A 258,835-nucleotide genomic window follows, 5' to 3' on the forward strand; every position below is an offset into this window, starting at 1 on the left:
TCGACGACGTCTCAGTTGGGTTCAAGTCCTCTCCGCTACGCCCGGTCCACACCGAAGTGCTGTTTCTGAGCCGAATGTTTCCGCTGTCCCCGGCTGAGCGCAGTCGGCTAGCAACGAACCAAAACGTGGGTGGGGTCCCTGTTGAGATAGACGCCGGGGTCCCTTGGCCGCCGTTCATCTCGGCGCGGCCTCCGGAGGCCCTCGGGAGACCCTTGGCGCTCTCCGGAGACGAAAAGGCTCAAAAGCTGTGGCCTGTAGACACGGAAGAGGTGAAGGCATAAGCACGTGTTTCTAACCAGGCCGGACGGCGTTCCTCTCCCTCAATTCCTTCTAACGTCCAGCCTCCTGCTTGCTTCTCTCCCAGACTGAACTTCAGTCTCCCAAGCAAGGCCGGATGGTGTCGCAGAATCGTCGAGCAGCTAGGGCCCTCCGAACAGCTCATCTGTCGTCTCTTTTGTTTTCTTTCTACAGATGGGAGATTTGAGGTCCCTCGCTGTGGGGCTGAGTGTTGTCTCCTACTCTGTTGAGAATGTTTCCCAAATTCCTAGAAGAGCACAGGGAGAGGAGCTTTGGTGACGAGCCGTTCAGGTGTCTCTGGCTGGGACCATGGATGCAAATGGGCGGTGGGAATCACTGGACAAGTGTCGAACGCCTAGTGGGCCAAGCACGGTGCTAGGCCTTGGGGTTAGAGCAGTGAACTTATGGGTTCCTGCACTCATGGAGTTTATACTCTAGTCGGGGAGAGGAGACAAATGTTAGGTTAAGTGTCGCCAACTAAAACAGAAAAAAGAGAGGAAGGGCATAGTACTTGTGTGCCTGTGGGAGAGGGGAATGTGTAGGTGTCATAGCGTTACTTGCCTGGAATGCCCTGGGAAGGCCTCCCTAAGTAAGTGACATTTAAGGAGAGAACTACAGGGAAGGAACACGTGCAAAGGCCCTGAGGCAGAATGTGGCCCGGGTGTATTTTGAGGAGGAAGAAAGAGAGAGGGCCAGATTGTGAGCTTTACCTTTTTCTTCTGGTAAAATGGAAATCTCCGGAAAGTTTTCAGCCGAGTGACATAATGAGAGGACCCCTATGATGACAGTGTAGAGAAAAAATTGAGAGAGTGGGCTAGTGCAGCAGCAGGCAGGTTAATTAGGAGGTTGGTGCAGTAGTCCAGGCAAGAGATGATGGGCTTGGTGCAGGTTAATAGCACTGGGTGAAAGAGGAATGGTCTGGAAATTTAGCCAGTGACTTGCTAATGGGTGGGATATGAAATAAAAAAGACTCAAGGATGAATCTCGTAGGAGTGGCACAACGGTCAAGCTCCCGTGATTTAGAACGTATGGGCACTGAAGGAATACTTTGGACTAGTTTGCCTATTTATCATGTATGCTAAGTAATTAAATCTGAGGCTCTCCATATAACAATTTATAAAGTAAGGTAGCTCCACTGAAACCCTCCCTACATTTTGCTGAGGAGAAATAATATGTATTTTGCTACGAGATCAGGTCCTTGTCTGACAGCATCTCTTGGCTCCTCTGTCTTTATAAAACTTTTCACGGCATGCAATTATATATTTATGTCATTATTTGATGAATAGCACGTCCAAAAAAAGTGAACTTTTAGTCTTCCTATGTCAGACAAGTTTCTGATTATAAAGTGAATCCACAGTATGCATTTCTCATTCTTGATACATGTCTGTTTTCTTACCAAAGATGGTTGAAGCTTATTAAATTTTTTCTAAACACAGAGAAAGATTTTTATTAAGTAGAGCGGTCAGAGAACCTAGGAATTTCATCAGTAACAGCCACGACTGTTGAGAAAAAGGAAATGTGCTTTGCTCAATTCATCTTTATTTGAAAACCTAAGCACTTACTGTATGATCCAGCAAGTGCCCCTTGGTATCACCTGTAAGATTTGAAACTTCAGTCCGCACAAAAATTTGCACACGGGTGGCTATAGCAGCTTTATTCACAGTTGCCAAAACTTGGAAGCAACCGATGTCCTTCAGTAGGTGAACAGATAAACTGTGGTACATCAGGGGAATGGAATATTATTCAGCACCAGAAAGAAATGCACTATCCAGACACGAAAAGACCTTGAGAAATCGTAATTGTGTATTTCTAAGTGAAAGAAGCCAATCTAAAAAGGTTACATACTGTATGATTCTAACTGCATGACCTTTTGGAAAAGGCAAAACAATGGAGATGATAAACAGATCAGTGATTGTATCAGGGGATACCGGTGGGGGGGGGGGGGCGGAAGAATAAGTAGATGGGAGTACAGAGGAATTTTAGGACAGTGAAACTATTCTGTGTGGTACCATGATGGTGTGAATACGTATTATTATACATTTATCGAAACCCAGAGAATGTACAACATTAAGAATGAACCATAATGTGGGGCGCCTGGGTGGCGCAGTCGGTTAAGCGTCCGACTTCAGCCAGGTCACGATCTCGCGGTCCGTGAGTTCGAGCCCCGCGTCGGGCTCTGGGCTGATGGCTCGGAGCCTGGAGCCTGTTTCCGAGTCTGTGTCTCCCTCTCTCTCTGCCCCTCCCCCGTTCATGCTCTGTCTCTCTCTGTCCCCAAAATAAATAAACATTGAAAAAAAAAATTAAAAAAAAAAAAAAAGAATGAACCATAATGTAAACTACAGACTTGGGGTGATGATGATACATCAACGTAAGTTCATCAATTGTAACGAATGTGGAGAGGGTTGATAATGGCGAGGGGCTCTGTGTGTAGGACAGGAGGTAGATAGGAACTCTCTGTACCTTCCTCTCAATTTTGTTGTAATTCTAAAACTTCCCTAAAAATATAAACCCTTAAAAAAAAAAAACAAAAAAAAACCCTGAGAACCGACAACCATGGAATGCTCATGCTCACCATATCCTAGGCATGTGCTATGAGCTGTTACTTTATTTTATTTTATTCTCATCTGTAAACGAGGTAACAGTACCTCATAGGATTTTAGAGCCAATGAAAATCCCATTCAGAGTGGCGTTGCCTGTTATCATCTCTCAGAAGAGATCACTTTCTCAGAATCAAGGGAAATATCACTTTCTCAGAAAAAAAGCTGAGGCTTAGGAAGATTCAGTCACTCAGCCAGGGTCACAGAGCCATTGGCATAGCTGGGACTCAAACCTAGGTGCTCGGAGAAGGTTTTCACATAGTACTGGTGACAGTTTGGGCCAGAGAATTTGTTGGGGGAGGGGGGGTTGTCTCATGCAGTGTAAGCTGTTTCGCAGCATTCCTCAACTCCACCCACTACAGGCCCATGGAATCTCCCCTCTCCTCCAAGTTGTGACAACAAAATGTCTCCTCGGGAACATTGAGAATGACTCCAATTGGGAACCACTGTTTTAGGACCCCTATGCTACACTCCCTCCCTGCGGGATCCCAGGATGATCATTCTCTTTCAGTTGTCAAGTTTTCCTGCAAATTTCGTTTGCCTTCTGCACTCCATGTGCCAATACCGATGCCATTTTCAATTTTATCTGTTTTCTTGTTATTACAGCAGTAAAATTTATATTCAAAACCCAATTTCCAACCACGAAGAGTTGTTCCTCTTGTTTAGATCGAAAGCCATGGGTTTTTGTTTTTAAGCTACTTTTACTATCAACCACCTAGGCTAAGTTCTATACATACATTCTCTCTTCTCGGTGATACAACTCTGCAATTTGGGTCATTAAACTCACCCAGAGGTGAAATGCAGTTGCCCTGCTTTCTGTCTTGGTAGGATTGACATTAGTTTTTTGCTACCTTGGCTCATTGTACTTTAGATATAAGAAGTTGAGAATACGGACATACTTAAGGCAAAAAGGTAACTTAAAGAAGTTGCCTTTAAACTATGGTATGTGAGGGACACACTGAAACAGAGTTTTTAGGAAATCGATTTCCAAAGCATGAACTTTCATATACACTTTTCTCTAAAATTGGTAAAACTGACAAATATATTTAAAATGTCACCCTCCGATTTTACAAACAAAAAGAGTATTTCTCTTCTATCCAAAATCTCACTATGGGGGTGCCTGGGTGGCTCAGTCAGTTAAGCATCTGACGTAGGCTCAAGTCATGGTTTCGCAGTTAGTAGGTTCAAGCCCCGTGTCGGATTCTGTGCGGACAGCTCAGAGCCTGGAGCCTGCTTCAAATTCTATGTCTCCTTCTCTCTCTGCCCCTCCTCTGCTCGTGCTCTGTCTCTCTCTGTCTTTCAAAAATAAACATTGGGGCACCTGGGTGGCTCAGTCGGTTGAACATCCGACTTCGGCTCAGGTCATGATCTCACGGTTCGCGAATTCTGAGCCCCCGCGTCGGGCTCTGTGCTGATAGCTCAGGGCCTGGAGCCTGTTTCGGATTCTGTATCTTCCTCTCTTTCTGCTCCTTCCCTGCTCACACTCTGTCTCTCTCTCTCTCAAAGATTAAAAATAAACATTAAAAATTTTTTTTAATCTCACTATGGACTTTGCTATGCATGTAAAACCTCAGAGGTGCTGAGTACAGGGACAATTAGAAATGATGATATTGAAGTGAGAAAAGTAAATGATTCTAATGACTTGGTAACACATCCTTTTGCAAAGAGAATTCCAGTTCTTTGCTTTCAACAAATGGAAAGAGGACCACGTAGAATTTTCAGCCAATAGATTGTTAAAAATAATTTAAGATAGATTACTAGATTTTTGGCATATAACTTGAAAGATTAAAGAACTGAGTGACATTACTATAACAAAATTCTTTCCATTCCCACCTACTAAATTATGTGATCAAAGAATCTCAGCACTTATAGCTATAAAAAATTAAAAAAATAGCCAAAAGTAATACTATTCCATGGATACAGGATCTTTTTTTCTTAATCTGCCTCCATCTTGTTTTTAAAAGATACATTCCCAGGACACTCGGCTGGCTCAGTAGGAAGAGCATGCAACTCTTGATCTCAGGGTTGTGAGTTCAAGCCCCATGTTGGGTATAGAGATTACTTAAATAAATAAGTAAACTTTTTTAAAAAGTTAAAAAAAAAAAGATACATTCCCAATAAAAAATGTACTATGTTTAAAAGTTATTAAGAGGTTTAATGTATTTATGATGCTTTGTTTAATTGTGTTCTAATAATTATGATAACTTAATCCAGAAGAAATTTTAATACGTACAGCCTTAGAATCATAGGGAATGAGAAAAAAAATTAATATTTGTGCCACAATTCTGGGTGACAGAGAAATAAAATTAAATGATGAATAAGGCATTGGATATAAAAACATGGGATAGAATTCTGGAAAGGAAATAAGAGTTCAAAGAAGAAAGAAAACCATATAAAATGTCCAACTCTTAAGAACTTAGTCATATATTTTTATTTTTTTTAAGATTTAAAAAATTTTTAATCTCTACACTCAGCGTGGGGCTTGAACCAACAACCCCGAGGTCAAGAGTCTAAATGCTCTACCAATTTAGCCAGCCCCTCCTATTCATGTATTTTTAAAGGGAGATGCTGGGTATCAAACTGCTATGGTATTTAAATTACACCGGGATACATTTAAAAGAGTGATGTGACAGTTTCATTTTAAAATGTCAATATTTGAGGTGCCTTGTGGCTCAGTTGGTTAAGCATCCAACTCTTGATTTCGACTCAGATCATGACTCATGGTTCATGAATTCAAGCCCCACGTGGGGCTCTATGCTGACAGCAAGGAGCATGCTTGGGATTCTCTCCGTGCCTCCCTCACTCACGTGCGCACGCTCTCTCTCAAAAATAGATAAACTTAAAAAAAATAATGTTTTAATGTCAATGCTTTGGGGAAGGGATAAAATAAAATTTTAACAAATTAAAAAATAAAATAAAATGTCAATACTTCACCATATCATAAATTTCATCCTTTAAAACAATTTAAACCTACAATGAAGAAGTTTAGGTGTCAGCATATATTCTGTTTTCAGAATTTTCTTAGGGTCCTATTTGAAGACTGCTATTCCAAAAAGGTGAACCCAGACCAGGTGGCCATGCTCCATCTAGAACGGGTGCTTCACTGTCCAGCTAATTGTTGCTAGGCAGAAATTTAGGCCGAGAGGTGTTAATTATGGACTCGAGTTGAATGTGTGTGTTTGTGGCTTCTGTATTAGAGAGACATAGGAGAATGGAATCCCACTGTCACTGTTTTTCAACTTCGCTATTCTGTATAAGTCTCTTGCTTAAAAACTTTCCACGGCTCGCCATGGCCTGAAGACCCCGTTTTAGTTCCATAGTCTGACATTGAAGGCCTTCCAAATTCTGGCTCCAACCTCTCACCACCTCCCTGCTTCAGCAAATCTCTATTCTCTAGCCTTCACCCACATTTAAAATATTTATGCTTAAATAAATAAAATAAAATATTTATGCTAACGTTTGCGATTTTTGTTAATCCTTGTCTATACATGCGAGTAGAAAAACTCAAGGTCTACTTCTGTCCCCTCCCTGCTTGGAAACTTGGAGAAGTGATCTCCTGTGCTCTGGCATTTGGAGGCATTAATCACCACCTGGAAACATTTTTTCTGTTCTCTTGATAGACAATGGGGGCAGCTGTTTGGTTCCTCCCCTCAACACAGCATGCAAGCAGGCTGAGGAAGAAGGGAGTTGAGACTATACAGTCAGCGCACTAGGGGTGACATAGACAAGAATTAAAGAGAATGACTCACAAGCCTAGAGATTAACAGTGTTACTTCGTCTTAAAGAGTCTAAATGAGAAAGGGGGTATTATAATTAACAAGGTGTGACAAATACTACACTCGCATACATGAACGCTTGGCACTTATCTTTTGGAATACACAGGATGATACATCCACCCTGCCCTTTCCCTCGGCAAATGTACCTTTCTAATTAGGGTGGGACAAGAAACTTTTTTTTTTTTTTTTTTTTTTTTTTTGGTGACAGAAAAAGTTGTTACAGTTCCCCAGCAGCCTTCTAAGTCAAGGGATCCTAGTAGCGGAAGGCTCTTTGTTTTGTGAATATAAATGAATTTAAAGACAGGGTGAAATGATGTGTATGGGAGCGCAAAATCTGAGAAGCCAGAGAAGGTAAAAAAGTTTTGCATGGGGAAGTGGGAGAGGAGGCAGTAAGGCAATGGCTTCACCTTCAGTAAAATCGGTAATGTTCTCTAGTGCTCAGCAGAGGGTGTTTGTTTAACGGAGGTGCCATTAAAATGCCATGGAGTGCTGAGTTCCTCTTCAAGATGGATACTGGTTGAGAGCAGAGACGGTCAGTGTTTGCGAAGCCACAAAGGAGGTAACTAATTGGTTCTCAGTCCAGAGAAAGTTCCGAGATGTTCCAGCAGATTGTAAAGCACCGGGAGCTAATTTTCTTTAGATTCCGGTTCCCCGAATTCTCTGTTGCTCCTCACTCCTATAGCCCCTGTCTCCCCCGCCCCCTCACCGCCCCATGTCCCCTGTTGCAAAGGTTGCGGCCAATCCCGGGGTTTTCAGCAGTTGGGAGTCCCGGTATGGCTGACATTACTGGCTCTTCTGTGCATGTTAGCAATAGAAAACAACTGTCACAGGCTTGGACTGACCACAGACTGAGTGACCAAGGTGATTTCCATGGTACCTTCTTGGCTCTGGAGAAGCATAAAACTGACCCAAGCAAATTTCTGGGTCACTCTGGCCAAGAACCATCTGCCATGTCACAGCTGGGCCCCAATCTCCGAGCTCTCCTGGGTGTGGCTCAAGGGTTCAAGATCAGACCTGCCAGAGCTGTGTGACTAGCACCACTGGTGCCTGGGAGGCCCTGACAGTCTCGGAACCCGAAGCAGGGCCTTATCTTTGCTGGGGAAGACAAACCTGAAGAACCAGCGATTGGCAATCTTGGTTTACTTTTGACAATCATAGAGAGGAAAAGTCAGCCTTCCTACCCTGGAGGGGAGGGAGTAGGTATATGTTAAAGCAGCCGAGCAGGAGTTAGAGGAATGAGTTCATGTGTTTAAATAGATTCCTCTGGGGCGCCTGGGTGGCGCAGTCGGTTGGGCGTCCGACTTCAGCCAGGTCACGATCTCGCGGTCCGTGAGTTCGAGCCCCGCGTCGGGCTCTGGGCTGATGGCTCAGAGCCTGGAGCCTGTTTCCAATTCTGTGTCTCCCTCTCTCTCTGTCCCTCCCCCGTTCATGCTCTGTCTCTCTCTGTCCCAAAAATAAATAAACGTTGAAAAAAAAAATTAAAAAAAAAAATAGATTCCTCTGTGTCCTCCAGACAGATGTAGGGATCTTGATCAGGTCCAGAGCTGAGGAGAGAATCTGAGAGGAAACTTGGCAATGTCCTGCTGAAGAACAGAATGAAAAGAATTGACCAGAAAGTATATAATTATGTACTTTAATTGTACATTTAGAATTGCGCTTTAGAAATACAATCGTACTTTGGAATTACATAGACAATAATGTGAAGAAAAACAGGCTGGCACCAAGAATCAGAACATAAGGACAAAGAGTGAAAACATCGATGGGTCAGTTAAACACCAACTGGTGTCTCTAAGGCATTATATAATGAGAAGGAAATCTCTGGTGTTTAAATAATTTTGATCACAGGGACAAAATGCAGTTTGCACACACTTGGAGGAAAACCAACTAGCATCAGGGTTATCTCTTAGGGAAGGACTGTGTCACACAAGGACATCAAGCCTACACACACACACACACACACACACACACACACACACACACACACACACCTTCACACATATACCTACCTGATCTGGAGGTGGTTCAGATCGAATCAAAAGGGAAGACTTTTGCTTTTAAATACATATATAATCCTAGGCATATATGTTTGAGAATTTTGGGGGGTACTGCAGCCCTGTTGTTTCCCCTAACGGACTCCTGCTCGGAGTGGAGAAGTCAGGGCGAGTAGATTCACATGGCTTTACCTCCTCTACCTATTGGAATTGCTGCAAAGACCAGTTCTTAGATTGGGAAATGAGGGAGTTGACTCCCTGGGCAGTACTTGTGAATTGAATTGGGACTGTAGTGTTCAGGACAGGTTTTTTTGCTCTCTGCCAACAAGGAGTGAAAGTATTTGAGGAAGTGGGTGGAGGGAAGGTTGGCAAAGTAGCCATCCAAGAGCTACCCAAGGCAGAGGGTGCCTTGTCCAGACAATGTGAATGTCCAGGCTGCCTGGCAGGTCTTCGTATCTGCCCCAAACCCGGTCAGGTCAACCCCAGACAAGGCAGTTCCCTCAGTGCGTACTCTCATAGCTACCTGGCCTTTTGCTTTGTAGCTGTTTGCTGTTTGCTTTGTGGTTATTTGGGTGATTTGGGTGATTTTCCCTGCAAGTTCATGCCTCAGAGACTGTCTCGATTAATCATTACTGTATCTGTTGTACTTGGCAACTAACTGGTGTTTCAGTATTGGTGGAATACAAGACAGTATGCTTTGTAACTTAGGGATGCACATATATGTAATGTAAGTATAAAGAAATATATGGGAGTATTTGAAAACAAATTCATAAAAGTGAATAATTCTGTGGGGGAGGAAAGAGATTCAATCCTAGAGGATATTCAGGGTCTTCCAGTTATATTGGTAATATTTTATTTCACAAATAATTCATTGCATTATTTTTTATACTTTTTTGTCTTAAGTACTCCATAACATATTTAAAATATACATGTGAATGAATGAATGAGGATAAATGCAGTGGGCCATCAGAGCCCATTAAGAATTTAAGATTTATACCCAAGAAACCTTATTTTGATTCCATGTTCATCAAGCAACCTTAACTTCACTTGAACTTGCTCACGGGAGGCAATGTGTAGTTCAGGTCAATCTTTACATCCGGTCTGCTTGCCATTAAAGTCCATTCTTCCGTATCACAGGCATTCTGGTATACTCTCCTTGGCAGCTTATGTTGCTTAGTCAGACTGAGCCATTTCTTTAGAAATTAATCAATACTGGGGCACTAAACACATTGAAGAGGAAGACTTTGAAGGCCTGCCCCTGAAGCATGAAACATTCACCACTATATAAGACCTCTTGGGAAAATTCCAGCTAGCCTTCCCAGGTCCAAACCCCTTTCTCTGAGCCTACCATCAGACTTACATCATCTTAAAATGTTATTTAAATATTTAAATCCCGTGTTGCTATTTAACTTTCTAAGAGCTTGTGTCTCATGTTTCCGACCCTATTGTAAGCTCTTGAAGATGATGTCTCCCTACCTGCAAAGGCCCAACAGAATACCCTGTAGAAGACTGTTATCCTGATGACTTCCAAGGAACTCCAGCTCCTGGCATTCAAGCCCCTGGGCAGTCCCCTCCCACTAGGACTCTGGGCTTGGTGCCTGGCTTGCTCTGGCCAATGGGACATTAGCACCCATGAGACAAGCAGAGGTTTGATAAGCACTTGCTCTCTTGAAACCCAGCTCCCAGGTGGAAGCTCTGGCTAGACTACTGAATGATGACAGAGAGAAGTCCTACCCTTTCACCCCTCCATCCCTGCCAAGACCTCAGACATACGGGTGAGGCCATCTTAGACCCTCCAGCCAACCCACGAGCTGAATGCAGCTGTGCAAGTGGGCTGCTTTCTTGCCACTTTATCTAGGTGTTGTCATGCTAGGATGTGAAGGTACAACGGCTGTTGCCATCTTTTGACCGTGAGAGGAACTTTTGGAGAACAAACCAGCACTGAGGATGGGAAAGTGAAGAAACAGGAAGAGTGTGAGCCCTTGATGACATGATATAGTTGCTATTAACTTAATATTAGTTACATTAATGAACTTACTAGTTAATTAGTAAGGTCAACTTCTGAAACTTTTATTATATGAAATGGCATATTTCATCATTGCTTAAGTTCCTTTGAGTTGGGTTTTCTGTTATTTGCAGCTGAAGGCATTCTTTTGTTTTTTGTTTTTTGTTTTTTTTTTAAGTAATCTCTACACACAATGTGGGGCTTCAACGCATGACCTTGAGCTCAAGAGTCACATGCTCCACTGAGCCAGCCAAGTGCCCCCGCAGCTGAAGGCATTCTAACTGATACGCTCTTCAACCAGCTCTACCTGTACAAGTAGAAAACAAGTAGACAGACTACTGATCAGTGTGTCTTTGCTGAGAAAGTGAAAGATTTTGTGGTAAAGACTGCTAGTTTGCTTACCCAACAGCCGTTCTCCCCTTCCCCCTTAATTACAGAACTCTAAATTTTAGCTGGGCATATTGCCGTCTAGAACAAAAGACTAGTTCCCTACTTCTTTGTAGGCCGTGTGACTGAGTTCAAGTCAATGACACACAAGCAGAAGTGTTGTGTGGGAGGGCTGCTTCACAGGGGCTGACTCAGCTGGAAGGAACCTTTTTTTTTTTTTTTTTTTTTTTTTTCCCTTCTGCCTTTCATGCTTCTTCCCCCAGCTTGGTTTCTCTGACTAGAGTTCCAAGCACTATCTTAGGCCATAAGGTGACCTTGAGGACGGAAGCCAAGAGCTAGGGTGGTCAAGCAGAAAGACAGAGCCTAATGACAAAGCAGGGGTCCTGAGGAGAAAGTAGAGGCACCATAGCATCTCTGGACTGCCTGGCTTCAGGTTACTTGCCGATGAGAGAAATACAAACCTTGATTTTAAGACACTGCTATCTTTCAGTTTTTCTTTTATATTCAGCCACGTAAAATCTCAACTTTCCTTTTAAACTATTGATGACTGGTTGGGGCGCCTGGGTGGTTCAGTCGGTGAAGCGTCCCGACTTCGGCTCAGGTCGTGATCTCACGGTTTGTGAGTTCGAGCCCCGTGTCAGGGTCTGTGCTGACAGCTCGGGAGTCTGGAGCCTGCTTCGGATTCTGTGTCTCCTCCTCTCTCTGCCCCTCCCATGCTCATGTTCTCTCTCTCTCTGTCTCTCAATAAGAAATAAATGTTGGGGCGCCTGGGTGGCTCAGTCGGTTAAGCGTCCGACTTCAGTTCAGGTCACGATCTCGCGGTCCGTGAATTCGAGCCCCGTGTCGGGCTCTGGGCTGATGGCTCAGAGCCTGGAGCCTGCTTCCGATTCTGTGTCTCCCTCTCTCTCTTGCCCCTCCCCCCGTTCATGCTCTGTCTCTCTCTGTCTCAAAAATAAATAAAACGTTAAAAAAAATTAAAAAAAAAAAAGAAAGAAATGTTAAAAAAATTAAACCATTAAAGACCGGTATAGAGGAGGAGTCTCTCATCTGAGTGTTAAGCAAGCCTCTCCTGGCTTCTTTTTTCTCCATTCCCCAGAAGCAGCATTTGGGAGTCACTTTCTCTGTGCCTTGGTTGGAATTCTAGGCTGCAAGTAGTATAGTCCAACTCTGGCTAACTGAAACAAAGGAAAATTTGTCAGAAGGACATTAGGAGTCACTGAATTGGCAGGAGGCTGGAAAACCACCCTGGGAATGGACGGGAGTCTGAGCAACACTGCAGTTTAGGTTTCAGAAACCTGCAGTCTAGCAGCAGGAACAGATTGCCAGGTCACTGCCACTGCTGCTGGCTCTGCTGCCCTGCTGTCACTGCACGAATGAATAGCTTCTAACCCATGTTTTAATCCTTGCAACTGTCACTCAGTGTCCAATGTCTCAGGATAGACCATATGAATTGGGGAGAGGTAACTCTTTTTAACAATTTTTTTTTAAATTTTTTTTTTCAACTTTTATTTATTTTTGGGACAGAGAGAGACAGAGCATGAACGGGGGAGGGGCAGAGAGAGAGGGAGACACAGAATCGGAAACAGGCTCCAGGCTCTGAGCCATCAGCCCAGAGCCTGACGCGGGGCTCGAACCCACGGACCGCAAGATCGTGACCTGGCTGAAGTCGGACGCTTAACCGACTGCGCCACCCAGGCGCCCCTAACAATTTTTTTTAAGTTTATTTATTTTGAGAGAGAGAGAGAGACAGAGGGACAGAGAGACTGTGAGTGGGGGAGGGGCAGAGACAGGGAGACAGAGAATCCCAAGCAGGCTCTGCACTATGAGTGCAGAGCCTGACACAGGGCTCAAACTCATGAACCATGAGATCATGATGAGATCATGACCTGAGCCGAAACCAAGACTTGGATGCTTAACTGACTGAGTCCCCTCCCCTTTTGTTAAAAAAAATCTTTTTAGGGGAGAGGTAACTCTTTTTTTTTTTGAGAGGTAACTTTTAAAAGAAAACCAGAGTGGGGTACCTGGGTGGCTTAGTCATTAAGCGTCCAACTCTTGGTTTAGGCTCATGTCATGATCTCGTGGTTCATGAGTTTGAGCCCCACGTTGGGCTCTGTGCTGACAGCACAGAGCCTGATTGGGATTCTCTGTCTCCCTTTCTCTCTGCTCCTCCCTGTGTGCTCTCTCAAAAATAAAGAAGAACTTAAAAAAAAAGAAAAGAAAAGAAAACCAGGGTGCTATTATGATGGAGAGATGGAAACTGCACAACCAAAAAAGTATACATATTTACTATATCCAAGTCAGTGTCAGGTGAAGAACATTTGACTGGCTGCAGCTTGGTTTCCAAGGTCCCAACCCCTCTTTTCTCCATGGAAGATACCTCTTCTCGGGTGTCTTGTCTACTGGATTCCCTATTTTTGACTTGGCCACCTTATTCTGATCTTCTGGCTTTCTGAACTTGGTTTTTCTTTGCTCTTTAAGGAACAATTGAACAGGAAAGTAAGAAAGGGGTGGCAGAGATACTCTATTTCAACGCCTTCATTTTCTAAGGCCATTTTTATTTTATTTTATTTTTTATTTTTATTTTTTGAGAGAGAGAGAGAGAGAGAGTGCACAGAGGAGGGATGGAGGGAGAAGGAGAAAGAGAATCTTAAGCAGGCTCCACACCCAACGAGGAACACAAGGCAGGGCTCAATCTCATGACTGTGAGGTCATGACCTGAGCCAAAATCAAGAGTCGGCCAGATGCTTTACTGACTGAGGCACCTAGGGGCCCCTCAACCTCTTCATTTTCTAAATAGATACTAGGTTTCCCCAGATCTTGACTTACATGTTTCTGACTGTAGCCAGTATTGAGTAGAGATTATGTTTTGTGCATCCTGGGGGGATGGTCATGGAGGGTTTGCAGGGAGGTCATGGAGAAGACCTGAATGCCTATTGACCTGTGAGCTGGACTCAGGTGATCAGAGGCTCCTTGCCCTTCCTCTGTCCTTGGAGTATGGATTTCACTTGTATTTCCCATTTTGCCAAGGACATAGCCTTGAGATAGTGATGTGAAGTTGAGAATACCTGCATGGTATAATACGTAACCAGTTAAGGCCTCTACATATACTTTTAAGATTTGGCCGGCAGGGGCAGGGATCCATTTGTCTTACTGCTGCCCAAGACAAGCCTCATATTTAAGTTCCCTTTGCTTACTAAAATGACCACCCACCAACAGAAAGCCTTGCCTCTTTCTTCAGTCTCCCCCTGCCTTCCACCTTGGGAACCGATTTCAGATGACCCCCAGGAAGCTCCTGAGGAAGTTACAAGCCATCAGTGGTTGACCCTTGACTGCACCTGATTCTTACTCACTGCTATTATGGGTTTGTGTCCCCCCCCCTAAAATTCATATATTGAAGTCCTAACTTCAGAATGTGACCTTATTTGGGGATAAGGTCATTATGGATGTAATTAGTTAAATTGAGGTCATACTAGAGTAGGGTGGGCATCTAATCTAACATGACTGATACCCTTAAAAAGGGCCAATTTGAACACAAAGACACACACACAGTAAGAATGTCATGTGAAGATGAAGGCAGAGATGGGGTGATTCTTCTACAAGCCAAGGAATGCTGAAGCTCACCAGGAAACCACCAGAAGCTAGGGAAGAGGCATGGAACAGATTCTCCCTCATGGACCTCAGAAGGAACTAACCTTGACCTTGGACTTCTAGCCTCCAGAACCATGAGACAATAAAATTCTGTTGTTTAAGCTATCTAGTTTGTAGTACTTTGTTTTCGCAGTCCTAGCAAACAAATACACTAACCTTCCGAGGTAAAAGCCCTAATCTCTGACACTTCCTCGTTCCTGTTCATGATACAAACATAATCTCCTCTCATAGGTCAGAGAACTTTGTCACCTGTGACTCCTGTTTTTTACTGAATCTCACACCAATTCTTAACTACCTTTTGTTTTTTTTCTAAAATATATATTTTTAATTTATTTATTTGAGAGAGAGAGAGAATGTGAGCAGGGGAGAGGCAGACGGGGGGGGGGGTGGGGAGAGAGAGAGAGAGAGAGAGAGAGAGAGAGAGAGAGAGGGAGAGGGAGAGGGAGAGAGGGAGAGAATCTTAAGCAGGCTCCATGCTCAGTGAGGAGCCCGACATGGGGCTTGATCTCACCATCCTGGAATCATGAGACCTGAGCCGAAATCAAAGAGTCTGACATTCAACCGACTGAGCCACACAGGTGCCCCATTAATTACTTTTGAAATGTCTATTTCACTGCTACCCCTCCAGTCCCATTCTTTATCTCACAATTTTGTTATTATAACTGTTTCCTAATTGTCTCCCTGATGCCAATGTTATTTCCTTTATCCATTTTCCACATCACCATCAGATTAATCCCCCAACTTCCCATGGCCACAACGTCCAACCAGAGCACACCTAAAGCCTTTCCTTTTTTCTACTATAAAGCTTTTCCGTTCCTCTGCCTGCCTTTGAGTCTCTACCAAAAGCAAATGGAGGTCACTAACTCTCTTGCCATAGCAAACTGCGAATACATAGCCTCTGTCCTCATTTGGTAGTCTTTGTTTTTTGTTTTTGTTTTTTGTTTTTCTACAGAATGAATAATGGAGGGGAAAAGGCATGCTTTTTCTAGTGGGTTTTTTTAATTTCGTGGGATGTAAGCCTAGAGCTGCAAGCAGCTTCTTGGCTACTGTGTGGGGAAAGCCTGTCTGAAAACAATAGCAGCATGGAAATCATCAGAACAGGAAAAGGAGGCAGGAAGAGCAAGTCCTGATGATGCTGTTTGAGATCTTGGCTCCATCTGTGGCCAATGTCAGCACTACTTCTGGACTTTTCAGTTTCATGAGCCAATGTATTCGTGTCTTCCATTTGCCGCCCTGAGTTTCTGTGGCTTGCAACCAAACGAATTCTGACCAATAAAATCTCTTTTTGAGCTCTTCTGTCCCCCTTAGAATAGGGGGCGAGAGCTGTTTCTATAGTCAGGTGGAGAGGGAGGACTGAAAGCCCTGACAAATTGAACCCTGGCCTAGCAGAATTCCATGGGTGCCACACAATCTGCTGTGCTGTCCCAAAGTTGGGCCCCAAGGTCACAGCTTCTTAATTCACTGTCCTCAGTTCTCAGCCACTGTTCTCCAGAGCAGGACACAAAAGAGTAGCTGGACCCAGAGAGCTTTAGCTACATGCCATATTAAAACTAGCCTCTCCGCAGAACTATATAGGCTCTTTCTTGTATTAAGCCCTGGTTTCCAAACCCACTACCCACCTCTTGGTAAATTCTCACTGGTGAGGGGGTTACTCAGTTTAACCCAGAAAATTTTTCTGAATTTCCAATCTTGGGACTTTTATTTCCTTTCCTACCAAAAAGGCTCTGGGCTTCTACATAAATTAGTCCATTCCCCTCCAAGGCTCCACAAACCGTGGTCTCTTTAGTTGTCACTCAGTTTTTATCAAGTAACAAAATCTTCCCTTCCCCAGGACAAAAGTATGCATTTATATTTGTATACGAAAAGAAGCCATTTGACTTTGCTGAATACAGAAAATCTGCTCCTAGATGACTTTGTCTCTGCTTATTCAGAGAAGCAGCTTCTGTGGTTTAAAAAAAGTAAAAAAAAAAAAAAAAAAAAGCTCTTATTTCCCAGTACACCACTCTGAACAATTTCTGCTTGTCAGGCTAGTCTCTGTTTCCAAATCCCAGCTTCTCTGCCTTTGCACATGCTGTCCCACAGCTTAACCTTTCCTCTCCCATTTTTGCAATCCTATAATCCAAGACCACACTACTGATTAATTATATAATCACTTGCTCTCTCTCTCATTCTTTCACAACTATTAGTATTTTAACACTGGTATCTTAACTAGTGTTCACATTCTTTGAGGACAGGAATCATACTTTCCTTGTACATCTTGTAGCTCCAAGCATTGGTGAGTGAATGACAATGGATAATCAAATACCTTTTGTAACAAATGGTACTTTCAATCCTTGTATTTTCATATGAAGTGATGCAACATAAGCTATGAAATCTTTTTGTGGTCAATAAAGATTGTCATTGTAAATATTGCTAGTATTTTAATTTTTAAATACTTTTAATCATACATTCATTTTGAAAACTACATTTTATTTTTGTGTCACAGAAAAACAATATTTTTTTGTACATTTCTAAAATTAGTACTCAGAAATTTTACATGAAATTAACTTTAATATATCTTTTTAATATTTTGAATTCTCTACCCCAAACTTAAAATATAAAACTCATGCACTATTGATTACCCTGAACTATAAAGTTCCTAGTTACCTTCCTCTTTATCTTCCCAATAAAAAATGTTTGTAAAAAATAAAAAATTTAAAAAACACGTTTTTAAAAAGTAATTTCAACTTGTCAAAAAGTCAAATGGTTTAAAATTTAGTTTAATATTTCTTTTCTGTTGCTAAAGGTGAATATACAATTTAATGCTGTAAATACAACAAAAACTTTTTTGTGTGTCCTGTAAACATTCCTTCCTTAAACGGTTCCCTCCTTTGGAAGTGCATCTATCTCTGTTAAGTGTTCAAGAGGGAATGGGACATTTTCGAACTCAGGTTTTCCATCTGTTTAGTGTCTTATTTGCACACTAAAGTGAGGGGATCAGTTCTCCCTTCTAGTTTTCAATAGGTTTACATATATTTCAATAGTTTATATATACTCCTGAATTGACATTCAATGTATAGTTATTACACATCAGAGACTTTGAGCGTAAATGTAAGATTTAAATTTCTTTTGCTGACTTTCCTTTAACAATAACACATGAAAAAAACAAACTCTTACTTCGAGACCTGAAATTTGAGACTGCTTTGCCATTTCTTTAGCTCCTAATAAGCACTAAGAAGCAATTTGCATCAATTCGCCACCTACTCCTTGGCATCCCCAATTCCTCCAGCAGTTATTGCGAAGGTGGCTTCATTTTCAGGCATCTCGGGGCTAACAGAATACAAGGGAACAGAAGTTTATAAAAAGCTCCATTTCTATAAATACCATATTCATGTCACAAGCATCACACTCCTATCAGTCTGAGTCTCCAGAGACATTTCAGAGTTGCTAGAGCTAAATGTGGACTACAGAAATTTACCCACAAGTATTATCAACTCTCACACTTACTGAACAACTTCCATTTGCAAGGTTCTGAATATCAAGAAAAATTACCCCAAACTTGGAAATAGGCAGAAGGAATAACTAGGGGGTTCTTTTAGTATATTCTCAGGCATTGTGTAGCAGACTTTTAGGGGCCCCGATTTGAAAGGGATGTGCACATTCCTACTGACTAAACTAACGCAGGGGAAAATTGTGAAAGGCTTTGAAGTGAACTGAAAGGTTACTGAGGGCCTTCAGTGGAAAAATAGGTTGGGGTGCTTGGGTGGCTCAGTCAACTGAGCGTCTGTCTGACTTGGGCTCAGGTCATGATCTTGCGGTCCATGGATTTGAGCCCCACGTCAGGCTCTGTGAAGACAGCTCAGAGCTCAGAGCCTGGAGCCTGCTTTGGATTCTGTGTCTCCCTCTCTCTCTGCCCCTCCTCCACTCACACTCTGTCTCTCTCTCACTTTCTCTTTCTCTCTCAAAAATAAACATTAAAAAAAAGAAAAAAGAAAAGAAAAGAAAAATAGGTTGCCCAGGACACCCTTCCCAGTTCCCCAGTTCTGTGAGGACTCTGCCTTCCATTGTCTTTGAGCTATTTACAACTCTGTAAATTGTAGGTAACCAAGAGTAATACAAATTATTCTTGTCCATAGAAATGCAAATTGTATGAGGAGGAATACAATGGATTATTGTCCTGTGGATACTGACCTGCTTTTGATCAATTTATAATTCATGTTAGCATTCCTCATTTGGCTCCATATGTGTGCTCATTTGATTTTTTCTTTGATCTGGTTATAAAATTGTATTGGTTCCTGCATTAATTAATGAGTTAAATAAAATCTTTGACATTTCATATTTGTATGTGATTGTATGGTCTTTAAAATTTTACCTTTTTTTTTTAATTTTTTTTTAACGTTTATTTATTTTTGAGACAGAGAGAGACAGAGCATGAACAGGGGAGGTGCAGAGAGAGAGGGAGACAAAGAATCTGAAACAGGCTCCAGGCTCTGAGCTGTCAGCACAGAGCCCGACGCGGGGCTCGAACTCATGGACCGTGAGATCATGACCTGAGCCGAAGTCAGACGCTTAACCGACCAAGCCACCCAGGCACCCCTAAAATTTTACCTTTTAATTTATTCTACAACACTGTAGGAGTCAAGGTTAATTTGTAGAAAACCGATAGCAATGGAGATGAGTTTTGTCTGGGGGTAACGCAAATGATGCCAGGCTATAGCACTGGAATCATTGTGTAGAGAAGCAACTGATTTCCCTCCAGTAGAAAAGACAACTTCAAATGTTATAATTTATCACCTTGTAGGATACTAACCAGTTTTCCATCTATTTGCAAATTTATTTCATCACTCCTTTGATTGACTACGTAAATCTCTGTCAAATTATCCTTTGAATCAATGTCTTCATCAATTAAGGAGTTGAAACAAGACTTTGACATATGTTTTATATTTACTTGCAAGAAAGTAATGTTTTTAAGCTTATGAAAATCATACCTTATTATATACTAGATCTTACAGATTTCACAAAAATAGACAGTCTACCAGGTGAGGGGCGCCTGGGTGGCTCAGTCAGTTTAGCATGAGAATTTGTTTCAGGTCACGATCTCACAGTTCATGAGCATGAGCCCCGCTTTGGGATGAGTGAGTTTGAGCCCTGCTTTGGGTGAGCACAAACCCTGCTTCTCTCTCTCTCCCTTGCTCACTTGTGCCCTCTCTCTCTCTCTCTCTCAAAAAAAAAAAAAAAAAGAAAAAGAAAAAAAAAGTCTAACAGGTGGAACTATGACAAATGACAGATATGCAAAGTAAGGTAAATTTCATAAAGTCAATATATATATTATAGAACTCTGAAGAGAGGAGGCATTATCCCAACTAGGTTGATTAGGGAAGGCCTCATAGATAAGCCTCTGAAGAGGCTTTTGAGGCAGAACTGGGTGGTATTCCAAGTAGAAGGAATAGCATGAATAAAAAATTGGAATGGAGATACTTGTTTTGTAGATAAGAAAGAGAAGACTAAGAAGTTAGCTTTAGATATGTTCTGTTTAAAGTACCTGTGGGATACTCCTGGAGAGGAGTTCTGTAAGCAGTTGGAAGTGAATATCTAAAGCTTGAGTAAAAGGTTAATAAACAAGAAATAAAAATTTGAAAATCACTGATCACAAGAGAAAGAGCCTACTGTTACTTTGTACTGTTATTATATCCAAGTTGTGGTGACTGTTTAGTAATATTAATAGCTTTCATTTATTAAGTATTTACTAATTTACTACAGGCTCCTTTATATTATTTTACTTAAATCTTATGAGAACCCTTGGGTATGTATTATTATCCACATTTTACAGAGAAGATTGAGGTTCAGAGAGAAGTAACCAGGGGGCACACTGCTGGTAAATGATCATGCCAGATTAGAGACTAAAGTATTTGACTCCAAAGCTCATGTTTTTGGTTTTTTGTTTTTGTTTTTTTTTTTTTTTTGAGAGAGAGAGACAGAACAAGTGGCAGAGGGGCAGAGAGAGAGACAGAGAGAGAATCCAATGCAGGCTCTGTGTTGTCAGGGCAGAACCTGATGTGGGGCTTGAACTCACGAACCGTGAGATGGTGACCTGAGCTGAAATCAAGAGCAAGACGCTTAACCCACGCCCCCAAAGGTCATGTTCTTAACCACTAGACTAAAATACCTCTCAAAGTTGTTTTTTGTTTTTTGTTTTGTTTTGTTTTGTTTTGTTTTGTTTTGTTTTGTTAGAGGGGTAGAGATTAGGCTATACACTCTGAGCACCCTATGGGTCAGGTTACTTCCCTTAGGAAATAGCAGGGGGGGGGGTTCCCCTGAGGATAGCAAATGGGCTATAAATAAGGCTTGCTAAGCTAAAACTACAGCTGCTAAAAAGGCCTGAACAGAATCAGAAAAGAATGTTTGATGGCAAATACTCAGCTGGCCACTTACAAATGGCAGGAAGATAAGGAGATGAGAAAGAGGGAAGCCTCGCAAGCTATCTATAAAGTTGAACTGGTGTTTTTTTTATTCTGTTCTAGAAACAGAAAAAAAAATTACTTCAGAAACTTGACCATTTGGGTACCTTTTCAGTTTTTGGTAATTATTTAAAATTTGTTTTTCCTTTGAATTCAGTGGGATTCTTTGTTTCTACTGTCCACTGACCTCAGATATGCTAAGTAGAATAAAATAAATGGGGTTTTTCTTGATTCAAAAGCTTTAAAGGGAGAATAATGTATACTTGGGGGCCAGCAATAGTTACTTATGGGAGCAATAACTATAGTGACATCCTACGGAAAGAACTGAGTCCCTTTTTGTAGTCACTCCTGTACATCTGAGAATTCTTTTGATAACCCCTTTCTGTTCAATTCCTTGAGAATTTTGTGTTTTTTTTCTGAACAGGAAATGCCTTTCTACTACATCTGTATAAAGTAGTAGTTGAGGCCATGGGACTAGCTATGACTGTCCTAAATAGATCATCTTCAACAAATTAAAAAATGGTGTAAGATTAAAAGTGTCGGCCTTAGGGGTGCCTGGGTGGCTTAGTTAGCTGGGTGTCTGACTCTTGATTTCATAATCTCATATTCTGTGAGTTTGAGCCCCATGTCAGGCTCAGTGCTGACAGCATGGAGCCTGCTTGGGATTCTCTCTCTCCCCCTGTCTCTCTGCCCTTCCCCTGCTCATGCATGCTCTCTCTCTTTCTCAAAATAAATAAGCTTAAAAAAAAAAAAGAAAAAGAAACAAATAAAGGTGTCAGCCCTAGATTCAGACAGCACAGATTCTAATCCTGATTCCAATCTTTATTGATTGATTTCGGAGGAGTCCATTCATTTACTCATTAAGAAAATATTTATTGAGGACCTGCTATATCCTTATTGTAGGCGCTTGAGATCTAGAAGTGAAAAAAATAGACAAAGATTCCTGCCCTGTGGAACTTATATTTGGCAAGAAGAAGAAATGGATAATAAATAATGAACATAATAAATACATTATGTAATATGTTCGAAGATGATGAGTGTTACGGGGAAAGAAAAAATAGAGCTGGGTGAGGGAGACAGAAGTGTGGGAACTGGGAGGAGTTGCGATTTTAAATAGGGAGATCTAGACAGGTATTGTGGAGAAGGCAACATTTGATCAAAGACTTGAAGGAGGAGAGACTGGTTACCAGAATGAGGGCTATGTGGGGAAAGAGTATTCCAGGCAGGGATAACACTAAGTGCAAGGCCCCTAAAGTAGAAGTGTGCCTGGCATGTTTCTAACAGCAAAGTGCCCTCTGGGGTTGCAGTGCTGTGAGAAGGGGGAGAACAGGGGAAACAGGATAGGGATATTTACATAGTGCTCTGTAAACCACTGCAGAGACTTGAGCTTTTATTGTGAGTTAAAATGGGGACCCAGTGGAGGGTTTAAAGCAGAGGACAGATATGATCTGACTTAATTTTACAAAGGTTCACTCTGGCTTCTATGTTTAAAATAGACTGTAGGGGTGCCTGGGTGGCTCAGTCATTCAAGCGTCTGACTCTTGATTTCGGCTCAGGCCATGATCTCACAGTTCATGGGTTTGAGGCCCGCATCGGACTCTGCACTGACAGTTGGGAGCCTGCTTGGGATTCTCTCTCTCTGCCCCTCCCTTGCTTGTGCTCTCTCTCTCTCTCTCTCTCTCAAAATGAATAGAGTTTAAAAAAATGGAATGGACTGTAGAGAGGCAATGGTTACCTGTTTCCTCATGTGGAAACTATGGATAATGACCTCCATCTCTTAGGGTTGTTGTTATAAGTGATGAAATATATATATATATATATATATATATATATATATATATATATATATATATATATGGCACTTGGTGCAAAGCCCAGGACTTGGCAGCCACTCAATGGGTATTAGCTACCATTATTATTAGCATCATCAACTTCTCAACCAAAAAGTTTCCTTTAAAGTCAAGAATTCTTTGTGGGAAATCTTTAGGGACCAGAAAGAAGGGAGGACAAGCTGCATAGCAAATTAAGTTTTGACATTTTAAGCTCTGATCTAGTTTTGGTGTTTTTATTCAAATTTATGGAAATTTGACATTACTAACCTCTATGATAACTTTAATTACCCTTTATTGAGTATGCAGAACCCTAGTATTCTCTCAAGACTGTAGAACTGCAGGAGTTACTTGTTCCTACAAATAGGGAGGATCTGATAAAATATGCAAATGATTGAACATATAGATGGAGTTCATTCATTTGTTAATTCAACAAATAGTAATTGAGTTCCTACTATGTGCCACATACCATGTTAGGTGCTGGGGACATTGGTGAACCAGACTCAGTTCCTATTGTGAGGGAGAAGTACATGTAGCCAGCTGATGTAATTCAGAGTGAAAAGTGTTTAGGGAAAGTTCTAAGCACAGCAATCTGTCTAAGATGCAGACCAAGAAATTTATATCTGTGAAAAGATGGAAAAATCCTACTACCTATTTAATTCAATAAAGAACATTTAGATTGCTGAAGCTTCATAAAACAGAATTTGTATATTATAGCTTATAGGGACGGGTCATGAAAAAATAGTCTAAATAAAAATCAGATAAATGGGAGAACTGATTATTTAATGTTTATTCGATGACAGCTCATAATAAGTACCGTGATACACGGCAAAAACCAGATTAAGAGCTCATGTGATTTCCTTTTGCTGATTTTTCCTCCTTTGGGTAGAGTTATTACAAATCTTCACCTTGTTGCTCAGGGTTGGCTAATAAATCAGTCACAAATACTGCACACGTATTACATCTCAGGCACTGATGGAATACAGCAGTGAGCAAGAGAATCGTGTCTCTATCCTCGGGGAATTTGCTGTCTAGCAAGGATGAGATACATTATATAAATCATTACCAATGGAATATAAGCTCTATGATGGTAGGGCCTTATCTTTTTGTTTTAGTCATTGTTCTATCCCCAGAACCTCAAATAGCTGGTATGTAGTATGTCTCTCTGTAAAAATTTATTGTTTGGGGCGCCTGGGTGGCTCAGTCGATTGAGCGACCGACTTCGGCTCAGGTCATGATCTCACAGTCTGTGGGTTCGAGCCCCGTGTCGGGCTCTGTGCTGACAGCTCAGAGTCTGGAGCCTGTTTCAGATTCTGTGTCTCCCTCTTTCTCTGACCCTCCCCTGTTCACGCTCTCTCTCTGTCTCAAAAATAAATAAATGTTAAAAAAAAAAAGTTTTTTTAAATTTATTGTTTATAATTTTTCATTAAATACATAAAGTACCACAAAAGAATATATAGTACAGTAAAGGGTACAGCCTAGACTGTAAGGGTTAGGGGAAGATTCCCTGAGGAAGGGATGTTTAAACTGAAACCTAAAAACAAAACAAAACCTGGCAGAAGAAAGGAGAATAATATATCTCTATCATACTCTGTGCTTTCCCTGCACGGACACAATTTGGTTGGAATTGATTCTTTCATTATCTAGGTTTACTGTAACTTTGGGAGGCCAGGGACCAAGTCTATGTGTCAACAGAATCTCTGAATCCCTAGAACCTAGTCCATAGTAGGGACGTCACAATGAATTGAATACTTTCTGAGAAGGAAATTCAAGCATGTAGTATCTGCCAGTGGCATAATTACAGCCCCTTAGGAGAGGCAATTCTATTTAATGTCATATGCCCAAGAATCTGATTAAAAATAAGAAAATATTGGGCGCCTGGGTGGCTCAGTTAAGCGTCTGACTCTTGGTTTCAGCTCAGGTCATGACCTCATGGTTTGTGAGATGGAGCCTCACATCTGGCTCTGCACTGACAGCACGAAGGCTGCTTGGGATTTCTCTTTCCCTCTCTCTGCCCCTCCCCAGCTTGTGCTCTCTCTCTCAAAAAAAAACAAAACAAAACAAAACAAAAAAACAAAAAAACAAAAACAAAAAAAAAGGAAAGAAAAGAAAAGAAAAGAAAATATTTACCTGTCATAAATCTTGGCAATTCTCAGTTCTCCTCTTCCTTTTCTTAAGCTTATTCTTGTTGTTGAAGCATGAGCCAGAATGTGTCCCCCGATGGGTTTTTTGGGGTCTGCCTGAAAACTGAATTAATAAACACCTTTTCAGGATTTTTTTTAAGTTTATTTATTTATTTTGAGAGACAGAGCACAAGTGGGGGAGTGGCAGAGAGAGAAAGGGAAAGAGAGAGAGAATCCCAAGCAGGCTCTGCACTGTCAGTGTGGAGCCTGATAAGGGGCTCGAACTCATGAACTGTGAGATCATGACCTGAGCCGAAGTCAGACACTTAACAGACTGAGCCACGCAGGTGCCCCTACACCTTTTCAGGTTTTATCATATGGACTATATACAGTAAAATCTGCAATAAGGAGGGAATTTTTCTGTGGAGAACAGCAGGGGATGGGATTGGTGTGTATTCTAAGCAAGCAGAGGCTCATTTGTTAACTATAGAGTGGGGTAGGGTTTGGAGCTGCTATGTACCCCATTGCCATCCACTTCAGGCTTTTGAGAGTCCTATGATGAACTGTTTATGTTTTGATTAATTTTTTAAAAGGACAAAACACAAATAAAACATTATTCACTGTCTTAGGATAATTCTTGGGGGTGATTTTTCTTCTTTATAAAACACAAAGATTGAACTTATTCACTTATCAGAAATATTTATTAATGGCCTACTATGTCCCAAGCACTATTCTAGTCTAATGAATAAAAAATACCCAGTTATCCCTATGAGGACATGATGTAAATGAGAGCAGATTGAGAACTTCCTTCTTAGTCATTAACTGTATGTTGGAAGCCTTCGATGTTGCGCTCATTATGAATTTTCAGTGAGAATAATCTTGGAAATATCTGTGTCTTTATTACTTAAGCCTAAAGTTTATTCTTCTAAAATAAGTTGCAGAACAGATGAGTTTTTACTACATTTGATCATATGGATTAAAAAATATATGATTTCGGGGCGCCTGGGTGGCGCAGTCGGTTAAGCGTCCGACTTCAGCCAGGTCACGATCTCACGGTCCGTGAGTTCGAGCCCCGCGTCGGGCTCTGGGCTGATGGCTCAGAGCCTGGAGCCTGTTTCCGATTCTGTGTCTCCCTCTCTCTCTGCCCCTCCCCCATTCATGCTCTGTCTCTCTCTGTCGCAAAAATAAATAAATGTTGAAAAAAAAATTAAAAAAAAAATATATGATTTCAAGGTAGTTACAAATATTATTGATGCTCACCATGAGAGATCTACTCACTAGGGGACTAACACTTCCTTGGCAAGAAGTGAAAGGTTCTTAATAACCCTAATAGTGGACGCTTTACAAAAACCAAGTGCAAAAATCCTTACTAAAACACTAGCAAACCAAATCCAGCAGCATATTAGAAGGATTATACATCATGAACAAGTAGGATATGCCTTAGGAATACAAGAGTGGTTCGACATAGGAAAATTATCAGTGTAACATACCATATCAACAGAATGGAGGAGAAAAAAGCCCCCACATAATCTTCCCAGCTGACGCAGAAGAAAACCTAGGCTTTGAAATCATCAAGAAGGGGAACTGAATATAAACTAACAGGTTATACTTGATCAAAATAAACTGTGACATAGCATACTAACCTCAGCTTTGGGAGAATATGGTTACAAGTCATTTTAAATTCTGCTTGTTCCATGAAGGTGTTGAGAATTCTAGTTACTCGAAGCATGAGCATGGTGTAGTAAGGATGTGGCTGACTGGCATGAGGTTAAATAGATTGTAGGGTAGTGAGGATAAGAAGCTCTTTGGGAAAGGAATCTGCTATTATAAACTGCTGCTCGATTAAATGGTTTCGGGGGTTAGGACCGGAGGATCCCTGGCTGGGGCTGTTAGGATTGGTTAAGATTCAGCAGGTCCAATGTTGGAACAAACACAGATCGTTCATTTTGAAGTGAACCACCATCAAGAAAGCAGCAGCCAGAAAGTTGAGACCAACAGCAGTTAAGTCAGAAGGCTTGGGGTACCTGGGTGGCTCAGCTGGTTAAGCGGCTGACTCTTGGTTTCAGCTCAGGTCATGATCTCACAGTTTGTGAGTTCAGGCCCTGCACCAGGCTCTGTGCTGGTGTGGAGCCTGCTTGAGATTCTTCTTCTTCTCTCTCTGCCCCTCCTCCACTTGCTCTGTCTCTATTGCTCTCAAAATAAATAAACTTAAAAAAAAAGTCAGAAAGCTATATACCACATCCGCTTTACCCATTCATCAGTTAGTGGACATTTGAGCTCTTTCCATAATTCGGCTGTTGTCAATGCTATAAAAATCAGGGCGCATGCCTTCCTTCTATGTAGTATTTTTGTATCCTCTAGGTAAATACCCAGTAGTGCCATTTGCAACAATGTCGAGGGAGCTAGAGAGTGTTATGCTAAGCAAAATAAGTTAGTCAGAGAAAGACAAATACCATATGATCACTCATATGTGGAATTTAAGAAACAAATGAGCAAATGGGGGAAAAAGACAAGTAAACCAAGAAACAGACTCTTAACTATAGCAAGCAAACTGATGGGAGTGCCTGGGTGGCCCAGTCTGACTCTTGATTTCAGCTCAGGTCACGATCTCACGGTTTGTCGGTTCGTCGGTTCGGGCCCCGTGTGGGGCTCTGTGCTGACAGTGTGGAGCCTGCTTGGGATTCTCTCTCTCTGCCCCTCCCCTGCTCATGCTCTCTCTCTGCCAAAATAAATAACCTTAAAAAAAAAAAAAAGATTTAAATAACAAACTGATGGCTACCAGAGGGAAGGGGAGGGGGATGGATTAAATAGGTGATGGGGCGGGGCGCCTGGGTGGCGCAGTCGGTTAAGCGTTCGACTTCAGCCAGGTCACGATCTCGCAGTCCGTGAGTTCGAGCCCCGCGTCGGGCTCTGGGCTGATGGCTCAGAGCCTGGAGCCTGTTTCCGATTCTGTGTCTCCCTCTCTCTCTGCCCCTCCCCCGTTCATGCTCTGTCTCTCTCTGTCCCAAAAATAAATAAAAAATGTTGAAAAAAATTAAAAAAAAAATAAAAAATAAAATAAAAAAAATAAATAGGTGATGGGGATTAAGGAGTGATGAGCACTGGGAGCTGTATGAACTGTTGAGTCACTAAATTCTACACCTGAAACTAGTATTACACAGTATGTTAATTAATGGAATATAAATAAAAACTTTAAAAAAAGTCAGAAGGTTAGGTTGCTTTCTGCAAGGCAGCTGAAGGGGTAGAAAGCAATAAAATGATCTCAGCTGGATAAAATAGCTGGAGGTGAGTTGTCTGTATAATGCTTACAGATCGATACCACTCTTTTTTAATGGAATTAAATTGTCCAGGTCATCCTACATTATCAGTGGTTCTTCAAGGTCTTAAAAGAATCCTATGTTCTATACAGATAGGCTGCTTGAGGCGCTGATGATATCAAACAGGTCTGTGCCCTCCAAACTTGCAAATACTATATTTACACTTCCCTAATGCACTTTTCATGTTGTGCCCTTAGTGCTATTATTATTCACCTATTATATTCCCCTTCAATCTCTCTTCTATTACCTGTCACTAAGCTCCTTAAGGGCAGACAAAACTGGATTTAAGTTTATAGCAAGCACCTACACAGTGGGTCCTCAAAAACATTTTTGAAGGGTGTCTGGGTGGCTCAGGTCGTGATCTCACGGTTTGTGAGTTTGAGCCCCACATTGGGCTCTGTGCTGATAGCTCAGAGCCTAGATAGAGCCTGCTTTGGATTCTGTGTCTCCCCCTCTCTCTCTGCCCCTCGCTTGCTCACGCTCTGTCTCCCAAAAATAAACATTACAAAAATAAAAAAAAATTTTTTTTTTGAACATAAGATATGGAAGTTACAAAAAATATCAAGAATATTGGATGATAGAAAGATTAGTGCTTCCACAAGTTAGACCGATTAGAAGTTTCTGTCAAGGGGAGACAAGGAGAGTAAAGCTAAATGGGTGAGGACAGGTTTCAACAGCTATGGTTACTGCTTCTCACAGATGGTCTCTCAGTACTGCTTAGTAGTTCTCCTATATGAGCATAGTTGGTGTCCTTAAGCCCCCTTGTCCATTCTTGTCCCTTCATCTTGGATAACAATGCCTGCTTCTTTGTAACAAAAAAATGAATGCTCTCAGGAAGAAACTCCCTCAACTTTCCCTTCTTCCTATCTGCCATTTACATACTTACCTACGATTGTAGTCATCCTTCCTACTTCCCTCTCCAACTTTTCTTTTTTCTTATTCCAAGTCCTCTCACACCTTGATGCCTTTGCACACATACTTCCCTGTAAACAAAAGCCCCTTTCCCACTGTGTTTGTTCATTTACCCACTTACCCACCAAGTGTCAGCCCTTCTTGGAAACCTTGCCTGACTCTCTGAAACAGAGTAGAGCCTGCCTTGTCTGTGCTTTCATGCCACCACACATTCCTTTCAAAGAATAGTGTGTTGGAGGGGCGCCTGGGTGGCGCAGTCGGTTAAGCGTCCGGCTTCAGCCAGGTCACGATCTCGTGGTCTGTGAGTTTGAGCCCCGCGTCGGGCTCTGGGCTGATGGCTCAGAGCCTGGAGCCTGTTTCCGATTCTGTGTCTCCCTCTCTCTCTGCCCCTCCCCTGTTCATGCTGTCTCTCTCTGTCCCAAAAATAAAATAAACGTTGGAAAAAAAAAAAAAAAAGAATAGTGTGTTGGAATTTTAAATCCATGGGTCTCAGTCCCTTACTATACTCCAAATCCTTATTCATCTTTGTCATTCCAGTGCCCAGGAAAGTGCCAATAATGTAAAAGGCACTGGATAAATACTGTTGAATGAACGGAGAGGAGGACAGTTTGGGTATCCCTGGTCTAGATCTTTCTGGATACAGATTTTGTGACACACCTTCAAAGAAGTTATAATTCAAGGAAATTTTGAAAGGTGTTCTGACAGAAAGGTAAATGTAAAAGGAGACAGAATTTCTCTCTAATGGAAGTAATCCAACCCCACCCCATGACAGATAATTTAAAGAACAGAAAGGTGGAACATTTAGATGGATAGCCATGTTGTTTTCTTAGCAAATTATTGTTTGCTGTTACCAATATGGTATCTTTTTTTTTTTTTAATTTTTTAATGTTTATTTATTTTTGAGACAGAGACAGACAGAGCATGAACAGGGGAGGGTCAGAGAGAGAAGGAGGCACAGAAACCGAAACAGGCTCCAGGCTCTGAGCTGTCAGCACAGAGCCCGACGCAGGGCTCGAACTCACGGAGTGTGAGATCATGACCTGAGCCGAAGTTGGCCGCTTAACCGACTGAGCCACCCAGGCGCCCCTACCAATGTGGTATCTTATGCACAAAAGAGAATAGGTACTACTGCTTATTACTGATTACTGTAGGTGAGGAGCCTGAATGTTAAGAATATTATCTCCAAAGGGAGATGATTTGGAATGAACTATGTGGGGAAATAAATTACAGAATATGCAAAAGTACTAAGAAAACATATAGCAAAGATATTATGGGAAGAAAAATGTCCTCAAAACTGATTCACAAACTAAGAGGTTATATGTCATTCAAATAGATTTCAACATACCATAACAGCCTTAGCTCTGGGAGAATACCAAGCCAAGTCAAATTTTACTTGAATTTTACATCCGTCAAGGTGTTCAGGATTCTGTATAGAATTTTGCATAGAATTTATGCTCTTAACTTTTCTTATAGGTCACTGACACTTTGTTAATTTATTAAGAGATATAGACTCTTCCCCAGAAAAATGCACATATGTACACACCCAAACTTTTCATGTAAGTTTAAGGGATTCATGGTTTCTCTCTCCTCTGATGTCAATGGCTATTAGTTATAATAATAACAGCGAAGATTTATCGAATCCTTACTATGTGGCAGATGCCCTTCTTAACTTATCCAGTGATTTCCTTTTGCTTCAATTCCATATTTAGTAAATAACTTTGGATTAAAATTTGAATTCCTACAGAGGTCTGCCTACAAGGAGAGAATGCACTGGTTCTAAGAACCTCAAATGTAGTTACATTTTTCATTGGCCCTCTGATCTTTCACGGAGCCTCCTGAGCTTGTGAGTCTGCCCCTGAGAAATGGATTGGTTCTCAGTAGGCAACCCAATTAAATCTCTGCCTATAAGGCTGAGGGCTCTGAACTCTGGTCAATTCACCAGGGTAATAGATACATCCCTGCAAAGTTTCTCAAATGACAGCTCGCCAGTCTCTCCCCAAGCATATAAGGCCCTAATGTACTGTGTGATATATAAGCTTCGGAGTTAGACCAGGTTCAAGTTTAAGCATTGTAAGTGTCTGTTTCTTCATTTTGTAGTAAAAGTATCTAACTGGTAGGGTATCTGTAAGAATACAGGGTATCTGTAAGGCATTAGCCCAGTGGCTACAATCATCTGTTTTCCTAATCCTGACTCAAACACATATTGTCAGTGTAACCATGGGCTAGTTACTTAGCTTTATGAACTTTGGTTTCTTTAACTGTAAAATGGGAACAAAAAGACTTTACCTCTTAGGGCTACCATGGGGATTCAATATGTATATATTTTTAAGTGTTTATTTATTATTGAGAGACAGAGAGAGACAGAGTGTGAGCAGGGGAGGGGCAGAGAGAGACGGAGACACAGAATCCCAAGCAGGCTCCAGGCTCTGAGCTATCAGCACAGAGCCTGACGCGGGGCTCGAACTCACAAACCACGAGATCACGACCCGAGCCGTAGTCGGACGCTCAACCGACTGAGCAACTCAGGCGCCTCTCGAGATATATTTAATATAACTCATTGAAAGCCTACTACATGCCAGGAGCTGAGTCAGGTCACTTATGCACATTAGCTCTACCGTTACACTAATCTCGGCACATGAGAGATACCAAATAAATGGTAACTTAATTATTTAATTAAATGATTCAGTTAAAACAGTCACTCTTTCAATGACATGTAAACCAAGAAACTTTTCTTAAAGTTTCTTTGAACTTCCTGAGTATTCTAGCAGTTATAACTAAGGACTGAAGTTAAGTACGACAAGGTATAGAATTCCGCATCCTTTGAGAAGGCTTTAATTTACTTCTATTTCTGATCCAGTAAAAACAGCTTCAGAAAACCACCCACATCCCTCCTTTAGCCTATTCTTATTTCCCTTTCTTTCATATTTTCTTCTCTTCTTTCCTCCTTTTCTCAGGGGATGGGAGAATATGATGAGTGGGAGGAAGAGAGAGGGGTGGGTATGAAGAGAGGCCCAAGAGAGATTGTGTCATTTATCCCCATCTGGTTGAACAGACACAGTGTATTACATTGTTGAGGGTAAGGCCCAGAAGAGACTGACCTCCCAACTTCAAACCAGGGTGCTGGGGTCATGAAGTACAAGATTGTGGTGATGGTAGGGCAGGTTACATTTTCCTAGGACTAGCATGGGGAGGGTAGTGCAGTGAGACTAAAAGAGCATCAGCTTTGAAATCAAAGATTTGAAAATCAAACATTTGATTTGAACCTGGGTTCAAATCCTGGCTCCAGGTTTTATTTATTTAGAGAGGGCGTGCGCACACAGGGAAGGGGCAGACAGAGAAGGAGAGAGAGAATCCCAAGCAGGTTCTGCACTGACAGTACGGAGGTCTACGTGGGGCTCAGTCTCACAAACTGTGAGGTCATGACCTGAGCCAAAATCAAGAGTCAGACACTTAACTGACTGAGACACCCAGGCACCCCCAGCTCCCATTTTTAAACTGTATGATTGGGCAAGTAGATACTCTGAGCCTCTATTTCCTCCTTTACAAATTATGAATAATAATAGTATCAACCTCAAATACTGGTTGGAGTAGAGACCTTCAGGGGTCTGTGCAAGGGCAAGTTGGTACTGTCCCTGAGGAACAGCTGGAACTCCTGGTACTTGCTAAAGGGGAAGCTTTTGGATGGAATTTCTGAGAAGGGGTCTACTGAGGAGAGAAAGGCTGAGTGCACATACCCAAGAATGAGGAGGATCCTTTGAGATTAAGGGAAGATATGGAAAGAAGAGTACTGCAAAAAGAGAAGAATTTGGGGGAAAGAGAAAATATTTTTTTAAATGTTTATTTATTTGTTTTGAGAGAGAAAGAGAGAAAGCATCAGCAAGCAGGGGAGAGGCAGAGAGAGAGAGAGAAAATCCCATTGGTTTGATCTCATGACCTTGATCTCATGACCCTGAAATCCAGAGTCGGACACTTAACCGACCGAGCCACCTGGGCGTCCCAAAGATTTTTTTTTTTTTTGAGAGAGAGGTAGAGAGTGTGAGTGAGCAAGCAGAGAGAGAAAGAGAGAGAGAGAGAGAAAGAGAGAGAGAAAGAACCCCAAAGCAGGGCTCAAGCTCATCTGACATGGGGCTCAAACTCACAAACCGTGAGACCATGACCTGAACCAAAATTGGATGCTTAACTGATTGAGCCACCCACGTGCCCCCAAAACTTTACTTTAAAAGATTTTATTTTTAATATTTTTTAATGTTCATTTATTCTTTTTTTTTTTTTTTTTTTTTGAGAGAGAGAGAAAGACAGAGTGTGAGCAGGGGAGGGGCAGAGAGAGAGACACAGAATCCGAAGCAGGCTCCAGGCTCCAAGTTGTCACAGAGCCTAATGTGGGGCTCAAACTCACAAATTGTGAGCTGAGGTCAGACCCTCAACTGACTGAGCCACCCAGGCTCCCCTAGAAGATTTTATTTTTAAGTAATCTCTACACCACCCAACATGGGGCTCAAACTCACGACCTCAAGATCAAGAGTCATGCTCCATTGACTGAGCCAGCCAGGTGACCCAAGAAAAGATGGTTTTTTAAAAGGGTTATGTTTAAGAAGTTTTGTTAAGTAATTCCCCCCACTCCCACCATTTTCTCATAAAGTATGCAGAAAAATCTACACTTTTTTCAAAAGTTTGAAGATGGAATTCTGGGTTTTGAGCTAGGGGGACACATAGCACTATTCTGAGATTTGCTTCATAGAAAGAACAGGGAGGCCTAGGGAGCCTGAGATTTGCTGGGTTGATATGAGAATTATGTAAGATGATGCATAAAAGCATCTGGCACATGGTGAGCAATCAATAAATAAAAGTCCTCTTAATCCCTTAATGGAATTCAAATAGTTTATTTTTATTATTTATTTATTTATTTATTTATTTAATTTAAGTAATCTCTACACTCAGCATAGGGCTCAAACTCACAACCCCAAGACCAAGAGTGGAATGTTCTTCTGACTGAGACAGCCAGGCACCTCTGAAGTTCAAATAGTTTAAATGACTTGCTCATGGTCACCAGGCTAGTGGACTTGGCTTAATATTTCCTCTTTAACCATATTGCTTCTTAATTTATGCAAATGATGTCGAATCAGTAGGTGACAACCCTAGAGAATAAACTGACTGCACATTTACAAGACCACAAATGTTCTAAGATGACTTCTTGTCTTAGCAAAACAAATACACAAATGAAGTAGGTGGCAACATCACGGTCTTATTTGTTGCTCCTATTATTTGCCCTGGTATGGGGCTTTGCAGGCTGATACCTTCACTTTTTATCTCCAAGCCTTCATCAGCTGGATCATTCTAGTTCTAAAATCTGTATCTGTAAGCCTCGTCTAGGAGCTAACGCTCTGCTGTATGATACAGCAGCTTCTTGCCTCTATAATTTTGTTCCTTTTTAATACGATGTGCCATCAAGTATAATGCATGGGATATAAGCCTCAATTATTGTCAGTATACTTGGGGACTCATACCAATTATAGTGCTATTTCTCTGACAGGTCCCAGGCGAGCTGCAGCTTGGAGTTCTTCAACACTGAGAAACAAAGATTTTCTTTATTGGAGGTTTTCTAATAGCATTTGAGATCCTTTAGTTTAAAACTGTACTGTTGTTGTTGTTGTTGTTGTTGTTGTTTTTGATTGAGTTGTGGCAACTTATGTGCTTTATATGAAGGCATGCATTTAATTTATATTGTTATAATTTAACATACTTCAGAATATACTAATTATAGTGAAGTTTGCTCACAACTTGGCTCAATAGAGGAGATGATGTTTCAAAGCAGAGTCACCCAGCAAAAATACTAGTCTTTGTTACTTTCTCTGGCTCTTGGCTCACTTCGTTATAAATCTCCTCCTCTCTTCAGTTCCTTCAATTATTTCCTCTCTGTCACCTCTCTATTTCTCCTTTTAGTGTCTTATTGGAGTCCATTCAAAATGGTTTTACTCTTTTTGAAACTTTCTACAAATAGAAGAAAAAGAACCCCTATCTGACCCAATTTCCACAGATCTCCTTTGCCTTCTAACTCTAGATAGACAGTTTTGGCCTCTGCAGTGTTCCCTCCTCACACCTGAAGAAAGAACATTGCTCTTTAACTTGTACTGTTTTATTTGAATGCAACCCACTTCCTCCCTCTGAGCCAATGAGTCATTTTCTCTTTTTAAAGTGAGCCCTAAAAATCTTCCATTTCTCTTCAGTTTAAAATTACACTCTTTGTGAAGTACTTCATGTCCTGTGTATGAAAGACACCCTATAAAACAGAGAAGATTGCCTTAACCACTCAAGGACTACAGGCAATGCGTGACCTACCAAGTCTTCACAATTTTGAGTTAAGTGGACATCACTTATTTTCTTCTTTAAGAAGGCAAGGCACATAGTCTTTTGCTCACTAGTGAATTCCCAGAAGGTTGGTACATAGTAGATTTTTCAATAAGTATTTATTGAGTGAATAAGTGATCGGCTTCCCCTTCTCAATCTTTTTAACTTGCTTCATACCATTCATGCAGTTAATGTCTTTCACATTGGAATCTCCTGTGATTAAGTAGAAAATACTCATAAAAGCCTATTGAAAAGTGCAAGTATAAATTGTAGAAGATGCAGCAATATTCTTAGGGTTAGTTTAGAAAATGCCTAAAGAGGGGTGCCTGGCTGGCTCAGTTGGTGGAGCATATGACTTTTTCTCTTGAGGTTGTGAGTTCTAGCCCCACATTGGGTGCAGAGATTACTTAACAATAAAATCCTGGGGTGCCTGGGTGGCTCAGTCGGTTAAGCCTCAGACTCTTGATTTCGGCTCAGGTCATGATCTCATGGTTGTGAGACAGAGCCCTGCGTTGGGAGCCTGCTTAAGATTCTCTGTCTCTCTCTCTCTCTCTCTCTCAAAAAAAAAAAAAAAAAAAAGATTCTCTCTCTTCCTCTGCCCCTGTCCCCTGCCTATGCGCTCTCTCTCTCTCTAAAATAAAAAAATAATAAAATGTTAAAAAGTTAAAAAAATAAAGAAAATGCCTAAAAAGAGACACATACATTTCAGTACAATTTACAAAATTTACATTGGCATATCAAATATCCTCAAGTACATATGTCAATGACCCATTTATCTGTTATTAAATGATATATTGCCTCGGTTTAAAATTTTTTTTAATGTTTATTTAGCTTTGAGAGAGACAGAGCATGAGTGGGGGAGGGGCAGAGAGAGAGGGGAAGACACAGAATCCAAAACAGGCTCCAGGCTCTGAACTGTCAGCACAGAGCCAGACACGGGGCTTGAACTCATGAACCGTGAAATCATGACCTGGGCCGAAGTCGGACACTTAACCAACTGAACCACCCAGGTGCCCCATCTTGGTTTTAAATAAAACTATATTGCAACCACCAGAGTAATAATTGATTTAACCAAGAATCTTCAATGGATGCTAAAACTAAATGGTGAAAGCTTATTGCAGAACATGATATTTACACACATAAAGTATCACCCCACAAACTGCTTATTCATTAAAAAGGTGAAAAGGTATTTTACGGTGGGGAAATCTTGTGAACACGATCTTAATCACATGATCAAACTTCTCATCACTAATAATGGGACAAACTGCCATCATGTGTCCCCTGATACGATCTATAGAGAAGGTCATATTATTGCTTAATAATTTTCCTGCCAAAAGTGTTCACTATTTTAACTAATGAGGAAAAACACCCTCCAAATTGAGGGACATTCTGAAAAACAGCTGGCCTGTACTCTTCAAAACCGTCAGTGTCATAAAAGCCTAACAAACACTGAAGAGTTGTTTTGATTAAAGGAGACCAAAGAGACAGAACAACTACATGTAGTGCGTGATCCTCATTAGTCCCGAATCAAAAACAAAATGTAAAAACCCCACCAGCTATAACAGACATTATTGAGACAAGTGGAGGCACTTGGATACAAATGTATATCAGATAACACTAGTGTGCCGATGTTAAATTTCCTGACTGATACTTATATTGTGTTTATGTAGGAGAATGTTCTTGTTCTTACAGGAAATATGCGGAAGTATTAAGAACTGAAGTGTCATAACATCTGTAAATAATTCTCAATTGTTCCGGTGGAAAACCTCTCAAATGGTTCACTAGAAAATACACACACACACACACACACACACACACACACACACACACACACACACATATTTGAATATATGCATGTGTACCTATGGAGAAAGAGATTTTACACACATGTACACACACACACACACACACACACACACACAAACATGAGAGAGAAAAAATCTGACAAATGTTAAGAATAGATGACCTTGGTGAATTGTATATGTGTATTCATTGTACTAGTCTTGCAAATTTTCTATGGTTAAAATTTTTTTCTAAATATAGGCTTGTTGAAAAGACTGACATCACGAATGTGGGGTTATTTTGATTGCTTATTCAGATACATAATGTTCAAAATATTTGATGGTGGCAACTAATTTTTCTTTGAATCTTCTGTTTTCATCATCCTATTTTAGGTCTCCTTGCCTTTCTGTTCACTGCCATCTGTCAAGCAGAGCCATCAATAAGTATGTAACGTGCACAGACACCTCAATAGATTCTGAATATGCTTAGTGTGAACTGAAGTTCTGTTTCTTCTAACAGGAGACTTCTCTCATAGGACCTCTTATGTATCTCCTATAGAGAGCCTCCCTTTTTGTTTTTGGCTGACAGCTTATTAGCACAATAGAAGCCATTCATGTATATGCAATATAAATTTTTATCTTTTTCTTATTGTCCTCCAATATCTTTTTAGTCCTAGACAAACGAAGAGCCCAAAGTATCTCTGAAAATGGTTAAACTATTGCTTCATCCTGTAAAGAACTAGAGATTCTGGAAAACAAGTGATATTTGCATTTATAAAGTAATATGCACTGTGCAATAAAGTGATTTGTGATATATTTGTGCCCACATCAGAACTGATCATTCTGGAATTATTTTCTATTCTTCACTCTAACCTTTTTGATATTAATTGAAACACAAAAGTAGAATATTGGGGCTTACGTCATAGTTGCTCCTGGATCAGCAGTCATTTGATTGGTCACAAACACAGCCACATTATATTCTGCATCAATAAATAAAATTGACAAACTAAGAGAATGGCAATATAAACAGTTCATTGTTTAGATTTCAGAGTTTAGGAATACTGTGCTTTATTTATACTCCTATTTTTTCATTGATAACATAAATTAATTTATTTAAAGTTATTATTGTTATTATTATTTTTAGGTACCTTATTTTGGTTTAAAGTCAGTATGTTGGTTTAATAAAAGAGTTGTAGTCCCACGAATTTTAGTTTTTAAAAATATACTGCCTCCTGACATTATTCTGAGTTCTCTGCAAAGCCTACTCAACAGTCACAGATGCTATTCTGATAGTACCATTTATTTTAAAAATCTACCTTCTGAGATTTTTTGGAGTCGTGACAACATCTGGGCCAATTTTTGTTGCCGTTCAGCCAACTCCCCACGACCGCTGAAATCCACTCGGAAAAGGGCCATTATTGAATCAATGATCTACACAGGATTCACGTAAAAATAAATGTGCATTCGGCAAAGGAAAGAAGTTAATTTGAATTGGAATCAATAGAAGAAAAATAATATGCTAAGTGGCTCTCTGAGGGAGCAGTATTTAAAAGCTTGTACCAATAGCTTGAAGATGCCAGCCTCTTCGTGGAACTTTGCTGCTACATAATCAAGTAGCTCCATCTGATGTTCACCTGGTGGGAAATGCAGTGAGAAAATGTTACAAAAGCTAGAAGAAGCAGAGGCTAAGATCATGTATGTTCTTGCAGTCAGGCAAAAGAGAGTACTGAAAGGATTTTCTTGGGCACCTGGGTGGCTCAGTCAGTTAAGTGTGCGACTCTTGGTTGTAATCTCATGGTTTTGTGAGTTCAAGCCCCGTGTTGAGCTCTACGTTGACAGTGCATTCCCTTTTCCCTTTTCTCTCTGCCCCTCTGTTGCTTGTGTTCTCTCTCTCAAAATAAATAGATAAGACTTAAAAAAAAAAAAAAGAAGAAAGGATTTTCTTAATTATTTATGGATTTTTAAAAATAAATGTTTATTCATGTTTTGGGCGGGGGGAGGGGCAGAGAGAGAGGGGGACAGAAGATCTAAAGCAGGCTCCACGCTGACAGCAGTGAGCCAGATGTGGGGCTTGAACTCATGAACCATGTAATCATAACCTGAGCTGAAGTCAGACACTCAACCAGCTGAGTCACCCAGGTACCCCTATTTAAGGCTTTATTAAATATGATTTCACATTCTGCCTTAGCATGCATGCTAAATGCTACATTATCCAAAAAGAATGTTACTCTCCATTTCAAAGACAAAGAACAAGGACCCATTTGAGAGCATTTTAATATCTAAGGGCTTGCCAGATGATAGGTAACATTTATGGATTAAATATATTTGGAGGAAAGTAAAATTAAGAAAAAGAACAGTGCCAAAATGTTATAAGTATCACCCAAATAATAAATCAGTGCTGCCAACCTTAAAACAGCTCAAGCATTAAATTAACATGGGGCTCTTACTAGTATATGCACGTGCATAAAGTACATTGTCCAGTACTGCATCATGGTCTACATTGAAGCGGTCAGCAATGTCCCGAAGACGATCTGGACGGCTGGAGTATGCCAAGATTAAGGATCCAATAAATGAATTTCAAAAAAAGTTTAGGTAACAACTACAAAAAATAATACCTTAAGTAAACTAACAGAGGCAAACAACATCCCTGCAAAGGTATTCTGGAGGATACTAATAATCACTTAAAATCTATATCAGATTTTATTTTTCATAAGTGCCCAAATTAATAAATACCTTAGGTAGTGATAACAGTGATAGAAAGGATGAGGCAGTGATGAATTTAAATATTAAATAATCTAGGGGAATCTGGGTGGCTTAATTGGTTAAGCCTCGGACTCTTGAATTCAGCTCAGGTCACAATCCCAGGTCATCGGATGGAGCCTCCCTCGAGCCCTGTGTGGGGCTCCACACTGAGCGTGGAGCCTGCTTAAGATTCTCTCTCTGCCCCTCTCCCCACCTTGTGCACACACTCTCTCTCTAAAACAAATAAATAAATAATAAATAAATAAATGAAATAAATATTAAATAATCTAATCTTCACAATAACTTTGGAAGCTGCTTGTCATGGCCTATATTACATTTTACAAATAAGGACACTGACCAATAGAGATTAGGCAAATGACTCAGGATCATGCAGCAAATCAGTTACAAGAAGAAAACTAGAGACTAAGATTTGTATCTCTCTTTTGATCTCAGTTCTATAAAAATAGATCTATCCTAGGAAGATAATATCACTGAATTATAATTCAAGTCACTTCACAGTGAATTAATTCACTCTCTTTAAACTACTTATGTGTTTAATATGAAATAATTTACTATATCATTAACCATGAGTTTTCAACAAATGATAAATTTGACTACATGAACCGAAGGATCAAAAAGTAATTTTAAGGATCAAAAGGAAATTATCAACCTATGGTTTTTGGTTTATTTAGAGTTTAAAATCTACCTTCTTCTAAAGGACTTGTGTTAGCTTTCTGAAATCAGTAAATTCATTGGGAGGCAAATTCAGCGCACCAGCAAAGGTATTTTGGAAGATGCTAATAATCACTTATATCTATCTGAACTATATAGGAGTAATAAACATTCTTTTAGGTCTTATCCACGGTCTCGTTCCACTTTGTTTACACTGCTTTTATAATACTGATCATACTATAACTAACTGTAAAACAAGGACAATTTACAATCTTATTTGTGACATTTACAACTGGTTCCATATACGTTGAATTGGATTGTCTTTAGGATTTCCCAGCCATCTGGGAAATCTGCATATTCTAATGCAGTAGTATGTTCTTTTCTTCAGAGCTTCAGTGATAACCACTAAAATCTTCCATTGCTACTGACTATACCCCATAGACGTTTTTGGTGGGCAAGTCAAAGAAGACAAAGAATTGGAAGACTAATAAAAATGTTTTTCACTACATTACTTTTTACAGAACCCAGTTACTATGTGACTGGGTGTGTAAAAGGTGGGCTTATGCCGAAGAAAGTTCAAATCAACCTATAAAATATTTGTTAACCAATTACCATATGGAATTGATAATCATTTTAACCAATTACCAATGCATTGTGGAAGGAGGAGTTGTAAGACAACATAAGGAGTTGTAAGACAATCCATATTATAGGTAAACATAAAACAAATTAAGAAGGCAAAATATAAACATATAAAAAACAAAATATCAAGAGAGAGCAGTGTACCTGTAAGAGAAACCAAAGGAATGAGGACATTCCAATGGGGCTCTTGAATGTCCTTGTTCCCCCCAACCCCAGCTGTTCTTCCCTACTCCCTCTTGCGTATGACTTAGCTCCAAACCCGTCCCCTCCACCATTCTTGATAAAATCCAAATTGCCCAAACAGTGGCTGCTCATCTGCAAGAACAATTCCTCCCTCTTTAAGAACCATTCTTAATCAACTATTTCTGAAAGTAGCTGAACTCCAGCTGCGCTCCTCTTGCTACAGCCCTACACAGCATTCCACCCTCCTTCCCCAAGTTTGGAGTCTCCTTCAGAGTCTTCTCATGCCTGCTATTTCCAAATAAAGTCTTCTGCACACGGTTCTGGTTTTTTTTCCCTTCTACTAGCGTATTTTAGATAGTAAATTCTATAACAGCTTAGGAAGGACCAGGTTTTTTAAGTTGAGTAGTTAGAGAAGATTAGAAAAGGCAGGCCTTCAAAGGACAGCTTTAAAGGATTTGTATGATTCAGAAAGACTGTGAGGTAGGGGTAGATGGATCACATACTGAAGGAGGAGGATAGAAATATAGCCTGCAGGGGCCCCTGGGTGGCTCAGTCAGTTACAGGTCCAACTTTCCGCTCAGGTCATGGTCTCATGGTTTGTGATTTTGAGCCCCACATCGAGCTCTGTGCAGACAGCTCAGAGCCTGGAGCCTGCTTCTGATTCTGTGTCTCCCCTCTCTCTGCCCCTCCCTCGCTTGCACCCTGTCTCTCTTAATTAATTAACTAAAGAAACATAGCCCACAAATTTCTCTGGGACTGGCCAAATTAACACTTAAGAGTGAGAACAAAATAAAGGCATTTTCAGACAAGCTAGGGCTCAAAGTTTACCACCTGCATTACTTTTCTGAAAGAATGACTTGAGCAGGTACTTCAATAAAACAAAAATACAGGAAGGAAGATTTGGGATGCAAGCAACTATAATGAACAGAGAAATGAGTACCTTTATAGTTAAATCTAACTGACTGCTGATATACAATGTTTCCATGTTTTAGAGACAATAATATTGGACTAGAACAGACTGCATCCATTTGTCTCTAACAATGGTAATAGTGAGTAATGAGATCTGAGAGCTAGGCTGGGGCTTCATTGTGAATGGCCTTATAAACTTGTGCAAGACTTTTCCACTATGTTAAAAGCAATTTTCGGGGCACCCTGGGTGAGCTCAGTTGCTTAAGCGCCATCTCATGGTTTTGACTCAGGTCATGATCTCACGGTTCATGAGTTTGCGCCCCACATTGGGCTCTCTGCTGTCAGCACAGAGCCCTCTTTAGTTCCTCTGTCTCCCTGTCTCTCTGCCCCTCCCCTGATCGCTCTCTCTTTCTCAAAAATAAATAAAAGCATTTAAGAAAAAGAAAAAGAAAAAGAAAAACAATTTCCCAGGGTACCTTATTGGCTCAATTGGTTAAGCAACCAACTCTTGTTTTGGAGTCAGGTCATGATCTCACGGTTTGTGGGATCAAGCCCCGAGTCGGGCTCTGCACCGAAAGTGAGGAGCCTGCTTGGGATTCTCTCTCTCCCTCTCTCTCTGTCCCTACCTACCAGCAATCGCTTTCTCCCTTTCTCAAAATAAATAAACATTTAAAACAACAACAACAATTTCCTCTGGGGTGCCTGGGTGACTCGGTTGAGCGTCTGACTTTTAATTTTGGCTCAGGTCATGATGTCACGGTCATGAGATCAAGTCCCTTGTCAGGGCTGGGTGTCAAGCCTGCTTGAGATTCTGTCTCTCTCCTCTGCCCCCTTCCACCCCCCCACCCACCCCCTATGCGTGTAAAACAAAAAACCAAAAAATTTCCTCTGAACCTGATAACCTCCTCAAACTACTATATTTCATCTTCTATTTGTTGGTTAATAACACTGCCTCCATTCCTTACTGTTTATTCACAACAAGCTTCCATCATCTTACTTTACTGCAAATGCTCTCTTGGATTCCTAATGTCAAACCTCAGTGATCTTTCTCGGCTTCCACCTTCTCTCTCTTTCTTTGTGGAACAGTACTGACAACGCTTTTCTTCTTGAAATTTTTCTCTGGCTAAGCCTCTACAGCTGGATTTTCTCCTACTTCCTCTGTCTGTATGGCATCTTCTTTTTAGTCCCTCTTCCTAAGCTGAGGCACACCCCAAAGTTATGTTCTACCTCTTCTCGGGTAGAATTCAACATTTCCATGGATGTCTTCCTGTTCCTCACATTTAACACAGTAAAATGAAACACACCATTTGTCTGAAACATGATCTTCCCAATTCTACTTTCGGCATGATTATCCTCCCAGCATCTAGACAAAAAACCTGACAGTAGTGTTTCAAACCTCTCCTTCCTCTGTCTACCAAACAGAGTCATCAAATCCTATCAATTTTCCTCCCAAATATTTTTGTCCCCCACTTTTTTAAAGAATCTTATTTTTAAGTAATCTCTACCCCCAACATGGGGCTCAAACCTACAACCTCGAGATCAAGAGTGGCACGCTCTACCTATTGAGCCAGTCACGCACCCTTGTCCTTTTCTTTTTATTCCTACTGCTTCCAGCCTAGATCAAGCTCTCATTACTTGCCTGCAATATCGCAAAAGTATCCAATTTACACCCCTCACCTGGTTTTAAAGCCCTTCATATCTAAAACCCAAATCACCTTTCCAGCCTTAATTCTGAAACACATTTCAATTAAATTACAATTCTTTCTGTCACCCAACCAGGTTCTGCCCTTTTCTCTTCTGTGCTTTTTTGTTCTCTTCTTACCTTTCCCTTTATTTTGAACCATGACTTTGAGAGAGTCAACAATCTTCTTCCTAACTATTAAGTACAATCTTTGGAGAAATAAGAGGATAAAAAACGAATAAAATATAATTTTCTCCCATGTATTCATTTTGTGAATTTTACACCAAACTCATCTGGAGAACTGAAACCTTTTGAAATAAAAAGTGACTTGAAAACTCTACCAACTGTTTTCCCTGTGGCTTTTCTCATTATTGCTGGTTTAGGAGATGATTGTACAAATGACATATTTCAATCAGACTTTCTTTTATAGTAACATTACTACATCATACTAATTATGCTAGCAACTTGTTTAAATAAAAAGGTTACAAAGTATTTTCTGTATCAATGAAGATAATCTTTCCTCCTGAGTAGCCACCTGCTCCTGGAAGTTGAGCTGTCACTAGGAAGCAATTAAAAAATTAAATAATATTAATAGGATTGAATAACCTTTGTATAAGTGACTATATAAATTAACACAGGGTTTGCATTGGTTGCAACTCTATAGTCAATCTGGCAAAGAATCATGATCCTTTAGTTTCTAAAAGCATGTTACATTCTTGTATTACTAACCAATGGTAAAATCATAAATATTCCACCAGCATGGTAGCAATTCAACAAAGAATATCAGTATCTCTCACAATGGGAGATATTCATGAAAGTTAGTTCTCTTCTAGAGAACAGAATTTAAATATTACTTTCTTCCTATAAGAAACAATCACAAATATAATTTATGCTATATAACTTATTTAAGTAACCTTTCAATTAATGCGTGTCAAATTTTAAAATGCATTGTCTCTCTAGGTAGTAGTAGCTGACACTAAGGAATTTCTTTATATTAGGTTCAAGCATTATTTCATTTATTTTTCAAAACAACCCTAAATTTGGCATTATCATTACTCCTATTTTACTGATGGGAAAATAAGACAGGTGAAGCCACTTGCCCAAGGTCACACAGTTAGCAGTGGTAGAGCCAAGACTGGAGCCAGGTATTTTGATTCCAGAATCCCATTCTTAACTGCTTAGCCATGCTTCTTCCACTCAGGTCAAAGAAATGCAGAGTAATGTCTTTGTACAGAAGGAGATAGTTTGTTTATTTGTTTTAGTAACATTTATTTTTAAGTCTTAGCTAAGGCCAACCTTACGCCATGGAAAGTTAGAGATTCTAGGCCTCAGCTGATTTTGTGACATTTTTGTCAATAGAATACAGAAAAGATGAAATGGGAAAAATGGAGACAGTGAGGGCCTCTCTCCACCATCAACCCTCATATACCTATTCACTTCCTCCCTGGTTCCATTCAGGTGTTCAGAGTGCAGCACATATACCATTAACGCATTCAAAGACTGGCTCTGATATTTGTGTAACGATGGGCAGTTTACTTAACCTTCTTGAGCTTTAGTTTCCTTGCAAATTTGTTCAGGTTACATGAGATCATATAAACTACCAGGCACAAAATAAAATTAGTATGTGATAGTTACAATAATTATTGTTATTGTTGTTGTACATCCTTACCACAGAGGGTATGAGAGAGCTGGGTTTTTCCAGTACGAAATTCTGTAAAATATAGAAAAAAACAAAAACCACATAGTTCATTTTTAGATGTTTTCATAAAGAATAAAATACAGACTCCGAGTATGATTTTCTTTCCAATTATCAAAACTTACATATAAAGTACTAGTATGTCATGGGTGCATTCTACAATATGAATACCAGTAGTAAAAATAACTTTAAAAAACATTTATCTATTTTGAGCGGCGGGAAGAGAGAGGAGAGAGAGAACCCCAAGCAAGCCCCATGCTCAGCACACACAGTCTGACACAGGGCTGGATCTCACAACAGTGAGATCATGACCTGAGCATCAAGTGTTGGATGCTTAACCAACTGAGCCACCCAGGCACCCCAGTAAAAACAACATTTTAAAGCTATTTGTTCACAGAACTGTCCTTTAGAAAAAAAAAATTATTTAAACCAAGTTTTCCTTAGGATTGATTAATCATTGTGAGATAATAGAAAAAGAAAAATATATATATATATTTTGGTCTCTGCCCTCTAGTTCTTAGCACAGAGTTCCTCAAACCCTTGTAATTTTCTAAGTGATAAGAGCACTACAAGCATCTTTTGTTTCAATGAGGCCACTCTGGGTGGACTCCTGATGGCTTCTGATGGATGGATGGGGGCTGGTCACCAGAAAGACCAAGCCATGATTAAAAGGTTGGAATTTTCAGCACTCTTCTCCTTCTCTAGAGAGGGGAGAAGGGCTGGAAGTGGAGTGAATAATTGATCATGCCTGTGTGAGGAAGCCTCCTAAAAGTCCCAACAGGATGGGGTTCACAGAGCTACCGGGTTGGTGAGCACATGGAGGTGCTGGAAGAGGGGCACGCCTGGAGAGGACATGGAAACTCCACACCTCTTCCCTCATACCTTTTCCTACTCATCTCTTCCCTCTCGATGTTCATCCATATCCTTTAGCCTATCTTTAATAAACTAGTAAATGTAAGTAAGTGTTTTCCCGAGTTCTGTGAGCTGCTCTAACAAATTAATCAACCCCGGGGGCGGGGGTGGGGGGGTGGGGGGGAAGGGGTGGATGTTGGAATCTTGGATCTACAGCTGGTTGGTCAGAAGCAGGTAATAACCTGGGCTTGTGAATGGCATCTGAAGGCAGGAGACAGGTGGGGAGGGGATTCTTATGGGACTGAGCCCTTAGTAAACATATGGAATCTGATGCTATCTCTGGGTAGATAGTGTCAGAATTGAGTTGAATTCTTAGATACCCTGCAGGTATCCAAGAATTGCTTACTGTTGTGGGGGAAAACATCCATATATTTGGTGACCAGAAGTGTCAGAAGTCAAGTGTATTGTGTGAGCAGTAAAGGAGACTCACAGGAAAAAATACACAGTAGGAAAGAACTGAGTTTTCACTACATAGGGAAAAAAATACTGAGTTTTTTCATTTTAGTCATATAAATGAAAGTTTAAGACCCTACTACTAAGGAAGGAGAGCCTCGGGTCCTCCCACTGCACTGAGATCCTCTTAGGGAAAGCTGAAGTAGTCTCAGATTGGTGGCATGCCCTACCTCCCAACAAAAGCAAATCCTTTCTAGAGAAAAACTTCCCGATGCACCAATTTAGGTCCAGTGAACTCCCATAGATCAAAATCAGGCAATAAGGTCACAAATATCAGTAAATACACAAGGGAGTGAGCCATCAAGACTGACAGTCAACAGAAATAACAAAAACCAGATTTATTTCTCTACATCGACAGAAACATCAACAACAACAAAAAAACCGACTTTGTTCCCCTAAGGACTGCAGATACTGGAATTGCCAGACATAGTATATAAAATAGCTATGCATGAATTGTTTTGAAGAAAAATAGAAGATATGATCAGGGAAGAGAAAATCTACTCTCTACGTTCATGGAACATGCGTATCCTAGAAATAAAATTGATCCCAGTATTCAAGTACCTTTTGAAGGAATAATAGAAAAAATGTCTACTCTTTTAGGGAAGTCAGAGAAAAAGAGGACAAATGCCAACCAGACCTATCTGTTAACGTTGGAATTTGTTTCAATTGCTGCCCAGAATGATCCTGTAGTATAACCGAGACTTCACCATAAGTTTCAAAATAGATACAATTTACTAATTGTTATTTGTTTAATTATATATGTATGCATGTGTGTGTACTTCTTTTCATATAACAAAATACGAAGGTTTTACCGACCTCCAAAAGCTTCTGTGATTGCCATGCTTTCAATTCCACCTCCTAGCAACTTACTGGAAATAGAAAGTAAGCATTAGTAAAAGGAACAGAAATAGAAATATCAAGAAAGGAGAAAGCATATCATATGTCTCCTATCTATCTATCTATCTATCTATCTATCTATCTATCTATCTATCATCTAACATGAATGGGAATTCTTGGCAGAATGGATGACACTCTTCCTGTCTAGACCACAGGTTCTGCTGCATGTGGGCAGGGTGGATCAACAAAACAACATATAAGCCCTGCTGTTCTTGTTCTTACTTCTGGATACCAATAGGAAATGGGCTTTAAGTCTCATTCTTTTTTTTTTTTTAATGTTTATTTTATTTTTGAGAGAGTGAGAGAGAGACAGCACGCACACAAGCAGGGGAGGGGCAGAGAGAGAGAGGGAGACAGGATCCAGGAGGGCTCTTTGCTGACAGCAGAGTCCAGATCAAGAGCTTGAACTCATGAACCATGCAATCATGACCTGAGCCCAAGTCAGACTAAGCCCCTCAGGGGCCCCTTAAGTCTCATTCTTTACAACTGAATTGAAGCTTGAATAAACGGTCTTAGTTATTAACTGGGTTGTTCATATTGTGCTTGGGACTATTCAGTGTTTAAATATAAGGAGAAACGTATGTAAAATAGATATTAGGAGAATTCACTGACTGTCACCATGATTGGTTTATTTCACACAAACCACTCTATGAAGAACATGTCAGGATAGGAAATATTCAAAGGTGTTATAGGTAATGCTAGCAGTTAGAAGAATAATGGTCAGATTTTGGCAGCATACATTTATTTGGTAACCCAATGTTTCAGTGTATTTAATATTCTTTTTTTAAAAAAATTTTTTAACGTTTATTTATTTTTGAGAGAGAGACAGAGCATGAGCAGGGGAAGGAACAGAGAGAGAGAGACACACACAGAATCTGAAGCAGGCTCCAGGCTCTGAGCTGTCAGCACTGAGCCTGACATGGGGCTCAAACCCACAAACCATGAGATCATGACCTGAACCGAATACTTAACTCACTGAGCCACCCAGAAGCCCCTACTTAATATTCTTGATGTGAAAAGACCTAAGGTTAAGTCATTATGTCATTCATTCATTAAATGCAACAAATATTGTGTTTACTAAGACCCAGAAGGAGCGCTTTAAAAAGCTTTGTCGTTTTAGGGTGCCTTGGTGACTCAGTTGGTTTAGCGTCTGACTTCAGCTCTGGTCACGATATCATGGTTTGTGAGTTCGAGCCCTCAGTCGGGCTCTGTGCTGACAGTTCAGAGCCTGAAGCCTGCTTCAGATTCTGTGTTTCCCTTTCTCTCTGCCCCTCCCCAGCTTGTGCTCCATCTGTCTGTCTCTCTCTCTCAAAAATAAACATTTTAAAAAATTTTTTAAAACTTCGTTGTTTATACTAGCATGAATTTTGAGACATGATCACAGATTAGACAAAGCATTAATAGATATGGATAATCCAATAGATTTTATATTTACATAGTTTAAGAGGGCAATTTAAGTGTAAACTGAGGCAATGTCAGAAGTTACCCATAAATTTAATGAGGACTATGTACTTTAATGAAAAAAAGAAAAATCTAGGTACCACCTGTATAACTTGAATCTAAAGGCCATGGGTTGAAAGACCATCCCATTTGGAGGGCTTGCACTTGAAGATCTATAAATCTACAAACTATTAAATTGAGGTTTACTTGTCCCTCCTCACCTTGAGAAAAATTCTAAAAGGCTGTGGCTTTAGAAAATCTAGGACAAAATTTCTGGTTGATATGCAATCTTAATCAGGCGAAAAAGTAACCCCAAGGTTTACCTGACAGGGTACCCCAAATTACTTCAGATAGCATAACTGTTCACTGTGAAACTCAGGAAAATTTAGAATTTAAGTATAGGAATAGTGTTTTTAAAGCTAGATATTTAAAAATAGAGCCACAACTCACACCCACAGATGACCATTTTCATATTAAATTTGGGAATAATCTACATATTTAGTATTTGAGAACTTTCATTATTATTATTATTATTATTATTATTATTATTATTATTATTTTAAGTAGGCTTCATGTCCAGCATGGAGCCCAATGCAGGGCTTGAACTCAGGACCCTGAGATCAAGACCTGAGCAGAGATCAAGAGTTGGAAGCTTAACTAACTGAGCCACCCAGGTGCCCCTGTTTGAGAACTTTTAAAGTTTAAGAGAATTTGACCTTTTTATTAGAACAGATTAGCCTCTAATTGATTAAATGAGTTGATAACTAAATTTATGCAAAGTATCTGAACATTTAAAAGTGCTGAAGATTCATTATACTTATAAGTTTAATTTATTAGATTTAGAAAGACATTCAGGTAATTGGAAAATTTTAATAATTATACCAATAAGGTCCTTAAAGGAAATATATTAAAATCACAAATATAACCTAAAATGTTTAAGGAAATTTAGTTAACCATGTTATGAAAGCCCCCTTGGGGCACCTGGGTGGCTCAGTCTGTTGAGTGTCCGACTTCAGCTCAGGTCATGATCTCACACTCTGTGAGTTTGAGCCCCCGCATTGGGCTCTGTACTGACAGCTCAGAGCCTGGAGCCCGCTTCAGATTCTGTGTCTCCCCCTCTCTCTGCCCCTCCCCTGCTCATGCTCTGTCTCTCTCTGTCTCAAAAATAAATAAAAACATTAAAAAAATTAAAAAAAAAAAAGAAGCCCCCTTACAATTTGCTGGATCTATAAGTGGACTTGCAGCTCAAGGAAAAATGCACAACATGTTAATAAGTCAAATATTAATTTTTAAAAACCTAGTTCCTGAGTAATCTTTTCTGTGCCTAAAACTCAATACTGAGGACACCGGAAAACTCACTATGACAGTAATAGTTTCTTTAGCCCAACGTTGCCTAAATCAGGATGTGATAGAGCAACTGGAGAATATCAAGTTATTATTGGAGTCAAGTTGTTTTGGTGACCGACCTGATTTTGACCAATTAACTTTAGGGTAGGAATTCCCAAAGACTCTTCCTTAGCTGTTACTTGAAAAAAAAGATTCTGTGATTTTTTTTTTTAATTTTTTTTTCAACGTTTATTTATTTTTGGGACAGAGAGAGACAGAGCATGAATGGGGGAGGGGCAGAGAGAGAGGGAGACACAGAATCGGAAACAGGCTCCAGGCTCTGAGCCATCAGCCCAGAGCCCGACGCGGGGCTCGAACTCACGGACCACGAGATCGTGACCTGGCTGAAGTCGGACGCCCAACCGACTGCGCCACCCAGGCGCCCCTGTGATTTTTTAAATTTAGGGCAATGTTAAGTTAAAGAGGTGTTTTGTTTCACAGTAGGATTTCATACCCTTTAATAGGCTAGTGTGCACTGTGAATCTCCAAAAGAGTAATATATAGTATACTACACTTCACCAACTTATTTCATTCACTATTTGTTTATTCATTCAGTCATTTAATAAATATTCACTGAGAACCTAGTTCATGCTAGAGATGGTTTATTCATTTGGGGTAAAGCAGTGAACAAAAGACAGAAATTCTCTACTTTGTGGAGCTTACATTCTAGTGGGAGAACAGACAATAAATAGCAATAAATACTTAAGTAAAATATGTAGTATGTCAGATATCATTAAACGGTATGGATAAAAATTAGATCCAGAAAGGAGATAAGAAGTACAGAAGATGAAGGCAGGGGGTTTAAATATTTAAATAAAGTGATTAGAGACCTCACTGAGAAGTGGACATTTTATCAAAGACCTGAAAGCAATGACAGCAAGCCATGTAGATACAGGAGGAAAAAGTGTTCCAGGCAAAGGAAATGGTAAGTATAAAGGCCCTGAGGCAGGAGAGTATCTGGCATGTTCTAGGAATAGCAGAGAAGTCAGTACAGTTCGTGCATAGCAAACTAAAAAAAGATTAAAAGATGAGATTAGATTAGAAGTTAGAGAGGATTTTGGCTTTTGCGGGCGTCACTGGAGTAGTTTTGGGTGGAGAAGTGTTATGATCTGACCTAACTTTTAAAGGGATCATTCTGGCTCCTGTGTGAAGAACAAACAGCAAGGTCTGAAAGACAGAAGTTAGAAGTTATTATAATACTCAAGAGGAGATATTAACAGGTAGTTTGAACCAGTACAGTAACAGTGGAGGAGGTGGTGAGAATTTTTATTTCCTCTTTTTTCCTGCACACACACACACACACACACACACACACACACACAAATATATAAACATTATTATGGAAAATGTCAAACATAAAGTAGACAAAAACAGTATAATAATGAGCCATCACGTACCTATCACTTAGCTTCAACTATTATCAACTATGAACTCATGTCAATCTTTTTTCATATAAACCTTCAACCACTTCCCTCTCTTCTCATATTATTTTAAGTAGATACTAGGCAACATATCATTTCATCCTAAATATCTCAGTAGGTATCTCTAAAAGATGAATACTCTTATTCTTAACATAATCAATCACAGTACCATTATTACCTAAAAGAGTAGTAATTCCTTAATATCAACTATTTAGTAAGTGTTCAATTTTCCGTCTCATATATATCTTATTTTTTATAGTGTGCTTGAATCAGGAACCAAATAAAATCCACATATTGGGAGTAGGTAAAAGGTGTTCTAAATCTCTTTTAATCTCTGGGTCTTCTTCCTGACTGTTTTGATTCCTTGTGATTTACTTGTTGAAGAAACTGGGTGGTTTGTTGTTGAAGGTAGAGCATCAGGATCTGTTAATGAGGAACAGTTAGGGCGTGAAAGGAAAAAAACACAGCACCAAGGATGACACCAAGATTTTAGTTCTGAGGATCAGAAAAGAGGCAGATCTGAGATGAGGGAGGCTTTCAGAGGTACAGATCTGGGGCAGATATCAGAAGTTTGGATTTGGATCTGTGAAGTCTGAGTTGCCTAGTAGACATCCAATTAGTTGGACGCAATATTTGACTATGAAATCCTTTCTTCTTGGAGTATCTTGTGAGGCCAGGGTTTTGAGGAATATTTTGTGGAAATACTGCTTTTGTTCAAATCTTAGCCACTCATCTAATTTATGAATTAGTAATTCTGCCTAGTAAGGTAGGGAAAATAAAAAAAACACATGCTAGTCAACTTGCATTAGGAAAATGATGACTACGTCTCAGGAATCATGAGATAGTAAGTAAAAGGGGAAGTTAAAACCGCTGATGCTAAAGAACAAAAACAACCCTGAATTATTTCTTCTAAAATATTCAGTCTAACAACTGATTTTTAAATAAAACCCAAAGTGAAATGGAATTGCTTTTATCAACAAAAAGAAAAGGAAATGAAAAGTTAAACTGATTTTCAAAATGGTTTTTAAATACAGGCTGATTCAGAAACTACTTATAATTTGGATCTGAATTTCTTGTAAGGAATTTAATCCTGCTTCTACAAATCGTTTGGAATTTGTTTGCTTCAGTAGCCTTTCAGAAGGAAAAAAAACTACTTCAAAAGAAAAAGCTATTTTGAACAAACTCAAGAAAAGAAATACTATATTCCGAAGATTGTGTCTAGTAGTTGTAAAAAATATGAGATACACACTCAAATTCCTGGCTCCCAGTGGTAATATGGAAAACCATCTTTCTCTTCTCACTATACTCAAAGGCAGTCAAGAATCCTGGTTCCTACAGAAAGACAAAAGGAAAGGTTCAAAAGGGTATATGTTGCCCAAAACTATTCACGTGATTATCAGAGTCATCGTTTGATACAAGCTACAGTTCATTTGTCTTTGAAGGCAGCACAAGAGCATAGTTAAGAAAACAGGCTCTGGGGTCACCTGGGTGGCTCAGTCAGTTGAGCATCTGACTCTTGATTTCAACTCAGGTCATGATTCCAGGGTTGTTGGATCAAGCCCCAAGTGGGCTCCTCACTGAGTGTGGAGCCTGCTTGAGATTCATTCTCTCTCTCTCTCTCTCTCTCTCCCTCCCCCCCCCCTCTGCCCCCTCTCCCCCACTTGTACTCTCTCTCTAAAATTAAAAAAAAAAAAAAAAAAGAAAACAGACTCTGGAGCTACCCTATCTAGGTTCAAAATATGTCTTGGGAGCCTGGGTGGCTCGTCAGTTGGGCATCCTACTCTTGATTTCGGCTCACATATGATCTCACGGTTGTGAGATCAAGCCCTGCATCAGGCATTGAGCTCGGAGCTAGTTTGGAATTCTCTCTCTCCCTCTCTCTCTGCTCCTCCCCTGATCACCCACTCTCTTTCTTTCTCTCTGTCTCTCAAAATAAGTAAAAATTTAAGAAAAGTAAAATGTCTCTAACACTAGTTATATGATTTGGAGTAAACTACTTAATCTGGCTATACTTTAACTTCCTCTTTTGGACCAAATGGGGATAAGGAAACTGTCTCTCTAATAGGGTAGCTGTAAAGTTTAAATGAAGTATATTTATGTCATAAAGCAGAATGGTATTTTACTAAATGATTCCATTGATTTCATTGAATGGCATCATGCCCCCCCCCCCCCCAGCTTGGCAAGTTTCAAGGAGCACAGAAATTCTAGTTTTCACTAGGAGACATTATCTTTCACATGGTAGGAATACTACTTATCTGCTGAATTACTGAGCTATAGCTGATGCAGCAGAAGAACTAGTGAGACTAGGCCCTGATGTGCTCTAATGACATGGTCTAATGGATTTCCCTCTATGTTTTATACTATGACAGTGGTTCTCAAATTTTGGAGAACTTAAAGGGGGGTGGGGTGGGTAAAAAAAGCCCAGGCCTATCCTATTTCAATGAATCCAGGCCTATGTTTTCTTTACTAAGCCACTCCAGGTTATTCTGATACACACCAATATTTGGAACCACTGTACTATGAAATTAACTTCCTTCTCTCTCTCCTTGTACCTCTCAAATCTCTCAGAATAAACGGCTTTAGTTAAGAAAGGATGCAGACTCTAGGTACAGTAGTGATGCTTAAGAAAGAGAGGGGTTCTTTTCTTTGATAAGGGATTTAGTTTGCAAAGAAAAAAAGACTAATGCCTAGGGGCTATCAAGTGGCAGTTTCCCAAACTCTGGGTACTGCTTCAGGGCAGTTGTGGAATGGACCTGGCAGTTGTGGAAGTGACCTGCCTGAGTTTACTCAGAAGTTAGAACAACTGAGCTGGGTGCACAGCAGTTTGGTTAAGTCCTCTCCAAGTTCAGGACCACACTGCCACCATCATCACTCTCATACCCCCACTGCCCCTGGGGAAAGAAACCAAATGGCTGTCAGTGAAGAGAGCTTCTAGGACTTGCTGGGAATGAGACCCTCATATACACATGTAGACATGGAGAGCCTTGTTCTTTTGCAAAGAGACTTGGTGACTATCTTTCTACACATTCCTGTTTCCAGAGTTAGTGTCTCTGTCAGTCCCCAAAAGTTCTACACAAAAGGTTGTGTCAAAGGTGTATGTTTTTGCTTGGAACCTCTTAGCTGCATGGGCCTTTCGTGGTCTCTGAACCAGCTACAAGGTACAAGTTCAGCTTAGCTTTAGCTCATCTGCCTCCCTGAGCATTTTTTTTTTCTTGGTCATATTTATCTCAACTGTACACAGGTAAACCCACACTGTTAATCTTTTTCTAACCCAGTGCTCTCTTACCAACTGGCTTATACCAGGAGAGTGCAATTTCTTTTGTGCTGAGTGTTTTGAAACAACCAAAGACATATTACTTGAGGAGACAAAGCAAAACCAAAGAGGACTTAAAACAGAGAAACAGAAAGGGAGAAAAAATATAAAAAGAGAGCAAAAAAAGAAAGTTGTGGTAAAAATAACTGCCGTTATAGTATTGAAGTCTCTTAACCCCTGTCTCAATCTGTCAGAAATTAATTGCTGTTACTTTGAAACTGAAGTGATAAAAAGTTAACATGAGGAGTATAACAGATTGTGATTTACAGAAGTTTCTAGCATTGAATGAGAAAGGCTATAGAGTCTCACAGGGCCCTTCCTTTTTTTTTTTTTTTAAGTAGGCTTCACACCTGACCTGGGTCCCGGACTCACAACCCTGAGATGAAGACCTGAGCTAAGGTCAAGACCTGAGCTGAGATCAAGAGTCGGCCATTTAAGCAACTGAGCCAGCCAGGCGCCCCTCACAGGGCCCTTCTAAGCTAAAACGACAAAGAATCGATTTTGCTTACAATAAGTTTGTTGGCCGCCTCTTTAATCTTGTCCACTTTTGCTTCTGAGAGCCCTTTGACATTGCATAGTGCCCTTCTTGTTGTCATTTGTATCCCTTTGATGGTGCAGATTCCTACTGACTTCAGTTTTTTAATGTCAGCCACATTCTGTAAATAAAAGAATGGATGCAGCAGATTGATAAAATGCCAGCTTGCAAGGCTCCCATACTATGTCATGTGCTTTTGTGTCCATCTCCTTCCACCACGATGCCAATTTTATACAAGCAGCCAGGTGGAACCCACCCACCATGTAGCCAAATGTTCTGGAAATATCTGAGTAGAACATACCCAGCACGCTGCCAAATGTTCTGGCTGTGCCCTGATTTCCCGAGCATGTTAGTGAGACCATGGCAATGTAACAAGGAATTCAAAAGAAAAGTCTGTTGGTAGAAAAGCTAGCGAATTTATCACACGTTCGCCCCCTCAGTTCAGCTCTTTCCTTCTAGAGAACTTCATTATGAATATGTTCTTTTTAAAATTAAAATTTTTTTCCCTCTACCCTTGGGGAATGCAAATAGCTACATCGCCAAAGGGCCAGGATTTTCTCTTGCTCCTATTTTCTCAATCCAACTGAAAGAGATTAAATGTGAGGGCTTCAAAAGAAAATGTCAGAGAAGTTTTACTATCAATGAACTGCTGTTGAAATTCATCTAGTTACTCCGAGTCTGGTTTCTGTCATCATCATTTGCTCCAATCACCTGCCACAGAACTGAATTTTTTGTTGATGAAAACAGGGGTAGATAGCTCTGAACACCTCCCGTTGGGCCAGGGGTTCTCAACTGGGGTCCATTTTGTCCCCTTGGGACACTTGACGATGTCTGGAGACATTTTTGGTTGTCACAACTAGAGGGGTGCTATTGGTATGTAGTGAGGGGTCAGGAGCCAGGGATGCTGCTGAACAGCCTATGATGCATAGGACAACCCCCACAACTAAGAACTGCCCGGTCCCAAATGTCCAATGGGGACAAAGCTAAGAAACCCTGAATTGGAGGATTTCACACAGCATCGAAAAAATACTTACAATCCCATGTTTTTGTAACAGGTCAATGTCTTGAAACAAAGATTCCTGAAGGAAATACAACAGAAAAAAAAAAAAAAGGAGCTTTGATTCTTCATATCCAGCTGTATCATATCTTTTATAGAGTTAATTCAGCATTATGAGTCACTCCAAAATGCCTCCAATTCCACTTCTCTAAACAGATCGAGGTAGGATCCATATGCTTTTTTCAAACACGGTGCTATAGACTTAGAAGGTGCACCAACATTGAAAGGGCTGGGAAGCCCGATATTTTTGTCCTGTCCTGTCCAGATTTTTTAGACCTTAACCCAAAGGCGTGGAACAACACTTAACCTCTTTTAAAATACGTCTTCTCAGCTTTCTGCCCCGCCAGACCTTGAACTCCTTCCTCTGCTATTGGGTACCAGCATGCAAAGATTACCATTATGGCCATACCAGTTGTTAGGTTATTAAAATACTTTCATGCTAGTTGCTAAGTAGCTAATCTTAGCATCCCTTGCCAAACAAGTTGTCACATATTTGTAATATTGCCTCTCCCTGGAACTATGCTTTCTTTCCACTCTCAGTTTCTAAAAATAATAGCTAACAGAGAAGGAACTTCATTTTTGTGGACTGACTGCACGTCTACACGGTTCAACATTCTAGCCATACCTCTTCATCTTGGAATCCTGGTTCTTCCAGCACAACTTGATCCTCCTTCATATTGAAAGGTGAGCAAGCAGAAAAAAGAATCAGTTCTGGGAAAAAAAGAAATATTATTCAAGAAGCGGTCATAGATCAGACAGTACAAGGGCCTTTGCCCGGAGGCCTCCTTGACTTCATTTCAAAGTCGCCAGGGACCAGAAGAGCAATTAGGGAAACATTTGGTTTGGAATGACTGGGCTGGCCCATCTTTTCGCTGGGCACCTTGACTCTTTTCGCTGGGCCCCTGACACTACGTATGTGAGGGTGGGGGACTTGGTTTCTTCCCTTTTTCCTCAAAACTGGTAACTTTTTCATCTTTTGATTTCCTATAGCACAGATATCAGGACTGTCTGATAATGCCTTTTTGGTGCGTCTTGGGTTGCTAGTTAGTATTGCACATTGCGACTTAACCTTTCAGGTTTGTGCTCACAATGCTCTGGGAATGTTGACCTTATGTCGTTCTTCCTGAATCTTCCCTGGCTCCGAGAACTTCGTCTACCCTCGGTCAATACATTCTATTTTTCTCAGGGATGATGAACGCCTTCCCGCTTCCTAATCATGAACGGGATCTCTCGCAATAGATTTCTTCCATAAGACATTAGGCACATTTTGCTTTATAGTATTTGCTAGCTTCATAATTATTTTTAAGATGTACAATTATGGTGGATACCCAATATTAGGATACCAATAAGCAGCTACGTGGTCTCTAACGCTGTGGCGTTCGTTCCAAGATCTCAGGAATCTACAGGGCATGACTGGAGACTGAAGTGCAGCCCAAGCAATCCGTTTTCTTGGTCTATTGCATTTTCTGGCTTCACATCGGAGTCACGCGTGGGGTCCAGCAGAAGGGGAACAAACCACGAAGGGAGAGAGAGGTATGACGGCTGTCACCTAATACCTCTAAACAGCAAAACAGCTGAGGTAAAGAGGAGACCACGTAAAAGGAATCTTCTGGAACACTGTCCCCGGATAGGTAAATCAGGTATATGACCACCACAAATTCCACACTGGCTGTTCTCATGGAAGGAAAAAAAAAAACCAAAAATCGTCCGTGTCTTCTCCCCCGTGATAAAACGAAAAGATAGTTCTTTCTCGAGTGGCCACTGATGGGCTGAAGAGCTGGATCTTAAAGCAGGGTTAGGGCCAACCCCCCGCGCCGCCCGCGGGCATTTTCCGCACCTCCGGTTCCCTCCCAGGGCGGGGACGGGCCGCACAAAGTCACGAGCCCGGGGCCCAGCGGCGACCGCCAAGCGCCACCAAAGAAACGGACCCTTGGTTTCCCCTCAGATTCTTCACGCGCTTACCCTTTTTTTTTTTTTTTTGCCACAAACCCCTCTCGTACCCCACAGTCTCCCCGAGGTTTTCAAGGTGGAATCCCTTCCGCGCCCCCCGCCCGGGCTTTCGAATCCTCCGGGGTTCTGACTCGGAACCCGAACGCGGAGAGCCGCAGCCCGCGCGTCGCTGACCGCGGGGTTTGGCGCCCACCGACGAAAGTCCGGGCGCGTGCCCGGAGTGGGCGGGCCCACGGTGGGGCGGGGCCGGGGTGGAGGCGGGGCGGAGTGCGAGGGGGTGTGTTCACGGTGGGCGGGTCCCCGGACGCGGCTGGGACTGAGGCGCGGGGCAGAGAGCAAGGGGCTGGAGGGTCCGGCCCTCGGTGGGCGGGGTCCGGGGCGGGGCAGGTATGGGGGAGGAGGGGCTACCGAAGGAGCCTCTCGCGGGGGGTGGGGGCGGGGGCTCCCTAGGGTGAGGGAGGGCTTCTGAGGCGGGGAGAAATGTGCTGAGGAGAGGGGCTCCCCGGAGCTGAGGGAAGTGCTGAAGTCAGGGAGAGGCCTCCAAAGTGGGGGCACGGAGGCGGGCGCTGAGGTGAAGGCGGGCTGCTGTGAGAAAGAAGGGTTCTAAGGTGCGGGTTGTTCCGAGATGGAGAGAGGCCTCTGGGAAGGGGTCACGAGGTGGAAAACCAAGGCGGGGAGGGGGTGCTCGGCGACAGGTGCCAGGCAAAATGCTTATCTTACTGGGGACCCCCGGTGAGGAGGTCGAACCTGGGGTCTTAGCCAATGTCCCCGCATTCCTAATCTCTCTCTGTGACACTCTCTCGTCTCGAGGCCCATTCAGGACGGAGAGGAATTTTGCTGCGACTTAACTCGCAACGTGAAATAGACAACGGCGGCCAAACATATGTCGGTCCAGCTTCTAAATAGACCTTTTAGGGCCGCCTCCTTGCCAGCCCAGCCGTCTCTGGCAGCGTCGTCTGCCTCCCCTGAGACGGTGACTGACTGTTGACAAGAGTCAGGAAGCATTTGAACGAGCATCTGCTGAGGTGGAGGCTACGATGCACGTCTGTGCGGACAGTTCTTGGAGTTCAAGCCCCAGTACAGGGCGACGCTTTTCCTTCGGCGTCTGAATCATTTTGCAGGAATAAAGAGCAAAAAAAAAAAAAAAAAAAAGAAGTTCCCACAATAGCAGTTGGCATTTTATAGGACATTTCCTGCCCTCCCCCCCCCCCAGTGGATTGTTTTAAAGGGCCAGCAAACAAATGGGGCGCCTGGGTGGCTCAGTCGGTTGAGCGTCCGACTTCGGCTCAGGTCACGATCTCACGGTCCCTGAGTTCGAGCCCCGCGTCGGGCTCTGTGCTGACTGCTCTGAGCCTGGAGCCTGTTTCAGATTGTGTCTCCCTCTCTCTCTGCCCCTCCCCAGCTCATGCTCTCTGTCTCTCTCAAATATACACATTTAAAAAAAATTTTTTTTTAAATACACATTGAAGGGATGCCTGGGTGGCTCAGTCAGTTAAGTGTCCAACTTCAGCTCAGGTCATGAACTCGTGGTTTGTGGGTTCGAGCCTCGCATCGGGCTCTGTGCTGACAGCTCGGAGCCTGGAGCCTGCTTCGGATTCTGTGCCTCCCTCTCTCTCTGCCCCTCCCCCACTCACGCTCTGTCTCTCTCTGTCTCAAAAATAAATAAGAACATTAAAAAAAAAAAATTAAAGGGCCAACAAATAACCTCAGCTCTTCCAAGTCTTATTTTCCAGAAGCAGAGCCTGTCCTTCGTGTGTAGATGGAAACCGATGCCCAGTTTGGGGGTGAACTGGGTAGTGACCGTAGGCTTTCGCCCTGTGACCTCGCCTGAAATAACTGTAGTAACTTCTGCACAGCTTGTTAGGTGAGGACATCCAGTGTAATGGTGGAGCTGTAAAGAGCACAGCGAGATGATTTAGGGAAATAGAACATATGTAGTTTGGTGTAGTGACAGCTGGGAGAGAGAAATGTTCATAATATTTGAAGGTTGTGTGCAGTACATTCACCGAAAGAAACCGAAATGAGCGTGGTAATGACAGATCCTTGAAATGAGGATAAAAAATCATGTTTGGATAGGATACTGATGATTGTATGCAACTTAAAAAAATTTTTTTTTGAGCCCCAAACGCAGGATAGTTAAAAAGTACATTTGAAGACATTTCTACTCAAATCAGGACCAAAAAAAAAAAAAAAATAGCCTTTCATATCACCTAAAAATTTTGAATATGATGACAGTGGTATTTCAGATCAGTGGGGAAATGATGAGTTCAGTGAATGGTGTTGGAACAGCTAGGTAGCCATCTGGAAGAAAAATAAAATTGGAACCAGACTTCACACCTTATACCAAGATAAATGCCAGATGGATCAAGAAATTAAATCTGAATATAATAATAAAAGTGCTAGAAGAAAAGGAGACTTTTTTTTATTATCTCAGAATAAGAAAAATCTTTTTACATATGACACAAAACTCGGAAGCCACAAAAGACTTATAAAAACGACCACATTAAAAAAACAAAAACAAAAAAACTTGGGTTCCAAAATGCTACGTTCCTATTTTAGATGCAGAGTCCCGCAAGCCAGAGCTTGTGTATCAATTAGTAATTGTGACAAAAAGCTTTCACAGTGTCTCAAATCCTTCGGTGAGTCCACAAGTTCTTTACAGAATTTTTAAAATTTGTGTCATTTTTATGGTATTCTAAAAACAACAACAACAACAACAACCAGGCAGTGGGAGTACCTGAATTTGAAACCGTTACACTTTAGTGCCCCTCTGTGGACAACTGCCTTACAATCAGAAAAAGGCACAGGATCCCACCGTCTGGAAACCGGTGCCTGCGGATGTATGTTCTGGGAGTTTCAAGAGCTCAAATATGAGAAGTGCTTTGGTAGAGAACTAAAGAATGAAAGACCATCACACGCACACAAAAAGAACTTCACTGGGCGCGTCTCCCCTTAAACATACTTCATCCAAAAGATGTTTACTGAATCCCTACTGCTTGTCAGACACTGGGAGGTGTTGAGTACCAGGGTTTAAAGAACAAAGGAGATACAAACCCTAATGGGGCTCTAGATTGGTAAGTTTCTAGGCAATTACAGTGAAACACACACACACACCCTGGTCATTTGGGGGCTTTCTCATTTATTTAGATTTATTTCCACATTTGAACACCTTCCAACTTCAGCACACAGCTCCCCAGAGAGGCATGCTCCTGACAGTTTATTCAACCAACATTTATTTATTTTTTATTTATTTATTTTTTTAACGTGTATTTTATTTTTGAGACAGAGACAGAGCATGAACGGGGGAGGGGCAGAGAGAGAGGGAGACACAGAGTCGGAAACAGGCTCCAGGCTCTGAGCCATCAGCCCAGAGCCCGAAGCGGGGCTCGAACTCCCGGACCGTGAGATGGTGACCTGGCTGAAGTCGGACGCTTAACCGACTGCGCCACCCAGGCACCCCTCAACCAACATTTATTAAACACTGCGTGATCCCAGCTCTCTGCTGGAGAAGGAAATGAAGACAGGTCTGGACAGGTCTCTGCCCTTTAGGGGCCCTGAGTCTAGTAGGGGGAGACAGATACCGAAACAGGTAATCACACACAGGGCAAGGTAAGAGATCAGACATGCAGTCGGGTAACAAGGAAACCTCTCCCTGCGGGATCCTCACAGAGGTAGTGACCCGAACTTTGGGGCTGGGAGGATGGGTGAGGGTTTGCTGGCCGGGCCGGGTGGGAAAGGCAGAGGCAACTCAGAGGCTCTTTTAGGGAACTGCAAGTGGTTTTGCTGGAGTGGAAGGTGCTAGGGACAAAGCAGCTCTCAGAAGCAAAGGAGAGAAGCTCAAGGTAACATTTGATGACAGTCCACACTCATAGCACTTACTCCTTCCCACAGATTAATGCAACCACTCATCACAAAGACAGCATGAGGTAGGGACTATTATTACCCCTATTTACAAATGAGGACACTGAGGCATCACAAGGCTCAATAACTTGCTCAAGGCTCACAGTCTGGCTCCCGTGTCCACGTTCTTAACCAATCCACTAAACCAGTATATGGCAGACTCTGTATATTCACATATGATTTTTTCTTTTTTTCATTTATAGGAGCCTGGTTTAAGCACACATAGGAGTGGCAACTGAGCCAGGCTTAACATAGTACAGCTCAGCCATTTACTAGCTGTGTAGTCTTGGGGACATTAACGTCTGTGCCTCAATTTTCTCATCTGAAAACCAATAATGATAATAGTACTGAGTTGTTGTGAGAATTAAATTAATACACTGGAAGTATTTGGGCTGCCGTGTGAAGAATGGATTGAAGGGGGCAAGAGAGAGAGGGCAAGGAGAATGAGTACCTAGGAGAAGACTGTATAAGTCAAAGCCGGGGGCGACTTCATCCAAGAAAGGCCTCTTGAAAATGGGGAAAGTTTTCCCAAAAATAAATAAACGTTGAAAAAAAAAATACTTTAAAAGAAAATGGGGAAAGTTGTGCCTCACACACAGGGCTATAGTGAGAAGGCAATAAAATAATGTGTGAAAACATGCTTAAAAGTGTTTAGTTCAGGGACACCTGGCTGGTTCAGTTGGTAGAGTGTGAGACTCTTGATCAGGGGGTTGTGAGTTGGAGCCCCACGTTGGGTGTAGAGATTACTTAAAAATAAAATCTCAGGGGCGCCTGGGTGGCTCAGTCGGTTAAGCGTCCGACTTCAGCTCAGGTCACGATCTCGCGGTCTGTGAGTTCGAGCCCTGCGCGGGGCTCTGGGCTGATGGCTCGGAGCCTGGAGCCTGCTTCGGTTCTGTGTCTCCCTCTCTCTGCCCCTCCCCTGTTCATGTTCATGCTCTGTCTCTCTCTGTCTCAAAAATAAATAAACGTTAAAAAAAATAAAATAAAATCTCAAAAAAATTATTTAGTTCATAGTAAATACCTTTAATTGTTTTATTATGGATAATTTTTAATATATACAAAGGTAAAATAACACATTTCCATCACCCAGATTCAACAAGTTTTAACACACGGCCAATCTTTTTTTTTTTTTAATGTTTATTTTTGAGAGAGAGAGAGAGAGAGAGAGAGAGCAGGGGAGGGAGAGGGAGAGGGAGAGGGAGACACAGAATCCAAATCAGGCTCCAGGCTCTGAGCTGTCAGCACAGAGTCCGAGGCTGGGGTTGAACCCATGAACCACAGGATCATGACCTGAGCCAAAGTCAGACACTCAACTGACTGAGCCACCCAGACGCCCATAGATTTCTTAAGTCACATGGCCAATCTTATTTCACTTATAACTCCATCCACTTACTCCCTCTCATACTATTATTTTTTGTAATCTCTATTTATTTTTGAGAGAGAGAGAAGGAGAGGGGCAGAGAAGGAAGGGGACAGAGGATCCCAAGTGGGCCCCATGCTGACACCAGAGAGCCCAGTAAGAGGCTCGAATTCATGAACTACGAGATCATGACCTGAGCGAGCGGAAGTTGGGCGTTTAGCCGACTGAGCCAACCAGGTGCCCCAATCCCTCTCATATTATCTTGAAGCAAATTTCATACATCATACAATTTCATCTGAAATATTTCAGTATGTATCCCTAAAAGATAAGGACTCTTTTCAAACAGAACCATAATACCATTAGCACACCTAAAAAATAATAACTTTTAATATCAAATATATAGGCAGCGTTCAAATATTCAATTATCTCATCAGTGCCGTATATTGTCTGTTTCAACTGGGATAAGAAAATGTCTACGCGTGGCAACCGACTGATGCCTTTGGACCCTTTTCTGAAAATTCTATAGGTTTCCGTCTTTTCCCTTGTGTAAAGCACTGTGACAGTGCCTGGATGGAACTGGAGGGTATTCTGCTAAGCGAAATTAGTCAGTCAGAGAAAGGCAAAAATCGTATGACTGCACTCGTATGAGGACTTTAAGAGACAAAACAAATGAACATAAGGGAAGGGAAACAAAAATAATATAAAAACAGGGAGGGGGACCAAACAGAAGAGACTCATAAATATGGAGAACAAACTGAGGGTTCCTGGAGGGGTCGTGGGAGGGGGGAGGGGCTCCATGGGGAAGGGGCACTAAGGAATCCGCTCCTGAAATCATTGTTGCACTAGATGCTAACTAATTTGGATGTAAATTAAAATAAATAAATAAATTAATTAAAAAAAAAGAAAAAAAGAAAAGAAAGAAAGAAAGAGAAAGAAAGAAAGAAAGAAAGAAAGAAAAAGAAAGAAAGAAAGAAAGAAAGAAAGAAAGAAAGAAAGAAAGAGAAAGAAAGAAAGAAAGAAAACAAGTTCAGGAAAGGTCAAGCCCCACAGCTACTAGGTCTAAAGTCCTATATCTATTATGAAGCAGGACTCAAGGCCCTGCATTTTCTGGGGCCAAAGCTCGAACTCCTTCTTCCATCTCTTCACCTGGGATATTCTCCAAGGGGGTCACCTAGGATTACACTCAGGGTTCAAGTGAATATGCATATCTGTGGGAGACACCTTAGGTCCCAAGAACGCACTTACTTTCTTCTTGGTTTAGGCAAATAGCCATCTGCTTGATTTCTTTCCTTTCGGCATTGCCAGGCAGACCTCTCTAACAGATCAGGTCACTCCCTTGTGCCCTGAGGCCCAAGTGATAAAAGCCAAGCCCCTCAGCCCAGCCACAGGTCCTTCCCCACACTGGCCCCTGTCCCTCTGCGTCTCAGTTGGTGAGGGGAACAAAGGCAAGAGAAATGTAGCTGAAATTAAATCTCACAGCTTGTAGCCCACTGAAACATGCAAACATGTAGACACCTGAAACATGCAAAATGTGACCTTACCCAAGCAGCTCATGGCTGCCTTACTTCCTTGATGTTTTATTAAACACTAAAAGTAGCCTTACCTTACCAGTAGCTAGCCCCTCAAGGTCACGAAAGCCTTGCTTCCAAGTTCCTTAGTAACTTTACTTTATCTTTACCCCTCCCTCCACAAACTTAAAAGTATATAATCAGCCACTCCTCACAACCCCAGGGCAGCTCTTTCTGCCCACGGGTCCTGGCATGCTTTATTAAAATCACCTTTTTGCACCAAGGATGTCTCAAGAATTCTTTCTTAGCCATTTGCTCAAGAACCCCAACATCGGTGAAGTCTTTCTCGATTTGGTTTTTTGTTTATTCTGCACAGATTTCTAGCAAAGCATTAATGTATTAGTTTATACATCCTTCCCCCTCTCCCAGATTGTGTGTCCCTTAAGGTCAAGGACTGTGTCTTTATGCATCTCTGCAGGCATGGTAGAGAACAGACACCTGGAATATTTGCTCAACCTCTCCAAGCCCCAGTGTCCTCCCAGGAGAAATGGAGGTAACAATACTCACCCTGGGGGGAGCCACCAGGAGGGTAAACCAAGATAATGTCTAAGCAGGACTTAACAGAATTAAAAAAAAAAAAATTAAAGAAAGGGTGGGGGGCACCTGGGTGACTCAGTTGGTTAAGCATCCATCCGAGTTAGGCTCAGGTCATGATCTCACGGTTTGTGAGTTCGAGCCCTGTGTCAGGCTCTGTGCTAACACTCAGAGCCTGGAGCCTGCTTTAGATTCTGTGTCTCCCCCTCTCTCTGCCCCTCCCATGCTCATGCTCTGTCTCTCTCTCTCAATTAAAAAAAAAAAAAAAAAGTTAAAAAAAAAAAGCAGGACTTAACAGAGTACTCAGCATGTCATTAAGTGCTCAATAAATGATTCTCCTATGATTACTATTACTGTGTTATATAATATTATGTATTCCATAGTATTACTGCTACTAAGTGAGTGGAAGATTTAGTTGGTAAAGGCATGAATGAATGAGGTGACTTCACTTTATTTTTTTTTTTAATTTTTTTTTTTCAACGTTTATTTATTTTTGGGACAGAGAGAGACAGAGCATGAACGGGGGAGGGGCAGAGAGAGAGAGGGAGACACAGAATCGGAAACAGGCTCCAGGCTCTGAGCCATCAGCCCAGAGCCCGACGTGGGGCTCGAACTCACGGACCGCGAGATCATGACCTGGCTGAAGTCGGACGCCTAACCGACTGCACCACCCAGGCGCCCCGTGACTTCAGTTTAAATCCTGACTTTGGTCCAGAGAGAAGTGAACTTTAATATTCTTTGTCCCATGGACTGGGAATAATTAAATGTGTTGCAGTATTATTCTTTTGTTGTTGTTTCTGTTTTAGATGAAACCCAACAACATGGGCAGGCTTCAGCCAAAAGTTCTCCCAATTCTTGGATAAGGATTCATCCAGGTGTGTTACAAGGTGAGGGGTTATGGAAACTGACTTCCTTTTTCTGAGTTGGTTTTGACTCCTTGGTGTCCTTCCTGTGGATGAATCATAAAGACACAAACAGATTAAAAACAAACATTGAAAAACCAGTGTGCTGAAGGGAATGCAGAAGTTAAGTCCCCAGGATTACATCAACAGCCTAGGGTGAAACCACCCAGAGTGAAACTGGTCAGGAGGCTGGGAAATGAAGGTGAAATTGATAGACTATGAAGTGTCTGAATGTATTGGGGGGAGATTTAGGTGGCCAAGGAGAAATGTGGAGATAAACTGTGATAAGTACATAATGAAGAAAAAAAAAAAAAAGGCAAGAAAAGAGGCAGATTAAAAAAGAGAGAAAGGCTTAGTTCCAGGGATAGCAAAAAGTTTTACAAGAAAACAAAAATACCATAGTACCCTCCGTGGCTCACGGCAGTTGTGTCGATGGTATAATGCTGATTAGTGGTCCAAACCGAATCACAACAGAAACACACCGGGAGGATGAGAGACAGAAAGTGTGTGCATATGAGAGACAGCCCAGTCCTTAACCACTCCCGGTAGGAACTCAACAGACAATGCCTAACACTGAAAAATCAAAGAGCACCGTGGTATTTAGACATTAGAAGGATAACAAATACCAAAACAATCAGTTAAGAAAGTGGAAATGTGTTGATGGAGAATGCAAAGGAGGTCCAGAGGGGTGCAATTTTTTGTAACAAGCTTTGTAGAACTAGTTATTAGTTAATTAGCATTTGCGTTATGCTTTCCATAATCAGTTAATTGAATAGGCACTTACATATTACCTTGCATCAGGTACTGTTCTCAGTGCTTTACGTATGTTAACCAATTGAATCCTCATAACCACCTTTTTTTTTTTTTAGGTTTATTTATTTTGAGAGAGACGGAGACAGCGCGAGTGGGGGAGAGGTGGACAGAGAGGGAGACAGAGAATTCCAAGCGGGGCTCCACACTGTCGGTGCAGAGCCGGACACGGGGCTCAAATTCATGAAACTGTGAGATCATGACCTAAGCCGAAACCAAGAGTTGGACACTTAACCGACTGAGCCACCCAGGCACCCCTTCTTTACTTGATTTTTAAAGGATGAATGTGTATTATTTTAATTCAAATAAAAACAGAAACATTTGTAAATCAGTATGAGCTTTTAAGAGGATTTATTTCCAACTTTATGGGTATAGAGAGGCCAAGTCCTAAAATGAAAGCAATTTTTTGTATAAGCGTATAAGCAATTGACTGAAGCAGAATGCTAAACACACGGTAGCTGATCATTAAGTCCTTCACCAAAAATTCACTGAATCCTTACTACGTGCCAGCCACAGGAGCAGGTACGAAAGGTTCAATGCTGAATGAGACAAGGTCCTTGAATTTGTGAGACTTTTATAGTACAGAGAGGGAGACAGATAATGCCATCACTAGAGTAGGTCATATTCAATGGAGCCAGCTTGGAAAAGCACAGAACACAAAATAGGCAGTCACTAGTGCAGTCTGGGGAGACTTTCTGGAGGTAGCGATGCCTGAGCTGGCCTTTCAGGATCAGGTAGGAGTTAGCCACATGAAAAAGTTGCGAAAGCATATTTAAGGAAGAGGAAAGAGCAACGAATACTCGTTAAAATGAATTGAGTTGGTTGCTGTCCTCTTACATTCGAAAATATCAAAATGTCAGAAATAACAGTATTCATAAGCCCCTCCTAACCTGAAACGTTCCACAGCCCAAACCAGTGGGGTGCAAACCATGCTGCTACATTCCGGTATGAGTGGCTATTTCTCTAATCAAAAGAAAAAAACAAATTGATAAAACTTTCTTCATATTGAATTTACTTTAGACTTCTCTTAAGGGTGCCTGGGTGGCTCGGTCGGTGAAGTGCCTGATTCCTGGTTGTGGCTCAGGTCATGGTCTCACGGTTTCATGGGTTCAAGCCCCACATCGGACTCTGAGCTGAGGGGTGGAGCCTGCCTGGGATTCTCTGTCTCTGTCTCTCTCTCTGCGCCTCGACCACTCGCGCTCTGTGTCTCTCAAAATAAATAAACTTTACAAAAAGTTAAACAAAAAGAAGACTTCTCTTAAAAATAGTTAGGCCAGGGGTGCCTGGGTGGCTCAGTCAGTGAAGCATCTAACTTCGGCTCAGGTCGTGATCTCATGGTTCGTGAGTTTGAGCCTCACGTCGGGCTCTGCACTGACAGTGTGGAGCCTGCCTGGGATTCTCTGTCTCTGTCTCTCTGTGTCCCTCCCCCACTTTCTCCCTCTTTCAAAATAAATAAATAAACTTAAAAATATAGGGTGTAGCCCAGGCCGTAAAGTTTGACTGCCGGTTTCAAATCATTGTACTGTCTACCAAATGCAAGAGCCTGGGCAGCAGTCTCTAAACCTCTCTGAGCCTCAGTTGTCTCCGTTATAAAGCAAGGATAATGACACCCCATAGTTTACAGGAATGCTGTGGGAACTAGAGAATACACGGATCATGCTTAGAACAGAACAAGGACCTGACAAGCACAATGCTATTGTGTGCCATTGCTCAAGGTGATAAAACAAATGAATAAGTAAAAGTTATAATTAAGAAAAAAAATTAATTAGTAATCGAGTTGTAATTTCTTAACATATTATGTGTTACTTGAAGTTACCAAAGTCTGTAGATATACTGAAGATTTAAATTTTATGCCAGACCTGTATTTCGGGTGCCGGAATTTAGAGTGGTGATATGTTTACGGGGTTCTGCAAAGAGCAGTATGACCTCTGGCTGTCCTGTCCCGCAGCACATGGGAGAATCAGGGCTCTGAGCTCAGGAAAAGGCCTAGAGCAGGTCAGCATCTGATCACCTGCCAGTCCATTTGCACTTGAAACCAGCCTCTTCCCCTCCCTAGAGCAGTAATCCTGTAAAACAACAACTAGATGCTTTCTCTAAAATGGGTGTGCCTCAAACCTCCCAGTCCAGAAAGGAACAATGTACACTTGACCTTTGAACAACACGGGTTTGAAGTATGTGAGTCCACTTCTATGCAGACTTTTTTCAATAAATACACTTACAGTACTGAAGAGGTATTTTCTCTTCCTGATGATTTTTTTTTTAAGCTTACTTATTTATTTTGAGAGAGAGCAAACAGGGTAGGGGCAGAGAGAGAGGGGGAGAGAGAGAATCCCCAGCAGGATCCACGCCATCAGTGCAGAGCCTGATGTGAGGCTCGAACCCTTGAACCATGAGATCATGACCTGAGCTGAAATCAAGAGTCAGTCATTTAACCTCCTGAGGCGCCCAGGCGCCCCTCTGATTATTTTCTCAAAGCCTTTTCTTTCCTCTGGCTTATTTCATTTTAAGAATACAGTATATAATACATAGAACATATAAAATATGTATTAATTGACTGTTTATGTTATTGGGAAGGATTCCAGTCAACAGTAGGCTGTTAGTAGTTACATTTGGGGGGAGTCAAGTTACATGTAGATTTCTGACTGTGCCCCTAAACCCCGTGTTGTTCGAGGGTCAAGTGTAGTTCCTTGCACTACTTTGGGCTCAGTGAATTTTCATGTTAAAAAAGGTCTAAGAGCTCTGAGGAGAAGCATTTGACCATGATGCCCTCTGTGTGTGTCAGGGAAAGCTTCCTGGAGGAGGAGACATCGTCTGCAAGGACTCTGCAGAAGGAGCAAGGGCTGGCTGGACAGAGAGGTCAGGGGCGGGAGGGAGAATGGCATTTCCTACAGGGGAAGAAGCTTGTGCCCAGCAAGGCCCAAAGGCAGGAAGAGCTCAGCCTCCTGCCATAGCTGCGGGGACACGGTGTGGCTTGAGAGGTGGCTGGGAGTGGGGGTGGGGCTACCTCGAGAAGGCCTTGTGTCTAAGACTGAATTTTAACCCTAGACACAGATTTTAAGCAAAGGAACAGCACGATGAGCTACGGATGTTTGAAAGCGACCCACGAGGGGCCTGGGTCTCGACTCTGGTGAGCCTCAGCGGCCTCCTTTGAAAAACAGGAAAAATAAAATTCACCCCACAGAACTGTTCCTAGACTTGAGTGGGACCATGGACTATGCCTAGCAAGGGGTGAAGACGGCTTCCCTCAGTTTCCCTTCCGGTATTTGTAACAGGAAGAGGGGGCATGCTCTTCTTCAGGCTCTGGAAAGCCTGCCGTCCCCCCACCCCCCTCCCTGTCCTTAGTGACTCTGAAAGAAGGGTCCAGGGAGACGTCTTCAGGCCCAGGCTACGCCCTGTCTGAATGCGAAACTTTAGGAGCTTAGAGACTTTTCCCCCGCAGGTGAGAATTTGTGTTTTTTCTGGAGCTTCACTGTTTCAGTGCCCTGTGGTGTGTGAGAAGGATTATGCCTGCCATAAGAGGTGTGAAACCAGACCTTCCAGAGCCCAGAAAACCAGGGAGTCCTTCTGGGCTGGGCTAGGCCAGGGATCTCAGGCAGCCAAGCTCAAAGCGTCCCAGATGCGGGAACGTAAGGAGCTTTATGAAACAATAATACGATGCCTGTTGATTATTGACAGGTTCTATGCCGGGCTCTTTGGTTGCTCCACGTAGCAACCATCCACATTTCTTACAGCCAAGGAAACAGACCCAGAGAATGTAGGTACTTGAGGATGCAGGGCCAAGATTCAAAACTCCGGATCTTTTTAGAGCCAAAGCGCCTTCTACCGCTTCATCGGCCATCAGGACTTTTAAAACCCAAGTATGGGGGTGCCTGGGTGGCACAGTCGGTTAAGCGTCCGACTTCAGCCAGGTCACGATCTCGCGGTCCGTGAGTTCGAGCCCCGTGTCAGGCTCTGGGCTGATGGCTCAGAGCCTGGAGCCTGTTTCTGATTCTGTGTCTCCCTCTCTCTCTGCCCCTCCCCCGTTCATGCTCTGTCTCTCTTGTCCCAAAAATAAATAAACGTTGAAAAAAAAAAAACCCAAGTATGATCCAAGTATGATCATGTGGTTCTCTTGTTAATATCTTTCAGCAGGTCCCTGAGACTTAGAAAATTGGGGTGCCTGGATGGCTCAGTCGGTTGAGCATCCAACTTCGGCTCAGGTCGTGATCTCGCGGTCTGTGAGTTCGAGCCCCGCGTCAGGCTCTGTGCTGACAGCTCGGAGCCTGGAGCCTGCTTGGGATTCTGTGTCTCCCTCTCTCTCTGCCCCTCCCCCTGCTCATGCTCTGTCTCGCTCTCTGTCAAAAATAAATGAACATTAAACAAAAAAGAAAAAAGAAAAGAAAGTGCTTCACAGATGATATCCCTTCCTGATTTGTCAAAGAATCTTCTCTGGGTTCACCTTCCCGGGAACCCTGTCACACACTTTCTTTTCTTTTCTTTTCTTTTTTTTTTAAAGTTTATTTATTTTTGAGACAGAGAGAGACAGAGCATGAACGGGGGAGGGTCAGAGAGAGGGAGACACAGAATCTGAAACAGGCTCCAGGCTCCGAGCCGTCAGCACGGAGCCCGACGCGGGGCTTGAACTCACGAACCGCAAGATCATGACCTGAGCCGAAGTCGGACGCTCAACCGACCGAGCCACCCAGGCGCCCCATGTCACGCACTTTCTTCATCCCCTGCCATGCTAATTCCTGCCTCTGAACTTTTGCCTCCGCTGCTCTGTCCACCAAGAATGCCTGTCTCTTGCCTCACCCACTCCTTCTGCCTGGCAGACACCTTCTTATCTTTCCCAGATGTGGGTCAAGGGACACCACGCTTCTGTAAAGTGCTTCTGCATGGCTCCTGGGTCCCCTCTGTGTAAGCACCTCTGGAGCTTAGGGCATTAATTTGTTGATACACCTGCCTTCTCTCCACCAGGTTGCGAGCCCCTTGAAAATAGGGACTGTGTGTCAGCTACTGTGATTTATTCAGTGTCTACCACAGGGAACTTTGGAAGCCTCTTTGAACCTGGGCTTGCTGCCGTGTAAAATGCAATGGGTAACCTCTACTCATATGGCTGCTGCGAAGGTTAAGATGAGGTGATGTTTGTAGCGTGTTGAGCTTAATGTGTTTAGTTAATAAACGGTGGCCCTTATCACAGTATAAAAAACACTGTTAGTTGTAGTATTTCAAATAAGATAATGGGCGAAAGAGTAAATGCATGAGTAAATGTGGTTAGCCAAGCAAAAAAAAAAAAAATAATAACAAAATAAAAACGAAACCAAAAACCACTTCTGTTTTTCACTCAGCCTCGGAAAAACTGTAAAACTATGGTGGAGTATTGCCCGGTTTCTGTTTCTCAGTCTTTGGCTACAGTTTCCTTTTGTTCCTCTTGTCTTACCCTACTTGGCGGAAATATCCGGGGCTCCTGCGGGAGCTTCCTAGTCCCAGGGAAGAGAATTAATCAGGGCTTGAGAGTGACGAGGGAGAGAGGCTCAACGTCTGTCTTGCTTCTCGTTTCCTCCCCTCCTTTTCCTTCCTGTGGGGGAAACCAAAAAGACTTCACAAAACTCAGATCCAGAACTCCGTGTGGTTTCTTCAAAGGTTGCGCTGGAATCTTGATGGATGGCGAAAGAAAAAGCTGACAAATGAACCAATGACAACGGCAGACAGCAAGTGACTGGCGCAGGGTCCCCTCATCCATCTTCTGAGCGCTGACTGAGGGCCTGCTGGGCGCCAGGCACTGAACTTGGCCCCTAAGGAAACAAGCTCTCTTGAGAGAGCTCCCCAAATCGTCACTCTGGGGAGATGGACAAGCGGACAGGCAAGTCTGTGACTAAGTAGGCTATGTTCTGTGGGGCACGATCAGGAGAGTGCAGGGCACATAATGGGCACCCCGAGTAGGCAAGTCAGGGAAGTCTTCCTGGAGGTAATGCCTGAGCTGGGTTTTAAGGGTCAGCTAGGAGTTACTAGATTAAGAAGTAATTAGAAGATGGGAAAGTCGGGGGGAGCAACAATATTCGTAAATTAAAATGAGTTGGCTTTTTATATTTCCGAGAATCTAAGGTGGGTATCAGAGAGATCATTTCTGATAGATCAGTGAGTCACTATCGACCCTGGGAGATTCCGCGGTTCAAGCCGGTGGGTCTCACGTCAAACTGCTATTATCAAAAAATTGTGGGGGTGCCTGGGTGGCTCAGTTGGTTGAGTGTCCGACTCCTGATTTCCACACAGGTCATGATCCCAGGGTGGTGGGATTGAGCCCCGTGTCGGGCTCCATTCTCAGCATGGAGCCTGCTTGAGATTCTCTCTCTCTTTCTCTCTCTCTCTCTGCCCTTTCCCCTTGCTCACACGCTTTCTCTCTCTAAAATACTTTTTTTTTTTTTTTTTTTTGAAAGAGAGAGAGAGCGCAAGTGAGCGAGGGGCAGAGAGAAAGAGAGAATCCCAGGACGGGGAGAGAGAGAGAGAGAGAGAGAGAAGCAGGGCTCGAGCTCATCTGAAGCGGGGCATGAGTTCACCAGATGTGGGATTCAAAACTCATGAACCACAAGATCGTGACCTGAGTGGAAGTCAGATGCTTAATGACGGAGCCACCCAGGTGCGGCTCTAAAATAAATTGTTTAAGAAAGGAAAAAAAAAATTGTGGTCTTCTCCTCTTTAAGAGGAAAATTAAAATTGTAACCTTTAAGACTGGAAGGCTTCCAGGGTGCCTTGGTGGCTCTTGATCTTGGCTCAGGTTATGATCTCGTGGTTCAGGAGATCAAGCCCTGAGTCTGGCTCTGCGGGGATAGCACAGAGCCTGCTTGGGATTCTCTGTCTCCCTCTCTCTGCCCCTCCCCCACTCGTGTTTTTTCTCGCTCTCTCTCAAAATAAATAAATCAACTTAAAAAAAAAAAAAGATTGGAAAGTTTCCTTGGCTAAATTTCTCAACCCATTAAGCTTTGGTTTCTTCTCAAAAATGGAGAGTATAACACGATCTATCTGTGACAGAGATGGTTAGTTACCAACCCATCATCCACTCTCCCTTTTTCTTTAGCGACGGAGTCAGTTTTTGTCTAAGATGGTAATATGTCCAGATTTTTTTTTAAACTACATTTCCCAGTCTCCTTTGAAACTAACATCACCGTAATATCTGGCTCTTGAAATAAAGTGGCAATATTATATGTCATTTCCAGAGAGATAACTGAAAATGGAGAGGGTAACAGATTGACTACAACCAAGCATGAAGGACCTTTCTGGGATAATGAAAAAGTTCTAACACTGGATCGTAGCAGCTGTTGTTGCAAAACTCTGTAAATTTACTAAAATTAATTGAATCGTCTGCTTAAAATGGGCAAATTTTATGGTAAGTTAGACCTCCATAATATTATAGAGTAATAGTAACAATTATTATAAAACAGCACTTAAAATATTTTTAAAAATAGAGTCATATCTCTGAGATGTTGCAGGTCGGGTTCCAGACTACTGCAATAAAGTGAATATTGCAATAATGCTAGTAAATTATTGTTTCGGTTTCCCGGTGCATATAAAAGATACACTTACCTTATACTGCATCTATTAAGTGTGCAATAGCATCATATCTAAGAAAATGTACCTAGCCTGCCTGAAAAATACTTTATTACTAAAAAATGCTAACCATCCTCTGAGCTTTCAGTAGGTGGTAATCTTTTTGCTGGTGGAGGGTCTTGCCGCCGTGTTGATGGCTGCTGACTGATCAGGGTGGTGGTTACTGAAGGCTGCTGGGTGGCTGTGGCAATTTCTTTTCTTTTTTTAAAACAAATTTTTAATGTTTATTTTTTGAGAGAGATAGAGAGAGACAGAGCATGAGTTGGTGAGGGGCAGAGAGAGGGAGAGAGGGAGACGTAGACCGAAGCAGGCTCCAGGCTCTGAGCTGTCAGCACAGAGTCTGACACGGGGCTCAAACTCACAAACCTTGAGATCACGACCCGAGCCGAAGTCAGATGTTTAACCGACGGAGCCACCCAGGCGCCCCTGTGGCAATTTCTTAAAATAAGACAATGGTGAAGTTTGCAACGTGGATCAATTCTTCCTTTCACGAATGATTTCTCTGTAGCATGCAGTGCTGTTTCATAGCATTTTGCCCATAGAACTTCTTTCAAAACCGGAGCCCTTTATCAACTAAGTTCACGGAATGCTCTAAATCCTTTGGTGTCATTTCAACAATCTTCATAGTGTCTTCACCAGGAGCGGATGTTCATCCCGACAAGCAATTGCTCGTCCATTAAAGTCTTATCGTGAGATTGCAGTAATTCAAATATAATTAAAAAGTTTGAAATACTGCAGGAATTACCAAAATGTGCCGTAGAGATAGGAAGTGAGCAAATGCTGTTGGGAAAAATGGCGCTAATAGGCTTGTTCCATGTACGGGGGCCACAAACCTTCAATTTGTAAAAAAAAAAAATAAAAAAAAAAACAAAACAGCGTCTGCAAAGTGCCACAAAGCACAGAGCAACAAAACAAGGTTTGCCTGTATTTGTTTCTTTGTATCTTTAGGACCTGGCCACACTGGGCCTTCAGTCAGTGTTTACTTGGCTTGTCAGTGCCTCAGTTTTCCATTTAGTAAAATGGAAGTGATTGATGCTGAGGGCAAAGTACAGACTAACAGCAACCCCCCACCCCTGCCAGGTGGGAATGTGTGCTATTCCTCGGACACTTCTGGTTGCCCAAGAACAGGGGAAGAGGAAAGAAGCAAGATGGCTGACGATAGAGGTCACAGTCATGCAGGACAGGCGTCTCCTTCAGTCTACCGATTACAGTCAGCTGCAAGAAAAAGGCAATCTTATCCAAACCTAATCTCCAGAAACCTATAGACTCCGTTTCCTGGAGCCCTAATATCACCCTCGTCGAGATGTAAGGGGGTTTGGGGCACGCCTGGGTGTCTCCGTCGGTGAAGTTCTGACTTCGGCTCAGGTCATGATCTCGCGGTTTGGGGGTTCGAGCCCCACTTCGGGCTCTGTGCTGACAGCTCAGAGCCTGCAGCTTGCTGCAGATTCTGTCCTTCTCTCTCTGTTCCTCCACCGCTCATGTTCTGTCTCTCTCTCAAAAATAATTAAAAGATTTAAAAAAATAGGTGTAAGGGGGTTTAAGTACTTGCCATGGTGATGTGAGAAACAAAGGCAAAAAGAATTAAACTCCCTACTGCCTACAGCCCACTGACACGTCCTTGAAACGGGCAGAGTGACCTCCCTCTAGGAGCTCAGCTGCCTCGATGATGACACTTTGCTAGGGACGAAAGGGAATCTTGGCTTAACATTATCCCAACCTCCAGGATCCCGTAAGTCTACCTTAACATATAAAAATTCCTTTCGAAACTTCCTTTATCTCAACTCCCCCAAGATACATGCTGGCAATCCTACTCCAAGCGTATGACCCCCTGATATATATCTGAAGGGTCTCATGACCGAGGTTTTACTAAACAGTAACGAATGGCGTTTGCCTAACACAGCTAGCCCCTCAAGGTCCTGGAAACCTTGCTTCCAAAATATCTTAGAGACTTACTCTATCCATAACGCCCTCCCAACCTGACGGTATACAGTTAGTTACTCGGGTACGACCCCAGTGCAGCTCTTTCTGCCCAAGGGTCCTGTCCCCATGCTTTAACAAAATCACCTTTTTGCACCAAAGACGTCTTTAAGAATTCTTTCTTGGCCATCAGCTCTGAACCCCACCATCATCCCCAAACCCCATCAGTGATGATATCTAATAGGGTTTGATGAGATATAAAGTAGGCATGTTGTCTCTGTCTGATGGCATCTCACCCATTCAACTTATGTCACTGACTGTGCCCTGCTCTCTCAGGCCACAGGGACCCTCAGGTCTGGCTAATCAAATAGCACTGTTTCTTGAACACAGTGTTCAAGAATACTTAAATACTGTGTTATACACAGATCGGTAGGGCCATTACCCAAGCAGAGCCATCAGACTTTTATGAAGCTTGGTTTATAGAGGCTGGGAAAGAATGTCCCTCTTCCTCTGAGGTTATAGACAGTAAGAACATAGACTTGGGGCTGTCCGTGGCCCTCTTTTTCTGTAGGCAAAGGCAGCTTGGAAAACAAGCCAGCACACAGAGGGAAAGGGGGTGGGAGGGAAAAAGAGAGAGAGAGAGAACCTAAAATGTCATTGAGCCCTTAGGTCCAACATGCCTGCAGCCGGCCTGTCTGTGGCCTTCCCAGTTATTGAAGCCACTGGACTTTCCCCCGCTCGAGCTAGTCTGAACTGACGTACAGTTCATAAAGTACAGATGCTTGGCACAGAGGAGGTACAAAATCATTGGTAACTCTTGTTACAGGTGAGGGAGCCTAAGGCAAGCGGAGGGCCAAGCACAAGCTAGCAGAAACCCCTCCTCCCAGGTGGGATATGTATGATATTCCTTGGACACTCCCGGCTACCCGAACACAGGAAAGGACAAAGGAAAGGACGGAAAACAAACGACAGAATATCTATCAGTTGACAAATATCTTACTAACTTAGAAGAAAAAGGCAATCTTATCAATAGCCTCATCTCTAGAAACCTGGAGACTCAGTTTCCTGGAGCCCCAACATCACCCCTCCGTAGGGATCTGGGGACCAAAGGCAAGAAGAAAATGGCAGGTAACACTGAATTTCTTTATAACCTGCAGCCCATTGACAAAGACTTGAGGCAAATACAGAGTATCACAGCATTCCTCCTGGAACCCCCTACTGTCTTCATGTTAATGTTTTGCCAGAGGGGAAAACAACCTTAGCTTGAGGATGGCTAGGCTTCCAGGAATCTGTGCGTCTTTAGCATATGAAAGTCTCTTTGGAAACTACCTCTGGACTCTCTCTCCCCCCACTCCACAAAATAGTCAACCCCACACTTGCGCAGCTATTCTGCCCCCGGGTCCTGTCCCTGTGCTTTACTAAAACCACATTTTTGCACCAAAGATGTCTTCAAGAGTTCCTTCTTGGCTGTCAGCTCTAAACCCCACAAACATACCCCACCCCCTTCACTCCCAAACCTCACCGCCTACTACCATGAATTATAGTGAAAATCAGAGTTGGGTGAATAACACATAAAAGTGAGTAAACCTTCATGTGCTCTTTTCCATGTATTAGTGACGTGGGGAACAAAGGCAGGAAGAAATGTAGATAAAATTAAATTTCCTTATAACCCGCAGCCCATTGACAGGTCCTTGAGACAGGCAGAGTGTGACGTTCCTCCAGGAACTTCCAACAGTCTTAACGTCCGTGCTTTGCTAGCAGGAAAAACAACTTTAGCTTGACAATAGCTAAGCTTCTTGGATGTGAGTCTTCCTTAGCATATGAAAAACCTTTTGGAAAAGTCCCCTAGTCTTTACCTCACTTCCAAGTATATGATCAGTCACCCCTGAGGACCCCAGTGCGGCTCTTTCTGCCCGCTGGTCCTGTCCCCCTGCTTTAGTAAAACCACCTTTTTGCACCAAAGATGTCTCAAAAATTCTTTCTTGGCCGTCGGCTCTGAACCCCAACATTTCCACATCATTAAGAATTCTGACAGTGGTCACATTTCCACTTTTCCACGGTCTTTGTTAGAACAAACCTTGAGGGGTGCCTGGGTGGCTTAGTCGGTCACACGGTCCTACTTCGGCTCAGGTCATGATCTCATGGTTCTTGGGTCAGAGCCCCAGATCGGGCTCTCTGCTGTCAGCGCAGAGCCCGGTTCTGATCCTCTGCCTCCCTCTCTCTGCCCCTCCCCCACTTGCACGCACGCACGAGCTCTCTCTCTGTGTCTCAAAAATAAATAAACATTAGAACAAAACAAAAAAAGAAAAAGAAAAAGAAGGAAAGAAAGAAAGAAAGAAGGAAAGAAAGAAAGAAGGAAAGAAAGAAAAAAAGAAAGAGAGAAAGAAAGAAAGAAAGAAAGAAAGAAAGAAAGAAAGAAAGAAAGAAAGAAAGAAAGAAAGAAAGAAAGAAAGAAAGAGGCAGCTGGGTGGCTCAGTTTGTTAAGCATCTGACTTCGGCTCAGGTCATGATCTTACCGTTCATGAGTCCAAGCCCCGCATCAGGCTCTGTGCTGATGCCTCGGAACCAGGAGCCTGCTTCGGATTCTGTGTCTCCCTCTCTCTCTGCCTCTCTCTCTTTCTCTCTCTCTCTCAAAAATAAACAAACATCAAAAAAAAAAAAAGAAGGGGCGCCTGGGTGGCGCAGTCGGTTAAGCGTCCGACTTCAGCCAGGTCACGATCTCGCGGTCCGTGAGTTTGAGCCCTGCGTCGGGCTCTGGGCTGATGGCTCAGAGCCTGGAGCCTGCTTCCGATTCTGTGTCTCCCTCTCTCTCTGCCCCTCCCCTGTTCATGCTCTGTCTCTCTCTGTCCCAAAAATAAATAAACGTTGAAAAAAAAAAAAAGAAAAAAAAGAAAGAAAAACAGAACAAACCTTGAAATAAACGCCATCTCCCTCTCATGGCTTCCTCTAAATTTCTTGTCGGGGGACTCTTCAATGAAGGTTGAAGGTTGGATGAACATGCGATTTGCCTTCTTTTGATCCAATGCTCTTTGATCGATATTCTTCACCTCCCTGTGGGGGAAATCACAACGGCACATATGAAAAAAAACCTCAAGAGTCCACATGATCTTTTCACTCCTATTTTCATACGTAAAGAGAGACAAATATTTACAAATGTACTCATTTAAGAGCAGCTGACTAAAGTGGAGAGCTGACTCCATACCAACAACTCGGTCATGAGCCCCCGCTGTGTGCTGTAGGGGGTCATATCAGCCCTTGGAGACCTAGAGAAGATGTGGTTCCTAAACTCAAGGAACACACACTCAAATTAGGAGGACAGGTGAAGAAATCAACGATCTGAAAGAAAGCTGAGTTTTGAGGGCAAGCTGAATTCAGGTTGGGGCGCTCCCACTTGCTGTGTGACTTTGGGCAGATTATTTAAGCTCTCCAGGCCGGGGGACCCATCTCAACACGGTGATAATAGGAAGTGGGGTTGTGGTGAGGATTGATTGAGTTGCTATACAGGTCAAGTGCTTAGCATAGTGTCTGGCACGTAAAAAATAAAGGAGGTGCCCAGTAAATACCAGCTACTCCCCTGGTGTTCTTACAGAAGAAGGTTTTCAGCGGAGTGTGTCAGGTAAGCGTGTGGCACACTTTTGGAATGATGAATTGGATGATAAACCAGCTGACTTTTGAAACGTGAGTGGACATTTACTTGATGAAGAAGCAGGTATGGGCACTCAAGGTAGACAAAGGAGCAATAGAAATGTATCCGTGCGAATTAAGATGCTGTCAGATACTTCTCTGCTGATGCAGGATAGATGCAGAAGGACTGGTAAAAAACCAGCATTGAACTTGGCCTAAACCGAGGTAGGGAGGCTGAAGGGCTTCCATTTTAGAAAGGCTCCGTCTCTGCTGTTTTTCTGCTAGGTCTCATTTCTGCATGAGCCAAAGAAGCTGTGTTCCCACTTTTAGGGGGAAGTAAGAAAGTTAATTCTTGTCTGAGTTTTGTCCTTGGCCCCCAGACACCCGATAATGTCTAAGAGGAGCCGGATCCCAAACACGTTCCAGGCTGACACTGGCATCAATATCTCTACTGTCGGGAATTTATGGAACCTGTTGTTCTGACACCTCTGATCGGAAGCCACCCTGGACTCCTGAAGAAACACGTACCTTAGACCCCTTTCCAATATAAGCCCCTAACCCCAAGCAGGGATGAGACTCATTCTCCTTTTCTTTCCAAGTCTCCCAGACAATCCGTCCGCTATTCTCTACCTGTCATTGACACTATTCAATAAAGTCTTTTCACTTTCTCTGGCTTGCATTTGATTTCTATCCTGCGCGAAGTCAAGGACCCCTTCGGCTGGTCCTGGGGGACCTTCCCTGGGTCCTCGGACTCAGCCTGCCTGTATCAAAACCAATGGTTATCCCAACAATGGGCATCTTTTCCCACGTTAAAGGAAGAAATTCTGCTGCAACAACATTCTTACGTTGGGGATCTTCCGCCACAACTTTTCTTAACCCTGGGGAGCCTGCTTCTGTGTACGACGAAGAGGCAAGGGACAGCAAATTGCACGTGTCCTTGTTACGATCACGTTTTCTGATGGAAAGGCGTTGACGTAATTCCTCGGTAATATTTTCTATACTGTTACTGCTTGAGCTGTTGAAGCCTACGCGTGCCTTAGGCCCGTATTTTCCACTGGAAAAGCATCTTTAGTTTGTGGGACAGAATCATATGTTGAAACCTTTCACGGGGTTCTGCAAAGAGCATTCCGAATGGTGGGTGCTCTGCCCCCGGACAAGCGTGAGGATGGGGGCTCTGGACTCACATGTAAACGAAGTTCTCCGGCAGCCAGTGACCCGGCTCCCTCGGTGCACCCACTCCATTGGCACGGGCAGACTAGGCTCTTCCTCCACCTACAGCAGGGACTCCTGGATTGCTTTTTCTAAGGGGGGCTGCTCCGGGTCTCCCCCCACTACAGACTTTCAACTCCGAGTCCTGTTCTGCGTGGTGTGGGCTTGCGGGTATGATCTCTGACAGCCTTCATTTACTGAGCCCTTCCTCTGAGCCAGGCGCAGAGCTAGATATCTACAACGGAACGCCGTTCACCAACAACTGTCCTGTGAGAACAATCGGTGTCCCTGTCTTACAGATGGTATCCAAGCCTCACACAGGCTACGTGATGGACCTAATTCATGCAGAGAGAGAGACAGAGCTTTGGTCTGTCTGACTTCAAAAACAGTTCTCCTAACTGACATGCTCTGTAAGTGGTAACTGAGGTCCCAGAGGAGTCCTAGCCCACCTGCAAGTAATACTCCAAAGGGCATGGGTCACCTTTTGGTTTTTTGTTACGGCTACCATTAAAAAAAAAAAAAAAACCTCAAAAAATATATATAAAAGTAAAGAAAATTGCATAATTAACACCATTTATCCATTAGACTAACTTCAGTAGTTATCAACAGGTTAATCTTGATTCATTTATTACTCCCTTTGCATTCCCCATTCCCACCCCAAATGGGTTATTTTATTTATTTTTATTATTTTTTAAAATGTTTATGTATTTTGAGAGAGAGAGAGAGAGAGAGAGGGAGCGCACGCACGTGCACGTGAGCTGGGGAGGGGCAGAGAGACAGAGAAAGCGAGAGAGAGAGAGAGAGAGAGAGAGAGAGAGAGAGAGAATTCCAAGCAGGCTCCGTGCTGTCAGCACAGAGCCCAACACGGGGCTCGATCTCACAACCGCGAGATCATGACCTGAGCCGACATCAAGAGTCAGATTCTTAACTGACTGAGCCACCCAGACGGCCCCCAAATGGGTTATCTTGAAGCAAATCCCAGACACCTTGTAGTTGCATCCATCAACGCTTCATTATGGATCTCTTTCAGATGGGAGTCTTTTAAAAACTAAGGTAACTGCAAAGCCACTGTAGTATTTCAAGGGAAAGGAACACACCAGGAAAAGGAATTCCTTAATATGTTCCTTTAGAACATGGATACCAAAGAGTTCATAGACTCTAAATGTGCAGCTCAAGGAGTTTTTGTGTACTGAAGCCACCCACAACCAGCACCCAGGTCAAGAAACAGACCACTGCCTGCTTCCCAGAGGCCCCCACAACCATATCCTACTCAGTCAGGCCCTACTTCCCCAAGGGTAGCCCTGCCCTGATGTCTGACAGCACAGATGTGTTTTGAGGCCACCATTTTCCTCTGTAGACAAAATTTTTAGAATCACTTCATGAAATGCCTTCTCCAACAAAAAGTGGATATATTTAGCAATGAGATTGCTCACACACAATTACGAAGCTTCTCCTGTCTTAAAATATCTACACTACAATTCACCTGATAAGGATGCCTTTATTAGACAAGGATGTCCTTATATATTGCTGAAATAAATACACTGTAGATGTAATGTTCAATAAATGTAGTATGAGCCCTAAATTAGTTTCGCCTTGCTAATGCCACAGCTAGGTGTGAGTCTTTCTGGTCAATGGAATGAAAAATGGAATGAAAAATGGAAGGTTTGCATGGGACTCACAGGAGGGATGCATTTCTTCGGACTTAGCTTCCTTTTTACTGGCTGGAACGTGGACCTGTTGGCTGGAGCTCGAGCAGCTATATTAGACTATGAAGCTGAATCATGGGCAAAGGATTATGGAGAAATAAGGCAAAAGGGACTTGGGTCCCTGACACTGCAACCTGCCATATCTACTGGACTCCTTTTAAACAGTAGAAATAAATTTGTATCCCGTTTTAGCCACTATCTTGAGTTCTTTCGTCACTCGAAGCTAAGCCTTATTCTAAGTGGTCCAATTACCTACTGTGGGCTTGACCCTGTAAACAGGCTTTATGTGCCTTATTTTACTTGATCGGTGCCACTCTCCAAAGTAGGAAATACTATCTTCATTTAACCAACAAAGAAACTGAATACATGTGACCGGCCCGACATCGCAGAGCCAGCAAATAAAAACCCTTCCATCCCGACCCTAGCCGCTGTCATTCCAAGGATCCCACCTTCAAGGATTGTTGCAACTATTGGGAGAGACAGACATGTATGTTCTAAACAGGACATAATACCTGGTGCGTAGAAGTGGCTGAAAATCTGTTGGGACGATGAGTAAAGAAGAAACAAAGTATAGAAGAAACAAAGCATATGGAACTAAAGTAACGAAGGCAGAAGCAAGGAGAGTCCTGGAGAGCGTGTCCGGGTCCCCTCGCTTCCCGATCCTGACCCTCTCCTCCCTCACCTGCAACTCCCATCTCTCCCCCTTCACACCGGCTTGTATCTTCCACTTTACATTTAAACAGCCCTGTTACTCACCATCCAACCTTGCCCTTTTCGGTACAGAATTTTGTTCCTTCTGCTTCTTAGTGGTCTCCTTCACCCCTGGGGGTCCACACCTTGCCCCTCAGGTCCCAGACTCTGCTGTCGGACTTCAGCCCTGCTAAGACCACCCTCTACCTAATCACCAAACTCGTCTCAGCCCCAGGCTTCTCCAGCTGGCACGCCCACTGCTGATCACTGCTTCCCTTAACCCTTTCTTCCCTTGGCCTCATGGTCGGTGCATCTTGACATACAGGCTCTCCTTCCCTTCTGGCCACTCCTCCTCTGCCCCATATTTTGTCCTCCCCATATATGTGGTGGCCCTCTAAGGTTCTGTCCTTGACCTCGACTTCTGTAAAATGGGGATAAATAACTGTGTCTATCACTCTATTTTACAGCCTGATTTTAACTACCTTTTTTTTTTTTTTGAGAGAAAGAGAGAGAGAGAGACAGAGAATCTTAAGCAGACTCCATGCTTAGTGCTGAGCCTGACACAGGGCTTGATCCCATGACCCTGGGATCATGATCTGAGCTGAAATCAAGAGTCAGACGTTCAACTGACTGAGCCACCCAGGCACCCCACATCCTGATATATTTTTTTTTTTTTTTTGGGTCTCAATAATATGTTGTGACCATCCTTCCTTATGAAATAAGAGCATTAAATTCACAGTGCCATTTTTCCTGGCTGCAGATATGCACATATGACAGCTTGTTAACCAATCATCTTTTGGTGAACATTTAGGCCGAACTGCATTTTTGTGGTTCTGGTGTTTACTGGGTTTTTTGTGAGTGTGCGTGGATCATGTTTTGAAACTAACGCCACTATATCACTTGGTATCTGAAGTAGTTACCTATGTGTTCATGGTTGTCTTTCTTTCCTATTATGGCAGATACAGAGAGCTGCCTAGCCAACAGCCATTCTCTCTCTCCCTTGCTCCCTGAATCCGGTGTTATTTTGGGTAATGAAGTGCCCAGCGGGTCCTGCTCTGGTCTAGTCATGGACATCTAATTTCTCTTTGCCAGATGTTTCCTAAGCTTCCTTTGTGGCCAGGATGTCCCTGTGAAAGAGTTACGGGAGCGGGCGAAGAAGACACGAGAGGGAGAGACACAAGGAGCGAAAGAAGGTGATCTCTTCTTTACAGAGAAGTGCCAGCTATTAAATGGGGAGGGGATGGTGGAGGCGGAAGATGGCCCTTTTGCAAACCCAAATATAAGAACTGATTCGGGCAAAGACCATCCAGGGATGCTAAAACCACTGGGCGAAGATGTGGGGAGAACCTATCCATCCAGTCTCAAGGAATCACGTCGCTTATTACAGACTAACGACACAAAAATGGAGTCTACGGTGGAGAGGCCCGGCAGAGACCACGGGTCTGGCTGACCTGACACCGAGTGTCTCCCGGTGTTGTGCAGTGTGTATTCACAACATTGTCTATGAGGTGCTTGGCAAAAAGATCTTATCTGAATCCTATCAAGCACCTAGGATAGCCCCGGTGTCCCATCTACAAGAAATATAGGATAGGGCGCCTGGGTGGGTTAAGCATCTGACTTCAGCCTAGGTCACCATCTCGCCGTTCCCGAGTTCGAGCTCCACGTCAGGCTCTGGGCTGACAGCTCGGAGCCTGGAGCCTGCTTGGGATTCTGTGTCTCCCTCTCTCTCTGCCCTTCCCCCACTCAGGCGTGCGCGCGCTCTCTCTCTCTCTCTCTCTCTCTCTCAAAAATAAAATAAACATGAAAAAAAAATTTTTTTAAGAAATAGAGGATATATTGGAATAAATGATACCCTGAAGGAATAATCAGAAAAATCCGGAATGTGGCTTGAGTCTTTCAAAAAAATCTATGTCATAAGAAACTAATAATGTAATAATTGATTCAGGGAATAATAACGAAGCTGGAGGAAGAGCACCGGTATAGATTAAAAGACGCCAAAGTGATATCACAAAAATTATAATTCCCAATCTTTGACTGGGAAGCAGTCAAAGTAGGACCAAAAAGGATATTCTGGGCACCACTGGGGAAATGAATTTGACCTAATTACTACAGAGAGAAAGAAAATGTGGCAAAATGTGAATAATTGGTAAACACAGTGAGGGCATACAATGTTCACTGCACTGTTCTTTTAACATTTCTGGAAGGTCTGAACATTTTCTAAAGAAATTAAAAATATTGCAAATGGCTGGAGGCACAGGAAAATATCCATAATGCGCTGCTAAGCAGGAGAAAAAGTCTAAAAACTAGGTTGACAGATTGTTTAGATTGTAAACTAGATTGTTTAGAGGTACACCTCTACGGACCCAGGAGAAAAGACTAGGTCTTTTTCTAGAAAAATGTTGGCCAGGTGCTTTTCCAGGTCTGTTTGTTTCTTCTCACTGAACATAAATGATGTTGTAGTTTAAGAAAAAAATAACTTTCAAGGAAAGATCCGGTCTCTGTTTTTCTGGGGTTTACATTCTAACCACAAGAAAGCTGAATGTGCTTAAGAGAGTCCCAGGGCTAGGGGCACCTCGTGGCTCAGTCGGTTAAGCATCCGACTCTAGATTCCGGCTCGGGTCATCATCTCACAGTTCGTGGGATCAAGCCTTGTGTTGGGCTCTGCACTGACAGCTCGCAGCCTGCTCCTGCTTGTGATTCTCTCTCTCTCCCTTTCTGCCCCACCTCCCCACTCCCCCTCTCTCTCTCTCAAAATAAATAAACTTAAAAAAAAGATAGTCCCAGGGCTAGGCCTCCAATTAAAACCTGCCACGTGTGACAATAGACAGGTGCTCAAACAATGCCCCTTCCCTAAAGCCCTTAAATACCTGAGGAAGTTTTCTTGTAGTGCCTTTAGGTATTCGTGAAAATAACTCCATTCATTCCAGTGGAGCCAGTTCAGCACGCGAAGGTTTTCCTTCCGCTTCTTCATGTTGATTAGGGTCAGTTCGATGACCTCGGCGTACGTCAGGATGGACTCAGTGGCTTCAGCCGTCAAGGAAACCGCCACATTGTCAGTTGGTATTATTGACTCTGAGCCTGATCAGCGGGATGGCCTCGTGCATGGCCGGGCCGGGAGCGGGGGGTGGTGAGATGGCAGAGTGGGGAAAATGACCTGCTTCTGGACCAGACCACTGGAATCTGAGCAGGAAATGACTCCTGCTCTTTGACCATGGCCTACTTTGAAAGGCAAGAGGCTATCCTCCCCAATAAAGCCCTTCTCTCCTCCCGCTGATGGAAAGGCTAGGAAATGCTTTCTTGGGACTGCCATCTAAAATTCCCACTCTGTCTGGTGACAGATGGTAACTACACTTATTGTGGGAGGTGCTTCATAATGTATAGAATTGTCAAGTCACTGTGTTGCACACACGAAACTATTACAGTATTGTAAGTCAACTACACTTCAACGAAAAATAAACAAATAAATACAATTCTTACTCTATCGTCACAGTGGCCAAGAGGAAGGGATTCCAACTTTCCTTTCCTTTCCGTCCCAAGGGCTCATCCTCTATATCATGTGTGTACGTTGAAAAATCCTCTGTGCCTCCCCCACCGCTGTGCCTCCCCCTCCCTCTCTACCCCTTCTGGATCCATCAGCATCTCACAAGTTTGGGATCTCAAGTCAAGATAAGTCATTGTCTACGTCTCCATTTTCTCCTCTGTAAAATAGGGGTAATCATTCCTACCTTAGATGACGTGAATAATAATTACGATAGTCATTACCTATTTAGAGCCAGCCATCTACCACATAATCCGGGTCACAACTCTATTGGTTTGGTATGATTATCCCTATTTGAGGAAGGAGCTGATCAAGACATTGAGCTCAGAGGTTAAACTGTGCACACGAGACCTTAAGGCCGGTGGCTTGCTGAGTTGGGACTCAGATCTGGGGCTATGTGTCCCCAGCCCAGGCTCCTTCCGCTGCATTCCACTGTCTACTGAGCAAAGAGGTGATACGTGGGAAAGTGCTTTATGAATAATAAAGTGCTATGAAATGTGAGCTATTATTCTCTGCCTATAGGCATATAAATACATTTGGGGATATGAGCTCTACCAGGCAAGTGCTGCCCAGTCCATTCTGGAAGCTCTTCCTGCTGGGAAACGGTGTATTGACAGGTAACGTTCAAGCACTTGTTACCTGCCAGGCACTATGGTAAGCCTTTATGGCTGTTGTGCCTGTATTCTGCATAACAGCCCTAGAAGGCAGGTGTCATTATCCTATTTTATAGATGGAAAACAACAACAACAACAACAACAACAACAACAACAACAAAACGAGGCTAAGAGAGAAGCTGAGACTTGTCTAAGGTCACTCAGCTGGTCAACAGTTGGGTTGTTATCTTGAGTCCAGGTTTACCAGATTCCCTGTTCTGACCCCCTATGGCAAACTGCTTGCTAGGACTCAGGACACCAACATGTCACATCTGTTTTCTTAAGATCCGAGCCGGTTCCCCAATCTTTAAGATAAATGCCAACAGGGCCAGGGATTTGCTGATGAGCCTGGAGGAGGGGTGTGTGTGTGAGGAGGAGGTTAGAACAAACCCATACCCAAAACCCTGATTGATACACACTCTAGGGTCAGTGAGCCTCTGGGAGGCATTACCGAGCTGCAAAATATGTTTGAACACCTAGTTAGCATTCACCCTGGTAGACAGGAAGAGATTTTGCACACAGGGAAATTTAACTTGCCCAGGATCCTACACAGCTAGCTCACGAGGCAGATTTGGAACTAAAACGACCCTTAGGCTCCTATCAATGGCTACCCTTGACGGGCATCTACTATGCGCCAAGCACTGTGCTCAGGGCTGGGTACCTCTCCACACCCTTGCTTCTGGGAGAAGCAGAGGCCTGGCGTAACGTGAGCTCTGCCCACTGGAGGAAAGGATATGGGATGCTCTTGGTTTTTTCCCTTCTGACTATCAACACGTCTTTGCCGTGCTGCTGCAGACTGGCGTGGTTCTGGAGGAAGTGCACAATCAGAGGGCTCTTCCCGTAAATGTTGAAGAAGTTCAAAGTCAGCTCAGGGCTTTTGCAGGCTGGGTAAGACTGAATAGGAAAGAGAGAGGGAAAAATAAGGTATTGTCATTTTTACACCCTGTATTAAGAAATGTGAAGGTACTCATCATATTCTTTGTCCAGTAACTCCAGTTTTAGGATGCCATCCTAAAGAAATTACACCAATTAAAGAAAAAAAGATTTAAGTACTAAATCAGATAGATATTTACAACGGCAAAAGATCAGAATAAACTGAGTGTTCAAGAAGATATTGGTATCTCTACCCCAAGAAATAGTTATGCCACTATTAAAATCTTTATGAAGAGTCAATACTAAGGAACTGTTTCATATCTGATAGAAGATTAAAAAATCAAGATGAACCGGGGCGCCTGGGTGGCTTAGTTGGTTAAGCGTCCGACTTCAGCTCAGGTCATGATCTCGTGGTTCATGAGTTTGAGCCCCACATCAGGCTCTGTGCTGACAGCTCAGAGCCTGGAGCCTGCTTCGGATTCTGTGCCTCCCTCTCTCTCTGCTCTTCCCCCTCTTGTGCTCTGTCTCTCTCTCAAAAAATAAATGAACATTTAAAAAAATTAAAAAAAAAAACCCAAGATGCAGAGTGCCTGGGTGGCTCAGTTAGCTGAGCATCTGACTCTCGATTTAGGCTCGGGTCATGATCTCAGGGTCGTGGGATTGAGCCCCGTGTCAGGCTCCACACTCAGTGCGGAGATTCTCTGCCCCTCTACTCTGCTTACGTGCTCTCTGTCTCTAAAATAAAATTTTTAAAAATCAAGAGGCAAAATTGGGTAGATGGTATTATGTATTTTCTTTTTTTTTTTTTAATGTCTATTTATTTAAAAAAAATTTTTTTCAACGTTTATTTATTTTTGGGACAGAGAGAGACAGAGCATGAACGGGGGAGGGGCAGAGAGAGAGGGAGACACAGAATCGGAAGCAGGCTCCAGGCTCTGAGCCATCAGCCCAGAGCCTGACGCGGGGCTCAAACTCACGGACCGTGAGATCGTGACCTGGCTGAAGTCGGACGCTTAACCGACTGCGCCACCCAGGCGCCCCAATTTATTTATTTTAAAGAGTGCGAGTTGGGGAGAGGGGCAGAGGGAGAGAGAGAGAGACTCTCCAGCAGGTTCCATGCTCAGCACAGAGCCTGACACAGGACTTGAGCCCATGATGGTGGGATCATGATCTGAGCTGAAATCAAGAGTTGGACACTTAACCAACTGAGCCACCCAGGTGCCCCTGTATCTCTTCTATGAAATAAATCAGTTAAAAAAAAAGATAGACGGGAGACTGGAAGCATAGTTACCAAAATGTTAACGATTCATTCGGCAAATATTTATTGGGTCCCTACCACGCGTATACACTGTTTTAGGTGCTGGGAATTCAGCCGAGAAGACAAATTCTAATGGAGCTTGCATTACAGTTGAGACAAAGACAATCAACAAACCAACAAATAAAAGAATAACATGACATTATGGAATAATAAGTGCTTCAGATAAGGATCAAGCAGGCGGGGCGCTTGGCATGTGACTCTTGAACCCGGAACTCAGGGTTGTGGGTTTGAGGCCACACTGAGTGTAGAGATTACTTAAAAATCTTAAAAAAAAAAAAAAAGAAAGAAAAGAAAAGAAAAAGAAAAAAAAAACGAAGTGGGACAAAGGGTGGAGGGTGGTGGGAAGGGAGACGGGGGAGGAGAGGGATCTTTTCCATGAAGTGGTCGGTGGCGGGGGCAGGGGGGGTGCTGTGAAAAGGTAAGGAACCACAATCTTTTCTAAGTGTGATAGAAGCCACCAGAAGGTTTGAGCTGGGGCTCAACGTAATCGGACTAATTTTTCTGCAGATCCCTAGGACTGCAACGTAGAGAAACTCCTGCAGTGGGTGAGAGGGGATGTGAGGAGTGGTTAAGAGGTCTCTGCAGTGGTTGGGGGGTGTTGGGTTAAAGAAGCAATACATTTTATTTAAAGAAGGAGTTATAATTTAACTAAAAAACTCTGCCTCCTGCATAAGGGCTGTGACGACGCCTGAGTGCACTCTTCTCTAAGCCTTTTTGGATTTGAATTGCTTCCTGAGATGTTTCTTCTGTCTATAACAGTCTCTGAACCTCGTCATTGGACATCTTGGGCCAGAAAACTGATGGTGGTGGGAGCTGTCCCGTGCATAGTAGGAAACTGGGCGGCATCCCTGGTTTCTAGACGCCAGTAGGATGCCATCTCCTCCTTTACTCCCAGCTGTGACAACTGGAAATGTCTCCAGGCAGGGGCCAAGTCTCCCAGGGGGCAAACTTGCCCCTCCCCAGCCCCTATGGAGAATCACTGTTCAACAGCAAGATCCCACTGGGATCACAGAAACTTGGGGCTAGTAAGGAAGCTGCACATCACTTAGCCCAAGACTCCTAAACCCTACGGCCTACGAAGGGGCAAGTCTGTGTTCACTGGTCTCCAGTGAAATGAGGGAAGGAAAAAAGAAGGAAAAAAAAATATTGCCGTAAATCTGACTTAAAGTGAGTGTATTCACTTTAAGGACGTTCTTTTATTCTGAGATTGCCTTTTCCGCTTTTTTGTATTAATAACCTTCCTTCTATGAAATGATGGTGATGGCAGATAAGCGGTCATTTTGCTTTAGTGAACTTATTTGGTGAAAAACAAATTGTTTCCCACAGTCTAGAAGATTCCAAAGTGGACCCAGGGTCCGCTAATCTCGTTCCCCATTTGTCCCAAACTTGTTCTTTTGTCTGCCCAGAATCCACCCTCCTTTCCTGACAGCCCCCGATTCTTGCACTGGACGGAGTTCACCTGCCCTCCACTGCCTTCAGGCTTGTGGGGACTTGAAGCCAAAAGTCTTGCTCCCCCAGGGCGCCTGGGTGGCTCAGTGGGTGAAGCATCTGACCGGCTCAGGTCATGATCGCTCAGTGCATGAGTTCGAGCCCCATTTTGGGCTCCGTGCTGACAGTGCAGAGCCTGGAGCCTGCTTCAAATTCTGTGTCTCCCTTTCTCTCTGCCCCTCCCCTGCTTGCTCTCTCTCTCTCTCTGTCTCTCTCTCTCTGTCTCTCAAAAATAAATAAACAATAAATAAACATTAAAAAATTGTGTTTTTTTTTTATTTTTTTTTCAACGTTTATTTATTTTTGGGACAGAGAGAGACAGAGCATGAATGGGGGAGGGGCAGAGAGAGACGGAGACACAGAATCGGAAACAGGCTCCAGGCTCTGAGCCATCAGCCCAGAGCCCGACGCGGGGCTCGAACTCCCAGACCGCGAGACCGTGACCTGGCTGAAGTCGGACGCTTAACCGACTGCGCCACCCAGGTGCCCCTAAAAAATTGTTTTCAAAAATTATTTTAAAAAATTCTTGCTCCCCTGTGAAGGCCACTAGCAGGGCCATCAGGGGGGTCTTCAGAGGTTTCACAGCTTCTTCCGGGGCCTGCCTCTCACCCACCCAGCTAGAACCAGTCAAAATTCCCGCTCCTGGGATTTTGAGCCTCGACTGGGGTAAACTGTAGACTGGAAACACATGGGGGCTCACCCATTCCAGACATGTTACCTTGAAGAGATGGTTCAAGGGTTGGAAGGGCCACGATTCTTCTCCCGGTCCCTGGACTCACTTCAGACTTTCTAGCTACTCGATGTTCTTCTAGTCTTTGCTCACGGTGGCCAAGGCCAGATTTTGGCACTTATAAGCAAAGAATTCCAACGAATATACCTCCTTTTGATAATATTAGCAACAGGGAATGGTCCATTTCTGCTTCCCTAACTCTGGAAACAAGGAACATATTACCCTCAGAAGCATCCAGTTCCACGGTTGGTAAGGACCTGATTTCTCCTTGCAGGGAGGAGGCAGGGGAGGGGGCTTGGGTACCGAGACCTGGGGACGGGAGTGCGAAGGGCTGGTCCTAGCCACGGCACCAGGCAAAGGCGGGCCAGCGTGCAAGAGGAGAGAGGTTCCGAGACGTCAGATCCAAGGGGCAGGGAGAAAGCAGAGTAGGGGCTAGGGTGAAGGGTTGGCATCAGAGACCTGGCAAGAGGAATGAGTTTCAAGAGGTCTGAGAGTCGGAGCTGGAACAAGCCCTGCGGACGGTCTGCCGCAGAGCCAGGGGGTAAAGCTGGTTTAAAATGACAACTTGGACCCTGAGGAAGTTCTTTCTTACCCGAGATAAAAATCTGACTCTCTGTAATTCTAACGGATCTTCCTCCAGAACCACGTGTTATGGAATAGTCCTTAAAATATCTGAGGAGAGCCCTTGATCTTCTCTCATTGTTGCCTTCTCCAACCTAAACATCCTTAGTGTTTTCGATGACTCATGGACAGGGGCGCCTGGGTGGCTCAGTTGGTTAAGCGTCTGTCTGACTTTGGCTTGGGTCACGATCTCACGGTTTCTGAGTTCAAGCCCCGCATCAGGCTCGCTGCTGTCAGCACAGAGCCTGCTTGGGATCCTCTGTCCCCCTCTCTCTGCTCCTCCTCCACTTGCACTCGTGCCTCTCTCTCTCTCTCTCTCAAAAAGAAAAGAGAGGAAAGTGGAGGGTGGGTCCAACTGGTGGGGCAACTAAAAGGTTTCTAAGAGCAACTCACTGTTCTTGGCCCCACTGTGATGAGGTCTCCCTTACTCTCACCTCTTTCAACTTAGTGATACCTTCTGTCTGCACGACACATACACAAGCCTGTGTGGGCGATTTTTCGAAAATGAAGGGAAGAGGGGGGTTGCATATTTGGGCCCGTGTGGTAGGTGCACAGCACATGCAGGACAGAAGAGGGGCTGGGTGCCAGTAAGCCCCCAAGTTCACAGACATTTGGGGAGAGGACTGGGCTTCAAACAAATCCTGTAACAAATGCTTGAGCCGATCTTTGGCTAAATTCAAAGGAGCAGAGTGACCCCTGGTGACATTCGGTTATGCGAGTAACGTTTTTGTATTGCGAATAGGTGATAATATAAAAATATTGGGGAAAAATTGGGAGAATATCTCATATAATCGTAGAGTGATAAAGATCTTTCTTTTTTTTTTTTTTCAACGTTTATTTATTTTTGGGACAGAGAGAGACAGAGCATGAACGGGCGAGGGGCAGAGAGAGAGGGAGACACAGAATCGGAAGCAGGCTCCAGGCTCTGAGCCATCAGCCCAGAGCCCGACGCGGGGCTCGAACTCACGGACCGCGAGATCGTGACCTGGCTGAAGTTGGACGCTTAACCGACTGCGCCACCCAGGCGCCCCTAAAGATCTTTCTTAATAAGAAATGAAATCAAGAAACCATAAAACAGAAGACCAATAAATATGGCTCTTAAAAAATTATAAGTTTCTCCCCCCAGATTACATTTTCTCACATAAAATACCATCATTAAAGTAAAAAGATTAAATAGCAAACATTTTTGCCAAACATGTGACAAAGAATTGAACTCCTACAAACGAATTATAAGCAAAAGACTAAGAACCTCAAAAGTTGTCCTATTTCTACTAAGAATAGAAAAAACAAAAACAGGGGCAGCTGGGTAGCTCAGTCAGTTAAGCACAATGACTTTGGCTCAGGTCATGATCTCACAGTTCATGGGTTTGAGCCCCACATCGGGCTCTGTGCTGACAGCTCAGAGCCTGGAGCCTGCTTTGGATTCTGTGTCCCCCTTGCTCTCTGCCCCTCCCCTGCTCACACTCTATCTCTCTCTCTATTTCTCTCTCTCAAAAGTGAATAAATGTTAAAAAAAAAATTGGGGGGCATCTGGGTGGCTCAGTCAGTTAAGCGTCCAACTCCCGGTTTCAGCTCAGGTCATGGTCTCGCGTTTCGTGAGTTGGAGCTCTGCATCGGGTTCTATGCTGACAGTGCAGAGCCTGCTTGGGATTCCCTCTCTCTCCCTCTCTCTCTGTCCCTCCCCTGCTTGCTCTCTCTGTCTCTCTTGAAATGAATAAATAAACTTAAAAAAAACATTTTAAACGTTAAAAAAAAATTTCTTTTTAAAGAAGTTAGACACAGAGTTACCATATGACCCAACAATGCCACTCCTGGGTATATACCCGAGAGAATAGAAAAAATATGCACACACAAAAACTTGTATGTCAATGTTCATAGAAGCAGTGTCATTCATAGCAGCCAGACGATGGAAACACCCCAAATGTCCATCTGCCAGTAGATGGATAAACACAGTGTGGTCTATTCATACATGGCATGTTACTCAGCCCTAAAAAGAAATTAAGTACTGATACACGGTACCACATGTATAAAGTTTGAAAACATTATGCTAAGTGACAGAAATCAGTGATACAAGGCCACCGATTGTATGATTCCATTTATACGAAATGCCCAGAAGAGGGAAATCTGTACAGGCAGAAAAGTAGATTGGTGGCTGAAGAGACTGGGGGGACAGGGGACCGGGGAGGGACTGCTAATGAGTATGCAGCTTTTTTTTGGGGTGATAAAAGTGTTCTGGAGTCAGATAGTGGTCATGATCGCACAACTAAACTAAAGCCCACTAAATTGTACATTACAATGCTGAACTGTATCGTATATAAATTGTATCCTTTTGAAAATCTTGGTTCTACCACCTACTAGCCATTTGGCGTGAAGTGAAATACTTAATATTTCTGAGCCTAAAATGGGGATAATAAGTAAAAACTACTTTTCATAGGGTTGTGTGAAGACTAAATGAGTCACTACATATGACGTGTTTAGAATGATGTTTGGTATACAGTAAGCACTCAATAAATGTTGGCCATTATGTGTTAGGTTGAAAAAGCAAAATGAAAATAGTGTATATTCTATTGTGGTTTGTATATATTAAAAAAAAGGTTTGTATTCCTTGATATCCGCCCGATATTTCTGGAAGGATATATGGGAAAATAGTGTTTGCCTCTGGGTCAGGGGCATAGGGTCTGGCGTGAAAGAGAAATTTACTTTTTATTACGTGCCCCGCAACGCTGCTTGATTTGACCATGGGCAAAGAACAGGCAGCAGGTTACACCCAAGCTGTGCCTCAAGTGGTAGAATCACACGTTCGCTCCTCGGTCAGGAGTGTCCCGCAGGCCCCCGTGAATAGCGTACTGAGCTAGCTCTCCTTTGGCACTTCCCTTCCCCTTGCCTCTGCCAGGCCGTTGGCTCTCAGCTGCTTCCCATTCCTGTTAACATCCACTCCACCCGCTTGACCTCCCCTCCCCACCAAGCTGGGTCACAGAGTAGGACACGACTGTTGGTCACCCACCGCCAGCCCTGTCGGCAGGAAGGGCCGTCACCACTGCTGGACTTTATTTTCCCCGTTTTATGGAAGGAGGTCAGAAAAGTTGAGTCACCTGCTCAAGTAACACAGCTGAAAAGATTCAGCACCAAGACCTGAACCCATGTCCGTCTGTCTTTTCCATCACGCCCTGCCCTACCTCTCAGAACGTCACCGCTAAATGCTGAGGGGCAACAGGCAGTGGTAAAGTATGGAGAAATGAAGAAGGCTCAAGAACTGAAGGCTGAAGGTGCCATTGATGTAAACTACCGTCTGCAGAGGTCTGTGGGGAAGAGCTAGGGGCGGGGACAGAAGAGGAGAGAAAACACATTAATCCAGGGACTTTCGAGTTCGGGGGACTTTGCTGGTGGCAAAGCTCAGTGATTCACAGCTCAGGCTCACAGTCTGACAGATCCGTGTGCAACTCTTGGCTTTAACACTCATCGGCTTTGTGAATTTAGACAATGCTCTGAGCATCACTTTCCTCACTAATAAACTGAAGAAGACTAGGAAGAGTTATCTCAGAGGACTGTGACGGTAAAATAAAATATACTGCGTGTACAGGTTTAGTTTAATGTCCGACATGTAGTAAATGCCCATTACATGTTAAATATCACTATCTCAGGTGAACCTCATAAGAACGCCATGACCTAGGAATTACTGTCCCATTTTCTAGAGTAGGGCAATGAAGCTCAGTGCTCTCTTCCCATTACACCAAGGCTCCTGAATTTCAAGCAGGTAATTTAAATCCCTGGAGAAATCCAGATAAAAAGCTCAGTCAACGGGGACCTACCTCCACCAGGAATTACTCTCAGGAGATTTCCTGACTATATCACCCACGTCTGTAAGAAATACCCCCATTCTGACCCTGACATCTTCACAGGGCTGGCTTTTCTCCCCAGATCTCCTAGCCCCTCTGAAATCATCTCTACTATTAAATTTCCAATCATGTGCTCACCTGCTTGGGAAGCATATTCTCATATTCTCTTGCTTCTGATATCCTCTTGACTTGGTTTGCAGCTTTCCTCAAGACCAGAGTCTGCCGGCGATTCTCTGTCAATATAACGTTGGCAAAAAAAAAAAAAAAAAAAAAAGGATCATTGGAGAGCATGTACGGCAGATCTCCGCTTCCTAATCGCATGAATTACCTGGGTGTATTCAGGTCATTGGGAAATAGTTCAGGTAAATTCATACAATCTCACTTGTACTTTAGCCAGATATATACCTGCGGCCACACATTTGTCCCTCTACTTATCTGTCCATCCATCCATCCGTCCATCTATCCATCCAACAAACATCCACTGAGCATTTACTATGTGTTAGGTCCATGCACGGTGCTGGAAATAGACTATCTTCGAGCAACTCACAGCTTAGTGGGAAAAAAAAGACATGCAAATAACAAGTGTAACACCAACTCAGACGCCATGCATACAGTTCTCTACAAGTTACACCATGGCCAGGGAATAAGGAAGGAGAGGCCTGATGGCTTTAAAAATGCTAAGCAGCAGGGTGCCTAGCTGGTTCAGTCAGTAGAGCGTGCAATGTCTTGATCTGGGGATTGTGAATTCAAGCCCCCCATTGGGTATAGAGCTAACTTTAAACAAACAAACAAACAAACAAATAAAATAAAATGCTAGTAGAATCAGGAAGCGTGTTGAGAATAAAAGACCCAACTCTTGCACAAAATTCTGGCTTTACTGTGGGAGAAGGTTGACACAGACCATCTTTTTTTTTTTTTTTTTAATTTTTTTTTTTCAACGTTTATTTATTTTGGGGACAGAGAGAGACAGAGCATGAACGGGGGAGGGGCAGAGAGAGGGAGACACAGAATCGGAAACAGGCTCCAGGCTCTGAGCCATCAGCCCAGAGCCCGACGCGGGGCTCGAACTCCCGGACCGCGAGATCGTGACCTGGCTGAAGTCGGAGGCTTAACCGACTGCGCCACCCACGCGCCCCGACACAGACCATCTTAAAGATGGGCAGAGAGAAACAACAGATCATGGATAAAGGGATAACAGAATGACTGCAGAGTTCTCGACAGTAACAACAGAAAGCAGAAGACAATGGAATCAAATCATCAAAGCATTTAGGTAGACTTGTGGATCCATAGGAACTATCTTCAAGAAGAAGGGTGAAATAGGGGTGCCTGCATGGCTTGGTCAGTTAAACGACTGATTCTTGGTTTGGGCCCAGGTCATGATTTCACAGGTTTGTGAGTTCCAGCATCAGGCTCTACAATGGTGTGGAGCCTGCTTGGGATTCTCTCTCTCTCCATCTCCTGCCCTCCCACACATGTGCTCTCTCTCTCTCTCAAAATAAATAAATAAACTAAAAAAAAAAAAAAAAGAACAGAGATGAAATAAAGACATTCATAGAAAAATAAAAACTAAGGGAACTTACCAAAACGCTTGTGATAAAGGAACTGCTAAAATTCTCTTTCTCATTCTCTCTTTCTCTCTAAATATCTATCTATCTGTCTACCTAATTTTTTGTGCAGGAAAAATGATCCCAGAAAGATGGTCTGAGCATCAGGAAGCAGGCAGAGAAACTGACAGTTTAAGACCAAACAAAAATTACCTGCTATAATAAGCATAATATGTAATTTGTGAGGTTTTAAAATAGAACAGAACTAAAAACTCTAGACAAAATAGCATTTAAGTCTGGACAGAAGAGATTGGAGTTAAATTTGTCCAAGTCCTTGCTTTGCTCGGGAAAGGAAGTGGGTTAAGATATTATTTAACTTTACATAAAGCTAAGTATGCATGAGAAAATTTCAAATGCACACAATAAAGCAAGGTTTCTCAATCTTGGTGTTACAGACATTTTAGCCAGATGATTCCTTGTTGTGGGGGATGTCTTGTGCATCGTAGGATGTTTAGCAGTATCCCTGACCTCTACCCACTAGATGCTAGTGGCAATCTCTCCCCAAGACATTTATGGCCCCAAATGTCTCCAGACATTGCTAAATGTCCCTTGGCGGGGGTGGGGAGTGGTTAGCCCTGTTTGAGATTCACTGCAATAAAGGATAATCTGTAATGAAGAACAGAGACAGAATACATAGCATCCAAACAATTAGAATAAAATGGAGTAAGAAAAAAAGAACCAAAAGAATTCTATCAGGATTCCAGTTCTGGTTAAGATAAAGTAAGCAGTCCCTACTCCATCTCCTACTAAATGCAACTAAAAACCCTGGGCATAACGCATGGGGTGGCTTTCTGAGGAAAAGTAGACGCTGGCAGGTGACTTGGAGAAGGAAACCAGACTCAAAATAAGAACCATATGGCAGTGGGGCGCCTGGGTGGCGCAGTCGGTTGGGCGTCCGACTTCAGCCAGGTCACGATCTCGCGGTCCGTGAGTTCGAGCCCCGCGTCGGGCTCTGGGCTGATGGCTCGGAGCCTGGAGCCTGTTTCCGATGCTGTGTCTCCCTCTCTCTCTGCCCCTCTCCCGTTCATGCTCTGTCTCTCTCTCTCCCAAAAATAAATAAATGTTGAAAAAAAAAATTTAAAAAAAAAAAAAAGAACCATATGGCAGTGAATTTCCTGAATTTATTTTCTTCCTCTTAAATGTCCCAGCTCAAAGGCAACATGAGTCCCAGAGCTGAGCATCAGGGGAAGACAGAAAGAGATCTAACAGAAGCTCTCTGTTTGTGGTCATGATCTCCCCCCCCCCCCCCAGAAGAGTGGGGGAAATCCTGGATTCTTTTCTCTCCCACACGTGCATCTCGGCAAGCCCTCTTCCGGAAGCTTGCAAACCTGTATGGTAGTGACAGCAGGAGGAGTGGCAGCTGGATAGGTATCTAAAACTCTGAGGGACGGGAGTCCTTCTCTGGACCACGGATTTGTGGTTCAGAAAGTAGGAAGGGAATCTCTGTCACTTTTTTTTCTCCCTCTGTCTTCCCAGTTGGCCATGAAGGCAGACCCAGTCACAGGAAGTATGCAGAAGAGTGGAGAGACGGAAGTTCTAACTTTCTAGCAGAAGACCAGACAGGGGTGCCTTTGGAGCCAGTGTGGGAAAGAAGAGAGAGGTCAAGAAAGGAATCCCATAGGGGTACCTGAGTGGCTCATCGGGTAAGCTTAAGCGTCTGACTCTTGATTTTGGCTCAGGTCATGATCTCAGAGTTGGTGAGTTCAAGCCCAAGTCAACTCCATGTTGAGTGTGAGCCTGCTTGGGATTCTCTCTCTCCCTCCTTCTGTGCCCCCCCCCCACTCGTGTGTGTGTGTGTGTGTGTGTGTGTGTGTGTGTGTGTGTATGTGTGTGTGTGTGTGCGCGCACGCGCACACACGCGCTCTCTCTCTCTCCCTCTCAAAATAAACTGAAAAAGATCTTTTCTAATGTTTATTTGTTTTTGAGAGGGAGGGAGGGAGAGGGAGAGAGAGAGGGTGGGGAAGGGGCAGAGAGGGAGGGAGACACAGAATCTGAAGCAGGCTCCAGGCTCTGAGCTGTCAGCACAGAGCCCAAGGTGGGGCTCAAACCCACGATTCATGGGATCATGACCTGAGCTGAAGTCAGACACTTAACCAACTAAGCCACCCAGGCACCCCCAAAGTAAACATTAAAAAAGCGGGGGGAGCTGAAAGAAAAGAACTACCAACCCAGAATAACCAGAAAAAAATATCCTTCAAGAAAGAAGGTGAAATAGAGACATTCTCAGATGAAAGAAAACTAAGGGAATTCATTGCCAGCAGGAAATGGATTACTGAAGGAAGGGTTTTTTTTTTCCCCCCTCAGATAGAAGGAAAATGGTATGAGAAGAAAACTTGGAACTTCAAGAATAATGGAAAAACAATATGGGACGCCTGGCTGGCTCAGTCAGAAGAGCATGTGACTCTTGACCTTGGGGTTGTGAGTTCAAGCCCCACGTTGGGTGTAGAGATTACTTAAAAATAAAATAAAATAAAATAGAAAAGAATGGAAAAACAATAGAAGTCATAAATATTTGGTTATGTACAGTAAATACGTGTTAAAAATAGTAAATATATAACATAAATAGTATATAACGGTGGCTATACACAGTTAACATAGACTGTTTCTCCTCTTACATTCTTCAAAATATGTGGGATGATCACTTTGGAGTATAGCTTGGCAGCTTCTCAAACTGTTAATCATATGACCCAGCAGTTCTACCCCTATGTTTACATACACCCGAGAGAAATGAAAACATACGGCCACACAAAATCTTCTCTGTGGGTGTCCATACCGACATTCCTTATTTTATTTATTTTTTTAATTTTTTCAATGTCTACTTATTTTTGAGAGAGAGAGACAGAGTGTGACAGGACGAGGGGCAGAGAGAGAGGGAGACGCAGAATCCGAAGCAGGCTCCGGGCTCTGAGCTGTCAGCACAGAGCCCGACGCGGGGCTCGAACTCACGGACTGTGAGATCGTGACCTGAGCTGAAGTTGGATGCTCAACCAGCTGAGCCACCCAGGTGCCCCCCAGCATTCTTTATGTTAGCTGCAAAGTGGACAACCCAAACTGAATAAAAATTAAAAGACCATATCCAAAACATTTGTGAAATGCCTCCGTGTGCAGAGGGAAATCTATAGCATTAAATGTTCATGTTAGAAAAAAAGGTTTTCATTTTTATTCAGTTCAAAATATTTTCTTAAAAAAATTTTTTTTAATGTTTATTTATTTTTGAGAGAGAGAGCAGGGGAGGGGCAGAGAGAGAAGGGACACAGAATCTGACGCAGGCTCCAGGCTCTGAGCTGTCAGCATAGAGCCCGATGCGGGGCTTGAACCCACGGACCACAAGATCATGATTTGAGCTAAAGTCGGATGCTTAACCGACTGAGCCACCCAGGCACCCCCAAAATATTTTCTAATTCCCTTTAGCACTTCCTCTTTGACTCACAGGTCTTCATGAATTTGAATGTGCAGTTGACCCTTGAACAATGTGGGTTGGAACTGTACAAGTCCACTTATATACAGATCTTTTACAGGACAGTATATATACTTTAAATATATATATTTTCTCCACCTTATGATTTTCTTAAAATTTTTTTTTCAACATTTATTTATTTTTGGGACAGAGAGAGACAGAGCATGAACGGCGGAGGGGCAGAGAGAGAGGGAGACACAGAATCGGAAACAGGCTCCAGGCTCTGAGCCATCAGCCCAGAGCCCGACGCGGGGCTTGAACTCACGGACCGCGAGATCGTGACCTGGCTGAAGTCGGATGCTTAACCGACTGCGCCACCCAGGCGCCCCTCCACCTTATGATTTTCTTAATAGCATTGTCTTTTCTCTAGCCTACTTTATTATAAGAATACAGTATATAATACGTATAACATGCAAAACATGTGTTAATCAACTGTTTATGTTGTTGGTGAGACTTTAAGTTAACAGTAGGCTATTAGCAGTTACGTTTTGGGAGGAGTCAAAAGTTATACATGGATTTTCGACTGTGTGGCAAGATCATCGTCCCTAACCCCTGTGTCATTCAAGGGTCAATGCATGCTTATATTGAGGACTTGCAAAGTCTCCTACAAATATATTTTTTTTAATTTTTTTTTTTTAATTTTTTTTTTCAACGTTTATTTATTTTTTGGGACAGAGAGAGAGCATGAATGGGGGAGGGGCAGAGAGAGAGGGAGACACAGAATCGGAAACAGGCTCCAGGCTCCGAGCCATCAGCCCAGAGCCCGACGCGGGGCTCGAACTCACAGACCGCGAGATTGTGACCTGGCTGAAGTCGGATGCTTAACCGACTGCGCCACCCAGGCGCCCTAAATTTTTTAATGCTTTTTTATTTTGAGAGAGAGACAGAGCACGCACAGAGAAGGGGCAGAGTGAGATGCAGACACAGAAACCGAAGCAGGCTCCAGGCTCCAAGCTGTCAGCACAGAGCCCAACATGGCGCTTGAACTCACGAACCAAGAGATCATGACCTGAGACACTTAACCCACTGAGCCACCCAGGCGCCCCTCTCCTACACATATTGACCTCTGTTTGGAACCTGGCTGTACCTCTCAATGAGTGGTTCCCAAGTTGTCCTTTTTTTTTTTTTTTTTTTTAATAACAGCTTGATTGAGATATAATTCACATACTAACATCTCTGAGCTTCCATTTCTCCGTAAAGAAAAAGGATTGCTTAATTTTTTGGAATAATGATCGCATGCGTGTAATTGCCTGCAATGATACTTAAGAGTTCCTGTTCTGTGTTTTCTTAGGTTCTGTATTTGTCTATTTGGCATCCAGTAATTACAGGGCAAAACTGATGGCCAGTGCTGTTCACGTCTCCCCTGTGGCCCAGAGGCCATGCTCTGAACCACCGACTTCTCCAACTCCCCCACGCCAAGGCAGTATTTCCCCCGCCCCTAAATCACCCCAAGGCCCGGTGACAGACAACCAGAGACAGTGCCTACGTCCCAGAGCCCACCAGGAACTCAAAGTAGATAATCCCAACCTGTTTACCTTTCATGCCTTGTCTTTCCCAGAGAAATCCCAGTAAAGGTGGTGGCCTGAGCCTTCCCCTTGCTCCATTCCGCCCCCTGGCCGACACCGGTGATCCCTCCCATGACCCCGTGCGTCTGGGTCTCTGTTCCTAGGACAACTGTGAGTAGCAAACTTTTCTTTCAGTGGCATTGGCCTCTCTGTGTGGTCACTCAGTCTCCTTCAGAAATTAACACCTGGACACAGGGGCGCCTGGGTGGCGCAGTCGGTTAAGCGTCCGGCTTCAGCCAGGTCACGATCTCGTGGTCCGTGAGTTCGAGCCCCGCGTCGGGCTCTGGGCTGATGGCTCGGAGCCTGGAGCCTGTTTCCGATTCTGTGTCTCCCTCTCTCTCTGCCCCTCCCCTGTTCATGCTCTGTCTCTCTCTGTCCCAAAAATAAATAAACGTTGAAAAAAAAAAAACAAAAAAAAAACACCTGGACACAAATCAATTCTTACCTCAACAAATGTTGAGTTTCGCGGGGGGGGGGGGGGGGGGGGGAGTGGATGGGAGCAGCAATCATGTCTTAGGTATTTTTCTTCCTTTGCAAACAGCCTTTCTTCCCCGCAAGCATTAGCGCTGTGCTGAACTCCTCATCATAAGAGTGGAACTTAATCAGTGTTTGTTGAACTGAAGAGATAATTATGTTCTCTCCTAAGATATCACTTGGTGTCAAGACCCAGGCTAGAACCACAAGTGTAGACCAGGGTGGCTAGAACCACAAGTGTAGACCAGGGTGGCACATTATGTCTGAACAAACCCAGGAAGCCAGGGCTTGTGAGATCATAACTAAGTCAAACGCCTACATTTCCCTTTTAAGATAGTTCCTGTACCTTTTGTGGCATTCTGTGTTTGTGAGCCATCCCGTGATTTCTTCTTGGCCACAGGACCTTTCTCCGTGGTTGAATTTATACAGGAAGACTCCAGGAGAGGAAAAAAAAAAAAAAAAAAGAAGATGAAATTGAGTAAAATTGGTTGGGAGAGGAATACTAACAGTCAACATGCAATTTCCCAGACATTTCTCCTCGTTCTTAGCGATGCATCACGTGGAGGGAGACCACTCAGCAGAGCCTGGGCACCCAGCCCTCTAACTAGGGCGCGTGGCCAAGAGGTGGCTGCAAATGCAGGTGCTGGGGGCTGAGCAGACTGGGATGCCAGTCCAAGCCCTGTCCCTCAGCAGCCGCTAAGCTTGGACGAGTCTCTGGACGTCTCGGTTGCCTTTGTTTCCTATTTGGTTCTTAGGAGGATTAAGTCAGCTAATGCGTGCAAAGCAAAGCGCATGTGTGGCTGCTTATGGGAAGTGGACCGAGAGCATTGTGGCCATTGTTCACGCAATCACTTACCACACTCCCTCGGGGGACATTTCACTGAGCAACTACTACTGCGTCTATTACTAGGCAGACCCTGAGACCTAGCCCCTTGCCCAGAGGAGCTCCCAGTCCAGCAGGGGAGAGAATAGGAAATAGATAATTACGCGAAGGGGTGGGCAGATTCACATATTTCTTAGAGAAGTAACGTAAGTTAGGATTAGGTTTGTAGATCAGTGACTCAAAATAACAGTGGCTCAAACTAGGTAGAAATTTCCCTCCCACGTAACAGTCTGAAGGTACGCAATCCAGGGTTTATATGGTATTTCTGTGGTGGTAAGTCCTTAGGGACTCTGACTTCTTCCAGAGTCCCTTCTTCATGGTTCCACCTTCCCTAAGATAGGACCCTTGTTCTTAGGGTCCAAGATGGCAGCAAGAGCTCCAGCCATCACATTCACATTCCAGGCAGCAGAATGGAGAAAAGGAAACAGAGACAAAGGACTCATTCGCATGAGCTGTGTTTTAAGGAAGATTCCTAAAAACTGCCACGTGGCGTATATACCCACTTCTATTTCCTTAACTGGATCTGAGTCACATGGGCTACATGTGAAATCTAGGGGGGGCTAGGAAACATCTTTATTCTGCCCATGTATGTGCACAGCTACATATCCAAGGTTCTTTTTCTTTTTTTAAATTTTTTTTCAACGTTTTTATTTATTTTTGAGACAGAGAGAGACAGAGCATGAACGGGGGAGGGCCAGAGAGAGGGAGACACAGAATCGGAAACAGGCTCCAGGCTCCGAGCCATCAGCCCAGAGCCCGACGCGGGGCTCGAACTCCCGGACCGCGAGATCGTGACCTGGCTGAAGTCGGACGCTTAACCGACTGCGCCACCCAGGCGCCCCCCAAGGTTCTTTTTCTACAGGGGAGGTGAATGACAGATAGTGGGGAACAATGACTAGTCTGCCACAGGCCGAGCGAGCAGACTATACGCGGGAAGCCAGAGTGGGGAATGCTCGATCCTGCCTGGGGGAGAGCTGGAGGGCTTCCAAGGAGAGAAGATGCTTTTGTTCTGTCTTTAAGGATGAGTAGGAGTTTGGCAACGTTAAACAGATGGCCCACCAAGAGGCAGACGAGCAGTCCACCAGCCTCAACAACCACTTTGCTTTATATAAATACAATATTTGAATGGGAGGAATGCTGAGACGGCCTCCCATGTCCCATGCAGCTGGCTGTCCGGCAGCCGCTGAGTTTTATAGGGTCGAAGCGGTTCCTGGGGTGTGTGAGACAGAAAACACTCCCGGGCTCGATGAAGCATCACGTGCCTTGTTAACAGGCCTCAGGGAGATCATGTTATACACGCGAGGAGATTGTCCTGGGTTTGTCGGTTGTTGGAAGGGCGGTGGGGCCACGCGAAAAGAGCTCGGATGCCAGCTGAGGTCAGCTGTGGGGCCCGGGGGAAGCTGTTCACCTCTGTGAGTCTCCTGCTTCCCCTGTCAAACAAAGGTAATACGACATCCTTGCAAGGATGTCGTAAGGGCCTAGAGAGGACACTTCCCCATGCACTCTGTCAGGTTGTGACCCGCAACCATGCCCAAGCTATGAGGCAAGGCGACTATCATGCAGGTGGGGCGTAGGCTAAGATTGCCCTGGGGCTCCCTCCCCAGCACAGCCCAGAGGAGACGGAACCGTTCTGTCCCACGTGGTCACCCTGCTACTCAGACGGCACGCTCTGAGGGCTCAGCTGTGATGGGACAGGGAAGCCCCGGAGACTATTTTTGAGCCAAGGTGAGATTCGATCTGGGGTTGCCCAGAAATGTCCAGGAGGGCAGTGGGCTTTAGAGCTGGTATTAGCAGGCACGGGCACGAGCTGGAGGAGCTGGAATCATTACTGTTATTGACCCTTACCGTACCCATGCCCTGGAGCTTGGGAAAACTCCGGGTAAAATGAGTAGACACTCTGACCAAACCTGACCGACCTGGGGCCTCCCCTGTCAGGTGTGACGCCCATTGTGAGATAAGAACACAGAGGCTCAGATTGGCTCAGAGTTGCACAACTGAGAGATGGCATCACCTTAGAGGGGACTTTAGGTCTGCTGCACCAAGCTAGCCTATGACTCCATGGGGGTCATTCACTCCTAACTCCCATATTTTGTCACAGATACAGACAACTTGGGTAGGACTTGATCTTTAACTCAGACCTCTCCTCCAAAGTCTAGCCCGGCAGACTGAACTACCTAGGTGACATCTGCCTTCACGCTTCTCATAGGCTTCCTCAAGGTAACAAGTTCAACGTTTATTTATTTTTGGGACAGAGAGAGACAGAGCATGAACGGGCGAGGGGCAGAGAGAGAGGGAGACACAGAATCGGAAACAGGCTCCAGGCTCTGAGCCATCAGCCCAGAGCCCGACGCGGGGCTCGAACCCACGGAGCGCGAGATCGTGACCTGGCTGAAGTCGGACGCTTAACCCACTGCGCCACCCAGGCGCCCCCAAGGTAACAAGTTCAAAACTGAGCTCTTGGTGGCTTCCCCCCGCCCCAAACGCTATGCTCTCCCGCTCAGTAAATGGCTCCATTCAGATGCTTCAGCCACACACCGGAAAGCATTTTTGGCTCCTTCCTTTCTTCCCTCCCCTTCCTCCCCACTCCCAAGGCCATTCTGTGAGCACAGCTTGAAAGATCTGACTCCAAAACACACTTCAGGTCTCTGCTTCTCCTCATCTGCTGTCACAGTCTCTTCCCGAGACAACGACAAAGCCTCCTAACTGGTTCTCTGTCCCCTTGTGTTACATTCTCTGTATTCAGAAGAACGTGTGATCTTATAAAAAGAAAAGTCGGACGGTGTATTTCCCTTATTTTAATGGATTCCAGTAGCACTTACATTATATCCATACTCCTTGCTATGACTCTCCCAACTGTCCAGGCCGCTGCTGCTTCCCTCACCTTGACTCCTGCCCCTCTTTCCTACGGTTTCGTCGCCTCTGGGCCATGGTGGGGAGGGGGCCCCAGGCAATCTTAGCTTATGCCCCACCTGCACTGGGTGACAATATCACTGGCCTTCTCTGTGTTCCTTGGATAGCTCAAGCTCTTTGTGTGTGTGTGTGTGTGTGTGTGTGTGGCCTCAGGGCCTTTGCACACATGTTTCCTTTTTCAGGAAGGTTCTTCCATTAACTCTCTTTTTTTTTTAATGTTTCTATTTATTTTTGAGACAGAGAGAGACAGAGCATGAGCAGGGGAGGGGCAGAGAGAGGGAGACACAGAATCTGAAGCGGGCTCCAGGCTCTGAGCTGTAAGCACTGAGCCCGATGCGGGGCTCGAAATCAGGGACTGTGAGATCACGACCTGAGCCGAAGTCGGACGCTCAACCGACTGAGCCACCCAGGCGCCCCTCTTCCATGAACTCTTAATGGCTGACTCCTCATCCTTTGGTTCTCAGCTTAAATGGCTCCCTCTGGGGGTGTTATCTGTCACATGTGTGCCCTTCCTTCTCCATATACGCAAGACTCATGCCCCAAGGTGAAAGACGTAAGCTACTCCCCCAGCTTCTTTTGGGCTGTGAAGCAGACATTTCACCAAAGGTCTACCCTCTAGATGCACCACACCTGCTTTCAAGGTACAAATGACCAACATGATGAAGCAGTGCCCTGCAGAGTCCAAGCAGACCCCAGTTTGGGGAAGTCTGTTGACAGGAAAGCAGAGCAGAGCTTTGAGCATCTGGTCCCAGGAACACTGACTGGGGCACAGCAGTGTACCTTTGTGGGGGTGGAGGGGGCGGCGGGGGTGGGGGGGGGGAATGGTTTGGGCTTCATGCTTGGTGGCCTGGCCTTTGAAACTAACATGTTGGCCCTTCCTGGGGGCGGTGCCTCACCGTTTCCCTTGAACACATTTCTTCCTGAAGGAGACTACTGTTTGCAGGTAAGAAGATGATGATTCTTCCTTACAAAGATCTTCTTTAACTGTCTTCTCTAATTTTTTTTAATTTATTTTTTTTTTAGCATTTATTTATTTTTGAGAGGCAGAGACAGAGAGAGAGCGTGAGCACAAGTAGGGAAGGGGCAGAGAGAGAACGAGTCACAGAATCAGACACAGGCTCCAGGCTCTGAGCTGTCAGCACAGAGCCCGACGCGAGGCTCGAGCCCACGAACCGTGAGATCATGACCTGAGCCAAAGTCAGACGCTCAACCACTGAGCCACTCAGGCACCCTGGAGTTTATGTTCTAATAGAGGGAGACAGATACTAAACACTACATAAATCCCCCAGGAAAAAGAGCAGCCTGTGATAAGCACTGTGCAGGGAATTCAATTAGCCACGTGATGATAGAGCGTCCCTGGGCAGTCAGGACCGGCCTCACTAGGGCAATGTCAATGAAACTGGAATCTGAATGTCAAGAAGGAGCCAGCCCTTCCTTAGAACTCTGAGGAAAGCACGTTCCAGGCGAAGGGGACAGTTAGTGCAAAGGCTCAGCTGGACACAGGCCTGCAGGGTCCAAGGGCAGAAGGAGGTCCGGTGGGCTGACTGGTGCCGAGGGAGGGAAAGGGTGTGAAGAGGCTGGAGAGAGAGGTGGTGGCCCGATCCCGAGGGGCAATCCAACTCAGGCTAAGGGGCCTGGATCGGATTCCCAGTGCACTGGAGAAACTGCTGGAGGCTTGAGGTGGAGAACAGCCTCATCTGGTGTCTATGAGAAGGTCACTCTGGTGGCTGTGTTGAGACTGGACTGGGGCCAAGGGAGGAGCCCAGGAAGAGGCTGCTGGAGTCGGCCAGGAGCAAACTGATGCCGGACCCTGGGAATCAGCAACCTCCTCACCCCTTTCCAGGTCGAGATCCTCCTGGCGGGGCCCCAGAGGGCAGGTGGATACACCAGAGTCGGGAGGGAGATTTGGGTGTTCCTGGCCAGCGGACCAGATGAGACCACATGGGGAGAACACGTAAGTGGAGGGGAAGGGGCCGGGACAGACTGACTGGCTGAGAGGACAGGGAGCCAGCAAGGAAGACGGAAAAGGAGCAGCCAGCCGGGAAGGAAGGCACTTGCAAAAGCCTGGCAACACAGAAGCCAAGCGGAAAAAGTGGTTCAGGAAGGTGGGAGTAGCCAACCACGTGACACAGACTAGAGCAGGCAACAGATTAGGGTCTGGGCCGCCGCTGCAATGAGGCCCTGAGGGCAGGAACCGACTGGAGGGCTGAGGCAAGGAAATGTGGGTGCAGGGGAGGCTTTCAAGAAGTTCTGGCGGAAAGGCAGCAGGAAATGGCGGTGCAGAGGCAAAGGCCGGAAGTGCTAAGGCAGGACTGTTCAAAGATGGGCGTGATCCCACCGAGTGGGAGAAAATGACGACACAAGAGAGAGGGGTTTGGTCCCCAGGGGGTGGGGTCCAGGGCACAAGCGGGGGCAGGGCCCGTCCTCCATAGGCCAATGGTGAGGGTACAGATGGGGGCAGGTGCCTCGTGGTAGGAAAGGGAGTGCCTTCCTGCTGACTGCTTCTAATTTCTCAGGGAAGACGCTCCCTGGAGGGTGCTGGGGTGAAGGGCAAGTGAGACAGGCCGCCTGCAGTACAAGAATTCTGGGAAGGGAGACCAAGTGACACGAGGGTTTGGGGGAGGGGAGCACATGCTGGGGAAGTGTGCCAGCACAGGCGGGCAGTGCTCAGTCCCCCCGTTGAGACGTGCGGCCGTGGATTGACAGGGGCCCTGGCCACACAGACACATGTGCTACGATCTTCATCATGGCAGGGAGAAGGCCCTGCTATTTATTGTGCTCACGTCACACCTGCAGAAACCAAGTCTCAGGGAGGTTAAGTAACTTGTCCGAGGCTGCACAGCTACAATCTGAACCTGTGAGAGCAGGCTTTGAACCAGAGACCTTCAAGCCCTGTGGGGACATGGGAACTTCCCAAGGAGCACTGGCCTTGCCAGTTCAAAGAACATCCATTTCCAGATCCTTAAATGTGCTTCCGTCCTGTTGTCTAAAAGTGATCGTCCTGAGAACGTAGCCTTTATCCCGCCTTACAAAAGAAAGGCACACCCTTCACCCATTCCAAACATTGGGTGAATGTGCCAGGGGGAAACCACCCCCAACTCCGCCCCAAACAAAGGGGAAAGTCTGGTCTAAGGATGAATCGAGCCTCATATGCTACTTATTCAGAATGAAGCACATTAGAAATGAGGATGTTGGGGAGCCTGGGTGGCTCAGTCGGTTGAGCGTCCGACTTCGGCTCAGGCCATGATCTCGCAGTTCACGAGTTCGAGCCCCACATCGGGCTCTGTGCTGACGGCATAGAGCCTGGAGCCTGCTTCGGATTCTGTGTCTCCCTCTCTCTCTGCCCCTTCCCCGCTCGTGCTCTCTCTCTCTCTCAAAAATAAATAAACATTAAAAAAAAAAAAGAAAGCAATGAGGATGTTGGTCTACAGCTTAAAGATTAGTAGCAGAGGGGTGCTTGGGTGGCTCAGTTGGTTAAGCATCTGACTCCTGATCTCTGCACAGGTCATGATGTCAACTGTTCTTGGGGTGGAGCCCCTCATCAGGCTCTGCGCTGACAGCGGGGAGCCTGCTTGGGATTCTCTCTCCCTCTCTCTCTGACCCTTCCTTGCTCATGGTCACCTTCTCTCAAAATAAATAAATAAAAGCTTTAAAAAAAAAAAAAGATTAGTGGCAAAGACAGCCATGATCATAGGAATGACCGCATAATTCCATAAGTGCTCTGAAGGACAGAGCTCTGAGTACGTATCACAAGGAACCAAATGTAGATGAGGGTCAAGGCTGCTGACCCTGAGGACGAGGGCTTCAGCTGACATAGAAGGATGACTACGTGTCCCCTGAACCAGGGTGGCAACTCCTTCAGCCGAGAGCCAGAGAGTAAACGTTTTCGGCTGTGCAGGCCATGATGTGTGTACCGCAACTACTCAGCCCTGCCATTGCAGTGCAAAGCCAGTTGAAGACCAGTGAAGGGCAAGTGAGACAGGCCGCCTGCAGTACAAGACCAGGTCAACCAGGGACTGTGCCGGTGTGCCAGTGACGTTCTACTTACAAAAACGGGCAGCAAAAGGCCTCTTTCATTGTTTTCCCAGACATTTATTTGTCCAGCTTTCTGGAAAAAGGAGGCCTTGATCGGTAGCAGTAGCATTTGGTTTCGTGTTACCAGTGGGAGGAGATGCTGGCAATGATGGTGGCAGGAGGGAGCTTACCTGGGACAAGACGAGTGGCAGGTACAGAGGCCAGGTGTTGGTAGGGGTGTGACGTCCACAAGGAACCGAGAAAACACCCCTGCAGGGGGAGCCGCAAGGGCCCAGGAAGGTGGAGATGGGGCCGGCAGGACGTGGCAGGGTCGCACAGGTCAGTCTACCCCACGGCAAGAGGAAGCCTTCTGAGGTTCGGGAGGTATTTTGTATTTGGGCTGGGGGAGGGTGTTTAGGGTAGGGGGAGTTGGGTGGGGCCAGGGGGGTGACCTAGGACATAATTAGATCTGCATTCTGAAAAGATTGCCGGGGTACCGGGGAGCCTGAGGGAGCAAGGAGCCTGCTGTAATATGAAGGAGCTCAAACTGGAGTGTAGGGAGGGGAGGGGAGGGGAGGGGAGGGGAAGGGTGGTGCTGGAGCTGCCTAGGAGGGAACCTCACAGGGCACAGAGGGGCAAGCAGGGGTCGAGAGGACAGCCAGGCGCAGGTTTCTGACAAGGACTGATAGGGAGGAAAAGACAGAAAAGCACTTTGAGCTGAGCCTCTGCTTCTTTTCCCTTCACTTCCCCATCACTGCATTTCTGGGGTCACCCTTTGGTGCTCTGCTCATGCACGCAGACCTAGAGGACCACCAGGACCCCCCCCCCCCCGAGACGCTGGGCGGGGAGCACAGAGATGTGGAACCACTTGGACGTCACCGAAGCATCTGGGATGCAAAGGGTCTGGGTCTGTGACTCTCTACTCACCTTCGGGCCCTGGGCTTCCTTGCTCTGGGTAGACTTCTGGAAGGCGTAGCTCTTAGAAGTGGACAAAGGAAACTCTCTTCCTAGGAAGGAGACAAAGTTGTGCTTCAGTTCCTTCTTGTCCTGGAGAGGACACTGTAGACCAGGAGTTTTGACACAGCCCCCTCCCTGGAGGACAACAGACCTCAGGCAAACCAGAGCCCCTCAGTCATTCCACCTGCTGAATGACCTTGGGCAAGTTACCTAACCTCTCGGATCCTGTTAAAGGCTTAAATACCAACTACCTTGCAGGGCTGGTGAGCCAATTAAATAATGTATGCGGAGCCCCGTACACAGTGCAAGCACTCAACCCACAGGGGGAAAAAAATACTGGCTTCAAAAGAAAAACCAAAAGTTGAAAACATCGAAATGAAGACATGCTGGCTTAAACCCTGAAAAAAAGTAACAATCTATCCATCTCCTAGAGTGTCATTGAATTTGAAGACAGTTCACAGGTTAGATGTTGTTCACTTTGCAACTCCTGTGTCCACGGTGATTGCTGGGAAAGCGAACATATCAAGCGGGGGTCATGCTCTTCTCTGAGGCCTGCCAGGCAGTCCCTCCCCTGTGCCCTAGACTGGCGCTTCGCAAACTGGACAGCGCTTACGGAGCCCTGGGGGACCACCGCGGAGCCCGGTGCAGCCGGGCTAGAGACGCTGACGCTGCTGGTCCTTCTAGGTGGCAAAGGCGTGGCTCTGGCGTCCCTGCGCAGACAGGGGGCTCACCATCGTGGGGACTGTACTGGCTCTCAGGGGGCCCCTCCTTCCTGCTGAGTGGCCTCACATTCCCTGAGGGAGGCAGACTGAGTGGGGACAATGGTTTCATTGGCCAGAGGGCCCACAGGCTGCCGAAAGCAGGAGGTTGATTAGCCCGTCTGGGCAAAATTCTGGCCCTCGCATGAACCTCTCTGCCCCTCACCTCCTGCTGTAAGATGAGGGGAACAGGCTCTCTCATAGGGGTAGAGTAGGCGGAAAACAAAGTAACACAAGCTGGCTGGTGCAGAGAATGAGTCAGTATGCGACAGCATGATTTTTACTGCTGATGAGTACAGCTTTGTGCTTAGACTCACATTCTTTCCGGTATGAACTGTTTCCACTATATTTGAGAAAAAAATAATTTTCTCACTCCTATCCTCCACTTCCAAAGGGTCCTGGGTGTGGCTGAGGGATTTCATTAGTGGGATGTTGTCTGCCCTCTGGGTCCTATTCACCTACTAAAGATAGGGCTGTTCTGTGTCCCTGGGGTGCCACCATGGAAAGGATAGACCTCCCCCTGCTGGAGAAAATATCCACTTGACCCAACAGTGTGTCCCTTTGGCTTTGCAGTCCCGTGTTTGAATCCTGACTCAGCCACCCACAGGCTGGTTACCCCATAAAGTCCTCTCACCGCTGCCACGAGAAATGCCTCTGGGTCTTCTCGCATGCTGTTCCCTCTGCCTGGAACAGTAATTCTCCCCTTCACCCTCCTAAAATACACATCCTTCGAATCTCAGCTTCAATGCCACTTGCCTGCTCAGGGCTGGACTGGGTACCTCTCCCCGTGCTGCCTCAGCACGCTGTAAGCCCCACCACAGTGCCCAATCCAAGGTAGTGTCACTGCGTTGCCTAAATTCCTCCTAGACTGTGCTATGGGTCCCAGTAACCGGACACCCAGAGACACCCAGTAACTGGCATCCATCGTTAGAATACAAAATTCCACCCCTGCAGCGCAGCAATTATGTTGCGCTGACTTTTAAGTGCACCCTGAACATCAGCATTTCAGTCATTTTGGTGACCAGACAGGGGAGCGTCAAAGGGAACCTGGCCCGACTACCTCAATACTAAGGCCCTGCCCTGCCTCAACTGGATACGGCTGGGTGTGGCAGGGCCACAGGGGGCTAAAGTCCACAAGTGGTACCTTACTCTTTAACAGTCGTTTTCTCTGCAAAATTAATTCTTCTCTCCGGAATCTCTCTGGATCTAGTTCCGAGTAGTCCCAGCTGTTATAGCTCTGTAGGCAAGGATATATACCTAACAGAGAATGAAGAGGGATCGTGAAAACCTCCATAAAAGAGAAGGGAAGCAGAAAACTGAAGCCAGAGCCTCTGCTCCAGGAGCCCCCTGCTGGTCCTACGGAGGCGGGGCTTCTAGCATTAGCCCCACCCTACAGTGGCCCTGAGCCTTGCAAAGTCGGGGGAGCTCCCCAGCTTCCTCTCTAGGTCGGCTTGGTGCCTTCCTCTGGAAAAGGGAGATGGTGGGGCGCCTGGGTGGCTCAGTGGGTTAAGCGTCCGACTTCGGCTCAGGTCATAATCTCGCGGTTCGTGAGTTGGAGCCCCATATCAGGGTCTGTGCTGACAGCTTGGAGCCTGGAGGCTGCTTGGGATTCTGTGTCTCCTTCTCTCTCTGCCCCTCCCCCACTCATGCTCTGTCTCTCTCTCTCTCTCAAAAATAAATAGATGTAAAAAAAATTTTAATAACTTAAAAAAACAAAACAAAGAAAATGGAGATGAAGTTCGCCCTGCGTTCCAGACAGCGTGAGTGTCAAGATCCGATCCGATCACACCAGGACACGTGACCCTGTGTACACAGATGTGAAGGGTTTGTAGACTTTGGTTTTCCTGGCCATCTCCTCTGCTCTTGCTGGACTGGGAACTCCCTGAGCGCAGGACCTGGGCCTTATTCACCTTTGCACCTCCAGGGCTTAGCTCTGGACCTAGCACATAACAAACAGGTGCTTAGCAAGTATTTGTCCAACATCTTATCACACTTAGCTAAGTACCAGAAATGGGTTCTCCCTAAATATTTGATGGTGACACTAATGGGGCTGGTGCTTTTTCTTGTAAGAAAACCACGTGCTTCAGAGTCTTGGCTCCTGGAACCTGAACGCTCAGACATTAGAAGGATTCCACTTTCTCCCTCGGTTCTTTGGTGTAGAAAGGAAAAGACCAAGGATCACTTGAGAAGTTTTGACCACCTATGCAAAGATGCTGCCTCCACTGGACAAAGCAAGTGGACGGGGGGGTTTATTGCTGAGAATGCGTTAGGGGAAGGAGGCACAGTCTTGGACAAAACGGGAAATAGGAAGGGCGAAGTGAAGAAAAGAGTCGGAAAATGAGAGGAAGGATGGAGCAGTGGTCAAGACCTAGCTCTGCAGCGGGACAGCCTGGATCTGAACGCCTGCTCCCCTGTTTGGTGGCTGTGGGACTTCTTGGAGTCTGCATATGTTAAGAGGATTAAATGGGTGTGCAGAAAAGGCTGAGCAGGCACAAGGCTGTTCTCCTTGGAAAATCTTGCTTGTGAACTTGGCCTTTGGCTAGCATCTGCGAGTTGTCTGGTAAACATTTCATTACACTGATATAACTTGCCCTAACTACCCAGAAGTGGGCAAATTCCTGGATATATACAACCTACCACCACTGAATCATGAAGCAATACAAAAGCAGACCAGACCGATAATGAGTAAGGAGATTGAGTCAGTAATCAAAAACCTCCCAAATAAAGAAAAGCCCAGGACGAGATGGCTTCACAGGTGAGTTCTACAAAACACTTAAAGAATTAACTCCAACCTTTCTTAAACTCTTTCAAAAAAACTGAAGAGGAGGGAACACTCCCAAACTCATTTTATGAGGTGAGCATTACCCTCATACCAAATCCAGATTAAGTATGCTACAAGAAAACTACAGACCAATGTCCCTGATGAATATAGATGCAAAACCTCTTAAGAAAGTACCAGCAAACTGAATTCAGCATCATTTTAGGAGGATCATACACCACGGTCAAGTGAGATTGATCCCTGGGATGCAAAGATGGTTCAATAGCCACAAATCAATCAATCAACATAATACATGTTAATAGAAGGAAAGATAAAAGTCATGATAGTCTCAATCGGTGCAGGAAGAACACTTGTCACAATTCAACATCCTTCTGTGATAAAGACACTCAACAAAGCGGGGACAGAAGGAACACACCTCAGTGTAATAAAAGCCCCATGTGACAAGCCTGCAGCTAACATCATACTCAATGGTGAAGAAAAGTTTTTCTTCTAAGACCAGGAACGAGATAAGGGTGGCCACTCTCACTACTCCTATTCAACATAGTACCAGAAGATCTAGCCAGAATGATTAGAAAAAAGAAAGGAAAAAAGGCATCCAAATCAGAATGGAAGAAGTAAAATCGTCTCTGTTTGCTGATGACCCCATCTCGTACGCAGAAAAATCTAGAGTCCACCAAAAAACTGTTAGAATTAACAAATTCAGTACTTTTTCAGGATACAAAATCAACATATCAAAGTCAGTTGGGTTTCTGTACATTGACAAGGAACTATGTGGGAAAAAAATAAAGAAAACAACCCAACCCCACTCATGATAACATCAAAAACAGTGAAATACTTAGGAATAAATGTAACCAAGGAAGTGAAAAGTCTGTACATTGAAAACTGTAAGACACTGATGAGAGAAATTGAAGGAGACACAAATCAATGGAAAAATATGCTGTGTTCATAGATCAAGAGAATTAATATTGTGAAAACATCCATACTACCCAAAGCCATCTGTAGATTCAATGCAATCTCTCAAAATTTCAACGGCATTTTTCACAGAAGTAGAGAAAAACCATCCTAAAATTTGTATGCATCCACGAGAGACCCTGAATAGCCAAAGCAATCTTGAAAAGGAATATAGGTGGAGACATCACACTCTCTGATTTTAAACTATATTACAAAGCTAAGAAATCAAAATAGTATGGTACTGGTATAAAAACAGACACATGGATCAATGAAACAGAATTGAGAACCCAGAAATAAACCTACACATAGATGGTCAACTGGCATTTGATAAGGGAGCCAAGAATGTACAATGGGGAAAAAAACAGTCTCTTCAGTAAATGGTGCTGGGAAAACTGGACAGCCACATGCAAATGAATGAAACCGAACCCCTAGTTTTTACACCACTTAACAAAAATTAACTTGGAATGGATTAAGGACTTAAATGTAAGATCTGAAACCATAAAACTCCTGGGAGAAAATATAGGGAAAAAGCTCTCTGACATTGGTCTTGGCCATGACTTTTTGGCTACGACACCAAAAGCACAAGCAACAAAGCAAAAATCAACAAATGGGACTACGTGCAACTAAAAGCCTTCTGTGCAGCAGGAGAAACAATAGCACGGAAAAGCAACATATGGAAGGGAAGAAAATATTTGCAAACCATACGTTTGATAAGAGGTTAAATATCCAAACCATATAAGGAACTCATAGACCCAATAGCAAAAATAAGTAAGTAAATAAATAAATAATAATAATAATCTGGTTAAAAATGGGCAAAGGACCTGAACAGCTCTTTTTCCAAAGAAGACGCGGCCAACAAATATATGAAAAGGTTCTCAACATCACTAACCAACAGGGAAATGCAAACCAGAACCACAATGAGATATCACCTCACACCTGCTAGGATGGCCATGATCAAAAAGACCAGAGGTAACAAATGCTGGAGAGGATGTAGAAAAAAGGGAACCCTGTGCACTGTTGGAAGGGATGTAAATTGGTACTGTCACTATGGGAAACAGTATGGAAGCTCTTCAAAAAATTAAAAATAGAACGACTCTATGATTCAGGAATCCTACTCCAGAGGAAATGAAATCACAGTCTCAAAGAGATACCTGCACCCCTAGGTTCCCTGCAGCATTATTCACAATAGCCAAGGCATGGAAACAGTCCGAGTGTCCGTCAATGGGTGGGTGGATAAAGAAAATGTGGCATATATATACGCAACGGAATGTTATTCGGCCATAAAAAGGAAAGCCAGACAATGCAACAACGTGGATGGGCCTTGAGGGCATTATGCTAAGTGAAATGAGGCAGATGGAGAGAGACAAATACTGTTACGTGATCTCACTTATAGGCGGAAGCTAAAAAGCCAAACTCATAGAAGCAGAGAGTAGACTGGTGGTCGCCAGGGGCTGGGGATGGAGGAAATGAAGAGATGTGGGTCAAAGGGGGTAAAGTTCCAGTTATAGGAGGAACGAGTCCCAGGGATCTACGGCATGATGGCTACAGTTAACAATACCGTGTTGTATATTTGACTGTTGTCATGAGAGTAGCTTCTAAGTGTTCTCACCATAACAACAAAATGATAATTACGTGTGATGAAGGATGTGTTAACTAACCTCATTATGGTCACATTTCCCAACATATGCATGCGTCAAATCGTTACGTTGTGCATCTTACACATACACGATGTTATGCATCAATTATACCAAGAAAGCTGGGGGAAATTTTTCCCCTAACTGGTGAGAGTGGCAAGCTGTAAAACAGTGTGGCTTCTGCTGAACACCTGCTTTCCTGGAATTTTGGTACATGACAGACAGAGGTCTCTATGTGACCAGCCCCCAGTAGAAAGCTCGGGTGCTGTGTCTCTAGCCGGCTGGGCAGAAACATCACACGTGTTGCTGCATTTTTGTTGCAGAGGGATGACAGTGCCCTGCCTAACTGCTCACGGAAGGAAAACAGCATGAGGAAGCTTGCACAGGAATTCCTCCAGACCCTGCCTGTCATTTCCCTTAGGAATATTCCCCGGCTGGGGGCACCTGGGTGGCTCAGTCGGTTGAGCGTCTGACTTTGGCTCAGGTCATGATCTCATGGTCCGTGAGTTCGAGCCCCGCATCAGGCTCTGTGCTGACAGCTCGGAGCCTAGAGCCTGCTTCAGATTCTGTGTCTCCCTATCTCTCTGTCCCTTCCCTGCTCCCGCTCTCTTTCTCTCAAGAATAAATAAACATTAAAAAAAAAAAAAAAAAAAGAGAACATTCCCTGGCTGTGTAACCTCATTGCACTGCCATAATCTTGGCTGTCAATACTCCTACATGCTGAGACCTGAGAGTTCGCCTAGCAAGTACCTTAATGTGGGAATGGCTTGGAGACCCCCAAGACAATAGGAAATGTAAAAGAGTGCTTACTTAGCACAGTACTTAGGACCCAGGAACTTCTCAATAGGTAGGAGATTTTAAGGGCCTTAGAAAATATCTAGGTTGAGAAGAGGGGAGTGGGGAAGTGGAGTGAAAAGTCGTTAAAAGCAAACACCACCCTGGGCACTCACTGTGCGGGCAGCAGGGACAAGGGGACTACAGTTGGGCCACATGGAGTCACCCGGGGGAGGAAGGTTGGGATCGTCCAACCAGCATACGCTTTGGGGTTGCTGAGTTCTGCATCCATCAGCCCACAGCACATGGCCAACTAATGAGGCTCGGCTGGAGCCTGCTCCCTACAGATGCACCGGGCACAAAAAGGGACTAAGAACATCTCAGAACTGTTCTGCGGAAGCAGGCGAGATCAGTACTCCACGGGGCTCTAACCGCACACCTTACCTTCTTGAACGTCAACGAGAGTAGAGGATAGCTGCCTCAGTAAAGGGTGTTATGACCTAGGCTCAGGCAGAAAAGTGTTTCCGGAATCGCGTTCCCCAGGACAGAGCAGGCTCCTCTTACCCGAAATCCACAGGCTCATTGTGTTGCAGATGTCCGACTTGAAATCGTGCGTGTTGAACCAGGACTGTGGGAAGCAGCAACAGAAGCTGGTGTACAGGGCTTTACTCAGAAGTGATGGCAGCCTCTGGGGAGGGCGGGGGCGGGGTGGGGGGGAAGCAGAGCTCAGGCCATGTTCTGGACGTTTCCACACCCAGAAAAGAGCCCCCGACCGTGGAAAGGATCCGTGATAAAACTCTCCACCTGACACCGTGCTGCCTTCCATTCATGGGGGGAGCAGTCTCTATCTGTCATTGGCCCACATCTTGGTGGACTCCTTACCCTACCTGGGGACCCCACCTCAGACCTCAGGCTAGGCTTGGCCGGCAACCTCCCCCTCTCGCTTGCCCTCTGCACGTGGTCTGCGGCTCAGCCCCTTCCGCCACCTCCAAAGAGTAGCCCGGATGACAAGATACATTTGACCCCCCCCCATCAGAGATTACAGGAAGTACCACGACTGTTATTTTTTTTCCCCTCTGCACGCGTGGAACTGTTGTCCCTTCTTAACTACGGTTGAGTTCAAATTATACATTTATATCTGGCTTTGTTCATTTAACAATATAGTAGAAGCGCTTCCTCGGGTTGTTAGAAACTCTTCGGGATTTTTTTTTCCCACGAGTGAACTTCATAACATTGTGTTGAGTAGGCATATCAAAATTTACTTCAACACCCCCCATCGGTGGATACCGTTTCTATGTCTGGCACATAGCAGGCAGTCAAAACTTTGTGGAATGCATGAGTGAAAGCAGTTTTTCCCGAGTATTCGATTATGACTTCCAGAAGATGGAATCACAGGGGCACCTGGGTGGCTCAGTCGGTGAAGCGTCCGACTTCGGCTCAGGTCACGATCTCGCGGTCCGTGAGTTCAAGCCCCGCGTCGGGCTCTGGGCTGATGGCTCAGAGCCTGGAGCCTGCTTCCGATTCTGTGTCTCCCTCTCTCTCTGCCCCTCCCCCGTTCATGCTCTGTCTCTCTCTGTCTCAAAAATAAATAAACGTTAAAAGAAAAAAAAATTAAAAAAAAAAAAAGATGGAATGACGATAGTAATCATAGCAGCTATGATATGTTGGGGGCTTATCGTAGCAAAAATGTATCGATGCACTTCTCTCTCAGACTGTCAGAGTGTCATTTCCCTAGATCCTTCACAACCCTGGCGATTATTCTTTTTAATCCATGCAATCCAGCAGGTAAAAAGGGGCATCAAATGGCTATTGTTTTAATTTGTATGTTTGACGACTGTTAAGGGTGAACTTTTTTTCCCATTTGTATTTCTTCCCTGATGAATTTCTGGTTTGGTACTTTGTCCGCTGGTCTAGAAGGGGTTTCATAAGATTTATAAGAGTTCTTTTTTTTTTTTTAAGTTGTTGTGTATTTAAGTAATCTCTGTACCCAACGTGGGGCTCGAACTCATGACCCCGAGATCAAGAGATGAACGCTCCTCCAACTGAGCCAGCCAGGCGTCCCGATTTGTAAGAGTTCTTTCCATTGTGTGACATATATGCTCCGTGATTTCTGCAGTTTCGCATTTGCCTTTTAACTTTGTGGTAATTTATTTACGTAGTTAAATCAGTCTTTGTGAATGTATGTATATTCATGCTTTTTAATTTTAAAATCACATGCTTATTTGAATACTACAGGAATATTTAAAGTAGAAAAGGAAGTCTCTTACAACCTCATTCCCCAGAGATAATCATTGCTAAGAGCTGGGTAAGTATTTTTCCAGATTTTTTTTTTCTATTCATAGGCACACATGCATATATACATATACATTTTTAAACACAGAGTTCTAGAAATTTCTTTGCTTTCCACTTAAAATACGCCATATATAGATCTACCTTATTTTTTTGTGACTGCGGCATTGCAAGTCTGTGTATGAATATAGCACAACTTACTAATTACTCCCTCACAGAAAGAATGTTAAGGGCATTCTATTGGCATTAGCGTGATTTTTTGTTCTCCCAACAGTGGTTGATGCTCACTTTCAAGAGAGCCTCTTCATAGTGGGATTTGGATTCATGCAACAAGAGAGACGCGTAGTGTTGGGATATCCGATCAAACAGCTTATTCTGGATCTCCTTGTTTGGCTACCAGGAATAAGAGTGGAGAAGGAGTTACTAGAGCCTCCTGATGAACCGGCTAAGGCCTGAGGTTCTTAAATACGTACTCCTCTTATTCTCGAGAGGTTGAACCTCCTGTCATTTACGAAATAGTACGCTGATTTTTATAGGATTTATGAAATCGATTTGTACGTGGGGCGGATTGTTGAAGCAAGTGCGCAAACTCTGGGGTGGGAGGTCCCGACCCTGCTCCCGGCCCTGTGCTCGACCAGCCATGTGTCAGGGACCAGTTCCTGATGCTCAGGGGGCTACGGGACATTGTGCGGAGGCTGAAGCACAGGATGGATGGACGAGACACGGGTGGGGAAGGGAAGGGGTGGCAGATGGGGCTGCAGGGGTGCTCCATAGAATCAGAGAGCCTGGTAGCCCGTGTTAGAGACATTGGGGTTTATTCCATAGAAAAGTAACTTAAGCAAGGGAGAGAAGCACGCAGATTTACCTGGTACCTCTCGTGAAAGATCCACCAGAAGCTATCCAGCCATATGGCTCTTGGAGAAGGAGAAGACAGAAACTTCTCTAATTCTCTATCGGAGCAGAAAGACTTGGGAAGAAAAAAAAAAACACAACAACAACAACAACAAAATTCACATTATTATTGCTGTTGTCTTTGAAAACACAATTTTTCATTGTTTCATGATTTCACTGTGGCTGTGGAGCCGCAACAGGATTAATAATTAATAATAATAATTAATAATAATTAATAATGATAATAATATAATTAATTAATAATAAATAATATACAATAAATAATTAAATAAATAATAATATTATTTACACTATTTATATTTATAATTATTTATAATTATTATTTATAATAATAAATAATATAATAATTAATAATTAATTATCAATAATTAATAATCCTCTCCGTTCAGAACCCGCCTTTCCTCCTACGTTCCACAGCTTGTTATTGTCGCTAACCACACCATCTTCCCACCCGTCATCTTTGGAGTCAACTTAAAAGAAACACTTACCCTTTTAGTTTAGTGAGTGCCGACTATTTGCCTTTCCAGGTATTTTTGCACATTCTCATCTAACCGCTAAGATAATCACACAAGGCGTGTTACTACTATCCCCATTTTACAGACGAGCCAACTGAGGACCGAAGAGCTGAAGTCCCTTGCCCAAAGAGATACAGCCAGCGAGTGGCAGAGCCAGCACTGGAATCTGTAACTGGAGGCAGCTTCCCCGTTCTGTCACCTACTCCGATCAGCGGCAATCAACAAACACACACGCTACACAGCTGCAAGCCACTGGACCAGGAGATTCTGCGGGGTTCACGGTAAGCACATGCAACTCTAAAATCGGAATTATCAGCGAACTCGGAGGGGCAGGAAGTTCAGACTTCGTTGCAAGGCGACCCGGTAACCTGACTCTGATTCCAGAGCTATCATCTTAATAGCGTAATGACATGTAATATTTGTTGAATGTTTACCATGTGTCTGGCACAGGGCTGTGCCCTTCACCCCTCACCTCATTTCGTTTGTTACCATCTAGGTGGTAGCTACTACAGGCATCCCCGGTTTATAGAAGAGGAAAGGGAGGGTCCGAAAGTTTAGGACTCTTGCCCAAGTTTGCATGGCCGGGGAGGCTCCGGAGCAGGCAGCTTGACCCCAGAGACACCACACACGCTGCCTCTTAGCATTATGAAGAGCGAAGAGATCCCATTCCTGCCCCCTCTTGGATGCAAAGGGGGAGACTCCTTGGCTCTCCCTTCAGGCCTATGGAAGCTGGGGGCAGGGTGCGTGGATAAGCCTCCCTCATCGGCAGGGAGTTCTCTGAGCCCAGCTCTCTGCTTTGTCTTTTTCACCGTTCCTCACGTTTCCTTAGAGAAAGCATACAGTCAGAGCAGTTCAGAGCACAGACTTCGAATCCAGCTGGATTCAAATCCGGCTCTTATGCTAAGAAGCTGTGTGGCCTTGAGCAACGTTATTGAACCTGTATGTGCTCAGCTTCCTCAACCAGAGGACAGAGGGAAACTGAAGGACTCCATAAGAATCTGCTTTCTGTGGGAGGCCTGAGTGGCTCAGTCGGTTAAGCTTCTGACTCTGGGTTTTGGCTCAGGTCATGATCTTGCGGTTTGTGGGTTCGAGCCTACTTGGGATTCTCTCTCTCTCTGCTCCTCCCCAGCTAATGCTCTCTCTCTCAAAATAAATAAATAAACTTAAAAAAAAAAAAAGACCCTGCTTTTTGCTCCTTTTTCCTCTTCTATTCTTGCTAGGACCTGCACACCCCACTTTACACAAGCCTCATAATGCAAATGGTGCCTGTCCTCCTTGTAAAGTACAAGGAGTTGATGATTTCTTTAGAATAGACGTCTAAGGGAGGACCGGGTGAGAATGGCCAGAAAAACCATCATATGCATATTCCGGACCACGGATGCTAAACATCTTGATGCCAAGACCCCCGGGCTCCAAGGAATAACACCTGGGCCTTGGTCTTTGTGCTAACCGTTCCCTGATGCCTGAGAGGACACATACACCGGAACACCATCTTCAGTAAAAACCCTAGACCCCAAACATAGACAAGATTCATATCCCTTTCCTTTCTGAGTCTCCCAGACACTCTGTCTCTACCTGCACTCTCTCTATACCTTTAATAAACTCTGCTTTCACTTCCTGCTGGCCCCTGTTTGATTTCTATCCTGTGTGCAGCCAGGGACCCTTGGACCCAGCCTACCAGCATCACGGAGAACGGAGAGGACAGCGATCGTCCCTGCCTCGAGGACTGCCATGACCGTTACATGAGTGAGTGACACACACAAAGTGCTCAGCACAGTGTCAGGCACTTAGGAAACACTCACTAAAGGTGTGCTAGCTCTTCCTTATTTATTCACACTCTTGCTTCCTTTCAAAGAGCTCATTTCAGCCCCTCAACAGCTATTTACTGAGCACCTACTAGGTGCTTAGATGGTGATGGAGAGTCCCCGCCCTGGAGACGTTCACAAGTAAGCAGACATTTATAATGCAGTGTGATGGGTGCCTTAAGAGAAGGAATCCCAGGGGCATATAGAGGGGCTCTGGGGTACCGGGGAGAGTAAAAATGACTGGATGGGGGTGCCTGAGTGGCTCAATCAGTTGAGGATCTGACTTCGGCTCAGGTCGTGATCTCACAGCTCGTGAGTTCGAGCCCTGCATCGGGCTCTGTGCTGACAGCTTGGAGCCTGGAGCCTGCTTCAGATTCTGTGTCTCCCTCTCTCTCTCTCCCCCCACTCTGCTCATGCTCTCTCTCTGTCTCAAAAATAAACATTAAAGAAAAATAAAAAAAAAATAAATCACAGTAGAAAAAAAAAAAAAAAAGACCAGAGGAAGAAGGGAGAAGGTACATTAGAGGGGACCGAGATGGCCAGGCAGAAGGCATGCTGAACAGCAGGTGCAGTGATCCAGACAGGAAGGTGTGGGGCTTGAACTTGGCAGTGGCAGCAAGGAGGAGGAGGAGGTACAGGGAAGACAGCAGGTGAATCTCAGTGATGGCTCAGACGCAGGGGTGAGGACCAGGGAGGAGACTGGCTTATGCTTGGCTGGAAGGCTGCAGTTTTCGACCAGACAGGAGGAGAAGCAGTGTCATGAGTCTGAGAAGGGCAGGAGGCGGGGGGATATGGGAGTCGGAGTGCAGCATGGGGTTTGGAGGTGGTGACACAGTCCCTAAGTGTGATTAGCCTCATGCGGGGAGATGACTCATGTCCACCCCCTTCCCGCCCACGAGTCTGTGTAGAGGAAGAAGACGGAGCAGAGGCAGGGGTCCTGAAGAACGTGGGCTTGGAAGGCCAAAGCGTGCTGCCTGCATAGACGGAGAAGCTGCTACAGGGACCGAGGAAGGACACAACTGTCAAGTGCAGGGAGTCATCCTCTCGGCCAGTTCTACAGAGAGGTCGTCTAATGGAACAACAGAAACACATCCTGTGGACTTGGCCTTCTGAGAGCCAAGGGCGGACAGACACGGCCACTTTCAGTGATGGGAAAGGAATGGGGGTGGGTCACAGCAGCACCGAGGAGAGAATGGCAGTGAGAATGTGAGGGCAGCTCTTGGCCTCCGAGGCTCGGCTGGGGCCAACCACTGACCCAGGGACACGGGCCTTTCGTCCTCATGGAGCTCACGGTCCAGTGATGGCCTCCCGTTTCTCCAGAGCAGAGGCAATGTCACTGCCAAGAGGGAAGGTGCGGTGACAGAGGAGAGGGTTCGAGGAGGCAAGGAAGGGTTTGCAATGGCCCCTGAAGAGCTGGAACAGGGTCCTTTTAAAGGTAAGACACAGGGGGGCGCCTGGGTGGCTCAGTCTGTTAAGGGTCTGACTCTTGATTTCAGATCAGTTCATGATCTCACAGTTTCATGGGTTCAGACCCCATCCACCTTTATGTGGGCAGTGCAGGGCTTGCTTGGGATTCTCTCCCTCTCTCTCTGCCCCTCCCCCACTTGTGTTCTCTCTGTCTCTCTCAAAATAAATAAACTTAAAAAAAAAACAAAGGTAATGGGGCACCTGGGTAGCTCAATCAGTTCAGCATCCAACTTCGGCTCAGGTCACGATCTCACGGTTCATCAGTTCGAGCCCTGCATCCGGCTCTCTGCTGACAGCTCAGAGCCTGGAACCTGATTCTGATTCTGTGTCTCCCTCTCTCTCTACCCCTGCCCTGCTTGTGCTTTGTCTATCTCTCAAAAATAAAGAAAAATAAACATAAAATCTTTTAGTTTTTATTTTTTAATTAAAATTCAATGTTTAGGGGCACCTGGGTGGCTCAGTCGGTTGGGTGTCCGACTTCGGCTCAGGTCATGATCTCACAGTCTGTGGGTTCGAGCCCCACATTGGGCTCTGTGCTGACAGCTCAGAGCCTGGAGCCTGCTTCAGGTTCTGTGTCTCCCTCTCTCTCTGCTCCTCCCCTGCTCATGCTCTGTCTCTCTCTGTGTCAAAAATAAAAACATAAAATTAAAATAAAATAAAATAAAATAAAATAAAATAAAATAAAATAAAATAAAATTCAATGTTTATTTATTTGGGGGGGCTGGGGGGAAGTGCAGAGAGAGAGAGAGAGAGAGAGAGAGAGAGACAGAGGATCTGAAGCAGGCTCTGTGCTGACAGCAGAGAGCCCGATATAGGGCTCATGAACGGTGAGATCATGACCTGAGCTGAAGTCAGATGCTGAACAGACTGAGCCACCCAGGTGCCCCAATAAAATCTTAAAAAAAAAAAAAAAAATTAAAATAAAGCCAAGACACAAATTTGCCTTGAGTTTCCTGGGAGCCGAAGGAAAACACCAGTTATAAGACTAAAATCATGCCAGGGGATGTGTAGTTTTTCTGGGGATTAAGGCCTAAGGAGAACATTCCCCATGGGACCTCAAAAATGGAACACTAAGTAACAGCAGTCACTGTCCTCGGGGCTACCCACACAGCAAATGGAACACGAATACATGTGGCTGTGCCAGTGGGCCTGTGCAGGGCAAGCAAAGTCATGGGCTGGAAGGTCACACAGGGACAACAGGCCCATAAAACATACAACCTATTTGTTCTCAAATCTCTCTCCTATCTATCTCTCTATCTCTCTATCTCTCTATCTATCTATCTACCCACCTACCTATCTATCTATCATCTATCTTTAACTTTTTTTTTATTATTATTTAAGTAATCTCTACACCTCAGGTGGGATTTGAACTCACAGCCCCAAGATCAAGAGTCGCATGCTCTTCTGAGTGAGCCAGCCAGGTGCCCCGTTCTTTTTTTTTTTTTTTTTTTTTGAAGTACAGGCAAAGGAGGGAAAAAAAAGTATGACCTTATCACTCAGTGAACATCGGTGATATCTACTATGGTTGCATCACCAGATTTTCCTGTATGTGCTTACGTAGCATCATACTGTAGAGTTTTATATACTGATATCTTTCATTTAACACCACAGCATAGCGCAATACACTCTTTGTAAACATTGATTTTAATGGCTAAATAGTCCATGATACATATACCCCAAATGACCGTGCTAGTCTTCTATTATTCATCATTAAGCTAATAGCACTGATAATAAAAACTACCATTTTCTGAGAACTTCTGACTTACTAGGCACTGCGCTAAGGACTTTCTATACACTTAAATGAGATCCTTATCTTATTTAATGTTACAATAACACCTCCAGGTAGAGACTGCTTTTATCCTTACTTTACAGCAGAAACTAGAGCCCAGAGAGCTACTTAGCCACCAAGAGGCACTACCTCCCTTCCAGTTTCTTGCTGTCCCAAATAACAATGTGGGGAATATCTTCTTGCACTGTCCTGGAGGGAATGTGACGTTGTGAGTGCCCGCCGCTCCTCCACCCCTCTGCCAAAGACGGCAGGGGACCAGGCACCTGGGCCCAGAGCCCCTACCGACTGGTTAAAGGCAGCTGTCCACTTGCTGACTGCAGTCCATGCTGGAGCCAGGCGCTGGAACTCCAGCAAATACCACTGTCATCTTGGGCGGCGGCTGGCCCACACAGACCATCACTCTGAGAAAGTCTGAACGCAAGACACAGAGGAATGAGACCGACGGAGCTGATGCAGAGACATCGCCGCCGGAGAGAAGGCAGCAGGGAGAAATCGTGAAGAGAGGAGGGAGTGAAGGAAGGTGGCTGGGCAGAGGGAGAGAGGAGCGAGGGAAAGAGAGACAAAGGGACAGAGGGAGGAGGAGAAAAGAGAGAGAGATGGGGTAGTAAGTGGTTTGAGGCAGCAGTAGGAAGTACAGGTAGACAAGGCTAAGAACCTGGGTCCCAGCAGGGGACGACGATTAGAACTGCTTTGGGGACACCATGAAGGGCGATGAGACCAGCTATAGGGCTGCGGATACCATTTCCTGGGCTTCCTCCCCTCCCCACACCTCTGTGCACTCATCCCCACCTCTTGAGTGGTCTCACATATTCTAGGCCTTGGAATACCGGCCCCACCCTCCGCCCTGCTTCCCAAGGAACCCAGTGTGCTCCAATGCACTCCTCTCCAAGTGGTTGTTCTCCCCAAGGGGCACCAAGGGACGTGGGAGGAAAATACTCTAACTAATGTCTAACTAAGAGAAATAAGAAATTAAGATTACTAATATATAATGTAGCAGTTGACAACAGAGCATGTATGTATATCATTTACAAAAAAACATAGATCATGATGGTGCACGCTCAAAATTTTTTGCCAATAAGACACATGATCAAAGCAGTCTGGGGGCGCCTGAGTGGCTCAGTCGGTTAAGAGTCTGACTTCGGCGCAGGTCACGATCTCACGGTTTGTGAGTTCAAGCCCCACATCGGACTCTATGCTGACAGCTCAGAGCCTGAAGCCTGCTTCGGATTCTGTGTCTCCCTCTCTCTCTGCCCTCCCTTGCTCGTGCTCTGTCTGTCTCTCTCTCGCAAAAATAAACATTAAAAAGAATTTTAATGAAAAATGAAAAATTAAAAAAAAACAGTCTGGAAATGAGTGCTCAGGGAGGAAGAATCTAGGTTTTGGAGGGAACATGGGCTTGGGTTCTAATCTCGGCTCAGTTACTTGCAAACTGTCTGGCCGTGGAAACTGACTTACTTAGTGAACCTGACTCAGTTCCTTGGGGTATAGAACGGGGACGGCTATGTCTGTCTGCCACATGGTGGCTGTAAAGCTGGGGTACAGCTGGGCCCACAGCAGGGGGATCACACAGTTGGTAACATTGGTGAGCTGCCCACTCTCCTTCCTTACCTTGCCACTAAGGCGGTTTCTCTCAGCCCGGACCACATTGCCCACCATGTCACAGAAGTTCACCCCATTTGGAAGCCTGTTCGGCACAGCGCTGTTAAATTTATGTGGGTGCTGGTACAGCTCCACCAGCAGATTTTTATTTGCTGTTTTCTGAAACAAAAAGCAGATATGAAAATCAGGTCCATCATTTGACAGCTTAAACTAAAACTAAAAACTAGGCTATCTTCCCCTTTTTATCACGAAGATGGTGTAACAAGCTTACAGAAACTGGACAAAATGGGGGCACATTCAGGACCCCAGCACCTCTTACCAAATGATTTACATTATTTCTATTTTCCCTTTCAGGCTCTGAGCATGTTTGCAAATATGCAGATATAACTCGACTCATGTTACAATACATAAATACACACACACACACACACACACACACACACACACACACACATACACACACACGGTGTCCTGCTTTCTCCACCTTAGATTTTCCACATTGCTACACTGTCTTCAAATGTATCACTTCAGAGAATAGATCCTGTTATGAAGATGGGCTATCATTTAATTAACTACTCACGGATTACCTCCAATTAATATTACTGTCATTAATAATTTGGAGCATACAGTTTCCCCCTTGGGTTTATTCATTATGAATTTCTGGGGGAAAAAGGCAATATAACAACTATAAAAAATGTGAAGATACAGAAAAGTGGAAAGAGAAAACCAATTGCCATCACCCGAGGCACCTGCTGGAAGGAAACATTTTGGGGGACTGAGTTACTTTTCTTTTTTTAAGTGTATTTATTTATTTGTTTTGAGATAGAGACAGAGAGCGAACTACTTTAAGATCCTCTAAAAAGGGCACTCTGAAGTTTTCCTGCACAATCACCATCCAGGTGCCAAGCGTCCCCTCCCCAGGACTAAAATCTCTTTCATGCCCAGCAGAAACCAGTCAGAGAGAGACCCAGCAGCAGATCCCTTACCCTTTTATTGATGAAAGATTTGACATTCCTAGATTCCGAGCCTCTGCAAATATGCTGTGATTTTCTGTGACTCTTGTCTGCAGAAGAATGGAAGAAGAGAAAGGATGTAACCACGAGGTCTGTCCGTCGCTGTGCAGTAACCATAGCTGGGATGTTTCACTCACTCAGCCTGAGCTGCCAGAGGACGGTCACACTGTTAGTCTCACTGGTCCCCGCCTGAGTTGCTGGCTCCCTGGATCCAGGACCCACCGCAGACAAGCTGTCCCCTTGCCCCCAAGCCTGTTCCCTTGTCTGTAAACTCTGTTCAGCGGCACCTAGCCCACAGCTGGGGGCATTGCAAAGATTTAATAGGAGAAGTGCCACCTGGTAGGCCGTCTCTAAGTGCGCCGTCCTTCCCTCCTAACTTGCCCAATGCCAGCAAGTCAGACATGAGACTCCTCCAGAAGAGGACAAAGCTATCCTCAGTTGAAATGCTGGATTCCTGCTTAACTGCATTTGAGATACTAACAATAGCCAAACCCCACAGAAACACCATCAAGGCTATGAGAAAGGATTTTTGCCTCTGTCTCCCGGGTCGCCGTGACTTTGCTCTCTCAAAGCCTTCTTCTCCAACTCAAATCTCTCAATTGCCTTCAAAAACCAGAAAGAAATGGGGCATTAGGGATTCGTGCAGATCTCGGTGCGGGATGAGGGTCAGAGATCAGGCCATTTCCCCTGCTGGTGCGCAAAAGGCCTGGAGTACAGGTTGTGGCAGCGCCTCCCTGTCTTCCCCGTAGGTGCCAGGGTCTCCGTGGCCACTGGTGTCACTGACCTCATTCCCACCCCCACCGAGTGTCACCACCGATACATCCCCCCACCTTGCCTTCTCCCACGCTGCCCCTCCTCCTGGCTATGCCTCCTCTTGTCTATACCTCTGAGGAGGTACAGGATGTGGGAATGGGGCTCCAATCAAGCTCCCTGGGCTAAAAGCTATTGTTTAAACTCTCTGTGAGGGGGACAATGATACCTACCTTCTAGGGTCCTTGTAAGGATTGGATATACAGTATTGAGTGCATCTTAAATTTTTTTTAATGTTTATTTATTTTTGAGAGAGAGGGAGAGAGCGAGACAGAGAGAGAGCGCGTGTGAGCAGGGGAAGGGCAGAGAAAGGGGAAGACACAGAATCAGACTCCAGGCTCTGAGCTGTCAGCACGGAGCCCGATGTGGGGCTCGAACTCATAAACAGTGAGATCATGACCTGAGCCGAAGTCAGACGCTTAACCGATTGAGCCACCCAGGCGCCCCTAGTGCATCTTAAAACACTAGTGCGGAGGCTACTACCAGATAGGAGCTGCTCAATAAAGGCTAATTATTATTATTATTATTAATCACCAGACCCTTGACTTCTCAACAGATTTCTCTTGATCTCTGATTCCTCCTCCCCCATTCCCGCATCCCCTCCTGAGGGAACAAAAGGAAAGAAAAATGAATGTCAGTGACCCAACAAGTTGTACTGATCATCGGCCATGAGCCCGGCACTGCTCTTGGACAATAAAGTCAACGAAGAATGAGGATTCTGTGTCCTCGCCTTTAGGAATTTACCATCTGTTTGGACAGTTGACATCAGCACACGTGGGCCAAGTAGGTCCTAAATTGCTACATTTGGGTTTGAAGCAACTGAGAGTAGTGTGAACTAGAAGAGTCACAGAGGACCACCCACGAGCACTGGGGGAAACGATGAGGCATCTGTCGTGCTTGATAAACTGTGAAACGCCCCCTCCAGTCTTCTACCCCCTTTATGAGCATGTGCGCAGGTGTATGTAGATGGGGAAAGGGCTCACACTGGTAGGTCTACATGTCAACGCTGTCACTCCAAAAACATAGGCCAAGATAAGGCATGATGAATGAACGGGAGGGGTATAAGCCAAGGCAGTGGAACAGCGGTGTCTCTGGTCCTTACCGGGATGCCACTTGTAGCCCATATTGTCACGGCCTTGGAAGGATGGACAAGACTTGCACACGGAGAGAGCAGAACGGATAGGTGAACGTTGGGAGACCAGCAAGTTTTAGGCGTCAACGAGGAGGCCAGCACTGGGCCGTGTGCATCTGAGATGACAGTGGTACCTACAAGTGGGGCTGTCCCCCTACTTGGGGAGTTTTTCAGATACACCAATTCAATGGAGAAGTTCATTCCTTGCGTCTGCCTCAGCTCATGAATTGTTTACGTACTGTGGCTCCTGAATAGTTCTCTACTTAAAATTTAAAACCAGTAAATAATTCACAAGGTACAAAATCAAGTAGTAGAGTAAAAAGTCTCCCTCCTGCCTCCCTCCACGCAATACCCTTAATTTCTTGCATAGCCTTCCAGAGACATCGTGTTCAAATGAGAGCACGCAGAACACACGGTCCCACGTGATGCTCTTTTCACTTTTAATTTTTTAAAAAACCTCCCAGGGGAGTCTGATGATCACTTAGGTTTAGGTGCCACTGCTCTAGGTGGCTGGGAATATGAGGCTGAGATACAGGAGAGAAGCTAGGATTTGCAACCATATCATTCATTCCACAAGTATTTCCTGAGCACCTGCTCAAGGCCAATGCTATGCCCGTGTCGGGGATGCAGCAGAGAGCAGCGAACGCTCCTGAGGCTTCAGGGATTAGTGGGGAGAAGCCAGGGGTTTTGAGGTGGCCAGTGCTGCAGTGGGGAGGTACAGGATGCTAGCAATGTGCCCAGAAGGGGCCCCTCCACTAGTCTTGGGGTACGGGATGCAGAGAAGTCCCTTCTAGGGTGAGGACGTCCAGGCGGAGAGCGGAAGGAATGTGCCTGCCACTGGGTGAATGGTGAAGCTGGTGCTAGGAGTGGAGCTCTTGAGGGGAAGGGGGCCGGAAGGAAGAGCCAAGCAAGGGGTACCCGGTGCGCGGCGGGGGGGGGGGGGGGCGCTCAGTCGGTTTAGCATCTGCCTGTTGATTTTGGCTCAAGTCATGATCTCACGGTTCGTGAGTTCGAGCCCCACGTCAGGCTCTGCGCTTAGTGCAAAGCCAGCTTGGGATTCCCTCTTTCTCTCTCTCTCTGCCCCTCTCCCGTGCTCTGTCTCTCTCACGTGCTCTCTCCCTCTCTCTCTCACTCTCAAAATAAATAAATAAATAAATAAATAAATAAATAAAGCTGAAGAAGAGCTAAGCAAGGTTCATGGCCAGAGAGGTGGAAAGCCCACACTTAGGGCATGGAAGAAGGAACAGAAAAGGGACATGGTGATGTGGGATGTGGGGAGGAGGATCTGGGGCTCATTCGTTCACTAGTGCACACTTAAGAAGCACCTCTTACGCACTAGGCACGGGGCTAGGTGCCAGGCAGCACGGCAGCATGGAGGCTGGAGAAACCCGTCTGGCTACGGCCCCGACACAGGAGAAGTGGCTGCACAGTCAAGGTGGACACAGGGCAGGGCAAACCGCAGCCAACAGAGCTTGGGCAGGGTAGCCTAGGGATGGGCTCTTGTGGCAGAAGGCAGTGAGCATCTGACAGATCTCACCAGCTGCTTGGGCAGAGGACAGGAAGGACAGGCAAGGGGTCCCTTCCTCCAGGTCATATGAGGACCCAAGGTTGCTCCCACCAGCCCTATCTTGGTTCTCACTGGCCACGAAGGGCACCTGAGGAGATATGCCAATGCTAGGCAATCTTTTTTTCTTTTTAATGTTTACTTACTTATTTTGAGAGGCAGGAGAGTGAGAGAGAGACAGAGAGAGAGAGAGAGAGAGAGAGAGAGAGAGAGAGAGAGAATATGAGCAGGGGAGGGGCAGGGAGAGAGAGGGAGAGAGAGAATCCCAAGCAGGTTTTGCACTGTGAGCACACAGCCCGACGTGGGACTCTCGTCCACGAATCGTGAAATCATGACCTGAGCCAAAAATCAAGAGTCAGACACTTAACTGACCAAGCCACTGAGGCGCCCCAATGCTCGACAATCTTGAGAAGCCACCAGACCCTGTTTCTGGGAGCAAAATATTCTTCCTCTTGGTTTTAAAATTACCATAAAAAAATCACAGAACTGACATGCAAATACATTCCTTTTGTAAACAACATTACAGAAGTATCCAGAGTAAAAAACATGTTTACTCGCCTTCCATACCACCCCTTTCCAGAAATGACCCCATTGACTGTTTGGTGTGTATCCTTCCAGACTTTTCTCCTACACGTTCATACATATAGAATGTCCTTCCTGTGAGCCAGGCACTCTTCTCGGGCCTGATTTATGGGGCTTCATGAGTTTTAACTCCTCTAATTCTTGCAACAACCCTATGAGGTAGATACGTTATTTTTGTTATCACCATTCTCTAGAAAACAGAGATTCATAAAGGTTAAACAATTAACCCAGTTTCACAATGTGAGAAAATGGCGGAGCAGGAATTTAAACACAGACCATCTTATTCCGGAGTCTGTGTCTCTAATGCTATACCTCTCCTGCCTACACAGGCACACACAGAGAGACGAGGTTTCTTAACTTCTATGGAATCACTCCAAGTTTGTGTGTGTGTGTGTGTGTGTGTGTGTGTGTGTGTGTGTATGTTGCCTTTATTCACAATTTAATTCTAAGCTCTACTCGATGGTGGGGTAGGTAGGGGCAAGTGAAGCTAATGGTCTCGTTGCTGCGTGAGTGAAAACATGGCTGAACCTCTGGCAAAGGCGATTCGACTGTATTTACCAAAATTCGAAATTTCACTTCTAGGACTCTAGCGTGCAGAAATACGTGCAAATGAGCCCCAAGATCCAAATACAGAAATATTCACGTGTTCACTATGACGAAAACACCACCGAAATATTTATCGGTAGGGAATAAATTAATGATGCCGCATCCAACAAAGAGAATATTATGCGGTCACAAAAAGACCAGGGCAGGTCCACAGCAGTGACTTGGAAGCATCTCCAAGAGTTATTGAGGCTAAAAATAAATAAATGAATGAATGAATACAAAACAAACAAAAGCAGGTTACAAAAACAGTATTTATGGTATGACCCTACTCACATTAAAAAAAAGAAACGATAACCCTAAATATATGTGTTCTACGTTTCTAAATGTATAGAAAAAGTTCTTGGGCACCTGGCTGGCTCAGTTGATGGAGCACGCAACTCTTGATCTCAGGGTCATGAGTTCAAGCCCCATGGAGACATTATTTAAAAAATAATTTTTTTGGAGGCTCCTGGGTGGTTCAGTCGGTTGAGCGTCCGACTTTGGCTCAGGTCATGATCTTGCGGTCCGTGAGTTCGAGCCCCGGGTCGGGCTCTGTGCTGATAGCTCGGAGCCTGGAGCCTGTTTCGGATTCTGTGCCTCCCTCTCTCTGACCCTCCCCTGTTCATGCTCTGTCTTTCTGTCTCAAAAATAAATAAACGTTAAAAAAAAATTAAAAAATAAATAAAAAATAAAATTTTTAATTTAATTTAAATTTTTTTTAACTTACATCCAAACTAGTTAGCATCTAGTGCAACAATGATTTCAGGAGTAGATTCCTTAGTGCCCCTTCCCCAGTTAGCCCATCCCCCCTCCCACAACCCCTCCTGTAACCCTCTGTTTGTTCTCCATATTTATGAGTCTCTTATGTTTTGCCCACCTCCCTTTTTTTATATTATTTTTGTTTCCCTTCCCTTACGTTCACCTGTTTTGTCTCTTGAAGTCCTCATAGGAGTGAAGTCATATGATATTTGTCTTTCTCTGACTGACTAATTTCACTTAGCATGATACCCTCCAGTTCCATCCACAAAGAAAAATAAAATATTTTTTTTAAAAAACTCTGGAAGGATACAAAACAAACAATTAATAGTGGTTACTTCTCAGGAGGAAATAAAGGGCTGGGAGTGAAGTAAATTTTACGGTTTACTTTTATACTTGGAGATAGTTTGAATATTTTAGAATGCATTGTCCTGACATTTAAACTGGTTTTTTTTATTATTATTATTTTTTTCAACGTTTATTTCTTTTTGGGACAGAGAGAGACAGGGCATGAACGGGGGAGGGGCAGAGAGAGAGGGAGACACAGAATTGGAAACAGGCTCCAGGCTCTGAGCCATCAGCCCAGAGCCTGACGCGGGGCTCGAACTCACGGACCGCGAGATCGTGACCTGGCTGAAGTCGGACGCTTAACCGACTGCGCCACCCAGGCGCCCTAAACTGTTTTTTAATTCTAATTTTAATTTATTTGGGGGGGGGATGCAGAGAGATGGAGAGAGAATCCCAAGCAGGCTCTGTATCGTCAGCGCAGAGCCAAACGTGGGGCTCGATCTCACAACTGACTATGAGATCATGACCTGAGCTGAAATCAGGAGTCAGATGCTTAACCCACTGAGCCACCCAGGCACCGCTAAATTTTAAAAAATAAATCAAAAAGACTAACTCAAGAGATGAACTGACCCCAAAAGTCAGCACCAGAAAAGTTGGGATAGGGGTGCGGCTAAAACCTGCAGAGGCATTCACCAGGTCTGGGCCCTGGGGACAGAGGAGCTTGGTGGAAAGCAAGACGCCAGGGGTAATGGGGTTAGGAGATTTAGTTGGGAGTAAAGTGGCAGAAAAGATCTGCAAAACACACAGCTGGTAAAGGACCGTTATCCAAAATACACAAAGAATTGTTAAAACCCAACAATAAGAAAACAAACAACTCAATCAAAAAATGGGGCAGGGACACCTGGGTGGCTCAGTCAGTTAATTATCCAACTTTGGCTCAGGTCGTGATCTCGTGGTTCATGAGTTCGAGCTCTGCGTAGGGCTCTGTGCTGACAGCTCACAGCCTGGAGCCCGCTTCGGATTCTGTGTCTCCTTCGCTCTCTGCTCCTCCCCTGTTCATGCTCTGTCTCTCCCTCTTTCAAAAATAAATAAAAATTTAAAAATATATATATTAAAAAAATAAATTAAATAAAACAAAACAAAATTTAAAAAAATGGGGCAAAGACTTCAACAGACACCCCACTCAAGAAGAGAGACAGATGGCGAGTAGGCATATGGAGAGACGTTCAATGTCATTAGAGAATCGCAACTTCAAACGACAAGGAGATATCGCTATATCCTGATTAGAATGGCCAAAATCGAGAACACTGATAACACCAAATGCTGGTGAGGATGTGGAGTGACAGGAGCTCTCATTCATGGCTGCTGCGGATGCAAAAGGGTACAGCCACTTTGGGAGACACTTTGGCAGTTTCTTACAAAACTAAACATACTCTTACCAGATGGTCCAGGAATCACGCTCCTCACTATTTACCCAAATGAACTGAAAATATACATCCACACAAAACCCTGCACATAGATGTTCACAGCAGCCTTATGCATAATTGCCAAAACTTAGAAGCAATCGAGAGGCCTTTCCGTAGGTGAACAGATAAATAAACTGTGGCACATCCAGACAAAGGAATATTATTCAGCCCCAAAAAGAAACGAGCTATCGAGCCATGAAAACACGTGGAGGAACCTTAAATGCATACGACTAAGTGAAAGAAACCAATCTGAAAAGGCTGCATCCTGTATGGTTCTAACTCTGTCATTTTGGAAAAGGCAAATATGGAGACAGCAAAAAGTTCAGTGGTTGCCAGGAGATGCGGGGGCGCCGTAAATGGGGGGGAGGATTTTTAGGGCAGTGAGACTATTCTGTAGGATACTACAAAGGTGGGGCGCCTGGGTGGCTCAGTCGGTTGGGCATCCGACTTCAGTTCAGGTCATGATCTCGCGGTTTGTGAGTTTGAGCCCCTCGTCGGGCTCTGCGCTCACAGCTGAGGGCCTGGAGCCTGCTTTGGATTCTGTGTCTCCCTCTCTCTGCCCCTCCCTGGCTCACGCTCTGTCTCTCTAAAATAAATGAATGTAAAAAAAAAAAAAAGGATACTACAAAGGTGGATATATGTCATTACACATTTGTCCCAACTCATAGAATGTACAGCACAGAGAGCCCTAACGTGAACAACGCACTTGGGGTGATAATGATGCATCAGTGTGGGTTTATCGCTTGTAACAAATGTACCAGTGTGGTGACAGGCAGCTCGCCCATGCGTGGGGACAGGGGTATGTGGGAACTCCGTACTTTCAGCTCAATTTTGCTGTGAACTAAAACTGCTCCAAAAAAGAAAGCTTGCTAATTAATAAAATATATCTCTGAGACCCCTATTGTGCAAAGGTGCTTTCAAATAAATGGGCGGGACTCCCGGAGCCCTTGCTGCCCCAAGCCTTACCTCAGCACCCATAACTCACCAGGTTGTTGGCCAACGCATTGGGACTCAGATCTAGCTCCCCAATCGTTTCGTTCACCTGGTGGATGGAACCAATAAGGCAGGCTGGCAGGTGAGTTTGCTAAGGAAATTTTCTGGGTGCTAATCACGCAGGAACATGATGGGACTAGGCTGGCAAGGACAGTCCCTTACTCTCTCCACTTAACTACTTTCTTTGCAAACATTCACACTTCTTTTATCATTTTAAATGAGTGGCTTTAGGCACCTGGGTGGCTCAGTCCCTTAAGCTTTGGACTTCGGCTCAGGTCATGATCTCACGGTCCATGAGTTCGTGAGTTCGAGCCCCGCATTGGGCTCTGTGCTGACAGCTCAGAGCCTGGAGCCTGCTTTAGATTCTTTGTCTCCCTCTCTCTCTCTGCCCCTCCCCCACTCACACTCTGTCTCTCTCTCTCTCTCAAAAATAAACATTAAAATAAACATTACAGGGGCGCCTGGGTGGCGCAGTCGGTTAAGCGTCCGACTTCAGCCAGGTCACGATCTCACGGTCCGTGAGTTCAAGCCCCGCATCAGGCTCTGGGCTGATGGCTCGGAGCCTGGAGCCTGCTTCCGATTCTGTGTCTCCCTCTCTCTCTGCCCCTCCCCCATTCATGCTCTGTCTCTCTCTGTCCCAAAAATAAATAAAAAAGGTTGAAAAAAAAATTTTTTTTTTAAAATAAAATAAAATAAAAAACATTACAAATACTCTCAAAAATAAACATTAAAAAATTAAAAAAAAATAAATGAGTGGCTTTATCAATTCTAAATGAAAACTAACCACATCCTAGACACCTTGGAAAAACATAAAAAGAGGGGCGCCTGGGTGGCTCAGTCGGTTAAGCGTCCGACTTCGGCTCAGGTCACGATCTCGTGGTCTGCGAGTTCGAGCCCTGCGTCGGGCTCTGGGCTGATGGCTCAGAGCCTGGAGCTTGCTTCCGACTCTGTGTCTCCCTCTCTCTCTATCCCTCCCCCGTTCATGCTGTGTCTCTGTCTCAAAAATAAACAAACGTTAAAAAAAAAAAATTAAAAAAAAAAAAAAACATAAAAAGAAACACCCATTCTGCTACCACCCTAACAACCTCTGTTAGGATTCAGGGAGATTTCCTTCCAGTATTTTTTATACAGATACCTTTTTACATAATTGTAATCTCAGTGAATGCCTACTTTAGGACTCGGACTTCTCTTCCATTCATTATCATGATCATGCTCCATAGAGCGAAATAATTTTCATAGTATTTTAAATGGCATTATATGAATCCACTTGGAGAATGTACTTTAATACACTTAATTGTTTCATGGCTATTGAATACTTAAGTTGTTCATCATTTTTTTGCAATTGTAAATAATGCTGTGGTATACACAGAGAGTTGTTTCCATATTTTGGATTATTGCTTTAAGAGACATTTTCAGGTGAGGCATGGCTGGATCGGAGGGTATCTCAACCTTGTTTATCACTGTTGAAGTCTCTGCCTAGTTCAATGGCCCCTCTTGTCACCCTCTCTAGGTTTGCATTTCTTTTCGTCTTAGCCTCAACCGGTCTAGGATATATCCTTTGCAGAAGCCCCATAATCCTATCACTTCTCACTGCCTTCACAAAAAGCAGGGTTCACTCTTACTTCCATTATCCTCAAGGGTTCTTATAAACCGGAGGACACTTGACCAATGAAGACGCCAAGGAGGGACATGAAAATCATAGGAAGGGAAATGGGTTAGTTAGGTTCAGAGGAGTGTGGGATTAAGGAGGAAGAGGGGACATTAGAAAAAGGGCCAGGGAAGTGAGTCCCTGAAGCAGCCTCTGATGGGATCACTTGTGCTCATCTTGAGAAGGGTTTCTGAGAGGTGTAGAAAGCGAGGGGATACAGAGGGACACATGGTTTGGCTGGCAGCAGTGGGACTTGAAGGTCAATGGGCTCTTTATGAGATGGGACCATCTGGCGGTATTTATAACCTGAGAGGGTTATTTGCCGGATGAGCTCTAAGGTCCTCCAGAGATGGGGTTCTGCGGGTCCCTGGCATAGAGTTCAGAGTCACAAGTGAGATGTGGATCAATAAAGGGAGGGCTAGAGAAGTAAGATTCTGGAAGAGTCCAGGTGATGCCAGAGAGGGCAAACTCTGAGCCCAGGTAGGAGGCCTGGCAGGTGAGAAGTGAGGCCAATTGGAATGAGAACAATGAAGCTGGGTCTTTTTTTTTTTTTTTTTTTTTTTTTGGTTAATGTTTGCTTATTTTTGAGACAGAGTGAGAGCAGGGGAAGGGCAGAGAGAGAGGGGGACACAGAATCCAAAGCAGGCTCCAGGCTCTGAGCTGTCAGCACAGAGCCCAACACGGGGTTCGAACTCATGAACCGTGAGATTGTGACCTGAGCCAAGGTTGTATGCTGAACCAACAGAGCCACCCAGGTGCCCCAACAAAGTTGGGTCTCAAGCTCACTTATCTGAGGGCTGAGGGCTTCACCATGACTTCTTATTTGCTACCTATAACTATAATTCTTTGGAAGACAGAAGATATTTCAATGAATATGTCAACAAATATTTCCAGTACTTCTTCCTTTGGGACTCTTTCCAATTATCCTAGTAAAATAAATTCAAACCAAACAACCCTTCACAGTCTCAAATTCTTTTAGAGCATAGGTCGGGCTTAACTAATTGAAAAAAATCAATGAGCACATAAGGAAAGGAGCTAATAACGTGTGTCACAGACACAAGCCCTGGTTACAGGTCTGCAGCAGGTGTATTTGGTCTGGATTGTAGACGGCACCATAAAAGGATACAGGGTGGGTTGTCTTCCAGATTCTTCCTTGCGGCATTCTTCATCGCTTTCCTCGCAGCGAGGGAGACAGTCAGGTGCTCGTCTACTGGCACCATTGGCAAGGCAGTGACATTGATGGTATCTATGTTCCTGAAATAAGCCATGATCCAGTTTCTCGTAAACTGACAAACAGTACGTTTCCACTTAAGAATCTCTCATTTCCCACTCCGATCTTGTTCTCTGTTCAGCCAGCCTCCTGGAAATCACAAATACCATAGAACCACCTTAGAAAGCACAACCACGCTCGTCTGGTAAGCAGGGCTGATGGCAAGGTGCACGCTGCCTGCAACACGGGGGATAAAGGCCTCCATCTGACACGCCCTTCTTGACTGAGGATTTCAGACACATCAACTTTTTCTGGCCTGTCGATGTTCCCCCTGTTTGCCAAGAAAGCTGTTCTAGTTTTTACAGTAAGGAGACTAGAGTGTTGGAAAGGCCAGGGCTCCAGAGCACCCAGCAAATCAGTTTCCAAATTAGAAAGGAAATCAAATTCCTGTCTCTCTGAGGCTCATTTGCAAAGTCAGAGATTTGGATTAGATTCCTAAGACCCTTTTTCGGCTCTCAGCTGCTCTGATTCTATGATACTGGGTCTATCTCCTCAGCATGAAGCTGGTGATCTACCTGAGGCTTTCTGCCCCCTCCCAGAATGCTGGCCCCATCACTACTCTTCCTCCTGCCTTCAGAACACTCCGGCTGGACTGCCCTCCTGGATCCTTGCTTATTAACCAGGAGTTCATTCTACTATTTGTGGATCTTCCATATCCTGAGCCTGGTGGCATAGGCCTGTTTCTAAGGAAGTAAAGACTCAGATCGGCCCTCAAGAAGCTCATACATAATGGAAGGAGAGAGGAAAGGTGGTTTAGTGGGAAAATTAACCAAGGCCCCTCTCATCACATCCTCTCTCCCTCTTCTTCAGTTGATGCCTTCTGCTCTGCCCTTTTCTACGCAACCACTCAACCTATATGCCCGCCCCTCTGAAATTGCTCCTCGTCCCTGCTGTGCTATGCTGCTGGCCTCTATGCCTTTACACACGCAATTCCATCTAGTCAATGCACATCCCAGGTGACACATCTTTTAGAAAACCTTCCTGAATTACTCTAGGCCATTAGTGACCACCCCTCCTCTGGAAAGTTCAGGATTCTGCTTTCATCTCTCCATTACAGCACTTACAATTCTGAACGGGAATTATTTGCTTCCACACCTTTTTCCATCAGGCAAGTTGCTCCCTAGGGGTTCGGCACACTCAATATCTGATTCCATTTTAGACTCATTCACCACGCTTCTTTCTAGTCCAGAGAAGCTATCCATTAGGGCCTGGGGCTGTCCCAAGTCAGCTGGATTGCAGGAAAGGCTGTCCCAGGCCCACGTCAATACTATCTCCTCTTTCGGCTCCCAGCCATAAGCCATGTAGGCAAGGGGGAGAGGGGTAAGGTGGAAGCAGGTGCACTGCAGGGCTCCTTGTTTTCCTCCTACTCACTCCCCAGCATGACTGGAAAACTATAGCATGTTCTCTGAAAAGCAGGCTTTTAGGGCAACCCTATCAAGAAGGCTCTTGCTTTAACTTAACATTCTTACTCGTGCCTAATGGAAGAACTATTACTATGCTCCTTAAAAGGAATGTTTAAGAGACGCATGCCGTTCTCTTCTGAATTTTCCATCATGCCCTTTTAGGTGTTCTCTGAGATATGACAAGTCTTTACCTTCACTACTTGGGGAGGAAAAACGGCTAGGGGAGACAATGAACTTCATGGAATGAACAACACCGCACGGTGTTGGGGGCAGGAGAATAGCAAACGTTCTGCTCTCATGTAGCAAGTATCCTAGCAGCCGAAGTGCGAATGCCCTCTGTTTAAAGTTAACACGTTAAACAATTTTAAGCATGTTAAATACGTTAAAACAATGCTGACTTTGGAATCAGGATTCAGTTTTGCCTTCAGCAATGACGGACTACTTACTGAGTGCCCGACACAAGCCAGCGGTGTGTTCTTCCTGGAGACAGGGTGGTGAGCGAAACCAGACTTGCTCCCTGCTCTAAGGGACTTCTGTCTGCCAGGGGAGACATGCGGTAATCAAACAATTATATAAATAAATTGTGAATGATAACTGTGACCATACGCAGGAACATACGCAGTGCTGTGAGATGAGCTGAGATTACGTAAGGATGTAGGCAAGCTTGGAGGAAGAGCAGGAGTTAACTAGATAAAGGGGATGGGGAAATACCATCCAAGCAGAGGGGAGCAAGTGTAGAAAGGCAGGAAAAGGCGAGACCTGTGCATCGCAGTAGCCACTAGCCACATGTGACAACTGAGCCCTTGCAATCTGGTTAGTGTGACTGAAGAAATGAAATTTCAATTTTAGTTAATTTAATTTTTTTTAATGTTTATTTCTGAGACAGAGAGACAGAGCATGAGTGGGGGAGGGGCAGAGAGAGAGGGAAACACAGAATCCAAAGCAGGCTCCAGGCTCTGAGCTGTCAGCACAGAGTCCGACGCGGGGCTCGAACTCACAGACCGTGAGATTATGACCTGAGCTGAAGTCGGGACGCTCAACCGACTGAGCCACCCAGGTGCCCCCGATTTTAGTTAATTTAAACTTAAAAGCTGAAGCAGTATCAATGTAAAAGCACTGATCATATGTTGAAATGATAATATTTGGGACATACGAGTTAAATAAAATGTTCGAATCCATATAACCTGGTTTTTAAAAAATCTTTAAAATATGGCTACTAGAAAATTCTCAATTACATACGTGGCCCACATCATGTTTCCATTGGGTATTGCGGGATTAGACTGTGCAGGTCTTGGTTCTAGGACATGGAACTCTCCCCTTTTTAATACACTGAGGTGTAGTTGGAAGAAAATTGCACTTGGAGCCAGAGACCCATGGGTTCTGCCCCTCATTGGATGGATGGACTGGGTGCACTCGCTAGGCACCCAATAAACATCCCTTGAATGGTTCTGAGTTCTTTATTTTTCAAATGGAACCAATAGTTCACTGTTAGGACTTCAGGGGATCTGGAGTTGATTCTCGAGTAGTTCTCTGCCCTTGCTCACTGTGCCACCTTGAAGCGGTCCCTGGCCTCAGTTTCCCCTGCTTGTAAAAGCTGATGAGAGTCAGGAAACTGCAGTCTGCGGAAGTGGGCAGGGCGGATCATCGTCCTTCTGTGCGTCTTACCTGAAGACATAGGCGAAATCCGACGAACTTGGGGCCGGTTCCGCCACGGGTCCCTCAGGGGACCCCGCAAAGTTCTGGATGGGACACCCGACATCCACCAGGAAGGGGTGCCCTTTGCTTTGTGCTCGGGGAGGAAGAGGAGGAGGAGGGGCGTCGGGGAGAGGCCCATTTTGCTACTGTGAGTCCTGGCGTTCCCCAGGCAACGCCAGGCGCAGTCACCACTGCCACCCTTCCCACAACAATGGAACCTTAGTGAGCCACCGCTGCGTCCGCGAGACGCCGTTACCACAGTGATGGTCCCGGGCGGTAGGGGAGACCAGACCAATGGGCTTGTGGGGAGGGAGAGTGTAGTTCCTCGTCCCAGCCTATCGCACGGGGAATAAAAATGACTCCAGGAGACATTCCCCCCCGTGGATTGTCTTCAATGTATCGAGGGCAGTCCTCAAGTGTTTCTGATGCTTCGCGGAGGCTCCCGTTGGACACCGCGCCGCGCCGGGCACCCCCCTATCTCTCGGTGGTAGAGGCCGGGGCGGGGCTGCGCGTGCGCGCGCGGGTGGGGGGCGGAGCATCGCGGGAGCCGTGGTCGCGGTGGGTGACGCGAGCCTCTGCAGGCGGTTTCCGGCAGGTATCTGGCTGCGTTTTGTCCCTGGCTCCTGGGGCGCGACTGTTCTGAGCCTGGCGTCGCTCCAGGGCCCGAGGAGGGATGGGACGCCCGGGCGTGCTCCAGGGGACCCGGGGCTTCCCCGCCGCTGGAGCGGCCCGAGGGCGCGGCACAGGGGGCGGAGGCTGGGTTCATCCCAGGCCGGTCTCCGCACTTCTCGGAGCGGGTTTCCTCGGTGAGAAACCGGGGTGGTAGTTCCTCCCCGTCAACCGGCTGGCTGTGAAGAGGGTTAGATGAAGGCGTGCGTGTGAACGTTTGTTCTCTACGGTTAGTTGAGTCCAGCAGCCCCGGGTGGCAGAGTATCTGCGCGGCGCGGCTCTGAAATCTTTGAGGGACGCATATCTCTTCGAGAATCCAATGAAAGTCAAAAACTGCCCCCTCACCTTCTTGTTAGGTAAAAATAGGATAGTGTATGTTGTGGTCCATTGCAAACTGTAAAGCATTGCACAGTGATGAAGTGATTATTGTCATCAGCGCAGAGGAGTGGACCTTATTTGAAACCCAATTCCACCGCCTTCCCACCGCGTGATTGGGAGCGAGTTACTTTACTTCTCTAAGCCTCCGTTTTCTGATCTGTAGACTGGGACATACTTCACTTCATCTATTTCTCAGGGTTGTTGTGAGCATCAAATGCTCACAGCTTTTTATAAACACCAACACACTATAACAACCTGTAAGTGGGTAACTGTTGTTATCTCTGGTTACAAATAAAGAAGCCGGGGGGGGGGGGCAGAGAAGATAAGTTCTGGGGTCCCACTGGGGCTGAGTGGCAGAGCCATGACTGGAACCCAGATGCTCTTCCTTCACTTCCTTAGAGCTGAGCCCTCTGTCCCCAGGGAGTTTCATTAGAGAGACAGCTGCCTTGGGCCACGGGGGTCAGCTGGAACTTCTGGGTCCACACTAATGTTCCAGGATCCTAGGGACTCAGCCAAAGTTGTTCGTGGATTATTGGTACTGACTTAAAAGGCAGCTCCACCAGACCCTTCCTTTTCCTCATCTGTAATATATTGATGATCGTTCTCTGCTTAAGGGTTATGAGAATGGATGAGGTTGTGAGTGAATTGCTCCTGGTAAAACCCGGAGAAATAAAGTAACTTGGCTAGGGTTTAGCAGGCAATTGAGGGGCAGAGCCAGACCTGGAACTCCAAGTTGCGTCCAAGTGATACACTCAGGCATGACTGGAGGCTTTGCAAAAACAACTTGGCTAAGTATTTTTCCTTCTTCAGATGTCTCCAGATGCTTGGAAGGGCAGGTGCTGCCTTTTAGCTGTTTTTTGTTCTTTTGTTTTTTTTTTTTTTTCCATAATTAACACATGAATATATTACCATTGTAGTAATTTATTAAATCCAGAAATATATTCCTTTAATCTAATTTGATATTATAACATGGAATTGCCACCATTTGACCGTTTTTTACCTATAAAATGACAATGTCACTTAAGCCAGCCATCCCATTCCCCTTCCCACATTAAGCATATTGAGCAGTTTGGTGTATCTTTCCAGATTTTATTTTGTTTTGTTTTATTTAATTTATTTAAGAGAGAGAGAGAAAGTGCATAAGCAGGGAGAGAGAGGGGGAGAGACACAGAAAGAGAGAGACTCTTAAGCAGGCTCCACACCCAGCACACAGCCAGACATGGGGCTCAATCCCATGACCCTGACATCATGACCTGAGCTGAAATCAAGAGTTGGATCCTTAACCAAGTGAGCCACCCAGATGCCCCGATTTTCTTCTATTTTTTAATGTGCACACCGACATTCTTGCCTTTTTTTTAAATTTCTGTCTTCTCTTATACCATTATAGTATACACATTGGTTCTATAGCTTGCTTTTCTTTTTTTTTAATGTTTATTTTTGAGAGAGAGACAGAGTGCAAGCAGGGGAGGGACGGAGGGGGGTGGATAGAGGATGCGAAGTGGGCTCCCTGCTGACAGCAGAGAGTCTGAGGTGGGGCTCGAACCCACAAACCATGAGACCATGACCTGAGCCACAAGTCAGATGCTCAACCTACTGAGCCACCCAGGTGCCCCTGCAGCTGGCTTTCTTAATGTTAGAGTATGTTGGGTTCTTTCCAGGTCACTTCATATACAGCTGCCTCGTTGTTTTTACTTGCCCTGTAGCATTCCATTGTAAGAACACAACAGTGTATTTGGCTACACCAACCATTGGTAGACATTTTGGATTGTTTCTTTTTTTTCACCGTTACCAACAGTAGGGAATTTTTTTTTTAATTTTTTTTTCAACGTTTATTTATTTTTGGGACAGAGAGAGACAGAGCATGAACGGGAGAGGGGCAGAGAGAGAGGGAGACACAGAATTGGAAACAGGCTCCAGGCTCTGAGCCATCAGCCCAGAGCCCGACGCGGGGCTCGAACTCACGGACTGCGAGATCGTGACCTGGCTGAAGTCGGACGCTTAACCGACTGCGCCACCCAGGCGCCCCAAGGGAATTTTTTTTTTTAAGTTTTTAAATTTATTTGGAGAGAGAGAGTGTGTGGGAGAGGGGCAGAGAGGGAGAGAGAATTCCAAACAGGCTCTGGGCTGCCAGAGAACCATGAAACCATGACCTGAGCTGAAATCAAGAGTCAGATGCTTAACTGACTGAGCCACACAGGCGCCCCAACAGTGGGGAACATTTATCTGTACCTGTCCAATTCTTTGTGGAGGACAAACTTTTAGAAGTAAATTTGCTGGCCAAAAAGTATACACATTCAAAATTTTGCTAGGTTGAAGCGCCTGGGTGGCTCAGTGGGTTAAGCACCCGACTCTTTTTTTTTTTTTTTTTTTTTTTTTTTTAATTTTTTTTTTTTCAACGTTTATTTATTTTTGGGACAGAGAGAGACAGAGCATGAACGGGCGAGGGGCAGAGAGAGGGAGACACAGAATCGGAAACAGGCTCCAGGCTCTGAGCCATCAGCCCAGAGCCCGACGCGGGGCTCGAACTCACGGACTGCGAGATCGTGACCTGGCTGAAGTCGGACGCTTAACCGACTGCGCCACCCAGGCGCCCCATGCACCCGACTCTTGATTTCGGCCCAGGTCATGAGCTCACAGTTGTGAGACTGAATCCCATGTTGGGCTCTGTGCTGAGCATGGGGCCTGCTTGAGATTCTCTCTTCCTCTCTCTGTCCCTACCTTGCTTGTGCATGCGTTCTTTCTCTGTCTCTCTCAAAGAATAAATAAGTGAACTCTAAAAAAAAGAAATAAAAATTTCCTAGGTTTTTGCCTAACTGAAAAAATTGTAGCATCTTATGTCTCCACCTAGAGAAAATGAAAAGTGTGGGTGCCTGTGTGGCTCAGTGGGTTGAGTGTCTGACTCTTGATTTGGGTTCAGGTCATGATCCCAGAGTTGCGGGATGGAGCCCTGCATCGGGCTCCACGGTGGCGTAAGGTCGACTCATCTGTTTGTACCCGTGACTTTTCCTGACCCTAGGAGAAGGGAGCATTGGCCTTTCCTTCATCCGGCCAAAGATGCCTCTCTTTGGAAATACGTTCAGTCCCAAGAAGACGCCCCCTCGGAAATCTGCTTCTCTCTCCAATCTGCATAATGTGAGTATCATTACTGGGCCCATCCCGGTGTGCAGTGTGGCTGAAACATCAAGCCTGGTCCCTGATGGAAAGCGTCGTCCTCCAGAGGCACCCTTGTAAGGAAAACATCCTTCTAATTCATATTATTGCTATTGCTAAAAACCTTTTTAACTCTTGGGGCTCCTGGCTGGCTCAGTCGGAAGAGCATGTGACTCTTGATCTCAGGGTTGTGAGTTTGAGCCCCATGTTGGATGTAGAGATTACTTAAATAAATAAACTTTTTTTTTTTTGGTTGTTTTTTAATTTTAGAAAGAGAGAATGCAAGCAGGGGAGAGGGGCAGAGGGAGAGAGGAGAGAGAATCCCAAGCAGACTCCATGCTCTGTGGAGCCCAATGGGGGGCTCAGTCCCACAGCCCTGGGATCATGACCCCAGCCAAAATCAAGAGTCAAATGTTCAACCAACTGAGCCACCCAGGCATCCCAAATACATAAAGTTAAAAAAATTTTTTTAATGTTTGTTTATTTTTATTTTATTTTTAATTTTTTAAATCTTTAATATTTTCTTCTTTTTTTTTTAATGTTTATTTTTGAGACAGGGAGAGACAGAGCATGAAAGGGGGAGGGCCAGAGAGAGGGAAACACAGAATCTGAAGCAGGCTCCAGACTCCGAGCTGTCAGCACGGAGCCCGACGCAGGGCTCGAACTCACGGACTGTGAGATCATGACCTGAGCTGAAGTCAGATGTTTAACCTACTGAGCCACCCAGGCACCCCTAATGTTTGTTTATTTTTCAGAGAGAGAGCACAAGCAGAGGAGGGGCAGAGAGCGAAGGGGGCACAGAATCCGAAGCAGGCTCCAGGCTCTGAGCTGTCAGCACAGCGGGACTCGAACTCACGAACCGTGAGATCATGACCTGAGCCGAAGTTGGACACTTAACTGACTGAGCCACCCAAGTGTCCCCAAATAAATAAACTTTAAAACAAAACCAAAAATGGGGTGCCTGGGTGGCTCAGTCTTAGGTTAAGCGTCCAACTTCCACTCAGGTCATGATCTTGTGGTTTGTGAGTTCGAGTCCTGCATCGGGCTCTGTGCTGACAGCTCGGAGCCTGGAGCCTGCTTCAGATTTAGTGTCTTCCTCTCTCTCTGCCCCTCCTGCCCTTGTGCTCTGTTTCTCTCAAAAATAAATAAACATTAAAAAGAATTAAAAAACAAGAAGAAAAACCAAGAACAAGAACATTTTTAAGTCCTGTTTGGAAATCGTTGTCAGAGCGTGTTCAAGAACCTAGTAAGACAGTCAATCTCATCGTGATTCGGGCTCCAAATGACACTAGCCAGCTCGCCTTCAGTTTATTCCCAGGACTTAGCCAAGAATCCATTTTAGTTGTGTCTAAGAATCATACTCATTCTCAAAGGATGATGTTCTGCAACCGTTAGTGTCATTCAAGGCTGTGTGGAAGCTCTCGACAGCAGCTCCTCAAGGGCAGGGCTGGTCACATTCACCTTGGAATCCCTCGGCCTAGTCCTGGCGTGGCGTGGCTGCTGAGTGAGTCGTAGAAACTTTGAAAACCATGTTACAGACCAGCTATGACTGACTACTGATTGAGTGTTAGCATTTCATGCCTTATTTGTGACCTGTAGCGCCCCATGGTGAGCAAGCGATCACCTCGGGGCTTATTAACCTTTAAAAAGGATTTTCTACTTTATTAAAAATGTATGGTAGGATTTCTTAAAACCGTTAAGTGCCAAGTAGACGTCAAATAATTCAAATTTCGATATATGTAGTTTTTCTGGAAAACCTGTATCTTACAATAAGTTGGGACGTTTCTTCCCTCTTAGAGTTCAAAAGGTTTCGTTGTGGGGTGCCTGGATGGCTCGGTCGGTCAAGCGGCCAGCTTCAGCTTAGGTCATGATCTCAACGGGTTTGTGAGTTTGAGCCCCGCGTCGGGCTCTGTGCTGTCAGTGAGGAGCCTGCTTCGTATTTCCGTGCCCTCTCTCTCTCTGTCTCTCTCTCTGTCTCTCTCAAAAACAATAAGTAAACATTAAAAAAAAGTAGGGGCTCCTAGGGGGCTCAGTCAAGTGAGCGTCCGACTTTAGTTCAGGTCATGATCTCATGGTTCGTGATTTCGAGCCCCACATCGGACTCGCCGCTGTCAGCCTGTCAGCGCAGAGCCCACTTTGAATCCTCTGTCCCCCTCTCTCTGTCCCTTCCCCGCTTACATTTTCTTCTCTCAAAAAAAAAAAAAATTTTTTTTAATTTATTAAAATAAATAAAAGTTTTTGTTGTTTTGTGCCTTATCGGATTTTCTGACTTTTAACAAAAAGTTACAAAGTGTGCGAGGTAAGGATTAGAAAAAGGAAGTTAGCTGCTGGGATACAAATACAGTTAGCAGGAGAGTCACTGGGACTGGGGTCCCCCGTGTGCTTCCTGAAGCCTCCATGCAGTGTCTCGTCCACAGCTGGACCGGTCAACCCGGGAGGTGGAGCTGGGCCTTGACTATGGAACCCCCACTATGAACCTGGCAGGGCAAAGCCTGAAGTTTGAAAATGGCCAGTGGATAGCAGGTGGGCTGATTTCCTGCCGTTCCGTCCGGCAAGATTGTGGAAAGGAAGCCCCCACATAACTAACTGCTCGTTCTGTCCTTCCCCAGAGATGGGGATTAGCGGAGGTGTGGACCGGAGGGAGGCTCAGCGCCTACGCAGGCGGAACCAGCAGTTGGAGGAAGAGAACAACCTCTTGCGGCTGAAGGTGGACATCCTGCTGGACATGGTGAGGAGGGTGATGGGGAGGGGCGCCTAGGCTTTCCTTTTGGGGAGGCTCCACGGAGAGTCATTCCATCCAGCTGATTCCTTTGGAATGCCAGTTTGTACCAGGTAAGTTGCTTCGAATCCAAAGATACAAAATTTTTTTTTTTCACATTTATTTATTTTTGAGACAGAGCATAAACCGGGGAGGGTCCGAGAGAGAGGGAGACACAGAATCCGAAACAGGCTCCAGGCTCTGAGCTGTCAGCACAGAGCCCGACGCGGGGCTCGAACTCACGGACCGCGAGATCCTGACCTGAGCCGAAGTCGGCCGCTTAACCGACTGAGCCACCCAGGCGCCCCTGAATCCAAAGATATAAATGAGAGAGTCCCTACTCCCAGGGCCTCACTGTCTCGCAGGGAGATGGACAAGAAACAAAATGACAGTGCCTGGGGCAAGAGTAACAATTGGAGTGTGCGTAGGGCCTGGCGCCAGCACAAGCGAAAGTAATTCTATCCAGTCAGGAGGGTGTCACAGAAAGGGATGTTTGAATTGAATGTAGAAGGACCAAGGGAGGATCGGAGGGTGGGAAGAGGGCGTTCCAGGAAGAAGGACCGTCTGCTCGTGGCCCGTAGGTGTCCCATATCCAGCGGGCATTAGGGAGTGTCAGACCTGCCGAGGGGCCCGCTCTGTGCTGGTGTCCGCTCTGTGCTGGTGTCGGTTTCCTGTGGCTGCTAAAAACCCCGCAGGCTGTTGGGACTGGGGGTGCCGGTGAAAGTTGGCCGGGAGGCAGGCGCGCCTCTGCTGTCAGGGTTAAGAGCGTGTGTTCTGGAGCTAACCTGCCTGGTTCCTTGTTCGGCTCCACCACTGGCCATGTGACTTCAGCGTGTTGTTTAACTGCCCTGTGTGAAGAAGCTTAGTTTCGTTGTCGAATAGGCACAGTGATAGGATCTGCCTCATGCTGAGTTAATCACACAAGCACCTGCAATAGTGTATTGCTCCGAAGGGCAGCTCTTATTTCAGGGTAAGCCGACCTCCACTCTGGACAGTAAAGTTTCTGTCCCTGTCTTGAATGTCTTCCACCTTCTACTCAGGGGCTTTCTCAAGCCCCCTGAAAGACCCTAGTAAGAAAAGTGGCATTCTTTTTCGGGTATTTTTCCCCCCTGATCACCATTATGGGAGCTACAGCTCAGAAGCTACTCAGACTCTTATTTCTTTAGCCTTAGAATGGTCCATTATGTGCCTTTTTCATCCCCTGAGGCCTGCCGTCTTCAAGGCAGTGAACTCGGTGCAATCCTAGGTGACCAAAATGTGGAGAGGGTGGACTGTGATTAAGTACCGGAGGCCCTGGGTTGTCAGGGGGTTGCATTCTGCCCGGGTACAAAGGGGTTCCCCTCGTGGGGGCCGTCAGTGGCGTGTGAGGGTAGGGATGCTCTCCCCACCGCGCAGAGCTGCCCTCGCAAACCTGCAACAGCCCCGGAAGGTCCTTCTTGGTTAACGGTCCGCTGCCTCACTTTCAGCTCTCTGAAACCACCGCCGAGTCCCACTTGATGGAGAAGGAATTGGAGGAACTGAAAAGCACCAGCCGCAGGAGGAAATGAAGACCCTGAAGACATTCGCTAGGAGGAAAGGGAGAAGCCCACCGGTCAGAGGAGGTGGATGGGGCTGAGGGGTTTTTCTAGCCGAACTAGTGGCCCAGAGTGTCCTATCACGGGGCCAGAAGGCACCGGCCCCCTCGGTTTGGCAGCGGGAACACACTGGTGGAAGCCAGGACTCCAGGCCAGGGCAGTCCTAGGAATGAGCCCTGGGACGCTGTCTAGTCACTCCACGTACGAATGCGCCTTCCCAGGTTCGCCCTCACCGGACTGATGCTGTGGCCAAAGCAGCTGGAGTTCATTGTCTCCCCCCTCACGCTGGGCTGGTGTCCGGGGCGTGGCACCAGTTCTAAAGAGTCCTGCCTCAGGGCCCTTGGATGAGCAGCTCTCCTGGCCCTCCGCGCCCCCGCCCCCCCTCCCCCTCCCCCTCCCCGGGCCTACTCTCTTCGTCCTTTGAAGGATACTCAGTCCGCAGATCCACAGCCTCTTCTGGCTTCAGCTTGTCAGTGGCCAGCACCAGCCTTCCACGGGCAACACTGCATTTTTGTGCTACTTTCCTGTTTACGCATTTTTCTGAAAATTAAATGCTGGTATGTAATCTGTGTGTGGCCAAAGTGACTGACAAATGAAAGCAGCAGTTCTTGAAGAAGTGCATAGAGCCTGGAGTCGAAGCTTCTGTTCCGCCGTCCGGAGACCGAATTTTTGAGTTGTGGGGAAACGCCACCACGGCAGGAGAAGCGCTCCAGCTTCCCGGGCATTGGCAGAGGCCGACCTGCAACAGAAGCAGTGTCCCTGCCCAAATTCTGCTGCAGCCCTTCAGAGATTTGCCACCAGCCTGGACCTGGCAGGGACCGAGCGGTCGGGGTGGGAGGCTGCATTCCTAGAGTGGGAATTTGCACCCAAGTCCGTGTGAGCTTCTCTGGTTGGAGGAGGGAGTCAGTGAGAGGGAACCCAGCTCCACAGTTAAAGGGGAGGGCGCCAAGACGCGGACAGAGTCCAGGGCTTTAGGCTGGGGATGGCCACTATGGTCAATAATTTCTGAAAGCCGGTGACTTGCCTAGGACAGGCCTCAGCACTTGGCCCCTGCTCATTTCCTCCTCTGCTCAGCCCCGCGAAGCAGGGACCATCAGCACGTGTCCTTGCAGGTAAGGAGCCAGACTCCCGGAGGTTCAGAAACCGGTCCGGGATCGCACAGCAGAAGCGTGGGAGCCTGTGGACTCCTAGCTCCCGGTGAAAGGGAGGGGCCGGGTGGGGCACAGCCTCTGTCGGAGGCTGCTGTCCGCAGCCCACCCTTAGGAACAGCTTTAGGGGAGACGGATGGAAGCTCCAGCCCATAAACCTTACTTTCCGATAGGAGAGAAGAACTCTGAAAAAATTAGGGGAGGTTACAAATACGTGTGGGGTGTAAGTCTCCAGGTGCAGATATTGGGAGCAGTTGGGGGTTGGCCCTTCCTAGGGCAGCATCGTTGGCAACCACTTCCTGAGTGCCTTTGGTGCCAGACAGCCCGTTGCTAACTCTCAGGATTCAAGTGTGTCATCGTCCCCTGCTCTGAGATGAAGAAACGAGTCCGGCAAGGTGACACAGCTGGAAGGGACGGAGCCCAGGCTGAAACCTTGGGAATCATGAGGGGCAGGATTGGGTGTCAGTGATGTGGGTCCCCCTCTGCACCCCCACTGGCGCCGGAGGGGGTTGGAGTCACTATGTGGGACCGTTCTGCAGTGAAGGAGGACTTTTCATTTGTTTAATGTTTATTTTTGAGAGAAAGAGAGTGCAAGTGAAGGGCAGAGAGAGAGGGAGACACAGAATCCGAAGCAGGCTCCAGGCTCCGAGCTGTCAGCACGGAACCTGACATGGGGCTCAAACCCACGAGCTGTGAGATCATGACCTGAGTCAAAGTCGGATGCTCAACCAACTGAGCCACCCGGGAGCCCCAAGAAGGACTTTTATTTTGAGTGAAAAGGCAAATAAGCCATTGGTGGGTTTTGAGCAGAGGAGTGTGACGATCAATTTTTTTTTTTTAAATCCTCTGGCCAGATCCTCTGCCTTCTGTGTGGAGAAAACAGACTGAAGGGGGCCAGGCTGGGACAAGACAGGTGGCAGGAGAGAAGGTGAAGTGGTCAGATTCTGGACTGAATTGAAGGTGGCACCCACCAGTGTTTGGTGTTTTTCCTCGCCGAGGTGCTATATTCTTTCAAGTCCCTACCTTCCTTTTTTTAAGGTTTTATTTTTAAATAACCTCTACAGCCAACAGGGGGCTTGCACTCATAGCCCCGAGCTGAAGAGTTGCACACTGCACCGACCGAGCGAGCCAGGCACCCCCTCAAGTTCTTACCTTTCTGGTCAGATCCATCCTTCAGGTTCTGGTTAAAATTCTTCCTCCTTCGAAGCCTTTATTAACCAAATCTGCTACTTGGGGGACACCCAAAGAAATAGTACTGTCTACTTGACGATACCCCTTGTGATCTACAGCAACTTCCGGGACTTTCTGGGCTGCGTGTCCGGTTAGGGGGAGCTGTTACTGAGGAGCTTCGCGAGAGCTCTGGGGGCCTGAGGGAGCAAGTGCAGGGTTAGGGGCAATCAGAGGAAGGGGTACAGTTTGAGGCCTCGCAAGGGGCCCCCACCTGCACTATCGCACAGATAGGGGCTGATGGGTATTTTTTACGGGAGGGGCTTCCAGCTTTTCTAGGATTCCCAAAGGGATCTGTGCCCGTCCATTGACCCACATAAAGAACTGTTACCAATTTCAAATTCTGATGGGACGGAAACAGGAAAGACGGAAAGCATGGACTTGAGGGATGGGGCAGGAGAGGACCTGGAGGCTGGGGTTCTAGAACACCCCATCTCCTTCTCCATCCGGGTGGCAGAGTCACTCTGTGCCTGCATGGGGCATCCACACTCACTCGTTAGCGCCTGTACTTGTGTGTTACTCTTCGACGGTGACCCCTGGCCTGGCATCGTCCTCACCCTGTCTTCTTTGCTGATTCTGAGCAGTTCTCCTTGAAGCCTTCAGTGAAGCCACCCTTCTCCGATCCTCCTCCTTCCTCTCCAGCAGCTCCTTGAACCTCTTGAGGTGGAGGAAGAAGGTCCCCCCCCCTTTTTTTTCCCCTAATAGTTCTGCTTTTCTGCTTGTCTTTAAATTTTCTTCTATTGTGGCAAAATAACAAAATTTATCATCGTAACCATTTTTAATTCTACAGCTCAGCAGTACTGAATACATCCATCGTGTGCCATCATCACCGCCGTCCCACCTCCGGACACTTCAGCCTGTAAACTGAAACTCTATACCCATCAAACAGTGACTCTCCGTTTTGTAACTGAACCCAAGTTCGTGTGCCCGATGTGCAGCAAAGCTGATCGTTGAGATAGATCTCTAGTGGGCAAGGAGGCTAGAGGTTCTTCTCGAGGTAGCCATGTGAGGAGATGGGAAAATGAGCCTCAAGTCGGCCTCCCTGAAGCAGGATGGCCAGGCATTTTTTAAAGGCAAGTAGAAAAGGGTGTGGGCAAGGGGAAGGAGAGAGGAGCTTTGTGACTCAAAATCAGATAAAGGAAGTTAGGAGGTAGGGGAAGGTTAATTTCGTTTTGTTGGGCTCCAAGGGGAGGTCAGTGTCCTGACTGGTTCTAGCTGGCGTCTTGACGAAACCCTGAGTTCCTGCAAAACGACTAAATTAACCACTCGGTCATCATGGCATGACTATTATCGTACAGGAACATGGTGGCAGACAGCATTCTGAGCACCCCCAAGCAGGTTTGGGGAGAAGTTGCAGCTGCCTTGTCTGCCCTGTTAACTCTTTGGTTATGAGTTTCTGTTTCCTCTCCCCCAGCCCCCGGCAACCACCTGTCTACTGTCCGTGATTTCGCTGTACCTTTTTTTTTTTTTAATTTTTTTTTCAACGTTTATTTATTTTTGGGACAGAGACAGAGCATGAACAGGGGAGGGGCAGAGAGAGAGGGAGACACAGAATCGGAAACAGGCTCCAGGCTCCGAGCCGTCAGCCCAGAGCCCGACGCGGGGCTCGAACTCCCGGACCGACCGCGAGATCGTGACCTGGCTGAAGTCGGACGCTTAACCGACTGCGCCACCCAGGCGCCCCTTCGCTGTGCCTTTAAATGTCTGATCCCACAGGATCCTGGCCTTTGTCTTCCCTTCTCACTCTGCCTTTTCTAGACCATCTCATCTGTTCCCAGGGCTCTGAACACTCTGCATGGCACGATTCCCTTTTTTCTTATCCCTTTGCAGAGATAAAATTACTCCCAAGGTTTTTTTTTATTATTCTTAAACATAGGTGTTTTTTAAGAAATGTTTAACGTTTGGGGTGCCTGGGTGGCGCAGTCGGTTAAGCGTCCGACTTCAGCCAGGTCACGATCTCGCGGTCCGGGAGTTCGAGCCCCGCGTCGGGCTCTGGGCTGATGGCTCGGAGCCTGGAGCCTGTTTCCGATTCTGTGTCTCCCTCTCTCTCTGCCCCTCCCCCGTTCAAGCTCTGTCTCTCTCTGTCCCAAAAATAAATAAACGTTGAAAAAAAAATTGAAAAAAAAAAAAAGAAATGTTTAACGTTTATTGTGGGAGAGATAGAGTGAGTGAGTACATGGGCAGAGAGAGAGGGGGAGAGAGAGAGAGAGAGATCAAGCAGGCTCCACACTGTCAGCACAGAGCCCAACGTGGGGCTCAAACTCAAGAACCGTGAGATCATGACCTGAGCCGAAATCAAGAGTTGGAAGCTTAACTGACTGAGCCACCCAGGTGCCCCACATAGATTTTTTTTTAAATCATGTATCGTTCTTGTGAATATAAACAAAATTAGTTGGTTAAAGTTTTCCTAAAACTTCTCCACATTAGCATTACCACTTTCCAGTTGGAGGCATTAATGCCTGTACCTCCCTAGAGATTGCCTTCTCTAGGGGTGCCTGGTTGGCTCAGTTGGTAGAGCATGCAACTCTTGATCTCAGGGTCATGAGTTCAAGCCCTAGGTTGGGTGTGGAGACTACTTAAAAAAAAAAGAAAAAAAAGATTGCCTTTGAGAGCATTGATCTTCCAGCATTTCCTAAACAGCCACAAGAGAATCAAAAGCCATTGGTACTGGGTTCTCAAGCTGCCCTTGCATTTACATAGTGCTAGCCAACTTTAAGTAATTTTAACATGCAAAAAAGCACAATTCATAAGTATCGATAATACAAAATGAAAGTACCCATGCGAACACCACCCTGATCAAGAAATGGAATTTTACCAGCACCCCAGAAGCCACTCCCCTGCCCCTTACCAAATATTCCCCCCTCTGAGCTAATCAAAGGGAATCACTAATCCTCACCATAGATTGGTTTTGCCTGTTTTTGAACTTTATGTAATGGAGTAATACAGTAAGCAGCCTTTTGAGACATAAAAGCTTTTTGTAGTCAGTGCTGCCCTTGCCCAAAGATGAAAAGGACCAAGGCCTGTTAGGGGAGGAAGTGCAAACCTACCTGCCCCTCATTATGTAAGCACGGGACAAAGGACAACATCGTGCATCAGATTTGGACCGTCCAGTCCTGAGATTCTCTGATTCCGGGGTCAGCTGGCTAAAGTGTGTATCAAATTACTACCCTTGTATTTAAGGTGCAGCACATTATAAAAAGAAGTATTTAATCCATCATAAAGGCAAAAAATTAAAATATGGGTAACGCTTAAGGCTGGGGACATTGTGGGGAAAAGGACACTTCCATTTACAATTAGGTAAGTATATGATCTAATTTTGAGGACGGTCAGCTAATACCTACCAAAATGCTAAATGTTCATACTTTTTGGCCTGCAAACTTCCTCCTAGAAATCTATCCTCAAGAAAGACTTCCAGCAACTCTGTACTGAGCCTCAACTTCCCCGTTTCTTAAAACAGGGATGATGACAGTACATGGCTCAGTGGGTTGTTGAGCCAAGCAGATGAGTGTACACACACACACACACATTTAAATGTGTATTTAAATGGTAACTCTTGCCTTTGTCTCAGTACATTGGTACTGTTCACTTGACGTTTTCACAACAGATCGATAAAACCTTCAAGTATCGAACTCCTACCAAAGAACACACCCCTCAGGGAAACGAAGCTGGAGTTTTTGTTTGTCTCAGTGTGACCCCCTGGGAGCTTACTGAAGTGCAGGTTTCTGGGCCCACTCTAAATGAAAAGAATTACCGCGGAAGCACCGCGACCCTGTCCTTGAACAAGCTTCCCAGGTATTTCTTAGGAAGTCGCCGCCGCCTCCTCGGCCGAAAGCCGGTGGAGTCCGCCACCCAGACGGTGTCGCTCTTCCCCAGCACTTCAGCCTCCGGCTCCCGGAAGAGCAGCTCTGTCCGCCGGGGAGGGGGTGGTGCTGCACTCGCCTCCTCTCTTCCGCTTCCGGTGTCCCCCTGCAGCCATGGCCGCCGCCGCTGCCGCTGGCGGCCCTGGGGCGCCCCTGTCCCCGGACGAATTGCTTCCGAAAGGCGATGCCGAGAAGACTGAGGAGGAGCTGGAGGAGGAAGACGACGAGGAGGTACTGGGGCCCTGCGGTGTGAGGCGGAGTGCAAGGTTACGGGCCGGGAGCGGCCCGCACGGGGGTGTGAGCTCCGCGTGCTGCGGGATCCGGGCGAAAGCGCGTCGCGGAGCCCGGAGAGGTCGGAGGGGAGGTGTCTTCTCCGGGAGGCGGGGTTAGGGCCCCCAGTGGGCCGGAGCGGGCTGCCCTAGCTCCAGGGGGTGGTTGCCATTGCTTCGATCGAGATCCGCGCCGCCTCCACCACAGCTAGATGAGACCCTGTCGGAGAGACTGTGGGGTCTGACGGAGATGTTCCCAGAGAGGGTCCGGTCCGCGGCTGGAGCCACTTTTGATCTCTCCGTCTTTGTGGCTCAAAAAATGTACAGGTAAGGTCCGAGGGCAAAGACGTTGGGGTGTGCCTGGGGTGACCGAAGTGCTGTGAATGAACATGGGCTTTGGAAGTAGCAGAGCGGGGCTGGAGGCCAACCTGCCACCTAGATCACTGAGTGAGTGACCTTGGACTGGTCTCTTAACCTTTCTTGATCTCCACGAACTCTTCCGTAAAGTGGCGATTCCTGTGGGGCAGGGTCGTTGTGAGGATCGTTTCACGTTACGTGAGGTAATGTGTTGTAGAAGTAGCTTCGTAAGAACTCAGGAGGATGTTAGAACGGCTCTCGCTAGGTAAACAGCCGGCAGAACTGCCTGTCCTGTTTCTGGTCCGAGTGTGGTGCACGTGTTGGGGAAAGAACATGCCTTTCAAAAACATTGGCGTGGGAGAGGTTTGGTTACTGGGCCGTTCTTGGTGAAGAAGAACACATCTGTGTTTGTGTCTTGCTGTCACGCTCACACCCCGTCTGCAGGTTTTCCAGGGCAGCCTTGTGGATTGGGACCACTTCCTTCATGATCCTGGTCCTTCCTGTTGTCTTCGAAACGGAGAAGTTGCAAATGGAGCAGCAGCAGCAACTGCAGCAGCGGCAGGTGAGCCCAGAGCCTTTGCCTGCGCGGCGGTGCAAGGTGTTGATTTTCCCCAAACCTGGGTAGACCCGTGGGTAGAGACTGGGATCCAGCCCACGCTCTTTTAGGTGCCCACGTGATCGGCACTGTTTGCAGACCTCCTCTGCCCCGTCAGAGGGAAAATGCGATCCAGAGGCTCGTCCGGTGCCTTACCCCTCTTCTTTTCTCTTCCAGATACTTCTAGGGCCCAACACAGGGCTCTCAGGCGGAATGCCAGGGGCTCTACCTTCTCTTCCTGGAAAGCTCTAGATTGTTACTGCTCTATGACTTGTCTTGGTGGGACGAGTTTGAAAATTCAATAGTGTTGAACTGCTGATGATTTGGATTTTCTCTTTTCCTTTTTTTTTTTTTTTAAACTTTGGCACATTGATTTATCTAAACCTGGAGAGAATTCTCCCCAGTGTGTCACGGAGACTCCCAACTTGCAGCTGTGCCCTCCACGCTGTCCCATTTCTTCTGTCCTCACTCTGATACCAGAGTGCAGCAATGCAGACGGTTACTCCAGCTCTGGCCATTCCCCCCCCTTTCACTAAATCACTAAATCACTCGTGACCGGAAGATCTCAACTATCTGATTGTGGCAAAGGAACCGATGCCACTGGGAAGGATGTACCCCTGACCATTTTTGTTTTTAAGCATGGAGATGTTGGGAAGGGACATGCACACAGTATGAAATACATAATGCCGTTACAGCTGCAGTGTAAAGCAGCCACTGTGAATTTCTGGGGTGGAAAGGAGGGAGGGCTGGGCAGCAGCTTCGACCACGGGATGGGGACTGTGGAGGGCAGAGAAGAGCTCATTTTCTCTGCCGGTTTTGGCTATTAGAGACCTGTGTGTGTGTGTCCAAAAAAGAAAAAAGTGCTCACTTTTTGTATTTAAATATTAAAAATGATTCCGACAGAAAGTGTCATCCATGTACTTGTGATACACACCTTGAGATCACGTCCTTCGACTGCCCCTTGCATTTCCTCTCCGAAGCTAACACCACTGTGTGACACTGACCCCTGAGGCCCAACAGTGGAAAACATGATTCAGTTTGGGCTAGGAACCTCTTGTTGTTGTTGTTAAAGATTTTATTTTTTAAGTAATCTCTACAGCCAACCAGGGGGAGCTTGAACTTAACCCCGAGATGAAGAGTCACATGGTCTTCTGACTGAGCCAGCCAGGTACCCCAGAAACCTCATAATAGTAATCTTTGCCCTGAATTCAGGCAATCATGTTCAGATCCACCAACAAAGGATCGGGTCCATGTATTTGTACGGTCTACAGTGATACACAGTTACAAAGGATTTGTAGGGAATGACCTACTACTAACTTCTGGTCTAGGAAGGGAATGGTGGCAAATAGAACTTTTTTGGTCCTTTTAAAAATAATTGCTGAGATGAACTTGATTATGAATTCCAACTATAGCCCTGCCTTTGAACCTTGCAGTTTTTGCATTCAACGTAAATTTTTATTAGCAACGTGCTATTAACAATACTGAGCCTTTTATGTGTATTCTGTTTGTCAGAATGATGCTATATAATTGAGGGTGTAGTGGTAGTTCTGTTTTACAGAGGAGGAAGCAGTCACAGAGAGGTTGGATAATCTGTGCCAGACCGCACAGGAAATGATGGATCTGAATTCAAGTCTAACAGGCCCCCTCTGCTATGTGATCTTGATCTTGTTAACCAGAGAAAAACGCTAGTCATTTGTCAGGGCTGGTAACGAAAACTTGTACTTATTAGGATTCCTCAGATTGTGAAGCCTAGTTTTTGTAAACTGAAAAGTGCCTCAGGATTTTGAACCAAATGGAGTGCATATTTTGTCTGGATTTTTGCGGGGAGAGGTTGGACCAAAGCACAAAACAGCTCTGAGAGATGGCTGAGGATCGTAGTGAGTTTCTTCTGAAGCATCACCACACTAATGTTCACTTTTTTTCTTTACAGAATTACAAATTCAGGCAGACATAGAACATGTACGGAGTTCTCCATTTTTAATATTTGGTTAAACAAAATACATCTTTTGTAAACAAACCCAGCACAAGGCCAACAAAAAAAAGGAATAAAAGCAAGAAAAACAAAAAGCCTAGGGTTGCCCCTTATTGGGCATCAGGGTCAGGCCTGCCCCTTTCCTTAAAGGACATGGGGCTTTTTGCCCTTGGGCATCAGCATGGGTCCCCGTTCCTAAGCACCAGAATTGGATATGAACAGAGAAACCAGCCCTGAAACGTGTAAGCGTCTTTGCATATCCCATTGGCTCATGGACTCCAAGTGCACGGGGACTCCTTTGAAGTGCCATTTGCACAGGCCCAAGCAGATTGGTGGAGAGGAGTTCCCTCCTCCTCCTCCCAGGAAATGGCTTACTATCACTGACAGTGCCCATGGACCCAAGGTCCTGCTCGTGACAATCAGGTTGGCTGTAACTTCTGGCTGGTGGTGGTTGGAATGTCATTGTGCAGGGGTAAGGAGCTCCCTGTGGTGCCAAGCAGGTCTGGTGTGGAAAATGGTGCAGAAGAGACTGCAGCCAGTTGCCGAGAGGGTGTAATGCAGTAGCCGCTTGGTGGCCTCTGTTACTCAGCATAAAAAACGGCCTTGTTGGATTGAAGATACATGTGCAGAAAAAGTGCTGGTGTAAACATGCACTCCAGTCACAGTGGGGAGAAAGCCTCAGCTTCGTCCTGTCAAGCCTGCTCAGTCTTGACGCGCAAGCCCCAGGCTGGCTTTGCCGCTGGAGAGGCTGGAGAGGCGTGTGGCCAGCGGGGCAGCTCTCAGACCTGCCAAGACCGTCGATGTGTAAGCGGCAGACAGGCCATCCCCGCCCGCCCACCCGCCTCGAGGCAACTACGACCACTTTGGTGACGCGCTATGTGGTACACTTCCCCTCCTTCTCTTCTGTTTTCCAAAGTTACAGGAGAAAAGTGGCCTACAACTATTTCAAGAGGTAGGGGGTAGGTCAACTTTCAGTTGACGTGTAAGGGAAACTAAAGACATGACAGATCCAGGTCCTCTAACATGATGCACATAAACACCCAACTTGAGGGCTCTGATTCTTGTCACTATAGGGACTCAGCCTGGGACTTCTACCAGTTCTAGCTGCTCTTAGTCTCTGAGAAGCTTGTCTTCACAATACTTTCCTCACCCAGCTGTGTCTCAAACTAGTGGAATTTGCTATCAAAAGCAGACTTGTTGTTTCCTGACTTTGCCAAAGTGTGTCAACTGGGAAAACTGCCCTTTTGCCTGTCTTGTGCCCAGAGCCCCCCTAAATCAATGTAGTGAAGTGGCAGGGACAACGCTGGAGCGAGGCGGACAGGCCCCCCGGGCCTGCCCCAGTCTGGCTTCCGCCACGTCCTCTTAGGTATCTAGCTCACCCTGTCACACTAGAATATTGCAGGCCTCGACCACCCGGCGTGGAACACTAGAGAACTTTTCATTATAAGACTCCAAGGATGGCCGTTGACCACCCTTAAAAATGGGGGTAATGGGTGGCATTAGGGGTTGGAGACGGCATGCTGTACCACTGCTGGCGTTTTGGAGATGGTTTCCTGAGAGGCCCTTCTGCTCTGGGTCCGTCAAGCCAGTCGCGTGGGCTTCGCGTGTACTAGGTCTTCAGACCCACTGGTTGCCAGGAAAGGGGAAGTGGAGGCAGCATCTCCAGGTGAGTCACAGCAGCAGTGAACTCCAGCAGAGCCTCTGTCAAGTTCTCGTGGGAATGGGGAAAATAAGCTGGGACCCACCTTCCTTTCTCCTCTCTGAAATAAAACAAGGGTCTTCCAGAGCTGGCCCTAAGCACACAGAGCTCCTACCTTCCTTTCCCAGGAATGAGTAACGCTGGTTGCTTCTCGTAACAGTCCACACATCTGTCCTATTGCACTGTCAAATCTGAAGGGAAAACCCAGTGAGATGTTTGGGGAAGTGGCAGGGGCAGACCCGCTGTATAGGCCACAGCACGTTACAGACGATTTCGGGGCTGAGGTGAGGGAAGGATGGGTAGAACTGCGTTATACATCAGCCCTCCAACTCTGATGGGCCTCCACCTCTTCTGGTACCACCAGCAGGAGTTCACAGTTCTTTCCTCGCAAGTGATGTTTTAGAAATTTCCTGTGGGAACAACGGGTAGATGAAAGAGAAGATGAAATGCCGGTAAAACTGCAAATTCCAGCCTCGGCCATGTGTTCACCAGTGACCTCCTCAGCTATACCCTCGGCAGGCCCCAAACTCTCGAGTAGGGATCTGTTCTTGCAGCTTCAGCAACTGGCTACCCCTCGATCTGGCCACTTAATTTCCAAGCTGAATTTTCACTCATTCTCATATAGAACTGCCAAACTATCGGGGCACCTGGGTGGCTCAGTCGGTTGAGCATCCAACTTTGGCTCTCGCAGTTGGTGAGTTTGAGCCCTGCATCAGGCTCTGTGTTGACAGCTCGGAGCCTGGAGCCTCTTTGGATTGTGTGTGTGTGTGTGTGTGTGTGTGTGTGTGTGTGTGTGTGTGTGTGTGTGTCTGTCTCTCTCTGCCCCTCACCCACTTGCATTCTGTCTCTCTCTCAAAAATATTTAAAATAAAATAAAATAAAATAAAATAAAATAAAATAAAATAAAATAAAACAAAATAAAACAAAATAAAATAAAATAAAATAAAATAAAATAGAAGTTTCTTCTTCGGTCTCTGGGAAATTTAGCCCTCTCTGGCCTGAATGTCTGTCTTCCTCCCTCTGAACTGGCAGCTTTACCATCAGTTGTCTGGGTACAGAGAATGCTACAATGCCAGTCCTACCAGACCAGAGGGTCAGCATGCCGGGGGCTGGGGCTTCTCTACCAAAGGGACTTCCCGTCCTCATGGGCCATCAAAGATTTAGGTGTTTCAAGCCCGAGACCCTGTGATTCTAAGCAAGGCGGGGAGAGGATCCCAGGGGCTAGGAATTTCATCTCCTTCGTAGAGTAAAAAGAAAAAAAAAGAAAGACGGGCTCAACTTCCCCAACACACCAACGAAAGGAGCCCAGCATGTTCCCAGCAGGTACCTGAGCTCGCTCTCGCCTCCAATCCACTCGGGCATCTTCAGTTTGGAGTCGAGGTTGTAGTAGGCACCTCCCACCTCTCGAACACAGATCCAGTGCTGCCTTTTGAGAGGCAACTTCAGCGGACCCCAGCACAGGCTGGAGGGCAGGTTCATGATGAAGCCCATGACGTTAGTGAGAGCAATGGCACTGACATCCCTGCGGAGGAAGAGCGGCGTCAGGCTCCGAGGCTGTCCACGCCCCAAGGTCCCCCCGGGAGCACCTCCCCACGCGTGCCCGAATGACAGTCCTCATCGGGTCAAGCCTGGTTCGGGTTACCTGCGCTTGTCCCACCAGACAGCTTCGTAGCCTTTGGTCTGAAGTGCTGCCATAATGACGTTCACATCGTAGTTCCCGTTTCCTAACATGCTCTTCTTGTGGGGCGTCACCATGGTGTTCGGAGACAGCCTGCACGCGTGCAAGGAGCCGGGCTGAGACTCGTGGGCACGGCCGCCCGACCTCCTGCCCCACACGCCCCGGACACCTTCCAGCGTCCAGCGCAGCGCGCCCCCGCAAGGCCTGCTCCCCCCATTCAGGTACAAGGTAACTCAATACTTTACCGGCGTATTTTACAGTCGGGCCTCCTACTGCACTAGGGATTGCCTTTCTTCTTATGCAAAACATTAATTCAGTGGTGCCAGGGCCTAGCTGTCTGTCATCCAGAAAGTCACTGGACACAGACTGTACTCTTATGACGGAGTCTCATTTGTGAAGCCCCTGGCCTATCCCTGTCTGCGGCCTTCTTCACTGCAGACCTTCCTGCTTTAATACAGCCATTTTTTTTAAGCATTAGAAAATAGTAATTGATATTTTCATTTGCGTGGATAGTATTTTTTGCTACTCTTGTTTTTTTTACAGTTTAAATGCTTTCTATTTAAGGCTTGCACACTTGGTAATCATTAATCCTTAAATACTCCAAGGGCTACAGGAGCCCAGGCATGAAACAAAAATGTATGAACCAGGGCCACGTGTAAAGCACTAAGAACTAATAAGGCCTGTATTAAACTGGCATGTCTGAGCCACCTAAAGCATTTCAAATATACGTGTCTGGTTGTGTAAGTACTTGAATAAAAAAAAAATTTTTTTAAGCTTATTTATTTTGAGAGAGAGCGCAGAAGCAAGGGAGGGGCAGAGAGAGAGAGAGGGAGAGAGAGAATTCCAAGCAGGCTCTGCACAGTCAGTGTAGAGCCCAGCACAGGGCTGTATCTCCTAAAACTGTGAGATCATGACCTGAGCTGAGATCAAGAGCTGGAAGCTTAACCGACTGAGCCACCCAGGCGCCTCTGGAATAAAAAAGTTTTTAAAAACTGAAACACAAAGAATCAACTGAAAACAATGTCTGTGCCAAACAAAACTCAATTATGGTCCATGCGCCCACCCCGCTCTGGGCCATTTTTGGCTGGGCCTCATTAGCTACTCCTTTGTCTCCAGCAAGGTCAGCTCCGAAGGCACTTCCAGTCCCATTATTTGGTTTTCACAAGCTTGTCAGGCCGGGACTTGAGGAAAGGCCTTCTTGAAGGAAGGGCTGGATTCCTTTTGCCTGGCTGTGAAGGGCAGTGTGAGCTTCTTGGGAACAAACGTGGAGGGCAGTATCCAGGAGGCTGCTAAGGGCCAGCTCCAGAGGAGAACCAGGGCTCGAGGGCAACTCTGAACACTCAAGAACTCTTACAAAGTCGTTTTTTTTTTTTTAAACTTCTCTGTACACGGTGACCACACTGATATTTTTCAAACATAAAACATTCCTCCCACTGCTTAAACCTTCCAATGGTTCCCAAAGCACTTAAACACAATCTAAATGATTTGCTTTCTAGGCGAGGCCCTCAAGACACTGCTGACCTCATCCCTATCGCTGGGCACAAAGACCTTCTCTCTGCTACTTAAACACACAAAACACCTTCTCACCCGAGGGCCGCTGCACGTGCTCCCTGTTTCTACCACACTCACTGTTCTGCTGTCTGGAATGCTCTTTCCCTAGGTCTGCACTTGGTTTGCTCCTTATTATTTGGGTCTCAAGTGTTAGTGCCTTAGAGGCCTTTTCTGACCACCCCAACCTTCAGTTTCTTCCAGGCACCAGCTCTTACCCCGCCTGCTTTAATCACAGCCCCTGTCGCTACCAGACCCGTCTGGTTTTCCACACTAGAATGACAGGCTTCTCCATCCCGTTAGGGCTACCCCACCAGGACCCAAGGGGTGCCTGGCACATAACAGGTGCTCAAGGAATGTTTATTGAAACATTCACCATGTGTATCTTGTTGCTCTCTTTCTTGGGAAACTTTCGTAGCAGACCCTTCCAAAGAGCTTGTGTGCTTGTTCTCCAGAGCGAGCAAAGAAGAGGGCTGGAGGACACTAACCTTCACTCTGCAACCAGACTGCATCTTACCATCATAATAACTACTACTTATTGAAAAATTTCGTGCCATGCCGTCCAATGCTAGATCCTTTCATATGTATCTCACTTAATTTTCACCAGAAACCCATGAGGCTGTAAGTTATTCCCATTTTATAGGTTAAAAAACTGAAGTTTGGTGATTTAAAATGACTGGCCTGTAATCGCTGATCTTATAAGTGACAGCACTAGGATTCGTTCGTGCTTGGGTTTGTCTGACTCCGGTGCTGTGCTTCCCGTCTTGTGTCGAGGAGCCAAGAATCAGAGTGGGTGGTGGTAGCCGGCTGATAAGAGGAAGAGCTGGCACACCCTGGGGTCTGGGGCTAAAATGCAGCTTAAAAGGACAAAGGCCCTCAGTAGGCTCTCGCATTAAAATAAAAAAGCATATGGAAGCAAGCCTAGCTCCAGGTATACCAAGCTCCTACCCTTCCACCGATTTTCCAGTAGCTTCTCCCTACTTTCAGTGAAGTCTCTTGCCAGGAGATGCGTGAAGGCTCCAACAAGGAAACTTCCAGGTCTTCTACCTTGTTCACCATTTTACTCCCTACCAAAACTTACAGCCACGCTTTCCCGAGGGTGCTCCCAGACGATCACAGAAGGTGTTCAATACAATAACGGCCGAATGAATCAGGTAAAAAGGTTTCCTGCAGGAATTCCTAGAGCCCCGAATACGCGAATATTTACCTTGAGTCTTCAGGAGACAGGGTACATTGCGGTTCCCAAACATATCTGACCACACATTTTTTTGAGGTGCACCTTACAGGAGTTTCCTAGGGTCTCCTTGTCCCATACATTCTATCTCCGATTCCAACCTTCTCCTGTCTATTCCCATTGTCTCTCCCTGAACTGGAGCCTCCTTGCTCCATATCTGGGCTTTTGAAACAGGTTCCTAAATTGATCTCACTTCCAAACCCTCCTTCCACCAAGTCCCTTATATGTTCCTGCCACATTCACCAAGGTACGATGTTCTTACTTTCATGTAAGAACTGCCCGCTGGCTAACTCCAACCCTCCCGGCCCTACGGGGCCTGCTGTTCCTTTGGGTTTAGTGCACTTCAAACACCACGACCACACGGCCTCTATTCTCTCATCATATTTCCTGTTCCAAACCAAATCCTAAAGCTTCTTCAAGGTCAACCTCACATCCTACCTTTGCCACGGAATCTTTCCTGGCTCCTGTGTAGCAGAAAACACAGGGAGATGGGGAGGACTACACGTTATCCTAGCAACCAGCACCGGGACTAGTCGTGAGATTTAATCTCCATGCCTCTTAGCGTATCTGTAACAATGGGAACAATTCCCATTTTACAAGACCATTAGAGAATTCCGTTGTCTTATACATGTCCAACCAAACAGCAAATTCCTGAAGCAAAGGGGATGGCTCTGCTACTCTGCAGCCCTCACAGCTAAGCAGTGGCAACGGAGTAAACATGTGTCGCCCAGATGATCAATAGAGGAAATGCTGAGCATGGCTTCCACCTCATTCCCAGGGTGGTCATTTGAATACGCGGGGTCCGTCCAGTGTGCCCATTCTATCAGTACTTGTTTTTACTTTAACGATAATCAAATGCCCACTGCGTCAGCTACTCTTATGAGGTTTCCCTCTTAATCCTTCCAATAGTCCTGAGAGGTTAATCTCACAGTGTGAATAAGGATGCTTACGGTGATCTGCACGATCACATATACAGCTGGTGAGTGGTCCAGCTAAGATCCAACCCCTTCCCCTAAGACTACGCTCAGCAGTGTCCTGGAGAGTTCAACACACTGGTCCCACTGAACTCCCTGGCATCCTGTTCTGTGATTGTTTTCTGGAGACTCCTTGGCAAACTCTTGCTCAGGACGGCCTTAATGACTCGGACAGAAGTTCTGGACTATAAAGCAAGCCTCTCACTTCTGTCGTCACAGCCACAGGTTAGAGCCAGGAGATCTGAAGTGATCTGTAAGTGAGAAGACAGGCTCTTGCCAGGTCTCACTAATGCCTGGGCCCTCAGCTGAGTTCCTGGTCCTCCCTGGAGGTTACCACTGTGTCTGGCTATGGTGGCGAGTTCTGATTTTAACAACAACAACAACAACAACAACAACAACAACAACAACAACAAAAAGATGTGGAAACATTCATGAAGATTCCTTTCTCTCCTAATTAGGACCTTCCTTTTTATCAGGTCTGAAGAAACGTGCCATTAGGAAATAGGGCTCAGAAGAACTTCATGATGTATCTCTAAATCATTAAATACATAAAGCACAGATCACAAGGCCAGGCACATAGATGTACTCTGCAGGTACTGGCGATGCTGATGTGTTTGCCTGGCCCTGAGACAAGATAATTTCAATCTCTGCAGGCTAACATTCAACGCCATTTCTGAATTTACCACCACCACACCTTTAAATGTGGCCCCTTCCACCTGCTCAGGGACATTTTACTGGGGAGGCTGGATTTCTTTGTGGTAGAAAACGCTGGCTGTTCACCAATATCTAAAATCTCTTTGTCCCTTCCAGCTTGCATTAGATTTTTTGAGCGGTATCAGCTTTTATCAGTTTCTATTTAGATTTTAACAGCTATTTCACCTGGGGAAGGGATGTATAGCTAGCTGCAAGAACATTTAATCACTGAAAAATTGAGGAGAGTCTCGTGAGGATGGTTCGAGGCCTGAGGATTTTTTTATTTTTTTTTAACGTTTATTTATTTTTGAGACAGAGAGAGACAGAGCATGAACGGGGGAGGGTCAGAGAGAGGGAGACACAGAACCTGAAACAGGCTCCAGGGTCTGAGCTGTCAGCACGGAGCCCGACGCAGGGCTCGAACTCACAAACCGTGAGATCATGACCTGAGCCGAAGTCGGACGCCCAACCGACTGAGCCACCCAGGCGCCCCGGCCTGAGGACTTTCCAAGTAACTCTGCAAGGCTGCCGCTCTATCATTCACTTCCCAATCTTTCCTTTTTCAACGCAGAGGAACACATACGATGAAACGTTCGGGATCAGACATCCACATCTGAATACATGCACCACGTCACCTGCCCAGTTTCTGAGCTTTTCTCCAATTTCACATGTTGAAAACTGATCCCTTTCAAAGCAACGACCTCTTTTGCCATCACTGCGGCGGTTACCACGATCTTCAAATCCTGGGCTCTGCCACCTTGACTCCTCTCTTCCCCATCCCCAGGTTCCTGCTGAGCCACTAGCTTTAGTTCTAAGTCCCTGCTCATTTCTATTCCAAACATGAGTCATCTCAAGTCCCATAACTGTACTGAAACTCCACCCTGCCTTTGTATGTCTTTTTTTATCTGGCTAAAAGCGAACTGCTCCGATGAACTTCCTCTCAACAAACAGCATTCGTCAAAATTTTTCTCCCATTTCTCCCAGCCATCAGCCACATCTTCAAACAGGGACAGAACTTTGTATCCGGGAATTTGAAATTTTCTGGTTAAACCTGCCAATATTACTACTGTTTCCGTTAAGACCCAAACAGACCCTCTTTTTCCCCTCCGTTTAAACGGCTCTAAATCCCTCGGGTTTTAACTTCATTTGAGTCTGTTCTCAAGGCCTGGTCAGTGTATGGCTCTGGGATGTACTTAGCGGCTGAGTCCTGTTCAACTTGTTTTCTCTACAGTGCCCAGCAGCGCTTGGCTGGCTGCAGGCAGCTCGTAAATCCTCCTTTATACAATTCTATTGCCTCTCCCTCATCTCGTCTCCCCTCCCTCTGATCCCTTTCACACTTTGTTTCCATTTATCCACACCAAATCTTTCCACCTAAAATACACAGAATTCCATCTCTGGAGTGGGCACAGAGTGTATTTTCTTACGTACTGGTTTGCAATTACTTTGAGATGGATCCTTACACTGTGCTGACAGGAAACTGGGGAGGCTGGTACAAATTTGCAAAAAGCTTTAATAGCCAGGAACAGAACTCTGGTTCCGTGTGAGTGTTTAGCAAATACTTCGCATTCTTTCATTCAGGGAAAACACAACTGAAAGAGTCCTGCAATTACCCGCAAACTGCTTATAATCATCATCCGTACCTTTGGGCCCAGGCCCAACATACTAGCAGGGTGAATGGATGCAGACGATGGAACTACTCGGACATATGCCTTTCCAGGAGACTCAGAAAGCAGCAGAGCAGATGTCCTGCTGTGTCCATCCAGACACTGCAGAACTAATTCTCAAACCCTTTTGATAAAAACAATTTTAGAACATCAAAGGAGACAGAGAAAGAGCTGAATTTCTATCACCCTGTCAGGTAACATGTTGCAAAGTGGGTTAAAAAAAAAAAAAAAAAAAAAAAAAGGCCATCTAGAATGAAGCGGAAAGGGGAAGAGATCTAGAGTCCATTTCAAAGCACAGCTTTGCTACTTGGAAGCTATTTGAACAAATTACCTGACCTTTCTGCCTGTTTCTCTAGTAAAATAGAGACAGTAAAATGCCTGCTGGGGAGGGGTATACAAAGCAATGCACAAAAAGCACCAAGGCCAGCACATGGCCTCATGGGAAAACTGGGCACGGTGTAGAGCTGAGCACCCTGCTTATAAAACCCACAACATTCCACCTCTGATGGCAGGTGACTGAGCGTGTACAGATCTTGTCCCCTTTCCAGACTGTAAACTCTCAGACCAGGGCTTCAGAGGCATTATAGCACAGTGGTCAACAGCACAGACACTAACCTGAATTCAAACTTGGCCCCATCTGTTGTTGTTACCTAAGGCCAATTACTGAACTCCTCTGAGCCCTGTTTGTACCCATAAAATGGAAATAACCCAAATTGCATGGGATCGCTGAGGACATCGCACGAGATGACACAACAGAGGGTCCTAGCACTATGCCCAGCCTACAGTAGGTGCTCAATAAATGATAGTGATTATTATTTTTCCCATTTCTGTGTCCCTTACATCTGCTAACAGCATCTAGCCAATTAATATGTTGGTTTGAAGGCTTACCTAGCGGAGCCACTGCCCCACCCACAGAAATGCAGAAATAGCAAAAAGTGTAAAAATGGCAAGGAGAAGGAGTCCCCTACCTCTGGAAAATCTCTTGCAGCGTTTCCCGGGTGAAGGCGTTGCTGTCCTGGAAGACGTTATTGAGGGCATGCAGGGCACAAAGCTCCCTGCGCTGTTTCTCATGGTAGATTTGTGGGGGTGCTGCCTGGGGCAGCTCTACAGATTCAGACTTGGCCTTGTCTCCTTTCCATGGCACGCAACTCATGTTTTCGTTTTAGGCTCCAGAGAGGGCTGAAAACACCCCACCCTTCTTCCCTCCAGAGGAAGAATGTAAGTCAGCTTCTCAGTCTTTCCAGGATTCCTGAGGTCCACCTTATTTTCTGATGTCCATGATTTATGCTTGGTCACGGGGAGAAGAGGTTGGAATCAAAAGGAAAAGAAAATCCACCTCTTCTCTTTTCAATAGGAAGATCACTTTTGGATTTAGTGTTATTTCGCCACCACTGTCAAAGTGCAGAATTTTTTCAAAAATCATAGGAAATCTAAGACCTTGCTTCCCTCCTCCCACCCTCCCCTCCAAACACCCCCGACGATTTGCTTGCTGTATTTTCCTCTCTGCAAATGCCAACCAGGCCTCAATGCAGGAGGACCGAACGGAATTGGTCACATCGCTCCTTTTCTTCCATTTCTTTCGAACCGCAACGCCACCGACTCAGGAGACAAGGCCTAGGTGGTGGGTAAAACGCAAAATTCGAGCAGCTAGCGAGGGCAGGCCAGCGTGGGATCGCGGGCGGTGCTGGGGCCTCGTAGGCGGCTCTCCATCCCCTCGGGTGCGGTGGGGCCCCGCAGGGCGCGGGCCGAGGCGGGGGCGGCTCCCTCCGAACCCGCGGACTCTCACCCTCTCGCCGCGGCCCTGCGGAGGAGACAACTCCGGTCAGCTCCGGCGGTCGGGCGGGCAGCCTCGCAGAACCAGGCTGGCGGGCTAAGCGGCGGGGCGGGTCCGGCCCCAGCCCGAGGGAAGGTCCTGCGCAGCGACCGGCAGGCCCGCGAGGGGTGGGGTCGGGCCCACCCCGCTTCGCCGCCCACACCCCAACCTCCCTGCCCGTCACGTGAGTGCAAGGCGACACGCCCTCCCGCCGCTGCCCCTACTCGCACCGCCCGTCGCCCCCTCACCGCTACTGGCCGCCACCTGACGCTGCGGGCCGCCACCTGGGCCGCGCTCGGGCGGGCGGGCAAGCGCGCGCACCTGAGCCCGACGTCAGCAGCCCTCGCCGGGCGCGTGCTCCGGAAACGCCCTCCTGCGCCGTCCCCGCTCCCGCCCGCCGCGGCGTCACCTATGACGTCAGCCAGTCGTCAGGCGGCGCCGGCTGCAAGGCCCCGGCTGCCACGGGTCGGCCGAGTGGGTGTGGGCAGCGCGGGGCGGCCTAGGGACAGTAGGGCCAGGGGGTGCGGCGGCTGCCGCCACTAGAGCTGGTGCGCGGCTCCCGGTGCCCGGGCTGGGTAGGGCGGGGCGGCCTGCCGGAGTCTCGCCTCGACGCCCGCCGCTCCCCACCCCTCCCCTGGCGTCGGCGACGTTCCGGGGCGGCGACCCGGCCTGCGGCTGCACTTGGCGGCTCTCCCCGCCCTTTCCCCTCTCTGGGCCAGGCTTCTCGAGCGGAGTGCTTTCGAGAACCTGGACTAGCTCCTCCTGCGTTGACCGTTCTATGTTTGTCTAGCGCGCTGTTCACCAGGTGATTTCAAAGAACCTTACTGATGCGGCCGGGCGTAAATTGTCTTGGTTAGTGGGCCCGCCGCCCCCCACTTCCTTGGGAGCGCTGAGGGTAAGTGCCTCGCCCGGAGTCACGTTTCAAGTGAAACAGAGTCCGATTTCAGTGCCTTGGTGTCGAATTTCGGTGCAATACACTGAGACCACTGTCCTCTCACCCTCGCCCCCTCCCCCCCCCCAATCTTACGGGGGGTTGACACAGAATCCTCTCTGGGTTTTCTCAAGGTGTTTTGTGTGTCAAGCAGGGAAACTCCCTGTCTTGCGTGAACTTCCCCCCCCCCCCCTTACCTAACTTCTAGGTCATGTGGAAGGCGTCATCCACCCTAGTTGCCCTTCTTCGGGATTTTAGTTGAGGGAATTGGAAAAACAATAAAAAATCATGCAATTCATTTCATTTTTTTAAAAAGATTTTTAAATGTTTATTTATTTTAAGGCTTATTTATTTTGAGAGAGAGAGAGAGAGAGAGAGAGAGAGAGAGAGAGAGAGAGAGAGAGAAAGAGAATCCCAAGCAGGCTTCTTGCTGTCAGTGCAAAGCCGGATGTAGGGCTCCATCTCCCGAACCGGGAGGCCATAACCTGAGCCCAAGTGGGGACACTTAACCAACTGAGCCACCCAGGCACACCAATTTGTTTCTTTCTTTAGCCCCGCTACAACAGTGACACCATTACATTCACCACAGTTGCTACTTTAACACAAGCTTGCGTGCTTACCACGTGGTTGGGAGTCCTACCCTAATCCAGACAACTTTTAAATTATCTTAATTTTTTGTAATTTGCCAACCACCTAAGAGTTGCAGCTCTGTTTTCATAAGATTAGTTAATGGAGGCTTGCAAGCACTGTTCTAAGTGCTTCCCATATGCTAATTTATTTTCTGCCAACTGTGCCTTGAGGTAGCTGCTTCATTTTTTTTTTTAAGAGGAGACAGCTCAGGCTCAGAGAGGTTAATTAACTTGTTGGAGGTCACACAGCTGAGTAGTGGACCCAGGATCGAACCTAGGTTCTACCCTGTCTTCAGAAAGAGGATGTAAAAATGGGCAGGGAATTCCCTTCCCCAAATGTAGTTGTAGATTTCTCTATTCAAGTAAAGAAGCACCTTCTCTTGAGAATATTTTTTCTGGGCAAGCACTATAGTGAGGAGGACATGTGTTTTAGTGTGCCAATAGATGTCAGCACATTCTGAACTTGACTTCTTTCTGGAAGAGCCAGTTGGTAAGATGCTAAATCCCAATTATTATTCTAGATTACTAATGCTTGATATTTGGCTTTTCGGCCAAATCAAGATTTTAACGTTTTTAACTACCTCATAGAGTAATAGGTAGGATAGTTGTGGGCAATGTAGCCAGAACAAGAGAAGAAAAAACGCATTTGAAGAGCTGTTATCAAGACCTTTGGAGTTGAATGACTTCTGGTTCCAGATTCCCAGCTCTTTGTGCACATAAGACTTGATTGTAAAAAAAAAAAAAAGGGGGGGGGGCAGTCTGGGTGGCTCAGTTGGTTAAGCGTCAGACTTGGGCTGGGGTCATGATCTCACGGTCCATGAGTTGGAGCCCTGTGTCCGGCTCTGTGCGGACAGCTCAGACTGGAGCCTCCTTTGGATTCTGCGTCTCCCTCTCTCTGTCCCTACCCCGCTCATGCTCTGTCTCTATGTCTCAAAAATAAATGTTAAAAAAATTTTTTTTTAAAGAAAAAAGGCTTGATTTTAGTTGAAAACAGGAGCAAGTGGAAGTTGCCTCTTTTTTTTTTTTTAATCAGGTGGATCCTTAAAACTGACGGCCATTTTGAACCCGACTCTTACTAAATCCTGTGTTCCAAACCCTGGATCTTGGATAGGTTACCGTCTCAGTGGCTGCTCTTTCTTGATTGCTGCCTGGGACGAGTGGCCAAGGCCAGATATGCGAGTTTTGGCCAATCTCTAATTTTATCAAGCTTTTCAAACGTTTGAAACCGGGAAAGATACTTAAAACTTGTGCTGATAGTATTTTGGATTGGGGCTTATCCACAACCGATTCTACTCTTTAGGAATCATCCATTGGGAAGTACCCTCACAGACCCTAGATCTTGGCTTCACAGTTCACAAATGCGGTGAGGTGGTTTTGGCTTGTCTTTTAGCTGGTTGCCTCTTTTTGGTCCCGTAATTGCTCTCTCCGCAGAGGCGGTGAATGGAGAATTCTCCCTAAGGTCAGCGTTTAATTAACTGCCTCGCTCTGCTGCTATAGTATTCCAGGCATCGATCCTACTATTAAAATTGCCTGGAGGTTGCCAGCACGTCGGATTTCGGTCTTGCAGGGATTGCCCGGAGTCATTGAGCTGAGAGGAGGGAGGCGCCTCGTGCAGTTTACTATCTCGGTGGGCGGTGGCCCGAGGCGCGGGACCCATCCGGTGACTAGATTGGGCCTTGCCCCTGTCCATCATCGCGAGGCTCTCCGCGCCGACTGTTTTGCCCTGAGATTTGGAAACTGAGCACCGCCTATGGGAAAGGGGGAAGTGAGGGGCGGTGAGGGTAAACGTTGCGCGTGTTCCCCCATCTATTGGATGGCTGCTGTGTCAGTCACACTCTGCCCACTCCCGTTGGCTGGAAGGCTCCAGGCAGGGAGCGTGGACGCGGCGCTGCCCCCTCCCGAGCTGCGATCCGGGCGCGTGACGTCTCGGACATTTGTTGTTGGGGTTCGGGCCTCATTAATTATTCATCAGGTACTTGAGAGGGCTTCAGTGATTGGTGGCTCAGAGGCCTGGTCGATTGTTTCTCAGCTAGAGATACGTGTCACTCTTTACGCGGCTGGCGAAGTTTCGCATAAATTATCCAATGAGGGGCAGGGCGGGGCAGCGCATAGATTAGGCAAATGCGCCGAGGAGGGAGGGGAGGCCGGCTACGAATTAGCCTAAGTTATTAAAGATGGCGGCGGAGTGGAGTCGCTCCCCGATGGACTCGCCGGTCCCGGCCTCTATGTTCGCCCCCGAGCCCAGTTCGCCGGGGGCGGCCAGGGCCGCGGCGGCTGCCGCCCGGCTCCACGGCGGCTTCGACTCGGACTGCAGCGAGGACGGCGAGGCGCTCAACGGCGAGCCGGAGCTGGACCTCACCAGCAAGGTAGGCCTGGGCGCCGGCGGCGGCGCTGAGGGGGACAGGGCGGTGGGCCGAGCCGTCTCCGGGACGACGGTGATGGCGCCGGCGGGGGCGGGAGGGGCCGGGCCAAGCCCGCCCACCTGCCGGTGCGGGACGCGTCTGGAGCTCCGGGCCGAGGGCGAGGGGGTGGCCCCCGAGGGCCGCGCACCGCCGTCCTCCCCCGGCGGCGCCTACCCGGCCTCCCGCCGTCGGGCTCCCGCCCAGATCGCTGCCCCCCGGCTCGGCCACGTGGAACGGGGGCGCCCGCAGCGCCCCGCGCGGTTGCGGTCCGGGTCCCGGTCCCGATCCCGCTCCCGGAGCGGTGCCGCCTCCCCCGAGACGGCAGCCAGCCGAGCGTCGGAGGTGGCTGGCGCAGGGGGAGCGGCGGCGCGGGAGGATCAGGCAGCCCCGCCGGGGGCAGGAAGGCCGCCGGGGCTCTGCCTGGTGTCGGGAAAGGAGACCGAAAGTAGTTGCTCGGTCGGAGGGAGGGTTGTCCGAGGAATTCCTGCTCGACGAACCAAAACTGAAAGACGGGCAGGACCCGTAATCTCGCCACCCTGGGAGTGGAACCTCATCCTGTATGAATGGAATCACGAAGGACCTTTTAAATCGGGGCGTCTGAGCTTGGGAGAAGGTAGGCGGGAATCAAGGGCTCGGCTTCTGCGTGGCATTGTGCGAGTGAAGCAGTAAGTGAAGACGCGACTGGTGTTTCGAAGGTGCTTAAACATCAGTAAAGGAGAGAATGCCAATTTGGGAGTCAGGGCTGGGTTCCCTTTCCTGCCCTGCCACTTAAAAAGGCTCTGTGACCTTGGGAAAGTTTCTTAACCTCTCAGTTCTAGAGCTACATCACTTATAAGTCCAAGTATGTTGTAAAAATGAGAAACGTATTCGACGGGTTAAAAAACAAAACACAACAGGCCCAGGATGGAGTCACTTGCCCCCGGAACGGCAAAACTTAGTTGCAGCTTCAGCCTCTCCCAGGGGTGAAATTTCTTGGTCACTGCTAGCGAGGTAATCTGCCTGCTAAGACCCCCCCCCCCCCCCCCCCCCCGCTTTTCCCAAAGAGAAGGTAACCTTGCCTGGAACGGATCCTTTCTTTTCTTGCGCTAATAACCTCGTCTCCCCTCATTGCTGCCTATAAAATCTCTCCTTTCTGTGCAGCTACATGGAGCTCCTTTCTCCTTGCTGGATAGGATGCTGCCTGATTCATGAATGTAGAATAAAGCCAATGAGATCTCTAAAGTTACTTGATTGAATTTTGTCTCTTTCACAGACCCCTAGTAAAGCGCCCGATACATACTACTCAGTAAATGTTTGAAGGGAACTGAACAACTGATAATTCCCTGTGCAGATTTAATAGCATCAATGCCACCTCCTACCTGTTGCTGGGTAGTTACAATGAAACGTGTTTGTCGAGCCTTGAAAACCTTCGTGCCTTGTCAAAGTCTGGTGGCAAAACTGCATGCAACTTGACCCAAACCGGAGAGAAGTTCCCTTGCAACCTAAGCAACCAAGTTTCAACTGTTTTCTCTCCCTCTAGTCTCAGCTGCCTACGTAGAAACCAGCTATCTGGCTTCTTTAACAGTTTTCTTGTCTGCTGTCTCCACTACCGTAATGAGAATAGCCAAGCTCAGAGAGAGGGATGGCCAGAGGCAATGTGTGAGGCCATGGGCTTGAAGCAAAAGACCCAGGCAGCACCCAGGTTGACAAGTACAAGCCCTAATGAGTCAACTCAGGAAGTTGTAAGAAACGCACTTGCTTCAGAAGCAGATGAGTCGGGTGTCAGCTCATGGTCAAGGTGCTGAAGAATCCTGAAGACGCAGGGTGGGAACGTGCAAGGCAGAGTTGCAAAGAGAGTAGTACCGTCATTTCCTGACCAACGCATTTAATGTTCCGGGATAGGCAGGTGTTACTTCATTGCAGAGCTGGGGAAGTCCTTCTCACTGTTTTGAACTTGAGAAGCCGTAGGTCTGTAAATTTTGACGACATTGAAAAGAAAAACTGACAATGTGGAGAGGGAGAAGGGATGTGTTGATTCCTGAGGAAAAGACTAGAAGCTGTAAGTGTATACGCTTGCTACAATGAACTACGGAGACCAAAAGTTCTGAGAGCTTTCAGAGGGAGAGATGGTCAGTGAACTGTAGTGGCTAGTTTCATCTGAGAAGGTTTTCCCAGGGCTGATTGGGCGAAGGAAACGAATTCCCACTTACTGAGCCGTGGACTAGGTGTTTTTACATGTTATCTTACTTGGTCTTTGTAGTGGCCTTAGGATTCAGGTAGTATAATCCCTATTTGTGGATTGAAAAACTGAGACTCAGAGAGGTTAAGGTCTTTGTCCAAGGTCACACACAAGCGGTCAGAGAATGGAATCTGACATACCTCTTGCTAAATGGCCTCCCCAAATAAGCAGTGTATATTTTCACGTTATTGACAGAAATTTGCAGAATGATGGCGCTAACTACCCGCCTTACTGGTAATGGGTGTTTTGTTGCTGGAGATGAGTCTTGCGGCAGTTTTTGCTGCTGATTCTAAATAATCAAGATCTTGCCAAGGCGAGATGGAACCGAATTCTTTGGTTACTGTGAGAACCAGTGGCCTAGGGTGGCGGGAATGGCAGGGTAGGAGCTCTCTGTCCGGTGAACTGCAAAGTGCAGGTAGCAGACTTTGGCACGTAGGTAACAAAGCACGGCTCCTGAATGCCTCCCCACAGTGCCCCATTGTCAGTCGTGGTGGGTCCTGCCCCTCCTGTCAAGCAGCAGGAAGCAGGCTGCTCACACCCTTTTGTCTGTGGGTTGTGGCTCAGACATCCTCATTTTAGTACATCATAGAACTCAATTCCTAAAAGGCTAAGGCTCAAAGGCTATTTCAAGGGAGGCAGAGAGGACATGAGGGGGGCCGCGTAGTTATTTCAGATCCAGATGCTGTGGGGTTCAATCAGGGTCTTTGGTCAGGCTGCTGATCTACCTTGGCTGTGCTGCTCTTCTAGTAAGTGTGGTCTTAAGGCTGTTGGTTTCTCTTCTAGCTGGTTCTAGTGAGCCCTACATCAGAGCAGTATGACAGCCTACTTCGGCAGATGTGGGAGAGGATGGACGAGGGATGCGGAGAGACCATATATGTCATTGGGCAGGGATCAGGTGAGCATAGTTTTCCTTTCGCTTTATTTTTAAAAAATTACTTAGAGCACATTGTCCTTCTTTTATCAACTTCCTGGTCCTGTGTCGGCTGCAGTGATTCTTTAGTGTCTGCACAACTGTTTGGGAGGACATAAAAGGACAAAGCGGTGATGCTAACTCCCACCTTAGTGATCATAATATGCTTGATGTCAAAGATTCACTGTCCAGGCGGTTCTACAGACGCTTCCTTGCTGTCTCCAGTACCCTCAATTTGCATAAAGGGAAAGCTCAAAGCGAGGAAACTTCTTATCCCAGGTAACAGAGCAAGTCACAGTGAGGCCTACAGTTAAGTCTTCCTTGGGCAGCTCTAGGCCCTTCCCTCTTTAGGCCCGGTTTACGGATCCCATCGCTGTTATTACCTGTTTTGCAGAGAACCTTCGTGATTCTTCTTGATGTCTTCAAGAGAAGGACACCCAGCGTTCCTCCCTTTGGCAAGACCGCCTTGCCTCAGACCACACTGACCATTCGCTGTGGTTAGCTGTGATAACAGAAGTCTTCTTTTTCTCCCTGTGAGATCCTGTCAGACGTGTAGCCTTGTTACCGTTCCGGAAGGGGCTGATCAGTGTCCTCCAGCCTGCTTGTTCCATTGTAATGGGGCCCACTGTTTTAGAGGAGAGCAGTCCTCTAAATTTTATCTTGGGCTTTCCCCCCGCCCCCCTTTGGTCACTCCTAGGGATACCCTACCTCAGAGGTACTTTGTGTGGCTAAGTTAGGTATTAAAAAATATTCCCTCGATACAAGGCCTACTTACTCTTGCTTCATTACGACATTATTTTTGCTGAAATGGCAGCTGGGCTTGTTAACAATTATGAATTTAGCCTGGACCAGAACTTGGCTCTGTCGTCTTCACAGGAAGCCCTGGTAGGCCTTGATGCGTCATTAAAGGAACAGTTCTTTGCTGAATGCAGGCTTTGCAAAGGCAGGTAATAATTCTTTTTAGTCAGAGATGGAGAAAAACTCAAAGTCATTCTTTAGCTATTTGACTAGAAGATCTGTTAAGTATCTTCTAAGGGCTTGATACTGTTGCAAAGTACTTTGGATACTTATAAACTGGCCTCTGCCCCGGGAAGAAAGATAGTATATACATAGATAACCTGAGCAGAAAATATTTGGAAATGCCGCAAGACTGACGTATGGAAGAAGGGTTTGATCTCCAAATACTGCTGTGCTTTCCTTTGAAATGTCTCTCCTCTCCGTCCCTTCCATTCCATCTTTGCTGCTGCCTTCCCAGTTTTGGGTCTTATCACTTTAAAGAAAGCATGGTCAGAGAGGTAGACACACTGAGAGGTTGCCTGACAAGAAGGGGAGGGGGTTGGTCAGCACTGGCAAGTGCTAAAGACAGCAAGGAGAGTCAGGTGCAGAAAGAGCCATTCTATTTGGTGACCAGGGGTTTGTTGGTAGACTTTTAAAAGCTTTTGTTCAGGTGCACATCTGGCCTGCTGTGTTAGGATGAGCCACTCTCAGGCCACTTCACGCTTGTAGAATTGAAGAAACCATATCTAGACCAATTTTGACAAGCGTCGGGACTGTTCTTTGATGGTCTGTATTCTTAGGACCCTGCCCTTCCCCACCCCCTCCCCCCCCATCATTACCATGCCTTGGCAACTGACAACTAATTAACCCTCCAATGGCAAAGCATAAGATGTTCAGTATTCATTATTACATCTACACACCCAAGCATTATCTTTGCATCCACCAATTGGATGCTGTTAGATTCAGTGACTCCTTCCTACTGGAATTCTTTGGAGGTAGAAAGAGAGCATAACTAGTTAAACAAGTTGAACATCCAATAGAGGACTAAACCAGATGCAAGGCCCCCAGGGGTCAGCTTCATTACCAGCTTCCTGTGCTTTACTTCTGTTTATCACTTCCTTCGTCTGTAAAATGGAGTTGATGGCACACTTCCCCACCCTACCTCAGAGATATTTTGTGTGGGTAAGTTAGATGTTAAAAAGTTCTAGGCAGAGTAATATGTTCATTGAGTATACGTTCCTAATTGTAAAAGGAGGCGGTCTCACCTGGCAGTAGATCTCCATTTGCCTACTGGCTCTTTTCCTTGTCTTCAAATGGGGTTGATAATAGAATCTGTCCCGTGGGTCATGGCGAAGATTAACACTGGACTATAGTATCACAGAAATGTTACCTGGTATTAATCATGGCAGTAATAATTTTTTAAAGATTCCAGGTTAGAGTTGATTTACCAGGAGATTTTTTTTCAAGAAGAACTTTGTTCATTTTTCATATTAAGTCATGGCTTTCTAAGAACCAGCTCCTGTATTAAAAGTTCAGGGAAATGGGAGGAGTGTCAGGTCTCTGGGGGGCAGTCAGCAAGGGCTTCAAAGAGGAGGTGCCCCTTGAAACGATACTAAAGGGGGAGTAGGAGTTTTCCAGGTTAAATGGAGGCAGTAGTGAGTGAGCTGAGAAAGCCACATGCACAGAGGCACAGAGGCATTGGTGATTGTGGAAGAGTTGGTGGACCAAAAGTGATTCTGTAAAGTGGGAGCATAGAATGTGAGGTTGGGAGTATCAGGAGGGTAGGCTGGGCAGATCAGCAGGGCCCACATCTTGATGGTTTTTGAACGCCACATCAAGGAATTAAGACTTTTATCCTAAAAGCACATTGAGGAGAGTGCATACAGAAAAGGTAAGCCAGATGGCAGGACAGAAATCTGATTAGGTCTGGGCATGGTTAAATATGTGGCCTTAAGTAATTGGACCTCTACAGCTTTTCTCCTTGGCCTTTGTCTCCACTCCTACAGGATGAGGAATGCGGTGCACGCTGGAGAAGGGTAATGTGACTAGGGGCATTCGCTGGGAGGTCTGGATAGACAAGGTGACGTTCGTGATTGCCCCTTGGTGTGAAACAGGACCCGGAAGCATTTTGTTGTACCAGAAGCAGGGAAGGTTGGATAGAATTTGGGAGTCTGGCTAGAATGGCAAGGTTAGCAGGCTTTCTCTTAGGAACACTTTCAGTAAGCCCTTCTCTAACCTAGAAGATTTCTAGAGCTAAGTAGGCTGAGGGAACTCCTCAGCCCAACCAATGCCTCTGTAGTCTAGTCTAGTCTAGTCTAGTCTATTCTATTCTATTCTATTCTATTCTATTCTATTCTATTCTATTCTATTCTATTTTATTCTATTCTTTTCTTTTCTTTTCTTTTCTTTTCTTTTCTTTTCTTTTCTCTTTTCTTTCTTTCTTTCTTTCTTTCTTTCTTTCTTTCTTTCTTTCTTTCTTTTTCTTTTTCTTTTTTTGCATTTTGTAAACATTTGAGGACTTGATGGAGGAAAAGCACCCTCATGGGGCATCCAGGGAATATTTGAGATACCCTGTCCTCAAGATCCTTGTATATAGTGGGGGAAGACATGCATCCAGAACCCTATTCCACAAGGGGGGTAGTGTGTGGTGTGCTGATGCGTGCTTTCTAGGATGGGAAATACATAAGCAAAAGAATAGATCTGAAGAAGTGTAGGGAACAAGGAGGGATGGTAACTGAGCCACTTGCGTTGGGACAAAACAGGAGGAGGTGTGGGATAAATGGGGGAGACCTTGAAGAAATTGGAGCCGGTTGCTACTGGACTGGGGGAGCCCGAGGGTTTGACTTGGAAGTAACAACGCCAGAACTGTGCCTGGATTAGGAGCTTAAGCTTGTGTGTATGCAGGATGGGTTGCAGGGAATAAAGCCGGGATGTGCTACGACCAGCTAGGGGTCTTGTAGTGTTTGAGGTGGAACAGGGCCTGAATTGGGCTGGTGGCACTGGATTGGCAACAGGAGAGCAGGGACAAGGACAGAAGGGCGAGGCGCAAAGCTAGAATCAGGACTGGAGGGATGAGTGTTGAGCCTGGGTGACTGGAAAGGTAGTGTTGCCGTCAGAAGTCGGGAAGGCAAGGGAGGAACTGGCCGGGCACGAAGAGGAACCCTGGCCAGAGGAAAAGGCTCTACGTTTGGAATCAGAAAACCCAAGCGCCCACGGCCCCTTGGCTGTCTACCAGCTCTGAGACCTCTCCGGGTTCTGTTTATCCCATTGCTAAATGGGAACAGTAATGCTTACCCCATAGGATTGCACGGAGGACTAAAGTGCTTTACTAGCAGTGTTCGTTTTTGTGCTGTGGTTTAAAAAGGGGTGTGGAGTGGTTGAGTTCAGATGCCGGGCTTCTAAGAGTTCTCACCCATGCAGCTGGAAATCCAGTCTGGAGCTCTTCGAAGAGGACAGTGCTAGAAATGAGTGTTTTTGTCGTTTACAAAGTGACGGTTGGAGCCATAGGATGAGATGGCCAAGGGAAATAAATGTTCAGAGGCTAGAGAAGAGGACCACTGAGAGAGGAAGGAGCCAGACAGAGGGTAGAGAGGTAAATCAGAAGAGTTCAGGCAATAGGCAGGCAGCATGGGAGGGAAGTGCTTCGGGAAGCAAAGGTAGGGTAGCCAGCAGTGTCCAGTGTTGTAGGGGGTCAAGTAAAGGGCATTAGATGAGTGGTTGAAGGCCATTAATGAATGACTTGAAAATTAATTTCTTCTAGAGTCCTCAGAAATACAGTCAGCAGGTGTGATCACTCCCTTGAGATGCTCGGTGGTAGAAGGGAAGAGGGGGTGGGAAAAGGCAGCGTAAAGTCTTTGAGAGGCAGTAGAAGAGAAGGGGTTGGGCACATGCTGGGGGATTAGCCTGGGCAAGGGGCAGAGGCACTCACTCTCTGAGACCCAGAGGCTGGAGGAAAAGCCGACGAGCTCTTGTGGGAGGAACTGAACGATCCCAGGTTGAAAGCACCTCGCAGGGATTACCTTACAGTAGACACTCAGGTGATTTGGTTGATGGGTCCCTGTCTTTCCGTTGGACTCCCTTCCTCATTCTGAGCTCAGACTCCTTTTTTCCGGCTACTTGCTGGATGTTTCACCTGAGCCACCTCAGTTAAAAATCTGTCCCTAAAATCATTCTTAAATTCTCTCCCAATTTTCCTTTGCCTCCTGTCCTCATCATTTCTTGCTTGGGTTATTAGAATTAGTTCCTAACCGGGCTCCCCCTCTCTGGTCTCTCCCTTGCCAGTGCACACTCTCTGTTGCTGCTCAAGACCTCTTTCTAGCCCACAGTGAATCTGATCGTGTTACACCCCTGCCTAAACTCCCAAAGCTTCCCACTGCCTGGTACATAATGTGTTTTGCTGCCGTCTGGTGTCTGTCTGCTCTTAACGGCTCTCACCCCTTATAGGGTCTCTCACCACTTGACATCCTGCTCCCCAACACACCAAGCTGCTTATTGGTCCTTGAATGTGCCGTGATCTGCCATGCTCCGTGCTTTGCTCCTCTGCCTAGGATGTTTTTACTCCTTTCTCGTAGGCCCATTTTTCATACTTGGAGACCCAGCTTGGACTCGGCATCCTGCAGAGCTGTCCTCAGCTTCCCTAGGCTGTGCTAGTTGCTTACACTTTACATTCCCTTTGTATAATTCTATAGTAAAGCACTCAAGTTGTATTGCAATTAATTAATTTTCTGTCTCTCCCGCTGGGCTGTGAGCTCGCCGAGGGCACCTGTACTCCCAGTACCCAGCATGAGACTTGGCATAAAACCTTGGAGAGTCTTAGTGATTACTGTTGAATGAATTAATGAATACCCTGCTTCAAGGGGAAGCCCGCGGCACTATTATTTATTAACTCTGTGTGTGCCCAAGTTTTTGAAAAGTGTCAGAGAGAGCGGTGTTGTTCTCCAGTGCCTGGGGTCGGTGGGGGGGGGGGGGGTACGGTTTGGTGGGGGTGGCTGAATGGCTGACTTGTTGGCAGGCTGATGTCTGGGCTCTTGTCACCAGATGGGACTGAGTACGGACTGAGTGAAGCTGACATGGAGGCCTCCTACGCCACAGTGAAGAGTATGGCGGAACAGATAGAGGCTGATGTCATCCTCCTGCGGGAACGCCAAGAAGCGGGGGGCCGTGTGCGTGATTACCTGGTCCGGAAACGAGTAGGAGACAATGACTTCCTGGAGGTCAGGTGAGGAGACCTTCGGAACAGTTCAGGGGTTCTGAACCCCTGCGTGACCCTGCAGTCTAGGGCTTCACGGAGAGCAGTGATTGAACCTCTGGCACTTGACACTCCTTCCCTTTCTGAGGCCAGGAAAGAGTGTCCAGAGATATGATAGCTCCGTTTTCTGCTTCTGTACTTCCCCCTCCCTAAATATTTCCGTTTGGTAAGAGTGGAGGCCAGCCATCCATTTGTGGCCATTGTGTGGGCTGCCTTTTCTTAACCGACTGAGCCACCCAGGCACCCTTTTCTTATCTGAGGCTACGTTGTCTCATCTAATCAACCTGTGAGGCTGAAAACCAGGATATTGGAGGGGAGCACTTTGTGCCTCTGCTGCCTTGGGGCTCCTGTCTGGCAGCTTTGAGGAAGCTAGTGGACGTCAAGAGAGAAGGCCATCGTGATGGGAGTCTAGTTCCTCCGAAATAATTCTTTCTACTCTGGAGGCTGTGCTTCCAGGGACGTTCCCAATGTGCTCAGCCACGAGTGGGAGGAGCAGTGGGCTGCAGAGGCTCAGGGGCAGTGTGTCCTTAGAGATCCAGGTACTCGGGTTCACTTTGCTTACCCACTAACTCTCACAAGGATGTATGGGTTTGTGTACGTGCAGGGTAGCAGTGGTAGGCAACGTGGATGCCGGCAAAAGCACGCTTTTGGGGGTCCTGACCCACGGGGAGCTGGACAACGGCCGAGGCTTTGCCCGCCAGAAACTCTTCCGCCACAAACATGAGATTGAATCTGGTCGCACCAGCAGCGTGGGCAACGACATCCTGGGCTTTGACAGTGAAGGCAATGTGGTAAATAAGCCAGACAGCCATGGTGGCAGCCTGGAATGGACAAAGATTTGTGAGAAATCCACCAAGGTCATTACCTTCATCGACTTGGCTGGCCATGAGAAGTACCTGAAGACCACTGTCTTTGGCATGACAGGTCATTTGCCGGACTTCTGCATGCTCATGGTAAGTGGGAAGCACTCCTGAGGAGGGGAGGCTCCAGCTGGGTTGTTTGGGAGGTGGTGATGCGCGAGTGCTAGAGATTGTTCTGCGACAGAGGCCTGTTGATTCGGGGCTTTGACACGGGGTAAGGATGACACATTTTACAGGGTTGCCTGGTCCCCTGAGTGCTGTGGTCTTGTACCTTGGTGGTGTACGTACCTCGATCTCTCTCCCTGGTGCCGGTTGCAGACCTGTTTTATTTTTCAGAGAGGCATAGAGGAGGGTTTCTCCTGGGGCTCACTTACCACCTTCAGAAATGTTTTCCCGTGGCGGGGTTAGGCTGCTTTGCGGAGGTGGTACTAGGTGGCACCCCCAGAGACGAGACGAACCTGGGAAGAAATGGAAGAGAGCACAGACGGCAATCAAGAGGGGCCCGGGAGGTCACCTCTGTCAAAGCCTGGGAGGAGAGTCTCCCGTGTGCCTGGCACCGTTCCTGGGGCCTGAAGGATACAGGGCCACCCCGGGCTCCCGTAGAGCTTACAGTCCAGTGAGTAGATTTTTTGGCAGCTCATCGAAATATAGATCAACTGAAAAGGAAAGGGAGCAGAGGCTTCTGTGTTGGATCATGTTGCAAAGTTTCCTTTTGGGTCCCACTGATTTTCTTCCCTGGACAGCGTGTGGGAGTCTGTGAGGCCCACTGCCTTGCACACAGCTTCACAGCTTCCACGGAGAGCACAAGTGAGCAAGTTTTCCTTTGGCAAGTGCTTCTCAAAGCCCTTCCCCATTTCCTGGTTCCTCCAGCTGCCTGTATTAATAAGCGTAGTAAACACAAGCATCTGTTGAGAGCATAATTGATCAAGTTGCCCCACAAACACAGGTTCTCAGGCAAATTCTCCCCAAACTGGAGAGTGAAGCAGAGCATATGTGTGAACACTCTTGGTGGCTCTCTACCCAAGGTTCTTGGGATCTCATTAAATCAGGATCTCCCATATCCTTGAGCATTTCAGGGGCCACCACCAACTTTGGGCTAAGAAAAACTTCCACAAGAAGGGGTTTCAGAGGAAGAGCCATAGGGCGTATTTGGGGGAATTGCTGGGTTTGTGTTAAGAAAGGTGTAGAAACCAGTGTAAAGTAGGCATTTTTCTAAGTATAGGGAACAAGGGCAATTAAAGGAAATACCTTCACCCTAGATGAAATGTTATACATTATCTGACTTTGAGGCTATAATCCAAATATTAAAAATTTCTGTAGAAAACAATGAAATCATCATGGCTCCATGATAATAAATTTCCGGGGGGGGGGGGGGGGAGAAGGAGTCTATAAAATATATAGACAACAGAGCGATAGAGCATTCTCTTATCCCAGCTGGAAAGAATGCAAACAAGTCTGGGTTGGATAGGAAAGGTGGTTGGAAGAAACGGGAAGAATTAGAAGGAAGAGAGAGGAGGAGTCTTGGTGTGAGCAGAAGGGAACATGGCAGAGGACGTGTGTGTCAGTGGGATAGCGGCTCACCTGTGAAGTGCGATCAAATGAAGGGCATCGCTTGAAACCGTTCTGGAATGTAAGGGGCACCTGCGTGGCTCAGTCGGTTAAGCATCCAACTCTTGATTTCGGCTCAGGTCGTGATCTCACGGTTAGTGAGTTCGAGCCCCATGGTCGGGCTCAGCGCCAACAGCTCGGAGCCTGCTTGGAATTCTCTCTCCCTCTCTCTCTCCCCCTACCCCACTTGTGCTTCTCTCTCTCAAATAAATAAACTTTAAAATATTTTAAAAAGGGAAGAAACCGTTCTGGAATGTATTAAGCGCTCTGTAAATATGTTATGACAATATTTATTTTGAGAGAGCGAGCGAGTGAGCAAGAGCAAGCATGCGCGCAGGAGCAGGGGAAGGGCAGAGAGAGAGGGAGAGAGAATCCCAAGCAGGCTCTGTGCCTTCAGCACACAGGCTGACACAGGGCTCGATCTCACAACCCGTGAGATCATGACATGAGCCAAAATCAAGAGTCAGACATTTAACAGACTGAGCCACCCAGGTGCCCCGTCATAACAACTGGAATTCAACTTTAGTAAGTTTTAGTAAGTAGCGCATTCTTATGGCACAAAAACAAAAAGACACCAAAACGCTTCTACTGAAATGTCTCCCTTCCTCCTCTGTTCCGTTTCCTCTCCAGGGCAACCAGTATTTCCAGTTTCGTATGTAGTCTCCAGAGATATTTTGTAATCATACCAGCAAATGCGGATGTATTCTCTCCCTCCAATTTCAGACAGTCAGGAAAGTTGAAGGAATAGTACAGCGAACACCATCGACCCACTGCTCGGATTCAACAACCGTTAACATTTTGCTGTGTTCATCTGTGTTTGTGATGGATGCATATGTGTGTTTTTGTTGTTTCGGTTGAACCATTTGAAAGATTATAGGCATTGTGACTCTTGACCCCCAAATACTTTAGCACACAGCTCCTAAAAGTAAGGACTGTCTCCTACTGTTACTGTAGCTGGGAAGATGCACATGAGTTCCCTAATGCCCTCCAATATCTAGGCTCTAAGTGTTTATATTATCTCAGATGTTCCCCAAGTTTCTTACAGCCGCTTTTTTCAAACCCTGATCCATTCTACACCCTTTTAACGGTAGCATGGTACATACACCTTGCCTTTTTTTTTTCCTCTTAAAAACATGTCTTAGAGATTAACCCATGTCAGTAGATAGGAGTCTCTCTTTCTTCTGGATAGCATGCTTGGTATGTTTTGTATGGCACACTTGTACATGTGCCCTAGTTTATTTGGGCAGCCTTTATGGTGATATTTTAAAACATTTATTGTTACGGAAAGGACCAGTAACAATAACAACAGCTGCCATTGCCTGAACACCTCATTCGTGCTGGTTGTATTGGATCTCTGATGTATGTTATGACACTTGAACCTTAACAGGCCCTCTAAAGTGGATGTCATTACTGCTCCATTTTATAGACCAGGAAACTGGAGGCCAGTGATGTTAAACTGAATGTATCCTTGATGGCTCTAGACGGTTGTTTTCCCAGACTGTGTGAGTTTGTCTTTTTTATCATTTCCAAGTCTCCTCTGATTTGGATAGCCTACATCGTTAAATCAGAGGTCAAAGCCATTGGTGCCTAGCCCAGCTTCCATCTACAGCTATTTGGTTTCCGGCCCAAGACTTCTGCCCCATGTGTCCTGTTCTGTTGGAAGCCTCAGAGATGGGAGCTCTCTCTTACCCCAGCCTTCTTCGAGCCCCTGTGCTCACCCTTACTCTGTCTCCCTTGTCCTGACCGTTCCTTCTGTGTTGGGGCAGGTGGGGAGCAATGCTGGCATCGTGGGGATGACCAAGGAACATCTGGGCCTCGCATTGGCACTCAATGTGCCTGTCTTTGTGGTGGTCACCAAGATTGACATGTGTCCTGCCAACATCCTACAAGGTAAGTGAAGCTTGCAGCTAGCAGCAGTGTCTCTGTTTGGGGCTGTCGCCCACTGTGGCTCCTTGGTGGTGCTGCCAGGGCTTCAGCCAAGAATCTTTTGCTTTTTTCCCTTGTGCTCAGACCTTGGTCTGGATTTCCGTCAACCCGGAATCTTCTGCTTCCTCCTTTGTTTAGCTCTTGGTCTGAGCACACCCTCGAATTATGCCCTGCTCTTTGTTCCTTCTGGTTCCAAATATAGGATTCTTGAGATCCCTCATCTGGCGCCTCTTTTCAGCTGGCCACAGGGCCAGGGCCTTGGCTTTTAGCATCTAAACAGGGGATATCTATGGAGACATTTGGGCAGAGGGTCTGATTGCCTTCTATCACCAAAGGCTTCAGAACAGCCTCACATTTCTTCCTCACTGCTACAGACGGTAGATGAGAAGTAGAGAGGTGTCCTTTTGGAATGCCTCATAAGGGCTTCTGTGGATGTGTAAATGTCTTAGAGGTCCTTTGTCAGATGAATTTTTATCGAGGAAGCAGAACATTCTGAGAACATTGGCTTTGTCGTGGCTTACGGGATGTGGGTCTTTTAGAGACTCTGGAGAAATCTGACCGGTTTCAGACTTGTAACCTTACCAGAGAGACCTTATCTGTGGTCTTTTTAACTCTAGCAAGCACCTACCCACCCCAGGTTTTGATCCTCCTTTTGCTTCTCCAGGGCTGCCATTTAATGCTGGTCTGTCCATCTGTCTCCTGCTTATGTCAGTAAAGAGTGGACCAGTCTTGCTCTGGAAGCCTGGCCAAAGAGAAAGCTGTGTCCCCCTAATTGTGTTCCATCTCACCCTTTAAGAAACCCTGAAGCTGTTACAGCGCCTGCTGAAGTCGCCAGGCTGCCGGAAGATCCCTGTGTTGGTACAGAGCAAGGATGATGTGATTGTCACGGCCTCCAACTTCAGCTCTGAGAGGTAAATGGGTAGTGAGCACTCACTTCTGGGCAGGCATAGAGATTGGATGGACTAGAAGATTCTGAACTCAGTACAGGTTCTCCCAGCCGGGCAGTGTTGCCCAGAAGTTCTGTCAGGCAACCCATATTCTGAGGTGCTGGCCTTGCTGAGGTTGGAATCTCAGCTGAGGCTTCAGTGTCTTCTTACCTGTGAAATGGGAATAATATTCCCTTCTCCATGGCGTTCTCATAAGTGTTGGAAATGATGTATGTAAAGCACTTAGCCCTGTGTCTGGCTGCTGTGTGATACAAACGCAGCCATTTTTATAACTTATTATTAATTAAAAAAATTTTTTTTTAATGTTTATTTATTTTTGAGAGAGAGACAGAGTGTGAGTGGGGGAGGACCAGAGAGAGAGGGAGACACAGAATCCGAAGCAGGCTCCAGGCTCTGAGCTGTTAGCACAGAGCCCGATGCAGGGCTCGAACTCACGAACCGCGAGATCATGACCTGAGCTGAAGTCAGACGCTTACCGACTGAGCCACCCAGGCGCCCCTTATTACTAATTTTTTATACTGTTGTCCCCCAAAAGCTGTCTCATCACAGATCAGTTTTGGCATTTACTTATTAGTGTATCCTTTGATTCCATAGACATTTACTGGATGTTTGTTCTGTGCCATGTTCTTCATCCGGGCATTGAGGATTCACAGTTAACTCAGGCACAGTCTTTGTCCTCAGGGTGGTCACCTCCTTGGTCAGAGAGCTACTCTCTTGATAATAGTGAACTTTGTTAAGTTTGCTCCTTTTCCCAGAGTCTGGGGGCTGCTTAGGAGCCATCGCCTCCTGGCTTGGTCTGTAGTACAGAACCCAGAGCAGCCTGGCATTTTGGTCTATGGCTGTGCCCTGATGCTGTCTTCAGTACCACCAGGCGGCCAGCAGAGGGGGTATGTTTCAGCTGGCCCCATTTCATTTCATTTCATTTCATTTCATTCTGAGCGCCTCTTCTGTGCAGGTGTTATTCTAGAAGCTATGGAGACTATATAATTCCCAATCTTGAAAACTCTGATTAACCCTGGATAGGAGACAGAGAGCCTATTGTAATGACTGATGGAAACTGAGATGTAGTCACATGTAACAGACACAAAAAGTTTTCCAAGAGCTGGCAGGAGCCAAGAGTGCCCATCTGGGAAGGGTTTCCTGGAAAATTCTGCATTGGAGATGGGCTCTGAAGGATGAGAGGGTTTTTTAGTTGGGTAAAAGGGAAGAAATTCAGGCAGGAGGATCAGAGTGAAGATACACACGGGGAGCAAAAAAGTATTAGGCTTTCGGGGGAAGCAAAGGTTCTCTGGTCTGGCTGGCAGACAGGAATTTGAGGGAAATAAACCTGCCGACATGCTGGAAAGAGGGAATTCAGGCTGTCTCCTCTGCAGCAGAAAGGCAGGCAAGAATTTTAAACAAGCATGTGTGTGCTTTAGGAAGAAGAGGCAGTCATACGAGCCCCAAATAGAGCAGTGGTGGAAGGACAGGGACGAGGGGACAGATTTCAGAGAGAAAACTGAGTGAGAGAAGAAGGCCTTAGAGCAGGTCTGGCCAGCCCTTGGAAGGCCAGGGCAGAGGCGTAGAGCCCTAGGAGGCCGGGGGCCCTTAGCAAGCAGCACGTGCTTACCTTTCCCACCCTGTCACCCAGGAGCTGGCCATCTGAGCTCCTTTGTCTTTCTCCACCCTCCACTTAGGATGTGCCCGATATTCCAGATCTCCAACGTCACAGGTGAGAACCTAGATCTGCTGAAGATGTTCCTCAACCTCCTCTCCCCCCGCACCAGCTACCGAGAGGAAGAGCCCGCTGAGTTTCAGATTGACGACACTTACTCTGTCCCAGTGAGTGGCTTCTGGTGGACCGAGCGGCGTGGGAGACTGGGTGGGCACTTCCTACAGGGGCATCAGGACAAGTATACGGTGGGGAGGGTCTGAGTGGGCATAGACTTACTGGGCCTTGGCCTTCTCTGCAGGGTGTGGGGACAGTGGTGTCGGGGACAACACTGAGAGGCCTGATCAAGCTGAATGACACCCTGCTGCTGGGCCCAGATCCCCTGGGTAACTTCCTGTCCATTGCTGTCAAATCAATCCACCGCAAGCGCATGCCTGTCAAGGAGGTGCGGGGGGGCCAGACGGCCTCCTTTGCGCTGAAGAAGGTGAGTGTCTAGAATATTAAGAACAGCCCCCTCGGGTTCCGTTACGCTAGGCTCAGGGCCATCTGCAGCTGTCCTGGCTGCTCAGTAAGGCAGGGATTACTGACCTCACTTTTACAGGTGAGAAAACGGGGGCTCAGGGAGCCCAAGTGACTTACCTAGGATCACACAACTAGTAAGTGCTATAGCCAGGACTTGAACCCAGGCCTACCTGCCTCCTAAGCTCTGTTCCCCCTTCTAGTGCCTGAGGAGGGTCCCCCAAACTCAGTGGTGAGGTCAGAAAGACACTTCCCTCCTATGCAGATGGTCCCACTGCAAAGGGCCATTGGGATCCATGCCAGATCCTCCTCCCATTCAGCCTTCCATCCCTCAGGACTTGGGATGAGCGCTAGCTATAGGGTCACCTGCCTTCCCTGCCAATCAAATTAACCAGTGGAATGGGATTTCCTTACTCCCTCCAGCAGTCATCATGCTCACCCTGTCTCTGACGTCTGCATACTCGCCTGCCTGTGCCCTCTCACCTCCACTTAATTCTTATTCATCTATCAAGGCCCAGCTGAAATGCCACTTCCTGTGTGAAGCCTTTCCTGACACAACCACCCCTCCCCACCCCCGCTGCCCCGCAGAGCAGTGTTTAAGCTTCCCATATAGCACTTAAGCCGGCCTTGTATTGTCCACCTGGAAGGCCTGTGGTCCAGTGCAGTAAGAGGGCAAGGCTGAGCTGGGGTGGTCTTCATTCCCAGAGGGGACGCCTGGTCCTCTGGGACCAGGGGATAGAATCCTGGGCATCATTATCCCTGAGGTCTGGGATTCCCTCTTTCTTTCAGATCAAGCGCTCGTCCATCCGCAAGGGCATGGTGATGGTTTCCCCACGCTTGAATCCCCAAGCATCCTGGGAGTTTGAGGCCGAGATCCTTGTCCTCCACCACCCCACCACGATCAGTCCACGCTACCAGGCCATGGGTAGGTGTCTAAGGGCACTGCCAGCCCAGGAGGCCCTCTGCTCTAACTCCCTCAACAAAGTGTTAACAGCTCCCCAAACCCCAGAGTCAGGTCTCCGTTCCGTTTAGTGATGCCTTCCCCTCTGTTCTGCCCACAAGCCGCAGGGTTTAATCAGTTCCTGCACACATTAGCTGAGTGCCGGTTCTGTGTTGGGCTCTGGAGACCCGGACTTGCCCTCAAGAGCCTCACACTCACTCCTTTAGCAAACGTCGGCCTGTTATGTGCAGGCAGTGTTGCCAAGGTGCCAGGAACAAAGAGATGGGCAAACTCTGCTGTCAAGAGGCCAACGGTCTAGAGAGGGTACACACGCAAACAGAGTGCCCTGTATTTGGGGACCAAGACTGTGGGTCCGGGGACAGGTGGGGTCTGACAGTGTGCAGCAGGAGCAGACCAGAGAGCGGACCTCCAGCTCGCTTGGCCACACGCGGTCCCCTGAGGCCTGTAGCTGGCCACAGCTCAAGCGTGTGCCGTGCTCTCTCTCCTGCCTGGGGGCCACTGAGCAGCTGAGTCCTATCCTGACCTCCTGGCTCTTTTGACAGTTCACTGCGGGAGCATCCGGCAGACGGCCACCATTCTGAGCATGGACAAGGACTGTCTGCGCACCGGGGACAAGGCCACCGTGCACTTCCGCTTCATCAAGACCCCTGAGTACCTGCACATAGACCAGCGGCTGGTGTTTCGGGAAGGCCGCACCAAGGCCGTGGGCACCATCACCAAGGTATGGCCGGGAGGACCTCTTTGCCCAGTCCCAGGGAGTCCTGGGGACCATCCCATTCTCAGACTGAGCACAACAGGAGAAGCCCTGCAGAATCCTGCTAACTGCCAGGGACAGAGGCACTAGTTCCTGCCTTGGGAGAGCTGAAACAGTGCTCAGGTGTGGCCTCGGTGCCATGTTCTCTCTTTCCCGAGAGGTGTCTCTGGGCCTTCTGCCTCCCTGGGCTTTGGTGGTGACTGTGGAGGAGAGGAGGTGGGGTTGATGCCTGGCCGTCCTACCTAGGAAACAGAGGTAGGAAAGTGTCTGGTCCTAGCTACGGTCGGCCTCCAAGGTGCCAGGCATAGGCTCCAGTGGCCTGGCGAGGGGGGGGGGTGGCGGGGGGCACCCTGACGGCAGTGGGTCAGGATATAGTGACTGTTGGACAGCTAGGGCGCCTGGGCTTGAGCTGTTTCTGTGTCGTGGAGCCCACTTCATGCCCTCTGCAGGCTTCACCCGTGTTCTTGGGTAGGGGCAGTTGATACAGTGGTTTGATTCTTGCTCTAAACAGCCTGTGTGAGATCTTGGGATCCACCTCAGGCTGGCCTTGCCTCCAGAACGGCCTTTCTCAGGCTCATCCAGGCAATTCCAAGGGCTGTACCGTGGGTGGAAGATCGTATCTTTGAAGGCTGCTTGCCTCTGGGGCTGGCTGAGAGTGGCAGAAGCTGCCAGCACGTGCCATAGTGCCCTTGGGGGTGTAGCCAGGCCTCCTCCCTGCTTTGAGATTGAACTTAGACCACAAGGGAAGGCTTTAAATCAGTCTCTCCTGGGTGGGAGCTCTTAAGATTCATGAAAGCCACACTCCAGATGTTTCCAGGTGCTGAGGCATTCAGGTGGTTTCTTTGGGAGGCCTGAAGTTAAAGCCTGCCCCAGACTCTTGTCACAGGGGCAGCAGGAGATTCAGTTGATTCCCTGAGGAGTTCAGCCAGCTTAGCAAGGAAGAGAGCCTCAAGTTGGGTTCACAAGGTTCTGGGCAGGCTGGACCCCAGCTAGGAGCGAGGCTAGGTGGGAGGTTGACAAGATTCACAGTGGTCTGCGGGAAGAGCAGCTGGGGCAGGGGCTAGGATAGAGCCACTCTGGGCTGGGCTGAGGCAGGCAAGACGTCAGCCTGGGTTGGAGCAGCCCCGAGACACTGAGTGGGAATGAAGACCTCCCTTCATCCGGCTGCCGCTGTCACGGCCTCCCTACCGCCCACCTCGCCCAGGGCTAGCCAGGCCAGGGAGGGGGAGGTCCCTGGGGGCGGAGGCACAGGGCCTGGGCAGCGGAGCTGACGTCACTGCCTGCAGCTCCGGCCCCATCCTCAACTCCTTGACTCCTGCAGCTCCTCCAGACCACCAACAACTCCCCGATGAATTCGAAGCCCCAGCAGATTAAAATGCAGTCAACAAAAAAGGGCCCCCTGGCCAAGCGAGAAGAGGGAGGCCCGTCTGGAGGGCCAGCAGTAGGGGCACCCCCGCCTGGAGATGAAGCTTGCTCTCTAGGGACGGTGCAGCCGGCTTTGTCCAGCGGTCTCCAGGCACAGGTGAGTGGACTTCTCGGGCCAGTCTGGTCCCCTGACCGCCTCAGGGTGGCAGTGGGAGGGTGGCTGTTCCTCTAGCCGGTGGGGGTGACAGGAGAGCTTCGGGCAGCCTGTGCTCAGCTGCCGTGTCTGCGGTTCATAGAAGGTGCCTCCCCTCCAGCTCTTGGCACGTGAGTGCTAAATGTGTGCTGGTTGTCTCTTGAGGCAGAGCGTTCTTCGAACACTGTAGAAAGCCCTGTAGAAAGCCCAGTTTAGTCGGTCCTGCTTAGCATTTGGTGTCAATAATCAGAATAGAAAATTGTCAGGGGTTCCCTCTCTGAGTAAGAGTGCTTGCGGTCTGTGTTGGCGGGGGGAGTGGGATATGTCTGTGGTGGTCCAGAAGGTTGGAAAGGCCCTGCCTTGGAGGCTCGTCCTGCGTGGCAGGGGTGGAGTAGGTGGCCTTGCGCCCCGTGTCAGTGTGGTTGTCGCGCGGCATCTCCTGTTAGGTTTGTCCCCCAGTTCTGTCCCGTTCGCCCCCTCGTATTGCTCCTTCCGGTGTCTTCTCCGTCTGACCCCGCTTTGGAGGAGGAAACTTCTGCCTGGACCTGCCTCTCCGTTTTCTGTCCCACGTTGAGCCTTTCTCTCCGTATCAGTGGGGGCAGGTGTTGGTTCCTGCTCTCCTTGTGCTTCTCAGAACGGCTCACGGTCGTCAAGTGGGACCTGCCCCCTGGGGAGGCAGGGTGGATGCCGGCCCCACCTGACAGAGAAGTGCTGTGCTCGAAGTCACACAGTAGCTGACGGCTCGGGCTAGGCTGGGACCATACCGCCTGCTGGCTTTCCTCCCGCCCCTCTTCCCGCTGCCTTGCCCCTGCGCCGCCCTGCCCTGCTCCCAGTGGGCCACTACTTTTCAAGCTCCTACTTTCTCCCTTTCAGCCCAAGCCCGGCAGCGGGGGCCGGCGACGGGGGGGCCAGCGTCACAAAGTGAAGTCCCAGGGGGCCTGCGTGACTCCTGCCAGCGGCTGCTGAATCTCCCCTGGCCCACCCCCACCACCCAAGGGATCCTTGTACTCTGGCCACTGTGCCGCCAGATGGGCCAGAGCAGCTCTGACCACCACCCGTCCTCCCCCAGGCCACAGCTGGAGCCTCATCATGCTCCCCCCGCCCCCATTTTCCAGGGGGGTTGTCATTTATAAGCTGAGGAAGGTGGCCAGACTTCCGGAGGACTGACCATCATCTACCTTCTTCCCTGCCTTCTTCCTTACTCACATTTTTTGTATATCTGGGCCCTTAGTTTTTATTCTTTTTATTATCTCTCTCTCTCTAGTGTGTGGGTGTGGGTGTGGGTGTGTGGGTGGGTGGGTGGGTGGGTGGGTGTGTGGTGCAGAAGTGTAGCCAGTCAGGGCCCTGGCAGTCTTTCTCCTTTTATCCTCTGTGGCCACCAGCCTCCAGGAGCTGGCTGCCTGCCCATCTGTCCATCCGTCTGTGTGTTTCTGTGACAAACTTTAGGGGCTTTCAGAAGCTGAGGAGCACATCACTCCCCTGTGCTCACGCTCCTCCCCTGTGCTCATTCGTCTGTGCCCAGAGCCCTCTACAGAGCCGGACTCAGGGCTTAGGGGATTCATCAGTGTCTGCTGCTGCCCGAGCAGGGAGCCTTCCTTCTGGGACTAGGGGGATTTTAGCAGAATGGAGCGTGGTGGCCTCCTTTTTTCTCTCTCCTTTTTTACCCCCTTAAACCCAAAACCACGTTATGCCAAAAGCTCTTAAGTTGTAGCCTGTAGATGTGTGGAGGGGAGTGGCACTTGGATTGTAGGACCCTTCCTGCCCCTAACTCTGACCCTTGCCACTGACCCAAAGACAGCAGGTGGTTTTTTTTTTTTCTCCTTGGAGACAATCCTGTTTGCCTGGCCAGGCCAGGGCAACTCCTGCTCTGCTGATTCTGCTGAGCTGAGGCTTTGGCCCTTGAACTTTGACTCTGCATCTTGGTGGGCCTGGGGGCACTGATGGCTGACCTGGACTCGCATCAACTCGCTCTGGGTCCTGCTCACCAGCACCTCCTATTGGTGGGGATGCGTTCCTCTGAGCCAGGCCTGGGCTACAACTCCTCTTCCCTACCGCAGCCCCGCCGTGTTGCCCCAGCTGGCTGCTACAGGAGCACAACAGGGAAAGGTCTGAGCCCCAGTTTTGGAGGCCCCTGTGGGGGTGTGGGGAGGTTAGGTAGGGGGTTGTGAAAAAGATTCTTCCAGGCCCAGCACAGAGCGTTAAGCCCTCTGGAAGATTCACCGCCTGGGGTCCTCCAGGCCAGAGATGGCACTGTGGGGCCCAAACGAGCCTGGCCTGAGCTGCGGACAGAAGCCCTTGGTTTAGGGTGGACTGGTGGGTAGAGATATGTTCTTCTAACCGGGGCAGACACCCAGCTGGCTGGGTCCTTCCTCCGCCTTGCCTTCTTCCCATCCCAGCCCTCTCCATTCTTCTTGCTTCTGAACTGCTGGTCCCTTCCCCTCCCCTCCTTCCAACTATTTCTAGTTACCACTGACCCATGGCCATGGACTGACCGGACCGGCACAGAAAATAAAAGTTTGTTCCGAGTTGATGGTGTCATGTTCCCGGCCCAGGCCCTCCAGGTGGAGGTGCTGCCATGGGGAATGCTGGCTGTGCCTCTCTGGAGCCCCCAGCTGTGGAGCAGGGCGGGGTCGGGAGGAGCCCAGCTTCTCCTCTCGGGCATGTGTGGCTTCAAAACCCAGGCCCCTCTGCCAGCGGTGACAGGGGCCAAGCTGCCAATCTTCTCTGACCCTCAGTTTCCTCGTCTAGAGCAAGAGGTAAGCGCCTCTGTCACGGGGGTTGTGAGGATTCGGTGAGAGAACGTACGGTGAAGCTGTGATGTCCCCAGCACGTGGGAGGTGCCCAGTGAACGGTCCCCGTGCTGCTTACCACTGCACCAGCTGCCAAGTCCGTGTGGCGATAGGCAGGCTCGGAAGGAGAAACGTGGTGTTGACAAGTCTCTGTGATGTGGCTGTGCTGTTGGGTGTCTCCCTCACTTGTTTGATTTTGAAGCTACTAGATAGGAAAGAGGTGGTGTTCCATTTTTCCGGTTAGGAAACAAGCTCAGAGAGCAGTGCCTCCAGTGGGCACGTTCATTCCTGCTCCGGCCCACGCCGCGGCCATCCGTAGGCAGCTGCTCTGCTCCTTGGCCTTTGGCCCCTGCCTGTTCCTCGGTGTGCTGTGTCCTTCTTGCTTTTTGACCTGGTTCTGCTTATAGGGGCCTCTGCCCGCTGGTGCCTTCGGAAGTGGAGGACTCTAGCATTGGGCAGCGCCCCCTGCTCTCTGTCCCCGTGGGAGGTGCTGTGGTGTCTGTGTTTCCACAGGGCTTCTCCAGGGTGGGACCTTGTTTTGCCTGAACTCTTTTGCCCCTAAGAGCATCACCGCTTTACTTTTGGAAGCTGTGGCCTCCACCCTGGCCTCTGTCCTCAGACACTCAGGAGGTTGGTCTGGATCTGTGGTCGCCAGGCCCACACCTGCTGGCAGGGGCTGACTGAATACAATGTTTTACTGTCATTAACAGGGACTCCAAAGGTCCCCTACGGGTCTCAGCCCTACCAACTCTCACTTTGGAACAAAACACCAGCCCTTTTGTAGATGATAAAGAATAAAGTTGTTAACTGATCATCTCGAATGGCCAATCCTGCCCTTTCTGTACGTGCAGCTAACATTTGTGGTGTCTTTAGTTCAGTTGGGACCCCTGTTCTGGCTTACTGAACAGAATAAGGTAACAGAATATGCCACGGCGCAGAGGGAAATGCAAGCTTGGGGGTCACGGGGCGTGCCTTGGGGAAAACGGGGTGAGGGCTGCGCCCCTGAGGAGACAGTAGGACTTGGACGCGGGCAGGTGGGCAGAGGGCACACGCCCAGCCCGGAAGCACACAAGCAGAGGCACGGAGCCCTGACTGTGCGTGGCAAGTCCCAGGCACTCGTTTACTGGTGCAGCTTGGGGACATCCCCTTTGTTGAGCAGTGGCGCCAGATGCAGAGCAGGTGTCGAGTGAAGTAAGGGGAATGGAGCATGTGGTCGCTGGGGGTGAGCCCCAGGACCGGCCTTTCCTGGCGCACAGGACTGAGCAGTTAACTGGCCTGAAGCCTCAGGGCTGGATTTACGTTGCACCTGCTACTGTCTCCTGTAGTTTATCCCCAGCCCCTCCCTACTGACTTGTCCCTGCCTTTATTTTCTCAGCTGCAGTGGGGACCAGCCCTGGGTCAGGTACCGGGTACACTGGAAAGCGTGGTTGGGGACCCATCCTGTCCCTTCAAGCGGCTTCTCGGGAGGCACTGGATCTGGGGACAGAGTTACAGGGAAGGGCCAGGACCTGTTCCCCTGAGCTGGTAGGTGCGGCTCTGCAGGGGCTCCATCCCAGCACAGGTACGAGGGGCAGATGCCTAGTTCCCGTGGGGAGGATCCGCAACTGAAGGCAGGCGTGGTTGGTTGTGAAGCAGGTACATTCTTCTGCCTTCTGCTCAGATGGCACTGAGAGATGCAGGGAAAGCTGCCCCTTCACACTGGGGTGTCTGTGAGGCCTAGTAAAGCCACCTCCCTTCTTCCTCCTGCCAGCCCCTGAGCCCAGAATCGCAGAGCAGGGCCTGCCTCGGGCCCCGTTCCAGCTAGGTTTTAGTGGAGAAGTGTGGTTTCTAAAGTTCAGGAATGAGTCTTTGGGGCATTGTTTAGGCTCAGACTTCAGATTAAAAAGAAAAACTACACACTCTATTAATCCTGGGCATAATTTATTTATTTTTTTTGCATAGGCATAAATTAGAATCTGGAGATAAAAAATTCAGAACCAATAGTGCAGCATTTGTGACAGGAGAGCGCAAAATGGAACCTGGTTGTCTGTGGGGGGCGGGGGCTGAGCCGGGGCCAGTGCCAAAGGCCCACAGGTGGCCTTAGGCCTCACCTTCCTTCTAGCTCCATCCCCTTGGAGCCCATTTGGGGCTCAGCCCTGTTCTTACGGCACCTGCCTGCACCGCAGCCCCCCCTGGCAGCCAGGTTACAAGGAACTGAAATCACCCGGTGCCCCACAGAACGGGGCTAGGAATCAAGCCCAAAGCTTTTCAGTTAAAAAACAGACCTTGAAAAATATATACATAATACAGCAGAGTCTGCTGGGTCTCAAAGCCCTCTCTTCCCCCAGCCCACACCCCTGACAGCACCCCACCCCCCCTAGAAAACGAGCCGGAAAGGAAACAATCTGAGCAAGAGCTGAGAGTCTCAAGGGAGTAGCTGAGCCCCTTACAGTCAGGTGGCGGTGGGACAAGGCCCACAGTGCGGACAGGCCTCTTCCCACCACGACACCCTGAACGTCACCATCATTCTCATTGGACCATCCCGAGAGTCTGGGGAGTATGCTGCTCCCCACCCTTTTAAGCTTACCCCAGCTGCTTATGGCCTCAAAAGGCAGGTCTGGGCTCCCTGCACCTTGGGGGAATGTGGCAAGCTTGCTCTGGGGCACAGGCATGCCCTAGCAGGAATGGGGAGCAGAGTGGGCCTCGGTCCCAACATCAGGGGAGAGAGAAAGCACTAACCCCAGCAGAGGGGGAATCCTACTGGCTGCCCCCCTGACCCCTCAGAGCCAGAGAGGCAGCCTCCCTTAGAGGCTCATAGGAGCCCGACCCTCAAGGGTATGAGAAGCCCCGTGGCCCACTCTGACCCAGAACACATACAGTGTATAGAGAGGCCTTTGGGGGACGTTAGGGGGTCAAGCGCCATAGGTTGATGGCACTAGATTTCTGGAAGAGCCCGGCTGCCCTGCACAAGCAGCTTCCTGCCTGGGGCTCAGCCCCAGCCTGCACTGTGAGCACCTTCCTCCTAGAGGACGTCACTTCCCTGCCAGGTGATAGGGGCAGCTCACCTGCCCCAGGCCCTTGCTTGTCCCACCCATGGCTTTGGCACCTGCTTCATTCACACGCCTACCAACCGCAGCTCCTTGGGTGCCAGCCCCCCATCCTGGGTAAGGGGCAGACAGGTTTCACCCACCTCTGCTGGGACGACATAGGTCCACTCACTGCCTCTCCCCCTGCCTCACGATCACCCCATGATATGCTACATATATACACCCTCCCAAGAGGGGGAAGTAGACACCCAGTGCCTGGCACAAGGAGGTCACAAAAAGGGACGCTGGAACTTGCTGTCTACCTCGAGCTGCCCCGCGCTAGGAAAGCCCTGCATATTCTTTCTTGTCTCCATCGGGCCAGAGGTTCTTGCTCCTGGAAGTCAGTGCGCTGGTCAAGCATGTGGGGAAGGGGCAGGGGTGCTGCTCTCCCACTCCCAGAGAAGGGGGCACGTGCTGGGAGGGGCTGGCCTCCCAGCTGGCTGGCAGCAGCACAGAGAAGGCCTAGTGGGTGGGTTCCCCATGCACCCGGAAGCGGTAGATGCAGGTGTACTCGGGGTGGCCCCAGTTAGTCAAGATCCGAAGCTCCACCACCTGGTATGTGGCCATTTTAGTGTCCTGGGTAGAGAAAGAAGGTGTTAAGAGTGTCCCAAGCCCTCAGACCTCGCTGACAGGAGGGCAGAGAGGGGGACAGCCACCCACAGGGTCCGATGCCCCCCTCCCCCAGCCCTCCCGTAGGCCTCCACAGCGAACTGGACTGCAAAGCTCCTGTCTTCAGATCGTGGAGCAGAGTTTCCAGCTTGTGGGCCAAGGAGTCCCAGGGGCTTCAGAGGTCCTCTAGGGGCCATGACCCACAGCCACGTAAAAATGGCCTTGTAGCTGAGGACCAGCCAGATTAATTCCAGACAGATTCACAGGAGCTCTTTATCATGGTCAAGGGACACAATCACGGTCACGGAGGATCTGATATATGTTGACGGTGGAAAATAACCCTTTTACTCTGAATTAGGCAGAGTTTTCTTCCTCAAGTTCTTGGCAGGCCTCTGTCCTCTTTGCTCCAAAAGCCACAATTTTTGAGCTTTCGGAGCAAATGGCCCCCAGTTCGACGCCAGCAGACACAGCGCTTTCCCGTTCCCTTCCGGTCCTCTGGCCTTCCGCACAGCCACTTTGCCTCTACTGTCTCCTAAAGGCTCGGTCAGCACACATCCCCCGGACGTCCCAGGCACTCCCATGGCTCAGTCTTTGGTCCCCTGGTGGCTGCATGGGACTGGCCCACAGGTGCCTCAGACTTGGTGGCCAAACCCACTCCTGCATTAGTCTGCCTCTTGGCACCTGGGACAGTCCTCCCCTCCACCTTCTCCACTTCTGTCCAGCCTGACACTTGCAACTGTGTATCTACCTCCTCTCCATCCTCACTCCCGACACTCTCCGCAGCCACTTCCTGACCGGTCTCGTCCCCTGGATGCACCGTTCACACGGTCACATGATCTGACTACAGCACACAGTCTTGTCACATCTCTGCCTAAAACGTGGCAGTGCCCACCCCAGCCCCGAGGGCCAGAACTCTTTGGCCTGGCAGCCAGGCCTGCCCCTCTCCGGCCTCCCTTCCCACCACTGTCCCTTTGCCACCTCACCCAATTCTTCACCCCTAGTGTAGCTCTCAAGCCCCCGGCACAGCATTCAACTGGGCTGTCAGAACATTGATTTCTTGGGGCTGCCGGGATCTGGGAGCCTAGCTCCTGGGGTGGAGACTGGCAATCTGCATTTCTAACAAGGCCCTGGGAGACTGATGCCCGTTCAGATTGAGGCCAGAAGTCTCCCTCAGAGCCCTAGCCGTGCGGCACTGCCTGAGGCCTAGGAGGAGCACCCTCTGACAACTGCCCCCGGCTCCCCGTCCGGGATGGGCCCCCCTGTGTGGATGTCTATGTGGTGCCTCTCCTGTCCCACTTGGACAGCTGTCCCTGTTCCCTGCCTCGAACTGTGGGGAGGCAGGGGCTGTGCCTATTCTTGACCTGAGCCCGCGGTGCCTGACACGGAGTAAGTGCCTGGAAACCATCTGCCGAACGGATAGGAAGCTGAATATACCATTCCGCTGGCAGAGCAGAGTCCCATACCTGAAAATAAAAGGTCTGAATGGGCTCCCCATCCTGGTCGTAGGTGAACTGGCCAAGAAGTGTCCCCTCTTGCTGCGCATCTTCATCAAATCCCTGAAAAGAGAACAAAGGATGGAGGGAAGATCCATCCCCGGGGACAAGTGCCCCAGTCACCCGGGGAAGAATGCTCTCCCTTCCTGTTCCCACACGGGGTCCCCCGCCCCCGAGCAGATCAGCGCCAGCCTTGGTAGGACTACAGGGGCCTGAGCACTGGACGTGGGTTATTCCAGCGCAGCCTAAGCTACCATTTCCCAGGCTGGGGCTATCCCTCCCAGATCTGCCCCCTTCCTCCCAAATAACGGTCCTGGCTCTATCCTTAGTAAAGACTCACGGTCCCGTAGCCCCTCTGACCCCCCAAAGGTAGAATACTCACAAAGATGGCAAAGTCCTTGGGGGCACTGGAGATGGTGCTGTTGGGGGACAAGGACTTGGGGACATGCTCTAAGGTGACAGCAGTGGGGCGGATGCGGGCAGAAAGGCGAACCACAGCAAAGCCCTGGGGCCCCTGGAAGGCCCAGCAGTTGCCTGGGTGCACATCTGGCTGGGGGGACGAGGAGGAAAGGAAGTCCCATCAGCACGGGGCGGGTGACAAAGACGGCCCACCCTGAGCACGGCTTTTGCTGGCTCAGGACGGGAGTCACCCAGCTATGCAGGCGACCTGCTCGGGGCCCCTGCTGCTGCCCTCACGGGTACCTACCTGGAGAATGACTCGGGGCGACTGGGAGTGGTACCACAGGGGGATGCCGAAGAGACTGAGGAGGGCCGTCTTGGTCTCATAGGTCTCAGAACATCGGGTGCTGATAACACTCGCCCCTGAGACAGGAAAGACAGGCAGTGTGGGCACCTAAAGCTGGACCCCAGCAGGGGAGGGAGGGAGACGCTGACACCTGTGCTGCTCACCAGCCCAGGGAACTCGAGAGGGGACCCCTACGGCCATGTCCTCTCTCAAGGTGGGAGGGCAGATGCCCCAGGCCGTCTTCAACCTCACCCCAACTACAGCTGTGAGCATCAGTTTCCCTGGCCAAGGATGGTATTCAGTTCATCCGGACTTCTCCAAGTTTCTTCGCTTGCCTTTGTTGTGATTTCTGCCCATCTCGAGCCCTGCCCGCCTAGCACCACGGCTGCCCGGCAGATGCCAGGGGGGCGGCCAGCACAGGACCAGGCTCTGCAAAGTGGGGAGAGCGCACACACAGACCTCCTGATTCCAGAGCGTAGTCCACCATCCCGATGCGGTCCTCACTGTAGCGCTTCAGGGCCTGGTTTACGATGCGCTGCACCTGCTAAAACAGGCATCCGAGGCAGCTGCCACGAGCAGCAGACTCGTCCACCCTTGAGCCCCCACTACTGGGGGCGAGGGACCCCCGGACTGGCCCCCTCCTATCCTGGACCACACACTGGTGTCCAGCCACACGTGCCACTTAACCTAGATGCACCCCCCCCCCCGCCCCCACCAGCCCCAAAGCAAGCACCGGAGCCTCCCGCACGTGGTCTTGGGACGTACCGGGAAGCTGGCAGCGTGCGACTGCGCGGGTCTAGGACTCCCAGGGAGGAGGGCGCTGGACGAGGGGGTGAGGGTGGGGGTTGTTCCCGGGGCCCCACGGTCCTCACCTCCTCTGTCACCCCGATCACGCCTTCCCTCTGCAGCGTCAGCCCCAGGCTGGCGGCGGCCTCCCTCGCCGACTCGCCCCGCATCTCGGCCACGTGGGCGAGGATCCTGCCCTCCAGCTCCCGCAGCTGAACTTGCATGTCTTCCTGCTGAAGGAGCCCGTTGCGGGCCCCCCCGCCGCGCAGAAGGAACTGACTGATCCAGGCAGGGAACCGGGACTCCACCTGGCGACAGAAGGAAGGTCTTTTAGAGGCTCACAGGGACAGTGCTGCTGTGGTGGCTCCTGGCTGGAGTGGAGGGGGCGGGAAGAGAACACAAGCCGGGAAGGGAAGGGCCAAGCACACCCCGCTAGTTCACCTGAAGGAAAGCGTTACGACCAACTCTCCGTGTTACTGATAACAAAACAGGAAGAACTGTCTATGAAAGCCAACATCTGGGCCAGGTCCAGACTCAGGGGACTAGCAGGCCACCAGGGCAAAAGGCTCTTTGCCGTACAGACTCGTAGGACAGACACTCTCAGAGGACACGGTGTTCGGCAGGGGACTTGGATGGTTCCAACTTACGTCATCCCTCACCGCCTGCAGCTGCTGGGGCAAGAGGCCCACTTGGTCTGCCACCGAGCTCTGCTTCAGGCTCAGGGCCGCCAGCTCCTGCCGCAAGCCTGCCAGCTGGCCCTCCAGTCGCCCCAGCTCCTTCATGGAGTTCTCTCGGAAGGACTCTTGGGTCATCCTACTCCCAAGGAGAGGAGAAAAGAGTAAGCCTTGGATCTCTGGTGAGGTGTGAGGCCACGCCGAGGAACACAAGGGGATCCCCTAGTTGGCTCCCGACAGAAGTGAGTGCCCAGCACCTGCACACGAATGCAAGGCCTCCACCTAGGGACCCTGGCTGTAGAACACAGCCCCAGTGCCTTCGAATTGGCTTGCCGATCCCAACGAGCGAATTCTTATCCTGTTCCCTTCCTAAGACCAGAGCCATAATTCACTCTGCCTCGGCCTCTCCATCCTCCACACGGGTGGATGTCTGGGGCACGGAAGGCAGCCTGCATGAGTGTGTACAGAAAAGGTAGCGGGTCTACGAGTGAACCCACAAATCCCAGTTCTCTTGCGGTGCCCCCTCCCCCACCCAACCGCTCTTGCCCTTCAGATGTTCCTGAGCTAGTTTTCAGCCATCCCCTCTCTGTTCAGAACACAATCAGAACTCTGCTCCGGGGCTCTGTGCTCCAGGCCTGCCAGGGTGTGGGGTGGAGAGGTCAGGGGTAGAGCAGGCCTAGGCCGGATGGCAGTGCCCATTACCTTTGCCACTCGGACTTCAGCTCCTGCAGTCGAGCCTCAGACTCCTGTAAGCAGGAAGAAGGCAGAAATACAACATATGCCAGGCTCAGAGCAGTCAGTCTCCCAGAGCAGGATCTATTCTGTCTGGAGTCTCTGTTCCAGCAGAGCCCTGCCCCAGGCTCTCCTGACTGCTCCAGCAAACATTAACCACCTCCTGGCCTAGGTCCTCATGAGAGGCTTGCCCCATCCGCATGCTTAGGCATGCATACATTCCCTCATTCATTCAGCATCTTATACCCAGCACAACAGGCCTCTTGAAAGCGACCCTTCCTCAAACACACCCCCGGGCATCCCTGCAAAGCATTCCTGTGCACGTGGGTTCAGCTCCAGCAGAAGTCAGGAGATGACACCCTCACCGCATCTAGTGTCTAAGCACCCTTTGGGAGAACCAAGCTGCCTCAGCCCAAGAGCAGATGTTGAACTATAGATCAGGGCCCCACTGGGGAGGCCCCAGGTGCCCCTGAGTCCACCAACCTGGGAGGCCTGGACGATTTTCTTGAAGAGGTCTTCTGAGTCTTGTTGATGTTCTGCTCTCAGGGTGACCAGCTCTTCCTGTCAGACACAGGGGACCGTCTTGAGGATTTTACTGAGTTAAGTGCAGAGGGAACTTACAACCAGTAAGAGGCAGAACTGGAGACTGAACCAGGCCCGTCTGCCTGCGAACTTCGGCTCCTGGCCTTTGTGCCACAAGTGCTTCTCAAACACGCAAGACCCCCTTGATCTCTGCTGCACCCCTACTGTGCCAGGCACTCTGTGGTCTCCTGTTTCCACAGTCGGGGTTGGGAGTGCACGGGGAAACCTGAGGGTCTCCGTTTTAGAGGAAGGAACGAAGGCTTAGAGAAGGTGAGTGACTGCCAAGTGACACGGCTGTCCCTCTCATGTCAGGGTGTGCAGGGCCTCACCCCTCCACCCCACACACCCACGGTGTCACCCACACGCCACTCTGCTCACGCTCAGAGACCTGGATCCGAGCGGCGGTGTCCCTACGGAAGTCCTCCTTCAGGGCAGCCTCGCGGCGGCTCACCAGCCCTTCTAGAAGTGCCAGGGTGTCCTCGTGGCTCAGGCCTACATGGCCTCCCCCACCAGCGGCCCCTTGCCGCAGCTCCAGACGTTCCAGCCGCACAGCCTCCTTCTGCCAGTTGGAGGAAAAGTCGGCAGCGAGAGCTTCTAGGCGCCGCTCCAGAGAGTGTACCCGGGACAAGATGCGCTGCTCAGCCAGCTAGGGGGTGGGAGGGAAAAGCCATAGAGGTGAGGGGCCTAGGACAACAGTGCTTCCTGAAGAGAAAGGGAAGGGAATCCCAGGAACACCCAAACGTGAACTCACGCTGGCCCTGAGGACCATCCGTGCTCAGCGAGGTGAGTACCCCAGCAGGGCAAAGGGGTAACCGCGAGTATGCGGACACGTGGTGACAGAGTGCAGCACAAGGTGCCAAGGACAGGTGCGCAGGCCAGGCGGGAGGGGACACAGCGCCCTCTCCAAAGAGGGTCCAAATGGAGGAACAGGTCCAAGAAGAGGACCAGAGAAGCGGCAGGGGGCAGGGTGGCCTCCCGGGCTGGAGCCAGCCCCCTTCCCTCTCCTACATGTGTGCGTATGCAGGAAAGCGAGCGGCCGGCAGGTTCAGCCGCCCACTTCGTTCAAGAGAACTATGGCTAGGGGCGCCCGGGTGGCTCAGTCAGTTGAACGTCTGACTTCGGCTCAGGTCATGATCGCACAGCTGTGAGTTCCAGCCCCACGTGGGGCTCTGTGCTGACAGCTCGGAGCCTGGAACCTGCTTCGGATTCTGTGTCTCCCTCTCTCGGCCCCTCCCCTGCTCACACTGTCTCTCTCTCTCTCTCTCTCTCTCTCTCAAAACAAACATTAAATTTAAAAAAAAAAAAAAAAAAGAGCTATGGCTAAAAGACGAAACAATTTGAAGAGGCTCTCTTTCTTCTAATTGGATGGCCCACAGAGTAGGTAGAATGAGTCCTTTGGACTTGACGGTGGCACCTGACAGCATGCCATGGATTTTGAAAACCTTGTCGGCTTAAAAACAAAAACCTTTGCCAAGAGAAATTATAGTCTCTCGACTGTCAATTAAAGACCGGGGCCGCCTCCTGAGGGCAGACGTCGCTTCTGATTTTTAAGTGTTTTAACATAGGCAGAACATCTGCAGGACAGGAAGAGCAAAGAGTGACAAGTCCTCTGCTAACCTGTGTCCCAGCCACCTGGGCCCTCAGCCACCACCGGCTCCCACACCAGGCAACTAGTTTTATTAGCGTCTTTATGCAAACGTAAGCAAGTACGACATAGGTGTGTTCGTTCTTTGCCTCCTCCTCCTCACAGAAAAGGTAGTCCTGAAATTGAACTGCACTTAACATCCTTACTAACGATTCCAAAAGGGAAAGTTATAATGCCAGAATAGGTCGTTATGTGATAACATGGCAGTCGGGAAGGTAATATTCGCCAAAATAAACGGTTGAAAATGTGTTCCCCAGTTAAATTCAGCAAGATACAAGCAAAATTCAGATGTCATTAGGGGAAAAAGAATGAAAAACTTTTCACTGGTGACTTCATGACATGTATGCACACATTCGGGTTATGTGTGCCCTGTCACCTCCCACGCCACACTGCAGGCTCCTTGAGGACACAGCCTGGGCAGCCTCGGGCAGAGCGCAGACAAGGCTCTTGTCCTCCCGTCCTCCCTGTACTTGTACCCTCTGCAGTGTGGCCTCGCATGTGCTATATCAAGGGGTGGTGTCTACCCCGCCCCCTTTTTAAATGTTTTTATTTATTTTTGAGAGACAGAGCATGAGTGAGGGAGGGGCAGAGACAGAAGGAGACACAATCCGAAGCAGGCTCCAGGATCCGAGCCGTCAGCACAGAGCCCGACCCGGGGCTCGAACTCAAGAACCGTGAGATCGTGACCTGAGCCGAAGTCGGACGCTCAACCGACTGAGCCACCCAGGCGCCCCTATTCCCCCCTCTTTGAGTCTAGACTGGCTTTGAGATTTACTTCGGCCTGGAACGTGGAGGAAGGGACAGGGTGCCAGTTTTGGATTGAGGCCTGATTTTGCTCTTGTGGCACCATGGTCGTCTGCTAAGAGAACGAGGCGGGGCTCGCCTGCTGGACAAGAAAAGCACGTGTGGCACCCAGCCTGCCCCTGCTGACCCAGCAGCCCGTCCCTGCTTAGACCAGAAGAGCCACCCAGGGCACCCACGGGCTCGTGAGCCAGTCGAATGCTTGCAGCTTTAAGGCACTGATTTTAGGGGTGATCTGTTTGTGGTAATCGGTAACTGACCAGCCCATCGCCTTACTCTTAGAAGATGCTGAGGAAATATTTATGAAACTATAGAGAAGGAACAAAGTAGCTGAAACGATTTGTCTGATTCCTTTTCCTTCTGTTTTGTTTTGTTTTGTTTTGTTTTTGTGTGTGCTTAAGATGGCAACTGATTTGGGACAATTTGGAGTCCTATTTAAGCCCAAACTGCTCTCCCAGTGCCTGTACCCCAAACAGCAGAGACAGGGGACAAGGCAGTCTACCAGCTAGGACACCGCCTACGGAAGCTATAAGGGCAGAGAAATCAACTGCAAATAGAGGCAAGGTGAGGACCCGTGACCCCAAGCCACTCACCTGGAAGTCTCTGGACTCCCGCACGTCATGCTGCCTGCTGCCGCCCTTCGCTGCCCACCAGGAAACCATCGCAGGGTGGAAGGTCTGCAGCCCATAGGGGTAGAAATACCAGGCACCTGTACACAGAAGAGAGGGGGTTAGCCAGGCCCGTGGCCATAAGCCAGAAGGCACACGCTGCTGAAGACGGCGGCCTAATCAACATGGGTTGTTAGCAGCCTGTCCCATTCTGCGAGCTGGGCTGCTGCTGAAGGCGGTACGAAGGATGGAGGTTCCCATCATTCTCTGAGGCAGCAACTTCCACCTGACGGTCCCAGAGTATATGCTTTCTCACACTCCTCAGGAATCCCCATCTTTCTGTAAATGGCAGAACTCAGAGAACATAGCTCTAATAAAGCTAGGGATGATCCAGAGGTAGAACCAGAGGACCTGATGGTGGCTCTCAGCCAAGACTGTCCGGCAAGATCACCCAGGAAGCTCTTTGGGCGCCTGAGTGGCTCAGTCACTTAAGCGTCTGACTTCGGCTCAGGTCATGATCTCGTGGTTCATAGGTTTGAGCCCCGCATCAGGCTCTGTGCTGACAGCTCGGAGCCTGGAGCCTGCTTCAGATTCTGTGTCCCCCTCTCTCTCTCTGCCCTCCCCCTCTCGTGCTCTGTCTAGGGTCTCACTCTCTCTCTCTCAAAAATAAACATTAAAAAAAAAAAAAAAGATCACCCAGGAAGCTTAAAAATACCCAATATCTGGCCCCACTCTCTAGGAAATGAATTCACTGGTCTGGAGTATCCCTCTATAGGTGAGTCTTAAAAGCTCCCCAGATAACTCTAATGAGGTGCCATGGTTGAGAATCCCTGAAACAGGAGACCCCTGCTAAAAGAAGGTGCTTTTGACCCAAGACAACACAAGGCTGCAGCCACAAAGACGCCTGCATCTTGCTTCAGGGGCCATCTGCTTGTGATGTGTTTACTCCTGAGCTTACGCGTGTGGGGTGGGGGTTGAGGGCACCTGGCGAGCCGTATCAGCCAGTGGGTCTCCATCCCAGGGAGACCACACTTGCCACTCAATCATTGGCCGTGAGCAGGTACAACCGGAAGCACACGCCCACCAGGCTTTCCATCAGACCCTCGGGACACACCTCCCTGAATGCACTCCCTGAGCAGCCCACTCTGCCGGCCTTTCAGGCCCTCCACACACATCGGCCCCATCAACCCTATGAGGCCACGGTGAAGCTCAAGTTAACAGAGTAACTCCTGAACAAAGCACTGTATGATCGTAAAGGGTCATTATTACTTCAAGGGCGATGCCCAGTTTCCACTGGACGTGAACAAGCTGTTCTTGTAACAGCAAACAAAAAGGAAGTCCACACTTGGAAAAATTTTCTACCTGGCTGTTAAATAAAATAAATACTAGTTGAGTAGATGCTAAGCCTATAAAACCAGCTCTAAAAACAGGTAAAGCGTGGTCTTTATAAGTTAATTATAAATTGGTACAATAATTAAAATGGAGCCTGGGGGCCATGAAGGCAACTCACGTGGAATCGTGAGACCGCAACACTGTCAGATTAGAAGCTGAACACGATATATATAAATAATGATTACAACTATGCAGAACACGTGAAAGTCCTAAGATAGAGAATGGAACACCACCAAGCATCTTGTAAGGCTCTGTGCTGACAGTGCAGAGACTACTTGGGATTCTCTTCCCCCACCCCCTCCTCTCTGCCCCTCCCCAACTCATGCTTTCTATCTCAAATAAATAAACAAAATTTTTAAATGAAATATCTTAGCACAAAAAGGCAGACTTCTCTTTACAACTTTATTGTTTCGATCTTAAAGATAGCTAAAGATTGAATTTGATGTCATAACAAGAATTCACTCACTCAGACTACACCCTGATTTGGAATGCAGGGAAAATGACTACTAACAGTGTCAAGATCCCCGCTTTTTACCCCAATACTCCTGTACTAGGGCATGTTCTGACTCAGATGGCCCCAAGGATGCTCTATTGACATGCCAGGCAGTCAAGTGCGGCCACCCAAACAACACAAGATCAGCGGATTGGGGCATATCCCTTCTCACCCACTGGACACCCTGCAAATGCCACACAGGTCCACGAGGAGCCAGGAGGGCCAGACAGGAGTGGCCGAGAGCTTGGGACTGAGCTGCCCAGGCTCAGTCTGACTCCACTCATCCTGCCTCCTTCCGTTGCCTGTAGGCGATCACCATCCCTCTGGTTTTTGCGTGTCCGCTCAGCGCCAGCCCCCCACCCACACTGCCCTGCCCCTCTGGCTCACCAGCTCCATTTCGGCCTGGCATGCTCGCCCTACCCCTGCCCTGCAACACCGGGCAAGCTTACCATAGGTCAGGCCGGTCAGAAGCAGCAGCAGCAAGAGGAACCACAGGAATGTCTTCACGGATGAGAAGCGCCTGGGCCACAGGAGGGGACAGCAGGGGAGGAAGAGGTGTCAAGAGAGCATCCAGGGCTCCATATCCCTGCTGGGAGTCTGCAGAGGCTTTCCCTGAGTGCCAAACTAGAGTTGGGAGGGGGATGCCCTGGAGCATCTCATCTTGCCAGGGCTGGACTGGAGACTTTTAGAGCTTTGCCTGCCAGTCTCGGAATAATGGGGACAATGCTGACTCTGAATTTTATTGATGTGATTAAAAAAAAAAAAAAAAAACACGGGGTCTTTGTAAAACCTGAAATTTTCATACAAACAAGTCCTCTAAGCAAGCAATTCTAGAAAAAAATACAGAACTCCTTAAACAATATTTTCCTTAAAAAAAAAAATTTTTTTTTAACATTTATTCATTTTTTTTTGAGAGACAGAGTATGAGCTGGGTAGGGGCAGAGAGAGAGGGAGACACAGAATCCGAAGCAGGCTCCAAGCTCTGAGCTGTCAGCACAGAGCCGGACGCGGGGCTCGAACTCATGGACTGTGAGATCATGACCTGAGCTGAAGCTGGATGCTTAATCGACTGAGCCGCCCAGGTGCCCCAACCATATTTTCTTGTAGAAAAATATGGAACCTTCTTTTGGTGACACGGATCCACCCTTGGCCCTCTTCTCAGCATAATCCTCAGCCAATCATCCAGCCAGGATTACGTCCAGAGGACCTTGACCTCTTGGCTCAGTCTTCTTTCCCGGCTCTGCTGGGTCAGGGACTTAGAAAATCAACCCACAGCATCACGCAGCGCCTATCCCTGGCTTCTGAACACCCAGCAGAGAACACTGGGTTCTAGACTGCCCCAGGGCCAGGAGGAAAGCTGAACTTTCCTCGGAAACACCACTTTTTGGGCCAGAGCCTGAAACCTGACCAGAGTAAGACCAGGCTGTCAGACTCAGACGTGGCTGGATGGGGGCTGGCATCTAGCAGGAAGTAGCCAAGTAACAGGAACCCAGAATTCCAGAATTCTCCCTGAAAGGCTACTGGTTTGGAAGGCAACACCTGACTCGATCCCATTATCTGTCAGGCAGAGAGGGGCTCTGGATAGTCTACTCCATGCTCACTGATTAAAACTACACGTAAACTCGAGAAAAAGAAACCTTCACAGAAAGGACATATACAGGTTTAGAAGCCTTATTGGTCCCTTCTGTCCCAGGGCTTTCTGAGTCACCGTCAAGGTGGGAGTCTCGCTCACCTGGTTAAAACGAAGACATCGAGGAGGGAGGCAGCTGTTGTCAGGCGATACCAGGTGGTGCCAACCCACCAGTAGAGGAGTCCAAACAGCCGGCCTGGAAGAGGGACCGTCAAGGCCTGAGTGTCCCCCTCAGCCAGCGGCCTGCAGCTTGTGGTTTCAGAGCATTACTGTCTCCACCTGCAGCCCTCCCTGCCGCTACCCCCAATGCTGACCTGCCGGTGCACCTGTCCTCGAATCCCACCTGCCTACTCTGCCAACATTCTCCATCCCGCTCCACAGCTGCTCCTGCCCTTCCGAGTGGGAGTGTTAGAGTGTTGGCTCCTGGTTTCCAGGGGCTTATTCTAGGACGAGCTCTCCCTGCTTGTCCTATGGTCTCTCGGTGGGATGCCCAACCACAGGGAGAAGGGGGGGGAGGGGAAGAAGGGGGAGAAGGGGAAGAAGGGGGAGAAGGGACTGCTGTAGAGAATGGAAATAGCCGTGCACAGAGTAGCCAGCACCCACCTGGAGAAGTGACCACCATCCAGAAAAAAGAGGCTGCCCAAGAGGCTGCGTTCCTTAACCGTGAACCCGAACCACGGTGGTCAGTCTCCGAGTATCCTGCAGGGACAGAGAGGCCACGGCTCAGTCTGTCCTCCCTTTTAAGAGCCCAGAGACAGGGAGACTGCCTATTATTTATCTTCTCCTTTAGACTGTGAGCTGAGACCACGTATCATTCTCCTTCGCATCCCCAGAGCGTCACCCAGGCCTGGCACCTAGCGGGTCAGTAAAGGTCTGTCAAAGGAACGCAACGGGAGGTTTCTGACATTTTATTTCCCTTGAGCTTACTGTCTGCACCCCTCTCCTCACCAGCAATCCTTCGATCCATCGTTCCGAGCTAGACCAAAGGGGTCAAGCAGCTCCTATGTGTGAAGCGCCCCGTTAAGGCAGACACAACGGAGTCGACCACAGGCTGCTCTGACTGACGGGGACAGGGCAGTCACAGTATGTCAGGGGCCGCCCCAGGCCTGGGTTCAGGGTGCCACGGTGGCATGACCAGGGGGTGCCCAGCTGGTCTGCGCAGGGGCCTGCCAGACACCACGCTCTCTCAGGCTGGCAGGGGGGCACCTTCCCCGGGCTTCCCGTCACCTCCCCCAGCAGCCCCAGAACCTGCTGGTGCGTATCCCTGAGGCGTCACCCACCTGCATAGTCATCCTCTGAAGAGTAACCCGAGGAGGACCCCAGGAAGTCCTCGGAGCCCTTGTTCTCAGAGAGCCCGTTGAGTTTGCTGCTTTCGGTGCCGCCCGTGCCTCTCCTCCTCCTCACCCGCAGATCCTCACCTGAGGAGGGAAGAACTCGGGGTTCTCCTGGGGCAGGAGGCTATCCCGGAGGGCCTCATGGGGACACCTTGAGGAGCGTTTCTGACGGACAGATGGAGCTGCCCTGAGCTTCCTCCTGAGCTCCCTGGGTCCATGGGGCGGGGGGGAGGGGTCTCCGGGCCTGGAGCAGCATCGTGGCCACCTCGTTGTCTGAAGTGGCCTGTGGCCCCTCTTCCGAGGGCTTCTGAGGACGGGGAGCCCTTCCTCTGGCCCGGCGGGGATTAGGAAACCACTGGGAGCGGGGGAGGGGGGAGAGTTTGGACCTTAAATTTCCAGAGGAAGCAAAGCCTCGGGAGGCAGGTTTCAGACACTCACCCCAGTAGGGGTCGCTATGCAGCTGGTCGTCGAGGATGGAGCTCCTGGCAAGGGAGGCGGCCCGGGGGCTGCCAAAGTAGGACTCCCTGACCACCGACTCGCTGTAGTAGGACGTGTGCGTGTCGGAGGAGGGGCCCAGCTGCGGCGCTGGGGAGAGGCGCTTCGTGTTGCCGGACTTCCTCTTCAAGGTCCTGTGGGAGGGGAGCCGGCAGGGGAGAGGAGGGGAGCAGGCAGGTGAGCCCAGCCGGGAACAGGAAAGGGAGCCGCTCTGCCCGCCTCTGGTGAGTGGGTCAGCCTCGTTGCCAGGCAACTGACAGCTCCCAGCTGCTGACTGCGCTAACCACAGGTGCAGTCGCTGCCCCCGTTATCTCCAGATCCCACCAGCAGTGAGTGATGAAGGCAGGATTCAAATCCAGGTCTCTAACTTCAAAGCCAAAGTTTTTTGTCCCCCTCCCCCCACCCCGCCGCCATGCTTCTAAGGGAGTAGCAATTTCAACCACCCACTGAAATCCCAGACCAACTCGACCTGGCCTCCCAGGGCTAGCCAAAGCCTCGTGAGCGGTTATCTGGGCCTCATATCTGCAAGCGGGGCAGGATGAGGCCGGCGCCTGCTGTAGCTCATTTGCCATGCTCCTCGGACCGGGACCTCTCCTGGGCTGCCTCTACGGGCCCCGCTGAAGCCCTGCAGAAGGTACTCCTGGGTCTGGGGAGGATGGTCAGACGGGCACATCCGTCCAGAGCAGAGAGGGCTCCTGTGAACCCAGCCCGCACTGGCGGGGTTTCTGGCCTGGCTTATTCTCGAAGCTGCCTCTCCCCACTTCCTGTTCTCTGACCCAGAGGGCAGCAGCCTGGCTTACAATAGGGGGAGAAGAGACAGCAGGGCTGGGGCCTCGCATCCTCAAAGGTGCGAATGCTCCCCCTCGGCTGGATACGGGCACCTGATCTCTGCCCAGTCAGGTGGCGACAGGACAAGGCTGTGCAGCGACCTGCCCAAGCCCTCTGCTCAGCAGGTCAGCGCTATCCGTGGGTGGCCGGGGCGGGGCGGGAGGCGGGGGTGAGACGGCAGTCCCCTACCTGAGAGGGCTGTCTTTAAACAGGGTGCTCTGGCTCCCCATCACCGAACTCCCTCCACTGCTGCTGCCGCCGTCATCATCGCCCTGGGAGTAGCGCGTGAGGCGCTGGCTTCGGCGAGACATGACGAGGTAGAAGGGGGACTCTCCCCCTGAAGAGAGTCTTGGGAGAGAAAGGAAGACCAGTGAGGCCTGGCGGGGGCAGGCGTTTCAGCTCCTCCCGGCGAACAGCCTACCCCCTGCGCATTCAACACGGACAGCCCCAGAGGTGGGGACAAGGGGGCGTGTACGGAGCATCTCCCGGCACCACCCACCCTGCCGCCAGGCGGCCCTGCCTCGGGCTCACTTAGTGCCCAGGTGGCCTCTCTCACGGTGCTTTCCACACGCTCTTCTGGCTTTCGGTTTGACACGGAGCCGCCTGAGAGGCAGAACCGGACCTTCTGCAGCCTTTAGCAAGTAGCAGAGCAGGTGGAACGTGAGAGGCACGCAACAGACGCTAACTGAATGCCTTTGATCATTACTGCCCACACAGAGTCTCTAGTCGGGCCATCCCACTACGCTGCCCTCCCCCTGGAGCTGGGTGCGCGCGCCTTCCAGCTGTTTCTCTTAGAGGGGACATGCTTTCTTTCCCTTGTGGCTAGACTCGTTGACTCAGGGTCCCAACCCAACGCTGACCGGAGAAGACCTTTCTGGGGTGAGCCCCACCTACATCCTGAAGGTGTCCGCATGCTGTAGCCCCTCAGTGATCATTGTAGTGCAACATCAGGGCATCCTGTATGATGATAATTGTGATGACGGAATACTTTGTTAATGCCTCCTGGGTGCCCGGCTTCTTTCGCACTCATTTCTGATCCTTATGAACACGGGAGGTACCATTACCGCCACTGTGCAAGGGAGGCACCTGGGGCCCTGAGACGACCGGTGACCTTGCCCACAGTCCCCTAGCCTGTACATGACAGAGGCAGGGTTTGAGCTCAGATCGGACAGGTGGCACGGCCTGGCTCTTTCCCCCTCTACCATAACGTTTGCAAGTTGCTTTAGGAAACGTGTGTCCCCAACCAGAGTCTTTGACGGCCCTGAATATGCACAGAACGGGTTGTCACACGACAAATATTTGTCAACAGACTAACAAAACAGGGAGGTGGAGCGGCCGTGTGGGATCACAGTCAATCCCTGCCGGAGGGAAGAAGTCACCACGTGCCGTGGGAAATCAAGGCTCTGGAACGGATACCGAGGACTCGAAGCCAAGGTGAAGAGTCGTGGCAAAAGGCGGTGTTTGACAACCCGGGGGGGGGGGGGGGCGATTAATCAGCCTTTCAGATGTAGAAACCCAAATTCAAAATCTCAGATTTCCCGCGTGAGGAGTCGCAATATGGTGCCTTTGCCTGCCCATGCTACAAAGTCTTTGTTACACTTAGGCCCCCACAAGAGTCCCTGGTGCTTGTGACTTATCATTTCTCATATTCCTTATACTATTAGTTCCCTGGGTTGTGCAGTGGGTATAGGTTCTAGTGTTTCCCAACTCCAGCCTATGGAAACCAGAAGGTCTGGTTAGTCTGGCCGGAGAATTCAGAAGTCCTCTTCTGAAAAACAAGCAGCCTCATGTCTCGGTCTGACTGGCGTCTGCCCAGGTAGGATGCCCACCTGGCATCCCCCCCCACCCCGGGTTTTTAGCCAGTGTTAGTAAACGGACCAATCGGTAGTAGCCAAAGCAGGAAGCTGGCCTGGCTCCTTTTCTGTATTCCTCTCCTTATAAGGTAATGCCACCCCCACTACTGCCCTCCCCACCTAAAAGCTCCAGATGCCCATATAGACTCCTCTTCCTCAACCCCCACCTGCTGAAGTGGACGAAGCCTTCACCCGGGGCGGTGGGGGGGGGGGCAGAAACAAAGCAACGTTTCTGCCAACTCAAGCTGCTGTTGGCAAGAATATAAATATTCAGACGAAGGGGTGGGGTGGGGAGGGGAGGTGGGGGGGGCGTGGGGAGGTGGGGGGGCTGAAACCATCAGAAGTCAGCACCCTCCTCCACCCTGCCCCCAGAGGCTTCTTAGTCTTTCCTGTAGTCCTAGTATCAAAAAAAAAAAAAAATAGTTTGCAACTGAGTCCGCTTTCAGAAAATGAGAAAGGTCAGGGCTTGAATCTTCCAAAACAAAACAAGAAATGAATCTCTAGGAGCTCGAATCTTTTGCGTATCTGAATAGACCCCACCCTCACCAACTCACAAACACACACACACACACACACACACACACACACACACACACACACAGTTAAGAAAACCCTCAAACAAAACATCCCTCCCCACTTCTGTGCTGAACCACATCCCTTTTCTCAACTCCACCTTTCCCCACACCCCCCTCGGCAAACTTATATGGCAGTGTCCACCCAATCTGCAAACTCAGATCTCCGGCGACTTCCACGGGACGTTTTCACACTACTTTCCCTCGTGGGACCTGTAAAACGCTCCAGGGGCTAACTCCCTTCTCCCTTCATTTTCCCCACGGGCTGAACCTGCAGAGATTTTTTTTTTTTTTTTTTTTAAACTAACCACGCGCCTTCCCTGCGGCTCTGCACTAAGTCACACTCCCGCCTCCTATTTGTTTGGTTTCTTTTTTTAAGAACTGAACAAAATGGGCCTCCCTCCTATTCCCGGAGTCTGACAGGCAGAGGGCAGAGAACTGCCTGTCCCTGGAAACTGCCTGCCTGGCACGAAAACACAGGCACTGCCCTGGGCCGGTTTGAGGTAGCCCGGTTCTCGCTCCCCTCCTCTCGGGGAGGTTCTGCCCCGGGGAAGTCCCGCCTGGAGACATCCGCCCTCCGGGCTGACCAGTGGGCGGCCGGCCCCGGGGACGGGGGGCGGGCTGCGGAGATGAGTCAGGGCGGCTGGCCCCGGCACGGCGCTGGCCCTTCCCGACCGGCCCAGGGGCGTGCGCCAGGCGGGGCTGGAGCCCGGCCCGGCTTGGCCGGGAGAGGAAGAACCAGGCCTGGGCAGCTCGGCCCTGGCTGGGGCGGCCCGACGGTGACCCCGGGGTCCGGCCGGGGCCCGCGGGGAGGCGGGAAAGGCCGGCCTACCCCGCCTACCACCCTTGCCCCGCACGTCCGCCCGCCAGAGGCCTACCGCCGGCTGTTACCTGCTGCCGCGGCTGCTCCGTGCGGGGCCGGGGGCGTCCGAGGCCCGCTGCGCCGCCTGGGCGCGCCCCCTTCCCGCGTCCGAATCCTGCGAGTGGCGCTAGGCGCGGGGACCCGGGGCGCGCGGCGCGGGACGAGGCCAGCGGGCCGGAGGGCGCAGCAGACAATGAGACCCGCGCAGAACCGCGCTGCGCGAGTGGGGCCGGCCGGCGCGCGCGTGGCCGAGTGTGTATGTGTGCGTCTGCCAATCAACGCTGACAGGCCGCCGCCCATTGGCCGGGCCCCGCCCGCGTCACCGCCCACTGCCACCGCCCATTGGGCTGTTTGAACACAAAGGCCCCAGTTCGCTCCGCCCGCCGCGTGGGCCCCGGGGGCCCGGCGAGCCTTGCCTGGAGTCCGCGCGTGGGAGGCGCGGGGGGCGGTGCCGAGCCCCGGGAGCACGCAGCTGGAGCCCGCAAGTTGGGGCTCGGCCGGGCCTGACTGCGCACTTGACTCCAGGTCTGGTGGCTCAAAACACCTGATCCCGCTCCGAGCACCGCCTCGTGCGCCTCACCCCACCCGTGGCCTTCCGGCCGTGGCGTCCCCGCGCTCCGCAAACGGACTCCACACGCGGGATGCCAGGGCTTTAAAGGCATCGGGTGATTGGGGAGGCACAGCCTCTCTGAGGACGGCTCCCCACTAACCCCCCACCGAGTGGGGAGCAGGAAAAGTAGAAGACCCTTGGCCTAAGGCCCACCTGGAAGGGTAGCTAGTTGTTAGTCCTCAGCGGACTAGCCAACTATTGTTGAAGGGATGCTAAACGCCTGGCGCATGCGTAATTGTCCTTTTAGCCAGGCATTTCCACACCCATTTTAGAGGTAAGGAAACAGGTTCATAGAGGTTTTAAGTGATTTGCTTCAAGTCACAGCCAGAAGGAGGCAAAAGTGAGATTAGGAGATTCTCCTCACATCCAAGTCGGCTTTGTCTGCTTAAGAGTTGATTTTGGGATTCCAGACAGGGCAAGGAGGCTCTGGCATTTCCCCGTCTGCCCCCAGGGCCTCCAAGTTTCACTGCAGAAAGGGGGGAGTTTGCTACATTTGGTACTGAGAAAGCAGGGCTGGTTACGTCTTCCTCTGCCTCGCTCAAATTTATGTGACTGATAGATAATGAATGAATACAAATGTCACCTGACGCCTGCCACCGGCCAACTTTACCCAAGTAGCAAGTGCACCGCTTGGGAGGAGTCATTTCCTGTGCAAATGCTTCTAAGGGTAACAGTGTCGTTATTTCACGCTTAAAGCACCAAGAGGAAGAGACAAGAAATTACAAAATCACTGAGACAGGACAGGAAGGCACTGGGGGTAGAAGCGTGAGGAAGAGTGAAACCCTTGTGCTAAGTTGACTCCAGACAAAAAAAAAAACGACCCCTCTTCCTGGGCCTCTACGGGCCCACCTGGGAAAAAAAGGGGCCTCACGTGCACTTATAGCATCTTGAAGACAAGGGTTAGATGACAAACTGCCTGGCTCTCCAGGACCTCACGTGGGGCCTGAGTATCTGCTGACCGTGGAAGGAATAAAATGAGAATGCAAATCAGATGTAGGGCCAGCATCCTGGGGCCTCCCTTGACACCTTCTCACCAGGGCACTTAACTCCCCAATCCCGTGCTGCTCAATTCCAATGGAGGGCCTGTACCTCACCACCACCATTGCAGAACCTGTTTCGCTCTCCCAGGATCCTGGCAGAAGGACCCTTTTCCGGAATGTGCCTTCTGCTGGTCTCAGGCAGGGGCCACGCCCACAGGCTGCGTTGCCTCTGTGGGCCTGCCGGATGGCGAATAATGGCCCCCAGGATATTAGGTCCTAATCCCTGGAAACTGTGAAGGTGACTGAAGACAACATTAGATGAAGGGTTTTGAGATAGGGAGATTATCTTGCATTATTAAGGTGACCCTAAATGGAATCCCAAGTGTTCTTTAAGAGGGAGGCAGAGGGGCGCCTGGGTGGCTCAGTCGGTTTAGCGTCAGACTTCAGCTCAGGTCACGATCTCGCGGTCCGTGAGTTCGAGCCCCGCGTCGGGCTCTGTGCTGATGGCTCAGAGCCTGGAGCCTGCTTCCGATTCTGTGTCTCCCTCTCTCTCTGCCCCTCCCCCATCCATGCTCTGTCTCTCTCTGTCCCAAAAATAAATAAACGTTAAAAAAATAATTAAAAAAAAAAAGAGGGAGGCAGAGAAGAGGAGAGGGCAGAGGTTGGAGTGGTGTGGCTGTAAGACAAGGAATACTGGAGGCTGCCGGAAGCTGGAAGAGGCAAGGAACGGACTCTCCCCTAAAGCCCCCAAAGGGAGCATGGCCCTGCTGACACTTTGATTTCGGTCCATTGATTTTGATTTTGGATTCCTGGTCTTCTGAACTGGGAGAGAATACATTTCTGTTGCTGATAAGTCACCGAATTTGGGCTGACTTGTTACAGCAGCCACAGAAAAGTAACAAGGGCCCCAGAGAAATTCTCGCCTTTGCTGTCGAGGTCTCCCGTGTTTGTGCCGTGCCCCTCCGGCCGTCCTGACTGTCGTCACTGATGCCACCCATCGGACTTGTGAGATCACACGCAGACCCGTCTCCCCATCTCTCTGCGCCTCGCCTGTCTGCCGTCCACTCACTCAGCAACCCTCTGCCCTTCTGGGCTCTTCCCTGTGCGGCCGCCATTCAGTTGGCCAGTCTTCCCCCAGCTCGCTTCTGCCCTCGTTCTCGGCCCCATTCTTGCTCCTCCCCTCTCTCCTCATCATCTCAGACACAGTGGCAGGGCGGGCGGTGGACAGCTTTGCCCACTGGAACAAGGGGGCTGACAGTGTAGACGCTGCAGTGGGGCCACACGATGGCTTTCCTTGTCGCTAGACACTTTTGCCTTGGTGGCTCCTTCCTTCATTTTATATGTATGTGTATACACACACACATATATATAGTTATACGTATACATATATATTATATATGTATATATGTACATATATATAAAGTTTATTTCTTATTTTGAGAGAGACAGAGACAGTGTGAGTAGGGGAGGGGCAGAGAGAGGGAGAGAGAGAGAGAGAGAGAGAGAGAGAGAGAATCCCAAGCAGGCTCCATGCTGTCAGCACAGAGCCCGATGCGGGGCTCAAACTCACAAAACCATGACATCATGACCTGAGCCGAAACCAAGAGTCAGACGCCTGAGCCCCCTGGGTGCCCCCATTAAAAAAATATATATATATATTTTTATTTTATATATATATTATATTTTATATATATTATATTTTATATATATTATATTATATATATTATATTATATATATAATATATATAATATATATTATATATTTTATATATATTATATATGTTATATATATATTATATATATATATTATATATATTATATATATATATATATATATATTTTATATATATATATTTAAAGTTCTATATTATGATCACATTGGCCGAAAGAGCACTGCAATGTAGGCTTGATTCATGAGTAAATATTTATTACTATTATATGTAATTTTCCTTCTGGTGTTAAAAGGATGAAAACGAAAACATTTCCGTGGGCCCTGGGCGCCACGCCTGTTCTGCCTGATGGGAAAGATCACCGTGCGCTGGGGATGTTCGAGGAACAGCTCAGCCGGGGGGAGCCCGAACGGGCCCACCGGGGCGCTCCTGGGCCACAGAACACTCTCCAACTCTCACCCAGACCAGCCAGAGGAAGTGAGGCGTCAGGGTAGGAGTGATAAAAGGTGAGGAGGACGCAGGAGCCGCAGCCCTGGCTCCAAGCCAGGTGCCCCACTTGCTGGCTCTGTGATCCGGGGGCGGCCACTTGGCCTCTCGGAGCCATTTGCCTCACTCGTAAAATGTGAATAGTAGCGACCATCCTGTGTGTGACCTTGGACGAGTCAGCAAGGCCCCCTGGCCTCTGTTTCCCCGTGTGTGAGGTCGAGTGAGGAGAGAAACTGCTCAAACATCAAGGGCTTTTGCCAATGGAGATCTTTGGGAAGACGAGGGAGGAGGTCAGCCTCCTGGTCTGTCGTGGGCTCGTAGTCAAGTCAGGGAGCTTCTCTGTGCTTCCAGAGACCCGGGCGCTCACATGGAGGTGGAATGACCTGTGTACCCCTCTGCCTGCCCCACGTGCCAGGGACGGGTCCACAGCGCTCAGTCGTGCGCACAAGTGACACACAAGTGACAGTAAAGCCTCCAGCCACCTCACTGCTGCCCAGGCCACCTCTACCTCTTCCTCTCTGCTGTCAGCACAGGTCAGCAGCCAAGGGTGTCCGCGTCTGTCCCTTAATCATCACGAGCAGAGCATCCTTGTTGGGGGTGCGGTGGGGGAGGACTTGACTTTAATGTCAGGCTTCCTGGCAGCAGGAACACGTTTGGCAGCTATGGGGGAAGAGGGGGTGGCCTCAGAGGATCTTGGGGCCCTCCCACCCCCTAGGGCTGTTTCTCTATCTCCTTGGGATCTGATGTGGGCTCCCCGTTCCACCCTGCCCCAGCTGGCGACAGGACTCCACATTTATGGGATCTTTCATCCCGAGAACTCAAAGAGCTCTGTCACTGGGTGGCAAGCACAGTGAAGCCTGTTTTATGGACGGGAAAGGCCAGTCCGAGGAAGGAAAGGTACTGGGGCCAGGTTACTAAGTGGGCCAGCCGGGCGCCAGGGACCTGGAACAGAAGGACACTCCCAGCCAGGCTCTTACGGGTGACTGTGCCTTAGTCGTCTCTGTCCCCCGACGCCTGTTACAGGGCCAGCCTCCTAATAACCGCTCAGTAAACCTGCTTCCGCTAACTGCCTGACTCCCCAGCCTTCAGACACCCCACACCCCAGTGTGGCAGCCGCAGACCCCTGAGTGCCCCGCTTGCACTCCCCAGAGCTGAGCCCTCCTCGGCCTCACCCAGAGCCCCTCCCGCTCGCACACCTTTGCCCAGGCCGCGCACTGGCCTAGAATAGAATGCCCTTTCCCCATTTCTCGGCCTGATGAATCTCTACGAAGCTTTCAAGGATGGGCTCAAATGTCACTTGTCCCATGGAGGCTTGCTTCCTTGCCTGCAAACTCCCCAGGCGGGAGGAAAGGCTCCCGTACCATGTTCCAGCATCCCTCATCCCCTTGTCCAGGCGCTTCTCACACTGTGTTCTGGAATGGGAACACCAGTCACCCACAGCGCCCAGGGATAGCGTGAGCTCTAGACAGGCCAGTGCCTGACGCTCGGTGGAAGCTTTGACGATCACTCCTTGCCCCCTGCGAGGCGTCTGGCCGAATGGCTTGCCCGGCCTGTGCGGTCAGGAGGCCAGTCAGAGGCAGCACTGGGGCCTCTGAGGGCACTGGCCCCTGGGCCACTGCTCATGGGCTCATGTAGAAGAACTTGCCTGATATCCCCGTGAGGTTGTCTCTCCTGCAAATGACTCCCAGCCCCTTGACATCCCCACCACCTGCTCCCCCTCCTGTGGGGACATTGCTGGGCCCATTAATCAGCCCTTCTCAGCCTCAGTGTCCTCATCCGTACAGTGGGGATGGCGTTGACGTGTCTACTTCATACAAGCTTAGCCCAGTGCTTGGCACAGAGTGAAGTGCTCGATCAATGTCGACTGCTTTCTAATTTACGAAGCATTTGTTCAGCCGATGCCTACTGCGTGCCTGCTTTGCCAGTGACCCAGAGCGGGTCCCGCTGGAGAGGGAGGTGAGTAAGCAGATCATCACCACACAGTGAGGCCCCGGGAGGGACACAGGCCTCTAAGGGCCCCTCTGACCAGGGCCTCGGTGTCACTTCCATGGGCCCTTTCTCTGTAAAAATATTAAAAATTCTCCTCTGCGGCTGTGTTGGTATAAAGGGCAACATAATGCAGGCTACGCTGTATCCATTTCCCCCCCTTCTGATGGAAAACATGTCCTCGGGCCTTAAAAGTGCTGTGGGCCCTGGTACTGTGCCTGCTGTGCGTAAGGGTCTGGCTGCGACTGTCCTCACCCAGATCTGGGGAGTCAGAGAAGCTGCCATTCTGCCCTGCCCTCCAGGGGCCTGTGGTGAGGATGCGAGCTGCACCGGACGACAGGGGCAGCGGTCCTCACAGCATTGCTATTGTTGGTGTGGCCAGCAGGCCTCTCCCACGCAGGGACAGACCTCCGAGGGGCCCTCGGCCCTCAGCACCCAGCTGTCAGCGCAGCAGCTGGTACGGGGAGGAAGGTCCCACCATGAGTCACTCGGTGCAGTTCCCAGAGAGGGCGCAGGACTTGTGAGCCCTTGGGCGTGGCTGGGGGCGTTTCAATCTGGGGACCCCAGATCATTCAGTTCTCCTGTGCCCCGCCCCTGTTTCCTGGGGGCATGTACCTCCGTGGGTGTGGGCCAATCTGGCTACTGGTTCTGGTGGCCCATAAGTGGGGTGGGGCAGGACAGCAGAGGCCACCTGTGGTCACCTGCTCGGCTCAGCCCTATCAGCCCGTGAACTCCTCGGCCAGCACCTCCCAGGGCACCGTGTCCAGCCCGGTCGGCAGCCACAAGCCCAGGGCCTCCCTGTGCTCAGACTCCCGCATGCCACGGCTTCCTGGTGGTCAGGGGCTGCGGGCTCAAGAAGTTCCCCTTCCTGTGACCCAGCCTTCTTGTCACGCTCTTGACAGCTTTCCTCTTGGGGCCAGGGTGGTTGCGGTTATTTGAAATTCAGGCAGTTTCTCAGTCTTCCCTCTCCGGCCCCTCCGCAGCCGTCAGCCCCCCACCCCAGATCCTTCAGAGCTGGGTCCCTGCTCCACTCCACGCCTCACCCCTAACTGCCAGCCTCCCTCCCGAGACCAGCTCCTTGAGTCCTGTCCCCCTTCTTCTTCCCTCCTAGGCTCCAACCTTTCCCCTGGGAACCCCTCAGCGCAGTGTGACCTCCTCCTCCCTGCCCAATAGTCCCTCTGCTCCTTGGGGCCCCTCATGCCTTGGAGCATCAGAGGGCTCGAGTTGGCTCAGGCCTCCCGTGTACCCAGGAAGAAGTTGGGGGACAGCAGCACGCAGCGCACGTGATCCCTTTCGGTCACAGAAGCATCGCTTCCCAGCCTGCTCCCACAGCCCCCAGGCTTACTGTTCAGAGCACAAGCGAAGACAGCGCAGTAAACACAAAAGGGTCCCCTCATCATTCAGCTGCGGTGCCAGCAAAGGTCATGGTACCAGCACCTTGGAACGACTCAGGCCAGCAAGCCCTGCCCCAGAGCCTCCTCCTGTGCCCCCGCCCCCAGTCTGTTCCTTTCCTTTCTCAAACTCCAGTGACAGCCACAGGGACTTGCCTACCGTTTTCACACCGTCAGGCTGCTTCTAGCCTCCACGCCTCTGCTTGTGACCTCTACCTGGCAGCCCATGTCACTTTTCCTGTCTTGGCTAACACTCCCCTAACACACACACACACACACACACACACACTTAAATCTTTCAAATCCTACTGACAATGGCATCTCCTCCAGGAAGTCCCCCTGGACTCCAGGGTGGGCTGTGAGTCCCTTCACGGGACTCTGTGCCCTCTGCTGCCTTCCTCATTAGCACTGTCCCCTGTCCCCCGCCAGAGATGGGCCAGTGTCCAAGGCTCCGTCTTGGGCTGGCAGGGAGAAGGCTCACAGGCACAGTGGGTGGAGTCCAGAGGACCACGGTCTGCATCCACTATGGAGATGGGGTCCCCGGGAGGAGGAGGGGGATGCAGCCCACATGGGGGACAGGACGGGGAGGGGAAGCCTCGGGGCGTGGCTCAGGATGGGGGGGCGGGGACTCTCAGTGCGCTGTGTCCCCAGGCCGGGCCTGCTCACCTGGGCATGTGAAGAAGATTTTGCAGAGCTTTCTGTCAGTAGTGTGCCATCTCAGATCACCTTGACAATGTTCACCCTTCCGCCCCCAGCTGGGGGAACCCTCCAGAATTCCAGGATTCTGTCCCAGAAAAGAGGGAAAGAAGGACACGCACTCATCAGGCCCTGGGCACTCTCCTAACACCTATCAGCTCAGTTAAATCTCTAAAATGTGAGATATAGGCTGACCACCACCTTTACAGGAAGCTGAGCTTGGGGAAATTAAGTGGCTTGTCTGAGGCAAGCATCTGGTGAATGGTGAGGCCAGAGGGTCTGATTCAAAGCAGATGCCCTTTCTACCCTCTAGGTGCTCCCTCTGGGGGGCAGGGAAACCCAGGGGCAAGATGGAGACCCGTAGCCCTGGCTGTGCTCCGGGGGCCCCGGGCTTCCAGAAACCTGGCCTCAGAGGCTCACCGAGACAGGAGAAAAGCCACCCGTTCTAACCGTGTTGCTCAAAGGCAGAGAAGCGGCAGAGGTGGGCAGGGGTCTCCTGATCCTGGGTCAGCCTGATATTCGACAGAAAGCCCCCTCCCCACTTCCCACCCGGCCCTCGGCCCCAGAGCCCAGCACTGGAAGCCTCATGCCGGGCCCGAGACGGGCTGGTCCTGGGGGAGGGGGTGTCTCGGCACCTTGCCCACAGCACCAGGGACAGAATCCTGCACCTGTGAGGGAGCTGCATGGCTGTGGGGGTAGCTTTGCCTCCCTGGGCCTCAGTTTCCTCATCTGCCAAAGTGGAATAAAGACGCCCACTTTGAGGGACCACGGTGCGGCTAGAATGATGTCGTGACACAGTCTTGCCCTTACATGCTAGCTCCCTTCCCTCTTCTCTGGCTTCCTTCCAAAAATGGTCCGCAGGAAGGCCTTTCTAAAGTCAAGAGAGAAGGGGCGCCTGGGTGGCTCAGTCAGTTAAGTGTCCGGCTTCGGCCCAGGTCGTGATCTCGCCGTTCATGGGTTCGAGCCCCACGCCGGCCTCTGTGCTGACAGCTCGGAGCCTGGAAGCTACTTTGGATTCTGTGTCTCCCTCTCTCTCTCTCTCTCTGCCCCTCTCCCACTCATGTTCTGGCTCTCAAAAATAAATAAACATTAAGAAAATTAAAGTCAAGAGAGACGGTCCAGCAGAAGGGGCCTGGGCGGAGGGAGGGGGGTGGTTTGTCTCTGAAGAACACTGCACTTACAGTCTGCTCTGGACTCACCTCTCTGCTCAACTCTTAGTGGCTGTGTGGCCCCGGGCAGGGTAGTTAACCTCTCTGTGCTTCAGCCTCTTCACCCTGCCTCACCAGGTGCGATCACAGATGTGTGAGCGGCTGTGGAGGAACATTCCTGGGTTTTTTTGTTTTTTTTTTTTTCCTTTGGGAAAGTGGAGTGTGGCCAATGTCCCTTCCCAGGGTGACTGTCGGCTCGGGGTGGGGGTGGGGGTGTCTCTCCTCTGGAGGCGACGCTCCCAGCCACAGGATGGAGACGTGCCAGGGTGTCCCTTCTTGCTTTCTAGGATGGCTTCTGGGGCGGGGGGGTGGGGTGTCGCTGAGAGGGACGGGCCCTGCCTGCATTTTCCTCTGCACCCAAGTCCTGTGGCCTGTGTTGGCCATGAAGGCGGGGTAGGGGCTCCGCCCTGCCCTGCTTGGAGTAAACCCTCTAAGCGGAAAATCCAAAGGGGCCTGAAAGGCAGCTTCTAGAGTGCTCCCTCGCTCTATGAAAGCTTCCCAATCAAATTGTATTAATTTGGCCTCTTCCCCCGGAGGCTAAAGTGAGAGTCAGAGCCGAAGTGGCCCCCCAGAGGCGGCACTCCAGCACAGAGGGAGGTGCTAAGGTATTGGGGCTTGGGGGTCGAGGGGGAAACCCTCGGAATAACCCTCTGGACAAAGGGGTGATGGAGTGCGGAGGTGGGAAGGGGTGGAGGATGAGGTGGGCAGAGACCTGCCACGTCTCTGGCGTCTGCCCTGGGCCGGGTCCGAAGCACCTGCCCCTCCATGCTCCCGCGGCCCTGCCAGGTGGGGACTGTTGAGCAGGCGGGGTGACAGGAGGGGGCTCAGGGATTGAAGTGGGCGTGCTGAGGCCCGGCTGGGTCATAGCTTGCTGCCCCCGCATGCAGGGCACACAGTAGACGCTCAATAAACGTTTGTGAGTCACGATCGGAAGGCAGAGCTAACTCAAAGCCACCACGCCTCTTCCCACTTGGGCCTGATGAACCTGCAGAGGGGGCCTGGCCGGGCCTTGGAGAAGAGCAGGGTGTAGGCAGAGCCCCGCCGGCCCTCCCAGCGCCCTCATGTGGGCCCCGGTGGGGACGGTCGCGGCTGAGCCTTGTTATGCCCACGTGTGGCCACAAGAGGTCGCCCCGCACCGCCAGCTGCAGCGAGAACAGCCTCCCAGAGGGCTCCTAGCGGTAGTGGAGGCAACTCAGCTTGGAGAAAAAGGACCGCGCGGCGTTGCGTGCGGGGTGGACAGGACGGGGGCTGAACTGTGCCATCTGGAAGGTCAGCCCTTGGGCACAAAGAGGAAATGGGCCCAGAGAGGGAGTGGCTGGCCCCTGGGACACCCAGCCAGCTCATGGCAGAGCCAAGAGGCCCCCTCCCTGGTCTCTCCTCATGGGCTCGGGGACCGTTTACCATTGGGAGCACATGACAGCTTGCGCCGGGTTCCCCCAGACTTCCGGGCTGTAAGGAGGAGATAGCATTGGGGAGGGCAGGGCTGGGAGATGGGGAATGTGGGGTGGGGGCACGCAGGTGGGACTTGACCGCACCCAAGGCCACAGTCCTCTTGGACTCCTCCAAGAGTCACAGACACACACCCAGACCTCCTCCAACAGGGCGAGCCCAGCAGGTCACGCTGGGGGTACAGCTCTCAGCCCGGTGGCCGTGGAAGCGTCGCCACGGGGGTAGGAAGTGCCCTCGGGGGTCTGGCTTAGCAGCTCTGCCCACCTGAGGGTCAAGGCTGGCCCCGGGTGTCGAGGCAGCTGGACCTTGCAGGCCAGGGTGAGGAGTTGGGCTTTACCCTGGGGCAGCGGGGGCTGTCAGGCGGGCGTTAAGCTGGGGCACAGCATAGTCATTCTGGCTGCCGTTGGGGGAGCGACATGGGGGTGACGAGCTGGGTTAGGAGGCCCTGCTCTCCCGTGCACCTGCGGCATAGCCACGGCCCAGCTCCACCCTTGACTAGCAAAGCGGGTTACTTACTGGCTTCCGGCTGCCTCTCCGGAGTCCTCGTCCTCGGAGCTGGAAGAAGAGGCCTTTGTTCCTGGCTCTACGGCATCATGATCCCGCAGGAAGCTTCCGTGGCTCCCTCCCTGCTGACACAGGTGTGCCTCACCCAGCCCTAGCCCCAGCCCTGCCCCTCCCCACCCCCAGCTTCCTTGGCCAGACCCTGGGCCCTATGGAAATCCCTTCCAGGTCCAGCTCAAATGTCACTTCCTCTGAGAAGCCCTCTGGGCCGGTCTGGGTATTGAGGCTTCTCCCCGGCACCCCCAGCCTGTGGGATCTCAGCACTCACCAATTAGCCGGGGTTGTGGCCAAGGTCCCGGGGGGGGGGGGGGTAGGGAACACGCTTAGTGGCAGAGACTGGCCCTTTCCAGAGTCCCCGGGGCCCAGCAGCAGATGGAACATTCAGCAGGAGGGATGAGGAAGAGAGGAAAGGCAACCTGAGACCGAGAAACCAGCCCCCATTCTGGAGCCTGTCTGAGCCGGGCGGCCTCACAGAGGCCCAGCTGGAGACGTGGAGAGGCTTGGTCTCTCTCTGGGGCAACGGTGTCACCCAGGAGTCGCACCTTCTCCATCCAAAACTCTTGCTGTTTGTCATCGAGTTCTTTGGGGGAGGAACTGGAGGCCCGTGTCCTTCTCCTCCCAGCGCGGGCACGGGGGTTTTACAGGGGTGGGCACACAGCTCGGCCAGTGTGCCCGTGGTCGCCTGGAATGCTGTGTCCCCTCCCCGGTTTCTGCTGGGCCTCTCCAGCGTCCTGTTGAAGTCCCATGGCTTCTGGCCGAGGGCCTCCAGGGGCTCCTGAGCTGGGGTGGGGGAGGAAGCGGGGGCTGCCCTGGCTGTGACAAGGCCGCCTGAAGGGGCCCAAGAGGAAGGGAGCGAGGGCCACGGGGATGAGTCCCAGGAGCTGGAGGGTGGTATCCTTGTCACTATGGAAACAGTGGGGGGGAGGCGGGCCATGGAGCTGGGTGGGGCCGACGACCTCGCAGGAGGTCACCCCTCCAAGACACCGCCATCCCCAGCACGTGACGGGTTACCACACACTGTCGCCTCCCCCCTAGCTCGGCAGCCTCGCGCCATCCTGGTGTAGGCCTTCCCCCTACCCCCGGCCTGACCTCTCTGTGGCAGCTGGACTCTGCCACGTGGGTCCTGTCACCGCCTCCGTGGCCACCTGCTTCCACTCGTCGTCTCGGTGAGCGAGACCCACAAAGGCCTGGCTCACTGCCTCAGTCCCTTCCCCTTGCGTGGGACCCCAGGTCCAGTTCAGTTCAAGGTCCAGCTCAAACGTCCCTCCTCTGGTCTCTGCGCCCCTCCTGGGCACTCCCACCCCCCAGGATGGCACTTTGTCCCCAGAGCTGTCCCCGCTGGCTCCCAGGTCTGCCCAACTGCAAGCTCCCGAGGGGGTGGCGAGCATGTCACACTGACCTGTGTCCCCCCGGCCCCGCCCCCGCAGAAGACGGCACAAAGAATGCGCTCAAAGATTTGACAGAATGAATACACGGACAAGGACATTCACGTAATAAGCATTTATTGAGCACCATCTGTGTACACAACCCCGTGCGAAGCCCCTCAGCTCCCACAAGTGCTCCAGACTATGCATGTTCAAGGGGGAGACTCTGCCCGCACCGGGGCGATCGGGAAGGCTTGGGGGAAGTTTTCCGGGGGGCTTGGAATACACGTGTCCTGAACATCCACCGGCTTACCCGTGGCTCTGCCCGCACAGGGTTCTCCAGGAAGCTCCGTCAGAGTCCGTGTCCTCACTGAGGGCAGGGGCCGCAGTGGGTGCCCATTTCCTCTGCGCCGGGCCCAGCACTTCCTCAGAGTTTGTCAGATATTTGCTAAGACCACCGTGACAGCAGGTGAAGCTGAAAGTGGTTGTCAAAGGCCAACCCAGGGGTAGGAGCCCAGCTGACAGTCGCCTCTGGCAGAGGCTTTAACAACAGTAGCTAATTCGTGACCCCTTTCAATTGCTACTCCGTACCCTTAGCCCTCGCAATGACCTCTGGGGTAGGAGGGCAGGGACTTCTCCCCACTTCACACATGAGGAGAGTGGGGGCTCAGGAGCTGAAGGGACTCACTCAAGGCCACACAACTGGCAAGTGGTGGAGCTGGCACTGGGATTCGGGTCTAACTGAAAACCCAGCACCCTCTTCCTGCTTTGCAATGCTCTTCCACCCGTGGAACCCACTTATGCTGCTTCTGGATTTGAAATGGTTCTTAGGAACCAGGCCCAAGGTGAGTGACTTTGTGAATCCCAAGCATACCTGAGGCCTTCTGTGAGGAGGCTGGAAATTTGGCATCAGAACTCAAGGGACTAGGTTCAGCCCCTGACTCAGTCATGGCTGATAACCTGCCTTGTGTGCCTGTTGCTCTAAGTTTCCTCGGACTTTTTCACTCATCCATCAACTGTCTATCCACCATCCATCCATCCTTTCCCATTCTATCCATCACCCAGGTATTCATCATCCATCCATCCATCCATCCATCCATCACCCATCCATCCATCATCCAGGTATTCATCATCCATCCATCACCCATCTATCCATCATCCATCCATCCATCCACCCATCCATCCATCACCCATCTATCCTCCCATCCACTCATCCATCCATCCATCCATCATCCATCACCCATCACTCATCCATCCATCTATCCATCACCCATCCATCCACCACCCATTCATCCATCCATCCATCCATCCATCCATCCTCCATTCTCTATCCATCCATCCATCCATCCATCCACCCACCCATCCACCCATCCATCCATCACCTATCTATCCTCCCATCCATCCATCCATCCATCCATCATCCATCACCCATCCATCCATCCATCCACCCACCCATCCATCCATCCACCCATCCATCCATCCATCCACCCATCCATCCATCACCCATCTATCCTCGCATCCATCCATCCACCCATCCATCCATCACCCATCTATCACCCATCCATCCATACATCTACCCATCCATCCACCCACCCATCCACCCATCCATCCATCACCCATCTATCCTCCCATCCATCCATCCATCACCCATATCACCCATCCATCCATACATTCACCCACCCATCCACCCATCCATCCATCACCCATCTATCCTCCCATCCATCCATCCATCCATCCATCCATCCATCATCCACCACCCGTCACTCATCCATCCACCCATCCATCCACCCATCCATCCATCGCCCATCTATCACCCATCCATCCATACATCCACCCATCCATCCATCCATCCATCCATCCACCCATCCATCCGTCACCCATCTATCACCCATCCATCCATCCACCCACCCATCCATCCATCCACCCATCACCCATCTATCCTCCCATCCATCCATCCATCCATCCACCCATCCATCCATCCATCATCCACCACCCATCACTCATCCATCCATCCATCCATCCACCCATCCATCCATCACCCATCCATCCATACATCTGCCCACCCATCCATCCATCCACCCATCCATCCATCACCCATCTATCCTCCCATCCATCCATCCATCCATCCGTCCATCCATCCATCATCACCACCCATCTATCTCTCATCCATCTATCTATCCATCACCCATCTATCCACCACCCATTCATCCATCCATCCATCCTCCATCATCCATCCATTCATCCATCTTTTCTTTACTCACTCACTACAATGCATCTTCAATACATATCAGGCCTTGTGCTAGAGAGATAAGACATAGTCCCTGCCATCAAGTCAATAAAATGTAGCAGGTGTAGATGCCATAACAGAAGATGTGGCATGCTGGGGACACAAAGCAAAAGTCTAGAAGGGGTGGCCAGAGGGTGCAGTGGGGAAGGCATCCTGGGGGAGCTAGTCACTCTCACCACATCTCTGAGGCTGTTGGTGTGCAGGAGAGAACCCTTAACCCAAGGCCAGCCCCCGCTGCTGGCCTGTCACAAGTTCTCTGTGAAGCCATTTCCCCACTGCTGCTGGTAGTGGGGATCCTCATGGAACCTACCTGGCTCACCTCACTGGGCCATTTTAAGGCTGGAGGTACAGACACAGCTTGGAGGAGACTTGAGTAACAGCAAAGTCCTCACAAGCACTTGTTACTGAGATTGTCTTCCCTGGCTCAGGATGGAAGGGTGGGTCTAGTCCAGCTGTTTGGGGTCCTTGGTCACCGGAAGTGTGTGTGTATATGCGCACCTGTGTGTGTGGTCACCCTGTCGTTCACGCTCTAGCCTGGCAGGGCCGACGTCTATAGGGGCCAAGAGGCCCAAGCGTGCGGGATGGCACCCCAGACTGGCCCTGACCCAAGTCCTGGATCGGCCCTTCCAACCTTAAGCCACTTCCATGTCCGTGGCCACCGTGGCCCTAGTGCCCTACAGTGACCTTGGGAAGGAGACCGGGCCGGGGCCGGGGGCCCTCTTTTGCAGGTGAGGAAACGGGAGATCTGAGGAGCAAGAGGCTCATCCCAGCTGGCGGGCAGACCACTGGAGAGGTTTAAGCGCTGGGGCTCTGGCGTCACCGGCCTACGGTGGCTTCAGCTCTCTGTGCCTCGATGCCCCATCTGAAGAGAGGGGGATATTGGACAGTATCTCCTCACAGGGTGGATGTGAGAATTACGTGAGCCAGAGTTTGGAAAATGCTCAGTGGAGTGCCAGGACACTTGGTGGTGCGGGAATATTATTAATACTAATTCAGAACTTTTGCCTCCTGGGCGCGCTCTCTTTCCACTCCCCACCCCCCTGCCGGGCCTTTCTAAGGATCGAAGACAGCAGCTGGCGGTGGGAGGTGGTTGCTTTAAATATGAGATGAGAAGAACAAAAGGAAAATAGAACAGGGTGGTGGCTTGTGGCTAAACTTTAACAATTCTCCTCCCCGAACTGGGGGAGGGTCTAAAGGACAGAATCAGATGCTGCCCGCTTTTGTCTTTAAGGAGCTAAAGGCCCTGCTTCACAGCTCAGTCGCTGGTGTGGGCTGGGACCCCACAGCCTAAGGGGACACCCTCCTGCTTGCCTGTTCTCCAGAGAGGCAGGAAGTAGGTTAAGCAGGATCCTGGAGCTTCTCTGCATCAGGTCTAAGATGACATTAAGTATCCACCAGATTTCTCCACAGGCCACACAGCCTGCCCCCTGGCAGCTCGCCCACTGCCTCCGTCACATGAGCCCCATTACCAAGTTCTCACACTGACTGCCCCAGCGCCCCATGCCCCCCCGCCCCCGACCTCCCCTCGAGTCTGCACGGGCCGTGTTGGGGCAAGGGGGCAATGTTTCATTCCGTCTGATCCGCTGGCCACTCACTGCTCTCCTAGGCAGAGGGACGGAGCCCTGGGGGTTGGGGCCTGTGACTCGGCCTCTAAACAAGGCTGCCAACTGCCCCCACCCCGACTATGGCCGGCCGGGCAGAAGGGACGGAGGTGGTGGTGAGCCACCGAACACGGAGGGCAGTGGAGAGACGGCCCGCAGGGGCTGCGGGTCCCGCCTCTAAGGAAATGCCCGGGGCTGCTGTGGTCCGAGCAGAGGGCAAGGTGGAGACCCGAGGCCGGTGGGAGGCAACCGGAAGGCCTTGTGCAGAGATGTGCGCGGAGAGCAGAGGCCCGAGGCCGAGGCTCAGGTTCTGGCCAGTCCCTTCCCAGCTGGACCCTGGGCAAGGGCCCTCGTCCTCCCAACCTCAGATTCCTGATTTGTAAATGGGGACAGTGACTTACCGCCTGGGAGGTCTGCTCCAGGATACAGGACATCGTGGTCATAAGGGAGGGAGCCCAATGCTTGCCAAGTGGGACACGCTCAACAGACAGCGTTCTCTTCCTCCGTGGCCTCCGCAAAGCCCTCGCCTTCAGCTCGCTCCCTTCCCCCGTGCCCCCATCTTGCCCTTTGGCCCGACTCCAGGCCGAGGCCTCCACCTCCCCGATCAGCTCGGCAGCGTTCTCGGGCCACCGAGGATCTGCATGTGCTGCTCCCACAAGTGACGGCCCCTGCCCCCTGCCTCCACCCCTGGAAAAAGCCGAGGCCTAGCTCAATGCCACCTCCTCCGTGAAGCTTTCCCCCAGTGCCCTGGGCAGTGAGTTGCTCCCTTTCCCGACCCCGCATTTCCCCGAACCCCGCCCGTCTCCTCCTAGCAGATGACTTAAACGCATCCTGCTCTTCTGTTCCTGGGTCTGTCTCCCTCGACAGACCTGTAGCCATTCACTGCCGAGACGGCACCTTCTTCATTGTGTCCCTCTCCTTTTCGGCACCTGTCAGCGAAGGCTTGTCGAACCCCTGGCCCCGAGCAGGGAGGCCCCGTGAGGAAGGTCGGGGTGACTGTGGCTGGCCCCGACCTCGGGGAGCAGAAGGAAGAAATCCCTGGGAAACAGCTGCCACGGTGCCCGGTCACTGACCCGGCCCAACAGTGACCACACCCTCTGTGGCAGCAGGACGGGGAGGGTGGAGGAGGGGGCCCTACCAGCCGGATCTTGCTGAATTTCTACCCCGTCCTGAGGGGCTGGGGGTCAGGTGGGAGCAGCAGCACACGCAAGGGTGCACATCCAGACAGCAAGCGTGCACAGCGCCGGGGTGTCACCTGCCCCGGATGCGGGCCTGAGACTCCCGACCCCCTCAGGAGGCTGGTGCTTTTTATCCCCATTCTGCAGACAAAGCCACTGAGGCACAGAGAGCCCAGGAAGAGCAGGGCTGGGCCCGAGCCAGATCTGTGGGCCTCGGAGCCCACACGCCCAAGTACCACCCCCACCACCTCGGCCGCAGGCTGCGCCAAGCCTCACTTGCTGGCACCCGCGGGTGTGGATTCACGGAGAGAACAGACGCAAAGCGGGCGGTTAGCAAACCACGGCTATTCCAGGCCTCGGCGCCCCCTCTCCCGTCACTCCTCCCTGTGTGCCCCCAATCTCTCCAGCCTCGGAGGGGGGACCTCGACTTCTAGTTCAGGTCTGCCTGTCGTCAGCCCGGGACCCTGCGAGGCACCAACTCAGCCAGCACTTGGGTCCACGAGCGACCACCAGTCTCTCTGCCCAGCCGCCCTGGTCTGTGTGAGCAAACCTTGGCTGCCTGAAGCCACGATGTCCCGCATGTCTGCTGACAGATCTACTCACGACTGGACTCAGCCTCGGAAGGGCATGGCTGGGCCAGGGGCCGAGACTCCCGGGGCCCCAGTGTCCCACGTGGGCCAGCCCAGGAGGCCCCGCGGGGTGGGGAACAGAGGCTGCAGGGAAGAGGGGCCTGCTCTCCCCGGGGCGTGTTTTAGGGTCTGAGACTGGAATTGAGGGGCCGGCCCCTGAGCCGAAGGGGCTTCGTGGTCCCACAATGTGCCCCCCCATCCTCAAATCACTTTTGCCTCCGTGTCTCTACTCCCATCACCCCTCGGTCTGGAGCAGCCCCTCCCCCAGTAAAGCCCCCTCTCCCTCAAGAGTCAGCTTTCGGGCCTCGTCGGCCAGAGGCCCACCTCACTCCCTGGGCTGGGACCGGAAGCGCCCCTTCTCCTCCTGGGGTGCCCTGTCCTATCTTTCACATCTGCTTGTAGCGACTGGGTTCAAGTGTTCCTCCACAGGAGACTGTGGGCTCACTGAGGGCAGGGTCTGTGGCTTTTCCATCTCCGGGACCCTGCCCCTGGGCCCTGGCATCCACCAGCTGTTGAATCAACACCTTTGAACTGAAACCACATTATGCGAGACCGACGGCTTTACGGCAACTCGGTCTGGCCATCGAGGGCGTCTCAGTCAGCGTCCGTGTGTGGCCCCAGCGACCGCACTCAGCCCCCACCCGGGATGGAACGGCGAACGGCGGGGCCTGGGCGAGCGGGGCTGTGTCTGGGCCCAGGTTCCCAGGAGCCTCGCTATTCAGCCAGAAGTCTCTCTGGGCTCCCGGGACCCACCACAGCCCGAGGATACCCAGCCCATCTTCCCCTAACCTCAAGAGACTGTAGCTCCAGGTCCATTTTTGGTCACTTTAATTGTAAAAACGAAGACATTTATATAAATAAGACCGCTGTGTAAAATAGGATTCACCCTTCTACTAAAACCCTTCTCCCCACGCTCAAAAAAGAATATAGAAAAGCCAGCAGAGATCAGAAGTACAAATCAGCATGCGGTCCCTGATGAGAAGTAACTGGCAGGCCAGGTTTCCCTGCCGAAACAGGCCTCGTGGTGAGCGCACTCCTGGCCCAGGAGCCTCGCCGGAGGCTCAGTGACACCCACGCCCTCTGCCATGGGAGCCCAAGTGCACAGGTGGAGGCGGTACAAAAGGTTCGCGGCCTGGCGGCTGGGGAGGGAGGACAGCACGTGGGGAAAGGCTGTCGGTCCTCGCGCCAAAGCCGGGGACGACGGAGCTAGCGGTCCAATGAGAGGCAGCGGTTTGTTCAGCCTGGGGTCGGGCTGGGGAAGGGGCTTCTGGAGGGTCACCTCTTCTCCAGAGGACGAGGGGAGAAAGCTGCCAGTGTCCCTTGAGAGGACAGGCTCCTCCTGGGGCCAAGTGCATATGGCCGGTGAAGACAAGGACAGTGCAGGCCAGCCGCAGCGCGGCGGGGGGGGGGGGGGGGGCGGCGGGGGCTCCCGGGAGGCGAGGGGAGAGCGGCCCCCAAGAGAGGTGGGGCTGGCGTGTCCTTGTGCGAAAAATCCCACCTCCCCACCCTCCTACCCTGTCACACCTCCCACCCCTCCCCTGCGTCCAGACCGCGGCCTGCTCTCCCCTTCGCGCGCTGGGGGCCTGGGGAAAGGTGTCCACGCGTTCACCCGCTGGGCGCGGCTCAGGAAACTGTCATCAAAGGGCAAAAGGAAAGACCCCGGGCTCTCCTTTGCAAAGCGAGGGCCTGCCTGGGGCCGCTCCCCATCCCTGCAGGGGACGGGGGCAGGGGTGGGGGGGGGACGGTGTCAGGAGCACTTCCAGACACACACAGCCAGGGTCCCCCCGAAGTACAGGTACAGGAGGTTCTTCACCTCGTGTGTGATCTCAAACCCAAAGCCCTCGCCGATGACCACGTGCCAGGAGGAGCCGAACTTCTTGTCCATCGTCTCTTTGATCATCTTGGCAGCGCTCTGGAACAAAGGGGACGCTCATCAGGTGGGAAAGGCTGGGGGGGGGAGCACAAGCCAACCCCCGCCTCCCCCCGGGAAGCCGAAGTCTTGGCAGGAGAAGAGCCCACGCCCCACTCTTCTGCCTCCTGCCAGGGGCTGGGACACAGGGACAGAAGAGCAGACCCTACCCCACCAGTCAAGAAGACACTGGCGAGGCTGGTCGAGCAGGCCCTGGTCTGAAGAGGGAGCCCCGGGTCGGCGTCAGGGCTCCGCCGTTCAGTGCCCGTGTCCGGGGTCGGCACCGCGAGGCTGCGGTGGGGACCAAGCGCGGTAACGCGTGACGGCACTCCGCACGCCGCGTGCGGGCCTCGTCACTGCGAGGAGGTGTCAAGTTTGTCTCCAGGGAACAGAAAGGCTTTTCCCTAATGGGTCCGGGGAACTTCTGGAAGGGGAGTTGGACTGCTTCCCTCAGTTACGGCAACAGCCCCCACTCCTTCCTGTGCTGGCTCTTTCAAGAAGCTTCTTCGGAGAAGAGGCCCAGGGAGGGGCAGAAGACCCAGCCTCTGAGGGGGAGTCCGTGCCAGGCACTTGGCCCACGTCATCTCAGCACACACGTTCTCGCGGCCCCCCGGTGGGGAGGCAGCATCTGACTCCCCGTTACAGACTAGGAGACTGGGGCTCAGAGATGAGAAATGGCTTATCCGGGGTTAAAGAGCTCGGAAGGGCTGGAGACAGCATTTGAACTTGGGCCTGGGTCTGCCTCCCCACTGGCTGGGCTGTCGTGATGCTGACTTCTTTCTCACTCATCACCGGGCTGATGAATGACATTCCTGCGTCACTGCCTGTTGGCCATATCCCCAGCACCCTGAACAGTGACTGGCACAAGGGATGGCATTTAACATCTTTTTTGGATGGATGGATGGATGGATGGATGGATGGGTACGTGAATGAATGCCTGGGCCTCTGTTCTCCCCTGGGATGGAGCCAAGGGGGAGAGGTGCCCTACCCAGCAGACCCCCGGAGACAGGGAACACAGGCAGGGGCACCCGAAGAGCCCTCTAGGGCTGGGCATGACCACCATCAGATCAGTGCCCCAGAGACAGCACCAGCCTCTTCCCTCGCTGGCTTTCCTCGGGCTTCGAATGCTTCCAAGGAAGGCGCCAGCCAGGCCCCAGTAGGACTCTCTGGAGCTGGCTGTGGGGACCGGGGCCACCTGATTCACCCACGGGGGTCACCGAAGGCACAAGGGGCTGCCTGTACCTCATTGTTGTTGGAGAATTTCTCACAGGCCGTGACACACAGCTCCATGGTCTCTACTCGCATCTCCTCTGGCATGTCCGAATGCTAGAGACAGGGCAGGGAGACAAACAGAGAGAGGCTTAGCCCACAAGCTGGCCTTCCGGGCTGGCTTCGCCGTCCCAAGCTTAAGGCATGGACATTGGGTAGCTGCCCTGGCACGGCCCTGGGCAAGCCCATCTCCTGACTCGGGGCGTGCGGCTGGGACAGAGGGCATGGAATCTGGCGAAGCCGAGTGGGCTTTAACGCCCGGGCCCCTCTGCAAGGGCACGAAGCTTCTGGCATCACGTTCCAGCCAACAGACACGGGGAGAAGGCTGGCCCGGGCAGGAGAGGATGCCGGTTGCGGAAACAGTTTACATGGGCCCCAGAGCACAGCTGGATCTCAGCCGGAAGGGCCTGGAGAGACAGCTCCGGGTTCTTCCTAACTCTGACCGCTCTCTCTCATCCACTTGGCCGGATCCCCCTCCTCTTCCTGATTGCGGGAGGGCCCTGGGCTTCGTCCCTACCCTGTCTCTTCGCCAGCAAGCTCCTCTCCGGGAGGTCCCACCCTGTTCCGTGGCGTCATGTATCTTCTACGTGAGGGTTCTTACATTTTTGCTCCCAGCTCTAACCTTTTTTTGTGGGAGGCTCCGGACTCCTATGGCCAACTCTCTACTTGACAAGCTGACTTAGACGTCTAAAGGATAACTCGACTTTCCCCACAAACCTACGCTTCCTCCTCCTTCCTTTTCTTGGTAACTGACACCATTTTCTCTCCTGAGTTCAGGGAAAAAAAAAAAAAAAAGTCCTGGGAGTTATCCTTGACTTTCCTGTCCTCACACCTGGCACCCAATGCGCCAGTGAGTTCTACGGCCTCAACCTCCAAGATGCGTCCTGAGTCTGAACGTGTCCACTTCCACTCCGTGACCTGGGCCTAGCCGCCCCCTCGTCTCCCTGGGCCTCTGCAGTAGTGTCCTCACGGGTCTCCCCACTTCCACTCCGGTCCCCTAAAAATCCATTCTCCTTACAACAGCTGGAGCGATCCTTCGAAAACATCAAACGCGTCCCATCCCTCCTCGGCTTAAAACATCCGCTGCTCCCTTCGGGCCCGGGAGAGCGTCCACACTCTTCACCGTGACTGTCACAGCGCCTGGCCCACCTGTGAGGTCTGGCCTGCTGCCACTCTGGCCCTCACGTCCCCCCACCCGCCTCGGCACCCGTCGGCCTTCCTTCTGTTCCTCCAAGATGCCGAGCTCGCTCCCACCGCGGGCGTTCGGGGCTCGCCGTTTCCCCTGCTTGGCACGTGCTTCCCAGACCTTGGCAAGGCTGTCTCCCTAACTTCATTCAAGTCTCTGACCGGAGAACTCTGTCCAGAGGCTAACCTCTACTCTCTAGCCCCTGACACCTGCTCTCTCTCTCTCTCTCGATAGCCCTATTTACCAGAATTGCGCTCCTTGAAACTTTTCTTCCTGTGGCCCAGGCCTTTGCCTGTCTTGCTCGCTACTGTACCCACAGTGCCTAGAAGAGCGCCCAACGTACAGTAGGTGACCTAAGTACTTGTCGAGTGAATGAAGGAACGAAGGAATGGAGCACCGTCGACTCTCAGACCTCCAGACCTGAGCCAGGGGAGCCCTTAACTTCCTCCTCCTGCTGTCCTGCAGGGAACGAGCTCCCTGCCTCGCTTCGAGGCGGTGTGGGCCCTGCTGGCCGCCCTGCCTCCCTGCCCCGGGGCTTACCCTGACCAGAGGGAAGGTCTGCAGTCGCTTATAATCAGCCTCATCTTTCTTCCCTTCTGTTTCTCCCATGATCCTTCCACCGTGACCCCCGGAGGGAGAGAGTGGGCTCTCGGGAGGTGCTGGCGCTGGCAGTGAAGACCACACCCTGGGGATTCAGGAAGCAGGCCCTGCCAACTGGGTGGGAGCAGAAAATGTCTTTCCTCAAGGGGTGCTGTGGAAAACAGGAAAAACCAGGAGAAAGAGTTGGCTTTCAAACCATACATCACAAATTAGAAATGTCTCACTGACAATTTGACACCTCCCCGTCTTAACTCCTCCGCATCCTTTTCCAAATGGCCAGCAAGTCTGCAGACGGGAGGATGAGTCAACGCGAGATGCTGGGACCCGGTGGTTAAGAACACACTGGTATGCGGCTACAAGCCCACACTGTCATTATCAAGACAAATACTGAGTGCGGGCCAGGCCGAGGGTGGAGCCTGGAGCTTGCAATTAACACGCGCAGCTTCTCTGCATGCACACGTATGTACACGGTCCTTACTCCCCAGCACACGTAGCTGGAAAGGGAAATGTCGGGTCAGGATCAACAATCCCGGGCTTGTGTGCAAGCCGGAGCCTCTTCCACGGGTCCCTGATCTGCGGAAGGAATGGGAACAGTGATGGTCCGTGTCCTCCTCGGCTTGCCCGGCTCCCAGCACTTCCTGCCCCCTCCCCCTCAGGCCTGCCTGGTCCAGAAGCTGTAAGGCCTGGGCCTCCTGGTTCTACTGTTCCCCAGCAGTGTGGCCTTGGGCCTCAGGGTCCTCACCAGGAACCTGGGGGCAGCCACATCTATCTCGTGGGGCCGTTACGAGACTCAGATGAGAAGGTACGTGAAGCTAACCCAGGGCCCAGCACATGGCCACATACACGAGAGACTGTGTGTGGATATGAATGGAAAGTTATGAAGCCTAATACATATGTTTGGATTTTTTTTCTTTCCAAATCTAGCTATGTAAAAACAGATGGGACTTTTCCTAAAGAGAGGAGCTGGGTCCTAACGTCTGTGAGCACTGCTGGAAATCCTGGTTGTTTCTCCTTATTCTCCAATTCAATCTAGCCTGTAATTCAAGGGACTTTTTCTCTCGGAAGAAGGGCTAACACAAGTGCCTACAACCCACCGTGCCGCGAACCCTGCTTAACCATCCACACTGGACACCTACAAGCAAATCATGTTACGCCAGCGTTTCTGACGTTTCCAAACTGGTTTGTGTTCGTGGCACGGCCGCCAAAGCCCGAAAACGCCGAGCGCAGCAGCTAACGGGCAGTCGTGACGGGTGACGTTTGTCAGGTTTCCTGTCCCCAGTGCCCCACTGCTACAACGCCCCTGCGAGTTAGGGCCTGCACCAAAGGAGGCGTAAAGCTGCCCCTCCACCGGCCTGAGGTCTCAGCCGGTGAGCGGCAGACCTGGGGCTTGACTCTGGGCGCGGGCTCCGGCGTGGGCCCCCCTCTCTCCTTCTCGTGGCACCGACACAAGGTGGGCGCCCAGTGTGCCACCCCCAGCACGGGCCGTGTGATCCCAGCTGCGAAATGCACGTTTGACGTCTGACCGGTCGGTGACGACCGTTCTCATGTGGACTCGGCCCGCGTGTGGCCGAGCACCGAGCCTTCCGCGTGCTTCTTCCGGGCTGTGCTCGTGACCGTCTCCGTCTCGCTGGTGCTTCCGAAGCCCTCGGCGCCACCCCATTTGGCGGGCTCCCTCGAACGAGGCTGGAAGCCTGCCGCCGACTCCACCAGCCCGCGACACTGGTTATTTTCTGGTTTCCCGGTGGACAGACGGTTCCTCTGAGCTCGTCAATTCTGGGCACCTGTACCACTCAGATATTAGCAGTTCTGGTTTGTCTCTACAGAGAAGTTGGCGAATGACCAGGCACGATCTCACTGGACTTTCTGCTAATGTTTCTTATTTCACAGAATCCAGGGAATCGTCTTGTCTCTGCTCGTTAATGTCAAGGCCCATCTCCAATCCCATCCTGTCCTGGCTTTCACAAAGGCCACTCGCGCGCTGCCTCCTCCCCGTTATCAAGGTGCAACAGAGGTGACGATCAAAGGATACGGGCTTTAAGGCGTGTTTACCTCCCAAGATTCTCAGCTTAAAATGTTGAAGCAGTCGCTGAGGCATTTCCCACCTAAATACTGAATTAAATATTTCAATCCGATCCAGTGCATCCTCGGGGCTCAAGAGTGCTGGCCTGGCGTGGCCTGGAAGGGAATTCAGTCAAGGGTGCGCCTGCCTGCCCTTGGGGAGGGCGGGGGCTGGGGCTGCTGGGATTCTGTTTCAGCATATGGAACCCTGATGAACCAGACTCAGAGGTCAGAGATATTACCAAAGTCCATTCTTCAGGAACAAAGGGGAAAAAGCCACCGGGACAGGTTTTTTTTTTTTTTTTTTTTTTTTTTTTTTTTTTGGAGGGGGAAGGGCGTGGGGAACCGCGAGGTGGGGTATTTAGGCTGGAAGGCCAGTTCTATAACCAAAATGAATTTTGTTCCCTCCGTGCTTTGCAGCCCCGGGCAAGTAATTTAACCCGAGCCTCGGTTTCCGCCTCTGTGCAATGGGATGAACCCGTCTTCTTATTCTCAGAAAGCCACTGCAAGCACCAACGGTATGTATGTGAGGGTGTGGAAACCGCAAAGCTCTGCGCACTAGTCTCATGGCGCTGCCCGCGCTGCCACCCTGCCGTCGGCCAGCACGTCTCCAACATTATTCAACCGCGCTTATCAAGGACCACGATTGCGAATGCCTTTTCCCAACCACTGCCAGTACTTCTGGGGATCCAAAAGGGATGAGACTTGCAGGATAAAAAGGAACAGTTATAGATGACGCGCTTCCAAATACAGAAAGGTAGGAGAATCTTTTATGATGCTGTATCATTATAGTACAGCTACAGTCATTTGGCCACGATTTAAAGCCCGCCTGGAAGAATGCTACCAAAAATAGCAGACCCAGAGGTTTTAATAACCTTATCAATCTCCCGTGCGGATGAGTGTGTGTCTGACAGCTCCAGGCCAGAAAGAAGTCCCATCAGGCCTAAAAGAGGGCCCTTTAATAATGTAAGTGTGACCACGGCCAGGGTACTTGAATCTGCTGGGCACCAAAGCTCAACCTGTCCTAGGGACGTCCTGGGGCACAAAGCCAGTGGCGGCCTCGCCCTGTCTCCCGCCCCTTGCTCTCCTCGCCCAAGGACGCCTCCGAACGCTCGGCACAGCCTCGCCCCTGTCTACTGCGAGGCTAGGCCCAGGGAACAGGAGGAAAAGACAGGGCTCTTTCTGTCATCACCTTGAAAGACCCAGCGCCCCTTGTCCTGCTGTCTGTGCCTCATTCTTTCGGACACTGACCTCAGTCACCGTGTATTGTTTTGCTCCTGAAGCACTTGGGAAGCATCCTTAGGAGGGTTAAGCGGATGTGAGAGGGGTGGGGGGAAAATGAAGGACTCTGGGAATTAAGGGCGAAAGTGTCTGCCAGTGCCCCAGAGTGGGGGTGGGGGCAGCCACTCAATGCCTGGAACACTCCTGGCTTGTGCGTCCCAGAGCACCCCCGGTCACCACCACCAGGATCCGAGAGGTGGGAGGGCACACTCAGAGCAGGGCATGGGGGTTGGTGGGTGCAGTCTCCGCGGGCAGGTCTGAATTCACATCTCGTGCCTCAGACAAGTGTTTCTCTCTCGGAGCCTTCGTTTATCTCGTCTGGAAATTGGGACGAAGAACAGACTACCTCACAATAAGCGTCAGCTCTTGTTACCCGTGCAGTGAGAGGGGGACCTGCGATGTCCTTCTTCATATACCAGCCCACTAAACACCTAAACGTTCAGCCAGACAAACCAATAGTTACTGGGTCCCCACTCCGCAAGCCACGCTGTAAGCACTGACGGACAAAAGTCACAAGGAAAGTCTGTGGAACACAGCTGGGGCCAGTGGTGGTTGCGGGGGGGGGGGGGGTACACCGGGTTTTCATTCATTGTCTCCTTTCATCCAGTAACCACCTGTGAGGGCAGCATCCACTCCCAGTCCTCAGATAAGGCACCCGGGGCTCAGAGAGGTTTGGGGGCTGGCCCAAGGGTACTGAGCCAGCAGGGACAGAGCCAGGATCCAAACCCATATCTGCCCTTCTAATTCTACCTTCTATGCCTCTTCCCCGGTCACAAGCAAGTAGGAGAAAGACAGAAACACAAGTAGCTTCAATTCTCGGCATCTGCCAGTCCAGCCACCTGCCCGGGGCACGTCTCCTACTTCCAGACACGTCGGGGGGACACACTGGGTGCCCTGGTCATACCCCCCGCCCTTCCCTGCCACGTCGACCCTCTGCCTTCTGGCAAACACAGAGCAAAGCTGGCAAGGTGAGGAGCAAGGAGGCTAAGGGAGTGAGGGCATTCATCCAAGATGCTGGGGGTGAGGTCAGGAGACAACACGGGAGACCCGGATTTCACAGATCAGTTTCAAAGGGGGGAAGCAAACACAGGATTGCGTTTTCAAGTTACGCTGAGAACATTAAACACATCATCTACTATAAATGAAGGTTTTAATAGTTAGAAGGAGATGGTTGCAGAATAAAGGACAGTCCTCAGAAAAGACAGTTACTTTTCTCTCTCTCTCTCTCTCTCTCTCTCTCTCTCTCACACACACACACACACACACACACACAGGAAGTTGCTGCTGTTAGTGTTGTTTTTAACATTGTCCTCATTTTTTCTCGTTTTACTGAGGTCTACTGAAGACTTCTGATGTGCCTTAGACCATGGGGAGGGAGGGAGGGAGGAAGAGGTGGGGGAGATAAAGACATTTTCTTTATGTGTAACACGACATACTAAACAATATTGACTCACGTGGTCCCCCCCACCCCCGCCACCACCACCAACACACCCGAATTTGGATGAAATCCCAAACCTTTTGTTCAAGATACAAAGTACAACAAAAAGTCACGGCCGTCACAGCCATTAGCTCCAAGCGAGCACAGATGCTCACCACACACAGCCGACTACGCAGTGTGCCGCCTCTCTCCTTCCCGCTCAAGAGAACAGATTTGAATGTGAGGGACGAAGAAGGACATTATTCCAGAAATAAATTGGAGTTGGCGCCGATTGGTTATTATTATTTTCTTTTAACCATTCGCAACTGCGAATTACTGGTGGCATGTCACAACCAGCCACGACTGAGCAGTTGTGTCGCGAGTCCAGACAGTCACCTGAGGCTGAAGGGTCTTCTCTCTTCCCCTGTAGATGCCCCAGGGCACTAGTCCAGTGTCTGCCACATGGCAGAAGCCCAACAGATATCTCTATTGTCGTTAAATTAGATTTCATTTGCTCCCTGAGAAGCATCAATCCATTTGAGTATCAAATCCATTCGATCGGATTTATTGAGCACTGACCATAAGCAAGGCAACAGGACGGGTGTTCTACATCCAGGATCTCACTTACTGCCCCCTGTCCCCAATAACTCTGCTACACAGGCGCTATTATCCCTACTATTCTCATGGCCACGACGGCCGAGAAAAGGAAAGTGACCTTCTACCCAGCTAGTAAATGGAGGAGCTAGGACTCCCTCAGTATATAGGACTTCAAGATTAGGCTTTTTCGATGACTCCACTTTAAGCAGGAGACAGTCTCTGCTTTCAAAGGGGCTTATGATCTGAGAGACCACCACATACACAAGGAACTGACTATGGTTCGCGACAGAAAGCAGAACATGCCACAAGGCAGATGCAGAGATAGAGGCAGGAGGAGAATTCTAGAAGGGGCAGGGGAGAGGATGGCAAGAAACGCTTGGTGGCAGGGGCAGCCTCAGAGTGGGAATCCCGGCAAGCGGACAAGGTGAGGAAGCCGTTCTGGGCAGAGAGATGAACAAACACAGTGACTTCAAAGCAGAAAGCTCAAAGCATTTTCTGGAAAGTCCAATGGTTCAATCTGGCTGGGGACAGAACCTGGCACAGGAGAAGGGAGAAAAAAGGCTGGGAAACAATGCTGGGGGTGGGTTTGTGGAATCACAGAAAGGCCCTATAACCTAGGCCTGAGAAGCGTGGACATTTTTAGTGGGGAAAGAGAAACGCTTTGGAAGTCTCTCGGGGGTTGGTGACATCGCAGTGTTTGCAGGCAATTATTGTGGTGGGCTGGGTAAACAGAAGAGACTGGAGGTAGGGACACCAGTTAGGAAGTTACGGCACTGGCTCAGGTGATCTGAACCAAACTGGCCGCTTCTGGAATGGAGATGTGAGATCCTCAAGGAGGCAGAATCAAAGCAACTTGACAACTGCCTGAGTGGGATGGGACGGCAGAGTGAGGGAGGATGGCCATGCCACTGAGAAAGACGGCACGTCGGGTAGGACAGACGGATGGTGAAGAAGCGGGCCGGTCTGATTTTAGAACTACGGAGTGTAAGTTGCTCGTAAGACACGGCGAAGAAAAGTGTCTCGTCACCGAATCGCACGTCATCAGGCACAGAAGGGAAGGTATTGAGTCCAACCACCACAGCAATATATCACGCACTACCCTCACCCCCACTCCAAAGCATCCCGAACCATGAAAGCCCAGGAAAAAGATCAGAGCACGGGATCTGGATTTCATGAAGGAATGACCGCTGATAATAAGGGAACTGATGACACTTCTCAGAGAGGGAAAATGTGGGGAAGAGACAAAGGAAGTGAAGTCACAAATGCTGAATCTACATTGGATCAGACTCTTTAAGAAACAAACAAACAAACAATTTAGTTTATTTATTTTGAGAGGAGGGGCGAGGGGCAGAGAGAAAGAGTATCCCAAGCAGGTTGGGGGTATCCAGCGCCCAGCCCTAGGAGGGGCTCGAACTCACCAACGGTGAGATCATGACCTGAGCTGGAATCAAGAGTCCTACGCTTAACCGACTGAGCCACCCAGGCGCCCTGGACCAGACCCTTCATACTTCAATTCCTTATCCTCAGAATTCCCCCCAAGGCGACGTATCCTGATTTTATATATACTCAGACTGGAGTTCAAGGAGGTTAGATAACTTGCTAAGGTCCTGTGATTGGGAATTCAAATTAGGTTTGTCAAGTTCTGTTCACTACAGCCATGGGTAGCACATCCTCAGGGAAGCCCATGGTTGGATCAAAAAGCACATCCTAGAACGTCAGGGTCGAAGAGGCCTTAGAGATGATTCAAACCAACTTCTATTTACAGACGGGGAAACTGAGGCCCAGAGAAGGAAATGACCAGCTTGGGGTCCCAGCACGTCACCAACGGTCCAAATCAAGCGTCCTGGGCCAAGGCGGTGGCGACCACCGGTCCAGCCGCGGGAGCGGGGTACTGCTCCGCGAAACGTGGGGGGGGGAGATTAAGGTCCTGGGGGGAGTCGAGTCAGGGAGGATGGGGGACCGCGCAGCGTGACGGGGCTTCGGGTGTGTGGGGGAAGGAGCGCCCCGTAGAGTCGCCACAGCTAATCGCTCACGGCCCATTTCCCAGGTCCCCGAAGTGAGGGGGTGGGGGTTGGGAGGACCGGGGGCTGGGGACCAGCAGGCAGGAGACTCGAGGTGGGGCCTCCGCGGTGGGCGAGGCCCCACCCGCCCCGCGACGCCTCGCGGCCCCGCTTCGGGCCGGCCCTCCCCGCCCGGCTGCCCGCCGCGCCCCAGGGCCTCACCTGCTCCCGCGGGGGCCGGAGCCGGGGCCACAGCTAGCGCACCCCCGCCAGGGTTGTCAAGGAGCGAAACAAGAGTGTCTTAGCAACAACAAGGAAGTCCTGCCCCCTCGCCGGACGTTGACAGGGATTTCACTTTTTATTGGTGAATAAAAGTGTCAATCAATGTTAAAGGCCCCTAGAACGTCAGGCTGGTACGGAAAGGGGCGTGGCTAGGGGCTGGGGAGGCGGAGCTGCGGTTATAGTCGTCTTAAGTGGGCCTGAGGAGCCGGGGAGCTACGGAAGTTCTCGTTTGAGAGAAGCAAACTGGGAAGAGTGGTGTTACTTTGGGCGCTTCTTTGAGCCATTTGAAATTTACAAATGCAATTTGTTGGTGTCGTGACCCTACGATACTGCTTTATTAGAATCGCAAAGGCCTAATAATACCTAGCAGTTATGTAGGCTTCGCAACGAGTATTTCACGTGATTCTTCACATCTTTTTTTTAGGTAATCATATTCGTAACCCCATCTCGGAGAGGTTAAGTAACTTGTTAAAGGAAAGAATCAAAGTAAAACTCCCTGACGTTGAACCAAGCCCTCTTTCCACCGTAGCACACCCACGTACTGTTTCCTCATTCCGTAGGAGATGTTGTACCATCGAAAGACACAGTTGTCCAGAGCGTGCCTTTTCTTCCTTTTAGGAGGGAAAATTGATCTGAAAGTCTTAGTGTAACTAGGGAGAAGGGAAAGCGAGGAGGGGAGAAGAACCCGCAGATTCAATTATTTGATTGGTGGGCCAAAGAGTGGGTGGGGTGACTCCATAATTTAAACATTTACTTTTTCATGATGGTACTTCAGGCGAAACCCCACTTCACATTCACTGGCACCTGCTGGGAACTCAGCCCCTGGCCAGGTGCTGGTTATTCAGAGAAGACGAAGAGGAAGACCTTGGCCCCAGAGAAGACACAGTCCAGTGAGGGGAGAGCTGTGTCAACAAATAGATATAGAAGACTTTATTCTACCTGTACTCTGGTATAGGTGTGGGGTGCTGGTTCTCTCCAAGGAGGGAGTAACTAACTCTCAGAGGAGGTGGTATTGAGTTTGCTGCATCTAAGGCGACTAGCAGGCTAATGAGGGTGGGAGAGCACAGTTTACTGGGGAACTGCCAGCGACTCCCTGAAACCTGGGTTCGGGACGAATGTGGTACAGTGGGAGGTGGCAGTGAAAAGGGTGGGGGTGAAAATGTAGAGGGAAGTAGGGACCACAAGAGTCAGAAGGATTTTGAATGCCAAGTTCAGGGACTTGGGTATTCCTGGGAGTGTTCTCTGGGGTCTTTTAGGTGAGAGTGGAGAAAGTAGCTGTTGGACAGTTCCAAGTAGGGCAGAAATATGGTCAGATCTTTTTTGACCACTGAAAGATCACTTGGGTGATGAATACGGTGGATCAGACTTGGAGTGGGTAGACAGAATGCGGGCACAGTGGGTTTGGTTTTAAGACTTGGCAGCTTGAGGTGTGCTTGGCCCTTGCCGATTCCCAAATCGCCTTCCTGGTGCGTTCTGAGGGTCCGTGGAATGTCTGACTCAGATTTCCCCAATCCACTTTGCCAAGTTTCTCCAGGAGATGGAAGTTGGCCTTTGAGGGGGATGAAGCTCTCGCCTCCGCCTCTCATCCAAACTTCTAAAAGGGGTCCACGTTTGCTGTGTTCTCTTTCTCACCTCCTATTCAGTCTTCAGCCCACTACAATCTGGCTTCCACTCCCACGCTGCCACCACCGAAATTACCTCTTCCATGGTTACCGGTGACCTCCTGAAGAGTGGAATCCAACAGACCCTTGTAGTCTTTATCTTTCTGGACCCATCCCCTCTGCTAGTGTAAACTTGTCGACCACATCCGTCTTTGTGAAATTCTCTACTCCAGAAGTAGTGCCTGCAGAACTCAATTTTCAGTGCAGATTCTAGGGCCCCATGGCATCAGAATAGTGACGGGCAGGAATCTGTATTTTTCACAAGTACCCCCGGTACACATTCACAGTTGAGAATCACTGCTCTATCTTAACATCTGGGCACTTCATTCTCCTGGATCTTCTTAAACCTCTCTTCCTTTCTGGCTCCTTTTTCCTTGGCTCTCTGTGCCCACCTTGACTCTATTTTCTTCTTACCGGTGTTCTCAAATTTCTTCCTCCCCAAGGTCACATCCTCAGCAGCAAGAGTTACCCTTGGTCACACTTCCTAGGCTTGATACTCTGGAAAAGCCCCTCTGGTGATTCCAGACCCTCCCAGGGAGTTATGCCTCCCCATGCGTATCTTGTTTAGAATTGCTGCCTTAAGACTTGTCCTTTGGGGATTTCATCTATTCCCATGGTTCCATTGTCAGTGTCCTAGATTCTGATGGTTCTTGTGTTTCTCTGTCCAGAGTAGGCTTCTCACTGGAGCTCCAGACCTAAATATCCAAACGCTCCTGGCCATCTCCACCACCAGAATGTCCCACAAACCCTTCAAAGTCAATATGTCCCAAATTGAATTGATCATCTCCCTCTGATTTGCTCTCTCTGTATCCAGTATCTCAATAAATGCCACCACCAGGTTGCTTGCATCAGAAACCAGAGAATCGTGCCCTTCGTACTTACCACCCCCTGCCATCCCCCACCTGAAGTCAATCACAAGCTTCTTGATTCTGACTCCTAACTATGTTCTGATTACGGTCCCTTCTGGCTGTCTTCATGGCACTCCCCATGTGCACAACACTATGATCCCATCCGTATTATTGCAACATCTTCCTAAAGGGACTCCCCGATTGGGACCCTTCTCCAATCCGTCCTCCACGCCACTGTCAACGCAATGCTTCAAAACCCAGTTTCACCACTGCGTTCCTCTAACAACTCCTCCCCTTTGTCCACAATTCCCCATCGCCTTCCAGGTGACATCTAGATGCCCCAGCCTGGCATTTGAGGCCCTCCCATGGCATGGCCCATGGGTGCCGCCATCTTTTCTTCCTGCTCCTTCTCCTGGGCTCTGCGCCCCAGCTACACCAACTCTTACGGCTCTCCACACCGTCCACACTGTTTCTCACTTTGTCTTTGCTCACACATCCTCTTGGCCACATTCTCCCTCTAGCCTTCCAAAGGGCCCATACACTTTTAGTCTAGGTTGTATACACTGGGATTCCACCACTTGCAATCAGAAGAGAGCTCTGTGCTCCCATCTCCTCTGGTGCCTGTTCCTGTCTTTGCTCTTCTCCACAGTTTAATTCTCTGTCTTCCCCTGTGAGCTCCTGGAGAGCAGGAACCTTGTCCTACACATCCGTATAACCCTGTGATACACACAAGATCTAGCAGAGAGTAGGTGCTTAGTCAACGTTTCATGAATGGATGTCTGAGTGAGTGAATGAAGCGGATAGGGTCTTACCCTACTTCTTCAAACTCAGCTCGTGTCAATGCTCAAGATTCAGCCCACATTCCAGCTACACCCTTTCATGTACTGCTCCTGATGTTTAACATGGCTGTTGGGGGGACACCCTGGAATCAGTTAGCAACTGGATCAGCTGCAAGTAACAGAGTGACTTAAAACAACATAAATTTATTATAGTTCTTATAGTCAGTCAGATGACTGACATGGGTTTCACTGGGCTACAATCAAAGCATCCCCAGGGCTGTGTTCTTCCTGAGGCTATAGGCTATAGGTGAGACTGTTTCTTTTCCCTTTTCCAGTGCCTAGAGACTTTCCACATCCCTCTGACCCTGGCTCTTCAGCCTCCCTTTCATATCTGAGGACTCTTGTGATTACATCGGGTCTATCCAGATAATCCAAGTTAATCTTATCTCCTGGTCATCTGATTAGCAACCGTAATTCCATCTGCAGTCTCGTTTCCCCTTGCCACGTGACTTAACATAGTCACAGGTTTTAGGGATCAGGAGATAGACATCTTCGGGGGACCATTCTTCTACCTACTCTTGTCAGTTTGGGTAAATCTTCCACATGTAATTGAAAAGATTATATACTCTGCAGTTGCTCCGTTAGGTCAAGTTTGTTAATTGTTTTGTTCAAATTTTGTATACTCATACTGGATTTTGTTTGCTAGCTTTATAACTTTTTGAGGGAGGTGTGTTAACATATCCCACTACAGTTGTGGATTTGTCAAATTTTCCCTTTGGTTCTGTCCATTTTTACTTCCTATATTAGGAAGGTGTGTTAATACATGCATCCAGATGTATAATTGTTATATCATTCTAAAAGACTGACTCTTTATCACCATGAAATGTCCCTTTTATCTCTAGCTGTGCTTGTTGTCTTAGAGTCTAGTTTGAACTAAGTAACACCAGCTTGCTTTGAATTGGTGTTTGCGTGGTACATATTTTTCTGTCTTTTAAATTTCAACCTGTCATATAACCAGTTTTGCAAGATTAAAATTTTTGTTGGAATATTTCTCTTTTTTTAAAAAAAAATATTATTTTGGGGAGAGCACAAGCGGGGGAGGAGCAGGCAGAAGGGGACAGAGGATCTGAAGTGGGCTCTATGCTGAGGCTGACAGCTGCGAGCCTGATGTG

At 48.4% G+C, this 258,835-nt stretch overlaps 8 protein-coding genes and 1 long non-coding RNA gene across 39 annotated transcripts; 4 read left to right on the forward strand and 5 right to left on the reverse strand.

The window, feature by feature from the left end:
* Nucleotides 1–17,444: 17,444 nt before the first annotated feature.
* DMC1 (DNA meiotic recombinase 1) lies at nucleotides 17,445–59,551 on the reverse strand. Of its 10 annotated transcripts, none has more exons than XM_045062373.1 (16): nucleotides 59,382–59,551; nucleotides 58,007–58,092; nucleotides 57,359–57,403; nucleotides 56,299–56,445; nucleotides 53,726–53,808; nucleotides 48,149–48,201; nucleotides 45,941–45,982; nucleotides 44,758–44,830; nucleotides 39,893–39,984; nucleotides 39,006–39,079; nucleotides 38,762–38,876; nucleotides 38,365–38,425; nucleotides 25,098–25,214; nucleotides 20,223–20,278; nucleotides 18,872–18,951; nucleotides 17,445–18,010 (listed from the first exon to the last, which is right to left on the reverse strand). In XM_045062373.1, the coding sequence occupies exons 2-15, from the start codon at nucleotides 58,055–58,057 to the stop codon at nucleotides 18,899–18,901; spliced, it is 1,062 nt and encodes a 353-aa protein (XP_044918308.1). In that variant the 5' UTR covers nucleotides 58,058–58,092; nucleotides 59,382–59,551; the 3' UTR covers nucleotides 17,445–18,010; nucleotides 18,872–18,898. The 10 variants fall into 10 exon arrangements, 9 of the variants coding, with proteins under 9 accessions (XP_044918308.1, XP_023113481.2, XP_019691139.1 ...); XM_023257713.2 differs by having other exon boundaries at nucleotides 59,344–59,551; XR_006601131.1 differs by lacking the exon at nucleotides 20,223–20,278 and adding an exon at nucleotides 34,824–35,877 and having other exon boundaries at nucleotides 18,872–18,975.
* On the forward strand, nucleotides 57,949–67,582 carry LOC111561442. The gene is made up of 3 exons (XR_002744095.2): nucleotides 57,949–58,065; nucleotides 66,578–66,652; nucleotides 67,500–67,582. It is a non-coding gene; the product is annotated as an uncharacterized LOC111561442 (long non-coding RNA).
* On the reverse strand, nucleotides 67,506–146,839 carry FAM227A (family with sequence similarity 227 member A). Of its 11 annotated transcripts, none has more exons than XM_045062366.1 (18): nucleotides 146,504–146,839; nucleotides 145,285–145,371; nucleotides 143,292–143,525; nucleotides 140,510–140,592; nucleotides 132,875–132,944; nucleotides 132,315–132,391; nucleotides 131,338–131,487; nucleotides 124,107–124,208; nucleotides 123,530–123,634; nucleotides 121,517–121,640; nucleotides 115,964–116,071; nucleotides 114,027–114,106; nucleotides 105,639–105,729; nucleotides 98,331–98,425; nucleotides 90,063–90,220; nucleotides 88,003–88,155; nucleotides 80,817–80,957; nucleotides 67,506–67,642 (listed from the first exon to the last, which is right to left on the reverse strand). In XM_045062366.1, exons 3-18 carry the CDS (start codon nucleotides 143,431–143,433, stop codon nucleotides 67,561–67,563), a joined length of 1,761 nt encoding a protein of 586 aa, XP_044918301.1. In that variant the 5' UTR covers nucleotides 143,434–143,525; nucleotides 145,285–145,371; nucleotides 146,504–146,839; the 3' UTR covers nucleotides 67,506–67,560. The 11 variants fall into 11 exon arrangements, 10 of the variants coding, with proteins under 10 accessions (XP_044918301.1, XP_044918300.1, XP_044918302.1 ...); XM_045062365.1 differs by having other exon boundaries at nucleotides 145,285–145,375; XM_045062367.1 differs by lacking the exon at nucleotides 145,285–145,371.
* Nucleotides 146,840–147,030: 191 nt separating this feature from the next.
* Nucleotides 147,031–155,627, forward strand: CBY1 (chibby family member 1, beta catenin antagonist). 4 transcript variants are annotated; one of them, XM_006934044.4, is made up of 5 exons: nucleotides 147,031–147,128; nucleotides 150,597–150,712; nucleotides 153,148–153,253; nucleotides 153,340–153,458; nucleotides 154,955–155,627. In XM_006934044.4, the coding sequence occupies exons 2-5, from the start codon at nucleotides 150,635–150,637 to the stop codon at nucleotides 155,033–155,035; spliced, it is 384 nt and encodes a 127-aa protein (XP_006934106.1). In that variant the 5' UTR covers nucleotides 147,031–147,128; nucleotides 150,597–150,634; the 3' UTR covers nucleotides 155,036–155,627. The 4 variants fall into 4 exon arrangements, with proteins under 4 accessions (XP_006934106.1, XP_019691145.3, XP_003989312.1 ...); XM_019835586.3 differs by lacking the exon at nucleotides 147,031–147,128 and adding an exon at nucleotides 147,145–147,339; XM_003989263.6 differs by lacking the exon at nucleotides 147,031–147,128 and adding an exon at nucleotides 147,294–147,431.
* Nucleotides 155,628–161,369: 5,742 nt separating this feature from the next.
* On the forward strand, nucleotides 161,370–163,424 carry TOMM22 (translocase of outer mitochondrial membrane 22). The gene is made up of 4 exons (XM_003989264.6): nucleotides 161,370–161,528; nucleotides 161,775–161,893; nucleotides 162,368–162,485; nucleotides 162,696–163,424. Exons 1-4 carry the CDS (start codon nucleotides 161,412–161,414, stop codon nucleotides 162,768–162,770), a joined length of 429 nt encoding a protein of 142 aa, XP_003989313.1. The 5' UTR covers nucleotides 161,370–161,411; the 3' UTR covers nucleotides 162,771–163,424.
* Nucleotides 163,425–164,478: 1,054 nt separating this feature from the next.
* Nucleotides 164,479–176,197, reverse strand: JOSD1 (Josephin domain containing 1). 3 transcript variants are annotated; one of them, XM_003989265.6, is made up of 5 exons: nucleotides 176,042–176,197; nucleotides 174,949–175,781; nucleotides 167,832–167,960; nucleotides 167,517–167,711; nucleotides 164,479–166,599 (listed from the first exon to the last, which is right to left on the reverse strand). In XM_003989265.6, exons 2-5 carry the CDS (start codon nucleotides 175,131–175,133, stop codon nucleotides 166,500–166,502), a joined length of 609 nt encoding a protein of 202 aa, XP_003989314.1. In that variant the 5' UTR covers nucleotides 175,134–175,781; nucleotides 176,042–176,197; the 3' UTR covers nucleotides 164,479–166,499. The 3 variants fall into 3 exon arrangements, with proteins under 3 accessions (XP_003989314.1, XP_011282525.1, XP_023113491.1); XM_011284223.4 differs by having other exon boundaries at nucleotides 176,115–176,131; XM_023257723.2 differs by lacking the exon at nucleotides 176,042–176,197 and having other exon boundaries at nucleotides 174,949–175,990.
* A 2,051-nt stretch (nucleotides 176,198–178,248) lies between these two features.
* GTPBP1 (GTP binding protein 1) lies at nucleotides 178,249–215,651 on the forward strand. Of its 4 annotated transcripts, none has more exons than XM_019835589.3 (12): nucleotides 178,249–179,719; nucleotides 182,757–182,868; nucleotides 188,698–188,878; nucleotides 189,513–189,861; nucleotides 193,143–193,266; nucleotides 194,099–194,213; nucleotides 195,926–196,070; nucleotides 196,202–196,384; nucleotides 197,209–197,344; nucleotides 197,923–198,101; nucleotides 199,456–199,656; nucleotides 214,015–215,651. In XM_019835589.3, the coding sequence occupies exons 1-12, from the start codon at nucleotides 179,528–179,530 to the stop codon at nucleotides 214,120–214,122; spliced, it is 2,025 nt and encodes a 674-aa protein (XP_019691148.2). In that variant the 5' UTR covers nucleotides 178,249–179,527; the 3' UTR covers nucleotides 214,123–215,651. The 4 variants fall into 4 exon arrangements, with proteins under 4 accessions (XP_019691148.2, XP_003989315.4, XP_019691149.1 ...); XM_003989266.6 differs by lacking the exon at nucleotides 214,015–215,651 and adding an exon at nucleotides 200,566–200,915 and having other exon boundaries at nucleotides 178,251–179,719; XM_019835590.3 differs by having other exon boundaries at nucleotides 179,581–179,719; nucleotides 188,672–188,878.
* SUN2 (Sad1 and UNC84 domain containing 2) lies at nucleotides 204,385–223,848 on the reverse strand. 4 transcript variants are annotated; one of them, XM_023257686.2, is made up of 18 exons: nucleotides 223,710–223,848; nucleotides 220,583–220,741; nucleotides 219,509–219,699; nucleotides 219,017–219,154; nucleotides 218,340–218,435; nucleotides 217,839–217,932; nucleotides 216,556–216,626; nucleotides 214,207–214,322; nucleotides 211,556–211,813; nucleotides 211,069–211,146; nucleotides 210,556–210,599; nucleotides 209,827–209,992; nucleotides 209,266–209,487; nucleotides 208,853–208,937; nucleotides 208,355–208,470; nucleotides 208,031–208,198; nucleotides 207,619–207,711; nucleotides 204,385–206,122 (listed from the first exon to the last, which is right to left on the reverse strand). In XM_023257686.2, exons 2-18 carry the CDS (start codon nucleotides 220,702–220,704, stop codon nucleotides 206,009–206,011), a joined length of 2,172 nt encoding a protein of 723 aa, XP_023113454.1. In that variant the 5' UTR covers nucleotides 220,705–220,741; nucleotides 223,710–223,848; the 3' UTR covers nucleotides 204,385–206,008. The 4 variants fall into 4 exon arrangements, with proteins under 4 accessions (XP_023113454.1, XP_019691147.2, XP_011282527.2 ...); XM_019835588.3 differs by lacking the exon at nucleotides 223,710–223,848 and adding an exon at nucleotides 221,288–222,433 and having other exon boundaries at nucleotides 208,853–208,934; XM_011284225.3 differs by lacking the exon at nucleotides 223,710–223,848 and adding an exon at nucleotides 221,288–222,431 and having other exon boundaries at nucleotides 211,556–211,810.
* An 18,739-nt stretch (nucleotides 223,849–242,587) lies between these two features.
* DNAL4 (dynein axonemal light chain 4) lies at nucleotides 242,588–254,434 on the reverse strand. Its single transcript, XM_003989267.5, has 4 exons — nucleotides 254,316–254,434; nucleotides 246,681–246,891; nucleotides 244,928–245,011; nucleotides 242,588–243,688 (listed from the first exon to the last, which is right to left on the reverse strand). Exons 2-4 carry the CDS (start codon nucleotides 246,747–246,749, stop codon nucleotides 243,524–243,526), a joined length of 318 nt encoding a protein of 105 aa, XP_003989316.1. The 5' UTR covers nucleotides 246,750–246,891; nucleotides 254,316–254,434; the 3' UTR covers nucleotides 242,588–243,523.
* Nucleotides 254,435–258,835: the final 4,401 nt, after the last annotated feature.

This window comes from Felis catus, chromosome B4 (assembly GCF_018350175.1).
Source record: "Felis catus isolate Fca126 chromosome B4, F.catus_Fca126_mat1.0, whole genome shotgun sequence".
In the NCBI taxonomy this organism is placed as follows: Eukaryota; Metazoa; Chordata; class Mammalia; order Carnivora; family Felidae; genus Felis; species Felis catus.

Coding starts and splice junctions, on each gene's coding strand:
- DMC1 (XM_045062373.1), bottom strand. CDS start 58,057: ATGAAGGAGGATCAAGTTGTGCTGGAAGAACCAGGATTCCAAGATGAA. Junction 53,809..56,298: donor AGGCGGCCAACAAACTTATT/GTAAGCAAAATC, acceptor GTCTTTCTGTAG/GAACCAGGATTCTTGACTGC. Junction 39,080..39,892: donor TTATGCACGTGCATATACTA/GTAAGAGCCCCA, acceptor ATTTCCCACCAG/GTGAACATCAGATGGAGCTA.
- FAM227A (XM_045062363.1), bottom strand. CDS start 134,484: ATGAACTTCTCCATTGAATTGGTGTATCTGAAAAACTCCCCAAGTAGG. Junction 121,641..123,529: donor ATGAAGAGGCTCTCTTGAAA/GTGAGCATCAAC, acceptor CGCCCTCCCCAG/AGGCTGCCATCACTTCTGAG. Junction 90,221..98,330: donor AGAATATGCTTCCCAAGCAG/GTGAGCACATGA, acceptor TTTCCTATTCAG/TCTTACCCAGCCTGCAAAAG.
- CBY1 (XM_019835586.3), top strand. CDS start 147,207: ATGGGACGCCCGGGCGTGCTCCAGGGGACCCGGGGCTTCCCCGCCGCT. Junction 147,340..150,596: donor TCTCGGAGCGGGTTTCCTCG/GTGAGAAACCGG, acceptor TCCTGACCCTAG/GAGAAGGGAGCATTGGCCTT. Junction 153,254..153,339: donor AAATGGCCAGTGGATAGCAG/GTGGGCTGATTT, acceptor GTCCTTCCCCAG/AGATGGGGATTAGCGGAGGT.
- TOMM22 (XM_003989264.6), top strand. CDS start 161,412: ATGGCCGCCGCCGCTGCCGCTGGCGGCCCTGGGGCGCCCCTGTCCCCG. Junction 161,894..162,367: donor GTGGCTCAAAAAATGTACAG/GTAAGGTCCGAG, acceptor CCCCGTCTGCAG/GTTTTCCAGGGCAGCCTTGT. Junction 162,486..162,695: donor AGCAACTGCAGCAGCGGCAG/GTGAGCCCAGAG, acceptor TTTCTCTTCCAG/ATACTTCTAGGGCCCAACAC.
- JOSD1 (XM_003989265.6), bottom strand. CDS start 175,133: ATGAGTTGCGTGCCATGGAAAGGAGACAAGGCCAAGTCTGAATCTGTA. Junction 167,961..174,948: donor CTGCAAGAGATTTTCCAGAG/GTAGGGGACTCC, acceptor GCACGCGTGCAG/GCTGTCTCCGAACACCATGG. Junction 166,600..167,516: donor GGAGGCGAGAGCGAGCTCAG/GTACCTGCTGGG, acceptor TTGTTCCCACAG/GAAATTTCTAAAACATCACT.
- GTPBP1 (XM_019835589.3), top strand. CDS start 179,528: ATGGCGGCGGAGTGGAGTCGCTCCCCGATGGACTCGCCGGTCCCGGCC. Junction 182,869..188,697: donor TGTCATTGGGCAGGGATCAG/GTGAGCATAGTT, acceptor TCTTGTCACCAG/ATGGGACTGAGTACGGACTG. Junction 196,071..196,201: donor ACGACACTTACTCTGTCCCA/GTGAGTGGCTTC, acceptor CCTTCTCTGCAG/GGTGTGGGGACAGTGGTGTC.
- SUN2 (XM_045062379.1), bottom strand. CDS start 221,328: ATGATCACTGAGGGGCTACAGCATGCGGACACCTTCAGGAT. Junction 220,742..221,287: donor CATGCGGACACCTTCAGGAT/GTAGGTGGGGCT, acceptor TTCTCTCCCAAG/ACTCTCTTCAGGGGGAGAGT. Junction 209,993..210,555: donor CTGAAGTCCGAGTGGCAAAG/GTAATGGGCACT, acceptor CCTTGGGAGTAG/GATGACCCAAGAGTCCTTCC.
- DNAL4 (XM_003989267.5), bottom strand. CDS start 246,749: ATGGGAGAAACAGAAGGGAAGAAAGATGAGGCTGATTATAAGCGACTG. Junction 245,012..246,680: donor AGACCTTCCCTCTGGTCAGG/GTAAGCCCCGGG, acceptor CCCTGTCTCTAG/CATTCGGACATGCCAGAGGA. Junction 243,689..244,927: donor AATTCTCCAACAACAATGAG/GTACAGGCAGCC, acceptor CCTTTGTTCCAG/AGCGCTGCCAAGATGATCAA.